This window comes from Lagopus muta, chromosome 1 (genome assembly GCF_023343835.1).
Source record: "Lagopus muta isolate bLagMut1 chromosome 1, bLagMut1 primary, whole genome shotgun sequence".
NCBI classification, from domain to species: Eukaryota; Metazoa; Chordata; class Aves; order Galliformes; family Phasianidae; genus Lagopus; species Lagopus muta.
In genome coordinates, this window is record NC_064433.1 from 28,299,595 (window position 1) to 28,543,387 (window position 243,793).

Here is a 243,793-nt window from a genome sequence, read left to right on the forward strand (position 1 = left end):
TGAGCATTATGGAAAAACATCCTTTAGAGGGTATCCTAAATATTTAACATACTGCAGCAGTATGAAGCTGCCTGTATTGCAGCTCTGAGAGGAACCAGCACTCCCTTCAGCAAATCTTCACTGTAAAGTTGACTTTCATGTTTTAGTGCTTCTAGCTGCAAAATGCACCCTAAGGCTGTTTTGGAACCAAGCACCATTCAGAGCAGTCCTAAAAATGCTCCAAATTGTGCTAGGGGCTGAGATGGTTTTATGGTCCTCACTGTACGAAGGCAGATAAGGTCTCTAAAAGCTGGGGCTCAGATGAAGTCTCTGCCAGAGTTTCAATGCTTATTAATATTTGAAGCCTTCTCCTTTGTTAATATATACTGATTGCCCAATATATTTAATCCCATCTGTCTCCCTTCATATGACTAGCTATACTTTAATGCCCCTTTTTCCTTCATGTTTAGTGTTACCCTGATTGCTCTTCGGTGTGCAAAAATTTGCCTTGGCTCCTATTGCTTTCAAAGCACAAGCACAGCAATAGCTCTCCTCTACTTTACATGTTTGTGTACACATCCAGTGCTCAGCACTGGATTAAGATACAGGAATTAAAGACCAGCTCTAAATCTCCAACTCTGGAATGATTAAATGGGGATCTGCTGGGGTATTTTTATGAACTATCATTTTATTCCTTGAACAACAAGCTTCTGACCCATATGCTTCTGGGAGTTATGATCCCATTTTAATTGTCCTAAGGGTATTTGCTGTAATCTGCAGACTGTAAAGACGGGAGGTTGGTGATATCTCCTGCTTTACAGGAGTGAGTTTGAATCCTTTCAGACATACAGTGACTGTCTCAGAGGATGGCTGAGTGAAGCAGCCCTGGCTCTTTCCTCCAATGCCTCTGTCATGCAGAAGTGCCAGTGCTTGTGTGTATAGTTTACTGATTCCAAATAAAGTACACAGAAGCAAGTGAATATTCACTGATTTAATAGGTACTCACATCTCTGGGGGTGGCTGTCAGGTAGAGCCTAATGCCTGTACCTGTTTTACTGTAGCTTCACCTGCTGGAGGGCATCCTCTTGTCGTTGGCCCCATTCCCACACCTGACTTTTTCTTACCAATAGAAGCATCTTAATTTCTGTGGTATAAGTGGCTGTCAGTACCCCAATATACCTAAAAGCTCTTGCAGCTGTTTTAGTTGTATTTAGCAACGGAATACGTGTATCTTGTCAGTACCTGCATTAGGTAGGACTTTTGTCTTACAAAAGACAACACCCGAAATTTGATAAGTAATCCAGGTCCTTCTTCCACACGGACTCCCCACCTCAAGCTACACAAAATAAGTACATCAGGTGCCACTCTCTTGCATGGACCTGCTTTCCCATGTGGAGGAATGTATGCCTTTCAGTGTCACTCCCAACAGGAGTTGCTCATAGAACAGGGACCTCAGGCCGCCAGGCAGATGACCTTGGGCTGGCTGAATTTTTCCATTCCCTGGCCCTTATTGCCACCACAGCCGTGTTACTCGCGCTGAGGCCGTGTGCTCTCTGCCATTGTAAAGGGTCGCGGTGTCAGCTCGGGAAAAGCTGCGTTCCGTTTCGCGTCGAGCCAAGACTCCTCCTCCCCGCGCGCTGACCGCCCGGCGCTGTCCCGGAGGTGCGAGGCGCCCCGTCCCCGCCGCGCACCGCGCTGCTGGTGGGCGCTGGCCGCGTGCGGACAGTAGCTCCGCGTGCGCTTCGCCCGCCCTGAGGGTACGCGCTGCCCCACGGGCGGCGGCGTGCCGCGGGCGTGCGCTCGGCTCCCGCTCCATCGCTCCCCCCACCGCCCAACCGCCGCGGTCCCGCTCGCGCGCGCGCGCAGTGACATCACCCGCGTCCAATCAGCCGCCGCCGCGCCCCGCTCGGGCCCGCCGGCTCGGCACGCGCGGCGGCAGTTGGTGCGGGAGGGGGGGGCTGAGGGGGGCGGCGCGCGGGCGGCTGTCAGCCGTGCGGTGCCGTGCCGGGACGCCTCTGGGTGGCAGCCCGGCTGTCACGGCAGCGCTGCGCAGGTAGGCACGGCTGTCACCGCAGCGCGATCCTACCCCGCTCCGCGCGACGGGGCTCGGCTGTGTGGGGATGGGGGCTGTGAGCCGGCGGCGCGACAACTTTCCCGGTTCGCTCGGGGGGCGGTGGTGATGCGGCAGGGTAAAGGCGCGGGCGGCATCTCCCTGCAGCGGAGCGGGAGGTCGGGAGGTCGGGGCGATGCCGCCGCAGTTGCCGTGCCCTCGGGCGGGCGGCGGGGCGCGGCGCGGCGCGTGCGGGGGGGCGCTGCGGGCGGGTGCCGCAGAGCGGAGCGCCCGCGTCGGGGTCGCCGCGTCGCGCCCGCGCGGTGCCGGCGGCTCGTGCCCGCTGCAGCCCGGCTGCGCGCTGCGGCTCTGTCGACGAGCGGCTACGGAGCCCGTTTTCTTGCTGCCCCTTTTAGGGGATGTAATGCCGTGTCACTTCGTTTCCCCCCTTGTAAAGCGCTAATTGTGCATCTTTTCTGGGCCACTTTCCCGCGAACGGCAGTCATTGCGGCTTGCGCTAGTAACACCTGCCGGTGAGAGAGAGCAGAAACGCCGCTGCTGGGCTCTGCTCGAGGCACCTGAGGGGCTCAGCCTTCTCGGGAGCCGCGTCCACTCGGCGGAGCTCTGCCCGCTTCTGCTCTCAGCCGCCGCAGATGATGAGTGCCGTTAATCAGCCGCGCTGCATTTAGTAATTAAGCTGTGACCTATGGGCTGGGAACAACTCTAACGGTTGTGATATTAGAACGCATTAAAAAAATATATCTAAAAACGGCCGCAGGGTTTTAAAAACAAGCAGTTATGTAATTACTGTGTACAACTTAGGCAAAAAAATGCTTAAAAATGCATCCACGTGCGCAGGGGTGGCTCCAGCAAAGGAGGTGCTGACACAGAGACTTCGCTTAGTGTCACTCCTTTGTATAAATTACTCTTAAAGCAGTTAAAATAACACAGGAGTTGAAGCAGCACGAGCACAGGGGAAAGGGTACTGAAATAACGTGGAGTTTTGAAAACGATCCCTTTTGTTTTTTTGTCATTAAGTTATTTAATGTCTTTCTGCAGTGCAAGTCTTGTACAGGTTCGTATGTCAGGAGGATCTTTGTCCCATCTTGTATGACTTATCGTTGCCAGTAGCTGTCAGAAGAACTTTCTCTAATGCTGCAGAAGCCTGATGGTAGCATGGATTTCTCGCTTGTTTATTTGTTTACATCTGAATACTTACTATCTCTGTCTGCATCACTTGATGAATTCTTGTATTTGTGTGTAGTGATAGTTGACAGAGAATCAAAATACCTGACCCATCCCTACATTTTTCAAAAAGTAAAAGTCAGGAGTTAAGGAAAAGACTGACCTTTCCCACATTTGTTTTCTCTGCAGTGCTGTTCTAAACTAGCAAGAGATTTCAGTTTCACTTCAGTCTAACACCAGAAAGTAATTCAGCTTCTTTACAACTGCATGGTTATGCAAGAAATTAGTTGATTTCACGGGACATTAAACCTTGTACACCTTCTGTAGAAGAAACCGGTGATGATGGTTGCCCAACATTTTGGCTTGCTTGGGCAGTATTGAGCAAACAGGAATTGCCTTGGGATGCATATAAAATATATAATAAGTTTAATGTATTTAAGTAACAAAGTTGATTGTTTAATGTATTTTTTTTAATTAAAACATAAAAACTGAGAGCAGCAAAAACGTAAAACTAGTGGGATGCTTGACCTTGTTTTTGTGAAGCTGACACGCTTGTCTGGTTGAGTGGCAGTGGTTGCCATTCCTGGTGAGTTCTTAAGGTGTTGATCAGATTTTTGATGAAATATTGTTCTTCCCATACTTCTGTGATAATAATTGTTCACAAATGTATGTATTGCCCATAAGCAATGACGTGAATAAGGCATGATTGCCAAGCAAGGGATATTTTTCTATGGTAAAAGGGGGCTTATAAAAATCTGGTAGACACGTTTTTCTTGGAGTTGAATGCCTGACTGCAACTCTATACATTTCAGGTGGAAATTTGCAAGTAACTTATTTATGTTGGCTGAAAATGGAGTTGCAAATAATCATTTTTTGTGTATTTTTTTTGGAAATCTTGAAACTTGTTCTCAAATTTATGCATTAAAATGCCAAGCACAGCTGCATATTCTTCAGTGTTCACAGGTCTGTGTTTAGCCAGTGTATCAAAATGAATGAAATTATTTCCCTTAATTCAAGCTTGCTATAATTTAAACTTCATGTAAAACATGATTATTGCCTGAAACGTAGCACAGAGAAGGTGATTTTCACCTTGAAGATGCATGTTTAACTCATTTAAATGAGTGCTCATGTCCACCAAAAATGCTAAATCTCTGAGCCATTTTGAATCTTTACATTCTGGCACAAACTTTCCTTTTGATTCCATTAAGGACTAGATGTCACGTTGCAAGCCATTGAGTCATTCTAGCATTTTATCCCAACTTAGCCACCTTCCTTTGGAAAAGTGAATGATGACCCCGTAATCAGCATCCATGCTTTTGAAGAACTTCTAGAACTGGTGATGATTCAGTCCCTTGGACTTCATGAATTTCAGAGCTTTGATGATGATTTGCATGACGTTATCCATTTTTAAAGATTTTGCATATAAATTTTCTTGCTGCCAATGCAATGATATTTCATCAAATTACTGGTGGTAATTGCATCATCTTCTATTAACTTTATAAGTTCCTCCATTTTACTGACCATCACTGGGGCACCATTAGTAGCTAGACCAGAAATGTTGACAAAAGCTAAAAAAAAATCACTTCATTGCATTTTTTTTAGTGCTTCTTACAAATCAAGATATTCAGTCGTGTCCTTCAGTGGCATAAAAAGACCCATCTCTTCAGTGACATTATATTTGTTATCAGCACCTCCAATGAAAATGGCAAGTAGAGCCATATCTGTAAAGACATTACTTTCTTTTATTACCAAAGCATAAAATTTCAAATCAGCAGCTTTACTTCCTCAAATTTCTTTTGATAGGTGTTCCTGTTTCTTCAGTTCTCCTGGCTATAGTCTGATGAGGCAAACTGATTTTAGAGAAGTCCATTTTTTTAATCAGGACACGTTATGTCTGTTGTGCTTTCCATACATTGCTTAATAAACTCACCATCGGGAAATGGTTTTGGTTTTTTTTTGCTATCAGATTTGCTATCACAGAGCTAGTTTTTATAACAAAGTCCATTTTAGTTTTAAGTTTTTGAAAAATATTTTGTTGAGGTGACAGACTTTTTCAGTTCTGCTGTTTTGTCTTTAGGAAGATCAGAGGGCTGGAGCAACTCTCCTATGAGGACGGGCTGAGGGAGTTGGGGCTCTTCAGCCTGGAGAAGAGAAGGCTCGGGGGAGACGTTATAGCAGCCTTCCAGAACCTGAAGGGGAGCTACGGGAAAGCTGGAGAGGGACTTCTTATAAGGGCAGGTAGTGACAGAAGGAGGGGAGATAGTTTTAAACTGGAAGAGGGTAGATTTAGACATTGGGAAGAAATTCTATACTGTGAGGGTGGTGAGACACTGGAACAGGTTGACCAGTAAGGTTGTGAATGCTCCCACCCTGGAAGCATTCCGGGCCAGGGTGGATGGGGTTCTGAGCAGCCGTGAGAGTTGTCCCTGCCTATAGCAGGGAGGTTGGAACTAGGTGATCTTAAGGGTCCCTTCCAACACAAAATGTCCTGTGATTCCTTGATACGCATGGAATTTTGCAGCATGTTTCTGCATACACTGTCTTTTCAAATTGTAATCTTCGAAAACAGACACGGTTTCCTTGCAAATGAAGCATAGTGCCACGTTATTTGTCAGTACTACGCTGCACGCCTGTCCTGGTGCTGGGCCAGGCAGCTTGGTGGGGCAGAGCTTACAACATGGTGATGTTGTATTGCAAGCGGGTTGAGCATGCCTGCCCTAGATAAGATTGTGGAACAGAGAACTGAGCAGTGACTTCCTCAGCATGTCTTTTTAATACAATCTACATGATTACATGCTGTTATTTTTTTCTACAGGAACCCTGCTTCATCCAGTGCACGAGGTGGATGGAGCTTAGCTAACACAGTTCACTCTTTGTTTATCTTTCGTATTGATCGATGCCTGAGCACATGATTTATTTTCTCCTTCACATAGCTCTACTTTGAAGACAGAATGGATAACTGTATAGGCTGTGCTTATGTGCTTATCGTTATGTGATCAGGATACCTCACAGTTATCAAACACTACCTAAGGTGAGAAACGACATTTACAGATGGTGATCAGAGGGTTAGGTTGAAAGCATTCACTTGTAAACAACCGTACTTCTATGTATCTGCTCAACTCCCAGCTGCCACTGTTTTTACTGATGGTCCTGAGTGCTCCACACGTAGAATCACTGAATGACTTGAGCTGAAAAAGACCTTAAAGATCATCCAGTTTCCACCCTCCTAATGTTAGCAGGGTTACTGCTCATTAGATTAAGCTGCACAGGGCCCCATCCAACCTGACTAGAATGCCTCCAGGGACAGGACATCCACTGCTTCTCTGGGCAGCTGTGCCAGTGCCTTACCACCCTCTTAGTGAAAAAATCCCTTGTAAATTATAGCCTAAATCTCCCCTCTTTTGATGCAGCCCAGGATGCAGTTGTCCAAACTGCTGGCTCATATTTGAGCATTTCCACAGTGGGTATGGAAGAAAGAGGAATTCAGTGGTTTATTCATTAACACGAATGATATTTTTTCATGATTCTTAAAACCTGGAAAAATAAATGCAAGCAAATTAAAATAATAATAAAAATAAAAAACAAAACCAAACAAAGAAAGTGTCGAAATTTTTCAACTTTCAAAGTAAATTTCATACATTTCCTTATGTGTTACTGCATTCTACTTACAGTGATTATCAGTAGGAATGGAAAAGTAACATCCTTTGCTAAGGCTCTCAGATAAGAGTGATACTATTAGAGTTTATGCCAGTAATGAAGCAGAATGAGATAATTCGTGGAGGGATTCTACTGTTATTTATTATAGTGGAAAAGCAGTTAAAAAACTGAATTCTTTGAGTTCTGGGCTTTAGAGAGATTCTGTCATGGTGGGTTTGTCTTTTGCAAGCACAGTCCTTTACACTTATCCTTTGCAAGTCTCCTAAAAAAACCTCTTTATTCTCCTGTGACCAGTCAAAACATCAGTTCTTTGGATACTGCTAGTCTTGACTCTTCCAGAGTTTTCCTCAGCCAGTCCTGTCTCTCCTTGCTTTTTCTTGTCAACCTTCTTTCAGCTTATATTTCATTATCATCTTCTTGATTTCCCGCATCACTCCAGTCTAGACTCTCCTGTTTCCATACACATTTGCAGCACTTCTGTCAGACTCTGGTCTTAATCCTTACTCCTCTTTGTAGCCCAATGGATTTTGTTTGTACTGAAACATCACAGTACTTATTTCCAAGAAGTTGGTTAATTTTGTGTCTGTTTTCAGAGATGCAAGAAAATGTGGAGCATTTACTTAATGACTGCCTATGTTGATGGCTTGAAAACATAGTAATGATTTTTGAGGCGTTTTGACTCTTTTGCTGAATAAAAGGAAGAAAGTTGTTTATGTCTTTTTTTTCTTTATTGTTACTTTTTAAAACTGAGGTCGGCACATTTTTCAGTACAGTTCAGAGTATGTATTGTACTTGTATATATACACGGGTAGAAAGCAAAGGAGGACAGATAAGGTGATTTGCAAATAATAGTAAACATTGGAAATGCTGAACAACATAAAGAATCCTAATTACAAAGAGACATCAGCAATTCTGCCTAGAGTAATATACTGTATTTTTTAGGGATACTTTATCCTATAGGAAGTCATTTTAATTATATTCCATTATATTTCTATTTCTGGTTAATTCACCCTGTTGAGTTTTGTGGGTTTCTGGAGTGGCAAATGAAATGAATTGGGGTTTGTTGTTCATTTTTTAGCGTTTTTTATGTATATATTTGATGTTAATATTCTACTGGGTTTTTTTTACCGTTTTAGTGAAATACTTACAAAAGTGTGTTTTAAACCTCTTATTGGATTGAAATCTGAATAAAATTGTGAGTGATGGAGTTAGCACTGCACCACAGTATTTTGTTTACATAAGCGAGTTGTTTGAATGTGATGAAAATACCATTTGCAATGATTAGTCTGAAATGGGGGGCGTGGAGTTGTAGTTCCCATCATAAATTGAATATTGTAATTCTTGTGAGAGTATATAAAAACAGTTGAATATGCATAGAGTCTTGAAGCTTGTATGAGCAGTGCAGTGTTGAAATGAAGAATTGTAAATACATATTTGACAAGGTCTTTGCTTGTAGTTATGTAATGTTTGCTTTTATAATGGAAATATATTGCCCAGATTATGTGTTGTTTCTCTGCAGTGGAGCTACTGTGTCATGCATGGGTCATAATTTAGTCATGAGATGAGTGTTCTTTTTATAGCTTTTCAGCAAATATCCTCCTTTACCCCAGACAATTCAGTTTTCTCCAGTTTAGGAAAATAAATTGAACGCAAGAATAACTGTAAGTTGCTGATGACTTTTGGTCAAGACAGTAATCAAAGTTGAGAGGCTTGTACATGAATTCACTGCTTGAGTAGTTTCTGCATGCAATTGTTTTTCTATCTGAGATAATTGAATTAATGCACTTCAGCTTAACAGCTCTTCAATTTCATTTGTTTGTAAAGATAAAGAAAAGATGGTGGTATCTTTATTTGTAAGTGGTGATAACTCTTCTCTTTCATCTGGAGAAAGGATTTCATTATTAAAACAAGTTTTTTACAGTATGAAACTGGTATTATTCAAACAGAATCTCACACACTTAATCTTCTCATACAGAATGTAGTTATTTAAAACAAACACTGGAACAGGCTGTTAATGCTGTCTTAATGTTGTTACTTGTTAATATTTGAATCTTTCTGACAGTGGTGTTTGGTGAATGAAGGGCCCCTTCTCAACTGGAGGGATGGAGCAGAAGAAGAATGACTGCTTCTAACACATTAGCCTTAGCAAGGTGGGGAATTTAAGATTTACCACAGCTGGGAAAGAAGTTCATGTCATTTTTAACTTCTGTTTTCTGTAAACCCAATGATATTTGCAGAGCCTATTTGTTGTTTAAGTAATATGTAACACAGTAGTGAATGCACCATTTTTGAAGCTGTTTTGATGTTAAGACAGAGTGTAAATTCACATATTCAGATATTGTTTTGTTTTATTTTTCTTCAGATTTTTTATCTTCAAGCCCAGTTTGAGGGAAAAAAAAACATTTTTTTCCATGTGTGCAAAAAGCTAAATTGCTTTGTATTTTTAACAAAGATTTCCTTCAAGATAACTGATTTGAATTTGAAACATTTGAAACTAGAGATACTGGCAACTTTGTTTTGATAGAGACAGTCAGTTATTTTTCATCTACTCACTGGTAAAATAAAATGAAAAGAAGTGAAATGTCTCAAAATATTAGATATAAACACTCTGTTTATCAACCACTATTAGTCAACTTCTTATGGTGTCTAGTAGGATAATATATCTGTTGTTAAGGCTTTCTAGAACTTAAGAACTGCTCCTGCTAATAATGCTTCTAGATGAAGTACAGCCAAAGTGTAGCAGTTTTTTGCTATGAAGATTTTCAAGCAAATCAAAAGGAAAAGAGTCATTAGGATAGATGGGGAAGAGCAGCTACAAATGTACATTATTTAGTTTTGTATATTTTTTCTTGTGAAGAGGAAGCCCGTCAGTCTTTTGAACTATTGCCAGAAGGCCAGCTTCCCTTTCATTGACTGTCTACAGATTAGTTTTCTAAATGTGAACTTTGAATATTGAACAGTTTCCACTTCAGATTTTCATTATGAAGGAGCTCCAAGGGACACCAGCTGCTGTTGAAATAGATCTTGGGAAGGCAAGCATTCTGAAACTCCATTTTCACTTGTCACTTCCTGAACTCTGCCTCTCTTTGCTCTTATTATCTGTTATATATTTTCCCTCTGACTTTTCTTAGCCCTGTGATTTTCCTGTTGTTTTTTTTTTTTTAACATATTAATGTTTTGAAAAAGTATTTGATTCCACCATTTTTATAACTTGTATCAGCACTATCTCCAGAAAAAGAATAGTGAGGCCGTCATGATGGCAAAAGTAGTCAACACCTTGACTGCCACAGGTTATTTTTTAAAGTCACAAACTAAAGAATAATTGATGTGCAAGTTTTAACATTTGCTGTTAAAGTCTGTATTAATTTCTTTTTGATTGCTTTCATTTTTTTTTCTTGACTCTACATGAGCACATTATAAAAGTGCCTGCAATTGCAAAAATATTACTAAAGAATAGCTAGCAGTGTAGTGCCAATGCTGACTTCTGTTCTAAATAAGTGAAGTGATAGCTCAGTTATACTTGGATGTTTAAACATCTTCCATTTTAATTTTGCCTTAAATCTTGCCAGATGAGTACAGTATTTCATTAGTCAGTGAGATCCTCAGTTCCTTTGTTCAACATCATAATTCATTCCTTTTCATGGCTTTATGGTTTTTGATTGGTTTTCCACTTTGTAACATCATGTAGTGTACTGGGAGTTAAAGAGTTAATGCTGCAGTTTACGGATTGTTGATATTTCCAGTTTCTTGGTCTCAGAGGAGAAGAGTGAATGAACAACAGCTCCTAGAAGACTTCATTTTTCCGTTTCTGTTTTCCGTTTGGAGGTAAAGATAAAACTGACAGGGAGTCACAAGACTGCCCCCGCTTTGCTCTCTTTGCTCCATGTCTGTCTTGCCTACAGCATTAGAGTAAGGACTTCAGTTTCGGAAACTCTCATTTCATTTGATTTATTACCTTCAGTACCAATCATATTGTATTATATTGTATTGTCTAGCATTCCACTATTATATTTGGTAAATTAAGTTTTTTGCCTTAGCTCATTGCCGCTGTTTTCCTCTTCTGGGCCCATCTCCTTACCTCTTCCCTTCTCCCCTTCTCCTTTTCCTGGGGTGTAGGTCCATGGGTCCCTTCTCTCCCTTGTCATGGAACTAGACTGATTCATAACATTTTTGGTTCATAGAATCGTTTGAGTTGGAAGATGTCTCTAAAGGTCATTCAGTACAGTCCAGGTGCAGGACTTTCCACCTTGCATCCTCCTGTCGATTCATTGATGAAGGTATTAAAGACCTTTGGTCCTAATAGAGACACCACTTGTCAGTGATCTCCATCTGCACGTTGAGCAATTGACCGCCACTCATAACCAGTTCCTCATCCATTGAACAGTTCACCTATCAAATCCATATTCAGTATTCAAGGCCAGGTTGGATGTGGCTCTGGGCAGCCTGGTCTAGTGGTTGGCCACCCTGCACATAGCAGGGGAGTTGAAACTAGATGATCATTGTGGTCCTTTTCAATCCAGAATCATTCTATGATTCTATGATCTTTCCAATTTACAGAGAAGGATGTTATGAAAGTCCATGTCAAAGGCCTTACTGAAGCCCAGATAGATGGCATCAGCAGCTCTCCCATTGTCCGTTGATGCAGTTACACCATCATAGCAGGCCACTAGGTTTGTCAGGCAGGACTTGCTCTTGGTGAAGCTGTGTTGGTTGTCTAGTGTCACTTTCCTCTCTTTTACATGCCTTAGCATAGCTCCCAGGAGGATCTGTTCCATGATCTTCTCTAAAACAGAGGTGAGGTTAACAGGCACTGTTCTTTCTACCCTTCTTAAGAATGGGTGCTATATTGCCTTTTTCCCAGTCACCCAGGAACTTTCCCTGTCTGTCACGTCTTTCAATTATCATTGAGAGTGACTTGGTGACTGTATTAGCCAATTCCCTCAGGACCCTGGGTTGCATTTTGTTAGGACCATAGTTCCTCGGGTGGTCATAAACCTGATCTTGCTCCCACTGGGAGGGACGTTGCCCCAGTCCCTTGTTCCAACCCATCCACTCAAGGGGTGTTTGAAGAGCACTTGCCACTGAAGACTGAGGCAAAAATGTTGTTGAGGACCTCAACCTTTGTCTTGTCTGTTGTTACCAGCCTGCCTCTGTTGCTCACTAAGGCGGTTATGCCTTCTTGGACTTTCCTGACTGATATATCTGCATACAGAAGCCGTACTTGTTCTTCTTTGCATCCCTTGCCCACTTCAGCTCTTGTGGGCCTTGGCCTTCCTACACATCCTAGCAGCATCCCTATACTCTCCCAGGTTACTTGTCCCTCCATCCACTGCGCGTGCATTTTCTTCTTGCTCTCTAGTTTGACCAGCAGATCCCAGTTCAGCCATGCCAATCTCTTGCCTTTCTTTCCTGACTTCCTGCACAGAGCTCCTGTGCTGCTAAGGAAAGCTTCCTTGAAGACCAGCCTAGTCTGTTCTGTTCCCTTGTCCTTGAGGATAGATTCCTATGGAGTTTTGTTGACTGACTCTCTGAGGAGCTGGAATTTAGCTATCCTAAAATTCAGCATCCTGATTTTACTCTCTACCTGTGCCATGTCCCTCAGAAGTGTGAACTCCATCTTTGCATGCTCACTACAGCCCAGGCAACCTCCACTCCTGATGTCCCGAGTCAGTTTGCTAGCACTGGTGAGCAATGCTAGATTTACAAAACTTATTGATGCATTAAATGAAGATTTATAATACATGGCAAGTTACTTATATCACAACCTATTTCTGTCAAATTTTCATGCCTTTTTATAAGTTGTTTATCTGTGTAAGTGTAGAATTAGTGGTTTAGAAGATGAATTAACTTCCATCTACGCAGTTGGTATTTGGAAAAAAGAACCTGGAATGTATAAAAAAAACTAATTAAAGTGGGAAAAAGCATGAATTTCACATCATTGTTCTAGCCTTATTCAGTCACCATTGAACTAGCATGCATATGTATGCATACACAAACATACCTGTATATATGTTGTTTTTTTTTTCCCAACTCAGTTTTATTTGTCTGAGAGGAACAGCCTCTAAAAATTTTCCCAAAATAGAGATAAGCTTAAGTAGTATGCCCTTAAGAAGTGAGTTTAGAGATTCATAACTGCATTATTAAAATGTCAGTATAAACAGCTTTTTGAACTACTTACACTATATGGTTAAAAATAAGGAGAAAATCAAAATACAGATCCCTGATAATGAATGGTTTTTATTCATCTGGGGTCATTTAGCCAATATGTGCAAAGAATGAGTCATTACTTGAGGGATTTTCCTGAGATCTGAAGTATGTCTCTCTGTTTCTTCTTGGAAAAATCATATTGAATATGAATCAGGAATGAAAGCAGTTTAAATTCTCTTTCTGCGATAGTGGAGCGGATAATTATTTTAAAAATATTGAATAGCTTTTTGTTTTTAATGTGAGGGTGAACTGTGTTGTATTAGCTGAGAATACTTGAGATGACTGCAGAGTTTTGGATGAAGAAAACGTGATTGTATTTTCATTACCAGTGATTTAGCTACGATTCTGTGATTTGTCAGTTCATTTATCTGTCTTTGTGATTACAGAACCTGATTTTTCAAACCTAGAAGAAAGTGGTATTTCTGAGAATTAATTTGTACTTAGTTGTACAGATGAGATACAAGACATGATAAATCTGATGAATTTCGTTGTGGAAATGGCAGCTGTGAATATGCTGCTCAGAACAGCATGGAGTCCTACCTTAGGATAGCATGGAGTCTCCTTCAAGGCATAAAGAAAGTTTTGTACTTAGAACTGCCGCAGGTTCGTAGTAGAGCACAGCTGTTCCCGTTTCCGCTCACATTCTTTTATTGTAATATGTTCTGTGGGTTCTCTACAGACCAGCTGACCCAGTCTTAAATGTGGCTGAACCATAAAACCTGTTTTGTCCAATTTCTATGAGATCTTATTTAAGGCATTCAAAAGATATAAAGACTCCTTTTATGTTGTTGTTTTTCTTCAGTGATTAATTCCACTCAAATGTGATGTTTGTATCTAAAGTTAGAACAGCTACATGCCATTCAGACCTTGGCTTGTTCATATAATGGAGGCACACAGATTCAGGATGTGGTTTTTTTATTAGCTAGAACAACTCTGATAGAACCATACTTACTTCTATTAATGTATACTTATATACCGTCTCAATTTCATTTACATTCATGTTAACTGCTTTGGTGGTCTGCTGAACATTTTATAGATGATCTTATCTTTGGTAATGTTACTAAGTGACAGTATTCAAACTGACATTGATTAGATAAAGCTTGCACAGAGTCACTAAGCTTTTCCCTGTGCATGGTTTTATTTTGTGTTTTACTTTTTTAAACCAAGCACTCTTCTGTGTCTGTGCTAATGTTTAGTGGTACCAATGTGAAGAAAGGAAAACTTGAAAGCAATATACTTACACTTTTGACTGATGGCAAAAGAATTCTAATGTATTGCATAAATCAATGAGAACAGGTCAGAATTTACTTCTGTGTTTTTATTTAGTATCTGTGCACCCACATTATGTTATGTTACTTAACTAATGATTTTTCAGACATTCTTCCGGACCAGTCTGAAGGAAGATTTTCTGCTGGTGGATTTTGATATAAGTACAGATAAGGATATAAAGTATCTCTTAATGTAATTTTTGATCAGCAGTTTTGCAACTATCCTCCAGATAGCCTCTTGCTATTCACTACTTTGACACATTAGTGACTGCTTTAAGTAAATCACTTGAAACACTTAGGATATTCATGGCCTATCTTGCAGAAATTTCCGTGGTCAGTGTGTTACTCATTTCTTTTTACAGATGCCTCTTTTTAAAAGGGGAACATATTTATTGGTTGGCTGCTAGATAGATACTGTGCTGTTGAATAGGGTATACAGTTAGCCAAAAAGCAGTTATTTGACTTTGGCTTGAATGTGTTATCTAAAATAATAAAATCATTCAAAGGAAAATATGTTAAAGAGAAGCTTACTTACTTATGTGGCTGATAACCTACATTTTGGGAATTTTAGTTTACCTTCATGTTAATTCCAGCTCAGCTTCATAAGCATAAATCAGAGAATCTGAGGGCAATTTCTGTCCTGCTCCTGGATAATCAGTTGTTCCCAATAATTTTTTGCATGTCACTCTTCTGTGTGATGCATAAACATGCATGTCTCTTTAGTAAGAACACAGAATTCTGTAAATGCTTTTCAGAGTTAAACAAAGGGGCATTTAAAAGAAAGAGCTTTTATAGGCTGTTAGGGTTAGGCCTTTGAACTTTCTCATCCAGATACAAGTTTTAAGTAGGACCCAGCACTCTGACTGAAGTTGTTTATCATAGCATCACATAAGAATATTGAGGTGTGTGGACCCAGGGGGGTTGTGGATGCCCCATCCCTGGAGGCATTCAAGGCCAGGCTGGATAAGGCTCTGGGCAGCCTGGTTTGGTGGTTGGCAACCCTGCACATAGCAGGGGGGTTGAAACTAGATGATCATTGTGGTCCTTTTCAACCCACGCCATTCTATGATTCTATGATTCTGTGACCTCTTGCAACATAGATACTCATTCCCTCTAAGCAGTGCTTCAGGATGTGAGTAAGTCATGTCAAGCTGTTTAATCTGCAGTTTTTATTTAATTTCACTTAATTTTACTTTCATTCTTTGAAACCTTTTGCTGGAACATTATTTTGTCTCTTTTTTTTCCTCTGTTGATGTGGTGAAAGTTGTCAAGTGCTTTCTTTCAGTAGGCGAGAACTGTTTGCTGTGCAGCTTGGTAATTGGCATAAAACTTGGGTGAGGAAATTCCTTCTCTCGTGAAGCAGCATTGTCTTTTAAGACAAGTTTTTTTTTTCTTTTCCAGAGAAAATCAGCAATTATCCAGTCTTCTCAAAGAACGTGCATGTATATAAGCAGCATGAGGAATAAGTCCTCAGAAAAGTTTGCATTTTGCTGAACCAGCTAAGGATTGACAGCTCAGTATCACTAGTATTTTTGAAAACCAGTCTGAGGATGCTTGAAAGTTAAAGTGGATGCCAGTTAGAAAAACTTCAGCTGCAAATGATTCAACTGATTGGGAAAAGTGAAATAAAAAAATATCAGCTTTCAGTTATACAGATTGTGACTCCTTTTTTCCTCTCATGGAAAATAATGTTGGTACTACGCATCTGAAAATGTGGATCCTAGCTCCACTCTTTTTCTTCCTGCTTGCTAAAAAATAAGAGAAAAAAAACCTTCTCTTTCTCCAAATAAAGAGGAAAGGATTTTATCTTGAGATTCTATTGCAAAGTATTCCGTCTTTAAGATGATTCATTAAGAAAACACTTATAAATTAATTTGCATTGGAGCAGTCCTTCTTTATGTCACACAGTCAGCCTCGTGCATAAATATACTTTTTTTATGAATAGTAATAATAAGATCAATTAAGAAGATATAAAAACATAATGAAAGACCAGAAAGTTAAACTGGTACAATTAGAAACATTAAGGCATGCAGGAGAAGTGCTGGAATGTCTTGGCATGTTCCTCAATGGACACACCAGCTCCTTCTTTAAGCTCATGGCACAAGGAGTTTTCTTTAAAGAAGAAATGTTTATGATTCTTAGGACAGGTGAATAACTGCTCCTTGTGTAGGATTTATATATGAAACCATTTAGGAAATGCTGATGGAACCCAATTTCCTTGACAAAATACTGCTTGTTAAGAGTCTTCTTACCTGTTCAGTCTTTACAGATGATTGAACAGTGAGGCTTATGCAATGTGTTACCTTTGTTTTTTGGTGTGTTGTTTTTTTGTTTTTTTGTTTTTTAAATGAAGTGATAGCGGAGTTCAAACTGAGTTGTGTAATGCATATTACTGTTGAAAGGCATTTAAAAGTTTTGCTAGTAACAGTTACTGATGATTTTGACATCATAGATGGATATAATCACCGTGCCCTTCAAAGAATTGGTAAACTCACAGAAAACTGGCAGTCCAAGAAAACAGAGGAGTCCCTTCGTAAAAGATCTAAGGTGAAAAAGTCTTGGAGTTCATAGTGTCTTTTCTTCTAACTCTTAATAAAAAAACATTTATTTGAGTACATTGTCAGAAATGACTTAAATTGTGTGAGGAACAAAACCCCACGTTGAACATGACCTTATTCTGCAAGTATTATAATGCATATAATCTGGAAGTGTAGGAACTTTGGTCCTGATCTCATTTAGAGCATCCAGACATAGTTGTAAATTCTCTCTTCCCTGCTAGGGGAGTGAGTCAGGGAGAGGTAAATCACAATGAAAATTTGTTAGAACACCTTTTGTTAATTAAACTTTTACTATTAGTAGGATCAAACTATTAGTGAATACAGATAACGCTTTGCACATTTGCTACTGCTGTCACCTCAGATGTTGCACAGCCTCTTGTCAGTACCTGCATGTGCAGGTGTGCTGAAGTTTGCATTACTGTGAAACTTTCCAGCTGTTAATGAAAAAGAACTTCAGTGCATTGGTATACCATAACATAAAGTATATTGCACCCTCTGATGGTCTTATGATTCCTAGAAAGAAACATCAGAAAACTTTATGGATTTCTACTATATCTAATAGGCTGTTGTATCTACAACAATAACAAGTGGAAGTATGCATTGGGAATAGTTCAGCTGACTTCTAGGAAATGGCACTGACATAAAAACTGATTGTAATGAGCCTCATCTGCAGCTGCAGAGAACTTTGAAGATGAAAATTAATTTATATAACGTCTTATTTTGCCCACAAAAGAGAACATTAATTCATCTTTTTAGTTGCCATTATCTGGACAGTTCTTAAAGTACTGTTGGTCCACTCGGAGTAAGACAGAAAGATCTGACCTGAAAATGTAAGAACATTGCAATTACTGTTCTTTAATCAACTGTTCTCTAAATACTGTTCAATCAGCTGCTTCTAATAGATAACATTACTTCTCTATATTACATTTATCTGAACAATATCTGAAGCCTCTCAGAACCTACTGTCTTAGCTGCTTGAAGTTCACTCTAGGTACCTTTGTAGATTCTTGAGCAATGCTGTCATCAAATTATACAGGATGTGTTATGTCTGTATCCTGTTAGATGATCTTTGAATTTTCTGCTGGAATACCACATTGATTTCAATTGACAGCTATGTAGAATAAGGATACAAATTAAATTTGACTTTATTACTTTGCAAAAGCCATTTCCCTAGCTTTGTTTCAAATGGTGAAATGGAATAACAATATATTTGAAAAAAGAACTTAATTGATGCTTCAGATATAATGTGTTTCATTTCTGATGCTTGGTAAAGGCAGCTTGAATGCCTCAGCATGTGAATAAATTTAGGCTGTGCTTTTTGTGCTTTTCACTTCTGAAAAAAAATAGTCTCTTTTGTGAATATTGACATTAGACATCAAGATAGGTGAATTTCCAAGTCAGGTGGTTTTTATGTGCTTTTTGGTGTGTGTGGGTGTTTGGCCATTTCGCGTATTGTTCAGATATAGATCGCAACTGTTACATTTTAATTTCATTTCAAGACACTTAATTACCTGAACTTTTCATTTGGCACCAATATGTACCTTGGAGCATATTGGCTGCAGAGTGTTCTCTTGATGGTTTCACTATATGGGGTTGTCAATTTTATGTGATGAATAGCTTACTAATTATGCAGACATTCTGTATTTTGTAACTGTACTGAGTTGTGGATTTCAGTCATCTCTGAAAAAAACTAATTCAGATTCTTTAGGAATCATTAAGCCATATTTATAAATAGCACATTATATCTTTTTCTGAGTCTCGAGACAATTTTATAAGATGCTGCAAGTAAATTAGACAATTTGCTTTATAGAAAATGAAGTAAAATGTGTGTTCTTGCAGGAAATTAGATCTATCTTTTTTTTGTTTGTTTGTTTCCAATTTTGTTCTGAACGATTATTTGTAATGTAATAAAATAATATCAATTTGTCACTACTGTTCCTATTGACATGTTGCATATAAATATCTGAGTATTTTAGTTTGTAGTAAGTAAAAATTGAGTTCATGATCTTACAGGCTGCCCAAAGGCATTGGAAATAGCTAAGACTACTGTGACATTAAAAAACCTAAGGCTATTGTTATTTTGTGAAAACTACTTTTTACATAACAAGTCTTGGTTTACTGAATAGTTAAAAGCAACATCTAATCGAAATACAGTGAGTGGAGACCATGCTTTACAGTATTTCAGTCATGTTTATCTTGTTATTGCTTGGAGGTAGTGAGAGAAAAAGTAACATCCAGCAGATATCAGATAGTGTTGTACCTGTGTTCCCCCAAATTTCATTAGATGATGTGTAATCATAGCACTGAGTATTCAGGACTGGGAGGAGAGGTTTTGGTAGTGTTTAATTTTTTGATAGTTTTTCAGTGCTGTTCAGTTTCGGATAATGCAGTTCCTCATTTTGATGTCATTCTGCTTTCCTCTAAATCTTTGTGTGGCTACTGTTATTAATCCTGAACATTTCTGTTCTTAAATTTTTGCTATCATAAAGATGCAGAAATTTAAGAACTTATTTGAAGATACAGCAGTGCATTTTCAAATTTCATACTCAGAGTTGTTCATTTGGAATAGAATTGACTATGCTGCTTACAGGCCTCTAGGGTTTGAGGAAGAAAAGGTTGAGTGTTTTTGACATAGAGTTGAATGCCTACTTAATGGCTTTTGGAGTTGCAGTATTGAAATACATGAATAGTTCAAGGGAAGGAATGGTATCACAGGTTATTTACTTACTCACTACTGATGCAATATACTCATTTTGGCAATAGAATCATAGAATCATAAAGATTGGAAAAGACCTCAAAGTCATCTAGTCCAACCACTGCCTCATCCCCTCCTGTCCACTAAGCCATGTCCCTCAGTGCCATATTGGCGCATTTCTTGAACACCTCCAGGGAATGTGACTCCGCCAATCCCTGGTGGAGTTCCAGTTCATGGGCAGCCTGTTCCAGTGCCTTATCACTCTTTCAGAGAATAAATTTTTCCTAAGTTTTCATGCACTTCGAGCTGTTTAAGAAACACCATACAGTTCTGGATTTGACATACATGTCTGGCATCATTTGCAAAATCTATGTAACTAAAGCAGATTAAGAACATGGAAATACAGCTGTGTATTTCCATACATGGAATGCAGCTTTCTGTGGCTCTAAGTGAGATGAATCAAAAGCAGACTTCTGCAACAGATGGCAAAAAAAAATGCTGATCACTTCTGGATACAGAGCCGTGGTTCTTGTGATGGAAAAGGCAAATAGCTAAAATTTGGTAAACTGGATTTAGAAAATGCATTTCCCCAGACTTACTATTTTTCTTCTTCATCTTCCTTAATTTTTTTTTTTTTGATTGCTCATTTCTCCTCTCCAGAGAAATACAAAATTCAGTAATCAGTAAATCTGAGATTCTGCAGCAGTTTCCCAGTGGACACTTACTTATAAATTAAGAGGAAACAGGAGGAAAATATTTTTTCATCCCAGGAAGAGTCTATTCTCAATTATAATTAAATATTCAAAATGAAAAACAAAAAAAGTCCACAAGTAGCCTGGATCAGTAGCCTAAAACTGTTCATTAAATATAAATCAACAGATTCTAATCCTTTGTTGTATGGAAATTGTGTTTTGTTCTGAGAAAAAAAAAAGAAAGAATGAAGCCCACATCATTTTATGATCATTTTATATCCAACAAACTGCATATTGTAAAGAATCAGTTTGTCATCAGTTCTACAGGACCTTTATTGTAATCACAGACTTACATTTCATTGGATGCACTACCCAAAATTCAAAAGATGTTTCCCACTTAAAAATTCAAAAGAATCACTCTGCTGGTTCTTGGCTTTCTGCAGTGCTTGTGAGTTAGTGCAGGATTTCTAGAATGCCTGTGGTCATCAGTTACTTAAGGTATTACTTTTTAAAAGCAGGAGTAAAAGAAAAGGAAGACGACAAAGATTAGCTTTAGCTTTTACATGTCCCCTGCTACAGGTGATTTTTTTTTTTTGCTTTTACATGTTTCAGTGTGTGTGCATGTGAACAGACTTGACCTTGCAACCCCTTTTGCTGAAAATGGCTGCCTCCTCTCAGGTTATTTCTTTTTCTTTTTTTCTTTTCTCTTTTCCTCTCATATTTTAATGTACTTACCTGATTACAGCATTTAGTTTGGAAGAACTCTGAGTCCTTGGCTGCAAAAATAAGAAAACCTGCTCAGGAGAATTGGGAAGAACACACTGACCTCATAACCACTGTCTGAACAGTGAAAATCTCAACGGTCCTTTAAAAGCAAATTCCCTTAAACTATTTGCCAGTACCATTTATCTCCTTTCAGCTCTTCTGTAGCTTAGTGAAACTCACCGCCATGCAGAGTCTCACCAGATAATACCCCAAAGACACAGCTTGTATTTGTTATCTTTGTGGGTGTAGTGTTTTACCTTCTGTGGATCTGTTTGATATGGGCTTCTTTGTACTCGTATGGGTGATTATACTGAGAAATGCCCTTAGATGTTAGGATGGAGAACTGTGAGCACGTTGTTTTTGTTCATATACTGCATTGTGATCCTATTTTTTTTCTTCTTTTACCTGGTGCTTAAAACAGGTGTAACTGTCAAAACAGCAGAATACAACTTGAATAATTATCATGGATGCAAAGGAGCAAGAACTCTACTGAATTTCATTCTGTGATAAAAAGATCTAATATCTAATTCTGTTTAAATTAATAGGTAATGATGTTACTTTTTTGCATAATGCGATAGATTGGTAGTCTTGAAATACTCATTTAATTTTGAATAGGTTTTATGTTCTGCTTCAGAATTTTGGTAGCTGTTCAAACAGCAGCGTTCTTTATTGACACATTTGGACAGATGGTTGTCCTGTACAATATGTTAACGGTTGGACTGGATGATCTCTTAGGTCTTTTCCAACCTTGGTGATTCTATGATTCTATGATTCTATGTGCAAGAGTGTTCTTATCTCAGGAATGGAATTTCAGCTTTGACTATTGAGAGCTGGGGTTTAATGTTCATTTTCCTTGGAGAAAGGTCTTTTGGTTATCATTAAAGGTAGTAGATGAGAACTGTTAAGATGGAAGAAGTAGATCTTTTTTACATTCCGTTTTTGAATTTCTCACTAACTGGAGTAATTTAAACTTCAGTGCATAATGAGACCTTATGTCATTGTTTGTTGATGCTGACACTGTCATCATAGGTGGAGTCTAACAAGTCCCTGATTAAAAATTTGCATGATCAGATTTAATGAGAAAAGAGGTGATGATGCTATTTCCATTTGATTTGATTCTATTCAACCAGAAGATGGTTTTGCCTTTTTTTTTTTTTTTTTTTCCCCTCTGTAGATGTGAAACTAGTTTTGGTACATCTCTCTCTGAAACATTTACTTTTTGAAACGATTTGATTTGATTTGAAACGAACATTTATTTCTAATTATTCAGTAAGTCTTTAGGAAGACCAGGTTTGAAAATAACTGTCTCTTATTACATCTTTTAATGAAAAGCTTTATGCTTCTTAGCTAGATATCTCTTAAAGAAAAAAATCTTTTCCCAGAATTGCTTATTTTTATTAAAACAAATTTGACATAAACAAGTTTGAGTGAGATTTAAAACTTTTCATGGCAGATTTGGAAATTTATCCAACCTGTATTTTTAAATAAAAAGGAAGGCAATGAGTTTGTTGCTATTTCAACTCCTTAGAAACATGTTTCTGTCCTACTACACACTGAGAAATGAAAGTCCATTTACAGACATTGTTTATAGTTTCCTGTGGAATTTAGTAAGAAGTGCCATAGGATAATGAAACAAAGGATTCATAAAAATTAGTTGGCTGTACAAATAATTAGTTATTTCCATATTGATATGTTATTGATTCAGTGTCACTGGTATGACAAAAGTGGAGGGAAAAGTTGAAAAGTATTTGTTTGACAAATATGGTTTCACATGTTAAATTTGTAGATGAGATGCTAATCATATATCTGCTCATTTTAAATAAACAAGCATGAATATATGTTCTTCAGGATTTATTTCTTCAGTCATTCCTAGTTTTAAGTATTTGTCACTATCTACTGACATGCAGGTAGCAGTTGTACCTCATGAGCAGATGTATTTTTACCCAACTACATGGCCATCCACGACAAGGAGCTTCCTAAACATGTGATATCAGCTAATGTTTTGTCAAATCATCCACAGTGATCTTTTAATCAAAAAGACAACGATGGAAGCTTGATGTTTGAGAAACAAACAAAAAAAAGTCAATTAATATTAATAATTAATCTTGACTTGAAGTATGGAGAGTAAACAAACGTGGATAAAAATTTACCTGCCATAAGCCAACGTAAGGCAGCATGGAAGCAGTGTTCTTCTGCATTCTTGTAGTTGTGATTATTTTTAATTTTTTTTTTACTGTTGCAGATAAAACTGAGAGATTCAGCAGGTGAACGATGTGGTGAGTCTTTTTGGTAATTGTGTTACTTGGTCAATATATACCCTAAGTAAGTAGCAATAATATTTGTGAACTGCCCTTACCATCCTTAAATGTTAGTTATCTATTTTAATTCTGTATGCATATCAGAAAATTACCATTTTTTTCATAGTTTTATGCTAAAAGATGTTCTGTTAAACAGCAGTAACATACTAGTTGCATCACTCTCAAGGACAGAAACACGGTTTTCGGATGCATCAATGGCAAGTGATTAAGTTCCCAGCTCACAAATACACATGCTTCCTAGTGTAACTCTAAGGCTATCAGTGTGATAGTGTGCCTTGCTCTCAGCTGTTCTGAATAGTTGTCAAAAACAACCCTTTAACATTTAATTTGCTTTTCTTTTTCTTTGATGGAATAGCAGGTTAATAATGGGTTAAACACTCATGTTTCTAAGATGCATTTGTTTTCTTTTCAGTCCAAAACCTAGCTCTGATTTTTAGTTATGATTTGTTCCATAATGAAACTGTTAATCTTGTTCCAAAAATGGAGGATTCTGCATTGATTTGTTAAATACTGACCTTCAGTATGCAAATATCACAGTTTTCTTTAACTCCTTATGAAGTGTGTGATGAACCAAGTATTTCACATTTTCTTTTGGAAATAGTTTGAAATCAACAAGAGAATAGTGGTATGTTTTCTTTTGTCTGCTGGTGGACATTGGTAGTTAGCTCAGACCTGCCTCTTGCCCCACTGGTGATTTCATCTGTAGAAGACAGTAAAACCTGCAGGAGGTTGGATGGCAGCATTTCCATTGGGCCAGTACTGCTAAGGAAAAACTCCTTCAGGGTGACAACTCTTCTGTAATGGTTACTATGGAAATGGAAAACCTGGAAAATCTCTGTTTCATGTAGAAGCTATGCAACCTTTTTTTGCACTGTCATTTAGGAGAAACATTGATTCTGTAACCACTGGGTCATTAATGCTTTCAGCTCCAATACAGGTGAGATTTGGGCCAAATCTTTAATGTGGAAAGAGAGGTACCTATTACATACGTGGCCTTGTTTTGTAGAATTCTGCTGGCTGTTCAAGGTTTTAGCAAGCAAGGTTGTTTTTCTGTTGGTGTTGTATAAAGTACATTTTGCAGTTAAATGTCATGTAGTCATTGTTTCAGATACTTGGACAAATATCCAAGAAATATTAGTACTTTTTCCCCCCTCTAATTCCTCTAGTGATGTACCTAGTTAAAAGAACTAGAATGCTCAAGAAAAGCATTCAAAAGGAGCTATACCTCAGGAGATATGCACAAACTGATCATAATTGCCTAAGTGTACTGCTTGTAATAAATGGAGACAAATTATTCTAATTTTAATTTCTGGTCAAGTAGATGAGTCACAGCATAGTGCTGTAATGTCATGTTCCTCCATTCACAAGGGCATTACAATTTCTTTAGAAAAATACCATGTTAAATTATAATTATATGTTGTCAACTAGCTTGTCTTTAAGAAAAGTAAATACTTTACTTAAACTTAATTTTTTTCAGTGTGATTTAACTTTCTAATGCTAACAGCATAATACTGTTTTTTGAGTGGTTTTTCCATTTCTGCTATTCAACAAGTCTATAGTGAGTCTTAAAGGTTTGCTGTATGTCAGATTGAGGAAAGTTCTTCAAGAATTTTCTTGAAGTGTTAGATCATTCTGTATAACTTCACTCAGTGTATACTTAATATGAATAATCTTTTAATTCTAATAGTGATTCTAATTTCTAACATCCAGGCTACTTTTGTTTTTTTGCCTTGGAATGACCAAAAGGACTGTTGCGTTTTAAAGTGACATTTCAAAAAGAAATTAATCATCTTGTAAAGATGTGACAGTGTGGATGGAAGTTAATGCTGGTGGAGAAGGTTATCTGGAACCAGAGCGTGACTTTTTTTTGTAGCTTGAGAACCATACATACGAGAATGGAAGACACAAAGCGCAGTGGCTTTAGTGTAGTGATCTGGTTGCATAGTTCTTATCAAATAAGTGTTTTTTAATATAATCACATGGCGGTCCATAATTCAAACGTCATCTTCTTTTTCACATGAGCTTTCATGTTGCCACTATATGCAAATTGCACGTTTATTATTTCCAGTTGCTCTAGTTGCTACTAGTATTTGCTTAGAATCAAAATCTGTTAACTGCACAGTTTTTGAAATACTGGTGCCATCAAGTTTAAAGTGTACAGGAGCAGTGTTTGGTCTTGATACCTCTTGCTGGAGATGTTCTTAGGGACACTTGCGTTGCCTCTGTGCTAGCAATCAAAGAGTGACAGGAAATAACTCTTCTGCACAGGAACTCAGTTGCCTGTAATGGTAACCTGTTTTTGGGATTTTGGTCTGAAAAACCTAGAAAACTAGGAACAATTTTCCTGGAATCATTTTCCGGGAGACAGTTTGAATGTTGCCATTCTGCTGTAGTGTATGAAGGATGGTAGTAGTGTGGGTATGGACTGCTTAAAACCTTGACTTGACTTCTGTGTCAAACAATATAGTTGAGGGCATCTTTAATTTCCTAGTATAGACATAGCCAAAATAATATAGAATTGGTTGAATTACATGCTAAGTTTAAGCAACTGAATATCTTATGGATTAGCCAGAGCTACAATGAATGTGACGCACTTTTTTGAAGGTCTGAGAATCTTATTATACCAGTGTCCCTTTCCTATTCCTCTGGACCATATTTTATACGTGCTTTTTGTTTTTTGTTCTGGAAAAATGTCACTAGGTCCTGTGTTGTTTCTAAACAGGCAGCAATTCAGCCTGATTAAAAAAGATGCTTAGGACGAGGCCATATGTGATCGCTCCCAGTTAAGGATTGAGACTGAGCGTTACTTTCTTTGATACCAGACAAAATTGCCTGAGCCCAGGCAAGTGTGTTTTCATCTTCCTAGACTTCTGCATGTTAGTTGTGTTTCTCTCTATGATTTAATTGTGAAACTGAAGAAAACTGTAATGACCAGCTATGGATTTACTCTACACCAGGCTTTCATCTTTCTCAAGGCAGATCTTCCCATGAAATAGTAAAACTGTTTCTGCGTGAGAAGGAAGAAGACTGAGGGCTTTTTGACTAACATCTGTGCTTCTGATGTAACCACCTTTTTAATTATCCAGCGGCACTTCCAAACTGATTTAAAGAGCCATTAAATATAAGTGTGGTATCAAAGCATTTTGAGCCGCAATCTCAAAAACCAGGTTACACAAATAGTCATGCTGACAAGTCGAGTTGAGCTTTTGTGTTAGAGTGCAGGGAGAACTGCAGTGTATACGAGAGAACAACATTCCAAGGGTAAATCTTTATTAGAAAAAGGTGTGATAATTGATTTTGGAGAGCAGATTCAAGGGCAAACAGGGTAGACAGTGTGTGTATGGGTAGATTTAACTGTATGGATCATGTTACATTTAATGTTTGGATTCAGTGAGATTGATGGCCAATGCTCAGCCTATGATCTCAAGGGAGATCATAGAATTGTAGAATGGCTTAGGTTGGAAGGGGCCTTGAAAATCATCTAATTCCAACTCCCCTGCTGTGAGAAGGTTTGCCTCACACTTCTACAATAGTAGGGCACCAGCCAACATGGCCTTCGAACTCTTCTGCAGCTTCTCTGGGCAAGTGGTTTCAATTCCTTACCACCTTCTGAGTAAAAATTTTCCACTGAATGTCTAATTTAATATCTCTTTTAGTTTAAAGCCATACCCCTTGTCCTATCACTATCTTTTTACACTGCCTGTGTAAAAAGTCAGTCTCTATCCTGTTCATAATCTCTCAGGTACTGGGAGGCTTCATTGAGGTCTCCCTGGAGCCTTCAACTCTCCAAACCAAAAAAAAACCCAACCCTGCTCCCTCAATCTTTCTTTATAGGAGATGTGCTCCAGCCCTCTGATCTCTGTGACCCTTCTCTGGATCTGCTTCCATACTTTTACTTCTTTCTTGTGCTGGGGGCAAGAGGGCAGAGCCATGAGAGGCAACCACCTTCTTTGCCGCACTGGCCACATTTCTTTGATGCAGCCCAGAGTGCAGTTGGCCATCTGGGCTGCAGACGCACACTGCTGGCTCATGTACAGCTTTTCATCTACCAGAACCCCCAAGTCCTTCTCAACAGAACTGCTGGCAGTGACGTCTTCTTCCAGTCTATACATTACTCTGAGACTGCCCTGAGCTAAGTGCAACATCTTGCACTTGGCTTTGTTGAACATCATTAGGTTCATGCAGGCCCCCTTTCAAGCCTGTCCAGGTTCTTCTGTATGACATCCCTCCCTTCTATTGTACTGACAGCACACCGCTCAGCTTATTGTCATCAGTAAACTTGCTTAGGGTACACTTGATCCCACGGTCCATGCCATTGATAAAGATGCTGAAGAGCTCCAGTCCCAGGACAGACTTCTGGGGGACACCACTCAAGACTGGCTTCCACCTGGATGTAGAGCCGCTGACCACAAAACTCTGGCGGTGACCATCTAACCAATTATTTATCTATTGAATAGTCAAGCCTTCAAATCTGTATCTGTCCAATTTAGAGGTAAGGATGTGGTGTGAAACCATGTCAAAGGCCTTGCACAAGTCCAGGTCGACAATATCAATTGCCTTGTCTTTGTCCACCGATGCCATCGCTCCATCACAGAAGGCCATCAGATTGATCAGATCCTTGCATAAGCTTTATGTTTGTAATAATCAGAAGGGAAAATGGCAGATCCCAAACTGAGGAAAGAGAATAGCTACCTTCTAATCTGCAAGAACCATATCTCTTTTCTCAACACAATCCTAGACTGCATTAATCATCCGTAATATTCTCCAACCTGAGTGGAATGAAGATCTTTGTCTATGTGCTGATAGTAGGATTTATGATTATATTTGTGAATATGTCTTCTGAAATCTGGGAAGAAAACTCTCCAGTGTGGTGTTAGAAAGTGGCATTCCTTTATTCCTCATGATATATACCAGACAACTTGACAAAGTGCATTCTCTTGGAGTTCAGGTTCTACGTTTAAACAGTTAAGACATACATATGCAGTACATTGGCATACATATTCATTCTCTTCCAAGAACTCATTACTATTTACTAATATCCCTCAGTGCATGCCCAGTTAGTTGCAACTGGGCTGGTCGTATGACCACTCAGTTTATCCCCATTTTTCCATCACCAGCTTCATCACAGAGACATTTGTCTGACCTTCAGCTGTTTTTTCCCAATTTGGCAAACTTCCATTGCTTGTTAGGATATAATGAGCAATTTCCAAAACAATATATGTGAAAATCTGAGGAAAACATACTTGCACCTGGTGAAATGCTATGATAAAAGTAGTCTGTTATGACTCCAGTGCTTCCTGTGAAACAGAATCGTTGAGGAAAACAAGGCTGTTCACACAGTAAGCAAAAGCGAAGTCAAAATTGAAAGTTTTAGAACTAGCACTCATTGATTCTTTTTGCTAAACTAATATGTTAATCCCCAAACCAATATACTGATCCCTATTGCTAAACAAACCAACATATATCAGATAAAAAAAGATTGCACTCTGTCATTTAATTCCATTTCAGTTTCTTGTTTGTATATTTTAAATTTTCTTCACCTAGTTCTCTAATTCAATAATTTATTTCAAAGTCAGTAATTCTTTGCCTAGGGCTTGCTGTCTTGGATATGCATGCCTTCTAGAGAGCTACAGGTTGTGATCCTCTGTTGATTTATCTAGTTGTTATTCTAGTTTTGGTTAAAAAAAAAAATAAAATCAAAGCAGCCTACATCCCATGCAAAGGTAAAGAAATATAGGTACCTAACAGCAGGTGCCTATTCCACTGTCAGAGGCATTAGCATTTTTAATTATGCGTGAGCTAATTTTAAGCTCACTTAAATGTGTTAATTGCTAAGAAAGCAGACTAGGACAATGGGGCTCAACAATGAATGCAGAGTCTTCCTGGGGTTCTGGGCAAATTCTTGAGCAATTAACCAACAGTTTCTCCCAAGCTGCCACACTGATGCTACTGTCAGTAAATAGTGTAAATATGCTGCAATTATAATTTTGCGTAAATTATATAAGTAACTTTGGAAACGATGCCATAAGTTCAAAGCATTGGTTTGTGTAAAAGACCTGTTAGTGAAAGCAGAATGTTGCCATTTTCTGCCATTAAAAAAAAAGAAAAAGTTTTTGTCTTCATCTTCAGGATAAGAACTGTAATAACGAGGACAGTGCTGCATGTGGATTTTGATGGCACGCTCCAGGACACAAAGGAGACAAATCTTTGTAGTCTGTGGAGTTACACTGTAGAACAATTATTCAGAAGCTACAAGTGAATATTTTAGAAGAAAAGGGTTCCAAGCTTTTTCATCAAGTCATGCATCTCTCTCCTTCCTTATCCAGTAATGCACAACAGATTGTATATCTGTGGAGTATGGGGTAGGTTTGGGGGGTTTTTTTCCTTTTGTTTTGGTCAGGGTAAATAATTTGCATATCCCATTGAACTGTTTGGCTGCATCATTAATCTCATGAATTAGATTTTCATTTGAAAGCAGTGTCAGCATACAAGTATTTTAAAGTAGGTCTCGCTAGCTTTTGCATTTTCTTAGGTGAAAAGATTCTCTGAGCAATGGCCAGTATGTTTGAACAAAGGCTACTCAGGAAGCCAAATGTAACTGGTATAGAAAAAATTCTGTTTGGTCTTGGGAAAATTATTCCAGAATTTAATATTTATCCTAAGTGAAAGCGTTAGTAGTTAAATCTGATTAAAAGTGAAAGGTATACTCATGAGGTCATCCCTGATGACCACTAAGTTCAAGCCATTCACTTCAAATACATGTTGTAAGTTGAATGAAAAAAGATGAGAAATGCAAAGAGGACAAGAAACTACACAGGCAACAGATGGATATTTTTGGTATATTAGTTCCTGTTAATTTCATTACCAGCTGTATTTGATGCCCTGGTTTATTTTTAAAATGTCAATATTTGCTTATTTATTAAACTGGCTGATGTTTACTGTATCTTCTGAATTCACAAGAATTATCATGAAATATTTCAGGCTTTGCTTAGATTTTTATTTGTGTGCCATTTATTGATATCTCTGCAGAAATAAATGTCATAGTAAAGTGGAACATTAGATTACCTAATTAAGCATTTCAGAGGGATATGTGCTAAAAATAAAATTGATGAACGGTAGGAATTCACTGTTCTCAGTAGTTATAAATGTGTAAAATATAGAACATAACTTCAGGCCTAGAGTTGAATAGGTTTTATTTCAAGAGTTTTATTTACAGTGTGCATCATCGCGGGGAGGCTTTCAGTGATTTCTTTCAGACTTGGATGAAGCCCAATAACAACTGAACCGCTTAGAATCTCCCAGCAGTTTAATTGCCAATTATCTCATTTTTTATGTGGCCTTCAGTCTTTAGTAGGGTACTTTGTGCAATGACAGGCATGGGAGTAGTAGTGAACCCTTCTAGAAATACGATTTCCAGTGTTCTGCATGCAGCATGACTCTCTGAGGGCTCTCTGACATTTGTTTGCCAGCGATGATAATACTGTCCATTGTAGTTTTGCTGACAATCAGCAAAATGATTATGAGTTTTTCTAGTACTGTAGGATTGTGTGGCACATGACTGACAGCTGCAAAAATGATATAATTTGGGCTCCGTACAAGCATGCAGCTAAGTGCTTATTAATAAAGCAACAATTATAAAGTAAATATTATGATGACTTAATGTGCCCACAAAAGTATGAATCATGTTTCTCTTGAAAGTGAATGGTGAATTATGAATTACATCACATGCCAAACAATATTAGAAAAGAATATGACAGAGGTAGATGTACATGATTAGTGCTTTTGTTGATTTAATACAATTTAAAGTTTGTTAATCCTGTGAAAATGAGATTCTCTTTCTTTAACTAAAGAGTGCTCCATTAATGGCATTTAATACTCCGTAAATCTATTAAATGAAAAAGCCTTAGGATTTCCTTGACGGAAAAGAACTATGATGTTTTGTGTGTTGAAAGGTAATTAACTTAAATACCAGTAATTGCAAAATTTAAATCATTGAATGGTGACTGCTAAATGGGAAGTGTGTGTATGTAATGTGATGTCCATCAAAATGTCAGTGTTTTCCTGACATGTTTCAGTGTATGTTACGTACTAAGTGATGAAAGTTAAGCCCAAGAAAATCACATGAACAATTTGATACTTTTGGTCAGAAATAACAAAATAATATCAAATACAGATTTCCTATGCGTGTGTTTGTGTATAAAATGATGTACTTGGTGTCAAGTGACTTGGAGTCAAATATTATGTGCAAAAAAATTAGTAATAAAAGCAGAGTAACGTGTAAGGCTTCAAGTTGACTTTGCAAATTGAAAACATATCTAGAACTTCTGCATTTTCTTACTTAACTTTGATTCTGTGTAGACAGGTTAATGAAAGAGTCTGTGAACAACCCCTTGATATTGTCCTTTGCCTCCAGATCTTTGATAAATAATTTCGCAGAAAGGGGAAAAAAGATAGAACTTGATAGAGACGCTTCATAATTTCTGCAAGCAGAGAATAATTTTCACAGATTGGTGAAAACTTTTTTCTTTTTGAAATCATTAGTCTATGTCATGGAGTTCGGCCAGTAAAATGCTTGTGAGTCAATCATTGCAACTTAAGAAATTTTTGATTATCTGGTTCAGCTGATAGATTGCCTGACACATCTGTCCTCTTCTGGAGGAGTATCATTCATTGACTAACACTAGTCTATGAGTTCCTTGTATCAGTCATTTCACGTGGTATTCCATCAGTATTCTTTTTTATGTTTGAATACAGTATGCAGACTGTTCTTTTGGAATTTCTGACAGTATTTAAAGCTATCCTAACTTTATTTGTCACTCAGAGCATGGTAAGGCACTGGAATGGTTTGTCCAGATGGGCTGTGGATGTCCCATCCCTGGAGGTGTTCAAGGCCAGGTTGGACACCTGGACAGCCTAATCTACTGGATAGCAAACCTTTGCACAGCAAGAGGGTTGGACCTCTGTAGTCTTTCAAGCCCTTTCCAGTCCAAACCATTATCACAGAATCACAGAATGGCCCTGGTTAGAAGGGACTGCAAGGATCATGAGTCTCTAACTCCCGTGACACAGGCAGGGCCCCAACCTCCCCATTTAATACTAGACCAGGCCGCCCAGGGCTCCATCCAACCTGGCCTTGAACACCTCCAGGGATGGGGCATCCACAGCCTCTCTGGGCAGCCTGTTCCAGCTCCTCACCACTCTCTCTGTAAAGAATTTCCCCCTGACATCCAACCTAAGTCTTCCCTCCCCCAACTTAAAACCATTTCCCTTTGTCCTGCAGTTATCTACCCTTTCAAAGAGTTGATTCCCCTCCTCTTTGTAGGCTCCCTTTAGGTATTGAAAGGCTGCAGTGAGGTCGTCCCACAGCCTTCTTTTCTCCAGGCTGAACAAGCCCAGCTCCCTCAGCATGTCTTCATGGGGGAAGTGCTCCAGCCCTCTGATCATCATTCTGTGAATATGTTATGCAAATTGATGGAAGTATTACTAGTAATGGTTTGCAGTGTGTATTGTACAAGAGTTCAAAGTAAGCTGTTACTGTGGTTTGTTTTTGGTCACCAAATCACGTCAAGTGCATGATTTGTGCTTTGGTATTGTTTTGGTATTATCTGTGCTTTGTTTTGCTACCTGCAGGAAGCTATAAGTTACCATTTACTGTGGTTGAGTACCTGACTACATGTGTGGATGTACATAAAGAAGTGTCATTTAAAAACACTGTCCGTTCCTTTTATATATACACTTTTTTTCCTCACATATATTTTCTTGAGTATTTTAAATCCATTGTAATGTTGACCTAGTTTACGATATTTCCATTTGATTATCCTAGAGTGATCTGCTTATTTTCTTCCAAGGTTGCCAGGAAATGCAGTCAATATTGGCAGAAAGCTCTGAGGTGTAAGAGACTACAGAAGAACAGAGATAAAGCATTAGATGGAGGTGCTCCTCAAGGGTCACATGGAAAGCACATTTTCCTTGGATAAAGGCACTAGATTCAAACAATTTCCAGTTTTTCTTTTCCCTGGCTATTTTCCAGTAGTTAACGAAAAAGTGACAGTATGCAATGTCCTCAGCATAGTACAATTAGTTTGTGCTACGTATCCAGTATTTAGGGAAATCGTCCTCTAATGTGTTCCTTAAAGTTTTCTTCTTGGTATTGTGTTACAGCTAACAATTAGTTGTAGCTCTTGAAAAGTTTTCAAAATACTATCAGGTGAATTCGTAAATTACACTTGAGCCCCTTAGGGAACATCAGACTCCTTTACAGTTGAAGTACCTAATTCAGTAATCTAATGAGCAAGGAAAAGCATTTGTGCTGTAAAAATTATTAAATAAGATACAAGAAACCCAATCAAGTTACTCTTATGTTGCACTGTTATAATTTCACTTGACTGAATGTCTTCTCTAGTGTTCATTGACCTCCAGTTTTCCTTGCCTATTAGATCTTTTCATATGCTTGATTGCGAGACAAATGCACTGTCAAGTACCTTCAGAACACACAGAGGAACTTGCTTGCTTTCCTTTTATATGTATTCCCTTTCCTTCCAGCCTTAGCCTTCCTCATTAAGTGTAATCTCTTGAGAATGTCTCTGTGAAGAGTTTGGAAACTGCTTTTGTTAACGTTCCCCGGAAATGTTGTGAGGTATTTTTACTGTGTCTAACTGGAAAAGCGAAAAAAAGGTTAGTATCAGGAATTACACTGAGATTACTTTCCATAATTAGTTCACTTATCTTGATTTCATCTTCCTTTTAACAGACAGGAGTTACATCAGCTGAATCCCAAATGCAAAGGACTTTCTTTCCATTAGGAGCTTAGAATCAGAAAACCAGGACAGTGCTCACAGTGTGAAGCCATCCCTGACTGCACTGCTCATGGCAACCAGCTCCTCTGCATTCACAGGTCTTGCGAACCGAGAGGAAGTTTGGGAAGTTGTTAAGTATTTTGGTGAAACTCAGCTAAATTAATTCAGGCAGCTAAAAGTTACTTGTGTCAGCAATCAATTCTGAGTTAATTCCTCAGAAGGGAAAAACTGACATGCTAATAGGAAGATTAATTTACCCTCGTTCTTTCCTCTGAACCTTAAGTGAGTACGAGGGGCCCACGTCTGACACATCTATTTAAAAAAAATATGGCCTCCCGAGACTGGGTGAGGTGTTTTCACTGACAACTAAACTACATCGCTCCACTCTCTCATTTCCCCTCCACAGAAGAACTGGGGGAGACAGTACAATGAAAGCAGGCTCATAGGTGGAGATATGACAGAGTTCCCTCACCAGCTGCCGTTACGGACAGAACAGACTCAGCATAGGGAGATTAATACAATTTACTGCCCACTGCTAACAGGCTAGAGCAGTGAAAAGAGAACACTAAAAACACTTCCCCCATCCACCGTCTTCTACCTTCTCCCTTGAGCGGGGCGGGGGAACGTGAAACGGGCAGCGCTCAGCCCGTAACGCTTCATCTCTGCCGCTCCTCTGCTCTCAGCGTGACCCCGCTCCACTGATGCCGTGCTGCCCGGACTGATCCCAGCACCCTGCTTTCCCAGCACCGCTCCAGCGCGGCTCCGTACCGCGCGCCACGCCCTTCAGCCACTGCCCCACACGGGTCCCCACGGCCGGCAGCTCCGTCCCGGGGCTGCTCCTGCGGAGGTATCCACCGTATCCCTTCGGGTCCCATCCGCTGCCTCCCCGCGGCCCCCCCCCCCCCCCCCCCCCCCCTCCGCGGCCGCAGTTGGGGATCGGCTGGGCGCGGTGCCCGCGGGCCGCAGGGGACGGCGGCTCCTCCGTGCGCCTCTCGTGGGCTGCGGGGAGCTGCTGCTCCGCGGCCGGAGCGCCTCCTGCCCTCCTCCTGCGCTTACATTGAGAGATTGCACCTTCCTCCAGTTATTTATTTATTTGTTATTATTAATTAGTCCCATTTAAGAGCAATGTCCACATCACGGAACGTATTGTTCTGGTTCACTGTAAGAATTTAAATCGAAGTCGTTAAGTAGGATGCAAGCCCAGGTTCCCATTGCTTCATAGGTGAGAAGGATTGTAGCACGCCAGCACTGCTGTGCCTTGCCGCAGCCCCGTGTCTCCCCATGGGACCTGGTGGCAGAGTCCAGCTCATGCGGCAGCTCTGCTCTACCTCTCTACAGATCTTCCGTTTGAGTGTTGGAGTGGATTTCCTGCTGGAATACAGAACTAGGCTAGGGATGAGTTATGCTTTACTTATACCGAGCATTACTGATTGCTGAAACAGAGCAGTGACACAGTATCTTGCTACTCACGTTTTCATTTCAAACTTTAAACATGCTTTCCTAAATAAAAGCAGTCTTTAGCTTCCTGAAATAGTTTGCATCGTCACAGTATGAGTAGTCACACATTTACTATCTTCTAAACTGATAAGTCGAATAAATGTTTATTTCCATTTTTGCCCTTTTCAAAGAAACTTCAGTTTCATTCCAGTGATGTAGAAAAAGGAAGCAGCTTGAACTTTATTTTTGATACTGCTACAAAGTCCCTAAATGAGAAAATTGAAACTTTGAAAGCCTCTCTTTAGCAGAACTCCATGAAGAGTTTTCTACTTACATGTGCTTTTATCTCTGCTTTCTGTGCTGAGTATTCCTTGATAACTCTGCTTCAGAGTGAGAACAAAGCTATTACTATATTCTTCGTAGTCACATGTTTGTGAATGATGAGCTGCTGGTGCCAGTGCTGGCTTTGTTTTATGTTTATTGGTCCATGCTGTAGTGCTGTTGAGCTTGTCCTGGATTTACTCCCTCGACTCAGAGGAACGCGGTGTAAAGGAGAAACTTCTGCTTGAACAACTTTACGGGTGAAAACTGTTTTCAGCTTACTTGACGGAGATCTCAGCAGGAAAATGTAATTCTTCATCCTTAAGAGAGCAAGCTAAATGTTTGATTTTGTCTTACTTTTAGCGTTTCTAGTTGCCCTTCTGTTGCAGGAATAGTCCCAGACCCCATGCGGGAGGCTCAGGCAGTGCCACACTGTCGCATTCTGTCCTTGCAGTCTGAAACTTCATTCCTGTTCTTCCCTCGTGCAGGTTTTCCTCTTTGGATTTTAGACAGAAGATTTTAGTTAATGCAAAATGAGACTCAACTAAACATGTTAAAAATAAGAAATACCTCCACTTAACGTGGATCATTTCTCATTGGCTTTCTTTGCATTGTATAGTTAGTGAGGTTTAAAGTACTGTTTCCCATGTGATCAGTTAAAGTGCTTCTTTGCTGCTTTTGTGTGTCCGTATGACATTGCAGGTACTTAAGATACCAATTTAACTGTAACTCATATTTCTCTTTTAAGCATAAAGGAAATAGAGGTCAAAAATGGTAAATTTTTTTCTTCGCATGCTAAACTTTACAAGTTTTCTTGTGAAAGTTGTTGACTTCAGCTTCTAGAGTGTTTTATGGCAAATGCATATTAAAACTGCTACATTTTGTAAGTAGATTGCGAGAAATTCAATCTGCGTAAAAATATAGCATTTCATTAGAAATAATTTTTCAGTGAGGTAATTTGTCATTTTAAAGGAAAAATTAAGAAGGTATTAAAAATTAAGACTTTTCAGAGCCCATAAACACTTTGCTTTTCGTCTGTTCTTTAGGTGATTTTATCAGTATGTGAATTCTTTGTCTTATTGCACCAATGATCTACGATTGCATTGATCTTTACATAAAGATAATTCAGATAATTAAGAGTTCTTTGACATTCAGTTTGAATTTTCATTCATATAGTGGATTGCTTTGCTGCTGAAAAAAGTCAAATTAAATATATTTGTGTGTCTGATTAGCCTCTGTTTTTTTCTTACTGGGCTTTCTAAAATTTTCTATTTGAAATTTGAAGTAACAGGGTCAAATAGCAGTGAGTTAGGGATTTTGTTTGTCTAAAAATGTAAGCATTAAACCACGTGTGCTGCCTGCTGCAGTTTTTTAGTCGTAGGAATTTATTTAAAAGTAACAGGTGAGTTATTACTAAATAATGTGGTTCTTTTCATCGAGTTCTTGCGTTCAGTGAACAAAAAGTGTGAAGCAGGCAAACATCAGATGCATTAGTTCAAATATTATGTGCACATGTACTTAACAAGCACATTAAAAAGACATACAGAATTGTTTTTACTTTTTTGTTTACTAATAGTAGCTACAAGAATACACTAGAACAGGTATTTTTGTTCTTTTGTTTTATATGAGCTACTATAATCTTTTTTCATCCATATTAAAAGGAGGTTAACGGGAGAGTAACGTTTTCTCTGAAATGTGTTGCCTCTGCTGAAAGAGATTATTAGATAGCTTTACCAATCTTTTTAGTTCAGTTTGTGATCTGACACATAAAATGTTGCTATCACAAGTTCCATAAAAACATTAGGTTTTACTGAGAATTTATTAGTCTAAAACCAGCCTATTGTAATCTTAAATTATGACTTTATTAAATAGGAAATCATGATCAATTGAAAATGAATAATTTTTAAAAAATGGTTTTTCTACCGCATTGGTTTTTGTTTGTTTTTAATTTTATTTTATGTGTCTCAGGGCTTAGTAAATATGAAAAGGATACAGACTTTCCCAAGCTGTATTTGCTTTTCTTTTAGTAGTTTGCACAGAAGTGGAAAAATCATTCACGTGTAGCTCATCTCCTCTAGAAGTAACTGCTAAAATTAGGTAATTTTCTTTTTAACTAATGAAACTTCCAGCTCACTACCCCTCAGCTTGTGGTGAATGAAGTGTACTGTGTTGCTGTTTTCTAAGTACAGTAGATGCTATGGAGATTGTGAAGTTAGTCATTGCAGATATCTTTTTAATTAATGAATTGTGAAAATAGTCAATACTTTTTCATATTTTATTAATTTAATGCATTTTTCAGTATTAGCAAATGAAGCAAATTGATTATGCTTTTTTAAATGGTGTAAGTGCTTGGTGTTACAACCTTTCTCTCTGGTAACCAATTTGTGTGCAGCCTCCTGGGAAGGCTGCACGCTTGGGAATGGGGGCAATTGCTTTCTTTGCCTTTCTAGCCTGGGAAACTTGTGGTCAAATGGAGAGCTGAACAGAAAGAGAATTAAGCACCTCAAGTGAGGAAAGGGAGGTTTTCACCAGTGCTTATACGTGTTTTATTGAGCTCTTAGTAGGTGAAGGAGGCTACCTCATTGTTCATCCCTTGCTATTACTCAGTCCACTGAGGCTCAGGATACTGAACCTAGAGTATCCTTATTTTTGGATCTTCTTTGAGAGGGAGCAGTTCCTTGAAGAAATGGTGTTGCTGTGCATTGGTATTGCGTGGTATGCCATTCCCACAATCCTAGTTGTTTCTCAAGCTCTCATTTTAAAACACAGCCTAATTGTAGCTGATGCTATCATGCTTGCTTGCTAAGCGTTTCAAATGAGATCTGTAAAGCTGCCTCAGCAGCCTTTCTGAGGTTGTTGGCTCCATTTCTGTTTTTGTCATCCTTTCCTCTGTGTTTTTCTTTCTGCTTTTTAAAGTTGAAAAAAGGAGAAGCTTTACCGTGCAGATCCAGCAGTGTCTTCATAATCTCTCTCCATTGACTCAATTTTTTTTCCTCCTTGGAGGTGGCAGACTTTGGAGGGAGCTTAGTTTCCCCAGTTTTTAGTCTTAATAACAGAGCATACTTCATGCGAAGGGTTCAGAGGGAATCAGCTTTACCTACCATCTGAAGTTTGGTGTTTCGGCACTGGCCATTTGGGAAGATGAGCTTGTTTGCAGAACTTAGAGCTGTGTTTTCATGTGCATGGCTTTCAGCGTCTGCCTTTCCATCCAGCCCTGCTGTCCTGACGTGCTTACCACTGTGGGCAATGCTGTAGCCCCGGTCCACTGCTGGAGCTCTGGTATGCAGTGCCTTCCCAAGCTGCAGTCAGCTGGTCCACTGTGTTTGCAGTGCTATGTCTCCCTGAGACTGGACTTGCACAGCACAGATCAGAAACATAACCTGGTTTGTCAGAGGATTTGTCAGAGAAGCTTCTTTATCCAGGATGACTTGGTAGCATCACACTAAGTACCCGCTGCTGAAGAGCTGCTTGAGGGGCCTCGCTGACTAGCAGCTCAGATCTGAGCTATGTTTCTCCATTAGGGACATTCCAGTCACTTCATTATGTACTGCATTATGCACCACCTGTCAGTTAGTGTCCTGGGTGCAGTGTATTTTCCACTGATTATATACTTTTCCCATAAAATAAATACGTATACTATAGATGGAAGCAGCTGCGTTTTCAACTGCGTATCTTCAAGAGCTGTATTTGGACAGTAACACCAATGTCTTTTATAACATTTTCAGTCTTTGCATTGAGTACTTTCATAATGTTCATCAGTTAAGCTCACTGTTAGTCCAGTTGCACACCTGCCTTTTTAAGCCTTCATGCTTAGTTGCCAGCTTTTCAGTCTGCCTATCCTTCTTCCTCACCCCACAAGGCATTTGAGATTCTGTAGAAGCTCTGGCTCAAAACAGGGTCAGGGATTGTACTTAAAGCTGTTTAATGCTTGCTTGGGATTTTGCCAGATCCTACTCAGTTTCAGTTTGTGAGGAATCTTCTTGCTGACACCTTTCACCTGCATTGTAGTGCTCTTAGCCCTGTGCCAGTTGTTATTTGGAGCACTAGTTCTGTTGTTGCTGTTTATGAGCACTTCAGATTTCGTAATTTCTATGAAGTATTATTAAATATTTCAAATCATATGTTTTACTGCTGAAGTTACAGAGAAAAAGCCTTGCAGAATTTCACTGTAGGTGTCCTTGTTGGCAGACTGTAACTGTATAAAGCAGTGTATTCATTGTTGCTGTTTCTTCAGTTTTGCCTTCTCTCTTCTTTAGTGTGATTTTAATAGATTTGGCTGCTTAAAGATCCAGTATCTGGTATTGACGATTTCTAGAACTGTAAAGATGCCTTCTTTTTGTCTGGAAAACAGAAATATCACAGAAAGATTAAGTATATGTGTATCACTGTGTTGAAATATTAGCAGTGGCCGTGGCTCGCTTTCATCCAGAAGCTGTGAGCTGATGGAATGTACTTGCATAAGAACTAAATTATGGGAGTTGGCTGCGTATAATTTGACACAAAGTACTGTTTTGTAATATTGCTAAATGAGCAAAAATAAACATCAGAGAAGTTAACTGCTAGAAATCATTGTAAGAAGAAGAGTTTTCTAAGTGGGAATATTGCTCAGTAAACTTGCATGGTTAAACAGGATTTCTGCTCCAAAAACAGAGAGATGAATTGTACCCTTTGTACTGTGAGAGGCGATTTTCTTTCCTATAAATCTGCCCAGCCACTGAAAGAGAATATCTGGCATCCTTCTCACTCTGAGCAGGGTCTCACTGTCTCGTGTTAGAATTAGCACTTGAAAACTCACAGTGATCTGATTCATTCATTGTATTGGTGCAGATAAAAAGGGATCGGAAATAGCTTGGGATGCTGGTTACAGCCAGTTTAAGCATAGATTAGGTGTCCTCTTGCTAATCTTAGTCCTCTAAAGCTATGTGTCTAGTTAAACAGTGAGATGGAGGCTTCTCCAGAGAGGAACCATTCTTCCAGAGTTTGAACAGGATGTATAAAAGTCATGCAGATGGCTAATTTGAATGACTAACCTGAAATCTGGCTTTTTTTTGCACAGCAAAATTTAGATAAGAGTCATGCTATGTTTCACCCTTTTAGTCCTGATGCTTGCACGCATTTAATAATCCACTCTCTCAAGGAATTCTAATTTTGACCTTATCAATTTCATTTAATTAATTCAATTGATCGGCAGGTGACAGGAAAGAGAAATTTGTTAACAAACTCTCAGCGAAACAATTCAAAGGAGAAGATAGATTGAATCTTTTTAGAGAAAATTTCCTGAAAACGCCGTTCATTTCTTGCAGTGGGCAAAGTTGTATCCTAGCTGAGCTAATTAAAATTAATTTTATTACCTAGACATTATTGCTAGGAACTTACTTGTCTTCCTTTTTTTTTTTTTTTTTTTTTTTTTGAGAAAAATATAATGAACAAATGTGGAGTGTGCATTCTAATGTTTTGGTCCACAAGTGTGCAATCAGAATGACTTATGGACTGGAAAAATAATTCATGCTTAGGAGCTGTTCATGGAAATGTGCTCTGGTGAGTCATTTGTCAGTGCTGCATATATACTTTAGTACAGAGGAGGTTATTACTTTATGGTTGAATAAGAGCATATTTTGCCTAGAATTTTTAATACATAACAGCATTTCTGAAGAAAATTGACTTAAAAATTCAGGCTGTTGGTATTCAGGAAACACTCATTCTGTTGTTACAACCCCTAACTGATATGCTATTCAAGTTTTACTCGCAGTTAAAATTATTCTTGGTAATCTTGTGATTCCACCTTAATGGCTTGTGACCATAAGTTATTAGAGCATTAAGTATCTATCATTATTCATAACTTCTAAAGAACAACTTAAAATGGGTGGTTGCATTTTGCATCTGTTTTTGTGGAATAATAAATATTAATTTAGCAGTGAAGAGACCACGTTTACCAGGCAGGATAAGTCGTTTCAGTTTTGGTATTTGTACTCAAAACTTCTGTGACGTAGCACAGAGGTTTTAGGGATTGAGAACCCAAGCACAGGGTACTACATGCTTATCGGTGAGTCAGGGTAGTAAACCAGTTCATTTTAATATTATTTCTCATTCTTTTAAATAATTATCCTAGTAAATAAATGAAGAAATACAACCAAGTAAGGGCTTTGTCTAAGACAGACCTTAGGTACCTGAGTCCAAAGCCCCAGAACACCACTTGTATTGACAACTTTTATTTTATATTGACAACCCATCGTGTGACTCCCGGGCTGAAGGTGCTTACCTTTGTCTGTGCTTCATGGTTCATATTAGGAGCCTACACAGTGGAATGGTTGTGCTTGTAGCTTTGACATTCTCATGGAGTGCTGTAATTGGATGTAATGAGTCTTGTTTTAATTGTTTCTTCACCTGAATTCTCTGAAGAGTTTGGTTTCACATGTGTCCAGGGGATGTGCCTCATAAATCCATTTAAAAGCAGACCTGTAGAAGAATCCTGGATTGTCTCAGCTGTTATTTTTCCTTAAGAAACAGGCAGGTAATATGGTGTGTAGCTTTTTATACAGAGCACTGACCCAAGAACTCGAACATCTGTCTGTAAGTGCAATGCAACTGATTGTTTTTTCTGCTTCTCAGAGGAGTTCCCAATCTGCTTTGTAAGCTAAATAGTGAGAGTAGTTAGGAGGAAGGGGACGACTCTCAGTATTGAAAATATATTATTATGTTGAAAGCAAGGTGTTTTGAAGAATATGTGAGGCCCTGCATTGTCTTCTCAAGCAATGAGTTGACTGACTTGATTGAGTCTCAATGCATTTTTATATGAGAATATATAGTTCTGCAATATGACACTGCAAATTAATTTCTAGGTAATACCATGAAGTTCCCATAGCAAATTTCACACTTAAATTGAATGGAATATAAACTGAGAAATCTGACTGCTAAGCAAGTGAATTCTGTCTAGGGAGGAGGTTCAGATCTGTAAGCTAAATTATAGAGATGACAGGAGAACAGAGAGTGTTTCCAACATTTAATCCTGGTTTTATTTCACACTCCTTTCACACAATCACAATCTGATTTAATAGAAATAGCCCTTACACTCAGTCAGAAGTCAAGAAGTCAGTTGATAATTCGTTCTGCTTGACAGGCAGTCGAATACAGAATTCTGTATTGCACAGAAGGACCTAGTGAACATGTATGAAATTACCATCACCTTCATAAGCTTGCCAAGATTACTGGGAACAGTTCTGACCACATTTAAAGCCAGTCAGGTGCCCTTAACTCTCTTTTTAGAGTCAGATTTGTTCACAGTGTTCACAGCATAGTCAAAGTCTTTATGAGTGAGGATAGAAGTTGGTGAGTTTGGAAGAGTCATTTAAAGTGTTCAGAAGAAAACGGACATGATGTAGTGCTGGCATGGTGGCAGCTCAGGAGATGGTTTAAATGTCTCTCTGGTGCTGTGAGTATCATGGCCAGCACCAGAACTGCTGTGGGGGAAAGCAACCGAATAGAGCTGTGAGGGCAGCATTCCATGTGATCCTAGAAAGACACTGTACATCCAGCTCAGTGCATCCAAAATGTAAATCTACACAGAAAACAGTTTTCATTTTCCCACTGTGCTCTGTGTCTTCTACCTTTCAGTTATGGGTACAGAAAGGTTTACTGGCTGCGTATCCATGCCTTTACAGTGAGCTGTGAGTAATCCAAAATGAAGATTTAATGGATAGCAAAGCACTTGGTTCAGTACCTTTTCAGACTCTTTAAGCAAGATAGAGATGATAGAGATGCTAATGGGAAGCTATGAAGATAACAAATAGCAATAGAATAGGTGTTTTATCTCTTGCTTCTCATAACTGTAATAGGAAGAATAGTCGTAGAAAACTACAAATGAAAAGATTAAAAATGGTGATTAAAAATGATCACTTTTGAAACTGATGTACAATAAACTGGCGGAACTAAGTGACACAAATACCACTGAGGGAAAGAATAATGTGATAAATCATGACTAGTAATGCTGTCTGGCATTTACAGTGTCTGAGCCTGAAGATATGGATGGTACAATTGTTGAAGAACTAAGACATCAGATAGCTAATAATGCTCCCAGATTGAAAAGTAGTTCCCAGGAATGCTTGAGTAATGACTTATCGCCTTTAAGGGCTTTTAAGGCTCATCGTAATTCAAAATGTGCAATCAGTCAACCTGAACCACAACCTCATCAACGTATGGTTATCATTTTTAGGATGACAAAGTACAGGAGAGGTCTGGAGAAATGAGCTCCAGAAAGGTGCAGAAGCAGACACATTGTGTGTGACATGGCAGTGTGCCTGCAGGTGCTGAGTCTATTCTGAGGAATCACAGCTTCTCTCTCTCACTCCTTCTCTGTGGGGAGCATTTATGGAGACAGGTAACAGCAGCTGCTGGATGAATTGTTTCAGCATTTTTCTAATTCCAATAGTAATAACAAAAACATTGTGCCCTGAAGAAAGAATGTTAAATGCAACTTAATTCTGGAGTGCTCTTCCTGTATCTGGCCGATGAGAGACTGACAAGTCTCCTATGCCATTTGATATACCTTGTTTCTTAGACAGTAAGAAATGTGTAGTTTCTGGAGTTCAATTTAAGAAATTTAGGAGCAAAGGCTATACAATTTCTCCAAGTCCTTTGCTGTAGTTAGGAAGACTTCATGATATTTTATTTTTTTTTGAGTGCTTTATCTGTGCAATCCATAAATGTTGTTTGCAGTTCTGCCCTTGAAATGTATCCTGTGCAGTGCTGGCAACATGTTGGTTTTTTTTCCTGTCAGACACTTCAGCAATTTTAGACATCTTAAAAACCTATTGTTTCTAGTAGAATTGTCACAGGAGTGTCCTACTTTAAGATTCAGTTCTCAGAAGGGCAGATACTGGTTTAAATGCGGTTCCAGCAGCAGAATTGTAATGGCTGTTTGATGAAAAGGATTTAGCAAACACTGTCACTGCAGTCTATGGAGAAAAGTACAGCTGTGTGATCTTCCTGATTACTTACAGAAAACTAAAACTAACACATGAATTTTCTTAACTATGGACTAGGGATCAAAGGATGTAAGCTGCCCATCATTGAAATTTGAAGTTTAAATGGAAAAAAATCACCTGTAGAAGAAAACCCAGAGCTTTAAGTACGCATTGGAATCCCCTGTCATGTCTCTTAATGCCGTGGTCTCTGTTTTTGCCACCAAATAATGGAGGCCTAAGCTGATGACCTTCAGTTTGGGTAATGATACTGAAGGAAGATGACTTCCACTGCTTTCCATTTCACTCCACCATTACTTTTTGCTTCTTTCCGTAAACAAATTGTCTTAGAATTCTGGATGTTTTTTACATCAGTCAAATTGGAAATTTAAAGCATTATTCATTAATAAATCACATTTGGAAGGGTCTGTATTTTGTTAGATAAGAGATCTCAAGTCAGGAGAAGTTCTATATATGGTTTTTTTCCCCTCCTATCTCCTCTGCAGTCTAAATATCTTCTAGTTTGAGATTATTATTATTTTTAATTAAGGATCTTGCAGTGCATCTGTCAGAATATTTGTGAGTGCGTTAGTGTTTGTGTAAATGTAAAAACATATTGCCACTCCAAGCAAGGATTTTAGTTGACATAACTTTTTGATTGCATCATCATGTGTGTTTCTGCTTTCCCCAGTATTCCCTTCAACTGCATTTAAAGAGTGAAATAAAATGCTGGAGCTCTCCAGAAGTTCTCTAAGCTCTCTTACTATATTGTGATGGTTACTGCTTGGCAGCTCAAGGATTGCGTCAGAATCGTTGGGCAACCAGCACTCAAAATGTGCAAAAAGTCCCCGACATTTTATTAACGATTGTCCAGTTATTTCAAACCATGTATTTAACATTGAAGTGTATATAAATATCAGGTTTTGTTCAACTTTGAAAAATAAAAGAGTAACGTTAGTGTGGCAAAGCAGCACTGGCTTGTCTTCAAAATTTCTTTTGGAAAGCGTAGCTTATAGAGTGGAGTTAAGAACAGTCCTTGGAAATTCAAATTCCTTTTAACAAATCAGCAAGAAAATGACTTCCAGTCTTTTTCTTTATACCTTCTTAAGGCAAAAAGATTAATTTGAATGGGATTCTTGGGGTATTGGACAAGCAGTGAAAATCAGATCCAAACTGGTACTTACTCAGGATTTTGTTCCTGACAGTCAGTTCATTTTTTTTTTTTTTTCAGAAAAGATTTCTACTCTTCAAATATCTAAACTAGGGCTTGTGACCTTTTGAGGAGCATCAGGATCCCAGAATGACTGATGTTGGCAATACCCTCTGGGACCATTTGTCCCAGCCCCTGGTCAGCAGGAACACACAGAGCATGGTGCCCACGTCCACGTGGCTACTGAAGGTCTCTAAGGAGGGCACCCACAGCCTCTGGGCAGCCTCTGGGCAGCCTCTGGGCAGCCTCTGGGCAGCACTCTGCCACTGCACTGCACAGAACACTGGTGTTCAAACAGAACCTCCTGTGTTCCTGTTTGTGCCCATTGCCTCCTATCCTAGCACTGATCACAACTGACTGGCTCTATCTTCCTTGTACTTTCCTTTCAGGTATTTATGGATGTTAATGAGATCCCTCACCTTCCTCTTCTCCAGGCTGAACAATCCCAGCTCTCTCAGCTGTTCCTCATAGGATGAGTGCACCTGTCCCTTTGTTATCTTCATAGCCCATTACTGGGCTTTCTCCAGTATGCCCAGAGCTGGACCCACCTCCTCAGGTGTGGCCTCAGCTGTGCTGAGCAGAGGAGCAATCACCTCATTTCACCTGCTGGCAGTACTTTGCCTGGTGAAGTTCAGGATATAATTGGCCTTCTTTGCAGAAAGGGAATACTGCTTCCTTGTGTCATGATGCTAGAGACCTTTTTTAATGTGTGGAGGAGTTCTGGAAAAAGTTGAAGGTTAGTAGCTCTGGTTGAAGGGTTTTTAGTTTTTCATTTTAACTGTTCTGGGTTATTTCTCTCGTAAAAGTTCTCTAACTGTCTGGCTGCTGTTTGTGACAGTAGTTCTTTTTGATTGCCACTCTGTAGATCTACATTTGTTACAGTGACTGCTAGCATTTGTGTTTACTGTACTGAATTATAAGGCTCGACTCTGCACACTAAATGATATCTGTGCAAGGTATCATTCCACTTTCCAGAAGATGTGCCCTTTTTATTTTTCAAGTAAGATAGGAAAGGTGTAGAAAAAACTTAAATAATAGGAGTATAAGTCACTTGAATGGGTATGGAAACCCATGTAAAATGATAAATGTATTTGTCGGCATGGTCAGTGGCAGTCTTGTTCTGTGTCAGGACAAAAACAGGGCCTTTTCTCATGATAACTCACCATCATGTGTTACTGCTGTGAAATTCATACATCACTACTGCACTACTTTGAATAACGTTACTTCTAGAGGTTAAATTTCAAAATCTCCCTAGAAATTTAATCTGTTCCTGTCACCAAGTACGTAACATGTTTTTGTGTGGTGGGGCCACACAAGAAGATGTCATTTCTGAGTATTTCTGGCTTACCTCATCTTGAGCAGGAGAAGTTATGCAAATACAGTTAAAAAAAATTCCTATTTTCAATTGCTGATGTGTGTTTATTTTTTTTTCCCTTAGAATTCATAACGTTAAATACTGCAATTTGTAGGCTGGTTTCTTGTTGTTTTTTTTTTTCTTTTTTTGGCATTGAATTATCCTTTTGTTGCTTATTAGAGGTCAACTCCATGTAAGATTTGATGAATGCTTGCCTGTAATTGCACAAAATCTTCAATGTCTAGAAATAGTATTCATCTTTTCTTAATGTTTACCCTGACAGATAATTCTTGTCTCTGATTTCCCGATATGTGAAATGGAAATATTGATGCTTCTGCTTTAAAGTGCTTTGATATTGCTGATGGAAAGCACTACATAAAAGCTTGATATTAATATAATTACATCATGCAAGGTACTGCCCCGTATCATTATTGCTAGATAAAATTCTGCTTCATGCAGAAGACTGCAGTCATGATCTTGTTTAGAAATATTTCTACTGCAGATAATGTTATCTGCCTTCTCTCATTAAGACCTTTTCTGGTCATAATAATAATACAATATATTGGCTTCTCTCTGGCACTAATTATTGTAAGAGTTCAAGATATGTTTAGAATAGGGATCATGAGCAAAAGTTAGTGTCTGTTAATGAATTAAGTGTATTCAGTTGTTTTGCTAGTGGTATCATAATCTCAACAGAGCTTTTCCTATGCTTAATCTTTTGATTCATTTCCTGACTTCAGTTCACTTGTGCATCTTTGACAGACTGGATCTGTGCCATATTTTTTTATCTGGGTTATCCTCAGGCATTTGATACCTCATCTCTAAATACTTCCAACCAGTTTACAAGGACAGTAACTTCAGAGCTCTGGTGTATGTAGTTTTCACATACTAAACTACAGCTTAACTGTTTTTTCAGTGTTGCTATGGCATTTCCTGAATTTTAGAAACAGGTCTTTTCCTCTTTCTTTCTTTCTTCATCTTTCTTTTTTTATTATCAGATTCTAATGACTTATTTTATTCCTTCTGTTGCCTCATATAGATGAAATAAACTGATTTATAGTTCCAAAATATATGGTAACTGATCTCAGTGAAAGTTATTCAGTAAACACTAAATGAAGTCACTTTGTTCATTGCTAATAGTAAACATTCAGGACATGACTGAGTGCTTTTTTTAGTTCACCTTTTTGTTAAAACAGATAAAGGTTATTTTCATCTCCAGCGTTTGCTGGCTGATCACTGTGTTCCATGTCAGAGAGAGGCTTGAATAATCTCTTTGAAGGCAGTATTGAGGCAGAGAATTAGCATTCTCTCTGGCTGGACTCCATTGCACACAGGTTGGTTTCTCATTTGTTGTGGCAGTGTTTTCATTAGGTCAGCTGAAAACTGCCTTTCTCTCCTTCAGAATGCAAAATGAGAAGGGTTAGAAGCAAATAGAATTATATAAATAAATGTTAGATAATGTATATTAATTAACCATGAAAACATTGACATTTTAATCTTACAGAAATTCTCGAAATCTGCAGAAGATAGGGGCAATTTCTCTGTATGCAGTAAGGTTAGACAGCAAAATAGATTAGGGAAAGAGACAATTTTCTGCTTCTGTTCTCTTCTTCCCTTCAAAGTCACAAGAGACAAGATTAGATTGAAAAAGAGGTTTGACAGAAACTTTGCTGGCATTATGCAGAAAAGTACATAATAAAGCAGTAGTAATTTCTGACACAACAGTAGTTTACAAAATATTGACTTGACTCTTATTTTTTTTACATACAGTAGCAAGAATACTGTTTGTTAAATAAATATGTCTAAAATAAGGCTAAGATTTGAATAGAACTTTCTGAATATTTAATTGGTATTATTTCATTGGAACTACACTTGAAAATTTCTGTTAAAATCTGCTGTTTCATGAATGTTGTTGGATTGTTTTGGGTTGTAAATGTACACTTTATTTGCAGGAAAAAAAGTTCAGAGAAGCTTAAAAACAGAAACTGATGACTAAGGAAGATCAGAAAAGAAATCTACAGTGTGTTCAAATTTACTTTAAAAAAAAAAAAAAAACTGTTCTTATAATTTATCTGTTGTAATATCAAGCTGTAACTTCTAGTGTTTCCAGAGTTGCCATTTTCAGAGAAACAATTAGTTGCTAGGAGCCCAGTAAAAGAATATTCTTTCATTTGTGTTACAAAAAAAAAAGTTATCTAGTCTATGCCTTGCATCTCTTCAAGATCTCCAGCATATGCAGAATTTTAATAGCATCAATACTTCAGATTTCTAAATTATATAAATAGGGTAAATAGTTGTCAGCCTTGAAAATAACTCTTAGATGCAGCTGGTGGACATGAGGAAGCTATTTATTTTGGATGATACGATTCCCATAATGGAGAAGTACTGTTTTGCTGTCGTCTGTTGTTGATCAATTCTGTTTGCACACTGAAAATACTATTCAGTTTCAAATTTCTGATGAGTTCTGTTGATGAATTTCTTGAAGACTAAATGGGAAAGTTCATAAAGTTACTGCTGCATTCTTGCTAGCCATTTATATGGTTTAATATTCTCACCCTTTATTTAGCTACACTGTTTGGTTTGAGATGCTAGAAAAATGTATGCTCTAGAAGTGTAAGGTTCATCAGCAGTCTACCTAAGACTTGGGTTGGCCTTTGCCTTAGCAGCAGCAGCAGTGGCACTGGAAGCATTGACAAAGTAGTGCAGTGGAATACTTCAGAAGGATGTAAAGCAAGAGATCCAGCATTCTTTTCTTTCTCAGAAGAGAAATGGTACTGATGGAAATAATCTCCTCATGTAAAAATGTTGCCTTAGACGGCTGTAAAATCTGCAGTTTTGATCTTGCTCCAGGGTAGAACTCAGACATGCTCTGCAGTCCTTGGCCAGGCTTGTTTGCTCAGGTCTGAGTACTTGTGTGCCTTTTCTGTGGTACTTGAGGAAGTAATCTCTCTTTTGGACACAAATACATGAGAAATCCATAATTTTACAGTGATTACAATATATATCTAATTACACTTTAAGTATACTGCTCATAGGATACCAGAGGCTTTACATTTAGCAGTAGTCTATTCTTACGCATACTGGCTTCTCCAGTGTCGTTTCTTAGGCCCCAGCTCCAGGTGGGGGGAAGCAGGTTCCTTGTTTTACTGCCAGAGGAGTCTGGCATCTGGTGGTTCTGGTGTTGGTTGAATGCCATCCAAATCTTTGTCACCAAATAAGTGACTGCACCAGCAATTGCACAGGAAAACCTACTGATTGAAAGGCTTTAGCTATTTAGACAGATAATTGCTTGTGGTTGTAACTTTTCACCATGAATTAATGTTTACTCTTCCTCGAGGTCTCCAGTAACCTGATTATTGTGAAGATCTTTCAACCTTTCAAAATATAAAAATGGAAGAGAAATTCACTTTTACTCCAGATAATTAAGTCATTGGGCTTTATGTTACTTCTGTTGTCAGAGTATTTTTGGCTGCGAGTCATGTTCCAGATGTGCTTTTTTTTTCTAAATTCTAAAGCTAGCAAACCAAATACTTCGGTCATATATAGAAGATTGAAATGGGACAGAAAAGATAATCTGAGAATTGAATTCCCAAAGAGCTTAAGGAATGCTTCAGTTAAGGTGTGCTGGATTTTCTTTCAGATAGCAATAATCAAATATCACACTTAAGGTCTCATATGAAAAGAAAAAAAAATTAAAAATTAAAAAAACTGAAGTTGGTTTCATTTTATACAGTGTGTTTATGTGAATATATGTATTTTTTATTCATGTTTACCATACATGGTGATGAGCAATTATCACATAATTTCTGGGAAATTGTTTCCTTTTGTAAACATAGCCATCAGTGTGTGATGTAGACTTCAGAAGTACTACACAATTGTTGCACTAAATAAAAATATTGCAACACTGCAGTTGCAAAATTCATTATCACTGATCACGATGAATGAATCCTTCTCATTTATTTCTCTTTTTATTTTAGCTTAACAAAGCCATGTGAGATAGAATGGTGTCATTTATAGTTGCAGGCTGTGTGGTTTCCCACTTTTCTTGATTCATTTACATTGTGTTAGCCTTGTTCAAGGATCTGACATTCTAGTAGCTATTCAAGGAAGAAGATGATTTACAGAAATGAACACCAACGTGTTTGGTTTTTTTTTTTTTTTTCAGCTGCTCATTCTTCCATTTTCTTTCTTCAGTGTCTTCAGGAAGAAGAGTTGAAATGCCAAATACAGGCCTAATTCTCTATGTGAAAAATACAGCCTGTCATGTAGTGAGAGAGAAATTGTCCATTTAAAGGCATAACTGCAATATTTCGGGAAACAATTACATGCATGTTATTTTAAATTAAATATATATATTTTTTTTGTCTCTGGTAACTTAATAGATTATAGAAAGATTAAAAAAAAAAAAAAGCTGCTATAATTTGGTATTATCTACCGCATCCATCTTAGTCTTGCAACTGTGTCATATGAAAGGTAGCAAAGTGGAAGCAGTGACAGTCCTGAAAGGTTTGATAATACAAATAGCCTTTGTCATTAAGAGAGATTCTTCAGTTTGAGGAACAGCATCATTTTCATGTTTTTACTGCTGTCTTCTATTATTTTCTTCCTTTTTGTTTATTTACTTTTTAATAAAACCAGCACTAAGAACACTGCAGTGTCCTTTTAATGCAGCTGGTGTTCCTTGGGGTGCTTCTAGTCCCTTCATGTCAGTGCAGCAGCGAGTGCTGCCTGGTGAGTGGGGCAGTAGGCTGCAAATGAAGAGGCAGTTCTATTCCCAGTGCTGTTCCCTCCATCTCAGTGTGTAACTTCAGGAGTGTTATTTTTAATTCTTTATACTTCAGTGCCTGTCAATGTTTGATGATGATAACGGTAGAAGACACACAGTGGGAGAGAGATGTGCTGGTTATTTCATATTTGAAACCAAAGCTAAGATTTAAAACAACCACTGCCCAGAATGGTATGTATTTATAATCTGTATATACTTGCCAGATCCATCAGGGTCATGGATGCAAATGACACAAGAGGTGAGGGTGTGCCCATATGCTGCAGCGTAACCCATGAGATATTTCTGTACAGCTATTCTCTATCCAGTAAATCAACCCCATTGAGAAACAGAGCACATGAGCTGGTTTGGCATGGTGCCATGCCAGTCCAGCTGTAGAGACTCAGTGGTTGCCACTACTGTGTGTGTGTGTATTCTCTGCTGAGAGCCAACCCCAGTGTTTTTAGCAGACTGTGGAGGGCCCTGACACTGCTGCATCATGGCATCTCCATGGATCCCGATTTCCATGAAGCCTGGTTGATGTATGAAGAAGCTTCTGAGGTAGGCTGCTTACACTGGGCAGGCAGTTAGTATACATGCTCAATCGAAGTGGCATGGCCACCCTTCTCTAAGGAGCTTCAACACTGTACTAAATGATTTCTCAGTCATCTGAACTATGTCTTACAGTAAACGCTGTTGTAGGCACCACAGTAAGAGATGTGAAGATGGTCCCTGTCCTGTTGTCTAAAAGTAAAGCTGGTAGAAGGGACTACATCGTAGAAGCAGTAGAAATTGGCAAATGTGAGTTTTTTTCTGAGTTCCCTCAGAGTGTAAAGAGAAAGGGAAAGAAAATCAATTTTAGGGAAAGTAATGAAACTGGAGGAACAACAAATCTAGAGAAGACACTTCTTGTGGCAGAGAAGGAATAGATATAAAAGCAGTCTTGATTTGTGCTGCCTATATCTTTTTCCACTACTTTTATTTCAGTAGAATATGAAATTAATCATACAGATCAATATTTTCCTTGTACTTTACATTTGCAGTCTGTAAAATAAGAGATTTTTTTTTTTTTAAGTGACTGCATTTCTTACTCCATATTGGAAGGAAAAGTCACTCAATTTCTACAGATAAAACGTTAATAAAAGCAGCAGTTTATGTAGGAGATAAGTACAGAAATCAGAGTTAGTTTTATAAGTAGGTAGGAGATGGAAGTATTTTCAAAGATCTGTCTAGAAGATATAAAGTAGAGCAGATGTTTTCAACTGTGTTATGTATGTATCCTTGTGATAGTGTCAAATAGTTCAGCAAAATCCTTTTTAAAAGGCCATTTCTACAATGCCAAATTCTGTGAAATGTAGGTATTTTTGTATTTTCCTTCAGTCAGAATGCTGACCACTGTCAGCAACGTGTATTCTAAAAATGACTTTAAAGTTTTTGTGATGCAATACCTGCAATAAACATACACATGTATCCTCATATAAACAAATGTTGATTGCCATGAGCAGTGGTCTGGAGAAATCTTTACTTTTGGAATCAAATCATGTAGTACGTTTCACTTTCCAGTCACGCTAACTTGCTCTGGTGATAGTGAGGACAGGAAGCTGTGATTACAGTCCTGTATCAGCACAGCCCTGGCAAACTAACTCAATGGTAAGCAGACTGGAAAAAGTTTGTTGTTGTTTCTAATTGAGCAAAATAAATATTTCCCACAGTGGCTCCTCCCTCTTAAAGGCTGATGATACTCCGAGTATCAACATACAAGGTGCTCCTTATGCACCATTTAAGATGTGCAGCTAATTCTCTGACCTCAGTAGCCTTCTCTGGGTGTATATAGTTGTGAAAAGGACAAAAAGGAAAGTCCACATTATCTGCACTGGTTATTCACATCAACTCAATTGGCTGTCCTTATTTCTTTCCTTTAAAAATCCTTTAGTAAGCAAAACTGATAGGTATTTTAAATTATGTTGCCTGAATGTAAGTACAATCTTTGATAAAAAATGGGAAGTAAAAGAATGTTAAATAATAATAAGAGTAAATAATAACAGTGCAGATATGATGTGCCTCTCTCAGCCTGTAAGGGTATTTTTGGCAGAAATTGCTGGTATCTGTTATGTTATCGTGAGGAATCTCATTGTCTTCAAATAATCTGTACTTTAGAGTTAACTGAAAGTATAAAGAAAGAAGGGAAAACATAGCATTAAAACATAGCTTTTTAAACCTTAGTAAAGGAAACTAAGAGAAAGGAAATACATTTTTCTCCCTTTCAAGATGGAAATACGTGCACAAGTCAAATTCTTAAATTGTTTTTGCTGTTGAAGTGCATATGAAGGTTACCCCTGGCGCTGCTGGCATCCTGTGGATTCAAGTGCATTACACAGGTCACTGTATGTGGGAAACTGATGGTGTGATGTGCAGTATGCTGATGATACTTTCTTTCCTCCTTGCATCTCTGAAACCTGCAACTGTGCTAAGAAAATGTCAGTATGGTCGAGTGGATTTCATTTTTATGTATGCAGTCATCTGCAGCAACAGCGAGTAGCCAAGCGTCATTTTCACTGTGTAATTTCAGGGTATGTAATATGAAAGGGGAAGGGGAAAAAAAGGTATATCTTACTCATGCTTGTGTTGTTATGTGCTCTGGTGAAGTTTTACTGTAATAAAACCACAGTGAAGCCACCAGAACCAGTACTGGGAATTACTGTGTTGGTGTCCACTACGTCTATTTTGTCAGGGCTAATTTGGGTAACAGTATTAAATGTAGTGTTATAAAAAAGCCCGGCACTGTGGAAGCACAAGGTTACAGCAGGAGTGCTTGGTGCAGCACTTGCTGCTCTAGAGAACAATAAAAAATAGTGCAAACCCCAGGGTTTGTTTCCACTTGATGTTAAAGGGAAGTGGTGGGAAAAAAAAACCCTTAATCCCTCAAGTGTGATTCAGCATTACTGCCTCCTTTATGCCTCAGACCATTCTGGGCATAGGTGAATGTGTGCGTATGTCTCTGTCAATAGAGCTCACTGGCTGCCAAGGGCTATGAGAGCAGTGGTTGTCCTGGCTGTGGGGAGGTTCCTGTGCTGGGTTTCTCAAATGCTTCTGCTGCACACCCACCGAGCTGTGCCTCATTGCTGTGTGTTGCAATGGCCCTCCTTTCTCATCTTGAGCCAGAAAGGCCAGTGAGGTAGTGACTGTCCTGGGGTCTTCGTAAGCCATTCTCTCCCTGCAAGTTCTTTCATATTAGTTCATTTTCCTCACACTGAGGTTGTTATTGAGTTATTAAACCTGTATTTAAGTATTTATGTGAAGGAAGATGCTGTGCTGTCAACATCTGCAGCAAAATAGGCTTTATGAATGATCCCGTGTAGTCATGGGAATGCTTCAGCTGGGAAGGGGTAGGGAAAGCAGCTGTGGAACAAGAAAATAAATGAAACTAGTATCTTTTCTCTGCATCAGAAATGCGGTTTTCAACTCTCGTCTGTCAGAATTCAGAGAAAGATTATGCTTTCCTGTTGGGAGTATGAGTTCCTTTCAACAATTATTGTAGCACCATGCTGGCTGTATGCTTATTACTATTTATTCCCAGCATTCATGTGTGTTTTTGCACATCGATGTCATATGATGCAAAATAGGATGCTTTTATTCAGCAGTTTACAAATTGATGCAGCAGTCAAAGAAGATGCAGAGCAGTCATTCCTGTAGAAAATACTAAGGGCAAATTATATAGTCTCTAGTGACAAGTAAGCATCTCTTGTCTTTTTTTTTTTTTCATTTGCATTAAGAGATGTTTACTGCTCCTTTAATAAAAATGCTGTTGAAAGGTACTGGTGTACTTCCCCTTGATCCTGCTTCCTCCACTTGGTATTCAGCAATGCTGAGGTATCTGTCATCAGTTTATTTTGAAGGCTTGCACAAACACAAGCAAAACGTGCTGCCAAGATACCACAAGATGATATGATGAGAAAGTAAATGAGGATCCACAGAGTAAGTAAAAGTTACAGTCACAAGTATTTTTATTGACTTTCTGCTGGCAGTGTTTCTTCTACTGAGGAAAGAGATATTTTGTCTTGCGCTCTCCAAAATGTATTCAGGCAGAGTACTGCAGGTTAGCAGCGCAGAAAAACAGTCTGTTAATCTTCACTGAAAGAGAGGAAATGGAAGAAGGTGTTTTGGTGTGTGTTTGTTTTTTTTTTTTTTTTTTTAATAGTAGAAGACTTTTTTTTTTTTAAAAAAAAAAAAAAAAAAAACACTTTTCTCCAGATTTTTTTTTTACTTAATTTGGATTCTGAGGATCCAAGTTTGGATTGCTTGAGCTGAAACAGTGCTGTTTGTATGTACATTTTAAACTTGGGAAGTAGTTAAAATACAGGCAGTTTGGGATGGCCAGGAGATTCTAATTAAAAGGTGTGAGAAATAATCTTGCATGTACCGGGGAATTCCATGACAGCAATGAAATAAAACACAGGAGGCTATATGTACAATATTTGAAGGGTCAGTGCAGCAGCTACACTTGTTAAACTCTCTGCGGTTAGAAATGAAAAGCTTTTTTCAAGAGCTTTCAAGAACACACACAGAGAAGACTGTCAAAAGACATTTTGGGATACAAACAGCTTCTTTTCAGATTTCAGTAGCTTGCTAGTTTCACAAGTGCTTACAACTGAAAATTTTGTTATGTTATTCCTCAGTGTTGATGGGTGCTTTTAGGTGTTTAGCTAGATCCGTCAAGAATGCAAGGCAGGCCAACTCCCATCTATAGCTATGATCTTTCATGAGGGACTTCTATGACAGACTTAAGTATAAGCAGCGTGGGGGGGGGGGGGGGGGGGGGGGAGGGGGGAAGGAGAAAATAAAAGATAAAGGTTTGAGAGTAAAGAGACTTAAAGTATTCAGGTATTTTCCTTAATCAAATCCATCATGTTGAGCAAAAGGAATACCGATCTGGGGCACAGTTTGGGGTTAGAAAGCTGAAGAACAAAGTGACAAACTGTCACTGGCTGCTATTCTATTGCTATTATATGGCTGCTATATAGAGAGCCACGTAGCACCTTACCCAACTGTTTGATCCAGTTTGTATTGTGTTGTAGCTAATTGATTGTTTTCTACAGAGGCAGAAAATTAAATAATCAGTGTAATGGAGTTTCTTAATCATTTTTAAGTGGATAGTCAGGCATGGCGACACACTATCAAAGTCAGCTGTGTGTATCAGACAAGTTAGTTTGACTCATCACTGACTCTGCGAAGCTACTAAGCCTAACTCCAACAGAACCACTTTTATGTGTCCCTGTACAGTTAAGAGAAAGCAGGTGCTGATTCTTGGTAGGATGCCCACATTGACTTTTTAGTAAATCAGCAAGTACTTGATCAGTTTCATTTCCTGATATTTCTTCAGTCTTCTCCTAGAGTAATGCAAAATGTTGAGACTCTGCTTTTCCTACTCGACTTTATAGCTGTCAGCAATAGAAAGTCTGGCATACTGGACCTGGCCTGAAGTATCAAACTAAAATACCCAACTCAGGAATCTAATTTATCTATTTATCTATTTTAGTTTCTTATCCAGGTAACAGACTACTTAGTGGGTTTCCTAATCTGGAAGTAAATGCATAATTCAGAAATAGCTTTGGCTTTCAAAGATTAAACTTAATTTGGATTCAAAGAGTTAATAATGAAGATTACAGTCAGAGGCAGAAGGTCAGAGGTTCAGGATTTCCTTCTTAAGGATAGAGAAACAGCACAGCCAATCACAACTGGATTATAACCTTAAAAGGATGACAATTCAAAACCTTTTCATCTCATATGAAGAACTGAACTCAGATTTGTCAATTGAACGTGTATGGTGTATCAGTTAAAACTGAATGTAGTATTTAGTCTGTTTCTGATTTTTGCTGGTTCCCAGCTGTCATTGAGTATCACTTACTTGAATAGACTTAACTGTGAAAAAGTTCTGTTGAGAGCATTCCCAGTTTGAATATGCCCTACTTCTAGCAACGAATCTGTCACTGTGTCTATAAGAATTTCAGGATTTTTTTTTCCTATTTGTCACCTGCTAAGTGTGGCTTTTCTGTCAATCATCTAATTATAGGAATTACAGGAATTTAGTTTACTTGATAACAAACAAGGAGTCTAGCAAAATCAATTTCAGGTCAGTATTCCCTTAAAACCACACTGGATTGTCATGGAGGCTGGGGAATTATTTCCCTCCTCAGTTTTCCAGTCTTTGAAAGATGGTGGGTGCAGCAGAAATTACCTTTAGAAAAATAGGACTTTTTGGGTTTGACTGTTGAATTTTCTTGATCAATTAAAAACAAAACAAAAACAAGACAACAACATAACAAATGAATAAGCAGATTGGATCACACAGGCAACTGGAAACCAGTCTTTCTTGGGAAGCTGAGTAATCTTCACCAACCCATTCTGTAATTTTTGTTAATGAATTGAAACAGAAATGCTTGCACACGATGCCTAACCCTTTGTCCTTTTAATAAAAAATATTTCTTAAGCCTATACGTAAGAAGGATGTGCAAACTGCCTATCTTGCTGTGTTGTTTTGTAGTGGGCACTTTTGTACTACTTCATAAACCATTTTAATCTTCTAGAAGTTCGCATCCACATAAAATCCTCCTCATCTTCATTAGTAGTCCGTTCCCATATTGCAGACTGTTACATTTTTATTACAGGAAATTACTTCTAATAGGACACTGTGGAGTAGTTGATACAGCAAATGTGTAAGATACAGGATAAATTCTCTTCATGGAACTTTAATTTACTGACTGGCAAAAAGTTGCTACTTCTTGAAACTCTTGAAAAGATATTTTTTGCAAGGTGTTCTGTGTTAAATGGCACTGTAATACCTATGCAAGTGCTAACCTGTTAAGGGCCATTAAAGAAAAATTGTACCACTCACATACAATTTTATTTTATTTTTATTTTTATTTTTCACCAGATTTATTTGGGAGAAATCAAAGCGAAATGTAATGAATAAACAGAAATGTAACAAATTAATTTACAGCCTAGTAATGAGGGGTTGAAAATGGAATGGAAGAACCAATTTTCATTTGCATTATGAACAATTTCCTGGCTATGAGGGTTTTTTCCAGCATATTAGTGGTGCTAACGGGCTTCGATGCGAATAATTTAGTTTTGGGAAGTATGAGTATGTATCAAAGTCTGTCTGTCTCTAAAAGCCTAGAAACCTACTTAATGAACCATGATGATTTTACTCTGAGACTATTTTTGGCTTTTAGCCAAATTTGACCAGCAGCAGCAATGCCAGATTTTTGAGACATCCAGGAGGTATTGAAGTTTACAAGACATGGTTAAGACATGCCTAGTAAACTTCGCATTATATTATAGCATCATGACTTGAGCATAAACAGAATTGGAATTTGACAGTGGTGTAAAGGGAGATATATGGTCTTTTGGTGGTAAAAGTGAAATGATAACTTTCCTGCATGATAAATCAAATTTGTCATTGTGATAAATCAGATCTAGATGTTGTGCATGATATAATACATCAGTTTCACAGTGCAAATAAAACCTCTGCTCCCTGCTTTCAAGGGTTTGTGCTGTGGATGGCAAGGTTCAGAGCACTGCTGTCAAGAGGGCAATATTTTCCTAGGCAGACAGCGTTTGTTCTTGTACTTCTTTTGTGATATGGGAAGATAAATGACCTAAACTGAGTTCATAAAATAACAGAAAAGCTAGAAAGACGTAGTCACTGTTGAGGTCAAAGAACAGAACCACAATTAGTACATGATGCTGTGTCCTGTTGAGTTCTGTCAGAGGCTTCAGTCAGAGCGGAACTGGTTATTTTTTTTGCAGACTCTTACCAGAAGCCAGATGGAAATGATTCCTTTATTAGCAAAGGCTTTCTAGGATTAACTAGACAAGTTGTATCTTAAAAATAGTAAATGAAACTAATGAAGCATAACAAAACTATGCTGTTCTCATCTGGGATACTTTGCTTTTAGGAGAAAAGCAACATTGATAACACACCAGTGGTTCAAGTTGTTAGCAGCACTGTACATAGCCAAGGACAATTTAGTTATTCATCTTCCTGAAATGTCCTACCAGTGAGGGGGGCTGAGTGGGGAAAAGGAGTTTTGGGGGAGATGTGGGAGGGAGGGAGGTGAAGGTACAACAGAATCAGAACAGTTGACCTAAACTGGCCAAAGGGATGTTCCACTCCATATGACATCATGTTGAAAAAGAAAGCTTGAAAATGAGGGGAGTTGGTCAAGTGGCCCACTGCTGCTTGGATGCTGGCTGGGCATCAGTCAGTGGGTAGTGAGCAATTGCATATGCCTTGCTACTTTTGTGTGCGTGTATGTATGTATACTCATAAGTCTTTTTTCCTTCTAGATCTTTTTTCCTTCTTCCTTTCTCTTTCTTAATAAATAAGATTTTGTCTCAATCCACAAGTTCTTCTTTTTTTATTTGTTATTCTTACCCCCCCATCCCACTGGGAAGTGGAAGGAATGGGCAAACAACCATGTGGTGCTTAGCTACTTGCTGGGGTAAACCACAATGAACTAGCATGTATTTTTTACTAATTCTGATTTTTGATTATGGTAGAGTAACAGAAGACTATCAAGCAAAGTATTTGTTGTTAGAGCTTTAAAAAGCTACTCAAATATATAGAACAAAGGCTGGGAGGAAGAATAGGGGCCAGGAATTTGGTTTCCTCCCCTCAAGGGGAGTGAGATTTGACCTCCACAGAGGTAGGAGGGAATTGGTGGAACAAAGGGGACTGCCTGAACAGTCATGTCTGCATAAGAGCATAAGCATTAACTGGGTCCTGTGAACTCCTAGAACAGAGAGGATGGAAAGCCCATGACTCTGGAGAAGTCTATTCTACAGGAGCCACTTGTCTCAGCCAGGTAGACCAATCTGGAGCCACCAGAAAGAGATGTTTTCTGGGCAAGTCTTGTGGAAGCCGTGTGACCAATGGTGGTGGTGACTAGGATGACTAATGGTGCTCCAGCACAAACAGCTCCTCTTTTGAATGAGGGAAAGTGGGGTACAGTACACTTGTCTGTCTTCCCTCTTCTCCTTTGCATGGGAAAGCTATGTTTCCTTTTGTCTCTCCATGATGCTGGTAACTGAGTGGCTGTATGTTGTCCTGGCTCATGCTCCAAGATCTTGGAGCAGATTACATCCCTCATCTCTTGCTTTAGGACTACTTGTTAGCTCATGAATGTTGAGATATTTGATTTGGAAAGTGTTTGAAAGAGGAAGTTGAAGAATAAGAAATCAGACTAAAAAAGAATAGTCTGTAGTCCTATAGGCTGAACTATGATGTACTGTTTTGCTGCAGATAGGTAGAAGAGCCCCACAGTCACGGAACTATCAGGGACCTAACACAATGTACGTAATGTTAACCTGGAATCTTCCACAGTGTTTTACTAGCAATCTCATTTTCCGTATGTGCCCTTTCATGTGCTTAAGGAATTATCTCTATTCTCTTCCTTTTCACTTAAGTTCTTTAAAAACCTTAAAGTTCATATTTTTAAACTTATTTTTGCCAATGGAGAAATTGTTTGTTGTGAGATAAATGGGAACATGTGATCTGAACTTCAGCACAGTTAGCCTCCCACATTTATAGTCCTGTAGTTAACTTAATAATGCTTACACTGGCATTCTTCTCTCTCCACTCCACTGTGGGGAAATGGCAGTGGTAGCTGTAAGTTCTACAAAAAAAAAAAAAAAGCTTTCTCTCCACCTTGTGCATTTCATTTCTTATCTATTTGCACCAAACCACCTTCTTATTTGGAGCTAGGCAAGTGTTGTTTAGTTCATGCTGGGGGATAAGACAGTATCCTTGCCAGAGAATTTGAAGGTTGTTCTGGATCTTATCTTGTTATTAGTAAGCTAAACGTAAATCCACATCTATATGCTACACCATTAGGATATGTATTTTGATGCTTTTATTGCATTGTTTCAGAATGGAGACGACTCCTTGTTTGTGTAATGCATCTTCTAATGGATGCAGGAGGTCAGAGTTCTGCATAGGTTTGATTTGGCTGCCTGCCTGATATATGGATACGTTTCCTCTGACTTGTAGATTTTTATGCCCAGGGCGTAGGCTTAATAGAAAAAAATTGGAGATAGACTGTTGGGGATTCTGCAGTAAACAAAATTATCATTTTATTGGTCTGGAATGCTGGTTGTGCCAAACTCTGTGAAATGATACATACTTGCTTTACGGAATGAACTGTGGTTCACAAAGTACCAAGATAAAATCATTAAATTAAATCATTCAACGTGGAATAGAGCTGTTATCTCATAAATTGGGCTGTAACGAAAGAGAAGAAGCATGCATTTATTGTTTATGACATTTTTGACTTAGTGGAAACACTTTTGTGTTTTGTTTGTGTTTGTTTTTTTTTTAATACCAAAAATTGCCTCTGTGGAAGGCCAGTTTGATAAGGGAGCATGTAATGGAACAGAAATGGCTTTAATTTTAGTTCAGATTGAATCCAACCCAAGTGATCAGTATCTTAACAGGATGAATATCTGACATTTAGAGATGGTAATTCATGTGACAGGAACTGATGATTTCATTCAGTTCTCAGTGGACTAATTTTGCATAAAAATAATATTTTCCGTAATTGATTCATTTCAGAGAAGTGAAAAAAATATGGTAAATTGTCATTAATAACCTGAGAGAAGCTGATTTACACTGGCTGTATGTAAATGTGAGATTTACGTTTATAGCATGTGAAAGAAAGCCTTTGATATGCTAAGGGTATCTAGTTTTCCAGACCAATATTTAATGAAAAAATAATCCTTAGCCTATTTTTAGCCTATTTATAAAGAAATGGCACATATACTATAGTACTGTTAGCAGTCATCAGTACTTCCCCGATAACTTTTGAACCTATTGTATGAATTTCGACTTCAAATTTGATGAAGGGAACTTTCAAAAATGGCAGCGACAGAGCAGCAGAGTCTTGGTTACCAGTTCTGTATGTGATGCACACACCTGCAGGGATCGCTGCTCTCACCTGGATCTTAAGCAAGATATATGGCAGCTTTCAGGGATACTGAAAATAGTAATTTCTGGAACGTGGTGATGAATTGTGAGTGCTGTGGTACACTTAAAGATGCCATGGAGTAGGGAAGAGAGCTGGACTTCTAACATAGACAGTGGAGTCAGTAAACTCGCAGGAGGCATATGTTGTGTAAGGCTTCTTCATTTGTCTGCTCACGCAGCAGATTCTGTCTCTACATGTGTTTAAAGAAATGCAAGAAAAACGTGTCATGTGTACGACACAGAGCGGTGCTGTTAAGCAACAGGGAAATACAAGTCAGATATAAAAAGTCATTTTTCGCTAGTACAGCCAGAAGTGCACATTTTTCTTGTCCAGGTACTTTTTCTTAATAAAGATGATAAATGACTTTTCAGTATTTGATAGTAAAAACAAAATGCTTTTAATGTATGGTTCTTTTTAGAGGTTCTGCTCAGTGCTATGCATGATAAATAAAGACTAATAACCAAACACTGTTTTTAAAAGTTATTTCATACTATTTAAATAATAGCATGCTTATTCCTGAGGCTTGGTACTTGTGATGATGGTATTTTGAATATCTCATCTGATTCTGTCGGGGAAACAAATTAGCATCTTGAAGATTACAGAATTATTAGTGATTTGTCATTCTTGTCTTCCAGTTAAAGCACTCAGACTGAGTAAGCTATTTATCATCCTGCTACCTGGCAGAAAGTTTAAGGCAGTCTTACTGCATTTATAGTCAAGTAATGACTAAAAATTGTTTGGTTGTTCCCAAGGAACAGATAAAATGTGCTTTCTGGTTTCATAAGTGGAGTTAAATCCACATCACTTTGTAGTTCTTCAGCACACGCTGATTAGCTGAAAATCCTGTAATGAAGAATCACATCATTCGTTTAATTGGTGTTCTACATGATAGAAACGAGGGCAGATGCAACTCCTTGCTCTCCCCAATAAATCTGGGCCTGGGGAATGTAGTTTTAAATGGTGACAATTTCATATTCTCTGGAGTAAAAATGAATTACTCTCTCTACACTAGATGAAATAGTTTAGAAGGTAATACAGGTCTAGCTATGAACCTCACAAGTCAGCAATCAAAAAAGTTAAATGATGTAGAAGTAGTTTTCTGCAATCTTTATTGATTCCACTGCTACTAATTTTGAACCTTTTGTCAGTTCTTGAAACATTTTTATCAAATTCTACAGTGGGAGATTGAAGGTGTCCACGTACAGAGGTGAACAAGGTTTTTATCATAACTTTTCCTGAGCAGATCAGATATGCTTGCTGACATTATTCTCAAAGCTAAACGATTATTTCTTTCTTCTACTGAGAGAAATATTTTACATGTCCTTGACAGTCCTGAATTTGGACATCTCAGATACATCATTTGAGCTTGGTCCACTCTGGTAAGCTGTTCTGATTTGATACTTTTGTTTTGGCAAAAACATTTGTATTGCACCCTGCTACTGAACCTGTCCTGTTATCTTTCTAAGCAAATACAACAGTGGTAAAATAGACAAGATTGAATCAGTAAAGATTTGACTTTTTTTTTTTTTCATCTCCCTGTGATGTTTTGTCTGAAATAGGAGAATGCTTTTCATATTTAATTGAGCCAGGAAGTGCTCTGGTTAGTGTTGAAGAACATCCTTTTTAATCAACTCTGAAATAGCACCCTTAACTGCAATACTAATTCCTCACTGAAATACCACCTAATTCTTCATTGGTGTGTAGTTCTAATAACCTAGTATGCAAGATATTGTCTCTCATCTAGCTTACATAATGAAAGCCACTCATTTACATAAATCCATCTGAGTCATTTGATGCTAAATCCCCACAGCCAGAATGGGTCAACAGTTTGCTGTATCTTAAACTCAAGATACAGTGTGTAGGCAAAATCTGTTTACAGTCCAAACATGCTCCCTGAATTACTGGAATCTACTAATGATCTCTTTTGTCCTTCACTGAACAGGCTTTTTAAAGACAGACAAATGTCAGTGAAGTCAGAGCAAGAAAAGATTGCTTAGTAATGAATGTCATGCTAGGAATTTCTGATGTTGTGCAGAATAAAATTTACCAATTCTTTCAAAATATTGTCTGCCATTTTGATATCACAGTCTTTTTAGAGAAGCTTGTTTACTTGTTCACTTTACTGTTACACAGACAGTGAGAGTAGCTATGAAAAGGATGACTTTTTGTTTTTTGTGTGTTTGCTCTGTGTTAAAATCATGCAGGAATGAGGGGAGGTTACAGTTCAGTATGCTGCTAACCTGTTGTCTGTATGAGATTTCCTAGAATACTACACATCACACATCACAGGCAGTTGCAAAGAGACTTTCTGTTTTCGAGTGCTATAGTGTGTGTCAGTTGATGGCTTACATAGCAAGTAGTTATTTTCTCATGTTTCCAGAACAGCACTAGCTTGCAGATATCCTTAATTTTTTTTTTTTCTAAAGATAGAGGCATCATTTTCCTGCCCCCCTTTTTTTTTTTTTTAAAAAAAAAAAATCCTTATTTAAGCTTATATTAACAGAGTGGGTAGACCTAGCTTGCCACAGGCAGATCATTTTGGCCTTGCTGGGATTGATTTCCCTCTCACTTCAAAACCTTCTACAACTCAACTCCTTCTTGAACAGAATTTCCTACTGTCCACCATGTAACATTGCATTTCCTATGCATTGCTAAGTTACAGATTTCCCAGTAAGTGGAGATCTCCTGCTATATTTTTGTTAGTCCATAAGCTGTTCAAATGCAAACTGTGTATATCATTTTAATATTTTAATGTATTAGAAGTTCTCTTTTTGACACTACTGCTAAATTAGTGATATAAAATGAATGACTTGCTACTGGATGTGGAGGCTTTGTCTCCATACTGCTCTTACAGGCTCAGTGTCTAAAGAAATACTAAAGAAGATCTCAATCCTGCAGGATTGCTTGTGTGAATAGAGCTCCTTCTGTGTAAATCTTCAGGATAAAGCCTTTGTTTGTAATTTCTGGGGCAGGAACCATATCTGTCTGCTTGCTTTGTGATGCGCCTCCAGTACGAATGCATAACTAATAATATTCAGTTTTAATTCCATGTGAAAGCAGTGCCTCCAGCTATAGCCAGTGGCAGTTTTTTTTGCATGAGCTAAATCCAAAATAATTGCAGAGCAAGTGTTACAGAGGCTCCAAGCAGATTTGTCTCATCCTGCTTTTTGCACTGTGAATTGCCTGCTTTGCAGCCTGGCTTTGCAAAGGACTATCTGGTGAGAAAGCAGGAGTTAGGATCTCCAGTGCGCCCAGATCTAGATCCCCCTGGTCACAGACCTCTGTATCTAGTGATACAGCCTGCAGCTAGTAGATGATGAGATGCTGACATGACTAACCAAAGTGTTGTTAAAACCATTTTCCCCTCTAGCTCAGTAGTAGCATCTGGAAATATTTTCTCTATCTGGTCCAGCAGCTCTGGTCAGAGCAGTGCGCATCACATGGAGCTGCAGGTGTTTTGCTCCTGATACAGGCAGAAAGGCAGCAGTTAGATATGGAACTCCAAATTTATTTATAGCCTAACTGAAGATTATTTATAGTTTTGTGATTTTCTCGTGATCTGACAGTTGATAGTTCATGCATAAGTTGATGTTTTGTTTCCCTAACACTTAGGAAGGAAATTTGGAGCTAAAAAGCTTTCTAAATATTAAGATCGCACCTGGTTAATTAATTTTTTACACTCACAGATTTGAATGTGAACGCATTTTTTTTTTTTAAAGTCAGTCTAAGCCTAGAATCCAGTAATTGAGCTTAGGTTTACAAGACCACTTAAGAAAATTTGGTGGGACTTCTACAGCAGCCCATGCTGAAGGAGATGATGGTGTGGTCATTCTGCCCAGAGGGCATATTGCAGTTACTTTTGCAAGAGAATTTTGAACATACACCCTCCTGTTCCATAATGCTGGGTAGACTGTAGAACTATGAAAGGCAAATGCACCACAGGAGCTGGAGTCTCTCCTTGTGCCAGCCTACGTTCTATGTTGTGTGATGGGGAGCCATTAACAAGTGTTTTCTATACTCTTGAGGGATGATCAAACTGGAGCACATCCATGGTAGATTCACATCAAACAGCGTTACCATCTGCGAGTGGTGCAGATGACCTGGGGACAGGCGAGGAGTATGTCCTCAGCAGTGTGTCTGGAGCACAAACCTTAGGTGAGAGAAATTAAATTAGAGCCATGTTTTGCCTCTTGCTTCCTGACACCAATGTAAAGCTCTTCTTGAGGTGAAGATTAAAATCTAATAGCCTGAGTTGAAAGGTTGTAACTTGAATGGTGAAGTTCTTCCTCTTTTACCCCTGATAATTTCTGTCAAAATGTCCAGCAAAAGATGCTATAGCAAAGGCAAATGGAAAATACTTACCAACTCAAGCAGTTCATTGCTTTGCTCATGCAAATTTTTTCCAATGAGGTAATAAAGTATACATTAAAACTTCAGTGATCATCATCATAATAACATCTTTGTTAAAATAAGCTCTCTGAAGATTTATGTGAACAGTTGTTTTAATAAATCATATTTTGTGTGTCAGGTTGTATTTCTAGAATTGGTAGGCTCATCCTTGCTGCATCTGCATGCTTTGCTTTTTACATTCTGTTGTTGTTGCAACTTTCTCTTTCTTTCTTTTTTTTTTCTCTTAAAAATTGCTCTTTTTAATAGCAACTGCATGAAAGTTAAAGATTCCATCCATTAAAATAGGCCTCTTATACAACTGCTGAGTTTGAGGAAATGCTGTTTGAAATTATCGGGAAAAATAAAATATAAATTAAAGATATAGCTTCATTTTTAAAGTGATGAAGATCATCAGTTTACACTCACACATTTATTATAAGTGAATGGGAGATTCGGTATGAGAGATTCTATGTGTGATACTTGAGCACATACTGAATAGATTATCAAAATGCCATTTCATATGTTTTATGAGATCACATGGGTATTTAATGTTAGAAGATTTTCCAAGAAACAGAAGTTTCTAAAATTTCTGGATGAGGCTGAGTGATGTATTTGGAAGCAGACTTGGTTAAACTTCCTGTCTTGCTGGCTTTTTTTTTCTGAATGAGGTACAAAAAAGTGTGTATGTGCTAAAGCAACTTCCATCATCAGAATTAAAAAAAAAAAAAAAAAAAAAAAAAAAAAAAAAGAGAGAGAGAAAATGGGGAAGTATAAAAAATGTAGTAAGGTCAGCTTGCATTACGAATTGCTTAAAGGATGGGAACTGAAGTTAGAAAGCTGATGGAAAATTCAATTAACATCTCAACCAACCACTTAATTTATAATTTTCCAACAATGTGAGTTTAATTTGCGTGGTTTTGACTGACATCTTTCTAATGTAGCATCTATGATGTCTCGGGTATGTCTTTCACATTACTACCCAAATGGCCACTAAGCTGGATCTCTCTCTGAGCCAGTGCTTTGTGCCATTGTTGTGCTGGTTGTATCTTTTGTTTTATATTGCAACTATATTCTTTCTGAAACTATGAAACTGTTCTTTCTTACTGTTTGTGTAAGTCGAAGAATACTCATTCTGGCTTCTGGTTTTCAGAATTGCCTGGATACTACAAGAAATATTATTTTTTAAAAGATGTGAAAAAATTTCTGGACTTTTTTTTTTTAAACACAGCTTTCTCATGGTAATTTTTGAGCCTCACTTATTATTTTCTGTCATTTTTACTAGGGTGCAAGTGATAAGTGCAAGTTGAATTTTCTAGCTATTATGATAAGAGATTGCAAGGAGAGTTAAGCTACATAGTTTTTTTTTGCAAATTTCTGACATTTTTTTTAAGGCCTTATGGAAAAGGCCGTATGTGTCAGAACATGAAAATAGATTAGATGAAAAAGTACAGGAAGGCTGTATGGAAAGGAAGCAAATTATCACTGACAACTTTGATAAAAGCTAGTAGAAAAAAGTCAGAAGTCTTTTACATTCTGAGTGAGAATTTAAAGCTGAATATAGTTTATGTCTTTAGAAGAGCTTGGTCTAAAAGCTATTACTGAGGTCAGTTTTTTTAAGTGCTATAAACTAATCACGTGGTTTTCAATTGGGTCTTGATAGAATCATAGAATCGCCAAGGTTGGAAAAGACGTCCAAGATAATGTAGTCCACCCATCCACCTACCACCAATATTTATTTCCCCACTGAACCATGTCTCTTCGTACAACATCTGATAGTTTCTTGAACACCTCCAGGGACAGTGACTCCACCACCTCCGGGGCAGCCCGTTCCAGTGCCTGACCACTCTTTTGGAAACATCTTTTTTCCTGACAACAAATCTGAACCTCCCCTGGCACAATATGAGACCATTTCCTCTGGTCTTATTGCTAGTTACGTGGGAGAAGAGGCTGACCACAACCTCCTTTCAGGCAGTTGTAGAGAGCAATAACTTATTCCCTGAGTGTCCTCATGGTTAACAATCCCAGTTCCCTCAGCTGCTCCTCATAAGACTTGTTCTCCATACCCCTCACCAGTTTCATTGCACTTCTCTGAACATGCTTCAGGGCCTCATTGTCTTTCTTGTAGTGAGGGGCCCAAAACTGAACGCAGGACTTGAGATGCAGCCTTGCCAGGGCAGTGTGCAGAGGGATTACTCAGCCCTGAGCACAGTATAGCCCTAGGTAGATTACAGCTTTATCTGTCTTTGTGCTTTGCAATATCTCTTGGGCATGTGAAAATGCATAGCTAATGATAGTAACTATGTGGAAAAGTAATGTTTTGTAGCTGAGAATTTGCTTTATCAAATAGTGTTATTGAGCACTTTATATCTGGTGTAGTTTCCATGGGAGTAAGTAGAAGCATTACTTTCCCATTGACTTTAGTAGATAATAGATAGATACACAGGTGTCTTTCAAAGACAAATAATAAATTATCTTTTATTTTGGTAAAGTTAATCTCCTTTGTGTTTTGTTTGATGTTTTGGACGATATGCTTCTCATATAGCGTCCTCTGCAACGGAGTCATCAAAAGAATAATAAGTATTACAGAAAAGCTTTTTTTTTTTCGTGGAGGTTAATTTATAGTGACTGTGCACATCAAATGCCTTATGCTGAACTGATTGGTCCTACTGATGAGTGAAGACTGGAAGTGGCTTTTTCAAGAGCTAATCATGGCTTAGGCATTACTGAGTTCAGCAGTAATCTGTCTTAGTTGCACTTCTCTCTTACCTCATGCTGTTATTTAGACTGAAGAAGTGAATTTAGATCTGCAAAGATTATCTAAAATTTGATGTGTTTTTTCACTAATTTAGATGTATGGAGATTCAAGCAAATTACTTCACTATCTTTCACCAACCACTGAACAGGCAAAATGGTATAAAACTGAAAGGAAAAAAAAGAAAAGAAGAAAAAATATTAGGAACATTTAAGCTGGGAAAAAACTTTCAAGATGATCAAGTCCAACTACCAACCTGACATACTGAGTCCGTTTGCGTGTCTCCTAAATATCTCCAGGGGAACTGCCTACCTTTGTGAGCAACTTGTTCCAATGCTTGACAACTTTCTCTATGAATAAATGTTTCCTGTTACCCAATTCTAAATGTCCCCTGTCACAACTTAAGATATTGATCACTTGAGGAAAGAGGCTGACACCTTCCTTCCTGCAGCTTCCTTCCATGTAGCTGAAGAAAACAATAAGGTCTCACCTCAGCCTCCTCTTTTCCAGCCTAGATAGTCCCACTTCCGTCAGCAGTTCCTCACACATCCTTCGTTGCTCTTCTCTGCACATACTTGAGCAACCCAGTACTCAGTGTGTGGTCTCACCAGTGCCATGTGCAAGGGAACAATCATTTTTATAGTCCTGCTGGCCCCGCGATTTCTGATGTGGGCCAGGATGCCATTGGCCTTCTTGGCCACCTGGACAATATGGAGGTTCCAGCAGTCTTCTGAGGAAGACAGCTTGTTTTGTCACCACGAGTGACTACTTCTGGAGCACATCCATCCTTCCTCTGTGCCTGTGGTGAGCAGGGAAGAACCAAGCAGCACATCCAGTGAGTGATGTGAGCTGCTGTCAGGGAGCAGGAACAGGACATCTGTGCCACTGCAGACCTAGGTATTTTGTAGGCACCTTCAAACTGTTAACGGCTCTAGTTCGTTGTAAGGATTGACTTTTTTAAATAATTGTCAACAAATTCTAGGGCATAAGAAAGGAAAAAAAAAATAATGACGTTTTTGTGCCTGCTTCCCTTTCATTTGTGGGCTATGGACCTACAGAGTTCTTCTACTTTCAGAGTTCTCTGAATCTGTTTGGTTTTACTGATGCATTTTTTTTCTTTCACATTTAAGTCCTACGGAGTAGAACAGAGGAACAGTTGTTCATCCGAATTCCTATATTCCATTCATGAGCGTCCAGTTGTTGCCTTTATTCCAAGCCAATGCACTGAGCTGCATAAGCCCCTTTTCTCACCCTGCGTTCTGTATTCTTCACCAAACTAGCTTAAAAATTGTAGTCCTCTGCTAGCCATGTAAGCAAGAAAATTTTATATTCGAAAATACACTTGTAAGAACAAGCACTTAATTGGTAGTTTCCCACACTATTCTTGGATATTGCATATTTTCCTTTAATAACTGTAACACTCTAGATATTCTGTTATGTGAATTACATATTTCTATGGCATATATATATATATATATATTTTTTTTTTTCTGCTGTCCTCCTACATTTCACACTTGGAAAATGCATTTCTAGTTTCCTAATATCCATAGTCTGTCTTTTTTTTTAATGGCTGCCTATGGGCTTGATAGGCTTTTCTATAGAACACGGTTAGTTAAAACTTACAGAGGTGAAATACTCTCAAATGGTGAATTAGTAATATGCATAATTTCCTATAAAAGAGAAAGAAAGTGTAACATTTATCACCGTTTACTTCTTAGCAAGTGTTGCCTTCTTAAAGATGAAATTAATGCCTGTTGATTTCTTCAATGTTCTGTGACTGTGATTCTGTGAGTAATGTTAGCATGTTTCACTGAATGTGGTAGGTAATAGCTTTCATCCCCTTATTACTGAAAATATGTTGTAAACCGCGGGAGCTGAGTTGGCATTCTTTAAGCGTATATAATTTTATAAAGCTGTTCAGAACCTTGAGGCTCTTCTTTCTGTACTTCAGTTTATTTTCCACCCTAGATAATAAATTATGAAGCAAACTTATAAACCTTCCTGTTAAGTGTTAGAAGACTAGAATATATTGTATTATCTTGATGATATACTATATAATTTGTTACCTCAGGAATTTCCTATTCAGTGTAAACGTGTTGCTTGGAAATCAGTTTTCAGAGTTGCTAAGAATTATGAACATGCAAGTATGTGCTCTGCAAGTACTCAGTGAATGGGGACTAAAATTTAGTTACAAAATTTTGTGTATGTGTTTATGTAGGATTAGTTTAAATTATTTTTGTCCACAGTCTCTCAAGAATAGTTTACAAGAAGGGAGAAATAATAGGAATGTTGTTTATAGATGGAATATTCTGATAGTCTCTCCATGTCATCATAAGCAGAAGGATTAAATCGCAGCATATTGAAGAGTACACTTACTTATTAAATACAAGTGAGAGAAGGGATGAGCCTGGAATAATAGTCACTGTTCTTCTCTCAGCATAGCGGAACACTGAAATTAAACTTTTAGAGATAACATGCTCTTTAATGAGAATGTTGCCAGGGCCACAGAAGTGTTGCATTGGTTTACGTAGACATGCACGTGGGGAAAGAAACTGGAACTGTACCACTTAATGAAGCCTAGAGAGACATTATTACATTTCCAGTCTTGTAAAGAGTCCTAAAACCACTGAAGACAGATCTGATTTTGTGTTGCAGTAAATCAGAGCACAATAGAAAGTGTATTGACAGCACTTTGACTAAGCTACCTATAAAGTAGCATAGGCTTCAGACAAATACTGCTTTGAAGCCTGAGTGCTTGGTTCATTTGTCATCAATTGAATTAGCAATTAGACCTTACATATCTAAAAGATTTCTTACCTCATGTTTACCTTCCTAAATCATTGCCCATTTAGCTATCAGCACAACTTAGAAAGCTTTCATATACTGGGGATGAGCTACTGTTTTAAAAGGAAATACAAGCACAGGAGTGAGCAGTAAATGTGTTACTTTATGTAGCCCACTTCTGAAGTGAGTACTCTGCATTATATTATGTACTTGGATTGTCCTAGATTTTGGAAACATTTGCAAAATTGCATTTAGTGCTAGTGTTGTGTAGTTACTATCTTGGATCCACTGATCCAAACATATTGTGGTTCTTACAGCCAAGCTGCTAAAAGAAGAAAACCAGATATAAAAGTAGGTAGAGGGTATCTGCAGCTGTGAATTAGAGGTTTGGAAAGAAGAAATCAAAGTAGAAATTGAGTAAAGATTTTTGAATCATTTTGGGTGGATATGGCAAAATATACTGGGTGGGAATGAGAATAGGGAGGGATCAGGTGGCGTACTGAAAAGGGAAGAATGAAATATTCTAGAAATGAGTAATTGTGTAACTGAGGATGTTCTCAGGCACGGCAGTGTAATTTACTGCAGAAGATAACTTTAGGATCTAGTTTATTTGTTAAGGTATTAATGACAATAATACATTTAAAATATAAAATAAAACATTTAAATTTATTTTTCAGAGATGATCTCATAACTTGTCTATCAAGCAATAAGGAAAAGACAAAACCACACAAGATCCCTCTGCTTTTCAAGTTTAATGTTACTAGGGTTTTATTAATATGTCTTAGATCTGTTCAGGACAGTGGGTAACTGAAAACCCATGTTTACAAATTGCAAGAAACATCTGTAAAAAGCTGATTGTAAGATCACATTATGACAGTATGCAATTCAGACATCATCTGTAATTGCAAAATTGAGTGTTCAGCAACCAGACTGAACTCTGTTTTTATTCAATCCTAGATACTGCCTCTGGATCTGCTCTGAATCGGAGTCCACCTTGCTAGAGGTTGGTGACTTTCAGTTCTGTAAGTTATTACCATGTTTAAGTAATGAAGTAAAAGTTAGGAGCTTCTTATTAACAAAAATAGTAATCCCAGAATTGTGAAGTAGGTGGTAAGAACACAGTTAATTCAGAAAGCAGTGTTTCTGACCTCAACGTGATAAATTATTGTCAGCTACATTGATATACAGCATTTTTTTATTAGATATACCTGCAAAGTTTTTTGATTCAAAGACTTCTCTGATTTGAATTGATATTTACTGTGTATATTTTGTAGAAAGGAGGTTAGAGTAATCTGTACTTCTGAGATTGGACCCTCTATAAGAGCCACACCAAATGAACTTGTTGTGTGTGTAATATAGAGGCATAGCATCTGATCTGTACTTATTGACTATTCAGCAATGACCTATTAAGCTCTACAAAATATGTTTTAAAGTGTCAGGTGGCACCTGCTGATCAGGTTTGAGAAGGGTAAATCCCTTCCTGACATCTCTGTATGTACGTATTTCTGGGTGGGAGGAAGCTGAGAGCTCAGTGATGACTGTATTCAAACCTTGGGCTGCCCTTAAAATCATGTTACTCTGCAGTAGGCAACATTACGTGTCTTTTATTCTTAGCTAGTCTTCTAAGATGGACAACTTAAGTAGCTGCAACAACTGAGCAGAGCACGGTCATTTCTAACCTGTCTTGTCTGCAAGTAGGAGTTTGATTTTCACTGGGGTAGGAAATTAGTTTTTTTGCTCCTTTAGATCACTTAAAGATTGCATTAAGTTGATGTAATATTCCTAAGATTATTGTTCAAGTAGGAATATAAGCAAGAGACATTTTAATATAATTTTCAAGCACTAAGTGAAAACTCTTCTGTGAAATCCTCTTTCATGTAGAATGGGACCAGAGGAATTCATGGCTCCTAATGGCAACACTTCCCTGACTTAAAGTTCCCTGGCGCTGACACTTTTAACTTTGGCATCTTTTACCTTCTATATGGTTATTAATTTTCTGCTGCTTTACAAGGGGAGCATCAGCTCAGAATTGTGCTGTATTGAAACCTGAAGATACTTATCTCTAACTGTAATCCTTTGGGGAGTCTAAAATCTTCGTGTCCTGGATATATTGACAGACATTTTTGTTGGACATCTGTATAGTACTGAGACTAGAGGATCTGTTATATACACAAATAATACTAATTCTTCTTACGCATTGCTTTTTTGAGTATGTGAAATGCCTCCTTGCATTTCTATTTCACATACTGCTTCAGTTAATTTTGGTATAATGACAAATTCAGGTAGATCCCACGTAACAAACAGACTTTTATAGTAGTTCTGCTCTCTGTGCTTACAAATGCAGCTTATTCTACCTCTGTTTCCATGAGATGGGGGTTTGTGGCACACATCTTCCATTGCTGAAACCCATTTTCTATTTGAGATAAGGTCTGTTAAATTTCACTCATGCAACTCCTCTGTTTGAGGAAGGTTTTGCTACCATTGTTGCACTGTTGCCCGTGTTCAATTGCTCCGTGTACATATCATACTTTCCTTACTAATAACTCCATAAATTGGCATGGTGCATGCTGTTATTCTCCTATTAAAACACAATCATGCCCCTGCTTATTGTTCTGTACGAATGAGCTTGTGATCCCAGGAGCAGCTGGATACACCTGATGCTTTTTTGTCTTCATTCAAAATGGCCACCATTTCCTGCTGTTTCTAATTTATAACTGCCATCAGCAGAGATGAATTGCTTTTATTCTTTGGCTGAAAAAGGAGCAAAATGAAGGATGAAAGCCTTATGGAGGAGGAGGAGGTGGAAATGAAGGATCCTGCACCTTGCTGCCATGGCAGAAACAGGCACAGGACACCGGCCTCCTGGGCCCTCAGCTTGTGACTCTGTCCAGGGCCAGTGCAGTAAGCTGGCAGACCAGGTGCAGTGTTGTAGTCTGCAAGTCCCACCCACTATTTTACCCCAGGGAGGAAAGCTGGGAGTAAGACACTGGTCTCCTGCAGGGCTTTTGCCAAGCTTGCAGAAGAAGCAGGCCACATGGTCAGCTTGCAGCTCAGATGGCCATCTTCTGACACTGCCTGTCATGTAGGATGACAGAGAGGTTGCAGCAGAGCAGCACAGCCACAATGCACCATTGTGGCAGCCTGCACATTGCAGTGAGCTGATGGGATGAGACAGCCTCCTGTAGGACCTGCCAGGGTTTTGTGCAGGGCTCAGGCTGGGAGAGGTGTGGTGCTATGCTGAGCCATGGCAGCGGCTTGCTGTCTGGCTACTGCAGGCAGGGTGAGCTGCCTGCTGAGCACCTTGGCTGTGGGTTGATGGGAGATGTGGCTCTGTGATGAGGGCAGGATGGCTCTCATCTGTTCAAAGGGGGAAGCTGGGCGGCAAGTCTGTTGTTCAGTGAGTATTCAGCAGGAGCAATGAGGGCATGCTGTGCGTTGTTAATTACTGCATCAGCTGTAGAATCTCACCCAACAAAGCTCTTCGAAGGATGTTATAAGCTGATAGAATATCCAAACACTCGAAGTAATACTTTCCACATAACTGTATTTCTATGATGCAGAATGATCACTTTCTTTTAAAACTAAGCAGTGTAATGCCCAGAGAGTACTGAAGAGTTGGATCTGTGTGTGGATGTAATTGTTTTTTCACGCTAAATTCTTCTTGACAGTCTTTCAGAATTGAGTTTGAATATGTTTGAGTAAGTAGAAGCAGTTCAAATCAACATTTTCTTAGGAAGGCCTACACAGGATGCATTCTACATTAATTTCTATAACTGTGCAGTTGCCTTTTATATAGTTGACATTATTTTCAAATTACTGAAGTATGTGAAGAGCTATGCTCTTGTAAAGGCATAAACAAAGCACAAAGGCCAGTCTGTTTTCCACATAGTAGATTGTTGTTAAAGAGTTTGTGCCAGCCAGTACAGAGAGTGCAATCGTGTCTTACTCCTCTCAAGAGAGATGAATTACACAACTGCCTCAGCTCCTGCTGCTCCACATTCTTACTCGAGAATTGCATTGTTGGAATGGCCTACAACTCCTCGCTTAGCAGCCTTTAAAAGAGAATACTCTTCTAGTGCAACTGACAAAATGCATGGATCAATCCAAAAGTTATGCCTCCTGTTTTTTTCCATGGAAACCATAACAAATACAGAGCATGATAATACTGTTGGTAGAACAGCAACAAAATGCTGTTTTTCGACATAGCCACCACCATTAACTATGTATTTATGCTAGTGATGAATAAGAGTCTGCATATGGTTCTCATTAAAAAATAAATAAATAAAAAATCTTCCACAGCAGAGATGACCCACTGTTTCACAGCTGCTATGATGGTGTCGTTACTGAAACACAACACCCACTGCCTCATTATGTTAATGTCCACAGTTTGGTCTCCAGAAATGTTTAGCGAGCACTGATGAATGTCAATGGATGCAGTTTTTTTCCACATGGAGGAATGTAGTTACGTACCTTTGCTTCATATGCACTTCCATGTCAGATTCACTTTTGTCAGACTGCCTCTGCTGCTGTCTGTTGCATGGCAACAAAATATAATGGAATATTGGTGGGAAGGTTCAACCTCTACTGCCATACCACCAAAATGTGCCTCTGGTGTTGTGGGACAACATAATAAAATAGTAGGCTTTACTTTCAGAGCAGCCCTTGTGTAAGTGTGTAGCACTGTCGTCTTCATGAAAGATCTTCACCTATGAAGATCTTCACCTATGCTTTGGATACACACCAGCTTTTCCAACAGAGTAGTTAATTGTGGTTTGTTTTCTTTTTTTAATAAAACTAACAGGTTTTTTAGCCACTCTTACTTAAGGTAGCAGTATGCACAGAAATGTCTGTTGAAACTTGGGAATTTGCAGTGACTGTGCCATCCATTGACACATTCAATGAACATTTCAATACTCCACATAACATATCTTGCCCTTGTTCTACTGGATAGAATTGTTCTCAAAGCAGCAGTAAGTACAGAGGGTCAAGCATGCACATTTCTGTGCAGAGAAATGTTTTCTAGGCTGGGTCACAAAAGGCAGTACCTTGGAGGAAACAAAGTACCTGCATTGACAGCATGCATTTGCAAGTCCCTGAAATAAACTGTAGCTCTTCATTTGTAGAACAGAATTATATGTCTTAGAAACTGGTTAAAAACTTGATCCAAACATGCATTATAAATGATTCATTGTCCCCGCTCAATACACTATGACAACTGTTCTTATGTGTGCTCTGTTAATTCTGAATCACAATAATGTAAGCATCTAAGTACCTTTCTGCATCTCTTTACCTACACTTGTGTACACATGTATAATAACACATAAACGTAAGCAAGGAATATTTTTGTTGTCTTGGTCTCTTCTGGGCGATACCTGCTTTAGTTACTCTAGTGCATACAGTTGTGTGATGCTTATGTGTGATTTATTTTCATCTGCCCAGTATAAGCTTCAGAGATTCTCAATAATCTCTTGTAAAGGATTTGGCTAATGTGCTGTATGTGGTGATTACTGTCCCAACCTTTGAAAATTTCTCAAACCCTTAGCATTTCCCTTTAAGTAAAGAGAATCACAAATATGAAAACAGTCAGTGGCAAAACAATATTAAGATTTCAGTGGTTACTATGCAAATTAGATTAGGAATCACTGTGCTGCTGCTGCAGTAGCTCAGAAAAATCTAATATTCATTTGAAAAATAGTGTTATGGGTTTGCTTCTGGATACCACCAGGAGAGAGGCCATCTGCTGTTTGCTCTGTGCCATTCTCAGGGTGAGAGGAACTGTGCTGACAGCGGATGGGAAAAGAGGCAAGTCTGTTTAGGCAACAGTCAAGTCCACTGTTAGTTAACGGATCAGAAAGGTGGTTTGTGCATCTGTAGTTGAGACTTGTGTTAGCTGGATCTTCTAATGCTCTTAATAGACCGAGTCCATTATCAACAAGAACTGTAACTGTAGAGCATGTCTGGAGAGCTGAAGACAACTCATCTGTTTAGTTGTGAAGTAGCCCTGCTTATCCAAAAATAAATGTTGTTAGTGTTGGCTTTTTCACGCAGAGGCATGAGGGGCAGTGACATGCAGGGGCCACTTACTTTTGCTAGGGACAGCTTCATTTTGAAAATTAAATTTATTTCTAAAACTGTCACATAGATATTTAAAATAGGAAGTGTTGCAAGACAGTTTGTTTATTGATGTTACATGCAAACTGATCTAGATGGTACAAGTGTTTCTTTTCTGTTTATCCTTCTGGGGTTTTTACATCATTCTTTTCCTTTCCATAATCTGCCATCTTTCTTAGCTCATTTTGTATTCTCTTGCTATCTCCTTTCTTCTGGAGTAATTAGTTTCACCAAAATGTGATGGCCATTAACCCCGTATTAGAGATAGGATTTTAGCCAGGATCCTTCTTGTCTTTCTAGCTAGCAGCTGTTCTCATTTTCTCTTAGGCTTGCTTCAGAAGGCAGAAAAGCTGGAATCATAGAATTGCTTTGGTTGGAAGGGTCCTTATATGTGATCTAGTTTCAACCTCCCTGCTTTGGGCAGAAGGTAGAAGCTTCTTCACCATGTCTGCTTCCTTCAGTTTTTATGGGTTCCTACCAGCCTCCTAGCAAAAACTACCAACATAGTAACCCTATAATCAGTGAGCAAACTTCTTGTGTAAAAATGATTGGAGTGATGACAGGCCCACTCTTTAGACCGTTTCTCTACCAGGTCAGCATATGAAAAAGGACAAATGGAAACAGACTGCCGTAAGTAATATTGCACCATAAAAATGTTCTACCTTCTGTTTTGTGACAGAACTTAATGAAAATACTTTTCTAAATGAAAATACTCTTCTGCAGCCACAATACTTGTTTGAGTTGATAAAGGATTTAATCCTAAATTTCAAATCAAATAGAGAATATAGACTGGAAAACTGGTGTATGTTTCATTCTATTTTGGTTAAGGAGATTCAGCTTATTGGTCATTCAAAAATATTTTGAAGTTTAAACATACATGAAAGCTGTGGTCTACAGTTGAAGACTGCCTATTGCTTAGGGTGTTGAGCTGTGCTGCCATTTTGTGGCTGTGCCCATGTGATATGTATGTGCTGCACATATGTGTGTGTATTTTTGCCTGGAGCACGGTTTAGCTTCCATGCTCATTAAATTCCTTTAATCAGTTTCCATAGTGAAATTTAACCAAGAAGTATTGGCCAAAACACTTCCTGTGTAGAGAAGTCCTTGAAGAGTAAAAGATATGCCTACTGAGATTGCAGGCTTACTATTAAAAAAAAAATGAATCAGGTTAAGGTGCTTTGATGTTTTATTAGGAGAATGTTACTGAACTGCATCAGCTTGCTCTGATTTACTTTGCTACTGATAACATCTCGCAAAAATTGTTTGGAGAATTATATTTAAGGTGTGAGAAGCAACCTACATATTTCTAAGCCAATTTCCCTTTCTGCTTTATAGAACAATAGAAGAATACACTTTTTAAAGAGATGTTTTTGTAGCTTGGGAGTGTAAAATTGGTGTTGGTTCTATGAGCATCATCTTTATCACAACCTCTGTTTTGACAGGAGACTTTAATTTAGCTTTGTATGTGCATTTCAAGAAATGGATTTGCATGTAATAGCCAAACGGCATCTGGGAAATTGTGACAGGAGCAATCACACAGTGAGTGACTTTACAAGTAAAACAAGCAGCACATTGCCAGCAGTATTGCTCCACTCTGAATGATGCCTTTTAGAATGGGGCTGGCCCAGGGAACGTGGAAATTCCTCTTGAGAGATGTAGGGAGGAGGATTGTGTCAGAGAGGTTTTTCAGAGAGGTTTTCTCTGACTGGAAGCCAAGTGAAGCAGACATGGAGAGCTGTCTGTCCAAAGCGCTCAGGCCAGAACCTGGACCAGTTATTCCTCAGGGATTTAACAAAGAAATGAGTAATCAGTCAAGTCAGTACAGGAGGAAAATCTTTAAGCAACTCTGGATTTTAAGCAGAAGTACTCAGAGACTTGCGATTCAAAGCAATACACCCTTAGGGAATGCGTGAAAGCGACAACATCCTTACATTAGGCTGGGTAAGGCAGGAATCGCGTTTGGTGTTCTCTTTCCAGAGTAAAACTAAAGCTTGTTTATGTTCCTGAAAGAATTTAAGAAAGTAGTGAAGCCCTCAAAGAGACTCATTACAAGAGTAATGAATAACACAGGTCTTGTAGCTGGCTTCTGAGTTACTGGTCTTCTCTGGTCTGTCTGTTGCGTCCAGATGTAGCTGTGGTAGGAACAGCACGCAGTTTTTATTCAGTCCCCTGAGTCCCACAGGCATGCAAGCACCAGAAGCTCACAAAAGGATCAGAAATATCTAATCACTCATTTACATTGGTTTCTATTTAAACGAAAGGCTTGGAATTGAAATTTATATGCATCGGTACAATTAAAATGCTTTCTTCTGGGAGTTTTATTTCATACTTTATGTATAGTTATGTATGCATGTATGGTTTATATATAAAATCTATCATGTGAAAATTATGTATAAATTTCAAAATGTACATTCTAGAAAAACCTACATCTTTTATATTTTTTAATCATTTTAAGCCAGGTATTTGTGTTACCTATATTGATAAATGTAATGAGCTGCTAAAATTTTCATAGAGCTTGTGTTGCCGAACATTAATCACCATTAATGTTATGTAGCTTTAATTTGTTACGATATTTTAACTTGTTTCCTAAGGAAATAAGAATTAGGCCATCACTGTCCGTCTGCCAATCCTCTGTGTTAGGTTGAACTGCTCATCTAGGTTCTGCAACGCAGGGAAAAAAAGTATGCAAGTCTTGAAGATAATTAAGTTCTTACAAGTTTCACGATATCTATAGTTCAGCAGAAAGAAAAAAATCCAAATCAGTGTCCTATGGAGTGGAAAGCTGTTATATATTCTCCTTGGCAGCAATCAATATATGTACATGCCTTCAGGCTAAGCACAGCAGGTGCAATCTCCTGCCCAGAAGAGATGTCAGAAAGTATATGTGGCTGAAATTATTTTGGTTAAGGAATGCGAGAGACGTAGGAGATCATTTTTCATTACACCTATTGGTTCCAGAAAAGCTATTTTTTTCATTTCGCCATTCATATTTTCATTTTCAAGTAATGTAATTATTGAATTTGCCAAGTACAAGATGCCTCTACGAAGAGAACAAGTGGGATATTAAGTGCTTAATACAGCTACCTGTGTTGTGCTTCAGATTTTATCTTTAGACTTATTAGCAGTGAGCCATTTTTTCCTTTTTTTTCCCCCTCTAACTATAGACTGACTTGCAGCTTCAGGAAACTTTTCCATTGGTCTTTGAATAGTTTCATTAGACATTATGCAGTAGTGCTCAGTGAAATATGCTCCAGAAGACCATTACAGAAAAACAACAGATTACAGTATGGATTCACAGTCGCATTTAAACACCTAACTATTGCTGTTGTTCCAAGAGCTAGTTATTTATGTTTGTATCTCCATTAATATCAACATATTTACTGTACCATGACAAAAGGATTTGGTACAGTAAATAATTTTTAAAAACAAACAAAGCATAACATCAGTTCAGAAACCTCGCTTTTATAGAACCTTGAGTGGCCTTGTGCATCAAACTAGATGGAACAAAGAATACCAGAAAAGAAAAAATAAATAACTATTCCTTCTGCCAACTAGAAATCTACAATATGGTTAATAGAAGTGTATATGTGTATAAAGTTTCACGTACCTTTTCAAATTATTTTAACAATAATAATTTTTAATACTTTAATAATTTTTAATAATAATTTTTAGTATAAGTAAGTTAAAATTAATAAAAGGAAACATACTTTACTTATTTATGAAATTTATCACCAGAGTGTAGCATATATAAAGAGGTTAATAAAATTTCAGAGAACATTCAATGATTATTCCCTGAGAGAGGAAAAAAAACGTGCCTATTTTTGTTTCAGGGCATAAGCTTGAAAATGACTGAAGGCAGAGGTGTTCATTAAGAACATCCAAACAGTTTTTTGTTCAGGCTCCAGTGTGCTGCTGTTGAATTGGAGATCAGAGTAGATGAAGCTAAGCTCTTGATGCCTGCAGGTCGAGTGCCATCACCCCTAAATCCTGATATTGAGTTGTGTGCATTCTCAATCAGCCTTTATTTCCTTTCCTTTTATAGTGCATCTCATTACACACAGCACAGCTTCTTCTCAGAATTCATTTGAAAGGGAACTGATACAGACTGAGAGTAGAGAGGATAAGAAGAACGAATAGAGGCAAGAGGAGGTTTCATCCAGATCTCATCTCAAACCAGGACTTAACTGGAATGTGGCATGTAATATCCTTATAGTCATGTAATACTGAAAATACTGCGTTTGATCTAATTGCTGCCACATTGTCTTTCATAACATCCATTCTGTCCTCATTTCTTGCTTTCCTGATCTGTTCCTTACTAGATTCTGTTGCACGAGCCAACTTGTGCGATGCCATGGCACATTAAAGAGGTCTGGTGTGTCTATGCCACCAGTGCATGTGTCAGAAAGACTGATGGGTATGCTGCTGTACTCATCTCTACTCCTCCTAGTCCTAGAGCTAGCTGAGTGTCTGCACAATCTTGCCCTGCATGACACAGAGTTAAACCTTATAATCCAGACTGTCACCCTGTTTTTGTCTAGGAAGTGTTTGCACAAGGTTGGGTGCATGTAGAAGTGTGTGTAATTAATGAAATATTCTTCAGTGTGGGTTTGTGGGTTTTTTTTGCTTATTCTTAGCTTTGGTTTCTGAAACCTTTATAAGTAACCTTCTGTCAGAGTCTGGCAATCCGTTAAGTTCCATCAGCAGTACGTAGTCTTTTCAGTAACTCAAATATAATTTATTTAGTGCAGTTAATTATGCTTGCAGTCATCTTTTCTGTACTGAGTTGTATTTAATACAGTCGAAATTTCATGCCCTTCCATCTTTTCTGAGTTTCTCGAGTCCTCAGTATGATACTATTTTGTTGTCACTCTCTTGCATGCTCCTTTGGATGAACAGCAGGCAGGAGAAGGTGGAATGATTTCATTCATATAAAAGTTTAAAAGTATTTATGTATGTATCTGCATGACCCATAGATATTCCCTGATAATAATCTGAGCATGACGGTACTCTTTAAGATTAACTAAAATGTGTTGTGTATAAATGTACATTGGGTAGGGAGAAGAGAAATGGGTGTCTCTATGAATGATATGTGCACTGGAGTAGAATGTAATGTTCACTGGCAGTTCGGGGAGAGAAGATTAGAGGTGAGAACCTATATTGAGAATTTGGTTGATTACAATATAAATGTGTCTGGGATGTGGACAGAGTATTTGAAATGTGATAATCATCCTCTCATTTCATTCCTCACTGTGTTGAATTCATTTAGAAGGAGAAATCTCTAGGTAGCATGGTGCAAGTGATAGATAAATGTCATAGGCAGAGTTTTCATTTTCAAATGCCTGATGATGAATTTACTGGACTCAGTATATCTAAAATGAAATGCTTTAAATATCAATAAAGATTTTTAAAGTGGTCTGAAATGGCAAAAATAATACAGGAAAGTAAAAAGAGAACATGATCAGATGTAGAACAAAAAGGAAAGAAATGATTCAGATTCTCAAAAACTGCTGAAGATCAAATTTATTTGAGTTCAGAATTTATTCTGCTGCAGCTAAAACCAGTTTAAGAAATTCAAAGAAACTCTTCATTGAATGCCACTGTTTTCATAATCAGTGGAAGAAAATAGAGGGATATACATGCTTCCACAAAGCTTTATCTGCATTTGAGGCCGAATATCCTAATTGTTCTACTTCAGTTTAGTTTTTTATTTCTGTGAGCTGGAGAAAGTCTTTGGTCAAAACAGAACATGTTTCCATATGGGATTCCAAAGACACTGCTTGTTTTAAGCAGATAGGTAGATAGCTTTTGAGAGTCTAGACAAGATGTGATTAGTTCCCAGCCATAGGAGAGAGCTTCTCCCCTTTAGGTGAGGTAAAGGGGACTGGAGCTGGATGCAGGCAGAATCCCTTCCAAGAGAGCTTTTTATCCGTAACTACTATGATGAGCTCCAATGACAAACGTCACACAGATGAGCATTGAAGTGTGCTGCTGCATTTCTTTTTTTTTGTTCTGCAGATTACAGCTGAGCATCCAGACACCTTGCCTGTGTTTTTGGATTAAATAAATAGATAAATAAATAATCCATCCAGATTCTATAATCTTTCTGGAAGGCATTCTGCCTGCATCCAGCTTCAGTCCCTTTCATCTTACTGAAGATAAAATGAAGAAGAAAATGCATTTCAAATTCAGATATGGAAGACCAGGTTCAGGGTGAAGGTTCAGGTCAAACACTTCGGACCTGGCCATCCATAGCAGGTACAGATTTTTTCACTGTCTATATTTGTTCCATATATGGGTTTTAAAAGTACTTGATTCTGCAATAGATTTTTTTTTTTTCCCCCAAAATCAGGTCCTATATGAGTTCTCACTTTTACTCGGTAATCTTCCAGAAGAAAGCAGCCCTTAGAGAATGTTTGATAATAGTATAATATTGAGGAGAAATTCTGGCAGGATTTCGTGGATTACTCTTATAATACTTCTACTTGATTTTCCTGCTACAGGCTTAACAAAGCCAAGATTATCTTAACTCAGGCATGTCAGTCCTGTTCAAATCCGGGTCATTATTTTTGTGGTCAAAATTAGCACTTTTGAGTGCTTTCCTGGATTAGGGCCCAGATGATTGTTACCTCTTTCAAATTAGTGTTCTGAAGCTTCCTTGATCGTCGTAATTAAGGGAATTATACCAATAATTATTAATGAATAGTATTACTCTGTAAATTCTCCTGCGAATGTAACTGCATACAGGAATTAGAGCCTAGTTCCAGTATTTCAGAAATATATTTGAGCAATTTTAATGCAATTTATTTACGTTCTGACCAACTGATAATAAATTTATTTTATTACTTTTCCTGGTAAAGAGAAGTCCCTTGAAAGAAAGATGTTTTGATAACATGGAGTTACGATTCTTCCAAACAGCATGTGTTGAAAAAAAACCCAAAAACCTGAGTTGAATTTAACATCAAATGCCTTCCTTTCCAACTCTAAGAAGAAAATTAGATGAGGCTAGAAGTTAGGGAGCAAAATAAGGACACTGGATCTAGATCTCTGTATTAATAAAGACTAGAACTTAAAAATGAGTTGAAGTAATAAAATCAAGCCCTGGTCATTTGCACAAGATTTTCTCACTTTTTTGTAACCATTTATACAACTTCTAGAGATGAGTGTTGAGGAAAAAAAAAAACAACACAAAAGAAAGGTAGCACTAAGCCCTTGATCCTTCCTGGTGGCATCCACATCCTTCTGTTTTACATCCCTTTGGTACTGAATGTGTTTGGGAGGAGCTTTAAATGGAGTGCTGCAGGAGTCCTCTGCCACCAGTGGCATTATCAAATGCTGAAGCAGTCCAGGATTGGGCTCATTCTTCTTTCTTGCAGCTGCATATGTATAGTGAAATGTCATTTAATAGTCTTTTAAATAATTTGAATAGACTGAGTAGTAGGAGAATTACAGTGACGCTTACAGGGAGCACCTGGAACAACTCTCTTCTGCTCATCCAGTTGAGCATTAACATGGAGTTGGAGTCCTTTCTCCTGTCTGCAGTTTCCAGCAAAACTCTAGTCTTGAGTGTCTTCTGTGTCCATGCTTGCCATTGGTCTGATGATAAGTACCAGTGCAGGATTGATTGGCAGGAAAAAGCATGATGTCATGGCTGAAGGGAAGCTGTGAAAGGTGTGGAGAACATGACTGAAGTCGTGTATGGAGTACATGGCATCTGTTGTTGCAGAATTTGTAGACTGAAGTGGGCAGCAGATAGGGAACCACAGAAATTGGAGATTCTACAAGAGTTTGGTTTGATTTTTTGCATAAGAATGGTGGGAGTTGGAATTTTTACAGGAAAAATCAAGGAAGTTGTTTTGGTTGAAGGGCAAAGGTTACCATAGAGCAGTGTACGAGCTATTTATATTGATGTATGTCTATGGAGATTTATCAAATATTATTTCACAATTAACAGTATAGGTACTTTTCCTACCTTGTAGGAACATTCTGTGGTAACTAAAAATGGATTGAGAAGTCAGAGTGTTTTTGTAGCGTATGTGTAATATAGATGATGAGTTTATGTTTGTTTGGAAAACTGAGGTAATAGAACTTTATCTTCTTCCTATCTAACAGCATACTCAAAAGACCCAGAAAGGATTTAAAAGATAGGCTTCATTAGGACACAAATCAATAAACTGAAGCAAGTATCACACTGAATAGGAAAAACTGCAGGTGAAATACATTAAAGTAAAATGAATGAGATAAAAGGCTTTGAAAAGCCTTCTCTTTGTGTTCTTGTGGAGCTAGCTCTTTCAGCTTTGCTTGTAAAGCGTAGCAAATTGCATATGGTCACCTCAGTCTTCCCTGCTTTTGTAACCACTGAGTGCTGGCTGCAGATCTGATCCTTAATGTGAACAAGTGCCCCACCTTCTCAGGGGTTTCCTATTTACCCCAGAGCTGTTGGGTCCCAGTGTCTTGCACTTCTCCTGTCAACTTAGGTCACTCTACCCTGACTAGTTGCTTCTGGCTGGGGAAACCCTTTGGGGAAAGACTTCCCTGGGAAAGTGGGGCACCATGCGAGCTCTCTCAGCTTGGGAGGCAAAGCCCAAGGAGGAATCACAGTCTTTTTCTCTCTCTGAAGATATTTGACCCCAGAATCCAGTACTGAGGCAGCACAGAAAGACAACCCCAATCCTTCCTGCCCTGCTGCGCAATACACATTATACATATTATTTTACTGAAAACATGCCAATTAAAATGCCGTACTATCTTCCAGAATACACGTGCATCAGTAAAGAACTAGAAATGGAGACAGAGGAGATGCTGAAAAAGGAAAGGGTACGCTTTTCTTTGCCCGTCTCTTCTGCCCAATTTATCTACAGAATCTTTTCTTGTTTTTCACATTTTTCACCAAGTTCAGTTCCATCTGCGCCTTGGCTTTCCTGACTCCATACCTGTGTATCTGGACAGCATCCTTACATTCTTCCCAGGCCACTCATCTCCACTGTCACTGCTTATACTTTTTCTCTCTTTTCCCTCAGCCTGACCAGCAGGTCCCTGCTCAGCTGTGCTGGTTTCCTGCCTCCTCTGCCTCCTGCCTCTATTCTGAGGGATGGGGAGCTCTTGTGCTCTCAGAAAGGCTGCCAGCTCTGTTCCATTACTTTGTCCCTAACAACAGTTTCCCAGGGCATGTCATCCAACAATTCCTTAAACAGCCTGAAATTTACTCTCCTGAACTTGATTCAGGGACTTGATTCCACTCTTTGCTAGGCATGTATTCCTTGAGATCATAAACTCAGCTCGGACATGAGCACTGCAGCCCGGCCTGCTTCCGATCTTGACATCTTTTATGATCTCTTCCATGTTGGCGAGCACCTGGTCCAGCAGTGCCTCACCTCTGGTGGGTCTGTCCAATACGTGAATTAGGAAGATGATATAAATTGACTCCAGGAGTTTCCTGGGCTGCTTGCCCTCGCCATATTGTTTTCCCAGCGGATATCTGAGCAGTTGTAATCCCCCATTAGAATGAGGGCCTGCAAATGGGACACCTCTTGCAACTGAAGCAAGAAGATCTTATCAACAGGCTTCCATTGATCAGGCAGCCTGTAGCAGACCCCAGTCACCAGATGACCTTTACTGGTCTGGTCCCAAATTTCACAATATCTCAGCATATTCATGACTGTTTCTCAGGAACAGCTCTTTGCATTGTATCCACTTCTTAACATAGAAGGCAACTTCCCCACTTCTCCTACCTCATCTATCCCTTCTAAAAAGCTCACAAACATTAATCATGGTATTCTAGTTATGTGAGTCATCTCACCATGTTTCCATGATAGCTATAAGTTCATAGTATTTCGATTGCACCACAGTTTCCAATTCCTCCTCCCATGCTGTGTGTTCATTGGTATAGAGGTGCATATAGAGGCACATTACCTTCTTGGAGGAGCCCTCCCGACTTCTGGGAAAAATCTGAGGTTTTCCCCCATTGCTTCCTAAAAACGAGTGTTCCCTTACTCTTCTCTGCTCTTCAGCAGTGCATGCCTTTCCCCCATCAAATCTATTTTGAAGCCCTGGTGATGAGCCCCACCAATTTGCTGCCTAGTATGTTCATCATGAGGTGCAGCAGGTTGAGGGTGCCTGCCAGCACCTTGTTCTGACATACAGGACCCTCTGTTCCTCTCAGAAGGGAGTTGCCCACAATTACCTTTCTTTCCTGTTTGGTGGAGGCAGTCTTGAGGCGTGGAGTCGACCTTGTTGCCCTAGACAACAGCAGATGTCTTTGTGATGAACATAACTAATTACTAAAAACAAGTTTCTCACACTTGGACACAGTGCAGTACTGCTGATGTTAATAGAAACTGCCTATACCCTTAAGGCATAATTGGAACCCGTAGGTAAAAAGTGATTTTTCAAACTCTGACCATGGTTTATAAGCTTGTATAGGTCATTTAAATGTCACTAATTTGTGTTTTGTGCAGCATAGCAGCAGTTTTATGTTAGAAAATGAGATGAACACTTCTCCATTAAGAGACATCTAGCAAACTCTATGCTCTTATCACAAAAGATTGCTAGCTTTCTAAGAGGTGATAACAAATCAGTAGTCTGAAAATACTTTGGTAAGTTCATAATTGAATTGCTCAGAAGATTCCTGTCCATTTTTATTGTTAGGTTATCTTAGGACATTACTTATCCTGACAGGGACAAAAGCTTTTATAGCAGAAAATACATTTGAAAACAGGGTAAAGAAATGGAACATGGCCAGTTGCACTCTTAAGAATTTAAGACTTAGTTGTTTGGGTTTTTTCCACTTTAAAGATCATTAAATACATTTATATTTCATACTGTAATGGATGAATTCTGTTCTTTAGTTTTAAAGCTGTATGCCTGCAGTTCTCTTATTCTAGGACATCGTGCTTGAACAGATTAATACTTTATATGTCAAATTTGGTGAATCCTTCTATATGATGATGCTGTTACTGAACAGTTGGGCTGCATCGATAAGCTTTAGTCAAATCTTAAGTGCCAGATGGTATATTTAAAATTGTATTTCAGGATGTGATCCCAGTTTAGTTATTTGTTAGTTTCCTTAGTTTATACTGCTGTTGTAAGTAAAGGCTTTGTGTACAGCAAGGAGTCCATCGTTTGATATAGACCTTAGAAATTGTAACTCTGACTCCATGTATGCAATTAAGCGAATGTACGTAGCTTGTGGGAAGTTAAAAATTTCACCTGGGATAACTAAAAGGCTTGTTTTTATTGAGGAGTTTGATGCAGTTCGTACCTATTATTAACACTGCCACTTATCTTTACAGATGCTAAAGAGGGTTCCTGTAGATGTCCATTAAGCTGTTCATAAGAGCTTCCTTTTCTTTGAAATATGTACTTTTTCTGCAGGAAAAAAAAAAATAGTATCTATTGCTTGTTAATTCAACTGTTAAAGCAAAAAACAAAAACAAAACAAAAGAGGAAATGAAAGTATCTATAAACTGTAAGGACGAAACAATTAATTTTCAGTTATTTAGCTTCACAGCTAAAAGAAGGCAAAATTGCATGGCTTTTTTTTTTTTTTTTTTTCCATTTTACTGTCTTTTAGCTGATATATCCCATTAGGAATGGTATTTAGTCTTAAATTGTATTACAGTTTGAATGGAACATATTCCACATATTCGCCAAGAAGCTGGTGTTACTTTTTTTGTAAACCTCAGTTATTAAAAGAGCTTTTTTAGAAGGTTTCTTTAATTTTCATAGGACTGTTTCCATTGTAGAGAGACAACATGATTGTCTACAGAGGTAGTGGGAGATGATTACAGTCCTACAGCCATCTCTTTGCCAGCCAGTGACTAGAAACTTAATAAGCATTAAATTGTATAGGTTTCTTCCTATCTGTCAGATTGTTAGGTGAAGTTTTTGTGTATTAAAAAAAGTTGGAGAACATTTACTTTTCAGTATATAAGATGTACGTGCAACAATATGTATGTAATTTATCACTTTGATTGAATTTTTGTTTTGATTTCTACAGCTAAAATAACATAAACAGCAATGAGTCATTTGACCAAAACAATCAGAAACAAAAGACACCTTTTCAAAGGTTTCCTTGTTTCCTTCACTTGTTATTTACATAATTAGTATTTACCTATTCCAAAACAGTATTTCCTCAGTATATCCCTTACATGACAACATTTTTCTTTTGGACGTGAAATCAGGCTTTTCTTGCCTCAAAGGCGACTGCTTATTGCTTTTATTAAAATTGGTATTTCTCTTGAAACATGCAAAACAGCTTTTGTAGTCTGTGTAATGTTTGAGGTCCTTCATGGTTTGCAGTCCATATCATGTGCTATGTTTGTGAAGAAGTGTTGCCTACTATCCCATTCTCTATTGCTACAAAATTTTAGATAATAGTCTGTTCATTCAGTTTCCACTGTGGAAATACCGTGTTCTCAATATGTTGATGACATCTGCCTTTAGCTGAAAAGAAGGTCATGTTTTTTTAAAAAAAAAATAATTGAAAAGAGTTTAGGTTAGTTTTTTCTCTCACAACAGTGAAATTTACAGATTTAATTTATTTCACACTAAATTCTCACAGACAACTGAGAGTTTTCTATTTCCATTAATTACTAGGCTCTACTCTCTGCAAAATATGATGTATATTTAGAGCTGTATGTTTGCAGTTAGTAATTTCTCAGAGATCATTTCTAAGGAGATTGTGGAAAATTAGAAACATGATTGCTCTTGGACCTGGGAGTGGATATTACTGCAGGGCAGTTCCTGCCTACGAGAACCTGAAAATATATCTGCTTCATACTTTATTTGAAGGAATATAGTTGACAAAATGCTAAAAAGAGGCACTTTGCAGTTTGTATTTATATGTTTATTTTCTCTTTGCTCAGGTCGGACGAATGGTGTGTGTTGTGTGGTAGAGCAGCTGTTGATTCAGAGCACTGTAAACAAATGGAGATGACAAAGTTAAAAGCCATGTTCTGGCAAAGATGAGTGCAGGCTGTGTGCTGGTGGTTGCAGCAGAGGATGATCATCACTGACAACGCAGGCTGTTGGTGTCAGGAAAGTAGGAGGCGTTCTGTTTATTTCATGTCACTTTTGCTTTCTTACTGACAAGCTACTGATGTAAGTTGACCTGCATTTGAAAATGCTAGGTGGTACTGACTGGCAAATATGTTTGACATGAGGATGAAAATTAAATACTGGCCTCCCATCTTGGTTTTTTCCTGTCATTTGCATGCAGCCAAACTCTTCTCATGCTGAGTATCAGGGAACATGCTGACATTTTCTTCATTCAAATGTGTAGTGTGACATACAGAGCTAGCAAGGATCAGTGAGCTGTTATGGGCGAGCGCACCCTCAGTTCCTCCATCAGTGCAGTGGGGAGGAGAGCAGCTCGTGATGAAGAAGAGCTAAGCCACTTCCCCAGCAGCTTGTAGGCTAGACTAGGCAGAGGCTGAATGTACAGTTTTGGCTCTTGGGGCACAGGCTGACAGAGAAGCTGGAAGCAGCTCAGCTGCATGCCTCTCCTTTCTGACACTCTGCTCTCTGGGATGTAGAGAGGATTTCATAGGCAGAGATATTCACCATTCTATTCCCTAGAAACAGCACAAAATAAAATGCATGACAGGCAGGTCTGTTGCCTTAAGCCCTTGCTCCTCTCCTCAACTTCAGCCACCACCCCATTTTAAGCCCTCTGTTTGCTTTCAGTCCAGGCTGGCAGTGAGTCTCCCCTAATACTCATTCCACCCATTTTATTGCACCTACCTCACAGTGTTCACATCCCCCTGCTCACAATTCCCTTCCTTTCTCACCATTCTGCTGATGCCATTGACACTTTTGGTAGCCTTTCAATTTCACGGTTTCCATTGCTTTTTTTCTCATTACTTAGACCAAACCTCATGTCATTTTTGTATATCTCTTTCTATTGCATCTTTTTTCCTTTTTCCTTCCTCTTCTTTTTCCCTTTCACCTCACCACGCTTCGTGGAAAATCTCGTAATTCCTCCTTCCTTCTTGCAGCATATGTCAAGATCCTGAGTGCACCAGGAGGCTTCCCTCTCTGGAGTTGACTCCAGGTGTTCCCAATTCAGAAATGATTAGGCTACATAGCTTGGGATCAGATTTGTATGACAGCTGTATAAAGCCTTTTCAAGGGCTTTTATCTGGGGGCTTCTTGTAGAACCTGGCCCTTGCCTGAGATTCAGCTGCCCCTGTTCTGCCATCTTCTTGCAGGACCAGGGACCTGCACCAGGCCTTGACCAGAGGCCCAGGCCCGTGGCCATACCGTGCTTGCTCTCAGTCTGGCCCCCTATGGCTGTTCAGAGGCTAAGGGGTTGTGCCCCTGGGCTGAGGGCCCCATCTGCTACCCACTGCCCCCAGCTCCCCTGCTCCTGTCCTCACTCGGCAGCCCTGTTCCACACAGCCCTTTCTGGAATAACCCCAATAAGATCCCTGCATTTTGTTTTTTGTTTGTGTGGTGAACTGCTTGTAGTGAAAGCATTTCACTCAACTGGAAACATTTGTTGGCTTGAACTGCATTCTTACAGAGCTGGCAGCTGTGAACATGTTGCTGTGTGCAGGCAGAGTACTTGAATGTCTGCTTGCACTGATGGTTATTTGGCGTTTTCTGCTTTTCACCAAAACATATAATTCAATTGATTCCTGTGGTGCTCCCTGCACTTTTGTGGGTGTATGGATAAGAGAATCAGAAGGGTCTGGCTTGAAAGTGAAGCAGCTCAACAGGGAATTGCTACTCGATTGAGTATAAGGGCTTTCTTTGTTTATGCAGTAATGTAAGTTGTTAGGGTGATGAATGAGGACCAGAAAACTTCGCTATGGAGGAAACTAATGATGGATAGGAAAATCAATCCAGAGGTCAGAAGCAGCTTAAAGGAAGCACTCACAGTGAGACCAGCAGTAGTGAAGATACAGGAAGAGATTTTATCAGTCAGATTTTTTGCTAAGCACAAGGAAGTTCAGTGCTGTAGTAGAACTGGGCTGTAGACTCGAGGACAAAAATGTGACCAAAAAATCAGTTGAAGAGAATGGAAGAATGGTTTTTCCACCAGTATTGTGGACTTTATATGGATTTATATACTTTAGGCCATGCTAGTTTGAAAGCAGTAGCAATTTGAAGTAAATAATTCTGCAAGTGGGGGAATGTATTTGGAAGTTCTGTGTGTTATCTTGGATGAAGTCTTTGTTGCTGTTGTGACCAAAGTCCTGAGAGAACATGAAAGTAATGCTCTCTCCAGTTGTGTGTGTGTAGTTAGTTCCTGAAAGGCAAATGGCACCTTGAGTATCATCTGTCTCATAGACCTCCACAGAAGGAGAAGAAATGCTTCTTTCAAATAGAACATATGAACATATACAGAGTAGCATTTCCTCAGTACAAATGGGCTCTCTTAAATATTTGATGTATAATGTGTATATATATGTATACATAGTAGATGGTAGTCTATTATAATAATCATAGCAATATTCTATAATATCAAGTATGATATCTTAAAAATACACTGATATTATACAGCATAGTACGTATAGTTGAGACAATGATATTTGCATGCAATTTTTATCATTCTGACAAATTATTTATTTCAAAACAATACTTAAAGACCTTTTAATATTAATTAGTATCTTTGATATCTCAGAACACTGATTTAAATAGTAAAGCAAAACATGCAGTTGTTTTATTCAGGAATATGTTTAGGTATTTGTAGTGAAGCGCTCCATATTGTAACAAAATTATGTTTTCAGCTTAAATAATTAAGCTAGCATTCCTGATTTCTTTCAGCCCTGTAAAACTCCTCAGTAGGCATCATGGGGCAGCAGAGATTTTATTCCTGAGTCCCCAAGTTCTGTTAAACAATTCTTGTTAGATTCCCAATGTGCTGAGCACTCTATGCCCTTCAGCACTGTTGATTGCTATAGTATTGAAAAGCCACAGTCATCAACAAGAGACCTCTGTGAACAAACAAAGCAAGAAGTCTGTTGGTCTCCCAGTGGGAGTTACTCATAAGTAATCATGAGTATAACATAAAAGGCAAAGACAGATGGAGAATTCCAAAGAAATGATGAAAAAAATCAGCCACGAAGATAGGCGGTTGTCTCAGTTTTCCCAAGCAGCCTATATTCTGTCAATTTCTTTGTAACTACCATAGCAAATGAAATTTAAGAAAGGATTTGAAGGAGGACAATGCACTGAGTGACTTTGCAGGTGTTGCAAAGAGTTCTTCCAAAGTATGAAGTGTAATGGGAGGAAGCAAAGAAGTGCTTGACTGTAAACTTAAAAAGGGCTAATAAGAAGTAACTTGAAGGCTAATTGTAAGTTGGCTGTTGAGTAGTGAGGAAGAATAATAATGAGAGCACCTGATACACTAAGGAAGGGAATGGAGGGATGCAGGGGGCAAAGTCACACAGTTAGAGTAACACACTGGAAGAACAGTCTTTGCTATAGAATCATAGAATCATAGAATCGCAAGGTTGGACCTGCAAGATCATCTAGTCATAGAATCATAGAATCATAGAATCACCAAGGTTGGAAAAGACCTAAAAGATCACCCAGTCCAACCGTTCACCTATTCCCAATAGCTCCTACTAAACCATGTCCCTCAACGCAACATCCAGTCTTTCCTTGAATACCCCCAGGGTCGGTGATTCCACCACCTCCCTGGGCAGTCCATTCCAGTGCCTGACCACCCTTTCTGAAAAGTAATACTTCCTCATGTTCAGCCTGAATCTCCCCTGGCGTAGCTTGAAACCATTCCCCCTGGTCCTATCACTAATGACACGAGAGAAGAGGCCGACCCCCAGCTCACTACAACCTCCCTTCAGGAAGTTATAGAGAGCAATGAGGTCTCCCCTGAGCCTCCTCTTCTCCAGGCTGAACAATCCCAGCTCCTTCAGCCTCTCCTCATATGGCCTGTGTTCCAGACCCCCCACCAGCTTTGTTGCCCTCCTTTGAACACATTCCAGGGCCTCAATATCTTTCTTGCAGTGAGGGGCCCAAAACTGGACACAGTACTCGAGGTGCGGCCTCACGAGTGCTGAATATAGGGGAACAACCACCCTCCCATTCCCAGTGCCACAAGCTACTAAACCATCTCTCGCAGCTCCTCATCCAGGTGCCTCTTGAACACTGCCAGGGACGGCGACTCCCCCACCTCCCTGGTCAGTGCCTGACCACTCTCTGAGAGAAAAAGTTTCTCCTAATGTTCAACCTAACCCTCCTCTGGTACAACTTCTGGCCATTTCCTCAGGTCCTACTATTTGCCTGGGAGAAGAGGCCAGACCTTTTTTCATCACAGCCTCCCTTCAGGAAGTTGTAAAGTGCAATGAGGTCTCCCCTGAGCCTCCTCTTCTCCAGGCTGAACAATCCCAGCTCCCTCAGCCGCTCCTCATATAGCATAGAGCACACAGCGCTTTGCCTGTCCAAGCCAGAGAAAAAGATTTGAGACTAGGGGAGTTTGCAGAAGGTTACTAATTAAGTGCATTTTAAAAGATGATATATAAGCTATATTATGCAGAAAGATTCTGCAAGAGTTTATCTGTATTTAATGACATAAAAAACTGTCTGAGTTGAAGACAGCTCTTGGGCATGTGTCGTAAGTGGTGGTGATTGAGGAAGGATCTATCCGGATAAGTTTGTGGAGGTGGGTCATGAAAACCCTAATTTGGCAACATTGAGCTTAGACTGATGGCAGATGATTTACTGTATTAGAAATATTGGCCAGTTTGAAAAGAATTTAGTAGTATTGAAATAATGGAGTAGAGGCATAGCATCAAAAGAGGAGTTGGTAGCTGACACTGTGTTTACAGACTACAATTTTAAGAGCAAAGAAGACCAAAAAAAAATCTGTACAAAACATAGAAGAAACTATGAAGTGGTTCCTATGAAATATATCCAAAGCAGCTGTTACAGAGATCAGGATAAGACAGTGTCAAGGAAGGAAAAACTTCAAACATAAAAACTTACGCCTCCTAACCATAAAAATCAGTTGACATATCAAGAAGAATGAAGAATGAGCTCAGTCTCTGAGGTGTGTATAAGTACAAATGCTAGAGATTTTAAGAGTTGCTCCATTTGAATGCAAAAGGTAGAAGCCAGCAGGAAAGGAACAGAACTTCATGCAGTAGTATTAAACATCAAAGGGCAGGAGGGAGAGGTAATGGACTTCAGAAGCAAATGAAGTTCAGGGAAAGATGAGGCAATTTTTGCTTTGTGAGAATGGGAGGGGAATTAAGGCAGATATTACAGGGAAATCAGAGATTCTGAAAGAAATCATGAAACTGGGAGACAGCTGTGTCTTTTAGGAAGGTGGAGCATACAGCACACCTGAGCAGAAGTATTTTCTGTGTTTCAGAGGTGAGACAGGAAAAGAAAGAGAAACAAAGGAACAAAAAATCGTGGTGCTGTTAGATTTCTGTTGGAGAAAGAGGTATGTAGAAAAAAGTAGTGACAATAGCGTTTGAGAGCTGGAGTCAAGGAGTTAGAGTCATTGTGGGTGTGATAAATAGATGGCTGAATAAGAGTTACTTACCTAGGAAAAGTGAACGGGGACAGAATTAATTTGTTGTGGAAGAATTAGTTTTATCTCGGTACTGGAAGAGGAGCAGAAGAGGAAGATGTTGATGATGAACTAAGAATGGGGTTAAACCATAGTGAGTGAGAATGGCAAAAGAATAAAATAAAGAGGTGCATGAAATGGGGATTCAAAGAACTAATTAGTGAAATAAAATGAAGATCTGTGAGATGGCTTTGTGTTCTTTTAAAAATAGGTACCGTGTTTGAAAGTACCTGACAGTCTGCCATATAGTGCATCTTAAACCTTCCTGACTCGCAAACGCTTCCCCATTTCAAACTGGGCAGAAGCTTCCTACTTCTGGAGTTTCTACTTTGAAAGAGTAATGTGCTCTGAAGGCTGGGAGGCTATGTAGGGAGCTGAAACTTCTGATTTCTACCAAGACATAATAAGAACATAATAAGAACATCTGGTATGAAGAGCATACAACCAGTGTAATAGAACAAGGAGAATTGGTGTTTTCACTACATCTTTTCGGACGCTGGCAAATCAGGGAACATTAAAAATAAAAAATAAAAAAATGAGGTAAATGCACATACAAGGTTTCTGTCTATCAGCACGGATTGACAGATTGCTCTGAGATGTGTGCTGAACAAAGTGACTCCATAGGTTGTACTTCAATGTAATAAAATGCATCTTTATTTTTCCTTATATATGTTTCCTAACATCAGAAACAAAGCACTGATTTACCCTTTTTTTAGATGTTATCTATCTGAATAGTAAAACCCTCTTTATATCTTTGTATTTTTCTAAAGAAAGTGTCACCAATTTCTCTTTCTTCTTGTCTTTGCCCCTTAGGAAGATCTCTGATAGAGGGAAGACTTACTTACCTTTTATTTCTCAAGGCTTGTAGCCTTGCTTAGGGGAACCTGTATGAATTAAAAAAATACCAAACATTGCAAAATTTTGAAGAGGTTTTTTTTTCTTTTTAAAATACCTAAGAATGATATTACAAAACAAATGATATACACATGGTGATGTTTTACATTTCAAATGGGAATATGAACTCGTAGTGTAATGTGAAATTCATCTTTAGCTCTTCATAAGGGGAAAAAATATGTAATTGCCCCAAACTATCATGTCTCCTGCCTTGTGCCTGGGAAAAACTGTTAATCTACATGCAGGGTAGATACAGTGCCAGATTTAGGTGTTTGAACTTAGTGCTCTGCATGTTGGTTTGTATACTTACACATTTACACAATCCAATCACAGTCAGTAGAAATCTAGTCAATAACAGTGAGTAGAGACGAGAATACTTCAACTTCCCCTTAAATAGACAGCAAGGGCTGGACAATTGAACAAATGTTAGAAATCTTCTGCTTAAGGATGGGGATGTTGCTTGCATCTAGCTCACTAACCCAGTGTTGACTGGAGCACAGTCTCAATCTAGCAAAAAATGGTGGGTAATCACTGCAATGGTGAGTGCAGGTTGAGCTGATCTTCAGTGCTTTGTGTGGGCTTTTTGTTGCTGTTGTTGTTTCTTCCCAGTAATTTTTTGACTTATAGATGATTAGAGTAAGAGCAGAGTGAACTCACGGGGATTGTATAACTTGGGGCATGAATGTCACCTCTCTGAGCTTTCTTCTTATTGTAATCTGATTAGCCAGGTAGGTTCAGAATATCATGTTTTATGGTATGGCTTGTAACTTCTAGTTTAATGCTTGTCAGAGATTATTGTGACCCAGAACTCAGGATGTAGTAGTGGCTGAAGATGTTTTTGCGTCTGTCCTCTATTTGTCACAAAGTAGAGATTAACTGTATTATAGCCCTTGTAGCTGCTGGGGAAAAAAAGGACATACCAGATTTCTCAGTTATTTCTTGTGACACCTTTGCCATCGTACTTATATTGGACGCACTTTAGCCTAAGCGAAAGCAGTAGATATTGGTTATACGGTAAGGCTATTGCTCTGGTGAGAGACTAACCAAGCCAAACTTCTTCCAGATTTTCCTTTGATAAAGCCTCTATTTATTCTGGTTTCTAGCTATTAACAAAATCTTGCTATTCCAGGCAATTTTCTGTGTAACCACCTGAGAGGACTTTGAGAGGGTACAATTGCAATAGAAGAGGTAGTTGAGCCCAACTTCATGTTTTCATGAATTTGTATGGTGTCTCTATTGATATTACTGTCCTATCAAGATTTTTTGGTTTAGGCAATTGTATCCTATTCAATCCCAGCAAGAGGTAATTATTGTAGGTCTTAGTGACCTACTGTTTAGGTTGTTAGGGTAGTAAGGTTAGGTCATGGTTGGACTCGATGATCTTTAAGGTCTTTTCTGACCTGATTGATTCTCTGATTCTATGACCTCTTGACTTTCTTTTCAAATAAACATCAGTAAGAATTATTTTCATGGTGATTATATATTTTAGTATTAAAAGATCAGATCCATCCAAGCTCCATCAGAACTAAAACTCATGCCATGTATTCGGGGAAACTGCCAATTTGTTTGGTACAAACTCAGGTGACCGTGCTGTTTGTCAGCACCAGTCTGACTATGAAGATTCCTATTATTTTACTATTAGATATTATTTTGGAACTTCACCTCAGTCCTGGCTCTAGTGTTTGCTTGTGTCTGTCTTCCCCATCTCGTCTTTTTCTTCTGGAACAACGTGTCATTTTTTGTGTGTGTGTGGAGGGAGAGGCATGTGGGAGTTGAAGGGTGGGGTTGCCAGGAAGTGGCTGGAGAAAGAGGTGGAGACAGAGCTAGGGGTCTGTTGATGAGGTTTCTTTAAATGCTGAGGGTGCAAGAAAAGGGAATGTGCTGGAAAGGATGGAAGATGTTCAGATCTGTGGGAAGAAGCAGAAAGTTTGGGATTTCTGTGATTTTAATTAATATGTTGGATACAGATTATGTGAATTGTGCTAGACAAAAATGATGCATATGTGCATCTCTTTTGGATTTAATAGAATAGATGTGTTACAATAAAAGGATTTGGTGATAGTGATTTAATCCCCTGGCACAGACAGGTGTATATGGGTCAAAGGCTGCATCACGAGTAGAAAGATTTTATATTTTCTCTTTGGTTTTGGAGATTCAGTGTACTTTGAACATGGAGTTGGGAAATTATAGTTGTTTCTCATGCTATGTGGAGTTTAAAGGAAAAACAAGCTGTAGGGAATACAGACTTGAAATAAAAGTCTCAGATAATGCAGCATTTTTCCACAGTCAAAGAAATGTAGAGTCCAGATTAAACACTGCAATATGTAAATGCCATGCCACGTATGTTGGAGTCGTGCTTGAGTGCTGCAGGGGTGGAAGCCCGTGTCTGCATTCCATTTTGGATGGAATATTGTTTGTTGCAGTAAGCCAATTGCCTAGCCCAACTGTTTCTGTGAGGAGCTGATCAATATCCCATTACTGGATGTAACAGTTGCTGCAGGAAGCGCACAGAAGATTTTAATGCATGAATTATGCATGCTGTGCTCATTCTTTAGTCTCAGAGCAGAGTGGCAGAGATTGTACAGATGACTGGGATAGTTTCTTGCATAAAGTGACTGCAGCGAAATGCTTCATATTTTCATGCACACAGGCAGCATTGAGTGGGACGGCCTATTTACGAAGATATAAATCCCCGAGCTTACAGCACAGAATGCTTGATTTGAAAGCATTGCAGTCATGCACAGAGCCAGTTTTCCTGCTGCCTAACCTGCTTTCTGCCGGAGGTTGGCTGAGGGATGCTAACGGCTGTGCTTTGCTCTGAGGTCACAGCTTGAAGTCTTTTTTTTTTTTTTTTTTAATTTGCTTTCTGCCGCAGGAGAGGATCTGTGAAGTTTGGTGCAACCAATCTTGTATTTTTTTCAAAGGTACAAACTTGGGATAGTTATTATGAACAAAAGGACAAGAAGGAATTCACCACCTAAGGTAAAACGGGGTATTTTTCCTTTGTAGCTCTGAGTGCAGCAGAGGGAATATGCTGAGGCGGGATTATGATGATGCCGTGTGGTTACATTGACTCAGATGTCTGTTCTGGAATGCAGCGTCAGGATTCTTGGGGGGATATGGATTCTGCCAGAGTGTGTGTTGGAGAATGGTTGTTTGAATATTGCTGAGAATAAATACTGTTCTACTTTCTGTATCCTGCAGTTTGTTCAAGAGTGTGCGTTTCTGATCAGTTTTTATCTGCTGTAGCTGATTGCATTGTAGGGAGGGGCAGGACAGTCACCAAGCTTAATCAATATAATAACATGATCTATGTCATTAGAGGTCCTAACTGAATAATGATAGTGTAATTTCATTGACTTTTATTCCTCTACTTGTAAATTCTCTGTAACATTTGCAAACTACAGTGAAATGCTGTCAGGCAAACAAGGTCTCAGAATCTATTGCCTGCCTGTCCTGTAAATAACTGTGATCAGACTGTTTTTGGATATAAGACTGAGCTGTCGTACATGGAAGGGAAAAACCTGTCCTTATTGTCCTTCAGAAAAATAGGTACTGAGGTTTTACAAAGGCAGCTATTTCTAATTATGTCATTCACCAGAGGGGGGGGGGGGGGGGGGGGGGAATAAAAAAAGACAGAGATTTTAAAAGCATTTATATTATTTTTATTTTCACCTTTGACAGTTCAGGGTATGTTCAAGCAAATTGTTGTCTAACCAATGTAGGGTAGCATTGAAGATGCCACCTTTTAAAAGGAGTGCAGTTAAATTACATAATTTTTGCTTATTAATAATTTAACAAAATGAATGCTTAAAGCCTTATACATCATTAGTATTTTGTGTATATGAAATCTTTCAAATTTTAGAAAACGTTTTGGAAAATACAGTAGAAATACTTTATATTCAGTGTTCAGCAACTTGAAGATATTACCGTGCTTTAAAATAGATATATTGTCACAGAACATTGAGAAATAGCTAGTTTAATAAATCTGAAAGCTGTTTGCTGTGTGATCTGGATTAGTAAGGTGCTGCCAGTCAGCATTACAGATGGTCACAACAGCAATGCCATGTGCTACCCTTTCTTGGATAAATGCCTTTTTTTCCCTTTAAATTTACATTGTTATCTGACATTTGCATTTTATAGCGCCGGATGCTCCAGTTATGATGCCAGTCCTTACACCATGTTGTATAGAAACATGTAAAGACCCCTGCTTCAAAGCACAGTGTATGTTTGGCTATTAATTACCTGGCAAAGGACCGTAGGGAGTGTATGAGGAACTGAATAATCAGCTGGAAAAATGCTGTACTAGAAATCAGCCGGTGCTAATATTGCCCGTTTCAGACAATAGGATGTTAATATTGCTTACTCATGTTATGCTAAAAAGCCATCAAGCAGTCATCAGATCAAGGTGGTGTTTCTGAACCCTTCTGTGTGGAAATGCCTGTGGTGTTGGGCAGCGCCCAGGTTAGGTTCCCTGCTGCTTCTGCAAGCTGTACCCTGCCTGCTTGCACAGGACTGTGTCCTTGCATCCTTCCTGAGCTGGGAAGAGCTGTCAGAGGGGTGAGGGATGTGTTCAGCTCTGGTCTCTTGAAGGCTTCCTGGATGCTGAGTCACAAGTGGGCCAGAGAGATGCTGCCAGCCCATCAGCAGGCATTTCAGCTGTGGCAGCCAGGAAGACACACACATCTATTCAGTAGCATTTATTTAGGGCAAAGAGAGAAGGGGAAGTGTTAGAAATCCTCATTGGCAAGCACCACATCTTGAGCATGGTGAGTGCAAACGCTGCTGGGCGTGCGAGCTCAAGGCTGGAAGTCCTGAGGGCATAATGGGGACAGCAGTGAAAAGCTCAGTAGCAAGGAGGACACATTTGTTAGCGGCCACTTGCAGATATGCCAGTCATCCTGCACTGGTCTGCAGGGTTGATTATATCTACTACATCTCTGCAGTTCAGTGTCACCAGAAATGCAGAATTTGCAGATAAAGCAGACTTTCAACAAAGAAAATAGGTATAAGAAGAGAATAACTGACAGGAGGAGAAAGACTTCTTAAATTCTCTCGTGGTTAATCAGGGAGTATCTAATTGTATCACAGTAACTAAGGAAAACAGTAGGGACTGTTTTTGCAGAGGATTGCTTATATAAACAGAGAAGGTTTGCACATTCACATACTGAGTTCAGAGCATATATGGCTTACCGAAATATGGCTCTGCTGTTTCAGTGCTTCATTAGTTTTTCCAGATAACAGGATAAACCTGTTACTTATGTTCTTTGACTATTGTATTTAAAAGCTACTACAGTCAGTCACGGCGATGCAGACAAATGTTAATCTGGTAAGAATATCCTCGCTTTTTTTTCTCTCTGTCCTCATTTTTTTCCCCCACTGAAACAGTTACTTACGTTATCTGTCTTTTAAAAGGAAACATTTATTAATAAATGGTAAAGAAGGGAGAATACAAATTTTCTGTAAGAGATAATGACTAGGATTTTCCAGGGCATTTGAGACAGGTCGTCGGTGTTCACTGAAATTTGCTGGGGACTGTGACATTTAATCTCTTTAGCTGAGATTTTTGGAGGAGCATATAAAAATATTTTAGTGACTACTGAGAAAACAGCTTGAAAAGAAGGAAAGAAAACAAAAGCCAGTAACTCTTTGCTGTTAATGTAAGCAATTAGAGGAAGATCTTTTTTTTTTATATATTTTTTTTCGTTCTTTTCCCCTAGTTACTCAGGTTACCATGTAATTATATCTTAAAAGATATTCAGAAACAACTTAGGGTGTTATACAAAGAAAAGGGTTAACAGAAGATCTTCCTAGTATCTTATTAATAAGAAATGTTGTTGGAAAAATACAGTTTAATGGAAGCAGGATTCTCCTTCATTAACCTTTTGGAATATTCTGTGTCTCATTATAATGTCAAAGATAGAGTAACAGAATGTGGTTTTCTCAAGTCCTGACTTTGCATATTTTAACTAATATAGACCTAATTCTGGGAATTGTCTTGTTATAATTACATCTGCAATCAGACAATTGATGCCTGCTTCAGAGCTTATTGATTTTGTTCTCCCTCTGGGCTACAGAGCAGCCCCATTCAGTACAGTTAATAACTGGAGGGGTGACTACTTACAAAAATCAGGAGCTTCAAGTGCTGATGCTTAGCCAACGTGTGAACCCTAATGAACGCTAATCAGTTCTCAGTTCCAGCTGTAGTGAAGTGGCATTGGCATACTTTTGAGTTAAGTCTCTGTGAGAAATAAATGAAAGAACTGTTCTTCTGGATTATAGTGCTTTTCGTTTGTTGTAGGAGAGTCAAAGCAGAAGAGAAGGAACTGGTAAAAATTGTCATGCATTAATAAGTGATCATACAGTTAAGAATTGTTCCAAAAAACAGTAGTAAAGTCATACATTAGCAATTAAAAAATACCTTTCCTATCAGGGGAATGCATATAAGGTGTTAATTAACGTGGAATTAGTACTTTTTTCCTAGTTTACTGGTGTTATATACACTCTAACTAGTCATTAATTTATTTTTGCATTTCCTACTTTGTTAGGGAAGAGGTCACTGAGAATAATCAGATTGCTTATAATTGAATACATATTCAGAGACTTAAAAATTCCTTAGAATTATTTTAAGTGAATAACTATGCATGTCATTAGTGCTTATTAGCTGAAAAGTACATCTGTATATGTACACATATGTATGTATGTCTATATGCCTGTGGTACCTGCTTTCTCAATAGATCTGTTGTTCTTTTGTCTCTGTTTTTTCAGCTGTTTTCTAGGAAGAGCTACTTTTTAAAATTCTGTTATTATTTCCCAGTAAATAAAATGGAAGGGATGACTGAATTGAGTTCTGCTAAACATCACCCGTTGATTGCCCTGAAAACTCATTTGCTTTGGTTGAGAAGCAAGAGAACTGAAACTATGTTCTCCCATTTGCCAAAGACATTAATCTGAGTAGAGTAATATTTCACTGTGTTGGAAACAAGCTCTTTAATCTCAGTATCCTGGAAACAAGCTCTTTAATCTCTTAGGAGAAACTGCTAAGAGGAGCCGATGAGGTAGTATTTCAACAGGTAACAGTGTTTTTACTATTAAAAAAAAGCATTGACAAGCTAAAGATTACTTTATAAAAACAGTTATTATTCACCTGCCTTTAGAGATGGAAGGTATAAATTCACTGATTAATGTAGGTCACTGAAGCTGCACAGAGTTTTTCAACCTAGCTTTTTCAACTACATCTCTTTTAGTTTAAAAATTGGTTTAGTGCCTTAAAATGTTGATTTGGAAAAGATACTCCTTGTGCCTCCCACAACAGCCATGCATGTTAACTGATGGCACAACATGGCAGGCAATAAAATAGTCACAGCAAAATCAGTTCCTCCAGGTTTAGTGCTTATGGCAGATAGAGTACATTAACAGAATTACAAAGAAACTTGCAGACCTATCAATACAGAGGGCCCAAACACAGGCTTTTCCTTGGGGTGTGAAAATCCTACCTGACCACAACCTTCTTTCTTCTTTGGCCAGCAGCTCATTTCCTATCCCAAGACCTTCTTCAAAGAGGAAGGGGAAGATGATCTTATACATTATCTAAAAGGCTGTTCCTCTTGCACCCCATTGCAGGATGAGATGATCCTTGTGCTATTTGTTTGTTTCCTTATTGAAACATCAAGCAATCTCGAAACATCTTGCTAATGCTCTTGAAATCACATGAATATCATTAGCTGACATTTTTGTGTCATGACTGCATTCTAGTTGTTCCTGACTGGAAAGTGATATAGAAATGAAATGTAAAATCTGATTGAATTAACCAATAGAAATGAAGAACTGTGTTATTAAGTGTACATATCTAGTTGCAGTGATGATGGTGATGGTGATTACTTTGATAGCCCAGCATTGCTTTGGGAAAATGTAGGCCATATTTCTTTATAGGAAAACACTGGCATCTCTGTAACTGAGACTGGTTAAGTGAGCAGACCAGCAAAATAATGAGCTCATGGTTAGAGACAGACCATCATCAAAAAGCACTTTACAGATTTGAGCAACTTATATCTGACCAGTGCCAAATTGTAACCTAAGCTCTGGAAGGGAGGTTCAGCTGTTTTTAGGGACCAAAGTATGTCATCTTTTGTATTGGGGCTGGAGTCAAACTCTTCCTGAACATGCTGTTGATATAAGTTTCTGTATTTCAAAGACTGGGCTCTTTTGAAATTGTTCTTGGTGGGTGACAAGGATTTCGTAGCCACAGGGAATGACTGCATAGCAGTCACAAATCTGGCCAGTCTTTGTCCTCCTGGGATAGAGCGTGCTGTTCCCTTTTTGTCTTTGATGGGAAAACATCAGAGATGGGCATGAGAAGTCTCACTGAAAGCTGCAATGTAGCAGGACAACAGCCAGGGGCTGTGACTGGCAGAACTGCCAGACAGGAGAGAGTGGTGTTGCTTCTTGTTTTTACTTTTCATACTTCCTTGAGGAAACTTGTTTCTTATAGTGACTCGAGCTGAGGCCTTTCTGCTATATTCATGCACAATTTAATGGGAATGAAATCAACAGAAATTTCCATCGACATTGTTTCTGCAGTGACTTTCAGTGGGATAGAAGAGGAGTGTATGGGATGGAGAAGGAAAAACATTGACAAGAAAATTAAGAGCTTCTCCAGACTCCATAGGATCCTGCCAGAGTATGGCCCGTTTGGAGTGTCTGGAGGACTATTCACTTTGACATAGGGTTTGGAGCTCTCATAAGGAGCCTTTACATCTTGAAATATAGTGAGGCCCATTTATTCATAACTTTACCATCTTCTGATAATAACATATGATCCCAAATGAGGAGCAGAACAACTTACTGATAGGATTGACTAGGATCTGATGCTGCTGATAAATATTTGGTTATGTAGAATCATATTTATATAAATTGTTATTTGGCTAAGCAGCCTGAGCAATCATGCCATATATGATTGTTAAATCTCACATGAACTATTAGCTTCAAAGAGAAGTTGAATATGAATTGAAATAATACCATAGAAATGCAAACTCCTCTGCTTCTCTGTACAAGAGTTCTTGGGGCTCATTATAAACTGGCACTGGCAGCCTCAAACCAACCAGTTGTTTGATTTCTCCCATAGCTAAGATTTCAGATAATCCAGCAACTACGTTGTCAGTAGAATCCTTTAGCTGTGCATGGGAGCTATACCTGAACTGTTTATGAATTAAGCACACCTCAAGAACTTCATATTGGCTACTACTCCCAACACTGTAGTTGCTAATGTCTTTTCTTACCTGCTGTAATGCCATACATTGAGAATTATGTAGGATATCTCTTGGACATCAAGAGAATTTCTGATGTTCACTCGCATAAATAAATGCTTTTAATATCTTGGAACCCCAAGAAATCTCCCACTAGCTTTTTAAACCTTCTCTTTTTTAAAATCTCCTCAGCCAATACATGGCAAAATGAGGAGAAGGACAAGTGATCTGATCCTGTGAGTCATTACTGTATTCATTAAAAAAGTGAATAAGTTTTTCTCTTTCTGCCATTTGCTCATTTGTTGGCAGTGTCACAAAGTTGTGCCCACACATAACTTGGTCCAAATTTGTGTTTCAGATTCCTGAATTTTTTATTTATTTTTATTTTTTTATTTTTTTTACCACTTAAGAGCTCGAAGTTCTGATTGTTGAGGTTGTGATGGTAATGTAGCATTGATTTATGGATTTATCTGTAGAATTACTTCTGCAATTTTTCTCACTGCTGGTTTCATACTCAAGCTTAAACAGAGAAAGCTGTGCTGGAAAACAAGTAATACTGTTTTGTTACTGTTTCAGAATAAACTAATACTTTTGCTGACTAGGTATAAATACTTTATCTTTTGCCAAAAAATGTATGCTACAATGGAAATAAAGTTGGTCTATTACTTAGATTTTAGAGCTTCAAATTTAGAGCCAAGCCAGTTTATTTCCTACCTGTTCCTTTACCCGTTTTGAAAGATGCAACTGAAAAGGACCTGAAGAAGGAAGAGGATATAAATGCTGCTAGTTTTAGAGAAATGCTTATTAGTTATTGCTTATCTTTGTGCCTAAATATGTTCAATACTAGACCACCTTGGAACAAGGTATTTATGCAAGCAAAGAGTGTGTGAAATACGCTTGGTGGTATTTCTTCCCCATAACTCACTGAAGCAATCAGTGCTTTTCAGCAGGGTATTTCTGGGTATTTCCATTTAATTGGTTGAGGCATCTGTCTGTCCTAATATGGGAATGGAAATGTGCTTCAGCAAAGCTACGTTTCCAGGAAAAAAAAAAAGATGTCTGCTCCCTGGTGAATTGTTCTTTTCTCCTTCCTTCTTTCCTTTTTTTTCCATTTCTCAAGTTCCAGTCAGCCCAAGAACCATCTCTAGTCCAGGAGAATGGTCTCCTAAAACATTAGGAAGGGCATGGAGGAGAAGGAAATCTACACAAAAGCTGTCCATATATCTTTCTTTAAATAGCAGAGGTGCTGCAAGAGTTTCTGGCTTTAAATATCCTGTCATCCTTGTAACATGCCAGTTAGCTGGGAAGCAGCCTGGCTCCCACTGCTCTCTGTCTTCCTGTCTCAGGGGTGAAACAGTCTTACTTCAGTTCAGCATCGAAACACTCCATGGCATCAGTACTGGGTTCTTTCACTCCCAGACATTTCGACACTTGAGCTTTTGAGCACAACATTCTCTTGTTGGGCAGCTTCAACACTGCAGTAAGAGCATTACTGACTTCTCCCTTCCTTCTTGCTTGCAGAAGTGCCCTGGAATCTACACGTAGGTTTCCCATCATATAAGTTAGACTTAGCTAATTGATACCTTGATAAATGATATTTGGCAGTGTCTTGTTTATTTTCTTGTCATGATTTCGGTGGTAAAGAGTGTGGAAAAATGCAGAAAGATAAATTTAGCATTCAGTCTATTTTTGGCCTCCCAAGGATTTTCTCATCTACTATGTAAAATTGCAGTTTATTGATGAATTCACTAAGCGTAAGATAACAGGTTCTCATCCTGATGGGAAAGTTAATCAGTTGTCAATATTTACACCCCTTCAATGAAAATACTGTGTAAAATTGTCAGTAATGGCAGGACTGTGGCACATCAGAGCAAACTGCTAAAAAACATGTCTGTAATCTGATGGCACTGGCAAAAGTGGCTTCAACTCATGACACAGCTTCATAACGTGGAGACACACTGATTTCTGCCTTTTTCAGCTGTTCTTTGATGAGTCTTCCAGATTCGTTTGTTTCCCATCTAGGAGCAACAGAGCATTCCTATATGTACCTTTTACCAAAGGAAAAGGAGACATAATGTTAGTATCTTAGTGGACATTTGGTGTTCTGGAGTGGGTGCATTGGCTGTATGACTGTTTCTGGTTCTCGTGCACTATAGCACTTTCCTCCTGAGTTTTCCCCATATATAGCATTCATTCTGCTTTTAGAATGTTTCAGTGGCCATCTGCTTACATATGGCAAGCACCAAAAAGAAATATATGCTTGATTCATCGTGTATCATTTTCTGCATTTGTATCTAGCCTGATGAGTTCTCTGTAATGTTGAAAAAGAAAAGCCTGATATGAAATCGCGGGAAATAGAAAACTGGAAGAGTTTTCTTGTGAAATGTTTTATCCAGACTCTTAAAACATAGTGTAGATGTAAAGTGTCTCCAGCCTTGGAAAGAAATGTTTTAGTGGAGTGGAGATAAAGATATAATAGAGCTCTGTAAAGTTAAGAAGGGCATGCAGAAGGTGAATTGGGATGACAGCTCACCATTTCCTATAGAGATTTCATTTGAAGCTCCCTTATTCTTTTGTGAGAAAAGATTCAGAGTAAAAGAACGTAATGAATGGTTAAACTGCTGGTCTTATTGCTGCAGGATGTATAAGTGCAAAATGTTCTCACATGGGCGGAAAAAAAGTGATGGGATGAATTCATAGAAGAGAAAACCATCAAAAGCAGAAAGATATTATCCCTGATAGAGGAAATCCCCAGAATCCAAATTTGTCGAAGAAAAGGATTTTCTGGGGGAAGAGTAGGGTTTGAACATCCTTCCCTTGGGCAGTGCCAAGAGTCAGGGCTGCCTGAGAAGATGGGAGGCACCGTGGTCTTAACCTGTGCCTTTTCATTCTCAGATTTCAATGTGCAGGTTGTGCCAGCTGTGTGACAGGCAGCTAAGAAGCTGTCATGTGCAGTAGTGAAGGCTCTGGACACTCTGGATGTCCATATGCAGCTCATCACAGGCTGCTGGGTCTCTGCCAGACCCCTCAGGATTTTCTGGGTTATGCCACGAGCCAAGACTGCAATCCTACAGGTTTCTATCGCTGACCATGGCAATGGCTCCATCTTCAGAGGAATCATACCTTCTGTTACTAATCCTGTAGCATTGCAATGTTCATCTTTTTCTTTTTGTTGGACACACTTTGCTATAATGTTATAGATTTTTAAATAATTTTAAGAATTTGAATATTTTAGACTTATGTGTTTTAAGAAGGTCAGATGAAATAAACCAATACAAATTGGTACAGACATACACACGTGCACATGGAAATATAATATTTATACATACTCAAGGAACCATAAAAAAGCTTTATCAAGCATAGCATACTAAGGAGATGGAAACTCCCCTTTCTTTCCCCCACTCTGTCAAACATCTGCTACTGTGGTTCTCCACTTGGGACACATTTAAAAATGAAAAAGACTACATTAATTTTCACCTGAACTGCGATCCGTAATGAGCTAACACATTAAAGGAGGAGTACTTGTCAGATAGTTGGTACCATCTGGCATAAAATATAAACCTTTAACCTGTTCTTTGTCTGAGAAACAGCAATAACAACCAGAAAATCCATTGATGTCTTGGTAGCCGTCCAAACCATGAAGAATTCTTTTTAATGGATTTTTGTTGAGGAAAAAAAAGAGCTTCATTATTTTACAGAAACTGGTCAGGTACGTATGTGAGGAGCCAGCGCTGGCATGTCAGGTGTGATAACTGGAATGAAGGCAGATCCAGTGCAGTCATAGAGTGCCATAATGGAAGGCCATAAAGAAACTATGGTGAACTGTGCCTAGTCAAGCATCCTGCATTGAGCAGGGTCTCACAACAAATGCTTCCCCTGCTTTACCTTCCAAGCTACCAGCCTTCAGCTGTGTTCTGATGTCCTGCAATGGAGCAAGCTGATACGTGTTTAAGAGCCACTAATTAACGTGTCCACCAGGAATTCCTCTCATCTCTTTTTGAAATGTTTTATCTCTTCAAATGCTCGTAAAAGTATTTTTGTGGCACTCATCTCCGTGCTTGTAATATGTTCTCTTTTTCAGCCCGATGGGAATATAGGCAATCATGTCAAAACTTACCCAAGTAGGGAAGGTGTTAGGATAAAAGAATTTATAAACTAAAATATGTGCTTCCACACAGAAACTTCTTTCTCTTAACTACCACTGTGTATTTTAGATGCTGTAATGTGTTTCCTCTTTGTTCCCCGCTGTGAAGATGAATGCTGTGCCTCAGTAGTTTTCAAGGTGACTTTTAAGAGCTCTTCCCTTTTTATTGTATCTCTGCTGCAACTGCAGAGGCTTCACAAGTGACTTTGTTTTCCTTCTTTTGCTGTGCATCTTGTCATGAATTATAGAATTTCTTATACTGCCAGATATTTATAATAGAGGCTGGAAAAAAGTGAGAAAAATAAATGTATGTTATACGTTTCTATGCTTGCTGTGTTTATTCCTTCTTAGCCTGTTAAAAGCGTATACAAAGAAGGCTTATATAGATGTTTCTATTTTGCAATAATAACTCACTTGTTGAGTTGTGTTATTGTGGAATGTTTGCTGTGTAGGTAAGATAGGATGCAGAAACAGGATGTTGTATTCTTGCTTCTGCCATGGTCCTTTTCATGACCTTGGAAAAACAATACAGACTTGTAATTTCTATTTGTAGTTTCCCTTTCCCTTAGCCTGATTTTTGTGTGCATCCAAACCTTTCACTTCTGTTAAATGAATTTTCAGGCAAAACTGATGGAGCAGTTACCTGGAGTAATTAGTACCAGTGGTACTCAAACTGCCTGCAAAATGAGGTTACAAGATGTTACCACCAGTGAAACTAGACACATTGCTAATCCAGTTGCCTGCTGCTGCAAACTACATTATTTGCTGTAGCTGCCATGTGGCTGTGCAGACTGGCAATGTCATGTGGAGTAAGTACAATGAAAAAGCTTTGCAAGACCAAATAAAAAAGGCGAAGAATCTTACTCTATCTGAGTTTACTGTGTTTAATGTGGAAATAACAGTGCTGCTACCTTTCTCCCATGTTTGTCTTTTTTTTTTAATAAATATAAATTTCTTGAGAACATTATTCTATCTTTTGTAAGCAGCAGCTTTTGAGCCTTGGTTACGAGTTCCCTGAAGATGAGATGATAACAGTGTCCGTGACTGTAATGAATTTCTTCAGCAGTGGAAGATGTCAGAAATGTGTCTGTGGATATTCTGTATGTCTTTGTCACTGTTTCTGGCTGCACAAACCTCAGCTGGCAATGACAGCAGATAAGCCACTCACTGTGCCTAATTATTTAGAGAGATTTCTGCAGTGATGTCTGTGCTGGAACATACCTGATGGAATATATAAACCCCACATTCAAATGCAGCGTGGGAAACCAAAAGGTAAAGGAGTAAGTTAAAGGCATTGCAGAATAAGGAAAGAGATGATTTCTTTGTGTGACATACTAAGACAAAGTTTTTTAGGCAGAATTGAAAGCTTGAAAGTTAGGATAGAATTTTAAAGTTTGGACATGTACTGGTTTTCTGTCTTCTCTTAAGTGAATATTACTTTGAAAATAAAATAAAAATTATACTGAATCTGTTGATTTCCACCCAGTAGCCGCAGGCCAGTATTACAGCTTGCAGGCTTCTTGAGATGTGCTGTGTAGTCACAGCTGGCTGCTAGATGTGTCCAGTGATCAGTTCAGTGAGTGAGTCGGGGAACATGAGCAGGGTCAGAAACCATTAGAGACTCTGAAATGTGATGGGATTAAAGTCTTGTTTGTTCTTTCTCTTAACATGTGATAAACCTTTGTATGCTTTTTGAGTGGTCAAAGCTACAAATCACCTTCACGTTATTTTTTTTTTTTTTAATTCGTGTTCCCTTGAAAATTTAACTTGAAATTCTGAGTAACGATTTGATTAGAGTAGTAGTTTATAAGGAAAAATGGTGTAAAAGTAGACATTTTTCATTGCTTCCTTTGTCAGTTCAGAAATGTTTCAAATTGAATGACAATTTGTTTTTGTCTTTTTAAATGATTAACCATTTCTAGCAATCACCCCTGTTCTCATCAAGTGCTTGTGCACATTTCATCACCTGGTTGCCTTTTATTGCATGCTGAGGAGGATTCTTCAATTTTTTTTTTACTGCCACTGCACATTAAATGAGAGACTCCAAAATGTAACATGCTGGACACCAGCTCAGGTCTTTCCTTCTGCTTCTTCTCTCAGATATAATAAGGTTGCCCCCAGACATGCCCATTGCCGCAGTGGTACACATGTGCAGGATGCATAGAGGTTCAATATATTCATACTGTTTTCACTGGAGTGTGATACACCATGACAAGTTTGGTGACTGAGACTTCCTTCAAATCCTTTCCTCATCCTTTTTCCCCTGTTTATAGGCACATTGGAGCCTCCTGGGGAATTTATTACAGAGAAAAATTCTTTAAAGATTTCTGTTAAGAAAAGTTGTAAAACTTTCATTCCCACCTTTATTGTCCAGATCAGAAGTAGCTCAGTTGAAGTCTCTAGAGTTTTACCAGTATAAGACTAGCATCTCTTCTTGCCTTTGCAATTCATTATCACAGGTCTTGGGCCTTGTAGAGTCATTTACTCAGAGGATAAGCAGGGACCAGACTGACTTTTGCCCATTACTCTCCTGGTACAGGGTTGATCTGAGAGCTGTGGTGAAATGTTCAATGGTAATCTCAGATCAATAAAGTATCTTCGAGGTGGTAATGTTAGATAGAGCATTTGTTAGATCTAATCTGAATGGATGACAGTAAATCATGTCAAGTGACTGTTAAGCTGTTTCCATTGAGATTCAGCTGACCCCAGTGACAAGGTAGGTGTGACCCCCAGTGAAGACATTTGTTGAGTCTACTGGGTGTCTCATGGCTTTGAAATCTTACCAAGCACATTTAGTGACGATTGAGCCAAAACCTGAGGGCTCTGGTGGAGCCCTCTCTGCAATATTTTGCTTTGTACTCTGTGCTGAGACCCAGAACTGCAAGCAGAAAGTGGCCTCTTGTGCCTGAGCTGGAGAAGAGTTAAAGTCCCTTGGGTGACAGATTCCTCCAGAGGCTCTGAAGTCTAGGTTAGTCTTAAAGTCTTCTCTGTTTCATTCCTACAGAACTAAGCAGGCTAGTCCATCTTTTGTACCAAGACCTCAACTAAGACAGCACTGTCTTAGTTGAGGTTTTCCACTTCAGTTTTGAATTTGAATTTTGAATTTTTCAGTTTTGAATTTTGAATTTTTCCACTTCAGTTAGCATACCTCAACCTTCTGAATATTTCTGTCCAAGGCTAGCTCAGTGCTATTGTTTCCCAGTACTTGGCTTTCACAACTACTACTGTAATTCATCCATTAAACTTAAAGAAATCATCCTTTGATTGATCCCTTTGTTTTGTGATGCTAAGCAGCTTCTTCTAAAACTCCGAGTTTTAATGCACAGCCTTCTTAAGAGAAAACAGTTCCAGATTTATATAGAATTAACTCAGCTCTGGTGGTCTTGAAAGCTGGACAAGCATAAAATGAGTGGGGACAGAAAATCAGGCAGTAGGAAACATCTTGATTGTTTTTCTGTGGGATGCAGAATCAACATCATCTGAGTGGCAGTGGGATTGACATGACTCTTTAGTAAGATATCTCAGGTTATCAGGATTCCTGGCATGACCAGGCCACGGCAAAAATACATCATGTTGTGACTGCAGAGGCAACTGTCACATTTGGTACCAGGACTTGAATTCTGAAAGAAGAAAAGAAATAATTTTTATTCATTTCCATCTTTCAGCTATTTGTTATTAGAATTTGCTTAGAATAAGAGGTTAGGAATGCAGAGAGGAAATGATTCATTTTTTTATTTTCTTAAATTAGAGAAGTATCTGAACTGGGAGGACTGGAAGAGGTTGTAGGGGAAGACTTTGAGGAATAAACTGCAGGGCATAGATGGAACTTACTCTACGTTTGTTTCAGTTTTTAAAATAACTTAGGGAAAAGAATAAGAATGAAATTCAACGTTTTCTTACATGTATTTATTTTTAAAGAATTTCATTTTTGATGCTGGTTCTAGAAACCCTACATTTCTGGAGTCAAAAAAGGCTTTTTTGTGGTAAATTATATGCCTACGTAAACATTAGTAGAAATGTACATTTCTGACAGAAAAGCAAACTGCTATACTAATCAGTCTTCAAATAACGAATAACCATTGAATCAGAATTGGATAACAGATCTCTGTTTTAAATTTTTATAGTGTTCTAGAGTTGTTTTTCTGAAGTGTGTTTATTATCTATCTCTCTCTCTATATAAAGAGTTTATGGTCTTTGTATTCATTTTCTATATTACTTTTTAATGAACCATTCTCAGATTTATTTGACTTTTTAAAAGAAACTTCAAGAGCTATAAAATTCTCTGGAGATACAGGAATGCAGTCATTAGGGACTAAATTATTTTAATGTCTTACACAAAACGGAGCAGTGTGTAGAAGTGTTTTTTTAACTACATCGACTAAATTCAGGGCCACATTGAAAAAGCAAAATCCAAAACCTTTGTTGTACTTTAATTCATGAGTAAAAAAAGTTTTAAAAAACCTTTAAGATGATTTCTGTAGCAAGTTCTAGAATTGAAAAGGGTAACAGAATCATCTGTCCTTAAGAGTACTGCTTAAACAATCTATCTGGACCACACACTTATAAATATTGTGATAGGCTGCATCCAGCTGGTAGGGACTCATAGATACAACAGACACTACACATGTGCCGAGTCGCAAGAAGAATATGAAAAAGAAATGGATAGGGTGGGAGCAAAGAGAAATTTGATGCAAAACAAATGAAAACATTATGATACAGCTGCCAGATGCTCCATACAAGAGCAGGATGAGGCCAAAAATCGAGCTTCAGGCATTTCAAACCTCCTCCAATCCATCTGTTTTCTATGAATATTAGCGGGTGCTCAGACATTAAGTATTTAGGGCATGTCTACACCACGCATCAACAAATGGCCTAGAAGTAGGCAATAGTAAGAACAAGAAGTAGAGCTCCAGCTGAGTTGCTCTCCCTCATTGTAGTGGTAATCAAATCAAGTGGGTCTCCAAGTTCAAGCCTTTTGGTACCCAGGGATGCTGGTCAATGAATATGATGTAGCCAGACTGCAGCATCTATGTGATTTGTGCATTTCAAGCTCTTGCTCTTATTCTCATACCCTGTGTAGGTGCTCTAGGCTCAAATCCAGATCTACTGCATCACAAAACTGCAGATTTATACTACTGCCAGCACTGACAGAGCCTCAAATAATTATATGCATGTTCAGAGGAAGATGTTTTCCTCTCTGGTCTCAAATTATGGAGTGCATCAATATATTATTCTCAGAATTGCAGACAGGATGGGTTATAAATTGCTCGTGAGACTAATCTATGCAGATTCTTGATGTTAAAACTTGGGGGAATTAAAATGTTACGGAACTTAAATAATTCAAAATTATACCTACTTTAAAATTGTAACTTAAACATTCATTTTTTGTGTTACACACAAATCTAACATTGCCAAAACCACATGGTAAAATATGAGGCAATGTTAGAAAACTGATGGGCAATCACACACAGAGAATCACAGAAGAAAGAAATGGTAAATACAAAATAGATGTCTCTGATGTAAATGAGTTTACTCTGTCACCTTCAGACTTTTAGAGATTGAAATAGTGTATGTGAGATTGTATATGGAACTAAAATTAACAAGAAACTTTCCTGGTACTCTATTATTGCCCTTTGAACTCTGTAAATTAAATAAATATGATTAAGCATTCTAAAATGCTGGCAAGCTAGTTCCAGTCAGCTCCAACAGGAGATGTAGGTGCATGACATCTTTAAATACAAGTCATTTTTACATCTAAAACTGTTTGTGAATTTTAAACTTATTTTTAAGAACCCATGTTTACAACAATGTGAATCACAAGCTACACTTGATGCTGCATCCTTCACGAGCTCTGTGCTTGGGCAGCAAAGCATTCCTACCTTGCCAGCCCCTTCGTGTTTCATTTCATGAATTCCTTTCAATGAAAATGTCTTTGCCTCTGGTGTATTCAGAGCTGAAATAAATTTGTCCTTTGACAATCAGGAAACTGAAATAACTTACCGTATCTTTTCCTTAAAAAATACGTCAGAGTGCTGAATCTATGGGTGGAAGAATAGATTTGAAGTTGACAAAGGGTGTGTTCTTCTCCAAGCAAATGTCTTCCAGTGTCCTGGTTAAGAAAAACATAATCATGTTTTTCATTTTCGTTTCAAAGGCTTCCTGGCTTTGAAATTACCTGAGCGAACAGCTTTCTTGTTTTTTCTTCCTCCAACAGGCAAAAGACTCATCTTAAAAAGATGTTGTCTATACATGCCTAATTTCATTGTAAGAAGTGTACTGAAGGTATGCCTTAATCAAGGGCATACTGTGCACCTTGAAATCAGCTTCTTTGCAACTAAAGAATAATTGCAATTGCTTCACAGTGCAAGGCACTATATGAGACACTGTATGCAACTGTCATTATTCCTGTTTTAATGCAGAAGTGCTCCGAGTTCCCTGGAGGACTCCATGGCCCTGCTGTTCTCTGCCTGATAATTCCTTTTTCAGAGAGTTAATCTAATCAAACTTTAAAAGTCCTGTAACAGGACAGAATTCTTGAGATGAAAAGCATGCTCAACACCTGACATTACGACAATGCTAGAAATCTAAAGTTATGATGAATTCAGAAGTGTGTATAGTATTAAGTTATTTTTGTAACTGCAGCACAGTCTGACCAGTGGGAGAATATAAAAATATTCTGTGTTGAAATTGTCTCTGGAAGACAGTTCTCGAGTTGTCAAGAAAGAGAAATGTATTCCACCATGGTAGTGGCTAAACCGAGATGCCCAGTTATCCTAACTTTGCCTGACATTGACATGTTGAGTGTTTACTCTGTATAAACAACTTTTTAAAGCATATGTATTTCAGTAGCTAACATTTATGCAGTACTTGAGCAAAACCATCCATCTGAGTAAGTAATATGACAAAGTAAAATCAAATAAGCTTTCAAAAAAAAGTCTTATTTTGCCATAGGAAGAGGAGAGTCGAAGATGTCAAAATACTGCTGCTTATTTCTTAGGTATGCAAAGGGGCGTGCATGTAAGATTTACTAATCTGTAAATGGTGAGAACACACATAAGCAAAATTCTGAATACAAACAAGTTTCACGTACAGTTTTGTGAATGGTCCATCTGGACTAGTGTTTTGTCTCTGGGAATTTCAAAGCACATACTGAGGAAAGTGTGTAAAAAGAGGGAAAAGGCAGCATAATATACTCCTACAATAATCTGTCCTCAGCAATTTGTTCCTTGGGAATTCCTGAATCACATCTACCATCTTTGAACTGAATAGGATTTTGTATTGCAAGTTTGTGTAATTGGGAATTTATTTATAAAATAATATCATTACATAATTAGTGGTAAGATCCATGGAATACCTGTTGCTTATACAGAGTGAGTTTTTGATACAGATTGCCAATTTTTCCCCTTTTATTGTAAAACTGCTGGAAATGTGCAAACTAAATTTTTTCTTCTAATGCATCTAAATTTGTTCTGATTTGGCTGCATGAAAAGAAACGTGGCCAGCAAGTTGAGGGAGGTGATCCTGCCCCTCTACTCTGCTCTGGTGAGACCTCACCTGGAGTACTGCATCCAGGTGTAGATTCATCAGTACTGGAGAGACATGGACCTGTTGGAGCGTGTCCAGAAGAGGGCCACAAAAAAGATAGAAGGAGTGGAACACTTCCCCTGTGAGGACAGCTGAGGGAGCTGGGGCTGTTCAGACAGAGAAGAGAAGTCTGGAGAAGAAACCTGGTGGCAGTCTTTCAGTATGTAAAGGGGGCTATAAGAAGGAAGGGGACAGACATTTTAGCAGGGTGTTGTGATAGGGCAAGGGGAAATGGTTTCAAAGTAAAAGAGAGGAGATTTAGATTGGATAAAAGGAGAAAGTTTTTTACAGTAAGAGTGTTAAGACTCTGGAGCTGGTTGTTCAGAGAGACAGCAGGTGCTCTGAAGTTGGAGACATTCAAGGTCAAGCTGGATTGGTTTCTGAGCAGTCTGATCTAGCTGTAGGTGTCCCTGTTCATTACAGGGGAGTTGGACTAGATGATTTTTAAAGGTCCCTTCCAATTCACACAATTCTGTAAATTGAGGCTAAACTGGAACTTGTGCTCCGCAGGCATCTTTGTTGTACATGAAACCTGTCCCTGGGACAGTACGACCTCGTCATCAGGAGACTTTGTGATGATGCAACTGAAGAATATAAAGTGTTATTTCATATATGCAGTATATAGGACTACAAATGTTTGAGCTACCACTCTATTCTGTGTGTCCTACTGTTCTATGTATGCGTCAGCCATGCAGGGAAGTGATTAGCCCTCCTCCTTACTTTTATCAGACAGATCTTTGATTTAGCTGAGTTGCCATCTTCTCATTCCTGCTTTTTGTCTTGGGGCTTTAATCTTTCAATGTCATTACTTTTCCTCTGGTGCCACTGAGCTGTTGTCTTTTATCTTCTCAACCATTACATTACTTTTACTTCTCTTATCACACATAACTTCAGGGCACACAGAGTTTCACACCTTCATGATGTTTTGGTTGAATAAACCTGATCTGTGGTCACGCAACCAGACTTCTTACAGAGCCAAACCCTGGACTGAAGGAGGCCGTGACAGCAGTGAATACTCAGTCTTGGCACAACACAAGAGCTAGCTGAGAATAGAATGCCCAGAGCACCACTTGTGGGGGTACCAGAGCCTCGTGCCTGTTCTTACTCTCCCTGTCAGATGCACACCCAGATTGTGGCACTGATTCCTTTTTGCGTACAGCATCTTCAAGAGGAAGGGAATGAAAAGAGCAGACTTGTTCACAGGGCTCTGGAGGGGGACATCAGGCTTCTAGAAAATGGTATAATGACATTTGCTGGTGCATTCTGTGTTTCTGAGTAGTACTTAGTGGGTTTTTTTCCCGCTGTTAATGAGCACTGAGTTGATTCTTGTTGGCTCCTTCAAAGGACTCCAGCAGAGCTGGGAGGCATGATTTCTTGTTTAAAATTACAACTGATCTTCACTATCTTCACTGATATATCACAGAACAAATTTCAGGGACATATATGGCATATCTAAAAAATTACAAGAATATGTTTGTAGTTTTGAGTTACCATTTCATAAAGAGTAAATAATTTTTATAAGAAAAAATTACTGCTTTTTCTCATAACATGCATAAATATCTGAATTTGTTACTATTTTGAAGAAAAATTATACTTTTACATACTGTGTGTTAATTCTTAATTAATTCAGTGTTACTAAATGTAACGTTAATGGCTGAAAAAGAATATAGAATTCATAAAGACTTTTAAAACAAGTGTTTACAAGGAAGTATCTCATGGCATGTTTCAGCTGTGACTTGACAATTAAATTTATACAAAAGAATATTTTTTAATTTATTTGTCTTAATTTATTATCTTGAATTTATTTGACATGATACACATAAATGAAGTATAATGTGTTACTTAGTACTTTTAATTGTGAGTCTCAAGTTATTTGAGTCCACAAGCAATAAAGTAGGTCTTGAGAAGTTTTTTTCAAAGCCACAGAGTTTTTTCATCAGTATTTCTAAAATACTAGGGAAAAGTTATTTAAAAAGTATTTAAAACTATTAATTGTAATGCTGGTGGAATTAAAAGCATAAAACTTAAGTGAAAAGAATAAAAACATTATTATTTTTTTTTCTCTCCTTTCTTGGGATATAGGATGAGATGTAATTATTGTATGTAAGCATTTACATTTGAAAGGGAAAAGCTAAATACATGTAATTGAGAGCAACAACTCAGTTGCTCAAGTGAGGAGAATGATTGCTTCTGTTGACATCCACTAATTGCAGCTAGTTTTCATCTTGCAGTCTGCAGCAAGTGACCTTGCTGAGGCTTCAATGAGCAATAGCTGTTCTCTTGTTGAAGTAGAAAACAAATAAATCCAAAAGAACATCGAGGTTACAGGAATTGGAGCAACCATTTTCTAACTGAGGATTCAGAAGCTAGTGTCACTACAGTCTTAACAATCTGCCTCTTTCTGTGCATGCTGAGTTGACCTGTAGCCTGTCATCCATCTGACAAAAACCTGAAGGATTGTGAGCTATAGATGGAGAGAGGGTGCATTGCATAGCATGTTCTGTCCAGTGTCCAGAAATAACAAGATGGTTGTAACTAGATGGTCTTTAAGGTCCCTTCCAACCTAAGTCATTCAATGATTACAATAAATAGTAAATAAGCATTCTCATTTTCTCCACATCATTTCAAAGATGATAGACTTCCTAAGGTTATCACCTACCTCTTTTACGAAACGAAGAGTACAGGTTTGTGCATTACTTGTGTGGAAAATGTTTCCATACCTTTAGTTCTCTTTCCCTTTCATCTATATAATTTCTGGTTGTGTTTTTTTTTCTTCTTTTTCAGAATGAGTGGCCATAGTAAAAATTGTATAAGTAAGGTGGGCACAGAACAGACTTACCAGGAAGCGTAACAATTTTTTTCTATCATCAACTCCTTATTATCCCTATTTTAGAAACATCAATCTTAGAGGCTAAATGCAAGCTGGGAATGGTTGTTTTGAATTCAACTTTGGTGTTTAATCATACTGACTGAGAAAAATAGCTCCCATCTGTGGTGCAAGGTGGGACTATTAGAAAAAAAAAAACAAAACAAAAAGTGATGAGATCACTGGTTGCTATGTAAATTATTGCTTTAAAAGTGGAATGGAATTTGCTATGATCAAGCTGAGAATTTAATATAGCTCAAAAAACTAATGATCACGTTGAGTCCAAGGCATTTACTTAATGAGTTTTTATTCTAAGGTTTATCTTCAGAGGACATCTGGTAGATGCTGAGACATTAGAGAAGGTCTTTTTTAAGGTGTTTTTTCCAACCAATGACCAGGTGTTGCTATGACATTTTGGCTGTGCAGATACTTGAGTTTTTATGGTTCTTGTGTGAAGGACTTTTTTTTTGGTTGTTTTTGAAGGTGGCCACAAAACTGCATTTCTGCCCAGTCTGGTTCCACTGCCAGCAGATGTTTTGCGTGAGGGGAATCTCCTCCTAAGCAGGAGCTTAACAAAGCTGAGGGATCGCTTGGACATTGGGAGCAGCATTTAAAGCTGTCCATTAGTCAGCGCACTTACAGCCCCCTATCTGCTCACCTTGGTTTGACTGCATGACATAGTTGAACTGAAAATGACTGGTAGTAGCTTGTAGTAAGTTTTGAAGACTGCTGCTGCTAAGAGCCAAAGGAGAGTTGGAGAGTCTGAAAGGTGGTTACTTTATTCCGCCTATATGATGTATCACTTGTTTTGGAACTGCCATTGCATTTATCTAGAACGTATTGCAGCCACAACAACGTGATGCAAGATGTTGACTTTTTGACCACTGCTGAAAACCGAAGTGTTATTTTCAGAGAATATATTTGTACTAAAGCAGATTTTGAATAGCAGCGATTGATTTAGTCTGCATTTTTCTGTATATACAGTTATTTTTTCCCAACGTTCATCACTTCTTTTTTTTTTTTTTTTAATGTTGCTTTACCATTTTACCTTCAGTTACTTGGTACCATGATATCCTTCTGTAACTCTTCAACAATAGCTTTGATCTTGCTGCCATGAAAAGTCTTGTATCTTCAGTGGTCTTTGTCATCTTAGGATTCTTTTTGTTGCCATTCCATCTATGATTATGATGAACAGCAAATATATCTCAGGGATCCTTTGGTAGCCTTGTTCCACTGTTAAAACCAACCTTTTGTTTCTCTAGTTGGGTTTTTCTGTTTGTTTTTTCACTTCAACATTTCTCAATCCACAAGAAGAGAATTTGGGAAGAGTGAATACTTGCCATGGAACTGCTACCTTCCATGCATGGGCAGAGGCCTCATGCAGATCTCAGGTATTCATTGCTTTGCTGGTTTCTTGGTTTGTTTGTTTTTTTTTCACAGAGCTTCCTTCAGTAGAGAAGAATGCTTCAGTATAGCGAGGCTGCTTTTTCTCTTCTTTCCAGATCTGCCACTGGACTAAAGTAAATATTCCAAACGATATAAATGCATCACTTTTGTTTTAGCTATATCCCTGTTAGGTGACAGTAGGTTCTATCATGACTGAATTCTGAAGCAAGATGAAAGCTTGAATGTTGGTGATTTCCAGCCTTAGCTGTTTGAACACATGTATTGCAGAAACGTGATACTTAGGTTTGTGATGTGTGTATGCCATTTTACCTGGCCAATAAACTCATGCTATGATAACACATGATGATAACATTCAATAGTGAAATGTTCAACTCTATGATGAGTAGACACAAGTAAGCTGACTTTAATTTTGTGAGGCCCGATATGCCTACTATAAAAGAAAACAAAATGTATTGGAATAGTTGTAGTGGCTAGTAGCTGTATAATTATAGTTTATTCCTTCACTTCTTTAAATGTTATTGATGCTTAATGAACTATTTCAACCTGTGAAGTAAGCTGGACAGGTGATAAAGGTGAAGAGCAAGCTAAAGAAGGGTGTTAATATGAGGGTGATTGTAATTCACAGTAGTGCCATTTCCGAGCTGTGAAGCCTGATAAATGTTTGCACAGTGGCTTTTTGTTCAAGCAGCAGTGACATGCAGCAACCACATCCACTTAGGCAGTCCCTAATCTGTTAACTCATAGATAATCCAAAGACCTTGAATACTCAGCCATTTGAAGTTGGCATCTCAGGATTGTTTTGCTTCCTAACCTAATTCAGCTTATCTATGTTTTATTGTTTTCATTTTAGTAGAACTTTAGTAGGATTTCTTTTATTACTGCCTTGACAGTGAGGTTCAATGAATGCCCTCCAGCTGGCATTGCCTTCTTTGTGGCTCTGCATGATATCTAATAGATAAAGTGTTCTGGAATATGCTTGAGTTTACCAACTGTATGCTTTAGGAAAAGAATCTGGGATAATTAAGATTGTATAGTTGACTTCCTGCAGTGCTTATTAGGGACAAATTCATGTTTATTTGTAGTGTTGACAACAAAAGTTGAAACCTCATATCCTTCCACTTTGTTTCATTTTTAACACCTGGTGGGAAAAAAATAAAATCTGAGATTTGTAGCAACTAAAATAATACACAATAGAAATCTTAAATCTCAGCTTGTTACAAAGTCTTCTTCCTATCTTAAATTTCTCTTCACGTTTTTAACAGGTTGTGCTCAATTTTGTCTCTTGGTAGTATCAGTGTTAGCACAAGACAAATGCAGTAAGAATGTTAATTCTCATAAATACCAGAAGATATATTCATGGCAATAACACCTGTCTGGCATTTATCTGCCCTCTAGATATATTAGAGCAATTAGAAGGACTGACTTATTTTTAAATGCATACTTTTTCAGAAATAATTCTAGCAGTTGTGAGGTTGTTCTTTCCTATTACTGAAGCAAATGAGAGCAAATTTAAATGTTAGACTCTTAGTAATTTAGTTTTAGGTCTGTTTGCTTGTAGCAGTATGTCTGAGAATATTGTTTTTTAGAGAATTTTTCATACAAAAAAAAAAATCAAAAAAACCCAGAACATAACAAAAAAGGGAAATTATGGGGAATTTGCCTTTTCCCTGGGGTATAATCTTTCTGAGACATTCAGAAATAGGCCAGGTCTGCAAAGTTAAATGCCATAGCTTTATTCCTGTTTTTCAACATGATGATTTTGTTGAATGGCATTTTTTCTGAGGCTATTCAGTGGGTGTTGCTGAGGCTATGTAAAAATGCACTAAGTATTGTAGAAGGTGAAGCATAAAAACAGGCCCTGTCACTAAATGATAAATACGTTTTTGTAAGCTCTCTCTTACTGTTTGCATGTGTGTTCCAATAAAGGAATGGAAGATGCAGATCCTATCATTAATACAGCATTGTTAAGAGCCACGTGCCAGGCGCTTCACAACAGACCAGACATCTGAGTGAGGTTCATGATCTCGGTGTAAGTTCTGCTGTGCTCTTTTAGGAAGGAGCAAGTGAAAGAAGACAGTCGTACCTACTAAGAGGTTCAGTTCTTTGGTAAGCTGGGCTGTTTCCTGGATAGACATGTCTCTGTCCTCCAACTACAGGATGTGCCTTCAGAGACTCTGCTCTTAAGTTTGGCATATCAGCGCTGCAGGATATGCTTCAGAGAAATGACTTTTACTTCTAGATCATGCATCTGTAAAAAAAGATGTACTCAAAAAATGATCCAGTAAAGGGTGATTTCCCCATCATTAACTTAATTAGTTTGTAAAAACAAAACAAAAACGCGTTTAGCATCAGAAACTGTTTTCATTACATTTTCAAACAATTCATTATTTTTTGGAAGAGTTATTTTAAAATAATGCAGCTATTTTTCACTGAGTCTGTAAAACCTATAAATAGCTACGGTGTGCTCTAGGATATTACAGCTTCTGTAGCAAGAGCTTTGGGCTCTGTTTATTGCTCATGGCACAATTAGAGGTTTAACAAATGTCCTACATATTTCTTAATGAAACGGAACACACATTCCCTGACTAAGGGAACTTCAGGTTTAAAAAAAACCACAAACTAAGGCTCTGTGCCAAGTTAGGTAAGTTTCTAAACTATCCAACAGTTAGTGTTGTTATTTCTGTTAGTTCAGTTAGATTCAGTTGTCTTCACAGTAACACATACATTTAGTGGAGGAAACTGTTGGCAAAGAAAAAAGAAATCGAAGGAAAATATAAGCTAAATATCTTTGTTGATGAAATATAAATCAAGGTTTCACATACTACTCTCTGTTACAACCTTGCAGGAAGGATGCCTGGAGTGATCTTAGCATCATCTGAAAGAGCAATTTTTAAAACTTTTTGCCTTCAAAAAGTTTTCTTCTTTTCTGCTGATTTCCTTTTATTAGCCCTTTATATGTATGATTGCACTGTACAGCTGAGAACCTGATTTCACTGATTTAATGTAACATAGTTTGTATTTCTGTGTCGGTTACGCAAAATTGTAATATTTCATTGCATATGAAGCATGTGTCAGATAACATGTGTGAAATTAAAAAAAGTTAGAAAATCTTACCGAAACTTTTCTCTACTTAAAGCATGCTCCAAATTCTAATAGATTAATTCATCACAAACATTATTACTCTAATATCTAGCTGACAGGAGACAGACGTGTTCCAGGCCAAGGGCAAAAAAAATATCTTTGTAATCACTGTAAGAATTCTAATTCTGGAAGTTTTTCTCCTTTTCAATCATAGAATCATAGGGCTGGAACGGACCTCAAGGATCATCAAGCTCCAACCCACCTGCTGCAGTCAGGGCCATGGGACTCCCCATTTAATACTAGACCAGGCTGCCCAGAGCCACATCCAACCTGGCCTTGAACACCTCCAGGGACAGGGCATCCACAACCTCTCTGTGCAGCCTGTTCCAGCACCTCACCACTCTCATAGTAAGGAACTTCCCCCTGATATCCAACCTGAATTTTCCCTCCTTCAATTTGAAACCATTTCCCCTTGTCCTGCTGTTATCTACCCTTTCAAAGAGCTGGCTCCCAACCAATCCTAAATTCATTCTTCCATTGTGGTTTCCACTAAATTGCTACACCTTCAAACCTTACATGCAGGCGGCTTATCTGCTCTGCAGCACAAAGACAAGCTGGTTTAATTTTCATAGTTTTTGTTTGACTGTTTCCAGGATTAGCACTTTTGTGTATGAATTGGAGAATGGTGGAAAAAAAAAAAAAAGCTGGTTCTTTTATACACGAATGGAGATTAAGAGTTTATTCATTCTTTCTGGAAATTTCACAGATCTAAAAAATAAAAATTAAAGGTACAAAACGTAAGAAGAAAATTTGCATACAGAAACATACTAAAATGAAAACAATCTGATCACTTACAGTGACTGCAATTTAAGGACTACATTTTAAAAGGTGCTGAAGATCTGTAACTACTACTGGCACCCACTGGAATGAAATATCAGGTTATGAGCGTCACTGAAAGTTGCAGTCTGGTAGGAATAGTTCAGTCTCTTTTTGGATTGAGCCAACTTCAGGAAAAATCACATTTTATTTGGAATTACAAAGATTCAGGTTGTCTTTATGAGTGAGGAGTGCATGTATTCCCAGAGCTACAGGGAGAAGTTACGACATTTGCAGTCTGTCTCTCATCACTTTAAGCAGTTTATCTTCAGCAAAAAGGAAAAGAGATGTCGTATGCAGTCTGTGAAATTTAAGTCATATTCTGTATGTACAGGTTTTATGGCGTACATTTTTTTCCACACTGACCTTTAAAGAAATTTCCATTTTATAACATCTAATTATTGAAATACCTTTCACTAATCTTCTGTCTCATCTCTCTTTAACATTTTCAAGTACTTCTCCACACTAAAAAGAGGTAATTGCCTAACACTTACACTCTGCTGAAATTACTGTTCCCACCACAATTATTTACAAGAATACATGAATATGTTATTGGATGTTGCTGTGCAATTACACAAATACTGAAAATAAAAGTAGGAATGGACTCTATGCTCCACTTCTGGAACTGTTCATCCTCCAGCGTAAATGAACAAAACTCTGTTTGGATCAATTTAGCCATGACTCAGTGTCCAAATTCAGTCTAAATGATTATGCATAAAGATCACTGTAAGGTGTCAATTACATCTAGCTGCACCAGTGATAATAAAATAAAAGTCCGAATGTGAACAGTTCTAAATAACTGAGGGAAAAAAACCTGAAGTATGAAAAGATTAGAGATTCTTTTAGTTACCTATTGACATATGTTACTATTTAAAGCAGTTCTGTAGTCTGTACCATAGACATGAAAGAGTTCCATCCCAGAAAACACCACTGCAGTTATTTGATGTTGTTGACCACAGTAGCTAGCACACTTTGTCACTGGTTTCTCCAGATGTTAAGATGAAATTAGGGCAGAATTGTCACTGCTGTCCTCTCTTCTATGTCTGAGCCACTCAGAACCTTGGTTTGTCTCACTGCCTAGCACATTTCATGGGTTTCCTCTTCATACTTACAGTGCCTTTAAATACAGATGATCTCCTTGATAAGGGGGCCTGCAGGTCCACCAAACTGTAGATGCTTGACAGGGGCAGACTTATGCCATCATCAAACAACTCAATGGAGCAAATTGGATAAGTGTAAACTTCACTGAAATGTCTGCTCAACTTGCTCTTAATATCCCACAAAAAAAAAAGCAATCACCATATCATGCAGAAGTAGGCTGTAAAGGCATCAGAACTCTGTTCCTCATGGAAATAGCTGGGTTGCACTGCAATAAGTGTAAAAGGCATTTCTTCTCTCACCTTGAATGCCTTGTGCTTTCTTCCTTTAGAAAATGCCCTTTCATGATGAAGTCCTGTGTTGGCTCATGGCTGCCGCGATCGGTTCCTGGCAGAACAGTGAGAACTGGTCCTCTTGAAGTTAAGTATTTAAAGCAGGCACAGGCCTGTTAGGGCTTGGCAGCTACAATAGGGTACATCTTGTTACTTCATCCTGGAGCTTGTGCTGGTGGTGGGCTAAGGAAATATTTCATCTCTTTTATTACTGGAGACCAGAACAAAACAGACTGTAGAATCTGGCTTCCATCACCAGTGTGTTTTTTGTTTTACTCGTTTTGAGTCTGTTTTGGCATTTGTAATGCTATTGGTGATGCTGAACAGAATTTTGACTTATCCCTGAAAAGTTACAACTTGCATTGTGAGGCATTTTGTGGGTTCAAGTGAATCCTTCAAACTTTCATTGTATTGAAGAAAGATATATGTGTCCTAAGGCAGTTTATGTTTGGGGAATTACGTGCCTTGTACGCTGCGTGAAATTGGAAGAGTTCTGAATTAATCTCACGATGACACTGTGTTTTAAATTTTAAAGATGAACCTCTTTATCATGCTTTTGCAAAAGAAGCACTTGCTCTTCTGACAGATTTAAAAGAAAGTGTGTGTGGGAGGTCCTTCAGTACAGAGTGAGTGTCCAGGGAAAGTTAGAGGTGCAAGAGAGAACTAAATGACCTTCAACCAGCATACAGAAAGAGATTTCTTTTTATTTCTTTGCTACTAAATAAAGATTCTTCCTATTAAAGCAGTTGGCCCAATCTTCATGCTAAACAAGTCTGATATGGTGTCAAATAAGGGTCACAGTGTTGCTGCTGCTGCAAAGAACTGCAAGAAGCAGAAACATGAGTGCTGAACTTGTAGTTTTCCAGACAGGGACTATAGCAGAATTTTTAAAATGACATGACATTTTGAAACAAAACATAGGGAAAAAAAAGTATGAAGATTTTCAGTCAGCCTAGGTCATGCTGAAAATGTTTACTTTAGGAGCAAGGATCATTGAATGAATTGAATCATTTGTTCTTGAGAGAATGTCAATGTGGATGCACGTTTTTCCTTGAGCTAGGTACTACAGATATTTGAAATGCTTTAAAATGCGATGCTTATTAAGAACAAGTGTTGTTTTAATACTTGCAAGTATGGAAAACATAAATAGTTGGAAGGTATCTGAATACTTTCTATCAGTGTCTATAGCATAATGAAATTTGGATACTTGGCAGAAAAAATCATAAAAATAGGGTAGAGTCTTCTCCCTGCCATTGTTTTCTCTTGAGATATTCAGACTTGTAAGAATAGAATAGTTCAGCATGCTCTGTGAGAAAAAACATTATTTATAAGACTTCCATTGTCAAATATAATGATGGAATTTTGCAAGTGAATTGGGAATTAAATAAGCAAAACATATTTTCCAGGGGATGTTTTATTATATATTATGTATATGTTGCAGGCAGTTCAGAGGTATCACAGAATGTCTTACAGATTAGCAGTAGATAACCTTAAGCGATGGATTCAAAATCTACTTTTAAAAATTTTGTGATGAAAGTCTTATTCACACATTAATAGTTGGTAGGTTAAAATGGGCTTTTAACGATGATCCCAGTGCAGAAAGCTAAGATATAAAGTATCTGTGTCTGCTTTATTTTGCTTTGTAATACAGAAACTGGGACAAACAATGTTGGCAGTGAGGCATTTAGAACTGTGCAGTCCCCAGCTGCTTTCATGACACAGGAAGCTTGCCACCAGGTTACAAAAGCAGGGATAATGTCTAAATGATTGTCGTGGAGTTTGCCTTTGGCTTTGCTAATGGAATTTGAAGTTTGGCTGGCAGTGAACAGTAATAAACCTCTTGCTGGACACAGCGCACAGCAAGGTTTTAAACTCTTCATTTCATTTCATTTCCTGAAGACATGCACAGAATGGTATCATTCCCTCCATGTGAGAATTAGCCAGTTTTCTTCAAAAAATACCATCCTAAATGTTCTAAACTGTTGGATGCCATAATTTGGAATGGCTGTGAATTACCTCCTATGGGATGTAAATTATTATGGTCTCCAAAAATTTTCTGTTCTGAGTTGCCTTTCCCCCGTGTACAAGCACAGCCTTTTGTCTACCTTTAGAGGGAGACGAAGCAATAGGTCCGGACCTGCAGGAGCAGGCTGCTCTGCCAGGAACCAAGGAGGGGCCATCAAGCATCCTCTCCACCACTGCCCTTTGTGCAGACCACTTCCCTGCATGGACACACACGTGAACTCCTTATCATCCCTTTTTACACACAGACTGTCACAATAGCCCACTCACATTTCATACACTAACACACAAATCCTTTTCTTATCTGCCCATCTATGCTTGTTTGTAGGGACAAATGCCTATGTTTTAAGAAGTAAGTCAGTACTGCCTTTAAAATAACGTTTCAATCTTCAGGGCACTTTTTCTGGGATAGAGGATCTCACTGAAAATATAAAATGGCATAAGAAATACTCTGTTTAAGTGATAACTACATTCAGAAGAAATACGTGTAGTTTTCTGCTGAGAACCCCAAGAAACGAAAGTTCTACTTCAAACTCTACATGATTAATTTAGACTTGGCTAAAAGTATCTAGTAATGCAAATTAGAGTTTAAATATGTAATTATTATCTCTGTATATATACTTTTGTGAGGTAAATTCAAAGCAATTTTTTATATTTTTGGATAAATTTCCTGTAATTTCTTCTGTAGTGAACAGGTATCAACCTAGCATGCAGTTGGGTCCAGTCCAGTAGTGAAACATTTCATTTTCAAACTAATACCCTATGATATAAAGTGAACAAGTAGTTCTGTGCCAAGAAGAGTTTGTGAAATGTGGCTTACTGTATGCTACCTTGCTACATTACCGGATCTGTGGTGAAGTGCCAGTCATAAACAGGCTTTCAAATGGCTGAAACATTCTTGAGTGAGCTCTTGTGAAGGTTCTTTGGTATGCTTGCATGCAATTTCTGCCTTTCCTTTACTGGTAGTACTTACAAGACCCATCGCCTGTGCCTAAGTAGATATTTTCATGACACTTCTAGAAAATTAACTCGCATACGTCCTGCAGACTTCCACCAAATTTGTTTGAGGTGGGCCAGGAAGATAGAAGTTTTTCAGGAGGAAGAAACTCTTGAATAGACATTGAGCTCACGTGAAAGCTGAATGATTTCAAAAACTAATTTTCACAGGCAACTAATCAAAAAGAAAGGCAGTGCTTTTACAAAGATCAATTTTTATCAGATTTTCTAGCCAGAGGCGGGTGTAGCAGGTCAGCATTTGCTGTAGGCTAAGAACAGATGTGAGAACAGGTGGCAGAAAAGGAAAGGAATGTGACAGAGACTCCAAATGTTTGTCTCATAGCCAGGAACTGGAGAGCAGGGCTTAGTGGTAGCATTACCTGGCATGGCAAGCGGTTCAGGAAGTGCTGAGACCTCCTGGAGGGTGAGCGTGAGGGAAACATTTTTGTGGTACCTGGCAAGCAGAAGAACAATCTTGTTCCCTCCATCTTTCACTCTTCCTCTCTCTCTCTTTTTTTTTTTTAGGGGGGGGGGGAGGCTGTTCTTGCTTCCATGAACTGTTTCGATACAAACTCTTGTTGTTTATCTCTAGTAATTTTCTGCATAAATAGTTCTAGACAGCAGACAGAAACACTCCAAGGATGTTCTGTATCTCATTATTCTATGTTTCTTGTGCTAAAGAGCACTAATGTAACCTCTTCTTTTTACCTGAAATTAAATGGGGGCCTGGGGGGATCTTTCCAAAAGCACTTTGAGACAGGGAGTTTATTGTATTTTATTTCTGTTGGTATATTTTTATAAAAGCCTGTAGAGTTCCACGCAGTACTGAGCAATATACCAGACATGTAGGGAGCTGTGAACATTTAAAGTTGCTTGAGGATCTGCTTCTGGGCAATATAAACTACTCTCTCCTGATAGAAGGTATTTGTGTTACGAATCCCCAAATCTCCTTTTATTTACCGTCATCTGCAGAGGTAGGAAACTCATTGTGATGCAGGATTAAGTATGGGATCCAGAGAAGTCAACCAGTATGTTGTCTATTATCTGCCTCTTGCATATGCTAGCCTCAAGTGGCATCACTCATTCCAGTTCCCAAAGGGCTCAGATTTTATATGCATTGCAAGAAGATAAGTATTTAACTAAAAAGTGGTGATTTTCAGTTATATTTCCTCCCACTACATTGTTACGTATAGATCACTTCAAATCAAGTGTCTTTGCTATAAATTGCAAAACAAATAACACCATATGGACTACTGTGTTTTCTGAAGGAAAAAATGGTGGTGTTCCATTAGAACTGCTATTCATACAGTCATTAAGTTTGTTCTAAATGTTATGTTGCACATAGAAGAATTGCATCTGGACATCTTTGTCAGCTGCCTGTCATTGTTCTCCCAGTAGAGGTAGTGAGGGGCAGTTTATGAACAATCTCCAGATTGGGGAATGCCATATGCTGAGGTTCACTTTCAGAACTGTGATATTGCTCTAATACTGTATCCTTCTACCAAAACCACATTTATGGAACAGCAAGAGTCAACTCTCTCATTTGGCACAAGGCAGTTTGAAAAAAGGCTGGAGAAATCTTAATAGAGAATGAGCTGTATCTAATCCAGTTTGACATGGTAGGAGGCATATTATTGAACCAAATCCATGTTTATCCCTTTTTTCTTTGCACCCTGCTTCCTGAGACCAGTAGTCTTCCCTCTTGCAGGCAACTGGAGGGATGACTCAGCCTTCCCTTTATCTCCTTTCCTCTTCCACCATTGTTTTCTTCCATGTTCATGCCAATAATTCCAGCTGGATAAGAAGCAGCGTGCCATTAAAACCCAGCTCACTGACATACTGAATTTGAATAACTTGCCAGGGGCAAAGTGTATTTTGTTAAGATACCAGAAAAGACCAAAGGACCAAATCCACAGAACGTGCTCTTTGCATTTACTTCCATCAAATGCAAAAGAGAAGAAAGGAAGATGCAACAACTATGAGAAGGCTATCCTAGTTTTATTTTGAGGCTTCTCTTATTTTCAACATTGAGTCCATTTTTCCTTTTTGTCCAAATTTGTTAGTTTTCTGTCATTCTGACATTTTCTGTCGTATTTCTTCTGTCTTGTCTTTCCAAGTGTTGTTGTTCATCTGAAATGGTAATCAGCTCCCTGTTAGGCCAACTCAAGTATTTGCAATTTATTTTTGCCTGCCACCTGTTGAAAAAAGACTGGAAATTCCTTGTCTGACAACAGAAGGATCCATTAGTAACACAGAAGCAGCAGCTGCATCACTACAGGGATGCACAGTAGTTATATACATCTGTTACTCTAATCTACTTTGAGACATTAGGACAGACTGTTCCCTTTAATTCTTTACCTGGGAAAAGAAAAAAAAAAAAAAAAGCCCAAGTCCATGCAGTGCTTAAAATAAGCTGCTGTCTTCTAACTCATGAAATAGCATTGAAATAGCATTTCCAATCCCACAGAATTCTCCTTAAAATGATTTCAAAAACCAATGTTAAAATTGTACCAGATAGGACATAGTCTTAATTCAGTGCTGCATTGCTTCCACTTCAAAGCTGTATGTCCTTATGCAGAAGGTGTAATAACAGAGAGGTAAATCTGGCAGCTTCTCCAGGCACATTTTTTAAATCCAAGATTCGCTCAGACTGACTTGGCTGAGAATTCTGGTTATGGTCTGAAGACATAATAGTCTTATTTATACGGAAGAAGAAGAAACAGCCAACATGCTGGTCCTTTCTTTTTTTATTCTCTCTTGTTATACTGCCACTAGGAACACTGCAAATATGAATGATTACATCACCTTTAAATACTAATTTAAAGGAAGTAGAAATAATAAGAGTAAAAGCTGTAAAGTTTTAAGTAGTCTAGAGCCAAGAAATCAGAAGAATGCTGTGGTCATTTTGTAAGCTTTTTTCAGTCCACTCCTTTCGTGCATCACGACGACCTTTGGCAGGGTATTCCCTATTGAGGCTGTTTTCGTGATCTGTTCGCCTTCATTAGTCTTTGCCAAGTGCCGGTAGTGATGGATTTTCAGACACCCCTTCCAGTGATGGAATGTCATACACCCTTTTACTCCTTTCAGAAAAAGTACTTTCTGTCCTGGTTACCTGGTAACATCAGTAGTGCACGCAATGTGGTGTGTTGAGCTAATTGCCAATTAAATAATAGGGAAAGCTAAGATCTAACAGAAAATCATTGTGCACAGTTCATTAACTGCATTTCACAGAACCAAATTTATGCCACAGGGTTTTTAAAAACATGTTTAAGGAAATGAATAGTTCCTTCCCTAACATTGAATAGTTACAACAGAATGGAAGGATACTGAAAGTAACAGTTTCTGGGGTTTTCAGTTCATCTCTGTTGTAAGGTATGTCTGGTCTGTCTGATAATTTCTGTCTTCGTAACTTATAGTGAGAACTGTTAGCTAATGTAACTTGCCCAGTTCTGAGAATCTGGGAGCTCCCCAGCCTTATGTGAACTATCAAAAATGAGTACCTGTTGTTAATGCCAAATGAATTAATTAATGTCTACTTTATGCCTAATTATCCTGTCAGTTACATGCATAATTTCTTTAGACTGTAGTGGGAGCTGCAAACACATCTGAAAGCAAAATTTCTCCTTTTAACTCTACAATTTTAACTCAGTCTCTTTGGCTGTCTCAAAGGGACTCTACTCAGCTAATGTTTACAAAAAATGTTATATATTCTAATCTACCTACGGGCTACACAGAAATCTCTATATGAGGTTGATTTTTTTCTTTAAGCTTTCACCATGTTCTCACCAAATTTCACACATTTTGTTACAAAATCAGTATCATTGCCCAGCATGCTGCTAGGACACTAGAATCACAGGGATTAGAAGGGACCTCAAGAGATGTTCTTGTACAACCTGCTGCTTAAGCACGTTCCGTTCATCAGGTTGCACAGGGAGGCGATCAGATGGGTCTCGAATATCTCCAGAGTGGAAATCTGCACAACATCTCTGGGCAGCCTGTTCCAGTGCTCTGTCACTCTGACAGTAAAAATACCATCTTTTCTCATCAAGTGTTCATTCTGGGAAAAAAAAAAAAAGAAAAAAGTCAACCCACAACAATGAAATAAATGTGGCAGAGCTGAAACTGAGCTGGATTTCTGCGTAATCAAAGCCTCTGCTGGTTGTGAAGGTTTTTCACTTCTAGGACGAGGCTGTGTGTGTGTGTGTGTGTGTGTGTGTGTGTGTGTGTGTGTGTGCAAATGTGTGTGCACATAGGGGCAGGCCTACTCAGTTACTTGTCCATCTTATGTATACAAAGCAAAACAGATACTAGAGCATAATATTAGAACATGTTTATCATTCTATAATTAAACTCTGGAATTTGGGGATTTGATAATAAATGAATTGGTATCTGTGGGAACAGAGAACTTCTTTATCTGGATGCTTCAATTATTTTTACTACAGAACTATTGGACAATAAGCTGTTTGACGTATGGTCTATTGTGTAAACTTAAAATTTACTGTAGGTTATGTTTTATAAGAGAGAAGCATGCCAATATACCTTGAAATCTGTTTTAATCTTGCTACTGATGGAGTGCTGAATGGCTGCAGGTTATAAAGATCTTTTTCATGTGGTTAGTTTATTACTATGTGAATTGAACATCTTTTAAGATAGTTCATAAAGAGACTTTTTGTTGCTGGTGCAGTTATAGAAAACAGTATTTTTTACAGTCTGTTCTTTTGGTATTGTTTACAGTTTCCACTGTTGTTTGAAGTTTTCAAACATGAAGCAGGTTGGAGGCTTTTTTGCTTGTTAGGAGCAATCAAAAATGCTGCTTACTAAAAATAATCTGCTTCGAACTTCTCTGGAGCCAAGCAATTTAGTATGTGGCCTAATGGTGAAAGCACTAAAAGGTGCTATAAGATGTAGTAGTAATGGATCTCAAAATGTGACTTTTATACACTAAAGAGACAAGTGCCTGAGTCATTGAACCTTTAGAAAAAGATGAGATTCTGACTTCTGGAACGAAAAACAAGGCCTGCCGGTCTGAAAACATAGGATCCCCTCTAGGGAAGCACTGTGCCAGCACATCATCATCTGGTTTCTTATTGTAGCTCCAGTTCCTGGAAGATTGTGAGAACTCAGAGATACATCAGTAAATACCAGCTGCCTCAGCACTTAGTCCAGTATTTTATGCTGTGCTGGAATGTGCTTTGCAAGAGAGAATTTAGCGTCTATTTGAAGACCTCGAGAACTGGGAATGTCATGGTACTCTTCGTTAAAATTTCACCACACATCCAGTCCCTCAATTTCCAGCATTTTTTTTTTTTTCTTTTTTACTATGCCTTTCTCTGATAGATTGATGGACTGGTTTGTATCAAGTATTTTCAGTCCAAATTTATATTATGTAATCAGGATATTCTCAGTTACCAGTTTGGTATGCCAGACAGACCGAACAAGAAAAGGGTTTGAAAATGCCATAAGGCATTTTCTCCTTTTCTTTTATATATGTATGTATATTTTACACTTCTCCGCTTTAATTTTAATTAAAAGAGACTAAAAAAAATCAAGTGTTATGATTATTTACAATGTTCAATATGAGTTATGCCAGCTCCATCTAAGGACCATGATAGTTCCCATGATAACTGCATTTCTTAGTTTTTTGATACCTGCAGTGCACACTATTCCTTTAGCCACAGCATTGTCCTGGAAACCCAAGGTAAATTGCTTGTCCACTGTATCCCCTTTTGCTTTTCAGATGCTTGCTTTTCAGAGTTGCTGCTGTCCACAGTGTGCCTGGTCTGTTCTATGACCTCAATAATTTATTCCTTTCTTATTCACTGCAATGAATGCTGTGTTTTTCTAAGCCATGTTGGAGACTGTGAGCAATTTTTCCTTACTGTTATTTTAACTCATGGTTTTTCATCTGCAAATGTAACAGGAGTGATTTTGCATTTAGTTCCAAATAACATGTATTATCAAGCTGAACATGTCAAAAACATCCCATGAAACGTAATTTGTATTTTCTTCCATTAGTTTTACTAGGTGGGAAATGCTCAACATTTCTAATCTTTAATTCAAGAGTACAGTCATGTGTCTGCCTGTTGGAATGGATGTCAGTAAAGTTCTGAAAGGAAGGACATCAGAAAAGAATTTTCCTATGTTAAAGTGACCCTAAAATATGATCTCACAAAGATAACTCTTTAATGTGTCTTCTTGAATTGAAGGAAACTTCTGCAGTGCCTGCTGTAAGATGCTAACAAGAGCTGTCAGACTTCCTTTACCTGTGCGTTCTTTTAAGGTCTGTCATATGTCTGTTGGGATTTAGGAAGAGCAAAGGGTTATATACCACACAAAAAATGAAAAATAAATTGAAATCTACAAAATCAGTAGAAAGTTTGTGATTGAAGCAGTAAATAACCCTATAGAGCCATCTTCCAGATAAAGAATCAGTTATTTTGAGTCAGATTCATTAAATTGTTTCATTACAGCAGAAAATCACTTCCAGATAATCCCTCTGAGAATTTGAAAGAATTGGTTACTTGAAAATGTGATGGCAAGGTGAAGACTTATCTAATTCAATACATCCAGCCTAATGATGATACTAGCTTGTGTATGTAGCTTTGATTTGCAAATATATTGCCTTGCTCTTAGTTAATTTAGTAGATTGTTTTGTTTTTACATTTTAGTTGTGTTAGGTAATTTACATGAAATTTATGAGATGTAAGATAAGTCACATTTATTTCAGAATATAATAGAGACCCAGAACTGTTGATATTGGTCACCGACACTATCATCTGACAATTTATCTCTCTATTTAATTTGAATTCATGTGGTTTTCATTGTAGACACATGCTTCTTGTGGGATAAATACCAATCACTAAGTGCAACCATTTTTAATAAAAATACTAATGATATTCTAGAAGAAATAATGTTTATAAGTGCCGTGAAGCATAAAGTAATGGTGGTGGAAAATGCAAACACTTAATGAAAACATCTGACTCACTGTATGTTATAGAAAGAGCACTATGTTCTTTTGTCAGTAGTAATCTTGTACTTTCATAACTGGTTTCTTCAAGCTGTATACCACAAAACACTCATCAAGACAGAGGAAGATCAGTGATAAAGGAAAGAAAATCTGCTTACTTTGATTTTTCTCTTCAGTCTGATTGCTTTCCTTTTTGTAAGACATGTAGGCAAGTATGAAGTACATTCTTCATATAATTTACTAGAAGAAGCAGTGTTGCCTTATATAATCTTTTTGTCTGCAATCTCAAGTGACAAATATAGCAGAGACAAATATAGGTAGCAGAGATGTTTTCTTTCACTGTACCAATAAATCCATTCTTGGCCATGCTACAGTAGTTTCACACAGAGTGGATTTTGCCCATGTTAAATGGGAGAAATTCAGTTTATTCAATTCTCATGTACAGCAAAGAGGGAAATTCAGGTACGTAATATTTCAGTACATTGCTCATGCTTGGCTTGTTATTTATTCTTTTCCATCCATAAAAAATGTCCATAGACTTCAGGTTACAAACTATTGAGTGCTCTGCTCAAGAAGAGTACTGCAAGCTGCTACAGCTAAGCAAATATTCACTTCAGTGCTGTAGTATAGGTGGAAAAAAAAGGAAGCTTGGTTATCAAGGTAGACCTTAAAGCTGTCTGTGGTGTGTGCTCTGCTGTGAGGAGTTCTGCTGGTTTCTGAAATGGTTGCTGCCTGTCTTCTGAACTTCATCATTCCATGAAAATCACCTAAGATTTATTCCCACTAAATACCTAACGCAAGTTCTCTCTCAGTCATTTAGCTTTCAATGTTTTTCATGTCCTTGAATCCAATCAAGGAAGTGTAAAGCTGGAGTTAGTTTTGGAAAGGAATAACTTTGAGAGATAAAGTGATCACTCAAAAATTCTTCCTGATATCATAGTCCTTAAGTTTTCCTTTGTACCAACGTGCCTAATTTCTTCATTCCCCACGTGCCTTACTAACTGACCAGGGACTGCCTGCTCCTGTCACTCCTCGATGTCTTGCTTCTGTTTCAGAATCCAGAGAATGATCTGCAAATGTTTAAGCATTAGATCCTGTGGCAGCTCACAACTTTTAGCTCTTTAAAATTGCCAGCGCCATTTCTGTGATTGCTATAAAAGAAAAGCCAGATTGCAGCATTAAAATAAACCGCTGAATCTGAAACAGTAATGTACAATGCCATCTCTTGATTAAGATAGCAAGCCATGCTGACTTATCATCAAATTTTAATATCTTAGAGAAGGAATGTTCAGTTCCTTTTCTTAGGGACAACCAACACAGAAGCTATCAAAAATTGCTTGTGTTAAAGAGAAGAAAAAATGCGATATTTAAAAATGTACTGCAAAATTCTCGGTGAATTTGAATATAAAATATTTTGCAGGCAAAGAGCTAAATGTATTTCCCATTTTAGAAGTTTTTTTTCATGTTGTTGGTACTCTAATAAGAATTAGAAAATTTTCTCATCAAAAAAATGTGTTTCCTGGGTTCTCAGAACATTTTAGAACATAAGGCAAATTATAATGCCAGTTCTGTACATTATAAAAAAAAAAAAAAAAGATTCATTGTATTATTTTTAGAAGTAGACTAAATGACCATGTATGTGTTGCCATAATGATTCATTTGACAGATGCATTAACAGACCACAGAATGTGATGCACAGCAGTTTTTGGTAGTTATAAATAGTAGCATCCTTCATATTGCCTTATAAAATGATTAATAAGGCATGCTGGACTATGTTATCAGTGTATCTCCATCAGTATGAAAGCACAGAGATGCCCATGGAGGTAATATTATTTCGATTTCTGATATTGGTTATTCTATATATTATATTGTCTGTTCTTCTAATTTAAGTTGTCCATCTTTGTCTTTACAGATAAATTTAAAATGAAAAGTACCTCACCAGTTGAAATAGTTCAACTGAACCTTTGGGGCATTTAAGAAAACTTGAAAACACGGGGGAGGAGGCCAGGGTGAAAGGTTAAAGGGAAGTACAGAAGAATATGTGTAAAAGTTAAGAAATTAAAACACAATGATTTATTTTTTTAAGTGTGTGGATATTCTCATTTTTCAGATGTACTAACGTATCACCTAAGGTACCAGAATCTGTAATAGTGACCTGGCTTTTGGTGATTAGAACAGTAGGTGTGCAGGAACTGCAGGGGTGGTTGTTTAGTGGAGACCTGTGATTATTCTATTTTGTTGCTTGGAACAAAGTGGAGTTGCTGCAAAATGTTTTGTCTCCTTTGCAGTCAGCTCCTTTTAAATGAGAAGGTTATTTTGATTTCTTGGCATATTGCCATTCTAGAATTTCATCTATGAAAGAATACATTCGTATGTTACATTCAACAGAATAATTATCATCTAAAGTATATGTAATTATTTGAAATTAGTCCATTGGAATCAGAATTACTTATTAATGTGACTTTGATAACCAAAAAGAAATGTCTTTCTTGTGGCTGACTTGCTTAATCTATATTTATCTACATATCAAAATGCAGTTTTTGTCACAACATTATGAAACTTGGGAGAAGATCTTTGAAATGCAGATTTCTAGGCTTTCAGTCTTGCAAACGTAGGAATGCCCATGGTGATTTTGCTATACGTGTTCATCTGACACTTAAATATTTGTAGATACATCAGTAGGTCAGGCGTTAAGCAGTGCTCTGGACTTGACGGTCTGTTGGTGATTACTCTGTGACGTCTGCACTCACACCGTATTTATGTGCTCCAGGTTCTGCAGTGTCCCATGGCCCCTTCTTCAGTGGCCACCTCTTGGGCCCCTCTCACACACAAGTCTCTCCATGTGCTCTCCCCATGGTCACCTGGCCCCTTGGGCTCATGGTCCTACTCCACTTTCACTCCATACATACATGCACACACAACAGAAAGCTCTCACTAGGAAAACAGAGATGGAGTTTAATAAGAAGACAGGGCACACACTGCTGATCAGGGCAGAGCATAGCCAGACAAGCCTACTCACCAGCCCACTGTTTACACATAGTCAGACCAATTTATACCAGTATGCCTTTATTTTCCTGCACCAGTTTCTTGCCTTTGTCTCTCACTGAGATCTGTGAGGTCTTCTGGAGAGCGTCTGCTGTAGTCCTTGTTGAGTTTCTGGCTAGTGCATGGCTACTGTAGCTCTGGAAGGAGCTGGGCAGCTGATGGGATCTGGGTTTCCATGCCTTGCATTGGTTCTTTTTGTTTCTGCATTTGTGGTGATGAGCCTTTAAAACTGTAGCTTTATGGCTCAAGGTTTGATGTTTCTTTTGAGCAAGATTTCAAGTTTTCAGTGAGCTTAGAAAAAGGTTTTATCCATCATGACATCATGACGTCAGTGTTCTGCCTTATTAACACAGGAAGATCTCATTTCTGGTGTTTCTTTGATATTGTGGTTTTGACTCTAGAATTCATCCAAAGGCCATTCAATGGTATGTGTCAGTGCATTTCTCCAGCTGTCAAAGAATTAAGAGAGATTTCTGTATATTCTGTGTGCCTCTGAGAGTGTGTTACCATTGATGGGGAATATATGTATGAAGAGTATCAACTGATCAGCAGAGGATGAACTAAGCTTTCTCAAAAACCATGGTCATCTGGGGATTGTGGAAACAATGCTTTTATTGCTGATAATTATACATATGCTAAAAGTAATTTATCTCCTGAAATGTTTGGGATGCAATAAAGTCTACCTCATAAATAAGAATTTGTAAAGTACATTCTTTAAAACATAGAAGGTCTTTGAAATGGTATATGGCAGTTGTGTAAAAAATGACCATGGATCTCACCATAGCTGCTATGAAATGTGCAGTCTTAAACCACTAGGCATAAATGATGTGGTATTCCAAAATGTACTAGCAAATTCTAGTAAACATGGAATTGACTTTCCTTTTTTCTACTGTTTGCAGCTGCTGGTCTGATTCAAATTGTTTATTCACAGGATGAAAGAGACGTTTTAAGCATTTTCAACAGTTGCAAGTGATTGATGTATATTTTAAAAAAAAGCTACTCCAATTTAAAGAGAGTTGCTAGGAAACATGTAGCTTGAAGATGAAATCTCCCACAGAGCTTGTCTTTGGCTATGCTATAAGAAGTACATAAGTACATCATACAGTGTCTTAAGTTACAGATTCCATGAAGAAAACTGTTAAATTTTTATAAATATAAATACATCTGCTATGGACCTGTTGAATACACGTGATTAATTCCCATATCTTCATTTAGCAATGGAATACAAAGTATTGCTAAGTTCAGAAAAATATGAAAATCAGATGGAAAAGTGCTATAAAGATTTTCATAATTTCATTAAATTTTTTGAAACATCAAATGTTTTTTTCTTAGAAATTGATCTAATATACCTGAGATTTAATTTCAAGATGATATTCTGAGGTTTCAAAGCAATTGGTGTTTAGGCCAGCCTGGCCTTAAACACCTCCGGGATGGGGGCCTTCAGAATCTGGTCTGGTGGGAAGTGTCCTTGACCATGGCATGGGGATTGGAACAAAATGATCTCCAAGGTTGCTTCCATCCCGGACCATTCTATGATAGAAACAGAGCAGTATGCTTTGCATGATGCTCTGTGTTTTGCTGGAGTTTGTTCATTGATTTTGGTTTGCTGACGTTCTCTACCTGGCAGTCTTTAAGCAGCATCCCTTACAGGATGCTTTCAGAAAAGCGTGAGTGATTCCTGTGAATTATAGCAGCAGTAAATGATCTTTTTCTTATTTATTACTTTAGAAGAAAGAATAGCCAGTTGCTGATAGAGCAAAACATGTGAATAGAGGCTTGGAGGACTGGCTGCCAAGCCCTTTGCTACTGACATGATGATTAAGGAGTGTTTGAGTACCTGTGAGCAGTACTACGCTATCTGAAGATATTTCAAAGCAAAACCTTTCCACAGCTCAACAGCTTGAGAAAGGTAACTCTGCACTAACTGACCCTTCATACTGCAGTCATTGATTGACTGCAAGATGAGATAGGCGTGTGGCCACTGTAAAACCCTTGCAGGGAGAAGAATCTTGATTTATAAAGAATCTGTGAATGCAAATAAGAAAAATAGTGAATCTCATTAGTGGTGTGAGCTGTCTGAGAGGACAAAATAACAGAAAGCCAAAACAAACTGTGGGGAAAAAAAAAAAAGAAAAAAGAAAAAAAGAAAAGAAAATGATGCAGTAGTCAAGCAAAGGAAAATTCCATAGGGCTCCTTAATTGCTTAACCAAAAAACAAAGTACCTACTGAGCAACTGACTGAAGAAGTCACTGAGTCTTGAAATCTGGAACGTTAGATGTGCAAATATAAAAGAAGCAGGAGGGTGACATTCAGTGTGATTAACTACCAGCATGTTCTTCTACTTGTGAAAAAAAATAATGCATTAGAAAATTGCAATGTAAAACAGACTCTTGTAACAAGAAGGTTGGTGTTCAGGTCTGTAGTACCTTTTATATTTTGTAGCAATATTCTGAATGTAGTACTAATAACACATTTTTGTTTCTTCTTAGGCATTATGTGTTCTTGCATTGTGGAATAGGTGCTATGACTTTCAAGTGCAATGGCTCAAAACATGTCTAAAGAAGGAATTTATTATCTTCTTTGTGCCAAAGAAAGATTGGTCTAGAAATGTACAAAAAGAGCAACTGTGTTGTCAATCGTGAACCAGGATGTTTGTTCTTTTAAGCCTAAGGTTTGAGAGTTTCAGTTAAAAGGAAGGCTATAAGAGCAGCTTTATAAGTATTTGTGGAAGAACTGAACTATTTAGTTGTTTATATAGCACCTGTAAACAATAGAAAAAGAATTGGGAGTGGGTGCTGTTAGACTGCTCTTTGCTCCAGCTCAGTGGGCACTTGTTATGTTATTTCATATTGTGCTTGAAAGTGTACGTTCTGTTCAAGAACATCTTATTTATGGGCCGTCACATTGATGAGCTTCTTTGCTGGCTTTCATTCATGTGATATGAAAAAAACAGCTATACTCTTTAAAAAAGAGTAGCATAGAAAGTATTGGGAGCATCACTGTTGATGGCTGACTGTTTGTGCCAGTGGTCACTACTGCGGGGAGCAGGATACGTTTTGAAAGGTAGAAATTTGAACTTGCATTTCCACTTGGACAGATATGGCAAAAAAAGAACATAATTATAGAAATCAAACCTGATCAGAAGAAAATGAATGTTTATATACAAGCCTTTGTAAAAAATTCCTTGTAAAAGGAATTAAAGCCACTCTGATTTTTCAGACAGCCAGCTATCACTGAAAATCCTTTGTAGACTTAGCAGTGCTGTATGAGTGGGGCTGACTTGAAAGTTTACTTAACAGTGATCCCAGAGCACTGTAGTGAGATTAATTTGTGTGGCGGGAAGATATTTGCCTTGCCTGGTAATAGACAACAATAGTAAACACTGGTGGCTAACATATTGTTTTCAGAATTAAAGGTTGGGGTTGGGGATGACAGGCTTTTGAAAAAGATGTCATGTGCTTTCTTATGTCACCGTCTTAAATAAAATTCAAAAAACAGATTGATCACAAAATTAAATTGCAAGGATTAAAATAGTAGAAGATGTAGTCTACCTTGATTTCAGCAAGGCATTTGATGCTGTCCCCCATGACGTCCTTATAACAAAGCTGAGGAAGTGTGGGATAGGTGAGTGGACAGTGAGGTGGGTTGAGAACTGGCTGACTCGCAGAGCGCAGAGGGTCGTTGTTGGTGGTGCAGAGTCCGGTTGGAGGCCTGTAACTAGCGGTGTTCCTCAGGGGTCTGTGCTGGGTCCGGTCTTGTTCAACATCTTCATCAATGACCTTGAGGAGGGGATAATGGCCACCCTCAGCAAGTTTGCTGATGATATGAAGTTGGGAGGATTGGCTGACACGCCTGAAGGCTGTGTTGCCATTCAGCAAGACCTGGACAGGCTGGAGAGCTGGGCAGAAAAAAACCGGATACTGAGCAAGTATTAAGACTTATGATGATTTAGTCTTTGTAGGAAAAAAAAAAATGCAACCTATTCTAAGAAAATCAACATAACAAGCAGTTAGATGCTTACTAAAATCACTAAAAAAGCCTGAAATAAAAACAAATAGAAAATACTGATTAGGTTGAAGTATTGTGTCGCTTCTAAAAAGCTTTGATTATAACTTTCCACTATGTTAATTTACTAGAGAATTATTGCAATTATATATATTCATGTTTTGAAAAAGGGTGGAGAACCAGAGATTTCCTCTAGATTATTGTATCTATTTATAGTCTAATCTGGATAGAATCTCTACCAATTCTAAAACTTGAATGTGTATAATTATAATAATACAGCAGGAAATGAGGACTGCAACAAGAGTCTTGATTTACCTCTTGTAGCTAAGTGTACCAATCCAGAACTCCTAAGCACATTTGTGTGGCCCCTCTCCATCAGTTCTGTACTCGGAATTTCTAAAAGGGAGCCTTGAACAGACGCTGGGAGCTGCTGTGGCAATCGTGCTGCTCCCATGCTGGAGGCTTCATGAAGGGGACATCCCATTATGGTAAAAGTTGAGCTTTACTGATGTGCACAACTTGTCTATCCTTCTTCTTCCACTTTCTTCATCCTTATAGTTATTTTTCTGATACTCTGTTGTTTGTTTGTTTTCCCAGCTCCTCTGTTTTTACTGTGTGCTAGTCTGGTTTGACAAATCACAGATAAACTTCCCCATCTGTTTCAATTCAGTTCCTTCAGTCCTTTGGTCTCTTGCTGTGGAACAGTGCAGACTTACCCTCATCTATATTCAGCTACCTACACCTCTGTCCCTTTTCCTTTCTTTCCTTATTTCTGACTGCCCCTTTGGGGAAGTTTGTTGCTCCCATTGTCCCGTGCTTCACATATAGATCTTACCAATTTCCCTCCCCTCTCTAATGCTGAGTTGTCTTTCTTTGCTTCCTCTTCACTCCTTATGCATCCACACTGTTGCTCTGATTTCCACTGCAGACTTTTTTTCCTTTTGTATGTCCCACCATTTATTTCTGGCAGTTCATGCAATTTATTGATACTGCTTTAGATCGTATAATCTTTATTTAACTGACTTGTTTACCTACTCTTTTCCCTTCACTTTTGTGTCTAGGTTATGAGTTCATCTACAGGTTCACATTAAGTAGAGAAGTGTTGTAAACCTGGTGATTTCATAGCTGTGAAGCAAGTGTCTTTTGTTTCTTAATGAAGTCAAAAGGTATTCAGTGAAGATCTAAAGAAAACCACAGAGAATATGGAAGAAAATTTAGACATTTTCCTGAAGGGATTTCTGAGAGATTAAGGAATCTTTTTATCTGGTAGCGTAGAGTGGCAGCTCTTTCCTTTTGTCTTGAGAGAGCACCCTGATCATAATGAAGCATTCTGAGACACTGAAAAGCTTCCAAAGCAGTTCTGGGGGGTCCCCATGCTCAACAAATGCAGAACACATTTTCTATTAAGCAGCCAGTGTCCTAGGTTTTTCCCACAGTCTCTGGGAGGACTGCACTCCAGACAGATCACCAGAAGGAGATTTCTTGAATCTAGAAAGGCAAAGACCTGTACTTGTGTTTTGGGAAACAAAACAGTCAAAAGGGATTCAAATGTGCTAATAAGCATTATATAGTAATTCAATTGGGTGCAGTTGCAGCTAAGTGCTTGCTCATTGCAAAGCAGCATGAGGGCTGCTTCAAAAGTAGTGCCTCCTATTTTATGGTGTTGGCCCATTACAACAAAGGTGGATGTTGATGTGGCAGTAGATGTTGAGCCTTCCCAATGATATCGTGTCTCATTTTGTTGCCACACACCAGCTGGCAGCAGAGGGGCAGTCTGACAAAATGGTGCCTGAGATGGAAGTGTGGATGAAGCAAAGGTGCATCACTGAGTTCCTCCATGTAGAAAAAATTGCACCCATTGCCATTCATTGTTGTTTGCTGAATGTTTATGGAGACCAAGCAGTGGATGTGAGCACAGTGGGGCAGTAGGTGTTGCATGTCTGCAATGACAGCAGTGACAGTGGGTCACCTTCACTGGTGTAGACTTTTACGAGTGGAGCATGCAGTTTCTTGTTTGTTGCTGGTGGAAATGTACACTAATTGGTGCTGACTGTACCGGAGAATAGCATTTTGTAGCTGAGAATTTATGCTCTTTGTACCTGTTGTAGTTCCCATGGAAATAAAATAGGAGGCATTACTTTTGGAGCGACTCGAGCATTTTTAAAGTGTGTTCTTCATTTGCTGAAATTGTGATGCTTTGTTGTTAGGAAAGAAGAAGAGGACAATACTGTGCAGATGAAAAGGCATAGATCCCAACATGCGATCACTCTGTTTTTACAGGGAGCAAAGTGAGTTGTACTAATGATCGTTCTTTTGTTAGGGAATTATTTTTAACAAGGCGACAATATCCTTCTCTCTCTGCAAGGAAAAAAAGGATGAGAGCTGTAAAGTTAAAAAGACAGAGGATGACACTGCATGAGCATTGCAGCCCACGGAGCTGCCCCCGGTGGGAGAGCTGCTGCCTCCAATATGCCCGGACTCACACTCAGTCGGCTGGGCGGTGCCATCACTTACAGTCACGCTGCTTCAAACGTGCAGAAGATAACCCCCGTGCTGTCTCATCTAATAGCAGGCACTGCTGCCCGAATTCACCAGAGCCATGTGGAGCAGCCTCACTTCTTGTCTGCAAGCTGAGATAAATCAGGAGAGATGTGCTGCATAGACAGAACCCACTCAGCTGAAATAAGTGCGAGCAAGGAAAGGATTTTAATCCTGGCAGGGAGGATATTTCTGTATCTGAATAAAATGAGGTATTTATAGTATTTACTGACACGATTTTTATTTACTGTAATTTGAACCAGTGTTCAAATTACATTTTCCAAGCCAACAGGAAGAAATTTCCAGAGTGCTGAAGAACAAAGTAATATTCCAGAAAGAACCCGAATTCTGCAAAAGAGAGGGGGGAGGGATCTGCTGTTTGCAGTGTCTGCAATGTCAGAGAGAGAGCAAACATTTGCTCTTAACAGTTTCATCTATCGATGCATTTGAACACAGTTATTATGACCCTGAGTTACTGTGTAATTATTATTGTTCCCAACAGAGTTACTGTTTCATTGCTGCTTAATTATGTGCGTTATTTCAGAATGACTGTGCAATTTAATTCCTGTCTTTGAAATAAATGTTGCAGGAGAGGCAGTGTCATACCAAAAGAAGCTTGATAGTCAGGATCTGAATACTGGACAAGTGTACAAAATCATCTGTTGATGTAACCTACCTCTGTCTTTTTGAGGCATTGCAGAGACACAGCAGACCATAGCTCCACCATTTAAAGCAGCTGGCTGAGATGGCAGTGAATATCCTTTAGCTGCCAGAGCAAACTCCAGTGCTGAAATCTAAGGAATTTCAGAGCTAAGAGAAGCAGGAGAGTAACACTGTTAAATTATGACACTTGTATTCAGCTACAGGATGCATTTGTATTTGTTGTCAAATTAAGAGCCCTTTTCAAGGGAATGTTTCCAAATCAGTCCCAGTTCTTGGGAACCCTGTTCATGTCTTTTGAGTGTTGCACGAAAAGAATGTTCAGCAAACAAGATTTTCAGGATCACAGCAACTGGTACAGTTTTGAGCTGGTTGGTTGATAAAGATTTAGGAAAAAGCCTGAAGCTTTCATAATTTCTGACTCAGAAAGATTATCTTTTTGTATTTCCTGCTGTTTTCCTACACTGTGAGCTTAATAAAACATCCTATGTTACTCTCTTTAGGAAAGGCTCTCCCAACCTTTTGAGGCATGTTCGAGTAAATGCCTTTTCGGCATTATTTGAAACTCTGTATGCATGAGTGGTTTGGCAAGAAAAATGGAAACTAACTTTGCTCAGAGAGCTTCTAGTGATTACTGATGAAAATGAGTAAAGGAGGCAACAGCTATTAGCTAACAGCCAGCACACTCAGAGTGCAGAGCAAAAGTTGATGCTGTGGGCCCACTGATTGATCGCACATGTTTTGAAAGTCTTAGTTCAAATATGCTTTTTATTGGTGCTGTGGATGGGATACACATTAGCAGCTGGAGCACACTAGATACAAACCTTTCTTGCATTTTTTTACTAAGTTTGAACAGAAATGTGAATGTAGGTGCACTCTAGAAGGGGCAGCTGAGATTGCTGTCACTGACCTGACTGCATCTCTGGCTGCCAGAGAAAAATCTGGGAGTCACAAGGTAGAGTTAGGGAGGAGAAATGGGCAGCCCTGGATGATAGTAAAACAGGAGCCCCAAGGGTTTTGGAGGTTTTTCAAGGCAAGGAACAAGGGACAAGTGAAAAGCCCTGCTAATTGAAATGTATTCTTGGTTGCCTCAGGAAGAGACACGAGACAAGGAACTGAGGCAGGCATATCGAGCAGCAGCTCAGAAACTTGCTAGTAATCACAGCACAATTTATCCCAAGCATACCTACAGATTTAGGTATGTTAGTACTTGTGATTTGACATTGAAAACTGCCAGTTTTCTGGTGTTTAAGGAGGGAAACTGAGCAGTTTTCAAACAAGATCTAAAGTAATGTTGTGGAAAAAAAGAACAGTACAGTAAAAACTTTGACCTGGGAAGATGGAGAGTCTAGATGAAAGGCAAAAGCTGTGGTCAGTCATTGATACCTGTTATGGAACTCTGGGAAACAGAAGCATCAAAACTGCATCCCGCTGGAAGTGAAAAGGCCTTTTGAACATGCACGTCTCCTGGGATGCATATTCCTGAAGGGTATTTAAGCACCTATGAGCAAATTTGTGTAATGAAAATAGTAACAGAATTTATGAACTGCATAGAGCAGATAAGATCACCACATGCCCAAGATAGAGTAATAATCTGTTAGCGATGGAAACTGTGCTTTGTGTGAAGGTAGTAGCTTAACCAGTGCTACAGTAGAGCCAATCAAGAGGAGATAGAAAGAGGTATGAACAAGATGTGATGCATATAAAAGCTGTTTTTACGAAAGCATGGCAAGAAACCCATTAAAGAAGACAGGAAATTATACACTGCAAAAATGCTGATGCAGTGCCCTAAAGAAATAGACAAAGCCACCAACCAGAAGGAAGAGTCTAGAAAACACTGATTGAGAAAAGCAAAAAGTGTCATAGAAGTAAAGCATTCAAGTAACTAACAATGTCAGAATATTCAAAAGAAGCTACTATGTGTTCCATTAACTTCACTTTAATATATGCTCAGGCAGAATTTCTCTCATAGGGAGAAAAGAAAACTTTAAATATAACATTCCAGTAATCATTATGTTCAGGAAACACATAAAAATTAATACTGCTTTTCCATAGGATCATTGATTGTGTGCTAAAACTTTTAAAGGAATTATATAGCAGCCAAAATAATTAGCCCTGAAGAAGGTTCATGTGCTTTGGTTTCACTGTAATTTTCTTGTAGACTTTAAAATTGTTAATTACTGTGTAGTGTTTACTGAGATCAGGGAGGATAGAATAGTACAAGCTGCATAATATTAGTATTTCTAATAATCTGAAATCTATAAATGATCTAGATCCAATCCAAAGCATAGTTTTGATTTAGGAAGATGGATATAAAAGTGAATGTTCAGTACTGATAGTTGCTGTACAACTTATTACCACCAGAAGGCCTGAGTATTGTGTGGACTTTTAAGGAGTGTGCTGACTGAATAAAAGAGATCATTAATTTAATGTAGAAAATTCAGCAGTACATTAATTATTCAAAAGTCTCTGTACTATATTAACTCATAAGTATTCAGTTTAGACAGATAGTATGGGAATTTAAATTCCCATAAATGATATTAGATAAAGCTTTATGTCAGAATTATTCACTCCTTTTTCTTTCTCTCTAATCAGGTGGTTGTGGTTCTCTGAATACTCGTGTTGCGAGGCAGAATTCCTTTTGAGATAATCTCTGAATAGAAAATAACCATGAGGTTCTTCATCAGTCATCTTGTTACACTCTGTTTCATCTTCTGTGTGTCAGGTAAGATGTGTTAATCCATTTAACTGTCTTCAGTTTTATGCATTCCAAGGTCAGTTTTGCTTTTTGTATGGTGTCAGTACAGTTAATTAATAAATGTGAGTAAGTATGAGTAGGGAAGCGTACTAAATGCAGATCTGGACTTCAAAATTGTTCTTGGCTATTCCCACTCAGTATACTGAACCAGTTATTTCCTCTAGTTTCATCCAAGGTTATAAAACTGTATCAACTATCTATTTGTGCACAGATAATCCAGATTATTAGAAGAATGGAAAAATGCCCATGAGAAGACATAATAAACACAGAATTCTCTAATATTGTCACCGTCTAAAATTCACAAAATTAGAATTAGGACATTGTGGTAGGTTTCATAATACAGTGGAGCAATGCTATATATACTAAGTTTGATTGAAAATTATAAATAGTAGAACTTTTCATAAACGTAGATGTGGCTGTTTTAAACTTGCAGCAACCATATTTCCTATATCTAAAATTACAGAGATTTTTGCAACTCAAATTTTGGTTCAGTTCTAAAAGATAGAAGAGCTCTTTGGAAAGCTAAAATTCAGTATTAAAATTTATTTCTCATTACCCTTTTCAAACATTTCTGAGATTGGTAAAGCCTGTTTCAAACATTCTTGCCAACTTAAATGAATGCTGTTTTTTAGTTGCGGTCATGAATTGGGTTGCCAGTATAGAACTCAAGAAAGAGAACATTTTGCTTACGTACGGACTGCATGAATTAAGATCTCAGCATGTAAAAAGCAGAATAATCAGACTGTGCATGTAAAAAGGTTTGAGAAGTACAAATATTCGTGTGAACTGTATGGTTATTTTCTAACCTGTATCAGTGTAGGCTGTAAGTTAGTCCCTGCTTTGAGGAAAAAGTTAATGAACATTAGTTTTACTGCATTTATAATAAGACGTTTTTTGGGGATTCCTTATGTAGTTATTTAGTCTTCCAGCAAACTTAGCAGTTCATGTTCTTGCTCAGTCTGGCCCACCATTTCAGGCATCACCTCAATATCACTGCTATGAGATGATATTATTGAGTCTGAAAATATGATTAATATTGTGCTATAAGTTCACCACCCATAGGAAGCTACTCCACAGTTCACATGAGTACTTTTTAATTTAAAGGAATACTATTTTATTCTATGAAGCGTTAAACTTAGTTCTTTACTCCATATCTGAATTTATTAGAGGACATACTGACACAGAATAAAAATCAAGACCTTTAAAATATTATAATCTCTTACATTGTATTTATTATGTATTTTAAGGGCCTTGTCTTTGTTAAGATAAGGGAATTGCTGATGGTACCAGAAAAAAAAAATCAATTTCACTACTTTAATACTGGACTTTTTTTGAAAAAAGGCTGTCAGCTACCATCAGTAACATTACATCTGATTCCATTCAGATTACACAGAATCATCAACTGTAGGAGACAAGCAAGGGCTAAATATTGGTTGGTTAAAAAAAAAAAAAAGCTCTATGAGTCAACTACTGGCAAAATGAAATCCATTTAATTCCTTCATGGGCAGCTATTAATAATCAGCTAACAATTAATGCTATTACTTGTGTATTACGTACATTGCAGTTGTGCCCAGAGATCTTGGCACATTGCAAGTGCCTCAGATTGACATTAGAATGTGGTATTCTATGAATGTCAATAGCAAGATCTGCTCCCAAAGTAAGGCCCTCTGTTTTATTATGTTGTCCCACAACATCAGATGCAGATTTTGGTGGTGTGGCAGTAGAGACTAAAACTTCCTGACAGTATTATGTTACATTTTGTTGCTGCACAACAGACTACAGCAGAGGGGCAGACTGATAAAACAACATCTAATGTGGAATGTCTGAATGTTTCTAGAGGTCAAAAATTTGATGTGAGCAAAATGACACTGTGGGCGATGCATTTCAGCAGTGGGTCATCTCCACTAATGTGAACTTTGAGGAGCACAGCATGCAGGCTCTTGTTCATCAGTGGTGAAAATGCACAGCTAATGGTGGTGGTTGTATTGAAAAATAGTGTTTTGTAGCTGCAAATTTGCTCTGTCAAATAGTCCTGTACTCTTTGTATTTGTTGTAGTTTCTATTGAAATAAGTAGGAGGCATTACTTTCAGAGTAACTGACATAAAAAGAATGAAGTTGAGTATAACAATATTGTATGTAGTATGCATTGCTAGATTTATAGCAATATTTAGTTTATCTTTCATTTGATGATAGTTGGCTGTGTTAGGTTCAGGTGAGTTGAATAGGAGCCAGTGGTGTGAAGGGTTTTGAATGTGGGTAATAGAGCTGGTTTTATAAGGATCTTCAAGTTCGAACGAAATTCCTGACTTCTGGTAATAAATTCAGGACTTGCATGAATTTTAATCAATAGCCAAATTTAAGACTTATTTCAAGAGTAAAAAAGATTATGGCACAGTCTACCAACGTGAAAAATTCGTAGTGTTATACAGTCAGAGGGAGTTCATTATCCCTAGTGTATTATTACAAGGCTGGGTAGCACACACACAAGCAAGCTTTATTTTGCATTCCTAATTGAATAGCCATTTGAATTAAGAAGTCTGTTTCTATCATCTGGTCATTTTAGCGCCGTTTTAGATTATATCTGAATCTTTGCAGTCTTTGCTCTGCCCTAGCACTTGAATCTCGCTAAAGAGTTTCTCATTTCACATGAGTGCTAGAGTTGCTGGTAATTAGCCGTAGCCAATTTTCATTTTCGGTGTATCTTTTGGCAATGAAAATGTCATAGAGACCACTAAGTGCTTAGCTGCAGACATAAAAAAGGCTTGCTTGAGAGTGTTCACAGCATGGTTAAAAGATGAAAGATACTGTGGGAAAGAGGGAGCATGATTAGAGTGATCAGGTTGAGTTTTAGGAAGTATTCTTCGACATGGGATGCTATAAAGAGGAATGCTGTAAATGTAAATAGTAACAGAGAATGTGGAAATTGAGAATGTTTTATGAGTAAAGACCATGAGTTCTCATATAGCAACCAAACAAGCCAGAGGTGATATTGAAGAGAGAAGTTAGCAGGGAACAGATTTTGAAAGCACGATTTTAAAAACTTTGCTTCAACATTTTTTAAGTAAACACGGGGTTTCATGAGAAGTGTATTTTGCTCAAGTTGCCTTCTGTAATACTGGATCCACAGTTCTAAGGCGCTTCTACAAACTGAGTTCCCTTGGGCAAACCAGTTCACAACCTGCACCACCGGTCGGGGTTTCTGCAACCCATGGCTCTTAAGATGTAGTATATGATCTGCTCTGGAGCCAGAAATACAATAGCTTTCAGAACCAGTGTCCTTCCAGGTGTACCACCATCTGGTCTGTCTTAGGTTCAAAGATAGCTGCCAAAAAGCCTAAAAGTACTGAAACTTTGTGCTTTGGATTAAACTTTGTGAGCCTCCATAAATATGTACTGGAAGCACCTGGAAAAAAAGAAGGCAGGAAACTGAAAAACTGAATGTCATGTTGACTTGAGATTTTCAGAATTAGGCCTGCAAGTGTCACAGTGATTTTCTCACTCTATGTGTCAAGAATTGTTATCTGTTTTTTTGTTTTTTTTTTCTTTTCCAAACAGGTCTTCTTACTATTACAGGAAATTTACAAAGGGTTTTTCTTTCCCTTTCCCTTTCCCTTTCCCTTTCCCTTTCCCTTTCCCTTTCCCTTTCCCTTTCCCTTTCCCTTTCCCTTTCCCTTTTCCTTTCCCTTTCCCTTTCCTCCCCTTCTCTTTTCCCTCCCCTCCCCTCCCCTCTCCTTTTTTTCCAAAAGTAAAATATATGGTTTTTAGAATTTTGGAGTTTTCTCTGCAATAAAAACCCAAACTTTTAGCCACTTCTGTTTTATGGTAATCAGGGGCAGAAGTTAAAAATTAACAATGACTAGCCATTTTCCATTAGAGGGGAATGTGAAGCTACTTGAATGAAGGGAAGAAAGCATTACACAAATCAGTGCATTGGGAGCTTAGGCAGAAATCATCTGCCATGAGACAGGAGCAGTATTTATTTTCCAGGTAAATTAGTGCTTGAAATGTAGCCTTGCAGATGAAAGCTGATGAAAAAGCTGTAAGTAATTTGGTCTTTCACTTAGTGATATAACAGTCAGTTATAATAAGGGTTGCTTTTCAGAGTGCACTTTGAGCAGCACAAGGCAAATGAGAGCAGTGAATCACTCCTCAGGGAACATCAAGATGGATGTCAATCCACAGCCAAAAAAGTTATTTCACGCCTATTACAAGTAATATTTGACTCTACTTCTCTTTCCTCTGACATCTCCAACATACTTCTCCATTGCCATTGACTTCCTATTAAATTCATATACTATTGCTGAGTTTGGTTTTCAGGCATTTCTTTCATCTATCTTATCCCATATAAATCAGTGAATCATATTGTATCTTCACTTGGGAGAATAACCTTGGGCCAAAAGAATTAAGAGTCTGTTTCAGCAACAAAAAGCTAACTAATAACTGCAAAAGCCTTTTTTTTCTTTTTTCTTTTTTTCTTAGTGAGTACTTGATTACATTTGGCTGTAAGAAGAATCAAATAGAAAAAATATTACTCCTTTCCTTTATTTTTTTGTTTTCATTCTGATCAAACTGATGTACTTTTTACCTTGAGTTTCATATTGCAGAGTCTGGTAATATTTGATTTTGGGTCAGATCAGGGCTCAAAAGGCACCCTGCCATTCTAGGAACTATTTTCATTTGTGCAAAATGAATTGATAGTCCAAGGGTAGAAGTGTCAAAACCACTTCCATTATTTATGGAACCTAATGCCTTGTTTTCGAAAATCATTTCAGTGAAAGCTATAAGCCTGAAAGTCAGTCAGGGCTTCTCAGTACAGGACAGTTACTGTGATGTATAAATGAGGATGCCATTAAACAGCATGCTGAACTTCTGACTTTGTTGCTGATATTTCATATGCACTTGTGTGGGGAGATTATGCAGAATAATAACACACTCTAAATTAATTTTTAATTTGCTGAGTATTGTCTTTCCCACAAGATCAAGTTGTTAGGCCCTTAAGTAACTTTTGAAATAGTCTTTACATTTCTGAAGAGGAGTCACGTAATAGGCAAGTGTGTGTATGCTGAAAAGTACTATAATACTTTCATATTGGCAAACTCTAAGAAGCAAAGTTCAACTTTTCATTCTTAGGCATAAGTGGATAAAATTGCTTTTAGAAGAGTTGGCGTATTTTATACTAGGAACTTGTTATAAAAGTGAAACTACGTAATAAGCTACATGGTTCATGAAGGACTTTGTTGGCATGTATCTTGTCTTACTCAGTGGGTTTCAAAGAAGCGGAATCATTTGCTGTCTCTGGAGTCTTGCCTCCCCTTGTCAGCAGGGGTTGCTGACAAGAATCATCCAAGACTCAGAGAAACAATATAAATCAGTATACTGAGAGCACCCTACCAACAATTGAGACACTACTTTGAAGTAATATTGGCTAATTTGCTAATAATGATTAGTGTTACAGGTAAGAGTACTTTGGCCAAGGAGTTACTTATATGCTAAAAGTTCTGAGACAATATTAGGCAACAGCTACTTCAATGAGTGAAAGAATAAAAAAATGGAAGAGAAAAGAAAAAATGGGGAAAGAGAAACAGACAGATAGATAAACACAGCAAAGCAGGGTAGTTCTCATCTCTTCAATCCAGGGATGTCTTGGTGTCAGAGGGTCCTGATCTTTGGTAGTGTTGAGTCGTCCAAGGTTGTTGTGGTGAGTTGAAGACTAATGATAAACATACATACTCTTACTTAATGGTCCAGTAATCCAGTTCTAGATCTTGCAAATTTTAATCAGCAGAGATAAGAGAAAGCAGGGAGACACCAGCTTGTGTCTTGCCTTCACAGGATGGCATCATCTCCCAGTGGTATCATCTCCCAGTCTCCTGTATCAATCTGGAAAAATTTGCTCCCAGGCCAAGTCTTCAGCCAGAAAAAATTCCTGGGCCTCCCTACTTGAAAGCAAACAGCTCCAAAGAAATGCATTTGAATGTAAAACTGCCCACAAAGTGTTGTAGACTGTCTTATGTTGATTTGACACAATACGTTCATAACCAGTCTCAGACAGTGTGCTTGAGAAGGATGGAAGTGATTCTCCTGCCTTTTTAGTCCAAATAAGTAGAGGTAGCCTTCCCCAGGACAATTTAGTATAGTATGAAGTGAGACTATTTGAGTGGTTACTTTTTCTGTTTTGAGTTCTGGCTGGCTCTTGGTGATTGATGTTCCTCTAACATTTTTCTGGCTAACACTGGTGCCTCCATCAGCATAACAGAGTCTTCTTTCTAGATGATTAAATGCTTCATCATGAGTTTTTTCTACATTAGCATGTTATTGCCTCAGCATATTAGCTTCCCATGAAGGCTAAGTATAACTTATCCCACCACAAACCTTAGAATATATAAAGCTTGGATTTTTAATATAGCAGTAGGTTCAAATATGTGTTATGAACTGAGTTGAAATCTACATAATTTAAAACTTTCAGCCATGTAAGATGGTGTTATTCACAATCCTAAAGACAGTTATAGGGTGGGTTTTTTTTTTTCATAAAATATGAAATGGACAAATACACTTAATACTGATTTATCATGTCTGCCATCTCCATGTTTGGGTCTTAGAAAACCATTTAATGCTACTGCAGGGTTTTTGACATTTGTAGATAAATAATCACAATGTACTTTGTGATCATAATGATCCGAAACCTGAAGGTGCTTTGTTTACCTTCCTGCTAGCCTGGTACAGATATTTTGTCTGATTTGCAGATCAGCTTGGACCCAAGCACTTGTGGGCTTCTTGTGTACTAGTAGGTGCTCTTTTCTATGACATTGAAAACAGTACGAAATATGCTTCTAAATATCATACGGTTTCCAAGCTTTCCGTGATGATGTAGAACTTGATGAGTAAGTGATAGTTGAGGTAATTAATGAGTCCATGGTTCTTCTGTTCAGTAGCTATTAACACTCAAGGTTAATCCAGCCATGTGCTGTGTCAACAGATCTTTGTCCCTCTCTCATGTGAAAATATGTAACAGGATACAACAATGTCAGATAGATCAATACTGATGATAGTGATACTGAATGTCTGTCTCAAGCAGACACACTTAGCAATGGTAAATGACAGAGAAATAGAGAAGAGTACATGAAGCAGGAGCAGAAGATCCTCAGTGGAGTGACAAAATAAAATGGTATTGAAAATAATTTTATGATGGCTAGCAGTGGGAACAACGCAATTTCACACAGTATAGCTTCTTTCTGACACTGACTTCCTGAAAACTTTTTACTGTGGTTTGTTATTGCTACATCATGATTTTTGGTGTTTTTAGAATCAATCAAGTTGATTTTCATCCAGCACAGGACTTGAGTATGTGCTTAACATTGCATTCAAAAGTAATCTTGTTTAATTGGATCTACTCATGTTCTTAAGTTTTGTGATGAATCAGGTGCCTGAAATAATATGAGACTTTTAATGAACTTTCAGTGCTGTCTCATTGTTATTTGCCTTAAGCAAACAATATATCATTTTACCTTTTTTAAAGATGATCTTAAAGATCTTAATGTTTCCAGAAGAAGCTCTTATCCATTAATAAAACTGTTACCATCCTTTATTGAAAATATATTCTCCTGACCTAATTGAATTATTAGGCATTTATCCATCAAAAAACTACCTGCCAACCTTTTTTACAATTACCTTTGAAATGAAATGCTTTATGCACAGATATTTATGAAGGAAAAATCCATATATATTTTTTTACATCTCTGCTTTTATAAAGCAAAATGATAGCTTGTTTGCTCTAGCATGCAATCTGTAAATCTTGAAAAGCATTCAAATCTTTATCCCTTTATTTTTTAGCAGTGCCTTCTAGTACATTGAATTTGGGTTTTCTGGTCTTGGAGTCTGAGATTTTTGTACTATACAATTGCAGTAAAGAAAAGCATTTGCAGGAGTGTTTGCAGGATTAGGGCCTTAGGATACTTGCACTGTAGTTTCTGAACATAAGCATTCATAGTTATTTATAGCACCGCATGTTTTACTACCAGCCTTTCACTGCGTTTCAGCAATCTATCATTTCCTTTGTTAGTTTATTTTACATAAGTTACTGTACACACTAATCTTTTCCTGTTTGACATGCAAGTTGCTCTTACTGAGTAAATCACCTTTTCAGTGGTGTCAGATCTGGGAGCATTTCCAGGAGCCTGAGTGCCCTAAATACAGTGAAGTGAACGCATGCTCCATTTTGCTTAATTGACTGTTTCCTCTTAAGGACCAGTTACTTGTCTGTTTTTGTTTTTTTTTGTGTGTGTGTGTTTTAATTTAAGGATTTAGCAAGATTCAAGATCTGCTAGAGCAACTGAGGCAAATATGCAAATGGACATCCATTAAAAATATCTTGCTGTTACAGCATGAGAGTCATTTGGGTGAAGTGACTTAATCTTATATTTAATGTCACATTTAGTGTATTTTCCCATTTAATATTCACATAGCTACATATCCACCATTTCTGATTAATCAGTTTAAATGCATAACATTTTTAAAAGTTGTGTAATGATACTGTACATCACCCATGACAGTTCTGTTCTAAAGGGAAATGTGGGTCGCTTTTGTACATTCCAGAAAGATAAAGCATAAATAATTCTGTAAACAAGGATGAAGTTTAAAAAATATATTTTTACTCCTCAATGAATTTTCTGCATTAAATATAGATTATAACTGCCCTGTAAAGACAACGTGAAAAGGCGTATCTTGTAAAAAAAGGTGGAAAATGAAGACATACTTGTAATCTTTCACAGATTTATCAAATTACAAAAGAGATAAAATGTTAATTTATAACATTATTTGCTTATTATCATACTAATTGCAAGAAGACATGAAGGTAAACAGATGTTTAACATGATTTATTGGCCTCTCTTTGAACGAGAGACATGCAAGGAAATCATTACAGAAGAGTAACAGTAAAATTTCAGTATGTATTGGGAATTTTCTGTTTTCTACTTTTTTTGTATTCAAATTGAGCAGAGAATTGATGGCACAGAATGTGAGAATGGGTATATTGCTTGGGCAGGCAGAAGCCTGTACAAATTAGTTACTGAACAAAGAAAAATTTCAGGAATTATCCATTTTGGATTCCCTCCGAAGTGAACTATCAGATAGAAAGTAGCTTCCTGCATTCATGTGGCAACTGTCTCGAAGCAGGAAAAAAAACAGATAATTTGAATGATGGTGGCTGTTCAATATTAACTCAAATAAGATGATATTATTATGGGCTCTGCATCTAAACGTAGATGCAGAGTGTCTTCATTTCCCATTTTCCAGATTTCCTGAAACAGAAGTCGTTATTAAGACCATCAGCTTTTTGATACTCCTCGTGTTTTATTTATATCATCCCTATGATTCCCTTTGCTAAAAGTATCAACGAAAACCTGAGGCTGCTTAACTGCAGGCAGTCTGCTGTACTTGAGCTTGTTCCTTTAGCTGCCATGGAAGACAATGCGCCAGAGGCTAATTCTCATCTCATCAGAAAGCTGCTAAATCTCTGAAACTATCCAAGTGTGGGACTGGCAGAGAAGAAAAAAATGATTGAACCTAGAATGAGTTGTTAAAAATTGTTGGTGGGGAGTCTGACTCCGTTAAGCGCAGTAGCACAGCAGGTGTGGGGCCCTTTGTGCCAGCTGCTGTGCCAGATGCTGAGGGTTGCAATTTGCTCAGACCTGTGAAGCATGATGAGGTTGCTGCAGCAGGTTGTCACAGACACTATATTTCTGTGGAGAAATTGTTTGTGTGTAGAAAACTGGCTTGTGCTTGGCAGACTTCAGATTTCTGGGATCTCTCAATGTTGTGCCTAACTGAAGGTACTAACTTCTGTCCATTACCGTACCTGTGCTTCAGGGCAGCGGTAGCCTGGGCCCATCTCTCTCTCATTCCCTGGGTTGGAATTCAGGTAGTTACATCTCTCTGATTGACAAACAGAGCCTGATATGCTGAAGCAGCTTTCACAGAGCACAACGTGAAGCAGTGCAGTCCCCTCTAGTCTGCAAAAGGAAGAAAAGATCGTGTAGGGCAAGTTCCCTCTTTTTTTCTGGTTTAAATTTTAAAATAGAAAGTTGCTGAACTTCTCTCTTCAGCTTCACTGAAGCTCTTTTGTCATATCTACTGTCCTATTTAATCCAGAAACTAAATTTTTCATTAGAAATAGTTTTAGGAAAGCCCTATGGACTTCCTACACCCTCAGTCCCACGGAGGCAGATACCCTGACTGACAGTAATTTTACCCCCAGGGACTTCATAGATTAAAGCTATGCTTCAAAATGTGTTAGTTAGAGATCCAAATGCAGTGACGGTGCTGGCAGTAAGTGATACTCAGAGGTACTATTCACACAAAAAAAGGAACATTAGGGTCTGATAAAGTATCTGGTAACTTATCTGTTATAAGAATCTGTTATATATCTCTGAATTTACGTTCCTGTATATATTGAGACTGTTTCAATACATTTCTGTGTAAGGTTTGTGGAAAAAAATAATTTTTATGTGGCTTCCAGGAGAAATTATTATTACTAAATTTTGCTAAGGAGGAACAGATACACTGTTATATCTTAGAACTTGTGACGGTGTGAGGACAGTGTTAACTCTTCATGCTTGACCTCCCCATGTTCTTTGGGTGTCTGAGCCCTGCAGAGCAAATAAGAAGCAGAAAGCACAGTTGCACTTCTGGTGCTGCACTGGAGCGGAAGAACAATCTCTTTAGGGTAAGGACTTTTTTCTTGGTGCAATATCAGTGTGCTCCCTGACCTTCCACTGAGGATTATTTATGCTCCTGCAAGACAACTGAAACTAATTATATAAAAACAGGCTCCTTATCAGGTGTGGGAGCTCCAGGAGAAGGCTTTCGTTTTGGGTTTGGTGCCAGTAGCCTCACCTGGGAGACTGCAGGTCACATTTCAGAGTTGAATTAATAAAACCAGACTCTGGAAAAATTCATATGACTTTGTTTTAACTTTCTATGAGCTTGGTACATTATACAAATTTCATCTTTCTATGTGGTTCATAAAGAGGGGATGGATTAATTACCTGCTTGAAGTACTCGTCTAAGCCCTCTAAAGAGAACTGATATATGACTATTTTGAATGAAATCATTAACTTTTAAAATTACATGAGATAAATCCCACAGTGTCAAGAGTCTCACTCTGAATTTACTACCGTACACAAGAAAATAGGCTGAGTAAGAAAGAAAGATGAAAGAAGGATAGCTATTCTTGCTATCTCTTCATTTATTAAACTTTATCTCTCCTCGCTATCATCTCATTAAGACTTGAGATACAGGTGCACTGCAAACCCAGAATGCCTTTTGAAGCATTTTATATTCCTCACCACACAGCTTGTAAAATACTCCCTAAATTAAGAATGATGTGAGCAATCTGTATCTGAAAATGGATAAGACAAAAGTAAACAATTAGGCTTTATTTACTTTTCTGTATTGGAAAAAAAATAAGCCCATGAACTGCCGTTTTCTTCTGTGAAATAAACAACTTTACAGTGGTTTTTAATTAACTATATATATTAACTTTCTTGTCTGATTGTGTTCACAGTAATTTCTATAATTACAATATAAGGAGCTTTGCTTCATGACATTGTAGAATCATGGAATCATAGAATTCTTATATGGTTATCCTTAATCTATGACCAAAATGGATTTTCAGAATTGGATCCTTGAAAGGCTGAAGTAGCTGATAATAAACTGTCTTACCTGAAAGAGATTTGGATGGTCTCTCTCAACAGAAAAATGACTTGCTTAGAACTCCAACCCACTGTAATTGATGGTTTGAGTCCAAGATTATATAATATCTATGATAGCAAGTTAGCATAGTTTCATAATGCTATGTGGAATGTAAATATTACCTTTATGTTTAAGGGCTTCCATTGGATATGGGAACAAGATGAGTGGTTGTGCATGAATGCTTTTGATGTATTTTTTTACTTCAGTATTTCAGGCTAATAAGAGGAAAGACTCAAGAGACAGGTAAAACATCAGAAGATGAAACACAGATCTAACATACGAACTTTCAGTAAAATTAGAAACTTGAAGATCTTTAGGTACTAAAATTTAGATATTTTTAAAAAGTTTTCATACTTCAGGCTTAAGTGATGGAATAGAAATGCTAAAAATTATGAAGCCTTACATGTGCAGCTTTTAGAATCAGTCAAAAATGCATCTTTTGGGATAATTCAGTGTGCTAGGTTTGGTAGGATCTACCTAGATTACATGGAAACACCAGGTAATCAGTCATCCTTTTAAATGAATTTTATAATAAAAGAAAAAGTGAGTTATTTGCTGTTTTTAAAAAGATTAAAATTCATGTATTTGGGAAAGTCAAACATGGGAGAAATGAAAGGGACGTTGCTCTGAATATGAGTAGTATGCACATCTTGCGTCAGATCTGGAACAGACATGGAAAATCTAGCTAATTAGAAATAACAATAAAATGCTTTGTCTTAAAGAGGATAATACCAAACAAACAAACAAACAGAAAAAATTCACTGATAAGAATTTTTCTGAACTAATACAACAATTTAGCTATCAAAACAGTATTTGTTCAGAACAATCTTTTTCAGATACTGTTCTAAAGAGCAGTGTGAAGGAGAAGTTAAGAAGAAAGAAGCTGAATTCTGCACTGGTACATTTGTGTGCAAGCTAGCTCAGCTCACTCTTTCCTAGGCAATGAGAATTTCCTACACTTTTCCTACACTTTTCTTACACTTATCTTAACACTGCCCTCATTTCTGCCTATAAATTGTGTCTGTATTTTGATTTCTACACAGGCCAGTGTTTTCCTAGTACCTGATAAATACCTTTTTGTCTATTTCCTCTCTTTTCCTCTGGCTAGAGGGAAAATGGCAGCTGGAAAGTATTGCTTGGAGGAATGTTAAAGGGCCGCCTTCCAGCAGCATTGTTACTTACACAGGATCCATCATCTAATGCATTGGGTAGTTTTTTTTCTTGCCCTTCACCAAGACTACTAAGTATTTCTTAACCCTGTTGAAAATTCGAATTCACGTTTGCAGAATTCACTGAACAATGCCTTGGATAGTGAGAACTGGATGACATCTTTTGCTCTAATTTGTAATATAAATCAGAATAAATGTGCTCAGAAAATAGGGCAGTAAGTGTCCTTGAGAGGTCACGTAGTCCATTCTCTTGTTCAAAGCAGGACCTGAACAGAGACAATTTTCTTCTCATCTTGTTTATCTAGTGCAGCCATTTCCTTTTTCTTTTCTATGCTTCAACTTCTGTCCTCTCTCTTGTAAGCACAATGTCAATCAACTAATCTTTTCTCATCCTCTTTGTGTGCACTTCTTCAGTCCCCAAATACCATCACATAGTCATGTTTCTCCACTAAAGTGTGAAGATTTGTTGCTGTTCTTTTCACAAACCCTTTCGTTTCCTTTTTCTCCCCAGTGCTACTTGCATATTACTGGTCTGCATTCAGCTTTTGACCGAACTCAGATGAAGGGCTTATTGGTTGTCCCACCTGACATGCAGTCTGCTCATCTTATTTCACTCAGCCAGACGTCTGAAACTCAATTCATAATAGATGGCAGCAGAAGTGCCATTATAAAGCATATTTAATAGGTGTAAGGAACAGACATTCACTCATTATAATTAACAGTGTTGGTAGCATTAAAAATGCATGCCATGAAATGCCTAAATGGTCTGTAACACCATTTGAGTCCTAAGGTGGAAACAGTCAGCTGCATTTGATATGACTGTTCCCTGCTAGAGGCCATTGTTATTCTATATTCATACTTAAGGTCTGCACAGAAAGTGCTGTCAGGGCTGTGGCTCAGTCATTCAAGGCTCTGAGCAAATACGCTGTTTCTGCCTTTGCAGTCTGAATGGTCTTCTTTTGATGTAGTAATACATAGATCTTTTTGTAGTGTTGTGCTCTAAAATATCAAGGAAAGAAGGCCATTTTTCAAAAGCTCTTCCTTCTTTCCGATTGCTTTTCTTTCATTCTTTTAAAGACTTATCTTCTCATTAGGTGAATTCATTTCAGAAATGAAGTTGCCTGACTATCACAGCGTAGGAGTGCCTTTTGGATCTGTTCCTGTGCCCAAGGGAATTAGTGATTATTTTCACTCAAACTTGAACTGGAAAGTGAAGTTAATGTTTATCTTCTTGTAAACAATTTTCTCCTAGTTCTGTAAAATGTGTATCTATGAATGTGGATTTTAGAAACAATGAAATACTTACATTAGGATTGTTAAGTGCATATATGATATTTTAATACTGACAATTAGATTGCTTAGTTATATAGGTAAACTCTACCTTCTATTTTACTTTTTATAAGAACTGCCTAATTTCTTCCAAAAAGTTTTAAAACAGAGGTAAGAATTTTAAGGGGATAAGTACTGAATCGTAATTTTATTTAGGGACTTTCATCTGCTGCATTACATTTTTAAATTACAAGACATATTGCATTTTGTATACACTACACAGATACTACTGCAAAATGGTAGGGATTCTCCGTCCTTAATAACTGATTTGGGAAGTTTTTAAGCTAACAATATTCAATCAGTTCTAAAGATCATTATAGGAAAATGATATTTGGTTCCTTAATCTTACAAGGTTTTTGTCATCATCTTCCAGAAGGCGTCTCTAGGATTTGACAAAGGTCTAAACATGAGTGGAAAGCGAACCTGTTAGCGGACATGTACTATTGGCATATTTGCCACTTTCACAGAAAAATAAAAACAGAAGTAAACAATAACAACAACAACAAAAGCACAGTTACATCGTGGATCTGCCGAGCAAAATTTTCCCAGGCTTTTCCACCTTTGCTCCTAGTCTTGCTATTGCAGACCTCAAAGAACAGCCACCTTATGCATTTGGAAGAGATGAAGAAGGGAATGCAGCAGGGAGAAGCCAAACCTGCAACCATTGTAACAGCGTCAGCAAATGGAGGATAAAGATTAAAAAAAAAATAGTTTGTTTCCAAACCTGTTTGATTTTCAGTTCACCTTTAACTGCTTGTTTTGACAAATGTAAATTATTTTAAGCGTGAGACTTCCTTTTATTTTATTTTATTTTAGTGGGAAGAGTGTTAACATATATACATACATACATGAGCTTCCATGCATTGTTGGAAACAATGCAATTCTCAACAGTGATCTCCAGTATTAGTTTTTATTTGTATAGTGCTATAAAGATTATTTCTGGATACATGGGACAACTGGAGCTGTTTAGGTTGTAAGATAATGAATGATTAATATTTAAACTGTGGTTTTGTACCTGGACCTATTTTATGAGAATTTGTTAACCTCTGTGAGATACGGTGGTCTTACCTGCATTTCTGAAGGGCATATCTTCAATTCATAATTATCTTTGTCAAGTCTCGCATAAGCTGTGAAAAATAATTTATCATGTCATCAGAGAATGCAAAGAAGGTAGTTATACAGGAATGTTGTTTAAACTACTCTCATTCTCAGAGGACAGTGAAGGAAGGTCAGCACTATTATCCATACTGTTCTAGTTTTCCTGATGCAAATGAAACTTGATTTTGCTGGGCTTGCTATTTAGCTGTATTCACATTTTGAATACAGTAGGTCTGTTGTAAATTCCTGTTCAGTTCAGCCACTAACAAAGAATTGATTAATTTTCAGACTCTACCCATTTTTCAGAGGAAGGAAACAAAGGTTATGGACCTGTTTTTGAGGAGCAACCAATTGATACCATCTATCCAGAAGAATCTTCAGATGGACAAGTTTCAATGAACTGCAGGGCTCGAGCTGTTCCTTTTCCTACTTACAAGTAACCTCTCTTATTTTGATTGTTACATCTGATTATGTATTTTACTCAATGAATTGTTCAGGTTTTGATGTTAAATGATTGTCTTATCAGGAAAAAAATGGTAGACTTGCTGGTTTTGGGTAAGAATCAACCTGGATTAAAGTCACTGAAATGTCTAGATAGTTTTTGAAAATACTGCATTCCTGTTGTGTTAGATGGTTTTGGCTTTTGAAAGGAATGCTGATCCAGACTCAAAAGATGAAAAAGTGACTTTAAAGAAACACTTCAGAGGCTTTCTGCCTTAGGTTAGGAATGGCTGAGGTTCAAGTTCTTGTTCTTCTTAGATCAAAATATCTTTTTGATCCCATTTTACTCTGAAAGAAGGACAGGTATTGAGCCTGAATATCTTACATTGCTTCTGCCACCACCATGTTGTAAAGAGATGCTCATGAATGTAAGAGATTCACACATATAACCTCTTTCATGACAAGTATACTTTTAGTAACAGAGCAGTTATTTTTCATTGTGAGATTTCAGGGCATCCATGTGAGTTTATTGTCTATTACCTTCTCTGTAGTATAGCAAAATGTGCTTATGATTATCATTATTCTGACTAGTTTACAGTCTAGTCATGGATAGATCAAACTAAGGGCAGATACAATTTCTTGTCAGCAAACTATTTCCATTTCATTAAATTATCCTGTGATCTGCACCAATATTTGTCTTCCCAGAATTAACTCAGTCTTCTAAGACAGAAAAACACAGTTAAGATTGATATCTACTTATACAGATCTACCTGAGAGTGAAGGTGACTATAATACTGCTTTTGAATCTCATCTCTAGCTCTGAGAGCGTAAGTTTTTTTGCACATGGCATTTTGCTATTTCACTTCTTTGTTCTCCCTGTGCTTGGAAAGGTCTGGAAGCCATGTAGCAGAGTGGAGATTCAGATTCAGAATATACATAGCCATCACATTCAATTCACCCAGCCTACTACACCCTGCCTGCAAATGTAAACAGCATAGCATATAGAGAATGATTATAAGCTCTGCCTAAATTTGAGGGTTCTTCCTTAATGGAATAAAGTCACTCTGGAAACATTATCTTGCATCTGTAGTGCTCTTCCATCTAGAAGCATAGCATAATACATAGAATGGGTGTTGCAAGAGACCTGGAAAGATCACTGACTCCCAGATTCTGGCTCCAGAGCAGATCATGCAGAATTGAAACCCCTGCAGCCTTGGTGCTGTGACTACTGCCCTGGGCAGCATGTTCCAGTGTCTGACAACTCTCTGGTGAAGACCTTTTTCCTGATACCCAACCTGACCCTCCCCTGATGCATTTTCGTGAATGATATACGCTATCCATGTGAGAAGTCCAACAGAACCCAGTGAAACTATCCATGTGAATACAGTTGTTTTGATTTTTAAATTATAAATTCAGAAGAAAGCAATTTTCCATGTTTTGTTTTTATTCTTACACCTCCCAGCTGCACATTTAATGCCGTGCTTTTCTGATCTCATTCAATGCAGCATAAGCAGTGCTCCTGACAATTATTCCTAGATATTTCTGGACAAAATAGTTATTATTCATAATACAGACATGTAATATATCTCAAGGATTCCCCTAAGATCCTATAAAAGCTAAATAGTATTTATTGCACATTGTAAATCCTGCCTTTTGTTTCCTTGCTTTGCCTTCCTTCCTGTTTCTTTTCTTTCTTTCTTTCTTTACTTCTTTATTTCTTTTGGTGGTGGTGGTGGTAGTGCCACTTTTATTATTACTTTCTTCTATGACAATTCTGATTTCACCTTACAAATGATTATTTTGTATTTTTGATTAAACATTTTAATCAGGAAGAAACACTTAATGTATGTACTCTCAATCTGAAAAAGCAATGCCTGTCTTTAGCTTGGTACAAAAATCTGACTTACACTGCAAGACTTTTATGATTATTAAATGTATTTGAGTTGCATCTTTCCTTTTTGTGCTCAGAAAAAGCGTATTTCCTTTTGAAGAAGGTTATGTGCCCCCCCTGGTGGACATAGTAAAGAGGGCCAGACTTCATTGATAGCTCCTTTCATAGTTTGTGAAGTTACAGCAGTTCAGGAAACGCACTGTAGAGTTTTACAAGGACTAAAATGGGAGTTCTGGCAATTTTCTGAATGTAGGAAGCAGCTCTTAAATCAGTTGTGCCATTGGCATTGCACTGACTTCGCTGGCAGTTTAGGCTTTACGAAACATTTTCATTTCCTACTGCAATTTTGCAAAAAAATTCTCTTCAAAATCTCACTTCAAAGACATGGAAGAACATTTGCTTAGCCTGCTTGGCCTTCAAAAGCTATCTGATGATATGTTTATGATTCCAGTGCCTGATTACTAGCTAGCTCATGTTTATGATTCCAGTGCCTGATTACTAGCTAGCTCACTGGCAGTCAGTTCAAGCATTCTGTACTACCTGGATTGAGTTTTAATGTACATCCCATCTCTGAGAAGGCTGAAACATCTGAGACTCTTATGTTTAAAACACCTATAATGTTCATAAAATCTGTGGCTTTTGCAGAAGAAAAGCTTCAAACAAACAAAATACTGTGTTATGAACTTCTGTATAGTTTATCACAGTACATGAATTAATTTTCAGATCATGATTACTTACTTTGCTTACTCAGTTTGTTTTTGGAGCCAAATCTTACATCTGCCTTTTTTTGTTTTTTTTTAATAGGTGGAAACTCAACAACTGGGATATTGATTTAACAAAGGATCGCTACAGTATGGTAGGAGGCAGACTTGTTATCAGTAATCCAGAGAAATCAAGGGATGCTGGAAAATATGTCTGTGTAGTATCGAATATCTTTGGAACTGTCAGAAGCAGTGAAGCCACTCTGAGTTTTGGATGTAAGCCAATGTTTATGTCAAAACCTAGAAGCCTTGTGGGTAGCTTTAAATGTCCGGTGATTTTGCACTGCAGTGTCTTCTGCTTATATGTGCTGTAGCTGTATTACTCTGTTAAAAAAAAATAAAAAGGAGAACAAGCTGAGAATAACACAGATTAAGTTTTGTAAGGATTTTATGTTGTTTAGCATTCAGCTGTCATTCCAACTTTCTCAGTGAATTAAGTTATTAATTGAACCAACTCACAGCAGAGCCAGATTGGGAATAATAATGCTCAAGCAGTTTAAATTGTGGTAGAACCAAAGGGGAAATAGTCACTGAAGAAGGACATGAGTAATGACAAGTGGTGATCAGGCAACGCTGTGGTGAAAGCACAAGTGGGATGCCTGCAGGAGGAGGGCATGGCACTTGTTACAAGGCATGCTCCCTGACTGCTGGGCTGTGGGAAGGCCCTGCCAGAGGACTTTTCTGTCAACTTCAGGCAGACATGAGCTGCAGTCATGAACTCATGCATATGTGCAGACGTACGCTGCTATCAAATGCATGCTGTATAAGAGACTGAAGTACTACGTGAAGACTAATGGAAAATTTTACTGACTGAGGACAGTTTGGGATTTTTATTTTGTTTTGCCTTAAAGTACTTTTTGTTTTACTGGAAATAGTTTTTCATCAGAACACAAAAATGATCTCACTCTTACCTGGTGGCCATTCAGAACACCCTGAGCGCCCTTCAGCAGAACAGTTTAACTGCTTAATGTTTAACGTCGGAGATGAACTGAGAAGTTCTGTTTTCTGCCACAAATTGTAATACTGTGGTGCTTCATATCTCAAGGAAACTCAGGAGTAGTAAATATTTATTTCAGCATCAGTTTATGTTTTATCTTTTATCCTACTCGTTCAGGACTGGCACCTTTGATGCCTGCTTTGTTGAACTCCATGTACCTCTACCACTGAATACAGCCAGCAAATATCCTTTAAACTGAATATTTATGTCACCTCCACTAGAGAGAGATAACCCAGACAGGTTTAAAAAACTGGTAGTTGTGTATCTTCCTTTCTCCTTTTTATGATCATCTGTAGAAAATACTTCCTTTGATAATCACTGTGATAGTTCCAAAATAATTGAATAAAAAATTACTAAAGTCACAGGAAATGACCTTAAGTAGATTTGCACTGTCTTTAGTAGATCTGGATTGGCCTCCAAGAAGAAAATAATTATTTTTAGCAGCAGTGCTTCAAAACCACCCAAATATCTTTTTGCTGTTGTACGCGTATCTACATGGGAATTGTATCCTCCAGGAATATTTAGTGGCTTTTTTTGTGAGCGCTGTGCAAAATTAGAAGCTGAAATACAATGGCACTTATTGGAAAACAGTCTCATAAACGTAAAATGCAGCAGTTTCATAGTAGGGAAGCTGCAAGAGCGACAATGGAGAGAAATTTCCATACTCACTAGCTGTTAGCTGTATGCCTCTGAGAGTGCAGTGATTATGCTAATTCTTTCATTCTAGCTAAAAATGAATGTCTTCAAATTAAGAGTTCATGGAATCATGCTTATTATAATTATTGAGTAATAACCAAGTAGTGCTTATGCAAAAAAGACATCAAGACCCAATCAGAGTACAGAGCAGTTCATAAGTGGGAAGAAGGTATACAAATTACATCTTAATAATTGTATGGCATTCCTGCACCTGGCATAGATTGTTCTATTTTAGTACTAAAATACAGATGTTTTACATATATAAATTTCCTATCCTATCTACTGTCATTAAATCTGTGGTGGTGACTGTCCTAAAGTTTCAAAGGTTAGTCAAAGAACACTGCACAAATTAGTTTCTAGACTTAAAAATATAAGCTGAAAATGAAAAGCAGCCATAGTTTCCTCAAGGGCCTTTCCTCAAGCCCTACACTCTCCAAATACAAGGGAGTACTAAAGTAGCAAAAGATTTCTTTCAATTGTTCATCATTTTGAAATTTTTCCTGTTTCTGTAGCAGATGGTAAAAGCCAAACTTTTACAATTAAAGTAGAAGTGAACAGTGTCACGTTTACGAGATGATGAAAAGGTCATTGATGAGGGAAGTAGATGTTTGCAGGAGATTAGTCAACCTGTAGAATCATAGAGTCCTTAGAGTTGAAAGGGACCTTTAAAGGTTCAATTTCTTCTTTATCAAAGAGTGATATTCCAAATTAATTGGGAGCCACTTGTGGAGGACAGAAGACATTGCGCTAAGACACATGACAAAATTATATTTAATAGTAATCAGAAGTCCTTAGAATGGCTTAGTATTTCATGCATTATCTAATGTAAAGATTCAGATAGTCACTGGAAAACTTATTTTATCTTCTAATCAGTTTCAGTAGAAGAAAAGCTAGTAATTAAGAAACTGGAAAAGGTGTATTTCCATAGAAGTTCACATAACTCTCCCTAAGGTTTTCTCCATGCATTTGGCAAAGTGTTATGTCATTTTCTTCCTTGATTCTTGTAGCTGTTGAGGTCTGAAAGCTGTGATTGGCTTTGGAAGAGAACTGTCAAGTGTTCAGTGGGTCTATCTAACTATACATTGCAATTATATTTGTGAATAGTCGCTGTTTTCTACTTAATCTTTTTTTATATGTAGCTTTGTAGCTCTTTTTTATTTCTGGGTGAATGCTTTTGAACAGAAATTTTAGTTCGATATCAGAGTCATTCTTAGGAATTTAGTAGAAAAGCCACTTAAGAAAGTTGAAATAATCTAAATAATGTTTGCTTAGATGATATCTATGTTAAAATATTGCATTTAGAAACTCTGCACTTCACTGTTACTGATGTGTTATTTACGCTGCATCAGTATTTGAAGCAGGACTCCAGTATTACAAGTTCACTGTGCTTCCTGATGTAGAGGTGTTTCTTTTTTCTCCTCGGAATTTGTAGTTATAATGACTAAAATACTGTAAAAAATTTTTTGCACTTGATAATGGCAGGGTTAAAATGAGCAAACTTGTCATAATCGGTCCACAGACACCTGTATGCAAGATATTGTTGTATTTCTATGTTTATTTATATGGAATGAAAATACTTTAAAAAATAATTTTTTTTTGTAGTGAAAAGCCCACAGTTTTCCTCCCCCACCCTCTTTTATACTAGATCTGGATCCTTTTCCACCAGAGGAACACTATGAGGTTAAAGTACGAGAAGGTGTTGGAGCAGTGCTTCTTTGTGAGCCTCCTTACCACTACCCAGGTAATTGAGCCCTAAGTGCTTCATTTTCTGATGCATAACAGTAGGAGACAAAAATAATATTTAATTCTAGAAGTTTCCTTTATGCTTAATTAAGCAGTAGCTCTTTCAGAGCTTGAGAATTTCTCTTTAGATTTGATTTTGATCTTGAATATATACTTGCGGTTGAATGTAAGTAAAGGACAAGGTTGAATTTTCAGGCAGTTTTTGTTATTACAAATAACATTAGTCAAACTAATCTGGATAATGGAAGGTGGGCCTGACCTGCCATTTAGAAGATCCGATTATGTCTCTCTGTCATTGTGTCATCCCAGACTTGCTGCTGCAGCTTCATTCCACCTAATGAACTCACCACAACATACTCCAGTTAAAATATTCTAAAGGCTTTTTTCCAAATCACAAGTCTGACAAGGGCTTCCCAGCTCCACAGTTGGATCTGGGCAAGATACAGCTTCACATCTCCTCTCCACCTCACTCTAGCTCCAGTGGAAAGGCTTGTTTTAAGGAGAAGCAGGTGCACAGTAATCTGCACTCAGGGAAGCAGCATTCTGATATCCAGTACCAATAGCTGACTGGCTACTGAGATCTGCATATTCTCTCTTTCATAGCTATCTTTCTTCTATAAGTTATGTGTAAGCTGGAACTCAAAGTGAAGCAATTCATCTGCAGTGGGTATTCCGTGGTTTATGTAGCTGACACTATTATTATTGTTTTGGGTTTTTTTTAATATTAACTAGAAAATATTTTCCTCCAGATGATCTCAGTTATCGCTGGCTTCTAAATGAATTCCCAGTATTCATTGCTTTGGACAGACGACGGTTTGTGTCTCAGACGAATGGCAATCTCTACATTGCAAATGTAGAAGCATCCGATAAGGGCAATTATTCATGTTTTGTGTCCAGCCCTTCAATAACAAAGAGTGTATTCAGTAAATTTATTCCACTTATTCCACAGGCCGATCGTAAGTATTTATTGGAAATACTTTCTACATACTACATTCTGTTTGTATTTCAACTTCACTCATTCATAAATGTTTTAATCTCTTGTAAGAAGAATTAAATGGCAAGTCCTAATGCCTATTGCACATCTGTTCCTTAGTTTTCCACATACAGAGAGGGTCCAGATCATTGCCATCCACAATGAGAACTCTGTGAAGGAAATCTCCCTGGATTCATTCACAACATTCCTTTCATATCATTGAGAACAGAGTTTTTCTCATCTCTTTTATCTGATAAATCTCTGTATTCATCTAAAAATCTTTAATATCATCTATGGTCTTGGCATTGGTTCAAAAGGTTGTGACTGGAAAGCAGAAATTTTGTGTAGAATTTAATAGAAAGTTTCAGATATTTGTCGTCTTCTTGAAAATAGCAATTCCTTTTACTCTGTTGAAATACCCTGTCCAAGGACTCTGTGTCTCAGCAGACAAACCCCTGAGATACCTTTTTAGTTTTGTTACCAGACTGTTCTCTGCCATTTCCTAAATCTGCATATTTTCTACACGTAATCAGATTCCTTTCTGCAACTTCAGACAGTCACCAGAGATTCATGAACTAATCATCAGGATTTCAGTGCCCCTCTTATTTGTTAGATTTCCTTTATTGCAGTGAAGAGATCAAATTTGGGTGATTACAAATCAGTGATCTTTGTCCAAATTTTCCATACTGGAAACTCAAACTGTAATCTTCACATAGAACTATGTAAGGAGTATCACGGAGATTGCACTAGGTAGATCTGATTGTATTACATACTTGTACCCTGGTTCAGCTATAGATTTCCTCTTTGTAGCTCCCTTCATACCATTAGTAAGAGACTATAGAGCTTAAATTCACAGTAATTCTAAATATTCCATTCACTGAAAGAATCTGTAGAAAATAAAGGCTCAGGCTTTTTCTTTCTACTCCTACACAAGGCATCATCACAATTTAAATGCTAATAAATGAGTTTTGTTGAAATATTGTGTTGTAAAGAAATGTTAAGCATTAGTGTCCAGACATAACTGTTTGCTGAATAAAACAATCCTGCCTCAATTCTGCAAGTTCTGAGCTAAATCAGATTTCACAAATAGCCAGGCTATATACACTGTAAAGAAGGATTTTGTCTGGATTACAGTGGATTTTCTTGAACTGTGGAAGTTTTAATAGCTGTATTTTTTCCTACCACACCTCTTCTGAGAATCTCTTATTTTCATGTTAGGTGCCAAAGTGTATCCTGCTGATATCAAGGTGAAGTTCAAGGACACGTATGCTCTCCTGGGGCAAAATGTGACACTGGAGTGTTTTGCTCTTGGAAAGTAAGTGTGTTCTAAAGATACTGTAGAGCACTGTTTGCTTTCATAATTCAGGAAAATAAAATATGTTTCATCATCAAATACTTTTTTGTAGTCTGCAATTTAACAGCCACTTCTAGAACATGCTGATTTGTTCTTTACTGTACCTTTTCAAGTCCGGTTCCTGAACTCAGATGGAGTAAATACCTTGAACCTATGCCAGCTACTGCTGAGATAAGCATGTCTGGGGCAGTTCTTAAGATCTTTAATATTCAGTATGAAGATGAAGGACTTTATGAGTGTGAAGCTGAAAACTATAAAGGAAAAGATAAACATCAAGCAAGAGTTTATGTGCAAGGTAGGTAGAAAAAAATTATTCTTCTTTATTTATGTTGCTTTTACTTATATTGGAAGTAGCTGTGTTTTCAAGCTCGATGTCAGTGTGGACTCATTGCATCATCCTGGCACACTGCTATTTGAGTTAATAAAACAAAATCAAAATCCCTACATTGAATATCAAGTGTAGCATTCATGAATTAATTATTAACAGCAGCTCAGTTTGCCTGGTTATGGTAGATCTATATACATTTTGATAGCATTATTTGTTAGTATTAATGTATTTGTGCATAATGGAATATGCACAATGAAAATTAAGTAAGTGATTGATAATAGTTGAAATGAAAGAACTACCAGAAAGAAAAATAGACAAATTTGTTACACCTTCTTTTTTTCTGCTTTTTGTCTTTTATGTCTGTCAGCATTTTGGGGGCTGGTTTGGCCCAGGTCCATGAGTAGCGGGGCGGAGGGATTTTGCAAAATCTGCACCTCCGGAAAAGGGAAACTGGGAGCCCCAAAATAATTAAAGACAGTGGCAACGACCTGAGGAGAAACGAACTAATTTACTAAACATGGTATTGGAATCCAAGATAACACATTATAATGCAGTATAATTAGAATCAAAGCTAATAAATATAAAGAAAGTGTCTGAAAGGTGGATAGGCCTCACCGTAACAGTGAGGTGAGATGTTCAGTCTGGTTGAGAGCAGGGAAGAGACCTGAGGAAGAAGAGCTCATCAGGTGACCCTGCCAGGGGTTGTATCTCCTCTCTGAGCGCAGAGCCCCCTGGGGTCTGTAGTTCTTCTTCTCTTCCAGACAGGTGCCCAGAACTGGAGCTTTAACACTTTAACTCCCAGTGCACTACATGATGTTATGATGTGGAATACCAATAACCAAAAATCATACAGCCATGACAGTATCTTAGCTCTGTCTTATATTAGCTACAGTCATTTCATTCCTTCAGCCTCTGTCCCTTCCATTCATGCATTTGAGTAAAGGACAAACCAAAAAGCACTTACTGCTATAGTGGAATCATTTCAAGTAGCCAAACTCCTTGACTAAGACTCATGCTGTAAATCTATGGCTTGAGATTATACATAATATCTGAACTACCTTGAGAATATTTCAGTCTCATTTCACTGGCAATAAAGAGCATCTTCTGAGTTAAGATCCTCAGTTAAACTCACGAACTTTCTGGAATAAATGAGAATTGGCATGAGAAGATTGTACTGATTGACATACATTACCATAATAAATTAATTAATTTACTTGGCAAAGCCAAAAATACAAGGATATTTCAATATTATTAAGTATATTTTCTGAACCAAAAGAACGTTTTTCTTGGATGCCCTTTCAGTGCCTATCTAGATCTGCACAATTCTGTTTGACTATCTTTTTTATGACACTACTGAATAATGTACTTGCAGGTAAGTGCTAACATCTTACATCTTCTGGACATCTGTGAATCATTCTTACAATTCTCTATCTTTTTGCTCATAAAAATTGAGTTGCAACTGTTTGGGGTCTACGTGGTGAAAGAAAAACAATTAATTCTTTCTTGTGTTAGTATATTGATACAGTGCTGAGTTATCATCTATGTCTGACCAGTTAAGTATCATGGAATTAATAGATTGTAATGCTACCTAAGTACACATCTATATTTACAAGATATTGTGTTTTGTTTTGTTTTTATTCTTCAGCCTCTCCAGAGTGGGTAGAACATATCAATGACACAGAGAAGGATATAGGCAGTGATCTCTACTGGCCATGTGTAGCTACAGGCAAGCCTATTCCAACAATTAGGTGGTTGAAGAATGGAGTCTCGGTAAGTTTATTGCCATAGGTAACACAAGATTGATAGGCTAGCTGATAGAAATGGTTTTTTGAAGCACGCATTATTAAAGGGCAAAAGAAATTGAATTATAAGTATACAAAGATCTGCTGATTCCCCCTGTGCTAGTGATTAAAGTCTATTTTTTCTAGTTTTATGTCAGTCTTTTCATAAGTTTTGAATTACATTTTTTCACACTATTTAGTATTCAGCTCTGAATTCTGACCTTGTCTTTTGATTACATGTCTGGGAGTGAATTTTTCCTTTTTTCTCCAGGCCATTATAAGAAACTGCTGTTTTTTTACTCCTTTCTGGATGAAAAATGTTATCAGCCTCTCTTCAAAAATCATCCTTTTTTATCACATTAAACATAATGGCATCTTTAAAAAAAAAAAAAAGAAAGAAAGAGTAAGAATGGAGTCAGTGCAGACAAGAAGAAAGGATCATTTAAAAATGATCAGTGGTGTTCTTACAATGTAACTTTTCACTTTTTTTTGTTGTTGTTGCAAAGTTACATTCTTGCAGATGATGTGAAGTTTAAATGAGTACTATTTGATAACTGAAGTTTATTACTCTGATTTATTTTTTTAACAGAGTAGATTTTCTGTCCAGATATTTCAGAAATGTACTTAAATCCCTTGCTTGTATTGTAGAGTAGAAGAGGGTGCAATACAAGATTGCATTTGTGGAAATGCAGTGACGCTGTGCAAACAAAAGAAAACGAGAAGGCAGAGTTGTTTTGTCTGCATAGGAAAATGTGGATTCGAAGGAGAACAGGAATTTCATGATCTGCCATATGGAGATGGCTTAAATTAGGAAAAAAACACTGTTGTTTTCTAGCTTCTGCACTGAGTACAAACGAGTTATTTTACAAGCAAATTACTTGATAGTCCCCACTGAACTTGACTCTCACTGACAGTTTACATGCTAGATTTCAGAAAGCATGTAATTCTCCAGTAATGCACCAACAGATTACGTTGTGTGTTAATGCTGTGAGATGATTTCCAAGAGGAAAACAGCAAAAATATTTAAATTGCTTTGATAATGTATCTTGATTCTAAATCAGATAATTTTTAACTATGTATTTTACTTAGCACAAAACAAATATTCCTTGTAGAAAATTGATGTTTTCAAATAAACCAGTACAAAGAATATGAGTCCTTTTTTTATATAAATATTATTTTAATTTTCCACTACTTCATGCACTCCAATTGACTTATATATATGGGAATGTAACAGATTTTTTAAAGTCTTGACAGTGCCGTAATGTTACATGAAGTAATCTCTTCTGAACAGTTACTGAAAAAAAAAGAAACAAATTAAGAAATGGAGGGGTGGATGGGAATTCTTCATCATATTTAAGGAACATATTGTTTCACTGATTTTATGTTTCAGTTCCGGAAAGGTGAACTACGAATTCAAAGCCTGACCTTTGAAGATGCTGGCATGTATCAATGTATAGCAGAAAACACACATGGAATTATTTATGCAAATGCTGAACTGAAGATTGTGGGTGAGTGAGATTATTTGCCCTATATAGCAGTTTTATTTGCAGGCATCGTTTGGTAACAAAGTACTGTGAGGATGAAGGAATGAACCCTCCCTGAATCTAGATGAGATGGGGATTTTTTGAGCTCTTTAGCTGGATTTTGACAACAGCAGGAACAACTAAGCTACTAATTTATGGAGAATGTTTACTGCACTTTTTCTGATGTTTGCCTGCTGTTACCATGCAGAGGCAATGATAATAAAGAAGTTATACTTAGTGCATGGAGTTGCTGACTGCTTGGTCAAGTTTGCAAAACACGTTGATAAGAGTTTCTTTTTTACTCACCTATATTCAATCCTCTGTTGGGCGAAATTTGCTTTTTTATGAAGCCATGTTGCCAGGCACCAGGCCTTTGAAACACTTCCTCTTTACTCTTGCCTTCGGTTTTGCCTTTTGTGGCCCATTAGGACCAGTTGCAATTTTTGTGCACAGTATAGCTGTCTTACTTGATGGCAGGATAGTTATAATCCTCTGTATTTTCCAAAGCAGTGTTCTGTAGTAGAAAGCTAAACTTTCAGATCCAGAGTACACAGGCCTAAAATAATTTCTTACCTTCTTAGTGTTGCCCTTAGAGCAGGTGTGCCGGCTATTTGGCATGGTTTTCATAGTAAATTTCCCTGGAGCAGTTACCTTGGGTTCTTTATGTCTCACGTTTGTATCCAGATTTTCCCAATAGTTAAACTACTTTTGATTTCCAACACATTTCACAATACTTTGTCCTTTGCTGTTCTTCCATTGTCGGTGTTTAAGCAGACTTTGTACTGCCCTAATTTACTAACAGCTGTATTTCCCCAGCTATGCATGGATTTGCAGACATGGTTAACAGAACCGCTGAAAAGTAAAAGCAGTGTGCTATTTGAAAGTCTGATGGAGTGAGCTACTTCTTATAGAAGTGGGCCTCTAGGAATCTAAGTTTTATTAGGACTGATCAAAAGGCCTTTGAAAAGAAGTAGCTTTCTATTGATTTCAGTTGACTTTGATCTTGTTAGATTAAGCTTAGATGGAAGTTCAGAAGTGAACAAAAATAAACTTCTGCTCTAACACATTATTAGATCTAATATGATTTTTGCTGTTTCTTTTAGATCGCTGTCAGGTTCTCATCACATCTCTGTATCATTAATATTTTTCTCACTGGTCTGAATATTGGACATTTGTATACAATTCAATATTTCTGTTACTTACCTTCATTTTACTGTTGCAAACAAATTGCGTTCCTCAGAAAAGTCGCTAACAGCAGTACTCGTGTTAAATTTTGTTTTCAGCTTCACCTCCTACTTTTGAACTGAACCCAATGAAGAAGAAAATCCTAGCAGCTAAAGGGGGGCGTGTAATCATTGAATGCAAACCTAAAGCTGCTCCTAAGCCAAAATTCTCCTGGAGCAAAGGAACAGAATTGCTTGTAAATGGGAGCCGGTTAGTATTGACTGCTAGTGGACACTATGAAACTTAAAATGCTGCCTTATGTTTTTATTTATCATGCAAGCTAGTTCTTATTTTTGCAGAGATCATTGGCAGGAGACTGTATAATTTCAGGGAAGTGATACACCAGGCACTGTGGGTCCAAAGAGCTGGCAGGGCATGCATGGCATGCAGCTTTAGCCAGTGTGGTTTGTGCTGTTCACATTTCAAAATTGAATTGTATCACAAAACTGTAAGAAAAATATTTGAATGACTACTAGTAAATGAAAGTAGAACCTCTTGCTCCAGCAATATAAGGCATCTAGTCCTGCCTCAATCTATTTAGATATTTTTGGACTATAGGAGTGTTTATATATGTAGCAGTCAGGCATGAGATTACAAGATATTTTTCTGGTATCTTTCAGCTTAATGCAGATCCAACTGCAAGTATTTCTTTCTGGTCTAAATGCCAAATTTCTCTTGCTTTAATATTTACACTTTCAATAGCATACATATTTGGGATGATGGGAGCCTAGAAATTATCAATGTCACAAAGTTGGACGAAGGCCGCTACACCTGTTTTGCCGAAAATAACCGAGGAAAAGCTAATAGCACTGGTGTTCTGGAAATGACAGGTAAGCCTCTACATTGCATATGCTTGTTCTGGGTAAATTCCCCTGTTCAAAATCACTATTTTTCACTCACAGCATTGCAATACTTTTGCAAGCCATTGCTTATCTCTCCTTTCTAGATTAATGGGTCTTTAAACAATAAATTGTGGCTTTTAAAATGTATTTCTCAGTAGAAACTGGGTACATGTTCACCAGTTCAGAGATTGCATGTCAGTTTTCAGGAATTCTTAAATCTGATCCATTAAACTGGCATACTGTGATGAACTCTTTCAAGATCATGGTGACTTAGCTCAAAAATGGATGGAGGACCATGGCCGGAAAAGAGAAATGGGATTCTTATTGACCATCTTTCATTTAATTTAATTTAACAGATTTAATTTGTGAAATAGGAGCATGTAGACATAGGGTTGCATTACTAAATTCCCTTCACTTAGAGGCGTTAGTTTTTACTGATTGAATATTGATACCCCTAACTATTTTAAATTCTGATGTCACGTACCTGTAGGATACAAACAAAAAGGATGACATTCATGAACAGCTATATCTACCAAGTCTCACTGACAATAGAAGAGTTGTTTACTTTCTTAATGTCTGTTCCAAAAATCATGCTACGTGTGGAAGCTTAATACCACAATATTGATGCACTGACTTATGCTTTAGTCTGTATCTTCAGATCAAATTAAATCATTTTTTTCTAGCTGATTTATTGCACCAAATGAGACAGTATTGTAAGATTTTATTTTGATTAATTAAGTATGTTTCGTGTTTGCAGTTACTTTTTATTGTCTCCTGTATTTTACATCTTGGTATTAGTCTCAGTCATATCTTCTAAAATCAGCACGAACATTTGCATAATAAATCTGCACAGCGGAACACTTAAGCCACAGACATTCATATGGTACAAACTAGTTATAAAGAAATTTCCAAGCTTGGAGTATTCTGCTCTGATTCATCTGAAAAGGAATTTCAAAAGGCTAAGGTTCCTCCCTTGCATCACAGGAGAAAAAAGATGGTCATATAACATACATTAAAATTACTTTCACATTGTGGTCAATGATGAGAGTTGACAAAGAATGCTTTGAAAATGACATTCTGAAGCACTTCGTATGCCCCATAAAATTTTTCAGACATTGCTTGTAACTACAGGAAATTAAAAAGTTAAAGTGAAGCTGACAGACACTGTACAGTTTGATGACCTTTTCCACATGCTGTTTGTTCACTGCTTTGTAGCAACTTCTTAGATTAATAGTCCATAACATAAACATTTAGAAATTCAGTGGTGGTAGAATCAAAGACTGAACAGGCATAACATTAGAAAACATTGTGTTTCCTAAAACAAGTCCATAGCTAGGACTTTAGAGATCAGATCTTAAGTTGCTCCAGTGCACCATGGTACTCGTTTCTGAAATATAGAGTAGTTGTGCCATCCTTTTAGTCTCAGTATTAAACACGTTTTGGATTACTAGAGTAGAACGTGGGAAGTTTTCTCCTCATCAGAATGACAAGAATTATGTTTGTTGGGCTCATTTCACTGTTTTGTGTGTGGCGGGGTCCTTTGAAGCACGCAGAAATTTGGATCTTAACTAGGGGCAATAGCTTTATCGTTGTCATCTTCCAGGTTTTGGTACACTCTGTGTTTGTGGGAAAGATATTACATGTCATGATATGGGGAATAAGTCATAGAATCATAGAATGGCTTAGATTGGAAGTGACCTTGAAGATCACCTAGTTCCACCCCCCTGCCATGGACAGGGTTGCCACCCACTAGATCAGGCCAACCTGGGATCTATGCAGCCAGACCTTGAATGCCTCCAGGGATGATGTTCCATGTCTTTTCGTTTTACGACCATTTTCTAGAGGAAAGGAGTGTATCAGAGATCCAGTGAGTCCCTTTCAGAACTTTGTTAATTTACCATATGTACATGTACCAAGATCTCTTGCAATCATTGTGAACTCTCTTGCCATTTTCTGTTTCTGTAATGATAGACGTGTTTCTGGGAGGTGTACAGCTTACTTCCTTTTCTTGTATTCTTTTTCTTTCCACACATAGCTATTTCCATAGTTTGTTACACATCCCTTATATTGTTTCTCAGCAGATACATTAAGATCTTTCTGTGATGCTGTAATGGAATTCTGACTCAGACTGACAATTGAATAGAAATTTTGATTTGTTAAAAGAGATATCTTTTAAACCTTAAGAAATTCTGTAATTTAAACAAGAAGTTCAACACTAATTGCATAGAATTTGTTACGTATCTTCTTTCTACCGGAAGTAGTCAGTGTATAAAAATAGCTTTGCATAGTTAATAATATGATTCAGAGTCTGAAACAGCCATTTTCAAAGGGCAGCTAAATGCGTATGAGGCATTTCAGTTGTAGTTTTCCTTTGTTCTGTTTAATTTGGTTCTATCAAGAGTAGTTGCATGAATAATGTGAAATAGAGTGGAGGGAGTAGTTTCGTAGTTAATCAAACAGTTATGGAGCTGAGTTTGCATTTGGATAAATATTTATTGGAATTTTCCATGTTTTCTGTTAACTTCACAGAAGCTACAAGGATTACTTTAGCACCACTGAATGTTGACGTCACCGTTGGAGAGAATGCTACCATGCAATGCATTGCATCCCATGATCCCACATTAGACCTGACATTTATTTGGTCCCTAAATGGTTTTGTAATAGATTTTGAGAAAGAGCATGAACATTATGAAAGGAATGTAATGGTAAGATACTTTTGATCCTTATTTAGTTTGTGAAAGCCTGTTTGGTTTTTTTTTAATTTTTATTTTATTGTGAATAGCTATTTTACTTTTTCTGTTGTGTGTCCAAGTCTGTAAAAATACAATAAGCTAAGAACATAGCATGAAATTACAATTTTGACACCTTCTAGACATGTAGACACTTGCAGACAGGTACATGAATTCAGATACCCAAATTGACATACGTATTTTGGAACTTCAGTTAAATCCCAGCCTGATGAATAGTGAATGTAGCTGGTAAGTAGTACTTACCTGTTAGTAAGCAAAGGTGCAGATTGTCTTGGAAAAGCATACACATGCATTCATTTTAACTTGCCCGTGTTTTTCTCCTCAATGTTTCTGGAATTTGGCACAAGACTGGGCCAGGTGGTGGGTAGGAGTCAAGCAGTCTGTAAACACTGAGCAAGAAGAGTTTGTGTGAAGTCTAAACAAGTTAATACAAAGACGCTCATTTTGGCACATATGAAGAGGAATTACAGAGCTTTTGTGTTTGCATGTATGGATATTTCTTTACAGTGTTCTGTCAGGCTTATTCAAAATTAATACCTTGAGCAGAAATCCTTTCTAGTGATTAATTGTATTATTCAACAACAACCTCAGACTGGTTGCCAAAAGTGTATTTATTTAAGTTGCTTAAGTTTAAGTGATATAAAAATATTCAAATTTTGACACAGATTCTTTTCATGCTCCTAAGAGAAGCTGGAGATATGAAGAGAAAAGGCTGTTAGCAATGCTTCTAATGTCAGTGTCTTCAAAATTACCTACCTTGTAACATCCCTCCTGCAGAGTCCTAGAACAGCAATGTTACTTGATCTTTCATTGAAGAAGAGATTCTTTTTATGTTGTTGTTTTTCAATATCTATTTATGTCCACGTGAGAAGATATTTCAGGCATAACTATTTTATTCTAATTTGGAACAAACCAGTTCTTGAAAGGCTCAGTGTTACCTTAGCCCACTCATTTGCGAAGTTGTAGACATCCCTAGAAAGTCACCTTGTTCTCTATCAGTGGAAGAACAAGTCTTTGTCCAAAAAGCCAGTGTAGCTATGCTGAGGTCAGATGAAAAATATTGAAACTCAAAGATACAAAGTCTTTTCTGCAACTAACTCCCCAAAAATTTATTAACTTAATTAATTTATTAACTCCCCAAACTTATTAACACGGTACTAAGCAAGTAGAAAAACGTATTTTGTGTTGCTTCACAAATTACAAACTATGTGGATTTACACCAGCTTTTCTTATCCAAAAAATTCCTGCATGTGGCTGTTATGTCACACTTTTGGTAAGTTTTGTATTCCCACATAGGTGAAGAAGCTTGGGTCACCTTTTAATAGCATTTGCTTTCCCTCAGCTGAAGGCAAGAATGAGCCCAAGTGACAGTCAAAATAAGAGCTCAAAGCATAAAGACTTACTTCAGTATATTCTGTGTAAAAGTAACCACTGCTGGTTTGATCCTTCTTTTTTTTAGTCACTTATCAGAAATGACAGAAAGAAGTTGTGTTCCACTAAACAGCAAATCTGACAAAAGTAGTAGATGAAGCAATGATTTGTGGAGGAAAGGTGTAAGTGTCTTTACCAGAGGACTGTAATGCAAGATACGTAACCCAAGACCCCAAACTTTCTTCATCTGTTTATCAGGTGTTTAACAAAAATTTTCTGTCCTTGACATACACTTCTGCATTTTCCCCCTAGCAGTGAATGTAGAAGGAAAATAAATATATAAATACATATATTTAGGCATTCTATTCTGAAATGTAATCCCAATGTTAGGGCACTTTCTATCAAAATGCTTCAAGTGAATGAGTCTGGGGCTAAATGCATGCTTCAGCAAGTGTGCAGAGTGTAATTCTTTCTGCAGTTTAACTTCACATTTAGACTTACAATCTCATCTTTCAGATACAGACAGTGGTCCTGGATCTCTGATCCTAAATTCTGACTATCTCTACAATATCTTAAATACTTCTCTGAGGTTATTGATTTTTAAAAACAAATTAGCCTATTTTGTTTCTATGGTCCGGAGAGAGAAAGAGGGAAGTCATTCACTTCATGTAGATGTTGTGCTAGAAGTAACTTGTGTCTTTCAATAGATTATAGAGATATGTACTTCATGGGATACAGAAGTAGCTGAGGTGTGACTAACTCTTAATTCATTTAGACAGTTAAGTAAGTTAGAACCAAACATCAATTTATTTGTCAAAGTGTAACTCCATTTTCCCTGAGGGATACTTCTTACTTTGTGTTCCTATTGCACTTCATCAGTACTGATATAAATAATCAAAACATTTTTTTTAGCTTTCCCTGGCCTTACTTCTGTGCTTTCAAATGCAAAGCAAGTGCAAATCATTTCTGTTTCTCTTCCAAAGGCAACTCAGTCTTCATCGCTCAGGATAGAGAGGCAGTAGGATTGCATTTGATGTCTATAGTACAGTTATGTAGTTATTTCAGGATTCAGGAATTAATAATATAGGAGAATTTAAAAAGAAAGAAAGAAAAAGGAAGGGGCACAGTATAAACGTTTATGTAGGATGTAATTAAGGGGAATACGCACTTTAAACATTAAACTGTGTTTCATGTATAATTTTCTAACAGAAAGGTGCTTTTTATTCCCCTTCAAATGTGAGCAAAGGGATTTCCTCTGGTCTACTGCTAATGTACCTCTGGTAATTCTCAGCTGAAGTCACTGGGTGGCAGGTTTGCTCAGGCTTTCTCTGGTGAAAAGGCATGAGCTGCTGTGCATTAGGCACAACAGCTCTAACTCTTGTATTGCCACACAACTCTTCTCAAACATGAAAGAAATAATATTCCATCATGAACGTTGCAATCAATGGACATGTAATGCATGTCTGTGCTTATCATTTCTTGCTGATCCTAATCTGTCTTCCTGAGAACATTGCTAATAATCCGTGGTGACATGCAGATCAGCTTGATAAAACTGATTTCAGTTCTCAAAATAATTTTGATATTGTCATCACATAAACATTGTGACATACTAATGAAATTCATGTAAATACCTGCATAAGTCTTTTTTTCTTTAAATGGAAGCTTTGGTAATGACACCATTTACTGAAGGCATAAGTAATTTGCATTACATTAGTACTAAGACTGATTAATCAAAAGAATGTTTGTCAGTGCTGTTTTGATTTCACATGACCAAGTGTAACAGTGATATTTGAAATGAAAAGTACATATACTAATTGGTTAACTTTCAAAGAATCAAATGCATTCTTCAAAATCTTGTTATTAAATTGCTTGCTTTTGACTTTATGTTTGTTATTGAATTGAGGAACTAGACCTTAACACATCCTTTAAAGCACTACAGATGTAGTGCTTCAAGTAATCAGGAAACATCTGATGTCTGGTCATTTGTTATTTATGGATCTGCTTTTTGCCACGTATATTTAAAGATTGAAAGAACCTACTTTTAAAATATACTGAAAAATAATGTACACTACCCAAACAAATTGTTTTGATTTTTAGTTTGTTACGGAACATTCTCTTTAAAATGTGAACGTGAAGTTGTATCTTTGTATTTTTAATACACTTTCAGAACATGCTAGTTCATAATAAGGATAATAAGGAAGAAGAACTGCATAATTTAACTCTCCCTTTCTCTTTCCTTAGCTTTCCCTTTTCTTCTCTTAGGAGTTCTTTACCTTACCAGGATCTTTAATGATTGAATTTCTTTTACTGAACCTTTATCAGGAGATCCCAGGCCCAGTTCTTAGGTGGTGGGCATTGTAATCAAGTGGCATTGCAATCAAGTAAAAAGCTCTTAGTGAATGAGGAGCATGGGATGAGTTGGTGCTGGCACACCTCATTGTCATGACTGCTACAGAGCAGGAATTAAGATCTGCTGAATCCATGCTGACTCTGAAGTCAGGCCTCTGCATTGTGCTCTCCCGTGTTTGCAAAGACATGGCAGAAAGTTGACCATATGTGTCTGGTGCAGAACTTGCAGGGCTTGTACCTCAGGCTCTCTTTGCTTTTGAAGTCGCTTCTGAATCTAACCTGTCTGTGCATAACTGCAACAGTATGGACTGGACTTCACTGTATTCTCAAAAGTTACTGGTGTCTTTTTCCACTTGTGCAAATATTATTCACCTTACTCCTCTTCAAAGTGCAGAAAGCTTTGCAGTCTTTGAAGAACACATTTATAGTACTCTGAAGATGTGTGGCCAGCTACTTTATATTAAGGTAACTCACACACAAAAGGGCCTGTTTCTTTGCCTTCACTGCAAAAAGTGGTTAGATCAGATACCAACATCCACACTATTGATGTGTAAAACTGTTGAGATGAATTCTAGATTGAAGACATTTACCAAAAAGGAAAGTTCTCCTAGACATTTTTGTAAACCACACAGATTAAGTTGGACTGTAAAAATCCTATTAGACGAATATAGCATAATAGCTGCTTAGTTTTTCTGAGTTACAATTTGCTGAGAATGGTGACTCCCTGCTTGGGCATAATAGACAAAAATGCGTTAATGTATGTTCCTGCTCAACAGATTACTGAGTAGGCAGTTTTACTTTATAAATCCCTCCTGTACTGCAGCAAAAAAGATAAAAAGATTTTCATTTAATTTTTTTTCACTGGTAATCCTCCTTGCAGACTGTTGAGTCTAGCCACAGCTATATGACAGAAAATCAATAGAAAATTCAGGAGGAGAGCTGAAGAATTTGAGAAAAATATTTGGATAGGGAAGCTCAGTTACCTGCTGACAGGGACTAAGAAGCTTGGTATGGACTGGAACAAAACCTGGAAGTCAGAGACATAGTGAGCTCAATCAGTACAGTTTGCTAAATATACTGAGGGAGTAGATGGTTGTTCATGAAGCATGGCCAACCAAATCATCTGAGCTCCTGATTTTTCTGAATAAAAGTCCCAGAACTCTCTGAAGGCACTGTCTGAACCTATTATTACCAGTGTCTTAATGCAGCAGGGAGACACTTTGGACATGAGTGAGTTTGAAGTCAAATATTTTCTCCAGATTTGGGGAAAAAAATCTTAATAGTAATGTAGTGCATGGAATGAGATGGATGGAGCCAGTGGTTAAAAGTAAGGAAGGGTAGGAAAGCAGAAAACATAGTGCTGAGGGTGAAGCCAACGAGCAGTTAGCTCTGACAGAAGGCATTGAGGAAGCCTATTATTAATCCACAGTGCTATTTCCAGCACTAAATGTTAAACAGTTTACAGAAATGTAGCCTATTTAAGGGGATCATTATATGTCAACTACTGTTCTAGAATTAAAGAAAAAAAGAATCTTAGATGATGGTGAGTCCTCACAAACTGCCCAAATCCATGTAAAATGTCTAGATAACTCTGCCAAAAAAAGAATCTGTGGAGAAAAGTCTATATTAGCATCAGGATATAAGACTATAGTAACATAAGGTAGTAGGAGCCTGTAAACAGCATCAGATCTTGTCTAATATCCAGCTGTATCCATCAGGTATTACAGTCATATAATCCTTAGAGTGGGGAGGGACCTTTAAAGATCATCTAGTCCAACTCCCCTGCAGTGAACAGGGACACCACAACTAGATCAGGTTGCCCAGGGCATGGACCAGCCTTGCCTTGAATGTCTCCAGAGACAAGGCTTCCACTTCTATAGGAAACCTGCCCCAGTGCCTCATCACCCTCACTGTAAAGGTCTTTTTACTTATATCCAAATTTATACTGGATATATTACACAATTGTTACCACATTATTGTCCCATGTCAAAATCACAATATATGATAGTAAGGTCACTTTTTTATATTTCTTCACCTTGATAAGATCACATAGCAGATGTTTAGTTTTAAAATAAGAGGGAAGATTTAGATTAGATGTTGGTAGGAAATTCCTCAGATGATTATGAAACACTGGCACAGGCTTCCCAGAGAAGCTGTGGATGCTCCATCCCTGGAGATGTTCAAGGCCAGATTGGACGAGGTGCTGGGCAGCCTGGGTAGCAAACAGCCCACAGCAGGAGCATGGAACTAGAGATCCCTTTCAACTGAAACCATTCTATGTTTCTGCTCAAGTTAAACAGGAGTTGAAAAAGTCTCACAGGTTAAGTACTGCCCATAGAAATATAGTTGGTAGTTGATTGTGAATTTTCGTTGTCAGCCATAGCTATGAGCCATGAGTACAAGTCAACAAGTATATAGACTTTTCTTTTTCCTCTTAGAGGTAAAATAATGGGGCATGTTACCACAGGAGTACTGGTACAAAGCAAAGTATCCTGAGGCATTCACAACAGTGTGCTGAATGGGAAAGAATAATGTGTGTGTTGGAAGTATTTCCCAGTCCACATTTCAGAGGTAGAATTAGCACTGTACTTCCTTTACATATAAGTACAGTTCACTGAAGGAAGAGGTTCTTTATCGGGAATGGCTCTGTCATCATTATCCTGCTGATTTTTTTATTTAGCCATCTTTTTTTTTGCCAGATTTGGCTTATAAAACAAAGTGAGATAAGATCTTCCATGAACATGTTAAAGACACTGGAACTGCATTGATGTTTTTGTCCCCACATCATCTGTTGTCTCCATATCAGGAAAACTAAAATAATAGTTATATTATATTATAAAAATAAATATACTTTTATATTATAAAATATAATTATATTATAAAATAAATAAACTAAATAATCATATTTACATAAGCATTCATCAACAGCTGTTGGATTTTCTGTATTACATACTTTTATCTAACAGGTAGCAGATCCTCTCCTGACAGGAACAGAACATTTCAGATGAACATGTTTAAAGTTCATAGATTTAGGTATAGATTTTACAAAAAATATTGAAGTTATTGCTAGCTTTGGAAAAAGTAATCTCCAAGACTCTCATCTCCTCCAAGTTACCTCTTACTAACTGTTCTATCATTGTATTCCCGCTGTGCATTAAAACACATCTAAAGTTCGGATTTTGGGAATTTTGAAAAACATCTCCATCTCTGCGTACCAGATTCTTACATGATTTTGTTATTACTGAGGGACTGTCAGCTTCATAGTAACATAAAGTCCTCCATTCTTGCTGAGGTCCTGACCGAAGTCAAAAGAGTAGGCTCCTATAAATGATTTTCAGTCATGTAGGGTTATGTTCTGTAGACTTTCAGTAATTATGTGCACAGGCAAAGGTGACTGTCAAAAAGGAACAGTGGATCTCAGACATAGAGCATACAGCACTATTTTTGACATCAATATTAAAGCATAAACATAGGGTTTGTGTGATGAAAGTCTTGGTTGAAACTTGGTAAATGTCTGAGTGGTAAACCACAGATACACTTGGAACATCCCTGAGTACTGCTATCACAATTTCCAGTCTGTGATTCAGTTTTCTGTGTATTAAGGAAGGCATTTTTGAGCTCAGCCACGCTGAGGTTTTTCAATGAAAACATACAGTGCATTCATATCTAATTTGTGGACAGAATCTGCTGATGCCCATACTCTTTATTTGCTTTGTAAGCTCTTCGTTTACCGCCAAGAACTTGGGCTTCTTCTGGTGCATGAAAAGCTTTATCACCAACTATATAAAATCTTTATTGAAGAGAGCTTCTGAACCAACAGGGTACAGTACCATATTTATAGGCTGATAATGTTTAAACTACATTACATTTTCCAATTTGGTTTTCATCATTTGGATTTTAAGATCAGGTTCCCAGAGGGGAAATTATTGTTAATGGATGTATGTGGGCAAATCATTAGTAAATGCAACAAAATATTTTAACTTATTTGCTAAAATACAAATTAGTGAGTACTAAGACTTAAGAAATTGTAATCATTTTTATGAAGTAGAAATGAGATTAAGAGACTTCTAGGTTTGTGCAGTTTTTGTAAAACTTATTGGACAAACTTTCAGATGTTTATATGTAGATCAAAGTGTAGGCAGTGATCAGAGACTCACGGACTGTAGTGTTCTTCTTAGGATGACATTTAGTGTTAATAAACTACAAGCTTATAGCAGAGAACTAGAATAGAGGATCGTTTGTCTCTTCTATTAAGAACTGAACAACAAGGCCAAAACTACGTAAAAACCCAACCACAAACTGGAAACTCAAGAGGTCAGAGTTTACACCATTTGTTTGTTACCATTTTTGGAACTCAGAGAAGTAGGTAGCTGCCCTTCTCTACTCCTACGTTGGTACTGATACTCCTAATTACTTTTTGACTACAATTACTTTTACTACAATTCTTCTTGAAAGCTGTTGACAGCACTGTGTAGCCCGCTACAGACAAATATGCTTACGTGTGTTTAGTCAGGCAGCCAGCTGGTGCTCATTTACACAGTAATCCCTACAGATTTTCACAGGATGCTGTCCTTGAAGGTAATCCCCCTGCAATTCTCATGAATTAACTGAGGGCAAGGAGCACTTATCCAGAAATGCTTCCGTTCCTGACCTACCTTGTGTAGGAAAAGGACGGTTTTATCTGACTATTTTAATCTCCTCTAAATATATACTCTGAACTTGCTTCTAGTTTCAGAGCTTTTGGAAAATAATTAACCTTTACTTTTTCTTTTTTTTTTTCCCCTCATTTTCAGTCAGGAAACATAAACTGGATGACATAGCTTTATTTCATTTCTCCAAAACATCAAAATTCAGGGACAGTAATGACAGACTGTGATACTTCAAATTGCGTTGAAAATCTTTGTTGTTCACTAGGACTGTCCAGTTATAATAATAACACTAGTTCTTATGCCTAAACATTCAGCATTTTTACTTACTGTTTTACATCTGAATTCTTTTTTGAAGCTTTCAGGATTGCAGTGTTTTGGTTTCCTTTTTTTTTTTGTAGCAAAATGAGATTTCTGAACAATCTGGAGTGAATTACGAAAACACAATGTTGCCCATTCCAATTTTGTGTGGCATAAAACCATCTGTTCATCTTTTCTAACATTTCTACTTTCATGAAAGCAATCAGATATATTTTGTGTATATGTACTTGTTTGTTTTTCTGAAATACCTCTAAGAGTAGCATATGCATAAACTTGTGATTTAACCTACTAATCTGTTTTGGGTGGTTTTTTTTTTAGGGATAAGCAAATTATTAAAAATGTTTATTTTTAATCATATATATAATTGTATTTCTTAATATAAAATGTGTTTTCCATTCAGGGTAGCTGTGTTATATATTGTGGTCTCTGTTATGCTCCTTGTTCTACAGGTGCATGTCTAGTGGGTTCAGAGAAATGTCCTAAGACAGAAATACTTTCTTCAGCTTGTGGTACTATCACAGGTAGCATGAGACAGTGAGCCTTATAGCCATCTGATAGTGTGACTACATATTTTCCCCAGATATAATCACTTAAACACTTTTTATTGAATTTCCATACAAATATGGCTTTTATTTCTTTCTTTTTCTTTCTTTTTCCTTTTCCTCTCATTTCTCCTTTTCCTTCTTCCTCTTCCTTTTTCCTTTCCCCTTTTCATCTTCTCATTTCTTTTCCTATTTTTCTTTTCTTTTCCTGCAGAATGATCAAAACTTAAAATGTATTTATGTGGGGATTTGAGAGAACTTCTTCACATGATACATTAAGAAATTTTAACTCTTTATATCATCAGACAAGGGTTTTAAACCCCTCAGCAAGGGTTTTAAATTTGCTGTGAGAATTTATCACATTTTCAAGACATCCATTTTCCATTTACTCAACTTATGGGTCATTTATTGTGAATGGACATTTTAAATACCATTCTCTCTCAGCTTCAGTTCCTTCTCATAGGGGTAGTTAAAACAACTCATGTCACTTGTAGCTCTGCAAAAATTAAATGAACGAATTTCCCTGAAGATTTCTATAGTAAGAGAAAAAGTTCATGAAGAAATAATATTTCAGTATTCAAACATATTTGATTAATGAAGAAAGAGTGAATAAATGGGAGTTTGCCAAAGATATCCATTAAAACAAGTAGGCATCCTTTACACACAATCATAGGGGTTGGAAAGGACCTCTGGAAATCATCTAGTCCAACCCTCTGCTAAAGCAGGTTCCCTGCTGCACATTACACAGGAAAGCATCCAGGTGGGCTTAAAATATTTCCAGAAAAGGAGACTCCACAACCTCTCTGGGCAGCCTGTGCCAGTGCTCTACAGATCTCAAAGTAAAGAAGTTTTTTCTCGTATTTAGATGGAACTTCTGTGTTCCAGTTTGTGCCCATTGCCCCTTGTCCTGTTGCTGGGCACCAATGAAGAGAGCCTGACCCCATTCTCTTGACACCTGCCCTTTACATATCTATAAGCATTGATAATATCCTCTCTAAGCCATTCCTCAGGTGTCTCAGCTTTTCCTCATACAGAAGATGCTCCAGGCCCTGTATCATTTTTGTGGCTCTCCACTGAACTCTCTCCAGGAGATTCCTGTCTTTCTTGAACTGAGCAGCCCAGAATTGGACAAAATATCCAGATATGGTGTCACCAGAGCAGAGCAGAGGAGGAGAATAGTCCTCTTGGAGTAAGGATAACATGAGGGCACAATTAGGAACCCTTGTCTTAAATATACAAAGCAGGTGCACAGGCTATCTCTACAGCTGGACTGTTTTCTAAGTGTACAAAATGGTGGCTTTTAATTTCTTGTGAGCTCATAATGCACCTCTTGATCTAATGATTCAGACATCAAGAAGGTTAGCTCCTGGCACACTACAGTTTTTTTTTCAGAATGTGTAATTTGTAGGTTAGTCAGTTTCACCCCAACTGGAGAACTTTTTCCTAAACACAAGAGGCTAATAGAGATTACTTGTGGTCCAAATGCCACATGGTCGTGAAGCGTTAAGCTGCTAGGAGAACTGCAGAAGTTTTGGAAAGACTATATATGGATTGCTATTTACTTGCACTAATAATAATCTTTGCTAAGATTTTGTTGTTGTTGTTCATTTAATTTATTGGAACTGACTTTCTGTATTTTTTTAGCATGTACATTAAAAAAAGCTACTCAGTAGCTTTACTGAATGAGCTACATAATGTGTAATACAGCAATTAAGTTACAAAGGACTTCATCTTTGTATTAGACTCTCTGGGATGAGAAGTTTATTTTATACTGCAGTCTTTGCTATATAATACAGAATCCCATCACTTTCTTTTATGTGAGTGCAGTTAATGATGACACGTACTATAAAATGTTCCTCTAAGTTAGTTAATTGTTCTTATTTATAAGAGCACGTTCTGTATTTCTGTAGAATTTTATTCACTTTATGTTTTACGTACTAAAAGCCTGGAAATTCTGACTGAAATTTAAAGACACCATGCAGAAATACCTAGCCATTATAAACTATTATGCTATATTTGATTAGAACCAGCAGATTTTAAATCTGTGAAGATGGGAGTAGTACTTCCTCTGTTAACTTGCTAGGTGGAGACACTCTCCCCCTTCACCTTCTCCTCCCTTCCCACAAGAAAAAAAAGCAAAAAAAAAAGCAGAATAAATTTTCTATTAAACAGATAAAAAGCAGTCAGCATTTTCCTTATATATATATATATCTAGCTACATCAACTGAAGGTTTTAAAAAGTGAATTCAAAACAGCAAGATTTCCGAAGCATTGTGTAAAGCTATCTGAGGTTTAGACTTTTTTTGAATGTTCCTATATAATATAAAGAGAAATTAGAAGGGAAAAGATTGAAGATGTCCAGCAGTATGACAGTAAAAAAAAGTGTGGTATGTACACAGAAAATGATGCATATGTCAGCAATGGCTGCTGGTAGATAATTTGGCAGTGTCAATGGAAAGTGAGCTTTGGGGCTTGGATTAGACACCAAACTCTTACATAGCAAAGTGTGCTAACATGAATTCCCATTTTGACTGTACAGGTATGCTTATATCACAGAAGAATACAGACCAGTGCCTTTTATCTGGCTCTGAGGACAACTTTTGAAGGAAGTTCAAATTTGCTAAATTTTATGCTCTCCCAACACTGTATGTAGGAGACTACATTTCCAAGGATTTCTTGTGTACTGGATGCCTACGTGTTGGCTGGGGCTCCTTTTGACATAGGCTAAAATTGTGCATGGAAGGCATGCTAGGAATTAAGTGGTATACACTTAGATAATGCTACAGCAGAAGAGGCTTTTTGTAATGAAATGTTGTGCTTGTAGGAACTTGAGAGGTCCAAAGAGGAGTGAGTTTCTTTATTAACAGTTACTGCTCATTGTCAGATCTTTGTGTTTGCTTATTGATTGCCAATTTAAAGCAAATGGCCTTTGAGTGGGAAATCATGAATCTGAAATTAGATATTGTTAGCCTTGCACTGGTGAAGTGCAGGGAAAGGATTAAGGTCTGTGATCATGATGACAGTGATGATGATGATGAGTCTGTGAGCCTCCTGAATGGAAGATTGCTTCCCTGGAGTTTCTGATGTTCTCTGTAGCGGCTGGCCCTTACTCATCCAAGGTGGAGCAAGTCCAGTAGCCAGGGCCAGGCCCAGCCCAGGAGCAAAACAAGTCTATAGAGAGAATGCCAGGCCAAGGACAGGTGGGGATGGCAGCTGGCCTTTCAGGGATGGCTATAACAGACCACAGTGAGGTGGGAGCTGTAGCCAGGCTTAGATTGTAACCTGCCTGTGATACAAATCTTCATGCTGTTTTAGGTCTGTAAAAGAACAGCCAAACAGCATTCTGGTCTGTTAACAGGTCTCCATGAAACTGTTATCATACAAACATGCATAATTGGGAAATAATTGTATAGATGAATTGTCTGATTGCTGTTTATGAAAAAAAAAGGCTTAAAATAGTAGAAAATGAACAATGCCAGCTTGTGAAGAAATATCTACTCTCTTGCATCATGGTTTTTTTTCATATATGGTAAAGAGCAAGCATCTCTTTAAGAAACACAGGGCATTTAAAGCAGTTGTCTCATGAATCAAAAATACATTTGAGAGTGATCTCAAAATAAGCACTTTTTGGAAATAGCTACTACTGTATACCTGTATATCAATGGGAGGTATGTGTAGATGGGTATCAGTTACGCAGGGATGTTTACTAGCTTCATTAAGTACTCTTTTTAACAGATTAAATCCAATGGTGAGCTGCTCATTAAAAATGTTCAGCTGCGGCATGCTGGAAGATACACATGCACTGCCCAGACAATTGTTGACAACTCTTCAGCTTCAGCTGACCTTGTTGTAAGAGGTAAGGTTCTCTGTGTAAACGAGAAATGTTGCTGTTCTGTTCTGCTGTTTTTCATCTAGAAAAGTAGGGTGTTTCTGGCTGTTCAGAGTATTTTATTTCTCATTCAGAAATAACTGTAATTAAAATGAGAATTACATGAACATGTGAAGTCCCTGAGTTCTTATCAGTATATTGATCCTGTTCTAGAGGTTCAGATACTTTTCTGTTTTCCTGTAAATCAATAAAGGTTTTTTCACTATGCATACTTTCTTTCTGTTGAAGTACATTTTAAGTAGTTTGATTTGGTGTTTATTACTAAGTATCAGAGTTGACTGTATCATTTCAATATAAGTACTGTATAATAATTTAAAGAAGCCATTTCTATTATCATGCTTTATTGATCATGCAGTTTTGTGTAACACTAGGCCTACATTTTTAAAGGATTGCTAGTTTTCAAATGACAGCAATAATGACATTGAGGTTAAGATAATCACTCCATTGTTGAATCATTCTTCTCTCTGTAAGTTTTACTGCAGTATGAAAACACTGCATACTCCTCTGGTTTGTATGCTACAAGATACATTACAATGTGTGGTTTACAACAGCATGAGTTAATTTTTGTCTTCGGGCATTTTACTGTTTTATGCCTCCAGGAATAATATATTCCAAAGTACTAATGCTCTCAATTCAAAGTAATGCTGTCAATTCAAAGAATATATAACATGTACTTGGATCTGCATTGCTATCATGTTGTACATTCTAGTTTTACTATACATCTATCTAATAATTGAAGTGTAACTTGTGCCTTAATTCTGTTTCTGTCATCTGCTGAGGTTGTGGTCTTAATATTTTTCACTGAGTATTAACAGCCAGTGAAATGCCATCAGTTTCGGATGAAATGTCAAAGCAAATTTGATACAGGTGAAATTTCAGAATTAATTTCAGTGAACTGTGATGAGAAGGGTTTGGTTTTGTGCCTTAGTATTCTGTAAGCAATTCCTTTTAGAAAATAAAATGGGAATTAAGCTGCCTTGTCAATCTTCTGGTTCTCTCAATGTAGTAATCATATATAGAATCAGAACTCAGCATATTTTTGGAAGGTATCAGCATTCATTTTATGCTTAATGTTCAGGTTTTAACATCATGATCGCAGTCCTACTTAGTGCTAAGCACTTTTCACTGCTGTTTTTCTCAGTGGAAGACTTTACAAGTTTGTATATTTTATGATATATTGCAGAAGTGACATTATAATTTCACTGTATTGATAGTAAGAGGCAAGAGCAAAATTTGGTTCCAGAGCACCTCATCAGTGAAACAGTAAACTATAGGCACTGTTCATGCAAGCAAGATATTTTGTCTTTGCACAGGACAGTTCATATGATCTGTCCTTCGTGACATTAAAGCATTAAAATTTGAGTTGGGTTCAGGAGAACTGATAGTAGTGTGCAGAAGACCACGCTGTGAGACCTCTGAGTATACCAACAGGGCTTACTGGCCATGATCACCCATCTGTGTATACTGTACAAGGACCCAGCTGCCCAGTTTAAGCTCAGTCCTAGCCCAGCTTTCAGTCCTGGCTACATTACAAATGTGCTGACTCCAGCACTGTCTCTGGCCCTGCCTCCTGAATGGACTTCTGACCTGTGCTTTGGGTACCTTCTCTCCTGGATGGACCTCTTGGCTGTATGCTGCAGCTTGTCACCTGGATGCACCTGATGCATTTTGCCTGTGGTGCCCAGGACTGCCTTACTACCACCTAGCTCTGCCCACCACATTCTGATCCTACAGGGCTGTATTCCTCACTGAAGGCATAGCCTACCCAGTGGTTACACTTATGTCATGGCTTAGCTTTCCTGAGGGAGCAATCGGCCATTGGTGCTTCCAAGCACAGGCTGTTTTCAGAAACTTTGACAGTGAGATGACAAGCTGTAAGAAATCTTTTTCAAAGAAGGCAGGAAAAAAAGACTTAAGCGCTGATGAACCTTTCCATACTCTTCTTTGTTCAGGTTCATTTAACTTGATTACTTTTCCTCAGTTGTATAGGAAAAGTAAAGAGCTCAAGAGCTGAAGATACACTAGGCACACTTTGTGTTTAGATGTGATGTAGAAATTCCATTCCATTCTTACTGTTGTTTTCGTTCCTGTTTTCTGTGGTTTCCCTGTACATGCTGCAGATAAATTTGTCCTGTTATTTCTTGTTGTTTTGTTTGTTTGTTTTTTAATGTGCTCTGAGACTTGTTCAATCAGATTATTAAGTAATTACCTGAGTCACGTTGGCATGTTGTTATCTCTGGAAGTGGAATCTGAAACTACTTCTCAGTAGTTCTCATACATAGTTTCTGTTTTTCCACAATTGGCATATCATATAAACGTGTATCATATAAAACATGTAACAGAACTAGAACAGTCTATAAGAAAAGAATAATATGAAAATATCTGTGTAGACCGTGTTTGTAAATAGCTGCTTAGCTTCAAGTTACAGAATTACTGTTAAGTTTTGGGATTTCAAACACTCGTGTATTTGTGGGCCTACATCACTCACTTGCTTCATAGTGTTCTCGTTTATGCAATAAAAATCACATGGTTTGCACATTTTAGCCTCCCTTCGAAGCACAGTCTACAGTTACACTGAAAGGATAACCCACACAAAGTGCAGGCATGACAGGAGTAGTACTAAAAATAGAGATGTTCAAAATGCATATAGATAAATGCAGCCATTCACTACAGAGGTTTTGCATGTTGTTACTGCTTAGAAATAAACCAGATACGATTTGACGAAGGGATGTAATACTGTTTATTAGGCTCAGTGATATACCTGGAAAAAACAGGGAAGTTTTTGGGAACAGAATTGTATCTTGTCAGATCTAAAGTACAGTTGACTAACTTAGTGCCAAATATGGATTGAGAATTATTTCTGTGTTATAAAATGACTACTTTGATAGGTTTCTTTGAGCAAGAATTGTGTACAATACGTGGAACTCACTAAGATGGGACTGTGAACTTGTTTAGGGCAAGTAGTTTTTTTCTAAAAGGGTTTAGCTGCATGTTGGGAAGATGTAACATTCCACGAAACATAGTATCATAGGATCATTTGAGTTAGAAGTGACCCCTAAAGGTCATCTAGTTCAACCCCCCTGCAATGAGCAGGGACACCTACAGCCAGGTGAGGTTACTCAGGGTCTGCTCCAACCTCACCTTGAATGTCTCTAGGAACAGAGCTTTCACCACCTCACTGTTCCTGTTCTTCATTACCCTTATCATAAAAACACTTTTTCTTATAACCAATCCTTATCTCCCCTCTTTTAGTTTGGAGACATTTCCACTTGTCCCATCAGAATGATGTACAGCTAATGTACAGTACAGCTAAGAATTCTGAAATTCATCTTTTCAAGTATCAACCTTTTCAGGAAAAATAAATCATTATTTTCATGTTATTTACTAAAAAAAAGGCAATTTTGTGACAAATATTTTCTCTTTTTGACAGTTTAGTACTTCTTTGTTGGTGACCTTTATGTTTTTGTGTTGTTTTTTTTTTCTGGTGCTCAGGGTCTTTTTTTTCTTTGTTTTACAGGTGTAGTTTTAAGTTTTGTTTGGATGACTGTATGTAGTGAATTCCACATCTTGGCATGGCTTGTAGTTCGAGAGTCTTGTTGTGGGAAGGTTTTGGGAGGACTTCAGAGAAACAGTGACTACTTCTGCTTTTGCCCAATTTATCTTAGCCCTTACGAAGTTCAAATCTCATGGTGGGTTTACCAGATTTGGGTTAAGATGATAGGCCAAGACAGATATAAAGATGTCTATAGGCATATAGTATTGTGTAATTAATCTCTAATTATTTACTTTTTATCGTCAGGTCCTCCAGGCCCTCCAGGAGGTATAAGAATAGAAGAAATTAGAGACACTGCTGTAGCACTTACCTGGAGTCGTGGAACAGACAATCATAGCCCTATTTCTAAATACACTATCCAGTCAAAAACTTTCCTATCTGAAGAGTGGAAAGATGCCAAAACAGGTAAGAATAATGCCAGAAACAATAAAATCAATAGGTTACAACATTTTTGATTGTTAAGAAGCTTGGCTACTTGGAAAATAGTCACAATAAAAAGTAACCAGGGATACCAGTAATGTCTGCTTCAAAGTTTGGGACCAGGCACTATCCCGTCAGTTGTCAGTATTTTTGTTCCCAGCATTAGGAGAGCCTGAAGTGAATACCAAAATACACAAAAAAGAACAGGTAAAGTTTTTTTCTTTTTTTTTTTTTTTTTCCTCTCTTTTCTTGTTGCTTCTGGAATTGCAAAACAACATTTCAGGTTAATTTGGATGATAAATGAATGTCTTAATTTCTGAATATTTTATGCAGAAAATTGGTTGAAATTGCCTACTTTTTCTGTGAAGAGACCAGTTGGTATTTGCATCAAAAACAGCACTCCTAGAGAAAACAGCTAAGATTATCCTTCTAACCACTGGATGTCATCAGTGTGCCACATGATTGTAGTTGAGGAGACACCTATCTGAATACAGGCATGCTGACTCAGAGTATTTCCTTATAAAATTTAACATAAATATATAAATTGTAGCAAAAAAATTAAAATACTGTTATATTTGAATGCTTTATGATGGATAGCATTGCTACAAGGTATACTCAGTTGTCCTACCAATATAATTCATTAGGCCACTGTAATAAATTGCAACTTTAGCTCTTTTAGGGTATAGGAATTAGGCTATCAGATACTCAGGATTTTTTAGTATTAAAAATATTGGTAATTTCAGTTATTTTCTTCCAACTAAGTTATCCTTTTAAATTACAGAGATATATATCTTACAAATAAACATTGATGTGTTTGCCTCAAAAGATCTGTTACCCTAGTGGAAGTTTTTTGGAGTACATAGTCAGAACTACTAGACCTGCAACCTGAAATCATCTCTCTCTTCTAAAACATGAGGAATATGTAACACTATTGTATACAATTACCTCCAACAACCAGTACTACTATATGACTAACTTATGGTTGAGTAGCTTGGAAAATAGAACTAGGAGGTCCCTCCTTAACTCCAGTACCTCGTTTAACTGTTTTGTTAGAACAAATTTTTTTGACATTTTAAAATGAATGTAAGAATTAGAAATGTTCAAATAATTGATTAATTGCTTGTTTTGATGAATATACAGAGGACCCTTTTAGATCAGGCTCCCTTTTTTTCACTTAAAATTGTATTCTGTTCCAGTTGATATTTTCTTTTCAATGAAGGATATGTATCTGGGGAGAAGCCAAGTTGTGGGAAGATTTAAGAAGAATTTATGAAGAGGAGATGACATCTCTGATATTGTCACATTTTGTGCTGCATGTTACTAGAACTCAAAATATTTGCATAGGACATCACTCTCTCCAGTTCAGAGCAGACACTTGAATTCAGTTTTCAGGAAGATTTTTTTATTTGCAGTGTTATTGGCATGATGAGATGAACTCTGCATCTCTGAAGTTCTTTGTATGATTAGAGAAACAGTTGTTGACACATACAGTCAGACTTTCAGTCTTGTAACATGTTGAGTGGGACTCACATCTTTGAGCAGAGAAAAACCTGGTTTCTTAAATTCCTTTTTTAAGAAGCTAGCAAGAAATATAGAAATTTTTCATTTTTGAAAAGCTTAAATGGACTATTGCAGTGTTTCCAAATTCATTGCTTTTCTTTAGAACCACACAAAGTAGTTTTGATTAGCTGAAGTCACCATAGTAACCATTGCTGGCACCACTGCCGGTATTACTGAACTCCCGGGCTCCTCCCAGTTTGGTTCACTGCTCACTTTCGTAAGAAGGAGACACAATGATCAGTCCAAATTGATCTCTCATCAGTATTTAGGCTGTCATTTAATGCTGTCAACTTTCAATGTGTGAAACAAAAAATACACTTTGGCATTGCACTTTGGAAATCTTGTTGTTATTATTATTGCTACAACCATTATTCGCAAGCCAAGTAATTCATCTCAGGTTTCATAATACCAAGTGTATTTGTTTGGGGTTTTTTTTGGAAGAATACTGTCTGCTTGACAGTATGGAAATATGTGTGGATAGGTTATGTAAAAAGTTGTTTACATTTATGTTGCTTGTTCAGTTTGAGGAGATCAGAGTATTTTGGAAGGATTAATTGTCACAGTGTTGAGTTTTAATTGTTATTTTGGGAATTTGTGGCACAGCAAGATTAAATGGAAGGATTGAAAGCAGCATAGAAGAAAGAGTAACAAATTTTTATTATGGATTGGATGCCATAGGAGGTTTGCAATGACTCTATTGTCTGGACAGAAAAGTAATTTCAGTAATGATGAGGAAGGTGGTTGACAGATGGAAAGAGATAGAAAGTGTTTTCCTTTCTCCTTCGGGGCCATGCTTTGGAATGAAAAATGTGATGATCATTTGGTAGTGGAAAGCTCTGTCACTATTCAATACTATCCAATGCTTACATTGTAGTTCATGCTTTGTTTTTTGTTTGTTTTTTTTCTGGCAGCCACTGCACTCATATTTTAATTCCAAACCTGCCACTTTCCCAGTGCAGAATATGTCATTTCTCATCTCCCTCTGAACCCAAGATTTTAGTTTGACAAGCATCTCTTGGCCCATGCAAGAAATGAAAATCCTCTGTCTTTCTGTAGCTGTAGAGTGCTGACTATCCATGAGTTGTACACACAGTGTCATGAGTTGGATAAAGTACATCCTAAAAAGGACTTATATAAGAACACTTATCCCCTCTGAATCAGAACTACATTGCAGGTTGCAACATGCTCGCATGTAAGGTGCACCAAAATATGATTGAGTTTTATAAACTACTCTTTCTCAATTGATCAGTCCCAAAATTTACACCTGCCTAGCTATTGCATACATCATGAATTTTTATTATATTGTTTTTGCTTTACATACTTCTCCTTGTATTGTTCTGTAGATAAAATGAAATTCTGCAACTCCAATATATGTAAATAATAAGGATAACTACATAATTAAATGTACTTCTTTTGCTAGTTCACAACCAGTTAAAACTTAAAAATATATAATGGCTTATTTAAGAATCTAAGATAATGTTATAACTTCCAAATTCCCAGCCATTGCCAGGGTACTCCCTGTAAAATAAGGTATCCCTTTTGTATCATATGGTGCTCCTTTAGCTGGCTATATGTGGTTGTAGACTAGGGGCAGGTTCTGTGGATTTAGAAGCCTCTTTGTTGACAGACCTCATTCTAAAATTGATATTTTCTAAAGCAACTTCTGATCTCTTTTAGAGCCATCAGATATTGAAGGAAACATGGAATCTGCTAGAGTGATTGATTTAATTCCGTGGATGGAATATGAGTTCCGGATAATAGCAACAAACACTTTGGGAACAGGGGAACCGAGTATGCCATCCCAGAGGATCAGAACTGAAGGCGCTCGTATGTAAACAAAAAATGTCATTTTTTTAAATGTCCTTTTTATTTTCATATTTTTATTAATTGTGTTTTGTCTTTTTTTTTTTTTTAAGGATTTTATCAGAAGCGAATTCAGAAAATTTAGTCACTAACTACTATAGGTTTTAGTAGACTGTCTAGATGTCTTAAAATTAAAGCAGGCAGGAAGGAAGCACTGTGATAAAACCAGCAAACTTGTCTCCATTCTTGAAATAGGCATGCTGTATTTTTTTCAGAGACTCCCTCTGTGATTTTTCAGAGGCCTTCAGAGACTTCTGTGATTGAGATTGGGTAAACACATGCACTTGACATTGAGATTCATGGCTTAGTAGAAAAGAAAACAGATGCATGTTTTTGACAAGAAAATGTCCTTCTGCTGTTTGGTTTATTTTTAAATAAAAGATGCATGACAAGGTGTTTGTCTTACCACATAATGCTATTTATCTGTCAGGTTTGGTCTTGTGTCTTCTTATTCTGCATGAGAGATGTGACATTATTTGACATAGCAAATGCCCGTAGCAGTCTAATTGCTCTGTGTTAAAATTATTAAACTATTTAAGGATACCCTCTAGGTTCATACAGGCCCATTTTAAAATGGATTCTTGAGAATGAAGAATTATATGTTATTATTCAAGATAATACATTCTGTTTGAACTGTACAAAGGAGATAACAGCAGTGCTTTAGGAAGTGATGTATCACTTCAAAATGGCTTTATCCAACAAAGCCTGTGTACCAGTATATCCTCCTCAGTGCATATTAGCACTTGTGTGCAACCTTGAGATATTTATGATTTTAAAAAGCCTTTGTCCCATAGCTTGTGATTACAAAATAAAAATGCAAAACCAAAATTAAAAAATTAAATTTTGCAATTAGAGCAGATAGGTCATTGCTGTTATTAGATAGCACTTGAAAATGCATTTGCATTGCAAATTTGAAAGCATTTGTTTATAAGGATCCCCATTTGGTCCATTTAAGAACTGTGTTGCTTAGGGAGAAAGAAAATACAGATTAGTTATATCAGTCAGGGAAAGAAAATGTGCACAGAATTTGAACACTCAAAGTAGAAGAAAATCGCTTCATAAAAAATTGACTAGTAATATTGTGTATTTTCTAACTCTACAGCTGTATTTGAACACAGCCCAAGGGTCTAAATGAGAAATCTGGACGTGCTCCTTGTAATTCTGGGTGCACGGCAGCCATTTTTGAAATTTCAGGAAGGAGACAGAAAGGTTAAGGACTGGCACGGGGCTCAGAAGAAACACTCACAGGTGGTGACCATGGTAGTGTCCTGCAAAGTGCAGTGTGCCACATTCACACTCATGAAGTTTGCTTGAGCCTCTTTATACAGCCCTCATGACTGCAAATGCTGCACTATTTTAGCAGGATGTAGTGCTTTGCAGAATGCAGTCTGTTAGCCTGTCGTCCAATTTCCCATGTACAGCTATTGCCATCTTTGGTGGATGTTGACAGACATCAGTGGTGAAACAAAGCAAAACTTTAGTGTAGTATCTTAAGAATCAGTGAAGACTTCTTGCAATGCTACAAGAGCTTATAAGTCAGTAACTATTTGCTGATAAACTTGTATGCCCAAGAACATTTCCTTGCAGAAGCTAGAATTTTCATAAGCAGCAACAATAGCATTTGGGATGCATTATCACCCTCCAGGGAGCTACAGAACAGGACTGTGTGTGCATTTTCATCTTAAAATGAATAAATTAAGTATTTTGTTGCCTAAACAGCCCATTTCTATACACGGCCATTATTTTTAACATTTGTTATGTGTTAAACAGCAACAAACAGTGCTGCATCTCTGAAACAGCAGCAGACTACTGCATCTCTGCTGTACTGTGTGTGACAGATAATGTTCATTCAACTCTAAAGTTATCAATGTCTTTTTCAGTTCTGATGTCTCTCTTCTTGTAGATAACTTTAATTTCAATAACATTTTAATTAGCATGCCAAGAGTTTGTGCGCTGGAAGAGAGATCTTTCAATAAAATCTGAATTCTTCGTCAAAAACAGCCATATTTCGCAGTGACTTCTTGAAATTCAGTTGATCAAAGGCTGATGATTCTATTTTAGCTTCAGTTTATGTTTGGCTTCATTCTCCACTGATTTTTTTTTTTTTTTTTCTGGAAGGCCAGAAATAAATAACATAAACTGTGCACCAAATGAAATTTCAGATTTATTTTTACATTTTTTTCCTTTCTAAATAATTAATTCTTTTCTGCTTTCCTGTTTATTCCCAAGTGATCCTAATAGTAGATCTCAGCAAACATCTTATTTAAACAGAGGGAGACCACTCAGAAACTATCCTCTTTCTCTCCTGTGACCTTTACTGATTTGTAGGAGAAAATGCCTGATCATGTAAGAATATTTTAACACAAAGAATGTGTCCATGTCATTGGAGCATGTAGTTAATACGTGATCACCTGAGGCTCATGTAATGCACAATATGTGCATTAACCATCATTTGCTGTTTCCAGCAGTACTGTGCATCTCCTTACTGAGAGACAGCAAGTAAATACAAAACCACGACAGACAATAGCAATGAAATCATCATCTTTAGTGCAAACATGTCATGAATTAATTAGACAGCTCTTGCTGGGTGTTTTCTGTATAACATTGTAGAGAAAAATTTTGGAGAAATGTCTATACTGGATTCCAGAGAGAAAATAGTTTTCATCTGTTTATGGTAGTTAAGAAAATGTAGGTACTGACAGAGTCTTATGGAACTATAAATACAGGGAGTTTGACAGAAATTAAATATAGGAATGACTTTTAATGAACCCTTGAGGCTTTCTTACCTTACCACTCTACTGTGCACCAGTGAGAGATTAGCAGATCTTATTGCATCACACAGAACAGTGTGAAATGCAATTACTAAATTACTTAAGGCCAGCTTTGGTTCTGAATATCTACCCATGCCAATCAAGAAGACATCTGCCATTCATCTGAACTAGAATAGGACTAGGAAGGAGGTGCTTCAAACGTGTACTCATGGGATTGATGTAACACACTGTGAGTAAATCCATTGAAATAGTAAATCCATTGAATAGGAACTAAGCACAGTCTGTTAACATAAATACATGCTTATTCCCAGGGTACTTGAGCCCTTGGAATATCAGCATCTGAGGAAGCACAAGAACCATATGCTGTCTTTCTGTTGAGGCCTATGAGTAGTGTTCCACTTCTAGATATTAAATTAAATATTTATAGAGAATATGGTTAAAAAGAAGAATGATTGATTGCTAACTATGGTTTGAACTGGCATGTTTCCTGTAGCAGTAGCTATACTTTAGTTTTGGCAAGACCACAGACTGACAGCTTCTACAGACTATCATTATTTTAATTTTGTGGCCCACATGTGCTCATTGGACTTACTGGTAAAGAGAAAAGAAAATCATACTGTTGCTTTCTTTTTCCTGACTGCATACTCTGTAGTTATTTTTCTTGTCTCTTCTGTTTTTCTAGCTCCTAATGTGGCTCCTTCTGATGTTGGAGGAGGAGGTGGAAGCAATCGAGAGCTGACAATAACATGGATGGTAGGTATTGCACTGAGATGAAAGTAAGCGTGTACTTCCATGGGTCTGATCTTGTTGGTCCTGAGATGCATGGAAGGTCTGTACTGTTCCAAATCCTTCACCACAAAAGAAGATATTTAATCTCTGGGATTTACAGGATGTGAAGAAGTAATGCAGAAATTCTGTTTTGAAAGGATGGTTTTCGTCAGCCTTCAGATGAGCTACTGACATCATTTTGTGCACACATGCTGATAGTTTTGGTTAAGGCTCCATGGGCAGAGGAGGAATCACTCAATGTAGAGCTTTGGTAAATGAAGCAAAAATTTTTATAGCAGATGGTTTTCTGTAATTTTATATTTTTCAGCATTCCTGGTGATAGGGCATAAATTGCAGTTTCAAGAAATACCTTTAATGTTCATGCTGAAAGTGGAAGTCATTTTCACTTAAACTTTTGCCAGATAGTAGCTGGGTGAGTAGGTAGCCTAAACTAACTGGACCCTCTCATCAATGAAAAGAGATAGGATTAATAATTCTTTGAATATGTCCATCTCTTAATCAATTGTGCAGACAGGATTCCTTGATCACAAGCTTTACATAAATGAATGTAATTTAAACTAGACACTTACATTTTCTCTGTGTGTATTGCAGAAATAATCTCTGCATATGTACATATACCCAGATATTTGCATAGTGCATGTGTTTCATATCCTCCTTTGCTTATTGCTTAAGAAAGAGTTTTTTTCCTGGATCAAGCTGACAACAGTTGTGATACACAGTTATTCTTGGTTTCTTTCTGTAGGCAATAGCTTGATGTGTCTTGCAGTGAGTTTTGAGGAGGAATAAGACCTTAAAATGTACTAGCAGCAGGCGTGCTACTACAGACCTGCATAATGAAGGTGGTGCTTATTTTTAAAGAGGGTGGGAGCAAACAGTAGAAGCAAATCAGATGAAAATTGAACTTTAGATCAGTATTTTTTTCAGAATACATGATAATTTTCATATAATTTACTTTTCTTTAGTGATCCATTTGTTTGATCAGCTATGAAAATCAGTGTTTTGTCTTTTGTCATTTTAGCCTTTGTCAAGAGAATACCACTACGGCAATAACTTTGGTTACATAGTGGCTTTCAAGCCATTTGGTGAGAAAGAATGGAGAAGAGTTACAGTTACTAATCCTGAAATTGGCCGTTATGTCCACAAGGATGAATCAATGCCTCCTTCCACCCAGTACCAAGTAAAAGTGAAAGCCTTTAACAACAAAGGGGATGGACCATTCAGTCTCACTGCTGTCATTTATTCAGCACAGGACGGTGAGTACTAATTTTTCCAGGTAATGTTTACACTGTGGATTCTAATCAGCACTGCATTAGGGTCCCTAATTAGTACAGCAACTGTCCTTCAGCAAGGAGAATGTATTTAGCTCACAAATAATTGCTGTTCATAGTCAATAACATTGGACTTTCTAAGTGCTGGAGATTACTTGGTTATACTTCCAGACTTAATGAGCAATCTGCAGAAGTGTTCAAGATTTTTCATACTTCTTAGAAGATTTAATAAATTGATATATATATATATATTCTCTTCATATTTATTATCTAAAAAATTTTCATCATTATCCAACAGTTCTGCGAATGTGATCTTAATACATGTGATTGACATGTGTATAGGTTTTTTTATTCTTAATAGACCACACTGAAGTCTGTTGTTCTAGTATTCAGCCCAAAAATTGTGAAGTAATGATAGTTCAGTTCTATTTAGTTACATTATCAGCATGTTTAGAGTCTAATATAAGTCAGCTTTATCACATTCTTTATTATTGTTTGGATGTTAGAGATACCAAGTGAATAATTTAATGAAAACCTCTGGCATTTCACTAAAATCATTTTCTTAATTCTTTCTGGAGTTATTTCACATGCTGTGATTGTTATGATTGAAGTTTAAATGACATTTTCAAAATCAGCAGAGGAGGGTAAGCACCAGAAGTTTACCTTAATCAGAAGAAATATATACAGTATCCTAATTGCAACATAATCACTCGAGCCTGTTTTTAGAAAAGTATAGCTTATTAATTTCTGCCAAAACCCAAAGCATTGCTCATTTTTTTCTTTCTGTAGAACAGAACCTCTTTCACAAAGTCAGCAGATCTAGATGAAAGAGCCAAGAGGAGGGCTGTGATAACAAGGCCGCATTCTCACACTTCCAAGTCTATTCTTTATTCTGTGTACTTTATGGGAGATTTATGTTCATGATTCCCATCAGCACTAATGGGAACTTTGCACACAAATCGCCCACACACAGAGAAAAGATAAAGTAGTCCTTTTTGTTTCATATGATAATTCAGGATTCAAGCTAGCAACACTCAGCTATCTGAAGAGATTAATATTAATCCTTTAAACAAACAAAACAAAACAAAACAAAAAACCTTAGGATATTGTCTTTAACAGCAGCAAATTATGATTGTTTTTGCAATTGTCTAAATAAGTTAATAAATTGCTATGGTATAATAAAAGCCACAACTGCCAAGTTTCAATATCCATCCTTTCTCAGAGGCCTTATTGACAGCGGACTGATAAACTCACATGTATTTATGTTAGGATTATACTAGCTGTGTCAGGGATAGGATGTGTTTGTATAGCTTTCTTAAGTTCAGAGACATAGCAGAGTCTAGTAGCTCCAAAAGGTGGAAGAAAAGCAAATGTGCAGTAGTGCCAGCTTCCAGATAAATAAATCATTTTGGTGGTTGCTGGTGTTCATAGATTTTAGCAAAGTTCAGACACTTTATTGGTAGAAACACTTGTGAACAAGTGATGCCCAGATATAGGCAGCAAATGTAGTAGAAGCTCAGTGAACCTACTTCTTTTCATAGATTTCAAACACAAGAAGCACAAAAAATGTCAGATTTGTGCTGCTGTAAACCTTACCAGTACTGCTAACAGCTGCTGCGCAAAACTGACTTGACTACTGAACATACCGAACACAGGAAGTGCAGAACAGGTTAGAAGGAATTTTCCAGCAGAAGTAAAGAAAGTTAATCCAAAAAGCATTCTGTTCTTGCCTCTGAAATTGTACAAAGTCCCCTTGCTGCCTCCCATCCTTAACTTTATAAAGTTACATTTAGGATTTATATATTTGTGCAATGACAGCTTTTTTTTAGTGAAGAGGATTTACTGGAAGCACATTCAATTGTTGTTGTTTTGGATTTTTTTAATTGATAGAATTACTGAATTAGAGGTCTGGAGAAAAGCAGCCGACGTCATCTTTTCGGCTCAGGAAAGACTGCAAACATTTACAGAACATTGATGCCAAATAGGGATGTAAATTTCAAGCTCATAAATAATCATGAGCAGATGAAATACTATTTAGAATACTGTATCAGCAAAATCCCTTTCAGTTGGAAATTTTCAATATGAAACATTCTGGGAAATTCTGTAATTAATGTGATGAAGATTCTGACACTGATTTGGAACAGGATTAGATGATCACATTTATTCCACCTGTACTTCTGTACCTCTGAATCAGCAAGTTGTACTATCAGAAATTACAACTTCTCAAAGGCAGCAGAGGTATTTTAAAGTAATATGGTCATACAGTATTCCATTCTAATATTTACAAGCATACATACACACACACATACATACATATGCGCAGTGCCAGTATTTCTGTTAAGCTGTACATTTGGTAGCATATCTCTGTGTGTCTAGTTATAATTATGAGCATCTTTATTAAATTTTGTTACTGGAGAACTTCCGCTTTCCCACATGTTTTAAGCCAAGTTCCATATCTGACAGTTCCATGTCATACCTTCCATTGCTAGTAGAGAGTAACAACTGCTAGCAGCAAGTGCACAGGCCTCTTGCTTATCTAAATGCCTGTCATTGTGAAAACAATTTTGTAATAATGCATCATTTTTTCAATTATGCATTTACATTATTAACAGTCACTGAAAGACAATTACAAAAGGTAACTTTGCATACAAGATTATTTTGTTACCTAGGATGCTTTTCATATGAGATGTAGCTGATTTTTTTCTTAACAGTGGCTGTTTTGATGCATAGTTGACTTGATGCCCAGTTAGAAGATTAAGTATATGAAAGCTTTCCTCAGCTCATGCTGCCATGCCTGTCTGTTGCAACTTGTTTCAAAAGATTCACAAAAGAGTGCTGTTCTGAGCTTGAAAAACTTTATCTTTTGTAAACATTGCTAAGTTATGGCTTTTGAAGTTCCTTACCTCATTTAAAATACAAGCAATGGTGAAATTAACTGCTTTTTGTAATTTACCTACAGTCTTCTTAAATAAAAATGTCACATTATTATGGTCTGTATTCTAACTTGGCTGGTATCCCAAAAAAACAAAACAAAATCAATATGGCTGATAGAAGGGTACTCTCAGATTATTTCACACATATGTTTAAGTTTATATGTGCCACTAGTCAGCTCTTTAATATCTGGTCTCATGAAAACTTTGTGTCATCATGACTAAGTGACTTACATAGGAATATTTGTGTGTAGATACTTTAAAAAAAAAGAAAAGAAGATGTATATGTTTTAATCTGTCAACTGCTGTCCAATTTAGTAAATGATCACTGGATGCTTCATTCAGTTCTTTGTCAAAACCAGTTTTTAATTTGCACAGAGGGAATCTCTTGAAACATGAAAATACATAATCTCAGCCAAGTAAAGAAACGTTGCTTTGTTTTGTTTCGTTTTTTATAGTCCTTTCCCATACAGATCATCACTGAATTTAAAGTTTATGCAAGTAAAAACAGATTAAAGACTAATACATGATGAGTCCCTGTAGATGAGTTTAACAATAGCACCAAATGAAATTAGATATTGTACATGTGTTCCATCTTCCAGCTCCAACTGAGGTACCTACAGATGTGAGCGTGAAAGTTTTGTCATCTTCTGAAATTTCTGTTTCTTGGCATCATGTTACTGAGAAATCTGTGGAAGGATATCAGGTGAGTATAGCTGCAGCACTGCACGTTTTCTCATTAATTAAATTTCCATAGTTAAATGCAAAGGTAATTCCTATTGTAACATTCTAGCTCTTAGGTTCACTTGTCTTAAGCTTGCTGTCCAGATTTCACATCCCAAGAAAGAGATTATTTTTGGTGCTGTGTACTTCCTTACTAAGACATTGGCACGTCATCGTTATATCACGAAATAATGCTGTCTGTTTATGTTATGTAATCAAATGCGTATGTTTACCTTCTCAAAACATATTGAAATTAAATTTAGGGCGTAATTGTCAACAGAGACATGAAACTGTAAGTAACTCATGACCCATTTAAAGTATCAGCAATTATTAATATAATTCTCCCACAAGTTCTTTATTACATGGAACATGGTGAAATACACATATAATCCTGTAGAACAGGTACAGTGCTATTGTGCAAGGCAATGTTTTGTTCGTGGTTTCTATTCCTCACATGAGAAGGAGCTTCAAGGTATGTTTTTCTGGTCCAAAAGTAAGTGGTAGTACTGGTAAAAATTGTTCATGTCCTTTTACAAAGATGATAACAGCCACAAGATGGTTGCTACTAGAAATGACCGTGTAGCTTTCCATGTGGCAGGGGAATTCTTACATCATCCATGCATAGCCGGATGAACTCAGCTGACTTACTTTGGCTGCATTCCAGAAAAGGCACTAGATTGTTAGTGATTTGCTTTGATGTTTAAGTCATCAGCTGCTTGATGGTAGCTTCTGTGTTCCAAAATGAACAGAGGATAACTTCATAGAATGTGTCTACATGACTGAAATATATATGAATAAATGTTCTTTTAAATACTAGTACTTGCTTCTGTATTTCATTGTATCGATTTATCTCTCCGTGAGATATGTGTAATATTTTTAGGATATTGTAACAAGACACAGATCATAGTGAAGATCTCAGCAAGAGCTAGCACAGTGTCCCATGTAAAAGGATTGAAGATAGTTGATTCTCCAGAATGCGCACATAAAGTTATAAGCACAATTACAAACTCAGGAAACTGAGATTTGAAATAAAGGCACTGACATCATCAACTGTAACTCTCAATTTACTAAAACAGCACACTGGTTTGGTGTTTCATATGAGTTGTACAACTAAAATCTAATAGAAAAAGTCATAGTCAAATATGAGAGTAGGGTGGAGAGTGTAGATCTGAGAGCTCAACTCTGCTAGCCATGTAGCAGAGTTGCACTTCCAAGTTGGACTGTCTATGCAGAAAGGGATGCAGAGATACCAGTGGCAAAGGGGGCTGGAAGTGTGCTGGAAAGCTTGGGGTTGCATTAGTGACAGAACATGGCAATTGATGTTTAAAATTGAAATGTGTGGTGGGGGGAGGACATATGGAGGGATGGTGAGGATGACTGGGGGAAGAAGATGGTGGGAGAACATTCCCATAGATATTTTAGGTCACATTTTTATTTTGCACTATTTTTACCTAAAGCCAGCTAAGTTTCTTACAGGGAGCATCAGGGGAAGAAGAGAGAATGATACAATCACCAAGGCTGGAAAGGACCTCCAAGATCATCCAGTCCAACCACCCACCTACCACCAATGTTTCCCCACTAAATCATGTCCCTTAGTACAGCATCTAAACTTTTCTTGAACACATCCAGAGTCAGTGATTCCACCATCTCCCTGGGCAGCGCATTCTGTTGCCTGACCATCTTTTGGAGGATAAGTTTTCCCTAATGTCCAATCTTAATCTCCCCTGGTGCAACATGAGGCCATTCCCTCTTGTCCTGTCACTAGTTATGCGGGAGAAGAGGGCAACCACATCCTCCTTTCAGACAGTTATAGAGAGCAGTGAGATCTTCCTTGAGCCTCCTCTTCTCCAGACTAAACAATCCCAACTCCCTCAACTGCTCCCCAAAAGACCTGTGCTCCAGACCCCTCACCAGCTTCATTGCCTTTGGATACACTCCAGGGCCTTGATATCTTTCTTGTAGCGAGGAGCCTAAAACTGAACACAGTACTCAAGGTGTGGCCTCACCAAAGCTGAGTACAGGACGAAAATCACCTCCCTGTTCCTGCTGGCCACCCTATTTCTGATACAAGCCAGGACGCCATTGGCCTTCTTGGCCAACTGAGCACACTGTTGCCTCATGTTTAGCCAAGTATTGGCCATTGCCTGCAAGTCCCTTTCTTCCACGCAATCTTCCAGCTACTCTCCCCCAAGCCTGTAGCATTGCCTGGGGTTGTTTTGGCCAAAGTGCAGGATCCAGCACTTGATCTTGTTGAACTTCATCCCATTGGCCTCAGCCCAGCAATCCATCCTGTCCAGATCTTTCTGAAGGGCCTTGCTATCCCTAGGCAGATCGACGCTTCCAGCCAGCTTGGTGTCATCTGCAAACCTACTGAAGGTAGTGCCCTTCTCCAGGTCATCAATAAAGATACTGAACAGAACAGGCTCCGATACCAACCCCTAGGGAACACCAGGTGTATTTAAATCCATTCACCATCACTCTCTGGGTATGGCCATCCAGCCAGTTCTTCACCCAGCAAAGAGTGTACCAGGCCACGGGCTGCCAGCTTCTCCAGAATACTGTGGGAAACAGCATTGAAGGCTTTGCTGAAGTCAAGGCAGACTAGATCAACAGCCTTTTCCTCATCCATCAGCCAGGTAGCTCAGTCATAGAAGATGAGGTTGGTCCATAACCTTTCCAGGCATTGAGATCAGGCTGATGGGCCTGTGTTCGTTCATCAGAAAAAAATAGGGTACAGGGAAAAGTCAGTATTACTGCAGTGGAAAATAGAAGCACATAGGACTACTGGGATGGAAAGAGGATAACTGCAGTTCTGAAGAAAGTTGGAATACCCTGGCAATGGATGGAACAGAATGTTACACAGAATGCGCATGTAAGGGATGGTGCCTTATTTTGTCAGCTGGAGCTGACAATGGTGGTTCGTCCACTGATTCCTAGCAAATTACTACACTTTCACAAATCCAGCATGAATTCAATGCTTGAATATGTACAATAAGCAGTGGTATTAAAATTTTGAGTTTCTTCTCTTTTTTTGTTCTCTTTCCCTAAAGTAATCTAGTCATCATGACTGGGAAGAAAAGTTTGTATCTGATGCATTAATAAGCAGACAAATAGGCATAATGGAGTTCAATAGCATGTTCATACTGAGATCTTTTTCTCTAGAACAATTATCAGCATCGTTCTAGCAGAGAGGAGAGCAGCAAAGGGTAAGCCAGTAGGGGTGAAAGAAAGTCCTGTGCTCCTGAAGATCAGAAGTGCTATCCTCATCACTACTGTAGAAGCTATTTGTACAACACAGAAAAATAGAAGGCTCTTCAAGCTGTAGACTACCCTTCTGAAGTTGCGATACAAGTTGTAGAGGAAAGGGCACAGATCTATAAAATGGGCACAGATTTATAAAATTAGAATGAAAATATCTAGAAGGTTCTGTCTGTATATACATAAATAAATTTTCCAATGTTTATTTTTCAATTAGTGCTTAGCTGTAACTCTTGTTGACAAAGTCCCTCATTCACCAAAACACTTTTTCAATTTCACGTTGGTCTTTATTATTACCTGATGGTGCCATAACTGACCTAAATGCTAGAGTTTAAGAGGTGAGAGTATTCTGAGTTATGTATCTGGAGGTATTTCACGTGTGACATAATGTTTTTCACACTAGGAGGAGTCAGATTTTCTTGACACTAATGCACACTGTCAGAATGACTACCATTGCAGTGATGAGTGTGAGCTGATACATTTTGCCATTACAGTGGAGTGTCTTCAGCTCACACTTAAAGGAGAGATAAAGTAAGAAAACTATCTCCATCCATACAGAAAATTTGAGATTTATGAGTTCTTGCAGTATACTGCTAAAAGCCACAGCTCTTTGGGATGTGCAGTACCACAGACACTATATGATTCCTTCTGCTTCTATGAAACAGATGTTTATTTTATTAAAAACATCGATCTCTGTTCGTTGCTATTGATCCTCTCACTGAAATGAGTCATTAACATTTTGTTATTATGAATAGAATGTCTCTTTTCTGTTACTCCTATGTAAAGCTTCCATGCTATGAAAGATGTTGTTTCATGATACTAACAAAAATCTTCAGACGTATTTCAGTATATTAAAATTTGAATTAAAAGAGAGAAAAAGTAAGATAGTGGGGTTTTTTTCCCTAATTTTGAACACAGGCAGCTGTGCTAATTCATAATGGCAGAGGCATTCTCTTCCCACCAATCACTGTGTGAACCCTTTGTTGGTTTTGGCTTAATTCCTTCAACAGCCTCTAGAGTCGGAGTTAAATATTCTTCTCTGTCCTCTAAGGATCCATAGGCTACCCTAGCAAGGTAAATGCAGAGCACTGGGAAAAAAATAGATTGATTGAGATTCATGTCCATGCTCTGAAATAAAAAAAGAGAGCAAAGTGGGAAAATGTGGATTCTTGTAACAATGGGGCACAGCATTCTGGATACCACTTCCAGAAAGGCAAGAGAGTGAAAGGAAAATTCCTAAGTATTTCAAAAGACTTAAAGTATTTAAACAATATGTGAGAAGAGAAATGTAGGAATAAAGAAGACAATACTTTTTCTTAGCTCTCAAGGGAGTTGTCTTATTTCAAATTTTACAAGAGTAGCTGCAACAATCCGACTATAGAGATACAACTCACATTGTAGGAGTAGTTAAATCCACAACATTTCAGCCAAGAGCAATAGTATTTGGGATTTAGATTTAGTTTAATTTTTAAATTATATTATTTTTACCTGAAATGTAATATGCTGTCAGTGTAATTTACATTTTCATTCATTGTTCTCACTTGTCTTGTTTGATGCTGCACATTACCTATTATATTATGCCTGTAATATTCCTGTAGTGTAAGTGAACAGTAAAAAAGCAGAAAGTTTTGCAAGTCCAAGGTATTCAAAAGCTTCCATTATATGTGTAATGTTTAACAAAAGCTTCTCATATAAGGTGTTTGCCATCTTTACGTGAAGCAGATAATTGGCAGTAGAACATGCTAAAAAATGAATGAATAAGTCTTCAGCAACTACTTGATATCTACAATAAAGCTGCTCTTAGTAGCTAATTCATTTTTGACTGTCTAGAATTTCACAGATATCCCTTTGCTACAGCTAGAAACTTGTTTGGCCTTTGGTACAGAGAAAGACCTAATGTCCTCCAGTACAAAATCTCTTGTGATTTAATCACAGTTATCACAGTAATCACAGCAGCTAATGGCATCCCACTGATTGCTTTCAACAAAAAGAGTTTATCTACAACAGTTTGTTAATTAGAATCACATCAAACCAATTCTGATTTGAAGAGTGTAGTAAATGCCAGCTGAAATGTTAACATCCCCGACCAATTTGAAACTGTTCAGAAAACAGAGGTTACCAGCATTCTGGAGAAGCCTGCAGAATTGATTGGGCATATATTTCTCATTCATCTCCGGGCAAAGGCTGTCCACTCAGATATCTTTATGATGCTACTACAGTTCTTGAAAAAATGCTTTTTACTCAAAGGAAAAAAAAAGTTACATAATATGTGATAAAACATTTAAGTCTAAGGGCCAATAGAAGAAGAGCTGGTGAGCAAGTAGCTCATGGAAAAGTAGGTAAGAAATAGATATCCGTTCAGATCTCATTATTTTTTAAGCCAATCTTTATTGATGATGATTTATAAGTCTTTTTAATCATTAAAAAAAAAAAAAAAAAAAAGTCATAGTTGTGCATTTAGGACTGTGTTCAATAATGTCAGGGAGGTTGTAAGGTCTAGTTCATTTTTCTAAGAAATATGTAATGAATTAAAGTTAAATGAACAATTTCATGAAAAAACTGACAGATTTTCTCTGTACAGTTAATTGACTTTGTATTTTAAGATAGGTTTACATTGATGCTTTCCCTCTATTTTAAGCATTTAAAGGTCCTTTCTCAACTACATTGACAGATGTCACATTGTCCTCTGAAATCTCATTGAATTTAGCCAGAGAACTTCAGAAAATGTTTATGTACGCACACCTAGATGTACGCACACCAGATGACTGAATTGTTCTCATTTCTCTAGAGGGAAGTACAAAAGGAATAGATTTATTAGAGAGTTTACACGCAGTATTGTGAAATCAATAGCAGAGCATCGTCTAGTGTAGGAGAACAATATTAAAGTTCTGAGTAAAATGCTCAGCATCAAAACAGCAAGAAAATAGCCTCATTTGGCAAAGGCATTATCCATTTCCCAGACTTTTAATGACTTATCTGAGAACAAAGTAATCCACTCTGAGAAAAATTGTCATAATACATACATTTATAGGCAACTATAGTTCGCCTGGAGAAGGAGTTCCATGCAATTGCTGTTAAATGTCTTTTAGCTCACTTAACATCCAGAGTATGAAGTATCAAAATGTATACATCATATTTTATAAACTTTCCTTACAAAAAAGTATGTTAAATTTAATTATTCAATTTGCTTACAGATTCGTTACTGGGCTGCTCATGATAAAGAAGCAGCTGCACAGAGGGTACAAGTAAGCAATCAAGAGTATTCAACCAAACTGGAAAACTTGAAGCCTAATACACGCTACCACATAGATGTGTCTGCCTTCAATAGTGCAGGCTATGGACCTCCCAGTAGAACCGTTGACATTATTACCAGGAAAGCACGTAAGTAAATTGAGCATTAGGTTATTTATAATGTTCTGTACGTCATTATTGCATGTTGTATCACATCTATCATTTCTTCAAGCTTGGCTCCTCATTTATGTATCAGACATTCTCCCTTTATGTAGTATTGATTCTCTGTACAAAAAATTCGACTAGTTTTACACTTACAGATTAATTAAGGGTGGAAAGGACTCAGAAGCCCCTACATACTTCTCAAAGCAAGGCCAGCTGCAAGCTCAGACCAGGATGCTCAGGGTTGGGTCTTCTGGGGATGAAGACCCTCCTTGTGAACCCTGTTCTACAGCCTAACTTTTTCCTAGCATCTGGTCTGTGCCTCTTGTAGTCAAATGTGTGTCTTTTGTCACTCATCCCTCCTGCCATGCACCACTTTAGAGAACCTGGCTCAATCTTATTGATAAATGCAGACAGGCTGCTCGTAATTTGCTCCAAAGAAAGCAACTTCTTCTTGAGAATGAACAAGCCTGTCTCTCTCACCTTCCTATCAAAGGGCAGGTACTCCAGCTCCCTACAAGGTCAGTGGCCCTGTGTTAAGCTCACTGCACATTATCAGTGTCTTTCTTTTACTGGGGGACCCAAAGCAAGACATGATATTCCAGGTCTCTCTGAACATTCTTAGCAGTGTTCAATTAAGAAGTATATCTTGTGTATTTATAACACACTTCTGTGCACTAAAAATGCGTACAACCAGTTTGAGGATTTCTGTCAGTAAATACTGTACTGGGCAACTTGGATCTGCAGGGTTGTGCTGAATAATAATATATTTTATACATTTACAGTGTGAAATACGATTAACAGCTTCTGCAGTGGGTGCCCTGATTAACTGAGTTAAATGCTTCAGAATTGCCTTTAAATGGTTAAATAATAAATATTAAATTTCAATGAATAAATATGACTTAAGCCACATTTCAGGGAGTTTCTGAACATATTTGCATGCCAGCAAACACACATGGTCAGCAGCATAGTAAAGGGTAATTTTGGCGACTTCCATTTGGACAGAAGGACAAACCCACAAAGCAGGCACTGCACAAGCCATACAAAATTGCCTGGCCAAAGCTGCAGCGCTTAGTTCAAAGAAGAAAACTGCATACCTATATGAAGATCAGATATGATTTCCCTTTTTACGTTTCTACATATCCATGAAAGTTTCACTGAAGGTTTGTGAAGTAAGTCTCAGTTCTTTACACATTAATGCATATGTTGTTTTTCAGCTCCAAGCCAACGTCCAAGAATCATCAGTTCTGTAAGATCTGGTTCAAGGTACATCATCACCTGGGATCACGTGAAGGCAATGTCAAATGAGTCTGCAGTTGAAGGATACAAAGTATGACCTGTGAAAATAATTTTTATCTATGCATATTCTACATGAGCTGCATTTTATAAACAGGAATGCATTTTAGTACCTAAATGAGCTTAAACATAATTGCATGCTAAAGATGAAGGTGTCAGGCTCAGAGATCTCAAACATCTAGTAAACACAGGGCAGAGCTGATGGGCTTTGTCAATATGATGAGAAAATAGTGTGGGTAGTCACCCATATTATGATAATGTTTAGATCTGCTCTGACTGTAGCAACCTGATATCCAGTATGATTAAATTTAGACTATAGGCTAAACAATATTTCAAAAAACTTCTTTAATAGTTTCTCCCTTTACCAGCTGCATTGCTCCAGCTTTCTCTCCTAACTCCATGGGAGCTACAGTTGCAGAACTGAACTCAAGTTCTTGCAGTTAAAGAACACAAGTTCTTTACAATCAGGGAAAAGGGAAGTAAACTATCACCTAGCCTATGAGAGCAAGTGCGTATACTAACCATAGAGTGTATAAAAAGCTTCGGAAATAATTTTGTGTTTAAGTTTGCTGCTTGCATGGTGGTAGGAAAATCAGTATTAATTTCCACATATACAATTTTTCCTTGAGGAGTTAAATTAATTCCTGGGAATTGGTGTAAATATTTTCCAGAGATAATTCAAGAGAAAGTGGAGATCTTTTCTAAAGGTCCCACAAGACATACACTGTCATATTTGCAATAGTTTAACAGCACTGAAATTTAATATTGAAATTAATAATTGTTTAATTTATGAAAATGGTAATCAATTTTATGTTAAAAAACCTGAGAAGTGAGATTTTTATTTGGTGCTCTTTGACACCCTCCATTCCTATCCTCCATCATTCAGACACTTATTCTGAATGTAGAAAATTGAAATTATTTTTCAAAAGGTGGTGTAAATTATATGACAGAGAAAGCAATGAAGAAACGTCTTATCTAGATTCACCCTAGATAAAAAGGTAAAAGATGGTACTAAAAGATGTACTAAAAGATGCAGCTAAGTTCTGAGATATATACACGCATAAACCCAATACCTTTTAATTCACTCATTGTACATATATGTTTTTGTGGAAATGTGGCATTTTAATAAAAATGTTTGCTCTGGCTTTCCTAGGTGCTATATAGACCAGATGGACAACATGAAGGCAAGTTGTTTTCAACTGGAAAACACACAATAGAGGTCCCAGTCCCCAGTGATGGTGAATATGTTGTTGAGGTCCGAGCACACAGTGAAGGAGGAGATGGAGAAGTAGCTCAAATTAAAATTTCAGGTGAGCAGAACTTCTTCCTTCCAACACTCCTTGGAAATCTTGGAGTAAGTACTTTCTTCTTGTGTACTATCCAGAGATGTCCACTACGTTCATGCTCAAAACTGGAGAGGTAGCTAGCTCTTCAGAAGTGACTGCACTGATAATTATGGTTTATCTTAAGTTTTCCTGAAGACTGATAATGCACACAAGACACTTCAGTAGTGGCCCAACTCAGTCCAGGAAGCACTGTCAATCTTCCAGATATCTCTGCTTCTACAGGTGCCTTCAGTTATGCTGCCACTTTCTGTAGTTTACCGCAAGCATAACTACACGTGCATAATACATGTGCATGCGTAGGGCTCAAGAAGTCAACTTCCAATAATCCTGTAGTTCCTAGTATCTGGTATCTCTGCATCTCGTTCCACTGTTAACTATCACAACAAGGAGAAAGACAACTGAGAAAAGAGTGGTCCACAGTGGTCCACAAACCAATTGCTAGAAGAGTTCCACTTCTCAAGGTAGAGGAGAAGCTGTACCACATACAGATTAAAAAGAAATGAGAGATGCAAAACGTTCAACTTCAGAGTGGTTTGGATGATTGATAAAGAGGGTGGCCAGGCTGATTCATCTTATGTTCACTATTGACTCTAAATACAAGGTCAGACATGATCTGTACATCCCTTGCCTACCAGTTTTGCAGTTTAAGTAGTGTCTTAGCACACTTTGTATAAAGCAGAAAATATAATGATGTCAAGGACTCAGACAGTGTTTTTGCACAATTATAATTTAAACATGTGCTGTATTATTTTATTTTTTTCTTTAATTAAAAAACGAACTTTGTGGATAATATCGTTTAAACACAACAATATTGTTGTCACACCATCAATGCAGTCATTATTGTGTCTTTTAAAAAAGCAACATCTGTGCTATCTTGTGAGTGTACTTTAAGAAAATCTGCCAATTCTGAAAAGAATGGATCTCCGACTTGCTGCTTTTCAGTAATATATACAATTTAAATCACCTAATGTGAACTCGTGGATATCACTAGTCTTGTTTGGATGAAGCATCTACTCCAGTCTTGGTAAAATGGAATCTAGAGATGGAGAATCATGGGAGTTGGTTCCAGTCATTAATCACCTTCGCTGATGACAACTTTTTGCCCTAGTTTTATCTGGTTTTGAGATCCACCCGTTGCTTTCTTTTATAGCTTCCGTCTAGACCAAAAAATCTTATTGTATCTCTTATTCCCCTCCATTACGATAGGTATATACAAGGTCTGCTCTGAAAGTAATGACTCCTATTATGTTGGCCCACAAAGTTAGAGGCAGATGGTGGTTGTATGGCAATAAAGGCTGAACCTTCCCACCAATATTCATTACATGTTGTTGCAATGCGACAGATGGCAGCAGAGGGGCAGTCTGACACAATGGCAACTGACCTGAAAATTAAGCAAAGTTGTGTCACTGAATTCCCCCATGCAGAAAAAATAGCACTCACTGACATTCATCAACACTTGCTCAATGTTTCTGGAGACCAACCAGTAGTTGTGAACGCAATGAAGCAATGAGTAGTGCATTTCAGCAGTGGTGACAGCAATGGTGGGTCACCTCTGCTGGTACAGATTTTTAGGAGCTCAGTATGCCAGCTCTTGTTCATCGCTGGTGAAAATGCCTAGGTAATGGAAATGACTATGTTGAAAAAGAGTGTTTTGTATGCGAGAATTTGCAATGTCAAATAGCATTACTGTGCTTTTTATATATCATGGAAATAAGTAGGAGGCATTACTTTTGGATCAACCTATACATATCAACCAAGTAACTGATCAGATGCTAAATGGAATCTGTGCCTTGACTTTCTCAGTGATAGCCTTTTCTTCAGGTCTTAAAGAATTTTGACAGCTCTTCGTTTCTTTGACTTCTGAGAATTCCCTCAGGACTATAAACGCTACAACTGTATGTACTGCTGTCTGAGGAGATGCTCCCTACATTTACTACTCCCAGCATGATTTATGAAAGGCTTTCATTAGTCGTTTATTTCACTGCACTGGACTATAAAATGGTGTTCAGCTTGTTTTCCAACTCCACCCTTAAATCCTTCCCAGAGTCCTGGCTTTCCAGGATATACAGTGTCCCTTCCTGATTTGTGTAGCATTTCCTTAGTGTGTAATTTTATACAAGGTTGTGATTATGCACAGTTGGTTTGAATGACCTTAAGTTCCCATGCTATCTGGGATGATCATTTTTCTTGGAAACCTGAAAAGGAGGTTAGGTTTCCTAGAAACAAATGTTTTGGTGGTCAGCTGGCCAGAATGGAACTTATATGTTTAGAGTGATGTAAACAACAGAGAAAGCAAAGCATAAAGCATCTTATGTAATTTAGAGCAGACTGTTGCCTTTAGGCATCTGATTCCAGAATTTTCAAACTACATTAATTTCTTGTGTAAGAGTGGGGAGAATTAAGCAGCAAGCACAGGGACTGAATATAGCCTGGATGCTGACCAGGATGGAACGCATCCTAAGCAAACTGAAAGGATGCACGGAAGAGAGAGGAGTGTCTAAAAAACCTGTGTTTCTTCCAAATTTATGTCTTCCTGCTATTCATTGGGTATCAAATCCAAAGTAATCTACCTTATTTGACCAAGTTGGGTAACTATATTTCCATTATAAACAGTTTTCATCTGGGGTGTGATTCAGATATTTGAACATTCAACAGCTTAAGCAATGCTTCTGGCATTTGACGTGCCCTAGATTAGCAGAGACGTCCATGTAATGCTGGCAGGTATGACAGGTTCTACAGGAGACCTTACGTCTTCTGGATCAGCAACTGGAGGCCAGGCAGGACCTTAGAAGCACCATTTGCCCAGTATTTCAGGCATCTGAATTGCACTTTTTTGCAAACCAAAACCATTTCCTTGATTTGTGTGGCTGAAATTGCTGTGCTAGGAGGCTACAGCATAGTCAGTGTGTTGTAGATGTGCAGTTCTAAGTTCTTTCTGAATTGTGTACAAGAACATCTAGCTCAGGAGCCCTAGATAGCCCTGAGATCTTATGTATGAAATCTACAGTACGTTTTAACAAGCAGAAGTTATATTTGAAAGTCAAATATAAAAGAAACTAGAACTGCGTGTTATTTCTAGCTTCTTATTTAAGGCACAAACCTTGTTTTTCTCTTTCTTACTAAAAAGCTAGGCATAGGCTGACAAAGGAGGCAAAACATCCTAAAGCACCTTTGCCCACTTATATCCAGTCACCTTCCTAAGGATGCACTATTTTAGCTGAGCACGATGTAAAGGAAATTTAGCAAGTAGCCATCACACACACATTTCTGCTCTGTGAGCATCTTGAAATGTGAGTTCTTTTCATAAAATCATTCACCGCATATATGCTGAGCTGCGTTTTGGCGTATTGCTACAATCTGTAGACCAGTTGTGAACCACTGTATTTTACTGAGCAGTGCCTGTCATACAGTTAGAGGTTGCAGATACTTTTCAAGCCCACTATAATAAATACATGAGCCACGCAGTTGAAAAATAATTCTTGAGGTACCACAACTATTTGATGATTGGCACTACTTGTATGGCCAAAGAAAGCCATTCCAACGGCTAACGTAGGCTTATCTATTTTCTCTGAAATACATTAAAGGCTGAAAATTGTGTTTTTTTGTCTCTTTTTTGCTTTATGGATTGCAATGCTTTGTCATAATACTAGTCTTAATGTAATCAAAGCAATCTTGCAATAAGTCAGAACTAAAACCATGGGATACTCAGTACTTCTCTCACTTCACTTATGTAACTGCATTGGCCTCAGTGCAGATAATTTATGCCAGAGAAAAGAAAAATAGAAGCAAGCTCTCAAATCTTAACATTGCATCCATGAGGAAGGAGGGTAACTTCGTATTTAAGAAAATACTGTGAAAAAAAACGAAGATAACGCCTTTGTTTATAACCTTCCAATTTAAAACAAGGTTAATATCCCATTTTAAGTAGTGACATAGACAAATAATAACTTACATACTGCATATCCTTACAGCAAGAAAACAAAATTAAACTAAATTATAGCTTTGCTTTCACTGCTTACATATAAATATATATGTGCATGTGTGTATTTATGAGTTCTATTTGCCAAGGCCATGTTTTATGATCCTGAAGAAATATTTACTTTGAAGTAAGTAGTTTTTTCAAAGCAAAATGAAAAACTTTTACCTATAGGAACTCACAAACATTTTAATTATTTTATCTTTTTTTTTTTTTTTTAATTATGATTTAAAGGGGATATTAATGTATGCTGCACACATTAGTGTCAAACAAATCAGGTGGTCATTCAGTTTTTATGTATTACAGTCAAGCTCTCTTGATCATAATTTGAAAATGTCTGTCTGTTGCAAAGTTGGTTGCAGTTATAGGAAAAGTAACAGGAGAAAGCAGGTAAAAATCATAAGGCATGCTTATGAAAAGAGGCCCCTGACTGGCTGTATGTTACATGGCAGTCTCTGTTACTGTAGTTGGATTTCTGATGATAAAGTTCTAAAAATAAGAAAAAGATACTCAATAAAAATACTGAAAAACTATCAAGAAAGTCAAGAAAGTCAAGGAAGGGGTGAAATCTGCAAGTGAAGCAAGGATCTTCAGCTAGACTAAGGGTAGTTAGTAAAGTAATCATTCACAATAGGGAAAAACTAAACTCGAAAAACATTCACTTTTCTTCATAGTATGTGGATGGAGATACTCAGTAAAAGCAGGCAGCAAGTTGAAAGCTATCCAAATAATACTCTTTTACATGGTACAGAATTAAACTGTGGAACTTGCAGTGCCAGGAGACTGAACAGGACAGAGTTATAAATACAGACCTGGTCTGTCACTGCTTTGTTTAAATTAATGCCCTATATCCAGACCTTGACTCAAGAACTACTGAATGACAGATGTGGGGAAGAATATGAGACCAAAACTGTACTCTGCAGGCAATGAATTTGTTTTTCTTTCCATTTCATCTGTTACAGACCACTGTTGGAGTCAGTGTCCTGAATGAGGTGGAGGCTTGGGTATCACTCATTAAATCTGACCCTGTGCTTCCAGCTTTAGGAAAGTGTACTACAAAATGCTTGAATAATATTTAGTTGATAGACAAAGGATTATTCTTTTCAAATCCTCATATGCTCTCCTTACTGTTCTCAGTAGCTTGGATGTTATCCACCAATCAATGACTGACTTCTAAGATGTTTAAGTAGACAAAGAAAAATAAATTGTGGCTCACTATTCAGTTAAAAATACCTTTTTGAAAAAGTTGGCACATTTTTGATAGACACTGTTTCAATAGGACCATCAATTCAACAATGAAGCAAAATGCTTGATAGTATATTCACTTCAACATTAGAGGAAGATGGAAGAAATCTGAATGTTCATTATGTATTTTAACTCTCACTTCTTTAAATGTAGAAACACAATAAATAGAACACTGCAGAAAAAATCACGTAGCCCATAGACTGAATGCTAAGAAGCATATTTTGGATTAATATAGTAATTCCTTTGATGCATAATGATTTAATTTAACACAAATGCATATTCTAATTTCACCTCTTGGTAGGACATTTAACTACTGAACTATATGCAGCATTTTTAATTGCTTTGAGAAATCAAAGGAAGGCAAGTGATCTTTAGAGTGGTTTAAAGTAATATTTGAAGGACTCATCTCATTATTTTTTCCCCTTAATAATCTAGACAGGATTTCAAAGGTGATCACAGGGATGAAGGAATGAAGAAAGGAATAGTTTCTAGCTGTGACAATTCTTGCACGTTTTAATTTTTAATAGTAGCAATAGAAGTTCATTATTCAAATTATTTTTAAGTTCAGTGGTTAACAAATTATCTCAGGGGTGCCATGAAGTGGTGGCATGCTCATAACTCTCAGTTGTATGCACCTAACCTAACCAAACTACTTTTCTTCTCATTTAGTGAGGAGAGTGATTCAGAACTCCTAGATTAGACATCTGCTGTATCACACTTTTGCATGAAACCTCTCTCACTTATAACTGAACAAAAACCAGTGACTCTGACAAAAGCCATTGGTGATTTTCTGATTACTTTAGTTACTGCAGGTATAAAGCACAGATAAAAGCACTTATTTGCTAAGTTAGAATTATCTTTTAAGTGACAGTGACCATATGGGAAATACTGGTGTATGTTTGCCTTCTTTCTGTAGATCTATTAATAGTACATCTTATTACATACTAAAATGCTCCGTGCCATTTTCAGGATACTTCAAGGATTAAAATGTCAGAATGTTCTTGCTTTTAAATGTTAGTGCCATATATTGTACTTTCACCATATTCTAAAGCCTTTTCGTAAAAACAATAGATGGAGAGGTGAAGATAGATTTGTCCTATAAATAAGGTTTGTGAGAGTGATACCAAGGTACTTGTTTGTCTTCTGTTCCTGTACAACAGGAACAGCCAGTGGGGAATGGAAGGAGGAATATTAATGCTGTCGAAGTAGGAAATTTCAAATGAATCTTCCATATCTGTTCAAATGAGTTGTTCAGAGTATCAAATTTGGTGCTTGTGGCTTTTTTCTATAGCGTCACTGAAGTAAGAACTTTATCATTTGAGAAATTCTGAAAGAAGACCAGTCACAATTTTTTTTCTCAATCAGCATGAAAATTTGCTTGACCTGTGAACTTCTGGTTCTTTGATTTTAGAGACTGGATTCATCACAGAAGTTTGAATCAAAGAAACATTAGTCTTAACATATATGTCCTTTTTTTTCCTTTTCAAATCTGTGCTTTTTGGTCTTTAAATGATGCACACTGAGAAGAAATAGCTGTGACTGTACATTTTCTTTTTCTCATGGTATGTAATGTTCTTCCAGTGTGCATTCCAAAAACTGGATCAGAAAAAGGCAATGTAGAACCACAGTGAGTCTCTTAAGACAGATATCAGAAGACATGAAGTCTAGGGCATCCCATGTAGTACTGTGTGACAAGCCAGTGCCCAGTCAGAAGAACCAGAAAAGTGGCTGTAAATTTTTCTCAAGGTTATGATTAAACTTTCTTTTCTAGCCTCCCTTTTTTTTTTCCTGAAATATTAGGCCTTGTCAATGAGACTGCCAGAGAAAACAGTTGACTTCCTCTGAGAAGTTATCAACCATAATTTCTGAGGCCATGAAAAATATATCATTGCGGAACATTCACAGCCAAGTGTTTTGCCATACCGGGCAATCTCTGTAATCACAGATGAGATTTTCTACATGGATGACCTACTAAAACTTGCTCCAAGCTCCTCCTGCTGCTTCAGTGGGCAATTTCCAGCAGTGAACACCTCTTCTTAACAGAAAACGTGATTCAGCCTTGCTTGGTCTGGCAGTAGTGCTTGAGCTTCTTGTAAGCCAGTTTGTCAGGTGTGATTGCTCACAAGTGAAGAGAGAGCAGATGCTGAAAGGTATAACAAGCCTTTGCCTGAATCTCACAAAATGGTAAAAAGTACAAATCTGGGTCACAGACAGACCTCCACGGATTGCTCTTGCTCTTATTTGTTGAGTATATCACTTTAAAAGTACATTTTAAAAATACTGTGTGTGGTCTTCTAATTAACTATCCATGCAAGATAGTCTGTAATCTGTAAAGGGGAAGAAGATTCTGAGAAATAATTCACATTTATTGACATTTAATAATAGTCTGCCAACTGAATATTATCTCATTTTCCTCAGAGTCTAAGGCATCTTGTCATTTTGGCAGTGCAGGTCTCCAGCGGGGCCAGAGTCAATAGAAAGGTAGCCCATGCAGCTTCCAGCAAGCCAGGTGCTGTTGCCAGAACAAAACAAAAAGCTTGTTTGGCTCTGTTACGGATTCTTAAGTAGGAGAAGACAAACTAATAGTGGGTGAATAAACCACTCAGACCATCAGTAGTCCTTTGAACATGTTTTTAATGCTGTCTCTTTTGTTCTTGTAATAGGTTTAAAAGTGTTCTAAAGCAACGCAGTAAACATTAGCACAGCACTAAGCACAGGGAAATGCACAGGCAGCGTTATTGCCATCACATGTCTACTGTGCTGCAAAACTGTACTTCACAGAATTATGGAGCCTTTATAATATGGAGCCTTTCTTGAAATGTTTATGGCATAGACAAGAAAAAAAAAATTTCCTCATACCTATACAGAAGTAATCCTAGACAATGGAAATTTGGAACTATGACTGAGCAATGTTGTCACCGATGCAAGATAAATATATTTTAATTAGTTCAATTATTTTCCATTTACCATGAATAGGAATAGCAAAATTGAAACCATGTCTGCCGATATTTCCCATTTCTTCTTAGTAGCAGTAGCCCTTCTTGAAGATGCTATTTCCAGCTGAGACAAGTAATATTTCTTTTCAGAAACCAGTTCACAGAATGACAAATCAACTCTCTTATTTTATGCTGTGTAGTTTAACCTAAAAAAAAATTTATTTCCTCCCTTCCCACTTTTCTGTTCTGCCTGGGTAAATATGCACTCAAAACAGATATTGATGGAGCCTAGGGGATGCTAAAGAAACTAAGGAACAGTATTCAGAGAATCTGAGGAGGCAAAAATACTTTTTCCAAAAATAATTCTTCAGTTGGCTCAGTTATTTCCCACAGAAGTGAACATGCTTAGTTGCAAACAAGGAGATAGAAAATTTGAGAAGGCTTTGCATTTACCTTTCATAAAGTAAAAAGGAGAAATATAGAAGCAGGTAGCCCTGATGGACATTGCTTCGTGGGCACTGGACCAAAAGGAGCATATTGTTTACAGGAAAGTAGATAGGAGTTTTGTCAAGAAAAAAAAAAATCCATTTTTTGAAAATAGGTGCAAAGGCACATACATTTATTAAATAACAAGAGTAAAACTTTGTTCTGCTATAAACTTAAATTGATTATTATTCATATAAAATCTCAATTCTGATAAGGAAATATTCTGTTTTCCTTACTCACTTGTAATAAATTTATGACAGGTTTTGTCAGGAAAATGTGTTGCATCTACTGTATCATTCAGATGGTCAGTCTGCGTCTACCTGAGTGGTTTGTACAGCACAGTAGAGGGTGGATGAGTAGAAAAAAACAGTTGACATTGAGGATCCAGCTCCACAATATATGCTGAGGCCAGGTTTTGCTTTGCATGCTGTCTCTTCTGTTCCTGCACAGTGTGTCTAAGTCAGCTCCATAGTGCAAAATAAAGCCCAGTAAGTGGGTCAGCTGAGATACTTCAGATCACACTCCTCAAACTAGAACATTCATGTAGATATTCCCCGCAATGTTCAGTTCCCAGGAACTAAGAAAACTGATGTAATTTAATACAGATTAATTCTTCAACAATATTTCTTGATAACAAAAGCAGAGAAGGAGTTTTGCTACAACAGGATCAGTTCATGATGAGCCAAGGAACAGCTTGACATTTGTGTATGTTGGCAGAGCGAATGCTTTCTCACTGAGAAAGAGAAGTTATTTACATATGACAGTTTCACAGATGATCAGGAACTAATTTCCTGTTTCACAGACCTGATGAAAGTAAGATTTCTAAATTATCTTCTACATTTTTTTTGTAATCAATATGGAAAGGATACTAATGTTGGGAAAGGGTCCAGAAATGTCTTGTCTTAAAGATAGGTAACACTTAAAGAAAATTATGACATGTTTTTAATAACAAGTCATTGCAGAGTTTTGGGAAATACACAGAAGTCTGAATTGTTTCAACTTCTTTCATTTGGACCTTAAATTAATTTCATTACTTTTGAGTATCATTGGAAAACATGTTGCACAGTGTTAAAGATGACAGAAGATTTGGAATCTCCATTCAGAAATATAAAAAAATTTACTCTCGACTCATGATTGAATTGGCAACAAAGAATATAAATCACAGAATCACAGAATCACCCGGGTTGGAAGGGACCCCAAGGATCATGTAGTTCCAACCCCCCTGCCTAGCAGGGCCACCAAACATTCACATTCAGATCAGGTTGCCCAGGACCCCGTCCAACCTGGCCTTAAACACGTCCAAGGACGGGGCATCCACAACCTCCCTGGGCAGCCCGTTCCAGGGCCTAACCACTCTCCTTGTGAAGAACTTCCCCCTAACATCTAACCTAAATCTTCCCTCCTTCAACTTAAAACCATTTCCCCTAGTCCTGCTGTTGTCAGCCCTTTTGAAGAGTTTACTCCCCTCCTGGGTGTAGGTTCCCTTCAGGTATTGATAGGCTGCAATGAGGTCACCCCGCAGCCTTCTCTTCTCCAGGCTGAACAAGCCCAACTCCCTCAGCCTGTCCTCATAGGGGAGGTGCTCCAGCCCCCTGATCATCTTAGTCGCCCTCCTCTGGACCCTTTCCAAAATCTCAATGTCTTTCTTGTACTGAGGGCTCCACACCTGGACACAGTACTCCAGGTGGGGCCTCACAAGAGCCGAGTAGAGAGGGACAATCACCTCCCTGTCCCTGCTGGCCACCCCTCTCCTGATGGAGCCCAGGATCCCATTTGCCTTTCGAGCTGCCAGAGCGCACTGCTGGCTCATGTTCAGTCTCTCGTCCATCAGGACCCCCAGGTCCTTCTCTGCCGAGCTGCTCTCAAGGACCACTCCTCCCAGCCTGTACAGGTGCCTGGGGTTCTTCCGGCCCAAATGCAAAACCCTGCACTTTGCCGTGTTGAACCTCATCAGGTTCACCTGAGCCCAGCCCTCCAGCCTGTCGAGGTCCCTCTGAATGGCATCCCTTCCTTCCACCGTATCAACCGCACCACTCAGCTTGGTGTCGTCAGCAAACTTGCTGAATAAAGTATTGCTGAATAAAGTATTGTATAAAGTACAAATAGAAAGCTGTGGATTAGTAGGACTTTACCAGGAGTTCCTGTAGTAGGTAAAGTTCTTGCTGAACGCAAATCTGTCCAGCAATTGTGCCCTTCATTTACTCAGGTAAGCAGCTGTTCGTGAGATAGCTATTCCAGAAGGCTGCTGAGAAAAGAAGGAAGGAAAAAGTTATGATAATTTCATGCATTAAATGCAAATTGTATTCAATAAGGCATACGTTTCTGTGGATAGTTTAGTCATTGGCTTAAAAATAGCAACTATAGGAACTCTACAGCAGACAGTAGTAAGGCTTTCATGTGAACATAGCAAGAAACAAGATTTCGTGGCTTCTTTTGTTTGGGGCTGTTGGGAAAAAAAAGAATTTATGGTGTGTTTATTTGAAGGAAATGAGGAATCTTGATCTGATGTCCACAGATAATGGGTTGGAGTGGTAATTAGGTGATGTGACAGTGATTTCGTTTTGGCCTCTACTTTCATGACTGTATCTTGCAATGGCATGCGTGCTGGATACATAAGATGCTGACTGGGAGAACAGAATAAATGTTGTAGCACTGAGGAGAGAATGAAGCTTTATATTGCTAAATTGTTCGTGCCTGGCTAGACTTCAAGAGGAGTTTAATAACCCTTCTGTTTTCATTTAAATCCACATGTTTATCTCTTCACATTCTGTAAGTCTTTATCTGGCATTTCTCTAGTTTTTGAGAGGTTGTTAAAACTGGCAGATCACAACTGCAGTACTCTATTGCACAGAATTAACTGTGATCGTTACTCGGGCACAATGTGCACTGATTTCTGTTCATGAGCTTCTGAAGAATACAGGCCATCATGCAGTGGTGAATGGTAATTCAAGTAAAATATGTTCCTGGCACGTGGGTCAGTAGTATAACACAAAAAAATATATGAAAACAGGAGATGAATTTAACATGGATTTATCCTCACAATGTTCCGCTAGTCTGATGCATTGTAAGGAATGGCTGTAATGGGACAAGATTTATTATTGCTTTCTCTTGGTAGAATAGTTTCATGCAGATAGAAATTTCCTTTTATTTTCTCATCATTTTTTCCTCATGTTTTCTTTAATCAGCAGCATTCAAAATATGTCTTTAGTTGTGTCTTTGCAACTGCATTTTCCTACTCTGACAAACGCAGAATATGTTTTTGTGGATATTCTTAAGCATATAATATAGAATTTGTTTTCTAAGGCCATTAACTCATTCATTAAAAGCTACTACTTTGATATTTGAGGATAAAGACTACACAAAAAGAATGATGTGCCTCACAAATCACTAAGAAGTATAGATAAATATGCTCCCATACTTTTCACAGTTGTCAGAATATATACTTGTTATGTATGAGAATATATCTGAACATACATTTGTATACATCTTAAGTGTAAATCTCCTCCATTTATGGGGACTTCGAAGCAACCTTTCAATATTTTCCTTAATTTTATCTTTTACTGTGCTGTACTTTTTACAGCTGAATTGAAGAAATGAAGAAGGATTGGTAGGTCTCTCGTCTTGGTTCTCTAAGTGCTTGGATGTGAGAAAGAAGTACAGAAGAACTTCAGAAAGGAGCCCCACAGTGCTAAGGGAAAGGGGAGAAGTCAGAGCAGAGAAGAGTTTTGAGGGGGTCAGAAGTAAGAGAAAGCAAGCAAATGGAGTTTAATATGGGGGACAGAGAAGAGAGTGGAGCAGCACAAACGCCTTCATTTGAGAGAGGAGCGGAGCCGAGAGGAATGGGGTGAGAGACTTACAAAGAGGGAGCAGAATAAGAGGAACATGGCTGAAGTTGAAAAGAAGTTCTATGGGAAAGACCTGAAATTCTGATTTTGTGGCAGATGCTGTGGACTTTGTCCCTGGATGGACAGCAGAGAAACCAGGCTGATGTGAAAATGCTTGCTTCCTCCTCCTGTGACAGAAGCAGGAAGGGAAATAGTTGGCTCCATCTCAGAGGCAGTTTTCTGACAAATCTCTGATGGGATCTGTGTAGAACTTCCCCCATGAGTCAGGAGACACTGCCTTTTAGATCTGCCTTTCTAATAGCACTCAAAATTCACTGCTTAAGGCCTCTTGTAAACAAGCCAAGCCTTCTGTTTGCGAGTGGCTCATGGTCCTGTTTCTGTTAAATGAGTTGCTATATGACAAGCTATAGGAACATCTTCCTTCCATTCCTGGGATGGAGAGGACACACATTTGATTTTGGCTAAAGATGTTTTTAGACCCAACTTGCTCCAGTGATACACATGTATTATATATATATATGGTGGAACATAATTCTTCCCACTATGACAACATTCAGGAATGAGTTGGAAATGCTGCAATAAGCTAGTTGAAGGAAAGAAGAAGAGGCACTCTAGCTTGAGATATGCTCTCAACTGGCTTTTCAAAGAACTGCCTGAATTTGGACGGAGGGCTGTTTGAAGTTGAAGGAGAAAAGAAGATAGTGCTCTGAACATGGAGAACTACAGCTGAAGGCTCCATTAAATGACTGAAAAGAGGAAAAACCCTGCCTAGTACAAACATTAAGATTGCACGTGATGATTCTTAGAAGACTTCTTCATGGAGCAAAGCTTGTGTCCTGGAATTGTGAATAGTACATGTTTGGTGCATCATAGTCACTGATGAAAAAGAAGTCAAACCCATACTGTGTTGAGACATATCATGAAAACACCATCCAAATAAACAAACAAACAAACAAACATTCCTGCAATTGTGTATGTGGGAACCACAAACAATTGAAGAATACAGCTTTTGTATATCCACAATTAACTAATGAACTAGTGAGCTCTGCAGTTGTCTGATTTGTACTCAGGCTGCTGACTTCGTGAAAAAGGTTTTTTGTTATCAGTCAGTTTCATTTCTATCTAGTTTCCTTACTTTCTCATTATGATTGTGGGTAGGAAATACTGGAAGAAATAAATGCTTGAAGGTAACCTACCAGAATTTATTTGGTCAAATTCCCACTTTAAATCATCATGGTTTTTTTTACACTCACTATCATACTTTGATGACTTTTAATTAGTAAAGCCCTTTATTAGCAGAATATTCGAGAACAAAAGATACAGAAACTTCTTAGACTGACACATAAAGCCTGCAGATCTGTCTTTCTAGAAAGATCCTTGTGACTTGCACAGACACAGATGTGTAAATGCCACACTGCTAGAAGCCAGCCATCTGGACTTTGTAATCAAGCAGGTAAACAAATGGACCAGGCTCTTCGACATCTCTCAGATTATTGCTGATCATAATAACATTAACTTTTCCAAAGGTGTCTCTTTGCTTCATCACATTTCAAAGACTCCATTAATTTTGTTTTCACATGCTTAAATATTTATTTTGACCTTTTGCCTCCTGCTATAACCTCCTGGCTTGTTGGACCATCCAAATCAAAATACACTGATGTGTTCTGAATGGCCTTGCTGCTTGTATAAACACGCTGCATAAACAACTCTTGCAGAACAAAAGACCAAGTCCTCTGCTGTGCTGTAGAAAGTCTCTTTGTCCATTTCAGATTATCCATACAGGTAGGAGCTGTGTTGAGATATGCCAGCTGGTTTTCCAGTCTTCTTACCCTGCATTCTTGCTGACATCCAGCTTTGTTTCCCTACTCTGAGTAATGCTAAAGAAAAATCAACACCATGTTGTTCTCTGTTCACTGTGCAGGTGCCACTGCTGGAGTGCCGACTCTGCTTCTGGGCCTGGTGCTGCCGGCCCTCGCTGTCCTTGCCTACTCGGGATTCTGAATGTAGCTGGATTTACCTTGTCCTCACCCGAACACGAGGGACTCCCTTTGAAGAGGAGGACTGCAACTCTTGATTCCTGTGGCACCATCCTAAGCCAAATAAGTTACACTTTAAAATAAATTACCCTACCGATTTCCTATGGACTTTAAAAGGACTGAGGCATCCAGGAACTCCTTCATTAAGTAAATCAACTTTTGAAAGGATAAGAAATATTTTTAACTTGTTCCAATATGCCTTATAAAAACACTTATGCTGATCTGTGACAGTTGCATGATTCGGTCCAATGGGGCAAGTTACAGTGTTAAAATCCAATAACATAGGCTGTACAGTGAAAGTAAAATCACCATACGTAGGTGCTTTAACTTGAATAACAAATTGTGAAATATAATAGAGATTGAAATGTTGATTGTATGTGATAAATGTAAGAGTACTACGTCTGTCTGTACTATCCTATATGTTTTGTGTACTGCATATTTTTGAATGGCCCCATCATCATTCATTGGGATTACTGGTTTTTTGAGAGACAGTCAAAGCAAAAACATTTTGTTCATTTTCACAGCTATATTTCTTGAGGCTATTGGATACAATTTGAAGGACTTGAAGTAAATGTCAACGGCAAGAAAAATTTTCTTTTAAATATGTTCAGAATACCTGAGACATTCATAGTATGCTCAGCTTAAAGGAGTTTACCTGTACTTCACTGACACTAGATTTACTGTATTTTTTTTCTTAAAACAGTTCTGTTGAAAATTCTGTTATGGTCATTGTTGATGATTTTAGGAGTGAAATGTCAGCGTTCAGGGAAGCAGCATAATATATCACTTTTGATTTAGTATTATTATTATTATTAAGGTAGCAATATAACACATAGAAGACTGAAGATATAGTATTAAGATCACCTAAATGGACCATGAAATGGTAGGATGCTTATGTTATTTTTTAAAGTAAAAAGATTTAAAATATAAAAAAAGAAATAGATATACAGTAAATGACACAAACAGAGTAGCACAGTTAAAAAATTATTATATTTACATTTCTATGCTGCAGATGCCAGGTGTTACCTTCCTGTGGTGAAGCGTACATTTGGGAGAACTATATGCTTTTTCAAGAATTTGATATTATTCTAATATTCATAGTGTTGTAAATAAGAGTTTTAAAGTTCTGGGACTGTTTCCCTGTTTGACAGAGAACTGAATGGTCCAACTGTGTGTTAATACATGAAAGTCAGCTCCCAAATGTCAGTTGAAACTAAATGTTTGCTATGACCTTTGCAAAATGGGAATTCTATTAGAGATAGAGAATGTTTTTGTTCTGACTGTGTCTAAAGTGTTTCAGTGTTTTTTTGGAGTTTGTTTTATTTTTTTAAGTTTGTAAAGAAATACACGTTCTTTATGTTTTCCATGGTATGCTGGGAATTAGAGTGTGAATGTTGAAGAAACACAGTGATACTGAATCAGATGGCTCAAGTAATAGTGCAATGTCTGATGCTTCAAGAATTATAAGCTTTGAATCATATTTTATTAGCACAACCTTGCTAGCTACTTAGAAATAGATTTTATCTTTTTAGAACTGATACTGTAGAGGTCCATAACAATATTTACATGAAGCAAGAATAGGCCTATCAATGATTTTCACCCCCTTCTTTAATTTGTATAATTTTGTACTATATATTTACATGTAGAAGTGTAGAATCTTCATCAAGGAGTACCAATAATACTGTTTTAGTTTAATTTTAACTATTTGTTACAATATGAAAATTTTTTAAATAGGTGAAAGTGGTAACTTCCCTATAGAGGAATGTCAAAGTGTCAAGCACTACTCTGTTTCGTAAATTGTATCATTATTTGAAAGAGAAACGATCTGTCTTCATACATGAGAAGCTAATATGCTGTAAGCCTTCTGTACAAAAAGAAATGTGTTTTATTGTATTTCATTTGGTTTTGTTCTTTTGCAGTATGACTCATTTTTATATAATCTACAGCCACAACTAAAACTTTTGCCAAATGCATGATTGCCTTTTACTTTTCTAATACATGGTGTAAAAAGCAAAACTGGTTAGTTTTTGCATGAAAATGACCTGGGAGGGAAAGCCACTTCCTTTTTTAAATCAGCAGCACAGATGAGGTAGGTCTCACGTACTCATCAGATAGTTCAAAGTTTTTCATTGTTTCACATAATTGTATAAATTCGACTGGGACCTGAAGTTTCAAATTGCTGTAAAGAAAAACTAACTAATGTATCATCTGCTTTAAAACGCAAGGTTCTTAATTAAAGTTTATATAGATAGACATATTTGTTGTTTCTTTATATTTCAGGAAACTTGATATTACTATTATTTGATACAGATGAATATTGAACTGTTTTTTTAGTTACTTTTTATCTTCTTTTTCCTTTTTCAAATGAATAGAGCAGGACCGTGCTTTGTCCTTTTTATGAATGAAAAGTAAATTAAAGTTAAATAAATGTATTAATGTTACTCAAGATATAATAACTGTCTTTTGAATTAGAGCTTTCTGCTTTCACAATAATGATGCGGTTCTCTGTAGCAGTAAGAATGTGGTTAGAATGAAAGCCTGTGTATCCCTCCCCTGCGTTCTTATGAGTTTAGCAGAACTGAAAGAGCTTCTGTGGGGTAAGGGTGGCTGTTTCACTTTGATTATAGGTGACATAGATTGAAAGATTTTTGTGACTGAGAGCTTTTCAGAGCTTTTGGGAGGAAAAGTTAACCAAGTGTTGAGCTCTGTACTGATTCATACGTTGTATGATCACAATTTCAAGGGCTTGCTTACATCAAAAATCTGAGAGGCTGCTGGCCTTTTAGGGATCACTTTCAGACCCTAAGCTGCACCAAATGTAGCATGAAAGAAGTTTATCTGTCGGTGAAGCTCACGATTATATTTCAGAACTTGGTTTCATTTATCTTCAGACATCCCAAAAGAGAAGAGCTGTTGACAGAATACATTTCATAGAATCGTGGAATCATTTTGGTTGGAAAAGTCCTTCATGCCCTGCACCTGAAGATTGTCTTGTCAACTGGAACAGAGATCAGACTGGGGAAGGGGATATTATGAGAGGTTTGATTTGGTATGTTTTGTATTTTATCTTGGTCTCTAAGAGAATTAAGTTTTTGATTCTCTGACTACCTGCTAATAATTCTGAATCTATTGGAAAGTGGCAGGTGAATTAAACAGCTTCATACTACAGAAATACATAGCCTGATTAGAAAGTGAAGACTTAAATTAGAAATTTGCAACCAAGCAGGCAGCAGCAAGGTCAGTGTGTTTCCTGTTCTGGACACCCAGCCAGCAAACACCTCAGCTTGCCTTGCTCCTGCCTTGCCCAGGGCCTGCAGAGCACAGAGTGAGCGTATGCTGGGAGGAAGTCAGAACACATGGCATTGTAGGAGCTAAATGTAACAGAGGGAAACAGATCGCTGCAGCAACATGGGGAGGATTTGGGGAGAGAATATACATCCATAAGAGAAAATGTTTCATTATTTCCAGTCAACATAATTTCCAGATGAATTTGTTTTTATTTGTGAGACTTCTTTGTTTCCAGACTTTAGGGCCTCTAGCTACAGAAAGTGATAAGAAATATGCCTTTAAATAGAAGATATCTGGCTGAAGACCAGATCTTCGAGTCTCAATCTGCCCCAGCATGACATTAAAGTACATTTCCTATTGGAATTAAAACAAAAAAGACAGACATTAGGAAATACATTTCAGTATAGATCTTGAAAATATTCCAAATGCTTTTGCTTGGAGATTCTGTATATTTAAATACATCACTGAAATGTCAGTCTTTCAGATCATGACAATATCAGTTAAGTAAATTCTGTTGGCATCAGTGTGCATTTCTATAGCTTCTAGCACTTGTGTATGGTCCATCTTTACATATATTATCCAGTGGAATCTCTGCACCATTGGTACTATTTGGGAACCACCTGTATATATCACATTATCAGAGAAAGTTTGTTCCTCTCTGTTTCTTCCACAGATTATTCATTTTCTGTGGCTCTTCTGCCACTGTTTCCTTTCACTTTGTCACTTCAGTATTTTTATTTTCAAAAACAGAAGAAATGATAGAAAGCATGAGAATCCACATAAATGCAAGACAAAAAATCATAGAATCGTAGAATCACAAAAGGGAAATGACCTGTAAGATCATCTAGTCCAACCGTCCTCCCATTACCACTGCTACCACAAGCACTAAACCCTATCTCATAGCTCCTCATCCAGATGCCTCTTGAACACTGCCAGGGACGGCGACTCCACCACCTCCCTGGGCAGCCATTCCAGTGCCTGACCACTCTGAGAGAAAAGTTCTTCCTTATGTCTAACCTAAACCTCCTCTGGTACAACTTGAGGCCATCAATGAAGTATCTCAAACAGCACTGTCTTTTCCTTCCACTCTAAAGGATGTCTGAAAAGACATATGAGAAGCCTTAACTTCAACTACCTTGACTATGATCTATTCTCTTGATTAATTTCTGGCGTACATGCAGCTGTTCTGACATAGGGTTAGCTAGTGTTGTGTGATAAAAGTAAAATAATTATACTGGCAAAATGTCTGTTAGAAGTACTCTGCACCCACTAGGAGGAAGCACTGAACAGCATGGCAGCAAAGGCACTGCATTGAAGACTGGTTCCCATCAGCAGTTAAGCCTCAAGAGGATTGGGAGAGACTGTACAGGCACACCTCTCCAACTGGAGCCGTGTCATATGCTCTGGAGTGTGTCCTTTCCTTGGATTGACTGCAGAAACAAGAATTAAAGACCCACTTGGCTTCTCCTTCTCCATCCTTCTCTAGTATGGTAGGAGATAATGTTTTCCAAAGAGAACTCTTCTCTGCACCCACTTCAAATCTCATCCTGTACTGAATGAGTAAATAGGATAAATAAATGACTTCCCTAAACATGCCTGCTCACTATGAAAGAGATCTAATTCTTAGCTATCTGATGGTGGAGAAGAAAACCCAACCTCAGCTGTGCTATGACAACATGCAAGGTCAGCCACTGGTAAAAAGGTAGACAGAGAATACAAAGACTGGGCCTCATACTATATAGATGGCTGGTAGGGTTCGGCAGCTTGTCCGTGTCAGCAGACATGGATGGCAGCAAAGGGTGGGGAGCACATAACCCCAGTGCACAGGCCCTGCTCCCAGCATACAGATTACCCATGCAGGTACACTTCTGATTCTCACAGGAGGAAAGGAGAAAAGCACAGAGTCTCCAGAGGCATTCAGACTCAGGAACTGATCTTGCTCAGGTGGCTCCCTGCTATCAGCCTCTCTGCAGAGGTGGTAGCAGGGACATGACATATCTGTGGCCATAGCAGCTTTGTACTAGTAAGTGTATTGCCTGGGGCTCCTCTCTGGTACTGAGTTTGTTAGGCTTTATCCCCTGACTGAACTGCTTACGCATCCTGACTGGGTCAGCATGTTAATGTGATGGTTCAACCATATGGAGCATGGTATAACCTCAAAGCAGTATGGGGACATGAACAGGACTTTAAGACATGGCCCTGTGTGACAAGACCTTTGCTGATTCATCTCTTAAATCTTGTAATTGAACTGCTGTCATTTGCCTTGTGAGTCCACACGTAGCCAATAATATTAATGAAATCATATGTAGCTTTCTCTACTACATCAGTGCAGAAAGACTTTTGCTATAAATATTGAGGCAGATGCTTCCGTCAGACCTCCTTAACGACAACACTCTGAAGCAATTAATTACAGATCATAGTTTAACTGTATTCTGGCAGAACACTCTAATGTATAACAGACTTTCTGTGGATTGACCTGTAGCTCAATGAGCTGTCAAAAAGCAGCCCATTTGCCAGGAAGCTCCTCTGCCTGCCAGAACACCACACTACCACTGCAGGCCTCCGAGATGTCTGCTGAGGCCCAGATGATGTATCTCCTGGCAACAGATTCCAAGGATCTTCAGCCAACCTCATTCTCTGGTTTGCTTTCCAGTAAAAAGTAGCTGATGGAATGATGCAAAAGGTTGGATCTGTAAATGTGAGCATTGTACAG

General features: G+C 37.8%; 1 protein-coding gene across 1 annotated transcript; it reads left to right on the forward strand.

The window, feature by feature from the left end:
• The first annotated feature begins 1,933 nt into the window (after nt 1-1,933).
• Nucleotides 1,934-240,045, forward strand: CNTN1 (contactin 1). The gene is made up of 25 exons (XM_048956631.1): nt 1,934-2,032; nt 23,299-23,332; nt 74,118-74,163; nt 152,169-152,298; nt 167,965-168,112; nt 170,813-170,985; nt 174,108-174,203; nt 174,955-175,161; nt 176,397-176,493; nt 176,646-176,827; nt 178,506-178,630; nt 180,032-180,149; nt 181,448-181,598; nt 182,091-182,218; nt 184,760-184,935; nt 197,945-198,065; nt 201,898-202,056; nt 205,309-205,458; nt 208,948-209,018; nt 210,073-210,307; nt 213,855-213,958; nt 220,428-220,614; nt 221,844-221,956; nt 223,076-223,232; nt 237,678-240,045. The coding sequence occupies exons 4-25, from the start codon at nt 152,244-152,246 to the stop codon at nt 237,755-237,757; spliced, it is 3,033 nt and encodes a 1,010-aa protein (XP_048812588.1). The 5' UTR covers nt 1,934-2,032; nt 23,299-23,332; nt 74,118-74,163; nt 152,169-152,243; the 3' UTR covers nt 237,758-240,045.
• The last annotated feature ends 3,748 nt before the right edge of the window (nt 240,046-243,793 follow it).

Excerpts from the sequence above, each read along its gene's own strand:
- CNTN1 (XM_048956631.1), top strand. The coding sequence starts at position 152,244 with ATGAGGTTCTTCATCAGTCATCTTGTTACACTCTGTTTCATCTTCTGT. Across the intron at positions 176,494-176,645 it reads GAGTGTTTTGCTCTTGGAAA|TCCGGTTCCTGAACTCAGAT; the intron begins GTAAGTGTGTTC and ends TACCTTTTCAAG. Across the intron at positions 220,615-221,843 it reads CATTATTACCAGGAAAGCAC|CTCCAAGCCAACGTCCAAGA; the intron begins GTAAGTAAATTG and ends GTTGTTTTTCAG.